Below are 285,728 nucleotides of genomic sequence, written 5' to 3'. Positions count from 1 at the left end.
CCTGGTTGGAGGGGGGGTCTCAAAGAGGTTTGTTTGCAAAGAGTTGAGTGTTTTCGGGAGGGAAGCCCATGGCTAAGGTGGACCAGGTGAAGGGTGGGGGTGTTGATGTTTAGCTAAGGGACACCTGTGACGAGTTGGATGTCAAGAAGGTGGCAGAGGTAATGGTGCCAGGCGACTTGAGGGTCCTTTGAGAGGGTAGATATGGTAGGTGCTCTGGAGGACTCTTCGTGGAGATCGCCGCACACTGGCGCCCGTGGGCCCTATTTCTGCTCCGCAGTAGAGTCCGGAGCCAGAGACTGTGTGCACACCAGTGTGTGCTGGGATCCCAGGTTACTGCACTGGCCCCAGAGGGAGGAGGGCTCAGCATGGTATTTATTACAGGCTGGACAAAGGAAAAGTTCTGAGGGCACCCTGACTCTTATTTTTAATGCTGTAAGGCATAGCACGTTGGTGGGCTGTTGCTGGAGATAAGGTTCTTGGGAGATAGTAGGGATGAAGTAGGAACCCCTCAGGAGGAGGGGCACATTTGAGCTGTGAGAAGACCATGCTGTTAGGCTAGCTGTCCTGGGAAGAAGTCACTGGTGCTGATCTGAGCGAGCCAGCTCAGGGCTTTTGAGCAGAGGGTGGTTCCGATGCCAATATCGGCAGCAAGTGGAGCACCCTAGCTTTTCTTGCTGGGTGGCTTGCTCTTCCTGAGTCCAGGGCCAGATGCCTGCTTACGCTGATCCTAGCTTGGGCTGGCGTTTCGAAACCCTAATTGAAGCGTTAGTCTTGGTGCCAGATTGGGTGGGGTGCTGTAGGGGGAACCGCCCCTCCCCTGTTAAATCTGGCAAAGCTTCTATCATTTTCTTTAGTTTCTTCCCTTTCTTCCCATCATTGTCTGTTTTTCACAGGCACAGACAGCACAGGGACAGCCTGTGCTGCTTAGCACGTCACATCTCGCTGAAGAGCAGAAATGGTTAGCAGAATTCTTACCTTTCCCCTTAGAGCTCAAGGGCAGCCCTTTCACATACGTATCTTATTTTTCTCCTGAGTATCCTCTTTCTGAAACAAAACAAGAAAAACACCCAAAACCCAAAACCCCAAAATAATTGAGTTTTGTTTTGTTTGAGACAGGATCTTGCAATGTAGGTCAGGCAGGGCTTGAACTCTTGATCCTCTTCCGAACTCTGTGATTTGATAAGATTTTTTTTTTTCAAGTAAGCTGAAAGTCACAGAACAAAACCAACAGTTCTAAAGTGAATCACTGTGGCGCTCCGTGGTTGTGCAACCACCACCGCTATCTACTTCCAAAACAGTTGAATCATCCCCAAGAATGGTCCCTATTAACCAGTTACTGCCTGTTTCCACCCCTCCCCGACCCCCAGCCCCGGCCCTTGACACTCACTAGCCTGCATTGTGTCTCTGTGGGTTTACCTGTTCTGCACATCCCTGTGTAATGGAATGCTGTAGTATGTGGGGCGTCTTTCACGTTCCGTCATGTTTTCAAGGTTCACCCACATTGTGACTGAATAATAGTCCCCTTTATGTATATACTACAATGATTTATCAGCTTATCTGTTGGCTGTATCTTTTTTTTTTTTTGTTTTTCAAGTCAGGGTTTCTCTGTATAGCCCTGGCTGACCCGGAATTCACTCTGTAGACCAGGCTGGCCTTGAACTCAGAAATCCGCCTGCCTCTGCCTCCCGAGTGCTGGGATTAAAGGCATGTGCCACCACTGCCCGGCTCAGTTGCTGTATCTTAATGGGGCGGGGGTGGGGGAGGATATGTTATCTGGGAGATAATCTGTGAATGATCGAGTTCATTTTATGATCTTTTCATGTATTCCTCCCCAGGGATGAAGCCCTTCAGTTTTTGACTTTGTTTAGCTTCTTTGTTTTCTTAGTCAAAACCATAAGCTGCCAGGAGAGATACATTTGTCTCCTTGAGAAGTTGCAGCTCTCAGGACTGGGAAAGTTAAGCGGAGGGAGGTATCGGTGGAATAGAATACAGGATAATGAAGTTGCTTTTCTATGTCTGTGGCTGTCTGAGGGCTGTTCCCTGTAGCCCCTGAATCGCCTTGTTAGGGGACTTGATTTAGGAGTGTGGAGCCTTTGGAGGTGGGCTGGTTGTTAGTAGGAACCAGGTCCACTTCTTCAAGGAACAGCATTGGAAAACGGTCCTGCAGTCTGGGGGCAGTGGTGGGGTCTTCAGTGTCAGGCTCTGCTTGCAGCTCACCTGTCTCTGACTTGTTTTCTTATCGCAGTTCTGGCACTCCCAGTGCTTATTTTGGGGACAGGGTAGCTTTTGTACTTTGTTCCGTTTGGTTGGATGCTAGCACTGACCACTGCTGTTGTCTGGTTACATACAGTTCCTGCACAGAGGGAAAGTTTCCGTTACGAGCTGCCTGCCCACTCCTCCCTGGCCTCTCCCGACGTCATCCTTTACACTCTCATGACACCCCTCACCCTCCGAGTCCTCTGGTCCAATCAATCATACCAGATAGCTATGGTGAAATTTGTGTTTTGTTTTTTTAACCTTTGGCATGGAAGTGGCAATATAATTATTAACTTTGAATCTACCACAGCTTGGTCAATTTAGGGTTTTCGTTAGGGTTTTGCAGAGGCAGGGAACATCTGTCAGGGAGCAACCTCAAGTCTTTATTTCTATAGTGACCAGATCACTCGGGTGGCACCTTGATTTCTGGGTAGAGAGTGCTGCGGGTTCCTCATTGTATCTCCCTCCCTGAAATGGACCTGTCAAATACCATCTTTTTTCTGTGTATTTTTTTTTTTTTTTTTGCAGGGTTTAGTGAGGTAAGGCCACAACCACTGGGCCACCTGGTAGGGATCTGTTTTGGAGGAAGGGGGAGTAGGGGGTGCAGTTTAGACAGGGTCTTGTTAGCCATAGTCCTGGTCGGAACTCAATATATTGACCAGGCTGATCTTAAACTCCCTGTGACCCTCCTGCCTCAGTTTGTGAATGCTGGGTCTACAGGTGTATACCACTATGCACATTTGTTGTTCATGCACATTTACTATTATATATATTTAATATATAGTATTCATGGATTGTTTATTTATTTATAGGTGGCTTTTCCTCTAACCAGCACTTCATTGAACAGTTGTCTTTTACCATGTAGACCAGGAAGGTTCTTTTGCCTAGGGACGCCTATAGGTGATAATGTCTATAGATAGGGACGTCTGTGTAACTCTCTCACAGGGCATTGTGACTCAACAGATGGGGTTCCTTGAATCTGAAAAGCATGAAAAAGCTTCAGTTTGCAAACAGGAAGGCCTTGGCATTTGTTTCCTTGGGTTAATTTATGCTTGAGATAACGCAGCTTTGCTTTCTTCCTGGTGCGGACCTAGAGCCAACTAGAGTACCTGACTGCGTTGTTAAGAATAGGCTTTTAATACAAATGTCTGTGTCCAAAAGGTGATCTAGCCAGTGGCCTGGCGCAACCTAAAGATGCCATCCATAGAGTTCTATGCCAGCTTCAGCACTGAGTTTAATTGGGCCCCTGCTTTTTTTGCCACACCCCTCAGTCTCATAGCTTCCCTCCTGTGTTTCAGGTTTTAGTTTAGAACCACTTCTCCATTCCCAGGATGCACACTCCGGATGGACGGATGCTCCATCTCCACCTCTGATTAGTAGGATGCAGGAAGTACCACATGCCAAGGTCCGCCCTCCACACCCTCTCTCCCGTTATTTTGAGGCTGGGTCTCAGGTAGTCCAAGCCCATCTTGAACTTGCTGTAAAACCAAGGATAACTTAGAACTTCTGATCATTCTAAATAGTATTCCAGGGCCGTCACTGTCATAACTTCTTGTAGAACAGTGGGGCTGTGTGGCTTATAGAATCTAGCCCCCGTTTCCTGATTTTCTTAGACTGGTAATTCCTAAGTAAGCATTTTTTGGAAAATTGTTTCCCAAGTTCCTGTAATTCTCCTTCCTGTTGGAATTCAGTTTAACGGACATTTCTGGACCCTAGCAGTTCCTAGGAACTGTCAGAGGTGGAGCAGAATCCCTTACTTCAAGGATCTGAGAATGGGGGCAGGGTAAGACACATATGAATTATAACCCAGAGGGACTGTTCTGAAGTGAAGGTACAAACCTAGGAAGAGGGGGCATTTGACTCTGCTAGGGAGCCAGGGACGTTTCATGGATACATAGGCATTTGGACTGCTGTGAAGTTGGCTGTACAGGAGGGGACTTGGGTCAGAAGTGGACCGGGAGGGAAACTGGAGAGTGACTGTCGGTCATGGAGGGATGGTTTATGAGGAAGCTTTAGTGTAGGTGTGTACAGCGTCAGAATGTACGATCAGCAGGACAGGGAGGCCGCCAGGGTGAAGGGTGAGGATGCTCTTCTGTTGTCTAAGGCTGTGTTGTACAGTAGCACTCCCTGTGCTGTTGACAGTGACTTCTGCCTGGGCTGGGCAGCTCAGTAGCTGCTCACACCTGTGCTGGTCAGCCCTTGGATTTTTGCTAAGATAACGGAGAAACAAAATCTTAATTTTTATTTTTATTTTAATTTTTCTTTTTTTTCAAGATAGGGTTTCTCGGTGTAGCCCTGGCTGTCCTGGAACTCACTCTGTAGACCGGGCTGGCCTCGAACTCAGAAATCTGCCTGCCTCTGCCTCCCAAGTGCTGGGATTAAAGTTGTGTGCCACCACTGCCTGGCTTTAATTTTTTTTTTTTTTTAAATATTTATTTTGTGTATGTGAGTACACTTTTGCTGTCTTCAGACACACCAGGAGAGGACATCAGATCCCATTACAGATGGTTGTGAGCCACCATGTGGTTGCTGGGAATTGAACTCAGGACCTCTGGAAGAGCAGTCAGTGCTCTTAACCTTTGAGCCTTCTTTCTCTCCAGCCCTGAATCTTAATTTTTTTTAAAAAAATATTTATTTATTTATTATATGTAGGTACACTGTAGCTGTCTTCAGACACTCCAGAAGAGGGAGTCAGATCTCGTTACAGATGGTTGTGAGCCACCATGTGGTTGCTGGGATTTGAACTCCGGACCTTCGGAAGAACAGTCGGGTGCTCTTACCCACTGAGCCATCTCACCAGCCCCTTAATTTTTATATATCATTTTTATCATGATATTTTCACACCTTTTAAAACTTCGATAAAGTACAAAGCCAGCCTGGTTTACATCACGTTTCGGGACAGCCAAGGCTGTACAGTGAAGACCCTGTCTCAAAAACAGCAAAAGCCTTCTATAAATTGTCTTATTTTCTCGTGGCCACAGAATCATGTAGCCAAATTACCACTGCTTTCTAACATTTTAGAATATTTCATCGCCCTCAAATGGAAGCCCAAAAGAATTAGTGGTCTCGCCCCATCCCACCTCCCTCCCACCAGCCCTCAGTGACTACCAGTCGTACTGTGTCTCTGGATTTGCCTGCTCTGCACATTTTATAGCAAGTGCAGACTCTGGCTGGCATGTCTTACTGGCATGTCTTTATGGTTGCCCTGTTTTGTAGCACGTATCAGTTCTCTATTTCTTTTTGTGTGGTGTATGTGTGTGGTACATCCCTGTGAGTATATCAGTCTTGTGCCCATGCACACCCGTGTGGGACCCAGAGCCAGGCTGTCACCCCATCTTACTGCCTTGAGACAGTCTACTCCAGCTTGCCTTCCCTGTAGTCACCGGACAACAAGCTCTTGGGACCTGCCTGTCTCCTCCGGCTTGTGCCGGCCTGGTAGGCTCACGCTTTGCCCAGTATTGGTGCTTGGAGTTCTGACTCGGGTTCTCCTGGCTACAGAAAAGTGTTCTTCCTCAGTGAGCCGTCTCCTAGACCCCACGTTGTTTCTCTCTACGGCATGGACAGCCCCATATTTATTCATTTATCAACCATTTATCGTTTGGGCTGTTTCCACTTTGAAGCTATTGGGGGTAATGTCGCTGGGAACAGCGGTAGAGATATGTCTGCGTAAGTGCAGTGTTTCAGTTTTCTCCCACATTTATTCATTTATGGTGCGTGTGCACACACGCATGTGGGGGTGTGCATGGGCAGAGTGGTGTGGAGGTCAGAGGACGGACGACCCGCAGATGTCACCTCATGAGTGACTCCCATTGGCAAAACCCCGATTGCTGGGCTCAGTGGTGCGTGTGTCTTTACCGACTGAGCCTTCTTCATTGACTTTCTTTTTTTTTTCTTTTTTTGGTTTTTCAGAGACAGGGTTTCTCTGTGTAACCCTGGTGATCCTGGAACTAACTCTGTAGACCAGGCTGGCCTCGAACTCAGAAATCCACCTGCCTCTGCCTCTCAAGTGCTGGGATCAAAGGTGTGCGCCACCACGCCCGGCTCTTTTTTTCTTTCTTTTTGATTCAGAGTCTCACTTTGTGGCTAAGATGCTTGCAATTCATGACAGTCCTCCTGCCTCAGTCTTCTCAGTGCTGGGGGTACAAACTGCACTGGCTTATGTTTTCCGTTCTGTGTAGATACCTAACTACTCGGTCAATTGGAAACTCTGGGTTAACTTCTCAAGAAGCGGCAAGACTGCTTTCCAGAGTGGGATGCTGTTTACTTTACCCTGAATGGAACTTTTATTTACATTTACAAAAATGTAAATAAAAAAATCCGTGTAGTTATTGACTACATCATGGGCAGTGAGGGTATGATAGCACCTGCCGTGTGGGTTTGGCACAACCCAAAACTACGGTAAGGTCCTGGGGTCATGGGCTGCGTGGTCAGGCCGTCTGAGTTCCAAATATGACACTATTGGGTGAGTTATTTAATTTCTTGTGTCTCAGTTTATTCCTCTTCAAAATGAGAAGAGCTTTAGCATAAACCTTACAGATGTATGAAGGAAAAAAATACAACATAGAGAAGACTTCCAGAATATGCTTCGTGGTTATTCTTGGCGGTCCTTGGAGAGAGCGTTGTGTTTGCACGTTAGTGGCAAGTGGCTTGAGGGACTGGATGTCAGGAGTGTCACTTGACTTGCTGGAGTCTATTGTGTATGTAGAGCTAGGCTTTCCTCTCAGTTATCTGTGTAGACCGCTGTTCATGGTGAGTCTGAGTTTAAAACGGATTCTCAAGTCAGGGTCGTTCAGCCTCCTCCAGAGGATTTTTGTCTGTGTCTGGAGACGTGTTGAGAGTGTAGCTGCCATGCCACATGTGGAACCCAGGAGTGCCCTGGCTATTCCACACCGCTCAGGGTAGCCTCGAGATCAGGGATTGTCTGGCCTGAGGTAGGGAGCCCTCTGGTTTCCAGCATCTGCTGTTTGCAGAGTTTGAGGTCAGGCCAAGAGGAGCAGTGTGTGGGTTGCATGACTACAGACAGGTCTTACTGACTTACCGAGTTGTTTATTCGTTGTTTTGTGCGTGCTTGCCTGCATGCTCACACAGGTGCGCTTGAGAAGTCAGAAGACAGTGGGACTGGTTCGGGCCTACCAGGTGAGTCGTCCTTCCCAACCTGCCGGAGTTCTACATGGGGCAGCTTAAAGCACTAATGTGCTCCCAGCCGGTGCCCTCAGTGATGACCTTCACCAGCCAGCTTTGTTTTGTCAGCCAGCATCAAACACTCAAAACTGTCTCTGGTTTCTGCTTCAGTGAGCAGGTGATGCCCCCACCCCACCCCCTCACTCACCCAGTCTTGAACTTCTCTTCCCTCTTGCTTTGATCTACCTTTGTGGTTTTGGTTCCAGACCATAATTTGGTTTTACCCCAATGAAAGCCCAGTGGCCCGTTACTTCCTTCTTAGTGTCCTCCAAGGTCCCATAACCAAGGTGACGCTGAGTCGTGTTTTTACAACTTTTTCCTTTCCCCACTCCAAGGCTTGTCTTGTCTTTGGCCATAGGATCGCTGGTTTGTTCTCACGCACATTTCACTTGTGGAAACCTTTGAGTGGTCTTGGCTTCTGCTTCACGGGAGGCCAGATCTCCTGGGTTTAGACTTAAGTCTAATGGCGAGCCTGCGGTCAGGCCTGAGGATGCAGTTGGCCTGTGTTTGGAACCTGCAGGCAAGTGTTTATGGGTGCTCTGGACGCCCTGGATAGCTTTGGGTTCAGAATTCCAACTGCTCTCTGAGTGTCTGGCCACCTGTACCCCTGAGAGGATGTCTCCCTTGCCTGCCTGCGTTCTTAGCAAGAAATTGGAGAGTCGCCTGCAACCTGCCTTTTCCATCTGTACCACTGGGGCCTGATCAGGTTGGCAGGGACTGTGGTAGCTGAGGACCTGCAGCTTGGCTGTACGGGTGCTTTTCAGTTCCACTAGGTGGAGCTGAGTCTGGCCTGAAACTTACATGGGGTGTGGGAACCACAAACAGATAAATCCAGAACACTTCAACTTGGGAGGTCGAGAAAGGGGAAGAGAATCCATCCATGCTGTTGAGCCCTGTGGCTGTTGAGCCACTTTTGGGTATTCCTAATGTGGGGATTAAAGTAGGTCACCTTCTCAGACAGCCAGTCCTTGCAGGGGGTAGGGTTTGGGGACTCTGGTTACTGGGTGACATTCTCTGCTTAGTTTTGTTTACTTTTGGTTTTCTTCTTCTCCATACTACACTTTCTTCTTCTGTGGGAAAATAGACGAGTGAGGTGTGTGTGGGCGTGTGTGTGTGTGTGTGTGTGTGTGTGTGTGTGTGTGTGGTTTTGTTTTGAGACAAGGTCTCACTGTGTATCCCTGCCTGTCCTGGATCTCACTGTGTAACTATGTAGACCAGGTTGGTATCATCAGACTCAAGAGCTCCACCTGCCCCTGTGTCGTGAATGATGGGATTAAAAGCCTGTGCCGCCACCCCAGGCCAGCACGGTGAGCTCCCCGTGGCGGTGCCACAGCTGGTTTGATTCAGAAACGAGGGAATTTTTATAGACTTGAACTTTTCACAAGTTGTTTTGGAGAAGGTGAAAACAGAGCATAAGCCAGCACAAGAATCTTGTGGCCTGGAAGGGCGGGTCCCAGAATACAGTTACAAAAAAACATGTCTATTTTGATTTTCAAATATCCAGCAAGAAGCGTCTTGTGTTGTAACTCTCTTATTCCAAGCTCTTTCAGCTGGAAGCCGGCGGTCCTGGAGACATCACTACACAGCGAAAGTGGTCGCACTGTGTACATCACTACACAGTAGTTTTGGGGCGCCATCCTCCAGATTATCTTGTTCATCTAAAAATTTTTGTTTGTCTTGAGTCAAAGTCTCTCTCTACATAGCTCTGGTTGTCCTGGAACCCATTATGTAGACTAGGCCGGCCTAGAACTTAAAGAGATCCGCCCGCCTCTGCCTCTCAGGCACTGGGATTAAAGCCGTGTGTGTCACACATTGTCTGCCATTGTTATGAGCCTGTGCTGTTTTGTGGAATTAAAACCATCAGTATAAGAAGAAAAGGTCTCAAAGCTCAGAGGGAAGCATTGGGTGCTCCCAGGGAGAGTAAGGAGGATGGCAGCCACAGCCGATTTCCCCCCTGAGTTCCACTGACAGTCTGACTAAACGCTTACAACAGGGGACTCAGTGTGGTTCACATGGGAGCACAGCTACCCTGTGGCTTTCTGCACCAGGACTCAGGGCCACTGTAGTTCTTTGGCACTGGAATACAGAGCTGACTAGGGTGAGTAGGACCCAGCCTGTCTGCTCCTTTCTCATCTGAGTGTACAGATCATCTTGCTGTCCTTACTAGTGGTGGGAACAGAAAACCCGTAGCCGCCCACCTTGGCATAGGCCGGCTGCAGCTGCCCTTCTAACTCTCCCAGCTTTGAGAGACCTTTTTCCTTAGACCGATGATTTTAATTCCACAAAATAGCACACGCTCATAACGATGGCAGATAACACAGGAATCTTATTTAAAGCAAAAAATGGAAGAGTTTGGTTTGGTATCTGTCTGTCTGTCTGGTGCCCTCTCTGCCTCTGCTACATATTGATAGCTTTGCATAGGAAGAAAGGAAGGGCCAGAGACGGCCTTGCTGAGGGAGTGAGGGGAGCCTGAGTGGGTGTTAGCGACTTAGCTGTGGTAGTAGAAGCCAACCTCCATAGCACCCGCCTCACACTTTTTTCACATGTAAAATAATTTTCATAAATAGTGATTTATGTATGTTACGTATCATTTATGTAACCAAGTTAGTGGTGTGGCTGGGGATCCAAACTCGGGTCTTTCTGCTTACAGAGCACACGCTCGACTCACTGAGCCATCTCTCCAGCCTTCTGGTCTCTCAAACTGCCTGTATCCTGTTGCTTCATCTGACCACCCTATAGAGTGACATGTTTCTTTCTATGTTTTTGGATTCCTGGACATAGAATGGAGAACAGTAGGGCTAGCTATATGACACATTTAAAACGTGGGGTCTAGGGCCACATTGCTCTCCAAGTGTCTTGTCTCCCTGTCTATTTATATTGCCACCAGCAGGGAATCCATGGGCACATTACCTCCGTGTGCAGGAGAAAGGCCCACTTCTTCACCTGTTTCTTCCGTGTGCCCCTGTGGACAAGCCTCTGACCCCTAGTGCTGGCAGCTTGGGGCAATTTCAGTCAGCTTCCTCAGAGGCCTGCCCTATCTTGTTTGCGTAGCTTCAGCCTCCTTCCTGTCTGCAGTTCACAGTTCCCATGAACAAGGACCAGGGTTACTCAAGGACAGCAAGCTTGTAGTTGAAGGCTAGGCAAACTGGCCTAGGTGCTAAGGAAGTGGTTTGCGGTCCTTGGATGGTGTGAGACAGGTAGTGGGAAGACAGTGGAGGCTCGACAGTGAAGGCTGACTCTAGTTGCCACAAGTCTGTCATGTGTCCGTGTGCTCCCCTCCCTCCAGTATGCCAGCGAGGCTCTCTCTGACCCCCTCTCTTTTTCCCTCCTTCCCCTTTTTCCTTCAGAGTTTCATTTCACTCTTGGCCCAGGCTGGCCTCAAACTTGAAACGACCCTGTAGCCTCAACCTTCCAAATCTTGGGATTATAGGCATGAGCCACCTTGCCCGGCTCCAGGCATTTGTGTGTGTGTTCTCATCAGAGATGTGAGGGCACTTGTCATTGCTAAGATGGCAAAGCAGCTGTACCTCGCCTTCCGTGGAACTTTGAGCTACTTAGTTAACTTGGTTTCCTCATCTATAAAATGGGATAGTTCACATGTTGCTTCTAGTTATAGCGGGAGCTCTTGCCACACAGTAAATGTGCAGTGTTAGCCTTCCTTTGGGGAAGCCTTGAGACTTCGCTATTGGACCCAGGAGTTGTTGATTTCAGTGGAGTACCTGGGGGGTGGGGTAGGGTAGGGAGGTTGTCTCTGTGAGCATCATGACCAGTAGAGTAACGATCCGAAAGAGGCAGGGAAGTTCAGTGCAGCATGACCCAGTAGCTGGTGTGGATTCAAACCTGGGGAGTCTGACCCACAAGTAGTTTATTTCAGGCATACATAAGCACAGCACGAGGTAGTGGGAACTTTGCTGATGCTAATTAACTCAATCCCACGTGTACAGTAAGGGTTAAGACATGACTATATCGGAACTCTTGGACCTGTGACATCTCCCATAAAGATGGATTCTATATAGATTGACTACATGTGACTGACACCTTCCGTGAGATAGGTTCTATAGATTGACAGGGTCACAGTCAGGGTCAGTTGGGGCCCCACAGATCCTGCAAAGGTCACCAGGCTATTAACCCACTCCCAGCCTCTGGGCTGCTAACAGGTTATATTATATCGAAGGGACAACTGTGTGTTAACGTTCCTGATTCCTTTAATGCTTACCCTTGAACACGGGGACCTCAGTGAGCGCCTTCCGCAGTGGAGGAATTAAGAACGTTTGGTTAACTCCTAGTCCCCAAGGCCGGTGCCTCTGGTTCATATCCCACGAGAAGTGTCTCCCAGCATCTGCCTGCTTGCTTTATTTATATCTTAGAGATAGGGTCTTCCTATATAGCCTAGGCTGTCCTGGAACTTGCTCTGTATCCCAGGTTGGCCTCTGCAGTCCTCCTGCCTTAGCATCCTGTGTTCTGGGGTTATAGGTATGCACCGCCCAGCTGACTCACGGGCAACTGTTTCCTAAGGATAATAGGGATATTTTTTATGTTCTTAGGCCTGACAAGCTCTATCTCAGACCACTGGCGCAGTAGATGCAATCCTTTCTTGTACTTGGTAACCCTTCTTGCGTGGAGAGAAGAATGCCAGGTCACCCCAGTGGGGAACGGGCACCGTGTGACGGGAGGGAGCATGCTCATGTGGTCCAGTTTGGCCGTAGTGCTGAACCGTGTGAACCTGTCAGCTCTCTACTTGTGCTCTGTTACACAGAGGTGAGGTGGGGCTGTCTCTGAAGAACAGCTTTGTTAAGATGTCATTCATAGACTGTGAATCTATCCTTTTCGGGGATGTGATTCTGTGGTTTTCAGTATATTTTAAAAATGACTTAATATTTTTTGTTTTGTGTACAAATAGCTAGCACAGTCTCTTTCATTGAGTGGATGTCTTGACTAATAGCTCAATGATACCTGTGTCCTTTGGGCACTGATAGGAACATTGCCAGTACATATTCAGTTCGTGTTCCTCTCCTCTCCTCTCCTCTCCTCTCCTCTCCTCTCCTCTCCTCTCCTCTCCTCTCCTCTCCTCTCCTCTCCTCTCCTCTCCTCTCCTCTCCTCTCCTCTCCTCTCCTCTCCTCTCCTCTCCTCTCCTCTCCTCTCTCCCTCCCTCCCTCCCTCCCTCCCTCCCTTCCTGTGTGTGTTTCCCTGTTTGTGTGTGTGTGTGTCTGTCTATCTGGGGTCTCACGGTGTAGCCTTGGCTGGTCTAGAGCTCAGTATGTAGACCAGGCTGATCTTGAACTCACAGAGATCCACCTGCTTCTGCCTCAGAAAGAATGCTGGGATCACAGGTTTGCAACTACCACTCCCAGCTATTATTTAATTTAAAATTATATATATTTTTATTCTTTGAGGACTTCATACTCAAGGAAATACAGTATCAGCTCCCATTTTTCCCTCTCAATACCCTGATACCTTGCGATTTATTTTGCATTCACCAGCTGATGGTTTAAAGCTGTTTTTGTTTTGGTTTTTTTGGTTTTTTTTTTTGTTGTTTTTTCGAGACAGGGTTTCTCTGTGTAGCCCTGCCTGTCCTGGAACTCACTTTGTAGACTGGGCTGGCCTCGAACTCAGAAATCCGCCTGCCTCTGCCTCCCGAGTGCTGGGATTAAAGGTGTGCGCCACCACCGCCCAGCTGTTAGAGCTGTTTTGAGCAGCACTGCAATAAACATTGCTATATATGTGTTTATGTAAATTCTCAAAGCTCCTGGCATATAATCTGAGTTGCTGGGTCCTGTGTTGTTGAGGTAACTATGTTTAACTTTTGAGAGCTGGACAGACTGCTTGTGAAACAGCTGCATCTCTTCACACCCCAGCAGCTGTAGAGCAGAGTTCTGAAGTCTCTCATTACTGCCCAGACTTATTAACGTGGGGGTTCTTTTGTTTTGTTTTGCTTTACCATGGCAGAGAGGGTATGACAGTGTCTCGGTGTGGTTTTGATTTACATTTTCCCAGAGACGAGTGGTGTTGACTTTTGCTGTTTGTTTTGGTTGACTGTTTGGGGCACTGGAGCTAGGTCTCTACATTTTTTACTTTCCCAGTGCTGAGAATCACACCTAGGCTCTCACACATGCTGGGCAAGCATTCTGCCACGGCCTTTTTCATGTTCTTAATTTGAGTCTTTTGGAGGAAAACTTCCAGTCTTTTGCCATCTTTAAGGTCCTTTATCTGACAGAAGGACAATGGTTTTGTTGTTGTTGTTGTTGTTGTTTGTTTGTTTGTTTGTTTTTTGATGACAGGGTCTCACTGTATAGCCCTGGCTGTCCTGGAATTCACTCTGTAGACCTGGCCTCCCTGGAACTCACAGAGATCCACTTGCCTCTGCCTCTAGAGTTCTGGAATTAAAGGTGAGTATCACTGCCCGAAAAAACAACTGTTTTTTTTTTTTAGAAAGATAAGAACTTTGTACTCTGTATAGCCGTTGTACCCCTCCCATCCTACAAAAATGGACAGTCATTCCTTTGTGTTGTCAGAGAGGATCTTGGATGTGAGATTTTAAGAGCTAGGAGTAACAATTGTATTACAAAATTGAGCCTGTTGTAAGAATTTTTCAGTTTTCATTCAGTAATGACTTCGAACTTTTGAATCCTATGGGTATCAAAAGTGTTCCTCTAACTTCAGTTTGTCTGTTTGGTTTTTGTTTTGTTTTGAGACAGGGTCTCACTATGTGGACTAGAACTCTAGAGAGCTAAGTGCTTTAGCCCCTCAGGTACTGACTGGGATTAAAGGTGTGTACCTCTCTGCCCGGCAGTGGTTCAGTTTCACCTAAGCAGGTCTAGGAGTATTTTAACCCTAGCGGGCTTTCCCCTTCCCCCAAACACCTTGCTTTGTTATTTCCTTTGCCGCAGACACCTTTGCTCACCCTTTGCTTACCCTGTGGTGTGAACAATTAACTCTGGGCTTCCCCTTCTATTGCTGGTGTAGAAAGGATTTCCTGTAGAACCAGACCCTTATCTGAGATTTCACAACTGTTCAGAGAGATGCGGGAAGCTGAAGAGAACCCTGGCAGCAGCTTTCCCCTCTTTGGGTCATACCTCTTGGCCCCTTGTCTGCCTTACCGTGCCTGCCTTCACGGTACCATGTTGGACATTTCCCAGTATGGGAGCCACATGGGCCATGCTGCTGAGAGACAGATGGGACAGAGAGACAGCAGAGATGATAATTCTGCTGTGAGCACACGTTCAGAAGGGGCTGCCGGGGGGCCCGTTGTCCCCCCTCTTTTTTCTTTAGATTGATTTATTCTTACTTGGTGTGTATGAATATTTGCCTGAATCTACGTTTGTATACCAGGTGTGTGCCTTGTGCCTGCAGAGACCTAAAGAAGGGGTCAGATACCCACACGGTTGTGAGCCACCATGTGTGGTTGCTAGAAATTGGAACCAGGTCCCCTGGAAGGACAGTCAGGGCTCTTAGCCCGTAGGCCATCTCCAGCCACATTGTTGTTGGTGGTGTGTATGTGTGCTGTGTGTGAATGTGCAGGCACACTGGTGCATGTGGAGGCCAGAGGACAGTTTTCAGCAGTCGATTCCTTCCTTCCAGCGTGGATTCCATGGATTCAACTCAGGCTGTCAGGCTGGTGCGATGAGTGCTGTAGCCTGCTGACCTGTCTCATTGGTCCACAATTCTTGATTTTGACTAGACTCAAAAGTAGATGCTCTCAAAGTGAGGCTAGCCTGCACCTCTTAGACTTCAGTTTCTAGTGTCTTTCTTTACCTTGTTCTCTTAGCTGCACACTGAGTGTATCTTGTCTCCTCACCCTTAGTTTTCTTAGTACATTCATTCTCCAGAGAAGCACGCTGGTGTTAGCATCGTAGGACACAGGAGTCACAAGATGCTTGTCTGAGTTAGGGTTTTACTGCTATGAACAGACACCATGACCAAGGCAAGTCTTATAAAAGATAGTTAATCGGGGCTGGCTTACTGTTTCAGAGGTTCAGCCCATTATCATCAAGGCAGGAGCATGGCAGAGCCCAGGCAAGCATGGTGCAGGAGGAGCTGAGAGTTCTACATCTTGAAGGCTGCCAGCGGAATACTGATTTCCAGGCAGCTAGGATGAGGATTTTAAAGCCCACACCCACAGTGCTACGCCAAGGCTAACCAGGCCACATCTACTCCAACTGGGCCACACCTTCCAAGAGTGCCACTCTCTGGGCTGAGCACATACAAACCATCACAACGCTGGATCCTAGACTTTGGTCCTGGGCCTCATACCTTCTTTGCTTAAGGGTTTTCTGACAGTATATTTGGTAGGTATTATCACTTTTAGAAAGATAAAGTTTGCAGATTCTGCTATCTTTCTTGGCCCCAGACAATGATGCATGGCTGTATCTGTCAGTTCAGGAGTGCCCAGTTCCCCCCACCCCCCAATCAAGTTGAGACCACTCAGATCCACTTTGACAATACATCGCCAGATTCCACTTTGTGTCCCCAGTTCCCTGTGTGCTATAACAGGAGTGCTCCTTACTCAGCCCCAAGTGCATTTGGCTGGGTTTGGACCACACCACGCTTCCATACTTCACCCAGAGCATCACTAGCAGCTTGTATGCAGGCACTTCTCATCCCAAGTATGAAGTTCAGGGCTGGGGAGGTGGCTGATGGTTCAGAGCATTTGCTGCTCTTGGAGAGGACCTGGGTTCATTTCTAGCACTCATATGGTTGATCACAACCATCCATAACTTTAGTTCCAGGGGATCTTATGTCCTCCAATCACCTTCCTGCGCCCTAGGCACAAATATTACACACATACATACATACATACATACATATGTGTAGAAATACTCATACACACCAAATAAATAAATTAGTTAATTTTTAGCTATGAAGATGAAGTTCACATTCAGTGTCCACTTAGTTTCTGACAGCCAGCATCTGGGAAGGAATTGCCCAGTGTCGTTCTGATGCAGGCTCACGCAGGCTCTTAACTCATTAATCACAGCAATGCTAGCCTGGAAGCTGATAGACATGAGCAGGCCCAGAGCGGTTAGCCGGTCTAGGCTCACGAGTCTGTGTATTGCAGTGGCTACCATCATGAAGTGCATGTCAGAGCTTGACAGAGTCTAAAAGGCGAGTCTCCTGGACGTCAGCCCTTAGAGTTCTACCAGGAGACCTCCGTCCCTTCTATCGCTATCCTGGACATCTTCACACCTTCGTTGTGCCCTTCTGGCAAGTGGGGAGAGTAATATCCTGAAATAGACATGAAAATGGCTTATAAATTTCGTCTCTTTTGAGTTGATTTTCTACATTTTCTTGGCTTGCTTAAGTTCTTGGTCCCTGGGTGTGTCTCCTGTTTGGGGCACTGTTTGGAGCACAGCGACCTTGGAAGAGTTTTGTTTCTTAAGATTCTGGCACTCACACGGTGGCTCACAACTGTAGCTCCAGTTCCAGGGCATCCGATGCCCTCTTCTGTGCTCAGTGGGCACATACGTACATGTAGACGAAATAGACACATTTAAAAAAAAATACACTTTAAGCTCTGGGGGGAGGCCTGGCCCTGCCTTTCCCCTAACTTGGACCCCGGATGAAGGCGTTTTTGAAGTGTATTGGAAGCATAGGGTTCAGGAGTTGCCGTGACTGGACATGGAGTGAAGTGGGGCTAAGCATCCCTTGCCTGTGGCGCGCTGTCCTCTTGAGTTCCGCTACCCTCTGTTCTCACCCACTTGGCTTCGCGGCTGGCTTGTATACTCTCACAGTCTTACAACCTGCAGGCTGGTTGCCTAAATGCTCTCTCCTGGCGTTTTTTTGACCACGTAACCTTAAATCTAGAATAGGTTTGGTTTCCTCCTAGACAAAGGGCGGAGGGCTGGCGGTAAAGGAAGGATCCCCGAATAGATGATTAGTGTAAGATCCAGGAAGGGAGGGGCACAGTGCCTGTAAGCTGTGCTTCCAGTTTGTTCCTGTTTAATCTCACCATCCTTCATGCTGCCCCCAGGCATTGCTGATGTTACCAACCCGGAGCTATGAGACCGGCTGAGTAGCTGCTCCCTATTTCCCATAATCAAAAAACTGTGTGAAGAGGTTAGCTCGTGTCCAGGTCCTCCCTGGAGAAAGGGAGTTTTGTCCCTGAGATGGTTTAAATACTTGTAATTCCTCAGCTGAGAATTAAAGATGAACAGATTGTGAGTGAGACACAAGGCCGTTTGGTGGACTACAAGTCTGTAGTCCTTGCACTTGGGAGGTGGCCGGAGATAAAGCTCTTTGTCTGTTAAGTTGCAAGTTTGAGGCCAGCCTGGACTACAGGAGACTGACCGTCTCAAATAACAATAACAAAAGGCACACACAGGAGGGTTTCCTAACCCCTTCATGAAGTTTCTCGAACCCGAGGTCAGATTCAGGTATTCTCCCGATCTTGTACTGGTTTGTCGGGTTTTTGTGGCCAGGAAAATGAAATGTTACTAAGCATTCCTGTTTTGCAATTCCTTCCTTCCTCCACTTTTTTCCCTGTGTATGGTGTGTGTGTGTGTGTGTGTGCGTGTGTGTGTGTGTGTGCGTGCGCATGTGCACATGTGTACATGTGCGTGAGACCACAGGTAGAGCATGGATGTCTCTCTCAGTTGCCCTCTACCTTATTTTGTTGAGAAGACTCTCACCAAACCTAGGTCCGTGCATGAGATTTACAGAGCCTAGGTTATCTGAGACTTTTATCAAGCTGCTCAGACCTTAGAAGAGGAGCTAGGCTTGGGGTGGGGGAGGACGGTCGTGAGGAGTCACAGGAGGGGGTGGAGCACCACTAGGAGGCTTTCTGCAGGTGCTGGGACCCATCATCCCGGGCTGCTTCAGGTTGGGATGCTGCGAGCCCTTGCCTTGGGTCAGCCATCACTGCATTTGCTTTCCCACCAAAGAGTGGACCACATTATTTTTATCTTGCCCAAAGTTTACATAAAAGTGAAAGAAGGCAGCTTTGGTGGAGCCCAGGAAGCCCCAGTCATCCTGAGGGAGTTCCATTTCCTGTGGCTTCTGGGTGTGAATCCGACAGGTGATGTGACCTGGTCTCTCTTTTGTTTCCGTTCTGTCACGATCCTCCTATTACAATTTCCTCCAGTGCTACAGTTGGAGCTAGGGTCTCACACCTCTCATGCAGCAGCAGGCAAGCACTCAATCCCGGAGAGACATCCCTGGCCCTTTTATTTCAGTGCAGTTTAGGATACGTGAAAAGTGTCTGCAGACAGCTTGCTAATTCCCATGTAATTCTTGGCTATGCACCTCTTTGGTTAGATGTATTTATAAGGTCAGAAAGACACCCAGATTTTGGCACAAAAGTAGACTCTTCTGTCCCTCTTGAACAAGTCGTGCTCCTGGAAGTGTCTGTTCTTCGTCAGTGATGCCTAGAGTCACCAGGAGCTTCAGTAAGCCCTAGACCCAAGATAGCAGACACCTACCCATCAAGTGAATGTCTGCGGACTGATCGTTCCAGTCCAGAAGCATTCTCTTACTGGGTTCCAGAAGTGGGAACTGTCAGTGAGTTTTAGCTTGTGTAACTCTGACATCCTTCCCTCTTGAAAACATGGAGATTAAAGCAGGATCCGGGGCCCATTCCTGTCCCAGCATGAGGGGAAGGCTGAGACAGTAGGACCACTGAAGGGCATCCTGAGCTACGTATGCCACATGGACCTCAAAGTTGTAGTAATCCTCTTGCCTCTGCCTCCCAAATACTAGGCTTACAGACACGCACTGCCATGCTTTGATTCTTGCCTCCTTTTCTTTCTTCCTCACCTGTTCCGTGTGTGTCCATCATACTGGGCTCCGCACAGTGTGCTTAAACCCCCCCCCCACACACACACACACATAGGAGCTCCTCTTCCATTCTTGCAGCTGCCTCTTGCGCCATTCTCTTCCTCAGGAGCTCTTAGGCTGACGTCTCTACCCAGCCCTTTTATTTATTACGCAGTTCCTGTGTTTGTCTCAGTGTGTGCTTGTCTTTGTCCAAAACCGGGTAAGGAAACTTTCCACTGCTTTGACAGCACATACACTAGAACTGTCCATCAGAGTTCTTCACCACAGTTCCTCCTGGTGGCTGGAGGCAGCTGTTGAGTATGAGATTCCCAAATGAGTCTGGGAGACAATTTTAATTTCTATCAAAATACTCTTTCTGTGTGCCAAAACCATTGCGGAGCCACGCAGGCCTGGGTGAAGTGCTCGCTCCATCTCCTGGGGGTGGGGGGGGGCACCCTAAATGAGTTACCTCATTTCACTCAAACTTAGGTTTTCCCGTCTGGGACATTGGAACTCTCAGTCTCTGCTGAAGCCTCCTTTTCTGGAGATCTGAATGTTACTTGATGTGGTGCGCGAGGTTACCTATTGCAGCTAAGGACTCTCCCTCCTTCCCTGAAAGGCCCGGAAGAGGAGAGGAGTCTTGGGCTTTCAGGATGCTTTGAGGAAGGAGCAAGTTGTGTGACTCACAGTATCCCACGCGCGAGGTGTACGTTTCCTGCCTCAGCACGTATGCTGTGCGTCTGCCCTTGTCCAGCTCCCGACACAGATAAGCCAGGATTCTTGGTTTCTGGCAGCTGAGCAGACTTCTGCGTGGCCGCTCGGCAGCAGTCTGTGAATGTTTGTCTGGGGTGGAATCTGACCCGTGGCATCTCCCACGATAATCACTTCAGGATCATTTTGTTAGCGCATAGCTTTATGCGTATTGAGAAATGCCCCCACCCCCAACTTCCTTGCTACTCTTTTTCTTCGAGTGAATAAATGGGTCTGTGCCCAATGCTAAGAAAAATCAAAAGTTTGGATGTTTTGTGTTGCCCAAGCCTCTGGAAAGGAGGCTGTCTTGGAGGCCTGCGAGAGCACCTACTGCCCTAAGGCCTGGCAGCTGTCCTGTTCTGACAGCACCATTCTCTCTTCACATCCTTGACTGTAAGATAGACCCCCCTAGACCTCTACTCTCCTATCAGAGGGTCCCATGACCGCTGTTCCACAATGTCCCAGAGAACCTAGGCCCAGGAATGTCTCCAGCTTGGTCCTGTATGGGTGCTGTTACATATTGAGAACAAATGAGAACCTTAGACTTTGCCGGTCATTTACCTCATAGAACTCAGTTCACAAAATGTGTGCCAAGGCCGTGACTACCGCACACACTGCTGTCAGCTCCCGTGTGAGTCTTCTAAGGCATTCTACAACCCCACCAGGCTGTCTGTGTGCTCTGTGCCTGACAGTCACCTTATCCTCACAGCTACTTCTTGGATCCATATTTCTCCCTCTTGGTAGCTCTGGTCTTTTGGTATCTTTGACTCTTGTATCATAAAAAAAAAAAAAAAAAACCCTTAAAGCCAGAGCCTTCATTTAAAATCTTACTGTCCCACAACTAGCTGAGTGCTGTATGCTTCAGCTACTGCCACCAAGTAGGGACAGTCACACTATATCCTGGGTTGTGGGGTTGAGGTAGAGTGCCTGAGTCTGACTCAGGTTACGATAGAACAGATAACCAGAAGTGTAAATAGAGATGTACGGATTGTCTGGAAACACGCTGTCAGAAGACTTAGACCACATCAAAGAGTAATGTCTCTGAATATATATGCTGTTGCAATATGTCTCAAAATAGAAAGTTAACCACAACCCAAGGGGTAAGGTTTTTTTGGCAGTGCTATCTTGGAGGGTTCTCTGGGGAGGAGAGGGCTGAGCCAACAGGACACTAACCGCGCTCCGGGGCAGCAAGCGGTGCTAGCTTAGAGCATTGTGACAGCTGATCCTGCTTAGTTCTAGTGTAGTGTGGCTTCCTTTTTAAGTTGGTAAGCTCTGCGTTCAATTTAATTCTGCCTTGACAGGAAGATGACGGAGATTACTTGAGGGAAGACTTTATTTTTGGCTCACTTTCCACTATGAGCCTGGATCACTTGAGAAAAGACTCTCCCAGCCCCACCCCCAGGCCGGCAGCCATGGCCATCTTGCTCCTTAAACCCCAAAGGACTGGGTTGTGGTGATGATATTTGTCACTGGATTGTAATATTTCTAGGGCATGGCAGAAAGTGAGCTCACCTCCCTGAGAGTGCCTGAATTAGCTACCCCCCTTCTTTTCTGTCCTCACCCCCGGATTTCAGTGTTGAGGGAAGGTTAGTCACCAGCGGGCTGAGGCAAGAACTAGGGTAGTGTGAACACTTGTCAGCACTTTTTTCAGAGCATTTGATGCTGTTCTTGGTAAAATGCCGTCTTGTGCTCAGACATGTATAATCTTAGATGTGCCCCGGCAGCCCCTTGACTGGAAGCCCTGTCTGGTGCAGGATCCACAGAAGGTTGATCCGTGAGGGGGAAATCCGTCTGTCACACAGACCCTGACAGTTTTACTCCTTCCCAAGTTGCCATTGAAGTTGCCATTGATGAATATTGTTTAGAAATGCAGGGGTTGGACATGTGGCTCAGTTGATAGAGAGCTTGCCTGGCATGTGTGACATCTTGGGTTCTGTCCTCACCACCACAGGTGTGGCACACACCCTTCTAAGCCTAGAGCTAGGAAGGTGGAGGCAGGAGCGTCAGAGGTCAGGGTTCTTTTTAGCTGTATATAGCTGTATATAATGAGTCTGTGGCCAGCATGGGCTATATGAGACCCTGTCTCAAAGAGGGCTGCGGTGGAGTGCAGGCATGATGATGGCTCGAGCCTGCAATCCCAGCATTTGGGAGGAAGATCTAGGGCATCCTTGGCTAAGTGTTGAGTTCAAAGCCAGTAAGGGTTATTTGATATCTTGCTTCAACCCCCACTCCCATCAAACAAAAAGAAATATGCAATAATTCTGTAACCCATCAAAGCAAGGCGTGGGAGTTATCTAATGGTGGTATCCCTGGCGCTGAGAACACTCACTGCCTGGCACTCCATGGGTGGTCAGTGGGTGTGAGATAGATACCCAGGAGCATTGACATCATAGCACTCCTTCCCGAGAACTGCAGGTGCCTGTCTGTCTTGTGAGGTTGGTACAGACTAGAGCTGTCCAGGAGAGACTGGAGACATATTTCCTAGTTTGCTTGCCAAAGTTAAATTGTGTTTAACATGTTTTCTGGTTCCCAGTGGTTGCCAGGAAACTGAGGAAATGAGGGGAAGGGGTTGAAAGCCAGCTCACTGGTCTTTGATGTCCAGTCTCATCTGTCTGGCAGTTCAGCCCGTTTGTGAGGGCTTACAATGGGCTGAGCATATCTTGAAAATACATTATTTGCCCCAGCGTGGCTCTCTGGGCTCCAGGCACCCACAGAGATAACCACTCAGTATACCAGCCTTTTGTCTTCTCAGCAATAAAGTAGGGGGTCTGTCCTTACAGGAGCCTCATGTAATGGCTCAGCCTGCTTGGTATATTAATTTTCTTGTCAGGAAAGTCGATGTGACCTTGGCCATCAGCTGTGACCTGGAGGGAGCACACTGTGTCTGGTTGGAGTCTGATGGTCAGGCAGCATGTGTGGCGCCCCACTGTGCTGGGTGCTGGGTGCTGTGTCTGATTGGAGTCTAAATGATTAGGTAGCTCTCGAGGCACCTTACTGTGCTCGGCGCTGCAGAAATCCTTTTTGGCTTACATGGGTCATGCCCAGCAGTATCACTGTCATGGAGGCCTTTGGTAAGTCTCACAGAGGGAAAAGAACTGCAGGAAATTAGACAAAGATGAACCATATGGACTCTTGAGTTGAGGGAATTGGAGTGGATTTGCAGTCTAAGTTACCAAAAAGTGACTTTGTTCCCTTTGAAACTGTTGGAGTCAGTGCTGAGCTGGGGGTGTGGTATAGCCCAGTGGGAGAGCCCATGGTGGGGCTGATGAGTTCAATCTCAGATCACACACAAACACCCAGAGAGTTATTTCTGCAAATCCACACCCAAACGTGGAGCTTGTGCTGGGGGATGTGTTTGGTGGAGGATTCAGGTCTGGGGAGTGCTCCCAAGGGTGCTCCTCAGGACACTGATCCCCGATCAGGACACTGACCCCCGATCAGGACATTGACCCCAGGGGGCTTTGCTTCTTTGGCAAAGCTTTCTGGTTGTCTCTGAGACCCAAACTTAGTAAAGAAGCAGGGCAGATCTAAGGGGGCAGAGCTTTTCCGAACTGAGGAGAGTCGGTTTAAATATAGCTGACCTGCACCGCTGGCGGCTTGGGGGTGTGGTGGGACTTGTTGTACCCTTTGTAAGGCAAGTGAGGAAAGATGCTGGCACCTGGGCACACCCAGTTTGTTTATGAAACATAAACTCCTCTGTACAGCAGGCAGCCCAAAGCAGCAGCCAGGGTTTCTACCTAAGCTGGGAGAGATGCCTCTCCGGGCCCCCTCTGCATCTGCCTCTTCCCTGAGAGGTTGGGGGGGGGGCGGCTGACTATGGTTTACTGAGCATTGCCACAGGTTGGGATGGGGTGAGAGAAGTTTCTTTGAAACAGGTAGTCACCAGGTTTGGGTTTCTTTCCTGAGGAGAAGCAATACCTTGGGAACTAGTCCTTATGCAGAGAAGCACGGCTCGCTCTCTTCAGTTTCCCAGACCTGATTTGCAGGCCAGGACCGGGTCAGAGCAGGGGGAGCGAGCAGGCCCCGCTCTAGGCTGGTGCTGGCATCATGGCTTTCCTACACATCCTCGGTGTTCCATTCCTCAGCAGCTGTCTGAAGTTTTTTCTGCTGTGCCTGAACTGATGTCATTTCCCCCTTGGCAGACAGCTTGGGCTGTGCTGCGTCTGAGATATGTCACGAGAAGGTGGGGGTGGGTCGGGGCCAGGCGGGGGCGGGGTGGGGGTGGGGGAGTAGTGAGGAGAGCAGGCGGTCCCGCTGGGTCCCAGGACTCTGTTTACTCTCTGCTCTGCTCTGGAAGACCAGAGAACGGAGAACACACGGAGCTGAGCAGTCACCCACCACGGGCCATGCTCACTCCGAGACCTTAACTTTTGAGAGCCCTTTGTTGCTAACCTTAGTGGACGATGCTCCTCCAGGATGCCTTTCCTCTGGGGGCTTAGACAGGTAATTAAGCATTGATCTTCGGCTCGGGAAGGGAGGAAGGGCGGGACCTGCTGTTTTACCTCTCTTTTGATAGAGGGCATGTTTTAGAAAGTATCTGAGTCTTGGCAGGGTAGCTCCAGACATTTCTAGCCTTCTTTGCTTGCTACTCGCTCCTAGGCTCCAGAGCCTTCATATTCTTAACCCCCCGTGTCCCTGAGGTGACTCTAGGGCTGTCCATTTCTGACTCTGCATTAGCAACGGTAAAGCTGTGTGTGTAGTTAGTTTTATGGAGGAGGCTGTTGAAGAGTGAGGCATAGTAGGGTTCTTGTTGACCCTCCCCAGCCCCCATCCTTCTCCATTTTGATTTAGTGAGGCAAGAGCGATTTCTTCCCAGTCCACTGGCTCTGAAGGGGCTGGGGGAGGGGTGGGCAGTGGCTCTGAGCCTCCCTGCACAGGAAGGCAGTTTTCTTTCTTTTACATTGTGGCCGTGGGGCTGAGGTAGTCTGGACACTTCAGGGGCTGGGGTTGGAACCGCTTGTTTTGGCCCTGCTTGACTGATTTGCACGCCAAACAGACCCCTGTGGCACAGGCTTGATGCTTTGTTGGCCACTGTTGTGGGGGTGGGGTGGGGTTCGATTCCTGCCGGTTACTCAGTGTGGAATGAGAAAACAGTAGCAAGGGACCGGACCGACTGCTGTCCCCAAGCATGGACACTGAGCCAAGTATTTGTTCCAGGGCTTCTGAGAGCCTGACACTCCACCCCCCTCTCCGTCTGAGAGGCATGTCTATATCGGAATGTGTAACTGTACCCAGCAGCAGGGCTTCAGGAGGCACGCATCCTCTGACGCCTGCCTGGGGGGTTGGGGGGAGGAGGCAGAGCCATGGTCAGCTCAGAGACCCCCTAGTCAGAAGGGAGCCCTGAGGGCCAGCTGGTTACTCTCTGAGCAGAGTGCAAGGTGAGCAGATCTCCCAGGGGTGGCCCGAGTTCTTTAGAAGTGGGTTGGGAAAAATGCCTGGAGCAGTCTGTCACTGCCAAGTTTCAGAGTGGTCCTCTGAGGCAGCAGATGGGTGACAGCTCCATGAGAAAACTTAAGAGTGGTCCTCTGAGGCAGCTGATGCGGGACAGCCCCACGTGAGCACTGTGCGCCCTTCCCTAAGAAGAGCTGCCTTTGACCTTGGAGCATGGTAAGGTCTGGAGGGGATGTAGAGCCATGTTAGACAATGAATGGATGAAACATCCCCTTCAGCAGCTGGGGTACAGTGGAAAGAACAGGACTGGGAGGACAGGAGATTTGAGCTCACTCAGACTCCTCCAGGGTCCCCCACTGGCTGCAAACCCCATCCTTGGAATGCAAGTAACAGTATCTTCTCGAAGACGATGTCAGGAAAGAACGCCGTGTAAAACACCAGCACCTTGGCTGGCCCTCAGGAAGCTCAGAATCTTTGTGTGTGTGTGTCTGATGCCAGGGTAGAACCTCGGGCTGGGCTCAGGGCAGGCAGAGGGATCACTCAGCTCCAGCTCTTGAACTATTATTCCTATGTCTAATTTGTGTGCGTGTGTGTCTCTGTGTGGGTGAGTGTGAGTGCTTACACAGGCCACACGCACTGGATCCTGGAGTTACCCACCGTGGTGCTGGGAATTGAATTCAGGTCCCACAAGAACAGTGCATAGTCCTGACTGCTGAGCCCCCCTTCCAGCCCTACTCACACATGACTGCAGTGGCACCGGAGCAAGAGGCTGCAGACCCCTTTGCAGACGTTGAGTTCAGTGTCTATGTACACCCATCATTCGGCGCCCATCGTTGTACACTGACTCGGAGTTGAGAGGCTCTTTCTTACTGTACCAAGACAACTTCATCTCACGTGCTGGAGGGACCAGAAGTTGAAGGCCTCTGTCCCAGAACCCCAACCCAGCTGAGAGAATGAGGTGGTGGGGAGCATTGAATTGCGGCTCTCAGAGCATCCTAAAGGACCAGAACCGGTTTTCTAGGCTGATTCCTGAACAGTTTCCTGGCAAAAGACCAGAGGGCTTCTAGATGACCCCTAACACCCTCAGCTTCTGCAGTTCGACCTCTGCCTGCTGAAGTATTTGTAGCTTACATAGTTTTGTTATTTCAAGCATTTCCGTACATGACAGTCCCATATATGGAGTCACATAAAACCAGTTGTCTAATGATCCTTGGTGATAAACTATGGGCTCCAGGATTGACCTCGGGCTGTCAGGCTTGCACGGCAAGCACTTCCTGTCTGCTGGGCTCTCACTGAGGGCAGCCTGGCGAAAGGATGCGAAGATACAAGGTCCTTTCTTATACTGCATACCAAATAAGGACCTTATGCCTAACTCCATTGTTCTCAAATGTCACGAGAGTAGCCCAAAGAGGGGTTTGTTCAAATGTAGTTTTTGTTGATTCTTCTGGGGCCCAGGAATAGTAGTTCTGTTAAGTTGTCCCAGATGTTCATGGTCTACATAATTTCAGATATATTCTGAGAGATTCTGGCCTCGGGGGTTTAGAGACAAGACAGCGTGTAGGGATATGAAAGGAGAATGCTCAAGGATAAGGTAATAGAGGAGAAAAGCCACTGGATCAGGCCAGTGGAGGGTGGACATGGCAGGCTTTCCTGAGACATTCTCTGACCGAGCCTGACGGATAGTTTACTAGACACCTAAGCTAGGGAAGGAGCAGCCCAGACAGATCAGGTGAGGCGTGTGGATCACCTCAGTGAGAGCCCAGCAGTGTGGCTTCAGCTTGTTCCTGCAGATGAAAAGAGAAACTGCCTTTTCTCTGTGAATCTTGGGGTTGAGTTTGTCTGATACAAAACAAGAACCCCTAGGTGTACCAGGTATCTTTTATCATTATAGAGTAAAAGGGATCCCATAAGGCCCTTCATCATTGGATGGATGGATGGATGGATGGATGTGTTGATGGATGGATGGATGGATGGATGGATGGATGGATGGGTGGATGGGTGGATGGATGGATGGATGTGTTGATGGATGGATGGATGTGTGGATGGATGGATGGATGGATGGATGGATAGATAGATGGATGGATGTGTAGATGTATAGGTAGATGGATGGATGGATGGATGGATGGATGTGTGGATGGGTAGATGGATGTGTTGATGGATGGATGGATGTGTGGATGGATGGATGGATGAGAGCATGACCTGACTTCAGTGTGTGTGAAGAGCAAATGAGCCTCAGAATGTGTGAATTCTTTCATGTAGGACAGTGAGGATGGCTCAGTAGGAAGAAGTTACAATGTTAACCAGAGAGCAGTCCACAATGTGTGTGGAAGAGCCAAGGTGTAGAAATTTTCTGGTTGTGCTGCTGTGTCCCAGGTTTTAGGCAAAGTACACAGTTAGGCACACTGTCCTGTTGTGGTTTTCTGGCCAAGAGAAAGTCAATCTGGGTGCTTTTTTTTTTTTTTTTTTTTTTTCTTTTTGAGAACAACACAGCGGCAGCAGGGGCTCAGCCTGCAGAAAGGAGTGAATTCGAGTTCTGACTGTGTCAGGAGGTGTTGGGTTGGTAATACTTAAGATTCTTAGGATCAGCATTCTGTACCTGAAGAGGATTGTGCAAAAGAGGTTCAAAGCCTGTTCAGTATGCAAAGACGGGTCAATGCTCTCTCTGACCTGGGAGGGCCGCAGTCTCCCCTAGAATCAGTGTGTGGATCATGGAGACTCACTAGGTGCAGATCATCCTCACACGACATTAAAGGGAACAGGTGGCTCAGAAGTTCCAAGGCTGACAAGAGGACTTGTGCAGGTGATGGTCCAATTGTTACACAGTTGTTCCAGCCAGTGGAACACAGGCTAGACCCTTGGAGACAATAACTTACATTAAAATTCTGTCTTCTAGGGGGGAGGCCTACTGTGTCCCAAATTGTCTACATCGCGGCTGCAGGAGTGGGGTGGAGGTGGAGGGTTTCTAACACCAGAAATATGTGTTCTCCAGTGGGACTGAAAATAAGTCTTTGACCTTCTTGGAGTCTTTTGTCCATGTTGAAATTGGTCATGACAAGAGGCATAAGGAGGCCGACTCCTGGTCTCCTTGAGGAGCTATCTGCAACCTTTTTTAAAATTGAGAAGGGGGAAGGGGTCTTGTTGTAGTGGCTTGAACCCTTAATCCTCCGGCCTTAGCCTCTTTGGGGGCAGTGCAACATAGGCCTATTGTTGTCCACAGCTGCCGTTCGCATCCTTGAGTGACTGGTATCCGCATGCCCTTGTTGGTATTGACCAGACAGGCGGAGTGCTGGACCAGTCTCTCCTCGGGTCTGAAAGCAAATGGCCGGGGAAGCGTCCACTGGTTAGAGCTTAAAGCAGCTGCTCCACACACTTGGCTGGGTTTTGTCCCCAGCAACATAAGCATAGAGCAAATGACCTGAGAGCCACATAGCACTGAGACCCCCAGGCCAAGCTACAGCGGGAGAGCTCCGACTGGGGATAAGGAAGAGGTAACTCGTCAGCTTCCGGCTTTGGGTTTGCTCACTATTCGCCAACATTTACTTGGGGGATAGCATTTATTACTTCAGGACCACCACCACACGTGAGGGGTCTTACCTCCGTATTGCCAAAAGGAGAATGGAATTGAAGAGGTCTGTGCTCCAGCGTGCCAGTGAGTGTAATGGCTGTGACTCATTCCCTAGCAATCTGGCTTGGGTCCTGTAGCCTGCTCTGTGACAGAGGACCAGGCTCTGGCTCCTCGTCACCCGGACCCTTTTGAGCTTAGCCTCCACCCCACAGGGATCAGGGCAAACTAAGCAAGATTCAGCTTGGAAGGGAACTAAGCTGTGTATAATGCAGCAGCCACCAAGGTGACACTTGTTTATATTGTTGGAGCCAGAGCCAGAATCCTTATCTGGACTGATTGTAGAAATCTTGCGACAGGCAGGGGAACACCCCTCCCTCCTCTGCCCTGCCTGCAGTGGGAGGTGAGGAAGGTCTTTTTTCCCAAGCCCGCCTATGTTAGGGGTTGAAGCCCTGCAGTCTCTGTAGGAAGATGCTGCATTTTTGGGGGGTGTGACTTGTTCTTTGTGACATCTCTGATGAGAACGGTTGAAGAAAGACCAGGACCTGGTGGCAAAAGGAGCCTATCTGTTGACTGCGACTTTTCTCTAGGACAGAGTCAAAGACAACGGTTGCTTCCTCCAGTGATGGAGAGAGAGCCCTTGATTTTGACCCACCTCTTTTCCTTGAAGAGGTAAATTTTACTCCATGAAAACAATAATTTGATCATTAAAAAAAAAAAAAACCTAATTTGGGGGCTGGAGAGATGGCTTAGTGTGGTTAAGAGCACTGGCTGCTCTTCCAGTAGGTCCTGAGTTCAGTTCCCAACAACCACATGGTGGCTTACAACCATATATAATGAGATCTGATGCCCTCTTCTGGCATATAGGCATACATCCAAATAGAGCACTCATACATAAATAAGTAAATCTTAAAAAAAAAAAAAAAACAAACAACCCTAACTTAGTTATATTAAAAAAGCCATAAAAGTCCTTGTCTTGCGGGAATTTCTTCACATGTCTTAGCAGACTTCACTGTTTTTTTGTTTTGTTTTGTTTTGTTTTGTTTTGTTTTTTTGAGACAGGGTTTCTCTGTGTAGCCCTGGCTGTCCTGGAACTCACTTTGTAGACCAGGCTGGCCTCGAACTCAGAAATCTGCCTGCCTCTGCCTCCCGAGTGCTGGGATTAAAGGCGTGCGCCACCACGCCCGGCCACTGGTTGGTCCTTTAATTCTCCATTACTAGCACATCTTGCTGTTAGCGGCTGATCTGCAGGTTGTGAGTTGAAACAACCCTGAGTGGTCACCTGCCTTAGTTTCTGTGTCATCTATGGCCACTGCTTATTTGGGCAGAGCTCAAACCCTGGACCTCAAGGAAGGCAGAAGGCTAAGGAAAATTGGAAGTTGGAAATTATTAGCCTTGGCTATGTAGTGAGTTAGAGGCCAGCATAGGCTATGTGATAAGACTCTCAAAAAAAAAAAAAAAGGAAAAGAAATAATGCCATATCTTTGTATTTCTTTAATCAATGTTCCCTTCTGTGATATACATTTCTTTGTAGATTAATGTGTCACTATGTCGAAATGTATTGTGTATTCTACTTACAAATACACAAAAGTAAAACCTGTAACCTTTGCCCTTTCTGTGTCCATTGTAGGAAGTTTTGAGCCGTGAAGCCTCAAATAGAAGTAAAGAATAAAAACATATTCAAGAATTAAAAAATAAATCCTGTCCAGTGACTTAGTTCTAGAGTGCAGCCTGGGGCAGCCTCCAGAAAAGGATGTTGGCTCTGCAGATGGCGGGTGTGTGACACTGGCTTCTCTTCCTGGAAGCAGTGTGGGGTTTACTGGTACTGTGTTCTGTCTGCTGTCGTCCCCCCCCCCCCCCCCGGCTTTGTAGTTATTGTTTGGCTCCTTTGCTCAACAGACAGGATTTTCCAGGGGCTTCCACTGAACTGTGTCGCAAGGCCTCAATTTTGGTTTCAGACAGCGCCTAACTGAGTGCGTGGTTTTCAGTCAAGGGTTTGGACATCCTGGTCCCCCGCCAACCACAAACACTCATGACGTCCCACCCGGAGTATGGCTCTGCAGTACAATGCAGGGAAGCCCTGGGATGAGCTGGGGCGGACTCCAGCCATCGCGGAAGTATCTGCAGCCATTCTCCCACCTGAGTGAGGTTCTGAATTTTGGAACCTGGCTCAGTTTGTGCTGGATTAGTGTAAACCTGGGGAGCTGGGGGCTCATTTCTTACCCGTCTGGGAAATGAGAGCTCTAGGCTTTAACCTTGGGAGGTTCTCTGCAGGCTGCTGCATGAGAGACCAAGAGTGACTTATTCCAAGGGCTTCATGGCTCCCTAGTCCTCAGCCTAGGGTTTTCTGAAGGGCTTTTGTTGGGGTAGATGCATGTGTGATTCTGACCTCAGTCTTGTCCTTCGGGAGTTCACAGAGCACAGAATCCATAAGCCAATCAGCGAATGAGACTTCACAGAACACAGTTATGTGATTTTTGTCTAGAACAGTGCATTAAAACTAGGGGCAGTTTGGCGTGTGCAGTGCCCCTCCCCCCCATGTCTAAACACGATTGGCTGACTATGGGCTCATGGCTGACTAAATGCAAAACCCTAGGCTAGAAACTCCTGACACCAGTCTGTTGCTGTTCTGAGAGGGAGTCATGGGCCTTAGAGAGGAGAGCTTGCTATGTAGCTAAGGCTGGCTTTGAACTCATAACTCTCCTGCCTTGGTCTCCCCAGAGCTGGGATGGTAGGTGTGTATCACTATGCATGGAATGGCTGATGTAATAAAGGGAAGGCAGATGCACCTTTTCCTTGTTTGCCTAAGCCTCCTGCATTCGTGACCTTCCCTAAGACTTGGGCCTTTACGGCCAGTTGCCCCCTTAGTCAGCAAGGACTATGTCTAATCAAGGACAGACAAGTTATTTTTTGTGTGTGCAGAGGAAATAATCCCAAGCCCTTGTAGACCTGAAATCTCATCTCTTACCCCGTGTGAGCTAGGTATCTACCCCCCAGCAGGGCCAGATGGAAATCTTACCCAGATAACTCGACACAGCTTACACAATCAGGCAGCAGTTACTTTAATATTAGGCCATATTTCGAGCCCCATCCACTGTAGTCTGATTCTCATAACAGACCAACCCTGTACCCTTTCCTAAACCATCGGGTCTGTTTCAATCTCTAAATGTAGGTGTCGAGTGTTAGAAAGTCCTTGATTCTTTGTAGTTTTTCAGTCCTAGAGGCAGCTCCTTGGCGACCCAGGGTTTCTTTATCTGTTCACAGAGAGAGCAGTTTCAATGTTACTCTCTAGCCAAGGTAGGAGCAAACAGGCGTCTTGAACACTGTGGACTGGAAGGGACAGCCACGTGAGGTGAGCCCTATGGCGTGTGCATTTTGCTGCTAGTGAAACTGGTACTCACCAGTTTTCTCTTAAAGCAGGCCTGTGACACAGCCTTGATAGCTCAGGTCCCTCTGAAAACTATACCTTTTCTTTCTGGTCAAAGAAATGGGTATTTCCTCACATAAACAAACAGACAGGTACTTGACACGGGCGACCTGGTTCTCTTCCCATTTGCTGAGGTGGTGGGGACTTCTGAGTACCAGGAGGACTAGGATTGGCCCTCATGCAGCAGAGGGGCTCTGTCTGACGTGGGACATGTGACCGAGGGGTGTTGCTGATACTCGGGCCTCCCCGGCCTGCCTTACCCCCAGTGACCAAGAAGCAGGAGGAGGTAATCAGCCACAGTCAGGGATCAGCCCAGCCCAGCGTGACTAAGTCAAACAGGAGATGGCTGGACCGTCATTGGCATGAGGGGAGGATGGACGGAGCCAGGCCAGTCTGTGCTCTTGGTTTTTCTAGAGTAACAGGAAATGTGGGGTTTGGAAAATAAATACAGTTTTAAGATTTGCTCTTATTTTTATTATTTATAAGCATAAGTCTGTGCATGTATGTACAGGTACCGGATGCCACATGAAGGCATTGCACTGGTTACTCTCGCGATTATAGACCACTTGATGAAGGGGCTGAGACCTGAACCCTGCTCCTTCTAGAAGAGCAGCAAGCACTCCTACCTGCTGCAACATCTCTCTAACCCTGTATTTATGTTCTTATATGTTGGTGCTTCCCTCCCTCCTCTCCCTCCCTCCCTCCCTTCCCTCCCTCTCCTTTTAATGGACAGTGGCTCAGTCAGTAAAGTCCTCTAACACCTATGTAAAGAGCTGGATCAGAGACTGGAGAGATGGCTTAGCCGTTAAGAACGCTGGTTGCTCTTCCACAGGATCCAGGTTCTGTTCCCAGCACCTACATGGCAGCTTACAACTCTAGTTCCTGGAGATCAGACAACTTCCTCTGACCTCTGTGGGCACCAGGCGCACGGTGCACATACCTACTTGTAGGCAAAACACTCATATTCGTAAAATGTAAGCAACTTAAGAAGAAAAAGATAAAGTGTCTCATACTTTCAGAAGTACACAGTAAGCAGCTGCCCTGCCTGCACCCAGCCTGTGCCCTGCCTGCACCCAGCCTGTGCCCTGCCTGCAGCGTTTCAGCCCTCTGCTCTCTTAAGTCAGTCCTTATTAAAAGGAGTCACACATCATAGAGTCCTGCGGAAGAAGAGGCTAGTGAGATGGGGTCACTGGGGCCGCCTTGTCTTCTAGGGGTGTCCAGGGATGGAAGAATGATCCTATAGTATGGTATCTTATACCCCTTGGCCAGCCAGACCCCACAGGGCTATAGCGCCAGGGCCTTACCAAGTGGGCCTTAGGAAATCCTTGGGGTGTGTTGCAGCTTCGGGTTTTCACTCTGGGATTTTCCTATAGGGTCAGGTGGCTCTTAGTGAGGTTGTTGTCCGCGTTCCTAATAGCAACACAGGAAATGGGTTTTCATCTCTGCTGCTCTGTTTGGGGGCAGTTTAATGAGGTCTCAGTCACGAGGCAGCTTCACAAGCAGCAGGACTGCCAGGTGGGGGCTACCTGGCGAGGTGTCACTTGTTTTTAGAATATATGTTTATGATTTACTGTGTCTTTTTTTTTTTTTTTTTTTTTTTTTTTTGGTTTTTCGAGACAGGGTTTCTCTGTGTAGCCCTGGCTGTCCTGGAACTCACTTTGTAGACCAGGCTGGCCTCGAACTCAGAAATCCGCCTGCCTCTGCCTTCCGAGTGCTGGGATTAAAGGCATGCGCCACCACTGCCCGGCTTTATTACGTCTTTTATGGAATGGGACGTAGGGCAAATAATTTAATACGCCCTGATTCTGAGTCGATGCTTTTGTGACTAACTGTTGGGACATGTTTGGGATTCTAGAAAGAACATTAGCCCTCATCTGTTCTAGAAAGCACAGAATGTTGCTTTTATACATATTGCACATCCAAATCAGGGAGTGCTTTTAGCTTTTATTTACTTTTTTGTTGTTGTTTATTTTTAAATTTTGTGTGTATACGTGCTTTGCCTACATATATGTTTGATCATCACATATGTGCCTAGTTACCCCCTCAGGTCAGAAGAGGGCATCCGATCCCTGGGACTAGACTCAGCAGACAATTGTAAGCTGTTATGTAGGTGCAGGGAATTGAACACAGGTCATCTTCTAGATCAGCCAGTGCTATTAACAGCTGAGCCCATCTTTCTAGCCCCTAGTTTTCATTTTTAAATGTGTGTGTGTGCGTGCGTGTTTGTGTCTGTGTGTGTGTGTGTGTGTGTGTGTGTGTGTGTGTAGACAGTTTCATGTAGCCCAGGCTGGCCTCAAGTTTGCTGTGTCGCTAAGAATGGCCTGGAGCGCCTCATCCCCCTGCCTCTGCCTCCCAAGTCGTAGGATTGCACTCCAGTGCCACCATACCTGCTCAGGGAATGTTTTTGCAAGGAGAATTTTCAGTCAATGACCCCAGAGTTCTGGCTGTCCCTTAATAAATACCTCGGGTAGTTCTGCTCATCAGCACTTAAGGGAAGGCTAGCATGAACCTGTTTCCTCGCTGCTTTCTAGAGCATTGCTGGCTCCAGGCTCTGGACCTTGTATCTAGAGAATGAATGGGAGAGGGGGCAGAGCCCTTAAGGGGTGAACCACACAGCCCAGCCACGAGCTGTGAGGCTGACTCTTTATCAGGCTGGTCTGCTGCTTCTGTCAGCAGAACTTGCAGATTTAGCTCAGACTGTTCTTTTGGGAAACTGCTGAATTCTACCAAACAGCTTAAAAATCCTGCCCAATGCCTCTGTGCACGTGTCTGAATCTTGGTTAACATCTTAGCAGTAGCCTGCTCTTTCAGAAAGGATGCACTGCGCCTTTCGCTAGCAAGGCTTAAAGAGTAATGGCCAGGCACAATATACATTATGGGGGATACAAAATTAGTATATGATAGCCTCACTGTGGGAGAAAGGAAGGTTAGACTAATGTGGGAATCAACAGGCAGGAGCCCTGCTTGGTCCTTCCTCCTACCTTGTTCAGTGTCCCCTGGGCAAATGAATGCACCCTCTCCCTTAGCTTTGCACATAGCTGTAAAAATGATGATGGCGTTGTCTTAACTTTCTGGTTGTTAAAAACACAGGTAGCAGTGGTGGCACACACCTTTAATCCCAGCACCCGGGAGGCGGAGGCAGGAGGATTTCTGAGTTTGAGGCCAGCCTGGTCTACAAAGTGAGTTCCAGGACAGCCAGGGCTACACAGAGAAACCCTGTCTCAAAACAAACAAAACCACAAGAAACACAGGTAGCTGGGCATGGTGGCTCACATCTTTAATCCCAGCAATTGGGAGGGAGGGAGAGTAAGTGGGTTCTGTGAGTTCAAGGCCAGCCTGTTCTACATAGTGAGTCCCGGGACTAGAGAAAGATAGGCTGCTCAATCTCCATCCCACCCTCATCTTCCCCCCAAAACCCACTAAGTAAATCCATATAGCTTTGGAGAATAATTTTATAACCACCCATGGATCTTTTTCTGAGGACTTAAAGAGCTGGCCCTGAAGGTCCTGACCTTTCAGGATTTGGTTTGCTGCCTCTCCTTGACTCTCATCTGTTTTGTGAAAGCTTTGTTCTCTTTTGGCTTCAGTCCCTAAGTCAGGAAAACTCTGTCCCAGTGGATATGCAGTGCAAGAACTTGTCTGTTTTCTGGAGAGCCATTCCCAGGTTCAAGAATGGAAGAAAATTATCTTACTGTTTACCTTGCAGTTGGAAAGTAATTGTGAGAGTTTCAAAATGATCGTTAAATCTATCAAAGTCGCCGTGATCTAAGGAGAGACTCGCAGAGGCCAGGCTTTTTGCTGAGCCCCCGAGATCTGCTGGACCGATCGATACCAGCTTCCCTTGAAAACACCAAGCGCGGGGTCTTCTCTTGCGGTCCCCAGCTTGGAGCAGCGCCCAGCATCTTCCTGTCCTTCAAGCTTAATTCCGATACCACCCTCTCAGGCGTTGCCCGCACCCACCTAAACCTTGGTCCTCTTCTGTTCTGTTCTGGTGTCCTGTAGATACAGATAACTAGTCTTTAAACTCTGATTTTATTTGATAAGGAGGCCATATCTAAAATCTTCTTAGTTCTGTTTCATAAAGTGTACTAGATATATTCATTTCCACCCCAAGATTCCACATTGTAAACGTTCTGGATTCCTTTCTTGAGCTGCCTCTGAGTAGTGCCTTTCTTCCACTCTCCTCTCTCCTTGAGAACTTTCCATTTCCGCGTGTTTTTCTCACCGAGGAAGGCGCATTTGTTAGGTAATTTCCTCAGGCCTGCTCTCAGGGTTATTACTTGTTTTTTACTTTGTCAAATCTCTGTATAACCCGTCTACTGAAGCTTTTACATTTGACCTATTTTATGTGGGTAGGCAGTCTGCATGTAGAGGTCAGAGGTCAGCTTGCAGGTGTTCCGCCCTCTGCGCTGTGGATCCTGGGGATGGAACTGGGATTGCCAGCCTTAGTGACAAGGGTCTTATCTGTTGAACTATTGCCTCTGCTCTGCATTTTTTTTTCCCGAGACAGGGTTTCTCTGTATAGCCCTTGCTGTCCTGGAACTCACTCTGTAGACCAGGCTGGCCTCAAACTCAGAAATCCACCTGCCTCTGCCTCCCGATACTCTGCATTTTTATCATAGATAATTTTTCCAACTTTGCCCGCTCTTGCTCTGACTCCCCACCCCCACCCGCTCCGCCATTCCCGCAGAAGACCTGGGATGCTTTAGGACTCTGCGTGGCACAGTTGCCCGGGGCCACTCTGATCTCTGCAGTTTCTACTTTCTACTGCCCAATCAACCATTGGCCACCATCTTTGTCCTTTGATAATTTCTATTTCTCACGGCCTGCTCTTTCTTTTGGGCTTTAATTATTTGAAACCTCTTCCTTTTGTTCATGTGTGTTTATGTTCAAGAGTATGCCTGTGTGTGTGCATGTGTGCATGCTTGTGTGTGTGTGTGTATGGAGGCCAGAGGACAACCTTGGGTAGTCTTCTTCAGAGTCCATTGTCCCTTCTGTTTGAGATAAAGTCTCTCTAGCCTAGAATCCCCAAGTAGGCTAAGCAGCATGCGCCTGAGGGACTCACTTGTCTCTAGATTTCCATCACTGAGATTTCAAATGCACAGCATGCAGACTTCCCATGTCTTACCCAGGTTCAGACCTGGTGTGCTGTACCCAGGTTCTGGGACTGCACTCGGGCTTCATTCTTGCAAGGTAAGTTCTTTACCAGTGAGCCATCTTCCTTGACTCCTTCCTTCCTTCCTTCCTTCCTTCCTTCTTTCCTTCCTTCCTTCCTTCCTTCCTTCCCCCTTTCCTCTCTTCCTTGTTCCTTCCCGCTACCCTCCTTTCATATTTTCTTTATGTCTTTTTCCTGGATGGGGTACCCTGCACCTCAGACTAAATCCTGTTGGTGCTCCTGCCTGAGCCTGCCGAGTGCTGTAATTTTATATCAGTAGCCACACCTAGCTGAACCCTCTTACATCTCCTCTGGCCACTATCACATAAGTTCATTTTCCTTCTAGCTGGTATTAGCCTATTATTTGTTGAACTTCCCAAGTCTTGTTTATGATAAATCATGTTTTTATATATTTTGTATTTTTTTGTTTGTTTGTTTTTTGTTTTGGTTTTTTGAGACAGGGTTTCTCTGTATAGCCCTGGCTGTCCTGGAACTCATTTTGTAGACCAGGCTGGCCTCGAGCTCAGAAATCCTCCTGCCTCTGCCTCCCGAGTGCTGGGATTAAAGGCGTGTGCCACCACGCCCGGCTTATATTTTGTATTTTACTTGCAAACTCTTCTTCAGTCGAGCCTCATTTGTGGGACTCCTCACTGTGCGTCTTGGCGTTTCTATTGCTGTGATTTAAACACCATCACCAAAAGCAGCCTGGGGAGGAAAGGGTTTATTTCAGTTTACAGTTTCACATCACGGTCCACTGTCAGGGCAGGAATCTGGAGACAGGAGTAGAGGCAGAAGCTGTGGAGGGGTTCCACTTACTGGCTCACACCCACGGGTTGCTCAGCCTGCTTGCTTATAGCACCCAGGACCACCAGCCCAGGGGTTGGGCTCACAGTGAGTTGCACACATCAGGCTCAGTTAAGAAAATGCCATAGTCTTGCCCCAGGCCAATCTGGCAGCAAATTTTTCTGAATTGCCTTGCAGAATGACTCCAGCCTATGTCAAATGGACATAAAACTAGCCAGCACCGTTGATCCCTGTCAGCCCAACACATAAAAACATCACTGTTCAACCAGAACCCGTCATTCTCATTTGTCCCAAGATGGCATGTCAGCATCACATCTTAAAACACGGGGCTCCTGGCTAGATTTCTTTGGTATTTATATTTCTTTTGCAGGATGTCACAAGGCTGTCGCTCCCCTGGGAACTGCCTCCACCCCTCACCCCGCAATTCTTCTAGAAGTCAGTTCTCTCCTCCCACCGTCTAGGTCCTTGGGGGGTCACTCAGGTTGTCAGGCTTAGCCACAAGCACCTTTACCCACTTAGCCATCTCACAGGCCCAAGTCTCAGCCCCCTCCTTCCACATGCTCCTGACTGCTGGGATCAGGCAGGCACCCCATGCTCTGCTCTGGACCTTTTTTTTTATTACACTTTTAGCCTGAAGACTTTCAGGCTGTGTAATGTCTTAGGGTTTCTTTTCTGTGAAGAGACACCATGACCAAGGCAACTCTTTTGTTTGTTTGTTTTGTTTCTCTTTTTCTTTTTTTTCCTTTTCTTTTGTTTTTGTTTTTCTTTTTTCTTTTTTTTTTTTTTCTTTTTCTGTTTGTTTGTTTGTTTGTTTTTCCAAGACAGGGTTTCTCTGTATAGCTCTGGCTCTCCTGGAACTCACTCTGTAGACCAGGCTGGCCTCGAACTCAGAAATCCTCCTGCCTTTGCCTCCCAAGTGCTGGGACTAAAGGTGTGCGCCACCACTGCCCACCAAGGCAACTCTTATAAAGAAAACATTTCACTGGGGCTGGCTTACAAGGTCAAGAGGTTCAGTCTGTTATCATCAAGGTGAGAACATGGCAGTGTCTAAGAAGGCACAGTACAGGAGGAGCTGAGAGTTCTACATCTTGTTCAGAAGGCAGCTAGGAGAAGACTGGCTTCCAGGCAGTTAGGACGAGGGTCTCAAAGCCCACACCCACAGTGACACACTTCCTCCACACCTACTCCAACAAGGCCACACCACCTAGTAGTGCCACTCCTTGGGCTAAGTGTAACCACCACAATGACCAAGGCAACTTTCTTTTTTTTTTTTTTTTTTTTTAAATTTTATATATATGAGAACATTGTCACTGTCTTAGAAGGAACCCATCACAGATGGTTGTGAGCCACCATGTGGTTGCTGGGAATTGAACTCAGGACCTCTGGAAGAGCAGCCAATGCTCTTAACCTCTGAGCTCTCCAGCTTAAAGGCAACTCTTACTTTTAATTAGAGCTGGCTGACAGTTTCAGAAGTTCAGCCGTTATCATCATGGTGGGAAGCACGGCAGCATCCAGGCAAACTAGGTGCTGGAAAGGAGCTGAGAGTCCTACTTGTTGATCTGAAGGCAGCCAGGAGGCCGGTCTCTTCAGCACTGGGTGAAACCTGAGCACTAGGAGACCTCCCTCCCACCCACAAGGCCATGTATCCTACCTAATAGTGCCACTTCCCATGGGCCAAACATCCTCAAACTACCACAGTGGGTATCCAGACAAGTCTCATGTTAGTTTGAGGGAAGGCCCCTCTCCAATCCATTCATATCTTCTTCATTACTACTTTGTACTATGGGCTTTTTTTTTTTTTTTTTTTTTTAAATCGGTATTTTCCCTTTGAGGGTCCCATATTTTTGCATGCTTATTTTGTTTTGTTTTGTTTTGTTTGAAACAGTGTCTTATACTATGTAGCCTTGCCTGTCCTGGAACTTGCTATGTAGCCCAGACTGGCTTTGAATACACAGATTCACCTGCTTGCGCCCCCTGAAGGCAGCACACTCAGAGGGCCCCCCTCTCTGTGTACTGGGTTTTGGCTCCACCCCTCCTGTTTCAGACTGATCCCAGGTCATGTACCTAGCCCACTGTGCAGGGCACCTAGGAAGGTCTGACCTCACTTCTGAGTGTGGTTTCTAGTTCCCATCTACATATTTTGTTTCCCAGGGAAGCTACCTTGCAAGCCCAGCTGTCTAACTAAAACATTGTTGTGTCACTAGTATTTCAGAGTCCAACTGGTGCCTGTCTGTCTGTCCTTCCTGGGAGCAGTGGAAACTTGCCCCCTTTGCCGATTGCCTTTTCATGGCTGTAGCATCCCATATGTTGTCTGGCATATGACTGATGTAAGGGGCATTCAGGGCATAGTTCAGTGCCCGTGGTGAGGGTGGCGGCGAACATTTCCACTAGAAATTTGTCAGCCCGGTACTCCCGGGCCGGAAGTGGGTGCTCCCGGGCCGTTCATACGGAGCAGCTGAGAGCGGGTGTCCTGTATACTTTGAGCATCAGTGATGGATTTCAGTTTTCCTGTTTTTCACGCTTAACCTTTAAAACTTGAGCGCCTGCCTAAGGTAGCGAGGATGACGTTGGCTCCAGCCAGCTGCTCCCAGGGTTTTCCAGCCCCATAAATTGGCAAATTAAAACCATGCCTGGAGAACCGTTGCTGCCCCAGCGTCTCTTTCTATGCTGGCACCGAGAAAGTTCTCGCGTTGATTAAATTGACCTTTACAGTGGTTCTGCTAAGAATAGCAAGTACAAGACATGGAAAGCGTTGAAGAGGGCCTGGTTAGCCCCAGAGCCTTTGCTGCCACCAAAAAAAAGGAGATAATCTTTTGCATCTGTGCAAAAGATGTTCCACTCCTCAGCCGTCATAAGAGCAAGCCCCACAGGTCCCGTGTCAGCCTTGACTGCTTCTTCTCTGTGCCATTGTTTTGTTTGGTGTCTCATGGAGCTTGTCACCGTGTGTGGTACTGGGGGGGTCTATGGTGGCCCTGGCAATAGACCCACTCGCCACCACTGCCGTTCTTAAGGTGAAGGCTTTGGTGCAGCAGCACTTTTAAGAAAATGTGTGGGCATTCTCCTCCATGGCTGCCTGGGTGCCCTATGTCTGCAGTGCGAGGTAAGGCTAGAAGAGGGTGTTGGCTCTCCCTCCTGGCGCTGGAGATACCGATGGTTGTGAGCCACTGTATGGATACTGGGAATGGAACCTCTGTCCTGTGGAAGAGTAGCCAGTGCTCTTAACCACAGAGCCATCTATCTCTTCAGCCCCGAGAGCACTTAGATTTTACAGTTCCTTTTTGAAGTGCGTTCTCTGTCTCTCTCTCTCTCTCTCTCCTTCTTCCCTACATAGACTTTTAGATGCTTTTCCAATAACTACATATTCTTTTCTTTTTTTTTTTTTAAGATTTTATTTTACGTGTATGGGTTTTTATCTCCTAGCCAAGGACGTTGCCTGACATCATTTTTGTACTGAAACATTCTTCCTGTGCCTTCCCTGCAGTTACAGACTCTCTAGCCATCCTCTTCCTCCCAAGTGAACTTCCTCCCTCCCAGAAGCCCCTTTGGCAGTCTTGGTGTGGCCTTCCCTCTGCGAGTGTGTATGGGTTTGTGTATGGGTTCGAGTGCCATTGCTGTTAGCCCTGTGTGGTTAGTCCTCTGCCTTCTCCCAGACTGCACTGCCGTGTGAGGGCAGCGTTCAGTTGCCCATTTTGTTTCCCACCGCAGCTCAAGGCTGTCAGGAAATGTTATAGAAAGGCCCAAAGGCTTTGGGCTCCTTCCATTCCTCACTGGCAGCATCCACACCTCAGCTGTTGGCTTGAGAGAAAGGAGTCATGGGTTCTATGGGCTGTACACTGGCTGGAGGCTGCTGTGTCAGACCTGGGATGGATGAAGCAGTGGGTTTGATGGAAACCGTAGGCAGAGCCTGCACATCAGCATGCGCAAGACCTTGAGCACTGAACCGACCAACCAACCAAACAAGAACCCCTACAGGTTGAAGATGTTACACGTTGTGTTAACTAGCCCTAGGGCCATCCCTGTCCCTTGCCCAGAGTCCTGTTCCTCTTAAGTGTCAGAGATGAGATGGACGCCGAGCCTGCCAGCTCTCTCTCCTATGGCAGGTCTGGCTTGAGGAGCCCACGTCTCATCCCCTGATTCTCCTTCACATTGTTTCTGCTAACACCCTGAGCCCTCTCCCTGGCTCCATCACTGCCTGCCCCCTTTCCTTTCCCATGCTAGAGTGGCAGTTCCCACCACCAAGACCAGAACCGACCGACCGACCGACCGACCGATCCACCGCGGGCATCCTGCACGCGGGGAGGCAGAGCGGGGAAGGGTGGGTAGCTGGACAGTCCGAGTCAAAGTGGGTTTGAGGAACTGGGCTAAGGGCTGCCAGGACAGCTCTGTCTGGAGGCAGATCAGCAAGGCAGAGTGGGGTTCTGTTTATGACAGGCCTCTTGCCAGGAGCAGAGCTGACAGCCGTAGGTCACGAGGATGCCACTTGTTTAGATTTCAAGTGTCTTCATTGCGTGCCTCACGTAGAACCAGTTGGCTGCCTGGGCCACCTCTGCTGGATTCATTTGCTGGGGTGGAGGAAGCGCGGTATGGTTTAAAGCTACGTGAATACTTTGAACTTGCTTTTGCAAACGAGCGCCAAGAGAGACCGGCTCTGGCGGGCGGGGCTCGGTGACCTTGGAGACTCTGGTGTCCTGTGGAAAGGAGTGGTTTGCTCTGAGGCCAGAGCGGCCAGCTAGGTTCTGGAGAGCATAGCAGACGCAGCTCTGCTTTCTCTGCACATACCCTGTGTCTGGAGGGGCCTCCAGCCAGCCAGCCGCCTGCAACGTAGCTTTTTGTTTTCAGTGGGCTGGGGGAAGCAAGAATAAAGAACTCTGCAATGTTGTGAGACGCTCATTGTAAGCTTTGACTGCCCTTTCCTGCGTTCCCCCCCCCCCCCCCCGAACTGGTTTATCCTGGGGTGTAAGAGTTTGTTTCTTTAAATCAATTTTGTGTTTTACTACGGTGCGTGTGCGTGCAGTTATGCTCACACCACACCATACATACAGAAGTCAAGATGTCCTCTGACACCAGGGAGCTGGCGCTGTCCTTCGTCAAGCCTTTGGGGCTCAAACTCAGGTTTTCGGGTTTGTGTGACAAGCATTTTTTTTTCCCACTGAGTCATCCCACTGGACTGAAAATAAGACTTTGAAGGGCCATGAAAGCCCTGAAGGTAGAAACTTGCACTGAGGAGGGATTTGGTGTAAGCTCTGCCCTGTCTCCTGCCTTCTCTCTGTAGCTACAGGTACCTCCTGTAACTAACTGCCTGGCCTCCAGCCGGAGACACTCACCAGAGGGCTTTGTTTATGGCTGTGGCTGGTGTAGTAAAGCTGGAGCCGCCATGTGACTTAACTTTCCCCTGGCAGCCGTCCTCTGGGATGTCACCCATGGGCCGGGGCGGTAGCAAATGCCTTCCTTCGGGTTCCGTTTCTTTGCTTGAGCAGGGTTTTCGTTCACAACTGAGGTTTGTGACACAGGGAACAGGGTTTTCTCTGTCTTTGTGTCCTATTTACCCAAGATGGTGCTCGGCACACACTGGTTGTAGTAAATGAAATGTTGAAAGCCAGATATGGCAGGTGACTTTGTGTGAGCACGCACACTAGTGTGTCCGTGCACATGTGTGCATGTGAAGGCCAGAGGCTATTAAGCGTCTTTCTCAGTTGCACTCCACTTTGTTTTTTGAGATGGCCTCTCTCTGAACCTGGGATTGACTCCATCAGCTAGGCTGGCTAGCCAGCAGGCCCTAGGTATCCTCCTGTCTCAAGTCCTTGTGTTGGGATATGACCCTCCCTCATCCTCTACTCCCTCCTGTGTTGCTGGAATTACAGATGACCCCGACTCTACCCAGCTTCTTATGCGGGTTCTAGGGATCCCACCTTAGGTCCCAATGTTTACACAGCAGGCACACTACCAACTGAGCTGTCTCCAGCCCCTGCCTCCTCTCTAAGACATATCCTCACCCTGTGTCCTAGGATGGCTTGGACTCCATTGTGCAGCCCAGGCTGGTCTCGAGCTCAAAGCAGTCCTCCTGCCTCGTCCTCCTGAGTTTTAGGCTTACATATGCAGCCCCCATGCCTGATTGGTATTCCATGTCCTACGTGTGAAATATATTTTCAAAATGTGCACACACACACACACACACCTCATCCACCAGTGCTATGAATAGAATTTGGCAGAGTGCTCCGTGGTTACTCAGCAGTGCCCTTTACGTCGGTGCCCTGATGAGGGACAATATGAGTCCTGGATCAAGTGAAGACCCTCGAGGGTAATAAGTAAAAGTGATCTAGTAAATTGACGTTGGACCAGGCCAACTGAGTAGGTTCACCATCCGGTTCTAAAGAGGGAGGACTCCGAGGGGAAGGTTTTGTGGTTTGTTTATCTGTTTATTCCGGGTCTTGTTTGTTTGTGACTTCCGATCCTCCTGCCTCCAGCCTCTAAGTGCTGGGATGATAGGTGTGCAGCATTGTGTGCAGCTTCTGCGGCAATGGCGTTGAACACACGGTTTCCCGTGTCCTAGGCAAGCATTCTGCCAGCGGGGCTGCGTCCCCGACCGAAGTTTTGCTTTCAAACCATCTTTTGAATCTTATCATTGACAGTCTGGGAGGGAGTTTGGAAGGGAGACCGGACTGACTGACTGGATGATGATTCTAGAGTCCTGTTTGCATCCAGCTTTCTAGAAAAAACTCACGGGAAAGTGACTTCATCGCTGTTAGCCACGGGAGAGCTATTATCTTCCTAGCAACTGAGTTTAACAGTGCACATGAACTATTTCTCCTAGGACGTACGTAGAGCACGGGGCACCCTTCCCTGTCCTGTCTGAGGGGAGCCTTACTTTTTACCAAGTGGCTTTCTGTGTTAAGACCTTTCCCTAAGGGGGAGGGGGGAACCTTTGTTTTTTTAAATTCTGCTGTGATCAGGTATTTCTCGTTATACTGTTTCCTTAATGGGATAAATGCTGGTGATGTTTGGGGGACAGACAGACAGATGACCAGGTGTGGGTAGACGAGGACGGGCAGTGGGTACAAGCTGTGGTGTAACATGCTCCGTTGCATCTTGATTTTGTAGGATAAGGAAGCCTGTGTGGGTACCAACAATCAAAGCTACATCTGTGACACAGGACACTGCTGTGGACAGTCTCAGTGCTGCAACTACTACTATGAACTCTGGTGTAAGTCCTTGTCCAGGGGGTTCTTGGCATCCCAGGGTCCCGGTTACTGCCTCTGCTCCTTGGGAAACCACAGGCTGGCCAGCCTTTTCTGATTCTCTTGGGGACAGTGTTGGTGAGTAGAACTGGGTTCCGGGTCCCGGAAGTGATTTCCTTTCTAGAGCAGGAGGGCTTAGGCCCCCTCTGGGCACCGTGGGCTGAGGACCAGGGGATGTAGCCCGTGCCACTTTGGAGGCCAGGGTCCTTGGGCAGTGCTTCTGCCTAACACACTTTGTGCCTTTATCTTCTTAGAACTCAGATGAGACGGTGCTGAGTGCCAGACAGAGTAGGAGGACGGCAGTCCCGAGGGCCGGGCAGTCCCGAGGGTCGGGCAGTCCCGAGGGCCGGGCAGTCGCAGGTGACTGACTCTGCAGTTCTTCCCACGGCTGTTTGTCAAAAGCAGCAACTGTGGGCCGTTTCCCCAGATGACTCTGATTCCTAGCTTGCCTGCCTTAACTCGCACAGTCCTCTAGGCTTCCCCTCCCTGTCTCTCTGCACCCCCTCCCCCAATCAGTGATATGGTAGGAAAACAGCTAGGACCAGTATTTAATCTGGCAAGGAAATTGGACTCCTAGCTGGGAAGTCTCTCTCCCTGTGATATGCAGCGAGCCAGCATGGGTGGGTCCTTCAAACAGGACCTCTTCCTCACCCTCAGCCTTCCAGGACTGAGGCCACGGAGCTACAGGAATTCAGTGCAGGGAAGGACAGAGCTCTGAGATCCCCACCAGTCCTCCATGTACAGAAGCAGTGGCAAAAGGAGGGTCCAGAGCTGCTATTTTAGTCAGTGTGGGGCTGAGAAACTGATTAGGGAACACCAAGTGCCAAGCAGGTGGACTGGCTGTGTTTAAATGTTTTAAAATGCAGATAACCACAGGGTTCAAATTCTCCCTCCCACCCCTTGTCAAAACAAAAGGCCAAGTCAGGCTGCCAAAATTAAGCCACAGAGCTCCAGTTTGTTTTCCTGGGGCCGGGCCCAGCCGGCATCACTTATGGAAAAGACCCGGAGTTGCTGAGGTCCCGTCTCAGATTGACAGAGCCTCCTGGGTCGTGGGGGGAGAGCAGACAGACTCAGCCAGTAGCCACCAGAATTGGGTCACCAAAGCCAGGGCCAAGAGGTGGGCCAGTGGGAAGGACTGGGGAAGCATGGCAGGGAGATTGTCTGAGAAGAGGGGCCTTCTGCTTCTTTACCTTCCAGGAACGGTCAACCGGGAAAGGGAGGAGGCCGGACGAGAGCATAAACTCCCATTGTACAAGGATCAGGGCTTCTCGTGTTTGGGGACTGGGGCATGCGCGCGCGCCCAGGGCGGGAGGGGGAGGAGACCACAGACTGAGCCATTAGGAGGCCTATGTCCAGCAGTGGCTTCTTGGGCAGGAGGTGCCCAGTGCATACCTCTCTGTCCCTCTCAGGAACCCCCTCTGTAAGAAGTGTATTGGAGGGGACTTAAGGGCTGGGGCAAGCTGTGACTGTTCTCAGCAAAACTGCACTTGCTGTTTTGTTTTTTCTTTTGGTTTTGGTTTGTTTCTTTAAGACACGTTCTCTGTATACGGTTGGTCTGGAAATTGCAGTATAGCCCAGGCTGGCCTTGAGCTCTAGGTTCTGCTACCTCTACCCCTCAAGAGCTGAAAAATACACTTCTCGTGGTTTTTAAGCCGTGTTCCCTCTAACAGCCTTTCAATTTTGCAAAAGTAATTGGCCTTGAGTGGTCTCCCATCTCCTGCCCCCCCCCCCTTTTTCTATGGGAGAGCACACTGAGCCAGGAATCATTGGCTGGGTCAGACGAGGCGCCTCTTCTTTTCACAAGAAAGGCCCTGGGGGAAATGCCGTTCCCCCAGCCCTTTTACCTGTACTAAACTAAATTGACCTGCGTCCTAAGGACTGAGACCTGCACAGTGTACAGACCCACAGGCACACGCTGACCTTGAGTTCTCTTCAAGTTTTCAGTGTGCTGTAACCTGAACCAGTCCCTGGGCCTGTGTGAAGTGAGAATGCATGCTCGCTCCTGTTCTACCGGTGCAGTGGCTGAGCCGCCGAAACCTGCACCTGTGCCTGGGGTCACTGTTCAGTCAGTCAGTCAGCAAACCCGATTCCTCGGGTCTTCCTCCTCAGCGCCCTCGCAGAGGCTTATTTAAACACAGATTTCCAGGCCCTGCACCCTTCAGATCTGAGCTAGACCGGAGAGTTTGCAGTTCCAGCAAGCTCTTAATCGATGCCACGGCCTCTCGTGTTTTGGAAGCAGCGTGAGGCCTTGATTCGTGCATCGGGCAGTGGTCAAGCAGAGAGGAGATGCAGCGTGAACTATCAGCAGGGAAGCATGGTGGATATGTTCAGGGTAGATAGATAGGAGGTGTCCACTCAGACAGGAGGCTGCTGTTAGCCAACACACCGTAGCCAAGAGCCACTGTCCCGAGACTGCAGGGCACCCTGGGAGAGTTGGGATACAGGATGCTTTTATGGCTGGCTAAGCTGAGAGAAGGAGAGGCACAGATCATAGGGTCTCAAAGGGCTTCTGTGCGTGTCTAATTTCCCTGAAACAGGTGGAACAAGGAGACCCCAGAAACCTAGGAGTACCCTCAAAGGCAAAAAGCCTGAAGCTGGGGTTCCCAGTTCTTGTCTGAGGCTCTTTTCCATTCTCCAGACCACATTTCCCAGGGAGGAGTCAAAGTTGGATTTTCTGTCCCTGAGATAAAAATCTGGAGGAATTTTACTCGTGTCAGAGTTTCCCTGCTTTGAGTTTCAGCTGAGAGGAAAGGCCACCGGTGGGATTTCCTGAGATGACTCGAAAGAGGCACAGCCAGTCCACTGAATGCCAGCCCCCTGATACTTACTCCATGATTTTAATTAATATATGAGAAGCTGCCCAAACTTATGGGATGCTCTGTGACTGTGTGTTTGTTATGTCTGTGACTGATGTCCCAACCCACTTGAGCTGATATTAAGTCGGTTAGCTCTTGAGCACACTGGCTGGCAGGAAGCCTCCTTCAGGCCCTTGTTGAAGCACAGTTCCCTAGTGGTCCAAGTCCCTGGGCGGGGCCAGGATGGTCAGCCGGGCAGCCCATATCAGTGGACACAGCATCTTGTTCATGGCAGGACCTCAATAAATAGGAGCTGCAACTATAACAGTAAGCCAGAGACGGCACAGTACACGGACAGGCACGGTGGGGAGTGTACTGTGTTAACACAAGTTAACATGTGTGTTAACTTGGGTGAGACCATTGTTCTCCCCGTCTTACACACAAGGGGAATGGCAACAGAATCCCAAAGATCACGGGTTATCTGGAGTTTGAACCTGCGTAGCCGTGGTCACCCTTCAGGCAAGTTTGTTGCCTTATAGTTCAGATGACACTAGAAAAATTCATTTTCCAAATTCAAAGATTTTAAACAGCATCAGGGCAGGAGTTCCTGATGGGAACTGTCAGGGCCACGGGAACAAGAGGAGCTAAGTCTGCAGTGTGAGCCTGCTCCCTGGTGGGGAGTTTCCTGCCAGCCGAGGAGTGACATTTTCCCAAGTCTGTCCTGAACTCTAGGGCACGTGACTCAGTTCCTACAAGGGGGACTGTGATTGTTTTTAAAAACATGTTTTTCATTTAGCTTAGCGTGACAAATGCTCCACACCACGAGGTCATAACTTGGGCGGGAAGTGTGATGGGGGTTATCTAGGTTGGTGTGTGTGTGTGTTTGGGGAACATAGAGAATTGCCCCAAGTTTGAGGTCAGCCACAGTTGTATGGCAGCACCTGTCTCAAAGACAAAAGCAATAGAACCTATCTCTGCATTTCTGAAATGTAGCTAAAATATTAAAATTTGGTCCAACCGCACTGGGACTAATCTAATACCCCACCCCTGCTTACAGCCAGTTTATAGCCTTGCCTGGCATAATTCCCGGGACAGTCCAGTTTGTGTAGGCCACATCAGACTGTCATCTGTCTGCCTTCCCACCAGATGGGACCAGCTTGTTGTCCGTTTTCCCATCTCTAGATTGACACCCAGTGTGCTACAAGACCTTGTATTTTTCCTTGTGTAGATCCACACAGATGACTCTCGTGTGGTCTTATGTTTGAGACTGAGAGGTGCTTACCCAGTTAGAGTCACATGTGACATCACACAGCTGGTGCGCAGTAGAGAAGGTTTTCCTTCTCATATCAAGTGGGAGAATGTGGGCCAGGGCATGGGAACGTCTTCCGGGCATGCGCGTGTGTCCCAGCATGCACGAGGCCCTGGATTTTGCGGCCTGCTGCTCTTCCTCATTTGTCCAATTTGTGGTTTTTGAAAAAACAGGAAGCCTTTCCTACGGTACTTGAGCGACGTGGACCTCGGTCTTGTTTTAGATGAAGAATCTCTTTAAGCTTTCTCGCTCCTGAGGTCTAGGAGACGGTTCTGGCGGTAACTTCTGATCCGGACTGTCCTGGTGGCAGGAGAGACTCAACTCCACTAAGTTGTCCTCTGACTTTATACATGTACTGTGTGTGAGCACAGAATAAACAACAGTGAGAACAATTCCTAATAAATCCTTAGACTGCACATGGAAAACCCTGTAGCGCACTGTGGCAGTCAGGATGGGCTAGGTTTTGCTGCAGGAACAAACATGTCCGGAATCCTAGCAGCCGAAACCAACGGGCTTCTTCCTCACTCTTGCTGTGTCCGCTGAAGGTGGAATGGGGGCTTTGTTCCCACCGGGGCATGTCTCATAGCCTAGAGCCAGAAATGACTGCCTGGAATACCAGTGAGGACTGATGGAAGGTTTCACACAGGAAGCATGCTCGTCACTAAACGACACGACACGCTGCTTTTAAGTTCTGTCAATAGGTAGCTCCCCCAAGCTAAGGTTTAGTTAACCTCCCCCAAGCATATAGAGGCCAGGAAATTCGGACCTACCCACGCACCCAAAGCGAGAGAATCAGGAATTTTTGGTGTACATGAAAGCAACACGTGGCGTTTCTCTTGTCTGGCACGACAGGGTTTCCCTATATAGCTCAGGTTGATTCTGAGCTCTGGAGGTCTTGCCTCTGTCCTGCAGGCCTGTGTCACTACAGCTGGCTGAGATTTTCTTTCCTTAACAGTTAAGTTTAAAGCAATAGCTGAGAATAATGCCTTGGATCACATCTATTAGAGCAGAGAAAATACAGAGAACGAGGAAATACTGGGGAAATGATTCAAGAAAAAAAAAATAACACTAATGTTGATTTTCTAGAGAAGGAAGGAATATACTTTTAGTGTTTAGACCTGTAAGGTGGGGGTGAGAACGAGAGCAGAGAGCTTCGCGGTGTCTGCTCACTTAGCAATTATGAAGTACCAAGTTGAATCCCCAGGGGCACAGAGATGGCCTAGAGAGATTGCTCAGCCGCTGAGAACACTGCTCTTGCAGTACTGGGGTTGAGGTCACAGCTGTAACTCCCGCTCCTGGGGACCCAGTGCCCCCTTGTATGTCAGTGAAATCTCAGTAGGTAAAGGTGCAAGGTTCCAGGGCTGGAGGCCTAGAACCTGACGCCCCAAAGCCACACACACTCACCTGCACGCGAGTGTACCCAGACACACACGCAGAAGCTACACCTCTGTCTGCATATCCATAGCTATATAATAATTTAAAAACACAAATGTAATCCCAGTATTTGGGATGTAGAGACGGAAGTATGGCCAACTTGGGCTGTGACCCTGTCTCAAATGCAACAATAAGCAGACAGAGAACAAAAATCTCTCTTCTCAGTCAATAGCAGCTAAGAAGTCCTTTCTACTATAAAGAAGTATGCACACATTTGGGAAAACAAACTCGGATCAGAAAGCTGACTGTTTTTCCGCCAGAGCGGCTTCCAGATGCCCGCCCTCAGGCCTGCACACGCCTTTATTTTTGTTCATAGAGCCTGTATTTTATTACTTCATTTCCTTTCCAGGTTTGTGGTGCTAGGGACCTAGAAGCCACCTCACCCATGCTAAGCAGGCATGAGTTCTACTGCCAAACTTCACCCCAGCTCTAAGTGTGTGTGTGTGTGTGTGCGTGTGTGTGAGAGAGAGATTGTGCGTGGTTGTGTGCACATTGAGTGTGGGTTCTCCGGAAGCTAGAATTACAGGCAGTTGTGGAGTTACGGGCAGTGTGGGTCCTGGGAACCGAACTTGGGTCTTTTAAAAGAGTAGCAAAGCCGGGCGTGGTGGCGCACGCCTTTAATCCCAGCACTTGGGAGGCAGAGGCAGGCGGATTTCTGAGTTCGAGGCCAGCCTGGTCTACAAAGTGAGTGCCAGGACAGCCAGGGCTACACAGAGAAACCCTGTCTCGAAAAATAAAAAAAACAAACAAACAAAAAAAAAGAGTAGCAAGTTCTTTCTCCTGGGTTCTCACTCTAGCATAACCACTGCCGCAGCCGCCACCTCCCTTTTTAAAAAAATAAGCATCTCACAGTGTATCTCAGGCTGGTCTCGCAAATGCTTGAATTATAGGTATGCACCAACACAAACACACACACATACACAGAGAGAGGCTACTATTTTAAATTTATCATTTGGAAAAAAAAAAAAGCCAGCTGGGAGGTGGTGGCGCACGCCTTTAATCCTAGCACTCAGGAGACAAAGGCAGGTGGGTGTCTGAGTTCCAGGCCAGCCTCGTGTACAGAGTGAGTTCTAGGACAGCCAGGGCTACACAGGAGGAACCTAAGAAGAGAAAAAAAGAAGAGGCCAGTAAAAATAAAATTAGTCATGGGTAATTTTTTAAAAGATTTATTTATTTATTTATTTATTTATTTATTTATTTATTTATTTAATGTATATGAGTACACTGTTGCTGCCTTCAGACACACCAGAAGAGGGTGTCAGATCCCATTACAGATGGTTGTAAGCCACCATGTGGTTTGTGGGAATTGAACTCAGGACCTCTAGCAGAGCAGTCAGTGCTCTTAACCAATGAGCCATCTCTCCAGCCCCTAGTCATGGGTACTTTTAAAATTGAATTTTTTTCTAGTTTCATAATTAAAAAGAATAAAACAATTGGGGAAAACAAAACAGAACCTGGGTTCTGTTCCTTTCCTAACCCTACACGGACTCTCACACTCATGCATATGTAACTGCGGTTCCAGGAGAGCCCACACCCTCTGAACGCCGGGGCACCAGCACAGACACGCACGCACATACATTCTTAAAAAGTCATTCCTTTGTGTTTTTCCTTTCGGTGTTTCTCCCATGTATGTCTGAATATATTTAAGCAAAACTGGAGCATTAATATTTTTTTAAAGTGTTTAAAAGCCTTTTCTATCTATATTTCAAAATTGAGAAGGTGTTCTCATGTGGGGGTTCATCAAGAAAGTGGGAAACGAGAGTGCATGCTCTGGGGTGGAGAAAGAAGAGGAGGCTGCCAGGCCCCTCCGCCTCCCAGGCTTAAGCGATACGGGGATGGACTGTCCAGGCAGTGCGAGATGGAATTGTACCGGATTAGAGAGCGCCGGAGGTCATTTACACTCTCCAGGGAAGAGCAGGGGCCTGAGGCAATTAAAACTTTTCCATTTCTCTGTTTAAGGACTGCACTTTGCAGAGGCACATGCATGGGGAAAAGCCTCCCCCCGCTTCCTCATCAGGGGAACCCTAAGAATTCTTATATGGGGGGCCTCTCTGAAGTCCTCTGCAATTGCTGCTCTTCCAGGTTGGGGTAGGAAGGGCAAAGATAGAAATCTGAAGTATTTTGTCCAAGATGCCCTCCACATGTAAATCACAGAGCCAACAGTGTGCTGAAATGACAGCTTGGTCCCCCTCACCTGGCCACTCCCTTCCTTCTGTCCCAAGCATCTTCCCCCATAGTAGAAACGTTTTGAATGTATGGCTTGACCTAAGTGACTGTCTGTGCCGAGGACACTGTCTAGACCTTGTTTGCGAGCCGGCCCCTCTCACTGGTCCTCACTGTGTGTGTGCCTGTCTGTCTTGCCTCCCCATGCCCCAGGGTTCTGGCTGGTGTGGACCGTCGTCATCATTCTGAGCTGCTGCTGTGTCTGCCACCACCGCCGAGCCAAGCACCGCCTTCAGGCTCAGCAGCGGCAACATGAGATCAACCTGATCGCTTACCGGGAAGCCCACAACTACTCAGCGCTGCCCTTTTACTTCAGTGCGTACCCACACTGCCCGACCTGCGTCCCTCAAGTAGGGGATCACATAGTGGGTCAGGCTACAGTTAAGGTCCTCAAGCCCCAAGGGCCGTTTCCATACATACATATACATACATACATACACATACACACACACACACACATATATACATACATACACACACATATACACATACATACATACATATACATATACATACACACATACATACATACATACACATACACATACATACATACACACATACAGCCACATACACACATACATACATATACATACACACATATATACATACATACACATACATACATATACATACATACATACATACACACCCACATACAGACATACACACACATACATACACACATACATACATATACACACATACAGACATACATACACACACGTACATACATACACACACATACACATACGCACATACATACATACATATACATACATACACACACACGTACGTACGTACGTACATATAGGCTCTCATGTAGCTCAGACTTGCCCCACATTCTCTATGGAGCCTGTGGGTGGCCTTGAACTAGATTTTTTTTAATTTAAAGGCACATAGTCAATGGAAGTATAACGTTGGTGGCTTGGGCTCTGGCACTGGCTAGATCTAGCTCTCAACAACCCAAATTCCTTCTGTTTGGCTTGCCGCCATGTTCTGTGTCTTGTAGAGTCGTCACGAAAAGGACAGATAAGAAGGGTAGTGTCAGGACTGTCTGAGAACCAAGAAACTTGATGACTTAATGGAAATCCGTACACTGGAATTCCCTCCCCCATCCTCTCAGGAGATCCAGGGATGCCCAACCAGACATCTCATCTCTTCTTAAGCCATCTATCACATTGTACAGATTGTGATGTGACAAGTTTTTGCCCTTCCCTAGCTGGAAGGCTTTGTGTAGTAAATGCTCAACAGCAGCTGCTGTTCAGCTCTAAGCGAGGTGATCTGCCTCAAGGTGTTGAGCGCATGCAGTCAGGAGGGATCTCACCTGGCATGTTTTCAGTGAGCCTTGATGTCACAGGCTCCTTACTCCTCCTTGACTGGTGATCAAAGCTCACTAAACATGACTCCTGAGCTGAGCCAAAATGAAGCCTGTTTGTACCTCCCTCATCTTCAGCCACACTGCAGTGAAAGAGGCAACAGAATACAGGGTTCTGACCTTCAGGGAAAACCCCAGAAAATGCGCTATGTGTGTGGGTAGGGAGAGAGGGCTGTAGAAGGCTTACGCTAGGGTCCTTGAATGAGGCCTAACGACAGACAGAGGAGGAAAGGTGTGACCAGCGACCAGTGCTGGAGAGAGAGCTCAGTAGGAGAGAGAGTGTGTGGATCTTGCTGTTGGTCCAAGTTTGGTTTTAGACAGATCACAGCCACATTCAGGGTATCAAGCCCCCTTCTGGCTTTCTTAGGTACTGCACTTAAGTATACAAACCCCTTCTTTCCTTTCCCTCCCTCTATACACACCCCTCTACACACACACACACTGGTTTTTTGGTTTTTTGGTTTTTTGTTGTTTTCCTGAGACAGGGTTTCTCTGTGTAGCCCTGGCTGTCCTGGAACTCACTCTGTAGACCAGGCTGGCCTTAAAATCAGAAATTCGCCTGCCTCTGCCTCCCAAGTGCTAGGATTAAAGGCATGTGCCACCACGCCCGGCCACACACACACACACACACACTCACTCACTCACACACTCTTAAAAAATAGAATCTTTGTAAAAGAAAGAAATGTGAGGCTTATGTGTTTTTGGGAACGGGACTGTTCCAGCAAGAACTTGTCTCCCAGCCAGGTCACCACATCTGCTTCCCCCACCTCAGGTAGGGAGGTCCTTGCTCAGGCAGCAGCACCAGGAAGCATCGTCAGGTCACATGCATTCTGTTCTTCCTCCAGGGCAGTGATTTTCAACCCGTGGGTCCCCTAAGAGCATCTACATATCACATATTTACATTTCGATTCATATCACAGTTATAGTTATAAAGTAGCCACAAAAATAATAAAAAAAAATAATGCTCACCACAACATGAGCAACTGTGTTGAGGGCTCACAGTGTAAGGAAGGTTGAGAACTGCTGCTCTAGGCTGTTGCAGTCCCCTTACCTGCCCACAGCTAAGAAGCATAGCCACCATGGCTCTGGGGTGGGAGGGGACAGTGTCGCGTTTCATGAGCTTTGTTAGAGTGCCGGCCTGTGTGGTAATTTCTTCTCCCACCTCCCTGTTTTAGGGTTTTTGCCAAACTCTTTGCTACCTCCTTATGAGGAAGTGGTGAACCGACCTCCAACTCCTCCCCCACCGTACAGTGCCTTCCAGCTCCAACAGCAGCAGCAGCTGTTGCCACCTCCTCCTCAGGGTGGCCCTCCAGGTGGCAGCCCCCCAGGAGCTGACCCGTCACCCCAGGGCTCCCAGGGAGCGCAGAGCAGTCCTTTGTCTGGACCGAGCCGAAGCAGCACAAGACCTCCAAGTGTCGCAGATCCTCAGTCCCCTGAAGTGCCCACTGACCGGGAAGCCACCAAAGCCTCTGGGATGGAGTCTGGTAGCCCTGTGGCCGGCCACGGGGAGCTGGACCCGGGTGCCTTCCTGGACCGGGATTCCGAGTGCAAGGAGGAGCTACTGAAAGAATCACGTTCTGAGCGTGGCGGCGTGCCCCCTGACAGCGAAGACAAGACCCCCGGTAGGCATCGCCGCTTCACAGGTGACTCAGGCATTGAGGTGTGTGTGTGCAACCGGGGCCACCATGACGATGACCTCAAAGAGTTTAACACGCTCATAGATGATGCTCTGGACGGACCCCTGGACTTCTGTGACAGCTGTCATGTGCGGCCCCCTGTTGATGAAGAGGAAGGGCTCTGCCTGTCCTCGGAGGGTCAGGCTCGGGAGCATGGGCACCCCCACCTGCCACGGCCGCCTGCATGTCTGCTGCTAAACACCATCAATGAGCAGGACTCTCCAAATTCCCAGCACAGTGGCTCCCCAAGCTAGGACACGCCCTGCCTGCACCCAGGAGCTCGACAACAACCAGGGTCAGGGACACCCACGAGAAAAGCATTAAGTGACTTGGACATGTGGCCCGGCCACTTTGTCCTCTTTATTTTTTTTCCCCCCTCCTGTCCCACCTTGCCCACATCTCCAGGTACAAATTCAGGATGTGGATGCCTCCTCTCCCCACAAAAGCACAGTGTTCTAGAAGACGGAGAGGCTGCTCCTGTGACTCATCCCGTACCCCCCTTTCAGAGCTGTGTCCCACCTACCTGCCTGGCTGAGAAACACGCGTTTGCAAAGCCCCCCGAGGACTGGGGCTGGACTGTGCCCTAAGGTGGTTCTCAGCGGTGACGGAGTGGATTCTCGAGAGAACCGTGTCTCAGTCTAAGAGACACCGTTTCTCTTGGCCCAGAGTGAAGAAGGAAACCCTCAGGGGCCGGGGGATTGTCACCGTGGCTGCCAGTGGCTGCAGAGCACTGGTCTAACCCTGTGGGAGGGTGACAGCTAGTCAGGGTAGTGAGGGACTCGCTGAGCTGACAAGGCCCAGGCAGAAAGTACATATCTGTGCGTTGTAGAGGGGACCCTTCCCAGCCTGGTTCAGGTGTCCATGATACTACATTCTCTGGGTTTTCCTTTAAAAACAAGTAACAAAGGCTGGCAGGAAACAGCCAGACCAGTGGGCAGGCAGGGACTCTTCGTTACAAGGGAATTCTGCTGCTGCTCCCCAGGCTGAGTCCCCAAGAGTCTGACTACCATTGGGCCAGGAGGAGAGAGCCTGAACAGGCCTGGTGGCGGGAGCCTTGGGCCTTCCTTCGCTTCTGCCCTTTGTCCGTGCCCCTCCTGAACACAGTCTGCGGTCTCTGTCTCCCTGTCCTCTGTAAGCAGATGGACTGAGGAAATTGTGTGTTCAGGGCAAGGTGGCCTCATAGCCTGGTTCTCACACAGTATTTCCTCTTGCGTTTGACTTAAGTCTGTTGTTTGTGTCCTTGTTTTAAACTGACCACTTAGAAGGAGCGCCTTGGTTACCTGTGGTTCTCGTGGCTGCTCTGCCCCCAGCCTCGTGGAGAAACATGACTCACTTTCCTGTACAGCCTGTGTAAAAGAGTCACCTGGGTAGGAGGTGACCGCTGCCTCCAGCAGACCTCGGGGCCTGGTTACTGTCGTCTGGCTCCGGAGACCCAGTCATGCTTTGTCAGGAAAGAGGAGCAGAGACGATGCCGCTGAGAGGAACATTCCCCACCCAGCCCTGCTCGTGCCAAGAGTTTGGTTCCTACCCTGCTCTTGAACGATGATGGAGAGACTTGGCGCCACTATTATGGTGAGAAAGGAATAAAAAGGCAGACAACCCAAGTCCACATGTAAACACACAGACCCGAGGCTGTAAGGTGAACGCGTGTCTGCATTTGGATACCACAAACCAAAATCTTTGTCGAACAAAAGTGAAGTCTACACAGTGATGTTGGATGGCTTGTGTGTGTGTGTGTATGTATGTGTGTGTGTATATGTGTGTGTGTGGTATGTGGCCCCGAGCCCTGTGTTTTCTGTGAAGATACTTTGAATGGCCATTCTGCTCACATATAACCACATGCCTGGAGCACGTATGGCCCTCTCAAGGTAATTTATTTTATACATTTACTGTTTACCGAACAATCGTCTGACCGTACTCGGGTGTATGCAGCAATCTCGTCGACGGCATGGCCTGTGTTTGCCAGCGACACTGCCCTCCAGAAAGGTTTCTTCCTCAGCTCGCCACTGCGATTTGCACACTGCTCCACGGGCACTCAGAGGCCTCCATTCTGTTCCCTGTGCGTGGAAACATCCGGAACCAGCCCCCCCTCACCCACCCCCCCCATTGGCTTCAGACAGGAGCTTGATTGGGTCTTGAGTTACAAGCACGAACTGGTTGTGGCCCAGACATCGGCCTGTCCAGGATCAACGGGAGTCTCTGGCCCCATGCACAGCTCATCCCCCAAGATCCAGAGAGAGGGCTGGTGCGTGGTCAGAGGGGCCCGAGCTGCAGCCCTCCTGCACTTCCCAGCTGATAATCTTGTTAAAATCCCAGACAACTCACTGCAGTGTCTCAGAGGCGAGTTCAGTTTTCCCAAAATGAACCCCTCGTTCATTAACTGTTTGTGAGATGGGACCCTCTCCAGTTTTGTTGCCCTGGCAGAGTGAGGGGGCTGGCCCGAGTGCCGACTAGCTTTACTGAAGCACCCACCATGATGCCCGAGCCACAGTCTGGCCCTGCTGCTGTAGGCCACCCTGATGCTCAGAGAGAGCACCGGAAAAGTGAGTTAGGGGCCAGGGAGACTTGACTGAGTTGGGTTTCTAGGTAGGAAGGGTTAGGCAGAGGGCTTGGTGCTACGGTCAGATTTGCAGCCGCTAACACATTCCTGTGTGAGGCCACCACCGTCTGCCAGTTATTGTGAATATGTGTATTTTAAGCAATAAGATTCAGTTGCTCAGACTGCCCTGAGCGGTCTGGGTGACGATATCCTGTGCTGTGATTGTCCGGAAGACAGAGTGGCTCCAACCACTGTGAGAAACCCCAATAAAATCAGTCTCAAGTGTTCTACACAGTCTTCTGCCGCTCCTTGTTCCCTTTCCTTCCTTCTCAGACTTTCAGGTCACAAACCTCAAGCACCTTTGCCTTCTCCCTCCCAAGACCTAATGGTGTTACACAGCAGTTAAGAACAGGCCAGCAGGAGGCAGGAGGCTGCTGCTGAGTCAGCACTTGGTCCTGAGGCATTTCCCTCAAATTCTGTTTCTATTATCAAGTACTTTGTGATATTCCAGAAATACGTTGGAAAAGAAAAAAAAGGCCCCAGAAAGCAGAGACAAGTTTGTTTGTTTGTTTGTTTTTACCCCTCCCAGTTTCCCCAAATCAGGATTGGTTTTAAATTTTTATTTTTATTTTTTTGATTATTAGTGTGGGTGTTTGCCTGCATGTGACTGTAACATATGCATGCAGTACTCATGAGGGCCAGAAGAGGGCATCATCTGAAACTGGAGTTCCAGAGAGTCAAGTGAGCTACCATGTGGGTGCTGGGGATTGAACCCAGGTCCTCTGCAAAAACAAGTGCTCTAGCCCCGATTTTAGGAACTTTTGAGATAGGGTCTCACTCTAGCCCTGACTTTCTAGGAACTTAACTAGCCCTAGCTCATAGTCATCCTCCTGTCTCAGTTTACTAATGCTGGAATTACAGGAGTGAGCTACCACGCTCTGCCTTAAAATTTGATATTCACAGTATGCGCTGAACTGCCTGCTTTGTGCCCAGCATACGGCGGAAGTTATAAGGAAATGTGACATAAGCAAGAACCAAGTCCCCTGTTCTCTGGGTCTTAAGAGGTAAGATAGCCAAGTGCACCCGTGTAGAGCTGTCAGCACACAAGTAAAATGTGAGTGGCTCAGGCTCAGAGACCTCAGGAGTCACCTAAGGTCTTAAATGCTGAATTGCAGAACCCCGAAGAACGACAACCTTGCTGCCTTTGTTGAGGAAGGATGCCCTTGCCTACCGTGGCTTCTCATTAGGCAATTGCCAGTGTCGGCGAATAGCCACCATAGCTGCCCACAAAAGGTAGTCCTGGTCCCCAGGTGTGCTCACCGTGGGCTGGGCTCCCTGGGTAGTGGCTGTAAGTGTTGTCCTAAGCCTGTAGTCCACTCCCTTATATTGGAAAGTTTAAGTTAGCTAGGCATGGCCTTTGTCCTTGTTGTTGATCTTGGATCAAAGGACCATGTCCAGGCTTCTAGGTCACTCCATTGAGCTAGCTTCTGTCTCCTTACTGCTACAGGCTCTGGGCAGTGCTGATGGATCCATATTAGCATGTAAAGGCAGTTCCAAAACCTTAGAAACAGCACAGGGGTGCACGCCTACAGCCCAACACGCAAGGAAAGGCAAGAGGTTCATGAGTTTTCGAGGCCATCTGGGAATGCATAGTGTGTTCCAGGCCAACATAAACTAGCAAGACTGTTTTAAAACAAAACTACCAAAAACCCACAGGAAAGAACCCGAGGTGTCTCAGAACCCGAGTTCCTGTCTTCCTAAAGATAATGTCTGAGTTGGCCCCATTAGAGAATGTCTCAACTCTCCCGGGCCTGTTGCTGACAGCTGTTCATGTCCACTTACTCAATTGCCAGCCAGGCTCCTGGAACACTGGGCCACGGGAATTTACGTTTCTGAGGTAATCAGATTGTCTCCATTGCCTCAAGTGAGCAAGTTCAGGTGAAGATTATATTTGCCCAGAAGCCTAAGACAACCCCAGTTTCCTGGTTTAGCCTTTTTCTTTCCCAGTTTCCTGGTTTTAGACATTGAGCAGAAACACCCAGGCTTTGACTCTGGCTTGGCTGAGCTCCGGCGGTAGCTGTGGGTTGGAAGGTGTTTGGGTCTCAGGCTCCCCCAGCCTGGGAGCAAGTATCTGAGCCTTGACCAAGTGTTGTGGCCAGATCAGCAAACCCAGCATTTGGGAGGTGAAATCAGACATGCATTTTAAAAAGAAAAAAGAAGCGTGTAGTGGTTCGGAGGAATGCAGGAGGAAAAGCTTTATTGTAGATAAAAGGGTAGGCATAGCCAGACTTGAGAGAGCCAGGAGACCAGTATAGCAAGAGACCAAAAGGGAAAAAGGACTGGGGTAGCCGAAATGGCTGGATTATGTAGGCAAGAGCTAAATAGGGACCTCAGCCACTTGTCCCCCATTAGAGACCTAACAGGGAGGACCAGGAGCCCAAGGTTATCCTTGGCAACACAGGTTTTAAAGCTATCCTGCACTCTAAATGAGGCTGCTTTAGGGTGCGTGCATATATGTGTGTACACACCCATAGAGCTGCTGCAGAGTCTTTAATGAGCACCTGCCATGTGCTAGGTCTTCAGAATGGAGACCCAGAGGGGACGAGGGTCACCAACGGGGACTTCCAGGCAGGCTCCCTGGCAGAAGCAACTCCGTGGCTGCCAGGGGCTGAAAGGTATGAAAGACAACGCTAGGTGCATGTTGGTCCCATGGGTTACCAAGTCCTAAGATGATTGTGGGCCACATGCTGAAAAGGCATAGGAAAAGGCCCAAGAGGCCCGCCTGGGGGCCACGTGGGGTGTGGCGTGGAAATCGGCAAGCCCTTTCAACCTAGGCCTCTGCATCTGGGAAGTAGCAAGAGATGAAGTCGGTAGGTAAGTAAATAATAAAATGTTGGAGTTGACTCTGTGTTCTGTTGTTTGTTGGCTGTTGACATGAGGTGAGTCTTGTTTAAGCATCTTCATAGGTACATTTTTCTTAACCTTAAAATGGCTCCTCGAGGGACAAGTTACAGTCTTCCAGATTGTAACTGTCCCTGCTGTCAGTGGTCAGGAGCAGGAGATGCTCAGGAAGGAACTAACCTGTCCAAGGTCACAGCTGATAAAAAGCAGAGCCAGGAATTGAAAGGCCAGACCCGTTGATCCCAAGGGCTATTTAGTTAACCAGAAGGCCAGGCCCTGAAGAGCTGAAATGTGTCTAGAAGCCACGTGACTTTGACTTCCCAAAGGTGAAAGGAGACTAGAGAAGGATGTGTTGAGCGGAAAACTTGCTGAAACATGAGGCAAATGACATTCTGTCAGTCCCACATCCAGGCCCCTTGCCTTCCAGCCTGTCCCAGGGATGCCTGCTGCAAGTTAGCTCCCACTGTGTCTAAGTGTGGTGGTGCTTACCTCTAGTCCCAGCACTCAGAGGCAAGTGGGTAGCGGTGAGTTCAAGGCCAGTCTAGTCTATCTACATAGTTCTAGGCCACCTGAGACTACACAGTGAGACCCTGTCTCAGAAAACCAAATCAACCAACAATATAAACCCCACGACAGCTGGACAGGGGTGGTGCATACCTTTTATTCCAACCTTCTGTGCAACTCAGTGAGTTCGAGGCCAGCCTGATCTCACAGAGTGATTTCTAGGACAGCCAGGGCTACACAGAGAAAGAAACCCTGTCTCACAAGACAAGACAAAACAAACCCACAACAAACGTTAGCTTCCACAGGGGGATATGACTCTTGGAAATGTTCAGAATCCCAGGCGTTAAAGCTGTGTGTGTTCCTCCTGAGAAGGTGAAAATAGAAATGTCAGTATTCTTGGGGGCACGAACATGTTGTTTGGTTAGAAATATCTCCTCTATAAGCCTGTCACTCCCACTAGAAAATGTTACTAAACATCGGTGCGGGGGTAAGAGGAGTTATCTGTCCTTGTGCTCTCTGCCTACTTTTTGACTATCAGCACTGCCTGGCCCTTACGTGCAGGTGGATTCTGGTAGACTCCCTGACAAACCTCCCAACCTGGCCTACTTGTGAAAATCTCTGTAAAACCCTCAGGGAAGGAATTATTCTCTGGTTTTTGTTTTTGTTTTTGTTTTGAAGTATCGATAATGCAGATGTTTGATGAGAAACCAGACATGTTGTAGAGGTCCACACTTAGTGCAACGTTGAGGAGCCTCAGTCCACACACACCTCGGCCTCCCCAGTCCACCTGCGTATATGACAGACGGGAAGTCTGGGGTCCACGAAAGCCAAGTAAGTTGTCTGTGTCTCTTGGTCTCTAAACAAAAACCAAATTTGTCTCCATGGGCTGGCCTTGTCACATATAAGGGCCTTACCTGCCCTCCCGAGTCTTCCTGTTGTATCCCCACCAAAGCCTCAGAATGGGCAGCATTTGTGGAGTGACCCTTCTTTACATACGAGGACATGCAGTTCAGGAAGTCTGCAGTAGGAATGGGATGCCAGACTTGGGCTGGGAGGCCAGGGGCTATCACGTGAATGTTCCCAGTCTTCCTCACCCAGTGTCCCCGACTCGGCAGTCTCTGACTGGTCCCCTGCCATCCACAGGTGGACACCTATCTGTGTCTGCAGAGAGCAGCCTTTACTTTGGGTTTGATGGCCACCAGGGGCCTTAGGAAACGCACACAATACACATCCCTCTCTGGGAAGACACCTAACCCTACAGAGGGCCCCATGGGAGCTGTTTTTTCTGAAGGATAGGAACCGGGGTAGGGGAGTGAAGTAGTGGAGGTAGTAGCTGTTTTAGCTCACAAGAGTAATTACTATTAAAGGTTCAAGGATTTTATGAGTTGCTTATTTAATGCCAACTTAAAAAAAAAAAACAAAAAACAACCTAAACCACAACTGCCTATATATTGAAAACAGGTAATGAGTATGCAAAGTGGATCATTTCCTGGTATTTCATGTTAATATTATCAATGGCCCTGAACATACACGGGGACATTTACTATTTGCACCCATGCACCCATAATAACGTTTCTGTCAATGACAGACACCATACATAGCAGAGATTACAGTAGAGCTAAAAGCTTCCTGCCTCCTAGTGACACTGTGGCTATCATTTCTCATGTGCTTGTAGTGACGCCTATGGGAACAAACCCATTTGGATAGACAAATGACCACCACATTGCCACTGCCCGTAGTGTTCAGTGAGGCGGCATGTTAAATAGCATGTCTGCCTGCTGTGCCATAGGCTGTACAAATACACTGAAGTTTACACATGAGGAAACCACCCAGTGATGTGTTTCTCAATGATGCCTTCCCCCGTGTAATGATAAGATCTGTAGTGTGACTGAGTTACTTTCGCCTCATAGTTCATAGAGGTCACGTTGGCAAGCGCTAAAAATTGGATGCTGCTCCCGAACTAGCGTTCAACAGTGATTTGCCATCACCCTACTGATTAAGAGCAGACTAAAGAGCAAAGGATAAGTACGGAGGCGCTGAGGTATGTGCAACACCGTGGTAGAACACATACCTAGCATGCCGAAAGGCCTGGGTCTGATACCCAGCCCTGAAGGGAGAAAAGAAAGACAGGCATGGTGGTGCATGCTTGTAATTCCAGCATTTTCAGCTCTAGAGAATTTGAGGCCAGCCTGTGTTACAGGAGACTCTCAAAACAAACAAATGGAAACCTAAAAGTGTGCTTCCTTCCACATACTTCCTGATAGTCAGCACTGGTCCTAATGTGGGTCTAAGACTCCCGGTTTGGCAATTTAAGACATATGATAGAGTCCTCTGGTGCGTGTAACCTCTTTGTTGTATACTAATGTGCAAGAAAATGAAAAGACTCGGTCTTGCACTCTGAGAAGTGAACCATGTCCTTGAGCTATTAGCAGTTAGGACAAAATGCTGGGCCCTGGCAGCCCTAAGAAGCCAGGCTCAGCCACGTGTCTTCAACTGGCAACTTAAATAGACCAGAAATAGTGGTGCAAAGCAGAAAAAAGAGTTTATTCTGCTGTGTGCAACAAAGAGATTCTCTGATGCCTTCCCACCAAGTCCATCTTTGGGGGTCCTAAGGTTTAGATCTTTTATTTATTTAATGTTATGTTATTATCTCCTTATTTTATGTTATTATTTGTTTATTTTATGTATGCAAGTACACTGAATCTATCTTCAGACACACCAAAAGAGAGCATTGGATCCTATGGTTGTGAGCCACCATGTGGTTGCTGGGAATTGAACTCAGGACCTCTGAAAGAGCAGTCAGGGCTCTTAACTGCTGATCCATCTCTCCAACCCACAAGGTTTAGCTTTAAATAGGGAGCAAGAGATCTGTATGACTAAGCCGTCATCAAGTTCTACACTCCTTTCATGGCCTGGGTTTCAGTTCCTCCTGCCAGGTGGTGGACCAGTCAGAAGTGTGTGAAATCTCCTGACAAATTCCTGCTCTGGCTGGCACCAGGCCCTATCCATCTCCTACTTTCTCCTGGCCTGAGAAATTTGAATTTCTTGGGAGCCATTATTTCAATGTCTGGATGCCAAAGGGAAGAATTCCATTATAGTAGTCTGAGATAAGTCTTGGAGAGAGGCGTTTACTTTGAGCCTCAAAGAGGCCTGGAGATTTGGCGATTTAGGCCAGTGGGGAATAGTCTACCATTCCAGGCAGATGCAAGTTTGGCAGCCATCAGAGCTCATGAGATTATTTTCTCAAAGGACCCAGGGTTTCAATATGGATCTCTCACGACCCATCATCCCGAATTGATCAAGCCCCTGCGTGATTTCTGCAGACAAGTGGGAGAGCTAATTCTTTCCTGTCCCTGATTCTCAGGGTCTGGACTCAGCCCTTATGCCGTGTAGCCATGTGCTTTGAGGGATCCTTCCCACCCTGTTCTCACACTGCCCCTTGATGGTTGATGGCCATCCGTTGCCTCTCATTGGGTTAAACTTCCCTTCTACCATTAGAAGTCTTCTCCTGGAGATGTCTTCCTGAAGGAAAGAGGGAGAAGGAGGACATGACCCATCCTTGTGGACTAAGATGGCACCCAGTCTGGGTTATATTATACGTGGTCATAAAGCCAAACCTATGAGGACGTGCAGCCAAAGGCATGGGTTAGCGTCAATGAGACAAGCAGGTCCACTTTCAAACAAAGGCTTGATCCTGCCAGAACTCACCACCTTCCCCTCTGTGCCCAACTTTCCAGACACTCCCCATTCCCTCTCCCAGGCTGGCTCCAAAGCCTTCTTCCTAATTGTTCTCCATGGAGCATCTAGGGGGTTTCCATAACAACTGCTAAGCTGGGGGTGATGACTGTGGATGAGCCTGGAATCTCAGTGTATGTGAACTGAAAGGAGGAGAATCAAGTCCAGACTCAGCTATATGGCAAGTCTGAGGCCAGCCTGAGCTACATGAGACCCTGTCTCGACGCAAACCAGAGTCACATTACTTCACTCGTCCGTTTATAATCTGCTAAAGACTTCCTAGGTATTTAGGATGGAAACCAAACTCCCCGCTTCTTACAAAGACCTCAAGGGACATGGCCTGTCTCCACTCTGACACTGCCCCACCCCCAACAGGTTCCTATCATGGTGACCTTGAGACCTTTCTGTTACTTCTCCTTCAGTTCTTGTCACTTTCCCCCACACCCTCACACTCATCTCCAGGACTCCTTGTTTTAAGTGGCCACTCTCTCCTGTACCATTCTGTTATAACATTTCCAGCATCATTGGCTCCAAAGCATTCACGAGTCTGAAATTCTCACTTATCTGTCAGTCTTCACTAGAATGTTCCCAGGCATGTGGAACTTCTCTGCAATCTGCAGGAGGCAAGAAAGTAATTTGGTTCATCACAACAAAGTAGCTGGTGTTGGGTCAAACTTGGGGAGTCTGACCGCAAGAAGTTTATTTTAGATGTATTTAAGCACAGCACAATTTGGTGAGAACTTTTTATGGTAGTAGTGAACCAATCTTACATATGCAATAAAGCTTTAAGACATGACTACATCACCGGGCAGTGGTGGCTCATGCTTTGAATCCCAACACTTAGAAGGAAGAGAGAGACAGGCAGATCTCTGTGAGTTCAAGGCCAGCCAGGTCTACAGAGTTCCAGGACAGCCAGGGCTACACAGAGAAACTGAAACACTGTCTCAAACAAAACAAAACAAAAACTAGACAGGACCACATGGAAACTCTTTGTGACTCTTCGTGAAGTACAGGTGACATCTCCCATAAAGATGGATCTATAGAGGGAAAGATCAGGTGCACTCTTGGTCACACAGATCTTAGAAAGTTCACCAGACTATTAACTGTCTCTCCCAGCCTTCTGGACAGAAAACAGGTTATATGTATCCCTCCCTTTGAAGGGAGACCCCTCCCTTCCTCTGTGTGTTTAACATCCCTAGTTCCCCTGTGACTCCTATACAGACTGAGTGTCCTGAGCCAGCAAATGGTATACAGTAGGTATTCAACAAAATGGTGTGTTTATTTGTTTGTTTGTTTGTTTTTGAGAGGTGGGAAAGATGGCTCATTGGGTAAAGGTTCTTGCTGCAAAGCCTAATGCCCTCACTTCTGTCTCTAAAATCTACATGGTAAAAGGAGAGGATCAACTCCTGTGAGTTTGTTCTTCACACACACACACACACACACAGATCTTTCTCTACCACACAAAATAAACAGTGCTTTTTTTTCAGTGAACATACTTGTTGACTGAATAAGTAAGCCAATGAATAAATGACGGACGGCTCAGAGATGTTGGAAAACCTTTAATATGTGTCTCACCCTCCATTGCTGCCAAGTAGAAAACAGGATAGGAGTGAAGAGGATTGTTGGAGGCACTGGGACTAGCACCTCCAAGACTGGGCTGTGGGTGTCAAGGCATGGGATCTGGGACGTTAGTTTCGGCCCCTAGGTGCTAACCTCAGCCTGTGCATCCTTCCATGCTTGGCGCACTGTGATTTTCACTTTGAAAGGGTCGATCAGAAAGACCACCTTGGGGTCACCCTCCAGACAGGGCAGCTGTTTGTCATCTGACACATCAAAGTCAAACCTCTGCAGCAGCAAGGCCATGAAGATAAAGAGCTCCTGCCGGGCCAGAACCTCTCCAATGCATGATCGGGGACCAGCTCCGAAGGGCAAATAACTTGGTGTGGGTGTAATGAGATGGCTTCCTGTTGGATCTAAGAAGCGCTCTGAGGACAAATGGGAAGCATCAGCCAGGGGGGGCCAACCTTTGCCCAGGGAATCTCGACTTGCATTTGGGGCATGAGGAAATAAATATTCAGAGAGGATAGTGAGGGAGGAAGCAGTGTCCCCAGGAGAAAATGCCCCATTCAAGAGAAGAGGGACAGGCCTCTTGGGAGACAGATGCCTACAGACTTCCCACAGAAATTATTTGAAGAGGGAGTTGAAACCCCCATCTGTGAAGAGTCTGGGGCAATCTCCAGTAGGATGGGAACAGTAACAGGCTTATGGGGGTGCAGCCAAGAGGTTTCTAGTAACAAGCTTAGTGGGCAGGAAGGAGTGCTGTCCTTGAAGAGCAGAATCCAGGCCGGCTGTGTGGCCCAAGAGCCAGCATAGGATGGACAAGAACTCACCAGGCATGAACCGATCTGGCTGGTCCCATTCATTTTTATCGTGATGCAGTGCCCAGAGATTGATGATCACATGTGTGTCCTTTGGGATGGCAAACTCTCCAATGCTAACCCAGATGAGGAGAAGAGAAAGGGAGATGGTCAGCCCCACAGCTCCACTTGGGAGCGGGGAGAACCCTCCCCCATTCTCAATCATTCCTTTCCCTCATCTTCTGGTTTCTGCCAGGATTGCATCTAGATCCAGCCTTATCCACTACCTATCAACAACGTGGACATGTGTGCTAGTCAGCACACGGGTGTCTGTCTCAGAAGCTTGTGTGTGTGTATGTGCATGTACATGAGAGGGGGGGGGCGGGTATGTACTACCGCCATCTGATGAAATCGAAATATTGATCACCCTGTCCTTTAGCCCAGACCTGTGTCACCAAGGGTGGCAGAAAGTTTGGAGGGAAGCCAGATGCCTGTGCAACTCAGTCAGTGGATATCAGTGGAGGTGGATGGAGTGACTAGGGCAGGGTGATTGGCAGCAGTAGTCTCTGTTTGACAATAGATTGATCAGCAACTAAGGCCAGGTGGAACATGCCTGAGGCACAAAATGGGCTAGCTAGTGGCTGCATCCTAGGGCTGAGTGTCTTTGGGAAGAAAGACATACCTGGAGTTAGTGTTAGCCTTGTGGGGGATGAGTATGGGGGCCACCGGCCTGATACGAAGCACTTCTCGGATAGTGGCCTCCAGCATGAGGAGGTGAGTCCGGTCATTGAAAGATGGTGTCCGACTGAAGCCTACATACTGGTCAATCTCCTTTTGGATCTTCCTCTTCACCTGAGGGCCAGAACAAGGCCATATGACCAGCTTGTTCAAGTCTAAGAGAGACATGGGCATAGCAGAGACCAGTGATCATACCCAGAACAGCCTGGAATGATTCTATCCAGTGATGGCTCTGTAGCCTAGGCCTTGTTTCTAGAAGACAGGAAAACTTAAACCCAGAGCCAGAGTCAGCCTCTGCTTGTGTGAGAGGCAGAGTGGGGCTCTAGTTAGCTGTACAGAAGGCCCCAGGCATTGCCTGCCCCCCATAATGGGGCTATAGGAATATTGATCACCCTGTCCTTTAGCCCAGACCTGTGTCACCAAGGGTGGCAGAAAGTTTGGAGGGAAGCCAGATGCCTGTGCAACTCAGTCAGTGGATATCAGTGGAGGTGGATGGAGTGACTAGGGCAGGGTGATTGGCAGCAGTAGTCTCTGTTTGACAATAGATTGATCAGCAACTAAGGCCAGGTGGAACATGCCTGAGGCACAAAATGGGCTAGCTAGTGGCTGCATCCTAGGGCTGAGTGTCTTTGGGATTCTATAGGAAGACAAGAGTTGGGGAGACACTCACCTCAGGATTGTGCACCAGGAAAGCCAGGATCCAGTTCAGCACAGAGCTAGTTGTCTCTATGCCTGCCCCAAAGATGTCTCCCACCGTGATAAGGATATGCTTATCTGAGAGCACATTTGGGTCCTGGCCTTCCCCAGTGTTATTATTTTCTGCATTCATCTTGGCTTGTATCAGAATGTCTGTCAGGCTGGAGAGAGATTCACTATTGAATTTCTCCTAGGGTGAGAGACAGTGAGAGAAGAGGATGAGGAGGGAGCCTCACTTCCAACATCCCTGCCACACCCCACCCTATACCAGAGACACAGCAAGGTGCGTGAGAGTGGAGAAGGGCTGGGCAGGACCTTTGAGGTGGTAGAGGTAGGGAATAGACCTGTGCCTCCCTCTATGTCCCTCTAAGAATCGTTTCAGTTACTCACTCCCCCCTCCCATTTATTAATAGGTCAGTTTCTAGCAGTTAACCCATTATGTGCCAGCCCCCCTGCTAGGCTCTAGGGATCTCACAGTGTCCAAAATGCATCACAGCCTTGCTCTCGAGGTACCTCCAACCTCACAGTCATCTCTTCTTGATCATTTACCTTGCATTTTTCAAACATTTCAACCAGTGTTTTTTCTCGAATTTTAATGTGTTTCTTCATCATTTCCAAGTTTTTATTGGGAAAAATCTGGAAAGAGAAGGAAATGTCAAATCCATCTATGCAATTAGGAAAATCCTTGGTGAGAGGTGGACTTTAGCTTTCGGTTTAAGAAAGTCTCCACACCAGTCTAGACCTTTATCAAGAAAGGCAAGAAGATAGCGAAATGTGGTTACCAGAGACAGGAAGGACAACTTTAAACAGTGGAGTACAGGGTGGCGTCCTCGTGTCCTCAATTCAATCCATCACCAAGCCCTGACAGTGTTGTGTTCTTCCTTACCATAAGTCAGACTTGAGACTAAGAACTTGGGCATGTTCCTCAAATAGGTTAAGCCTATGTCTGTCTCTCCTCAGCACTGGGGATAACTGGATATACCTCCTGGGGGAAGCCAGTGACTAACACTTATCAGGTGCTCCCTGCTGACAAATGGCAACTAGAGAATAATAGCCCTGAGTAGGAAGATACAGGACATAAAAAGAGAGAGAGAGAGAGAGAGAGAGAGAGAGAGAGAGAGAGAGAGCAAGGCACTATAGTACATGTTTGTAGTCCTAGTACTTGGGACTTGGAGGCAGGAGGATCAAAATTTCAGAGTCATTCTCAGCTACTTAGGCTGTTCGAGGCCAGCGTGAGCTATGTGAGAGTCGGCCTTGAGGATAAAAATGCCGACCAAGTGTCTGGGGTTGTATGAGGCCGAGCAGATGACTGTGGGAAGAGTTGGAAGAGAAAGATGGTCATGGAAACTGAAAGTACTTGGGACACTGTCGCAGTGGGATCTCCTTCTCACCTTCAACCACGGGAGTATGTCCACCAGATCGCTGTGGCCCATGACATGCACAATACCCTCTGTAAAGGTCTGTATGGTGGTCAGTATCGAATCCTCGTTCTCAAAAGAGATGTTGAAGCAGATGGCACAGATGATATTGGTTACTGACTTGAAGATGAGCGTAGACAGATCTTGGGACTCCCCGTCGTATGTAAGTATCAAGTCACACAGTGAGTTGGCTTCCTGACATACTGACAAGAGGTGGGAAAGTGAAGTGGAGGGATCAGTCAACCCTGTCACCTCTGGCCAGGGTCTTATCCAGGGATAGGCATAGAGAGCTGATGGCCACTTGATGGCAGCAGCAGCTAAGAAATGGCTGCACCCAGCCACCCAGCATCCTTCCCCAGCCCCCTAGCCCTAAGGGTTAGCCTTTCACTCACTTATCTTCTCCAGTTTCTGGTCCTCCCTGAACAGGGAAAAGGTGCTGAACACCAGCTTCCGGTGCAGCTGCCAGGAGCTACCACTATCCGCAAAGGCAATGCCTTTTCCTTGGTCCGACAAGAGGTCTAGAGTCACCTTTGGAGAGCAGGCAAGGCTGTAGGCATTATCAGGCAAACTCCCAGAACTCTCAGAGTTCTCCATCTATCTGCAGTCCTGATGAGTGCTGTGAGACCCCCATGCCTCTCTTACTTAGTAGGACGTCCCAAAGTCCTCACTAAAGTTCCATGAAAGGCAGTAGAGCGAGGAGACAGAAAGAACCCTGGATTTGAATGCAAGAGCCCTGGGGTTCAGGTCATTAGTAGGGTGCCTTCTGGGTCTCTCTAGTTCAATTTTTGACCTGGAGAGTCAGCTATGGGTGGGATGAGCTAGATGAGTCTGTCCTAAGGACAAGGAGACTGAGAGACTTTCAAGACAGCTCTATTTTTGTCCCCAACCACCAGGCTGCTAAAGCCACACTGCTGGGCTGTGCACCCAGCCTCAGATCCTCATTTGGAGACAACAGATGTTTTATCCTCCCAGGTTGGACTTCAGCTTGAGCTATCATCTCTAAAAGATGCCATCTCCAAAGCACAAGGGACTAAGTCTTCCTTCTTCATCCCTGACTCCCCCCAAAACCCACCTGGCTAGGCTCTTTTATTCACGGGGTGGTGGTGATGGTTTTGTTCCCTCCCTCCCTCCCTTCCTTCCTTCCTTTCCTTCCTTCTGGTTTTTGTTTGTTTTTGGAGACAGGGTCTCCCTGTATAGCATTGGCAAGACCAGGCTGCCCTCAAACCCAGAGATTTACCTGCCTCTGCCTCTGCTTCCCAAGTGCTGTCCTTAAAGGCGTGCGCTGCCGTCACCTGGCCCAGTTTATTCCTTTGCTTCTGAGAGGAACCCAAACCTGAGAGAGCCTGGCAGTTGGGCAGCCACGCTGGCTAACCAGCCCATGGAAAAGGAATTTGTTTTGGCCTGTTCAAAGCTGAGGCTGGTCGTCCTCTATCGGGGTACCCAGGGGGACACTTGCAACAGGGTCATGGGAGCACTGGTGGTGTTTGTAGGATGGCTACTCAACAGTCAGCACAATGAAAACAGATGCCCCAAGATACTACTGTATGTACTTGTCCCTTGTCCCCTCTCCCCCTGTCATATTCCCCCAGCTATCTGTGAGCCAAAGCCATATAAGAGAAACTGCAGTCCTAGCCCTCCGTGACGCCAGCCACTTCTCCAAGCATCTTCTGGTGGAGGATGCAGTCACTGCCCTATTTCCCAACAATGTCACATTTATGGAGAACTTTAGCTCTGGGTCTGGGCTAAGGGCTTTGCCTGCATATTCTAGAATGATGATCGTATCATAGAGAGGAAGGTGAGTGGCATACAGGCTTCTCAGCTCTGCAGATCCTCCTTCCCAGTTTAGAGGTTCGGTAGGGTCTTGAGGGAGTGGTCCCACAAGTCTGATTTTGAAAGAACTAAGAAATGCACAACCCCAGGGACCGAGGAAGAGGACGGTTGGTACTGCTTACCATCTGGGGCCGACCAGAAAATTCTTTCCCCTTCTTCAAGAGCACTTCTCTGGCCAGCTGATGGTGACCGACAATCACTGTAGTTGTGGTACCCAGGCGAAGAGAATAGATGGGACCATACTTTTCCTGCAGCTTGAAGAAGTTGGCGTGCATATGACCACGTCTGGGGAGAAATGGCAGACTACCCACCAGGGGCAGGAATGGAAGGCTCCTGGGGAACTTGGCATTAGGTGTCTTTGACTTGGGCCAAAAGAAATAGGCCAGGATGAGCAGCAAGAGACCCACAAGCTCCCACATGGCAGCCAGGTGTAGGCAGATGGCTAGCTGTGGAGTGAAGCTACAGCAATTTCAGCAGAGAAGGAGAACTTTTAAAAGGAGTTTCTGGTTGTCACCTTGAAGTTGCGTTATCTCTTGGCCTGCAGAAGTTTATCCTGGAGTGGCTCCAAGCCTGAGTCCTCACCCAGAAAAGGGAGAGGAGAGGGAATTTGGCCTCCACAAGGGCTGGCTCAGATTAAGGACGAACTCCTGGAGGAGGAGCTGGTTAAGGAGCAGAGAGTTGGTCATCTCCCTGGGGCTTCTGCGCTATGGATCCTCCCAGAGGCAAATGCTATCAGATTGAGATCAAGGTTTCAGAGTGCGTGCTGTAATGTCAAAAGTGCTGCACAGTTAATAATTAATGTCATCAGGTTGCAGCTAGCCAAAGCTGTCAAAGAGACTCCAGTCTTATTATCTGATAGTTGAGGGGAGCGAGACGTCTTTTAAGGGTTAGTCTGCATAAGGTCACACACAGCAGTGATGATAAGAATCCAGAAGTCGTAGGCTTTCAGGTACGCAGAACATCAGCTCAAGGGCCATTTCAGATCTCTGTTCAAATCTAGCTTGGTTACTTTCTAGGTACATACTCTTGAGTGGGCTATTTAATATTTTCTGGAAATAAATGATTTTGTTATGTTACTATATATAAAACATAAAATGCATCATTTAAAAGACTTTAACTAAGAGCCGGAGAGATGGCTCAGCAGTCAAGATGGCTCGTCGCTCTTCCAGAAGGCCCAGGTTCGATTCCCAGCACTGACATGGTAGCTCACAACTTTCTGTAACTCTAGGTCCAGGAAAGCACCTCCTGGCCCCTGAAAGCACCCCCAACACGCACGGTATGCATACATACATGCATGCAGGTAAAACACTCATGCATATAAAATAATAAAATACTAGTTAAAAATTATATAAAATACCTAACTAGTATCTTAAACACAAAAATACAGAGTAACATTTTAATTGTCATTTTTAAAAAATTATTACATTTGAGCCATCTCTCTGTCTCTTTAATCATTTTTAAAGGTACATTTTGGGTACGGCAATGCCAATACTCAGCTGTAATCCCAGCAGATACAGGAGGTTGGGCCAGTCTCAGTTTCATAGGAAGTTTGAAGTTACCCTGGGCTATAAAAGACTATGTCCCACTCAAAATCAACAACAAAAGTTTACATTTTAGGAATTAGGATATATATATATATATATATATATATATATATATATATATATTTATATTTATATTTGTGCAGTGAATTTTATTGATGGTATTCAAGAGAGTAGGGAAGGCTCCCTAGGCCCCTCCTGTTATTATGGGGGGTCTGGGATGGACATTGTGAGGGAGATGTTCAGAGTTGGGCTAGGGACTCCTCAGCAACTGAGGGCCTCTCTCTTGCTCTCAGTTTCCCTGCTGGGGTGGGTGGTCCAGGGTTTCTTACTCCTTGGAGGCCATGTAGGCCATGAGGTCCACCACCCTGTTGCTGCAGCTATATTCATTTTCTTACCAGGAAATGAGCCTTACAAAGTTGTCATTGAGAGCAATGCCAGCCCCAGCACCAAAGGTGGAAGAGTGGGAGTTGCTGTTGAAGTCGCAGGAGACAACCTGGTCCTCAGTGTAGCCCAGGATGCCCTTCAGTGGGCCCTCAGATGCCTCCTTCAGCATCTTTTTTTTTTTTTTTTTTTTTTTTTTTGGTTTTTCGAGACAGGGTTTCTCTGTGTAGCTCTTGGCTGTCCTGGAACTCACTTTGTAGACCAGGCTGGCCTCAAACTCAGAAATCCGCCTGCCTCTGCCTTCCGAGTGCTGGGATTAAAGGCATGCGCTACTACGCCCGGCTTCCTTCAGCATGTCATCATACTTGGCAGGTTTCTCCAGGCGGCATGTCAGATCCACAATGGATACATTGGGGGTAGTAGGAACATGGAAAGCCATGCCAGTGAGCTTCCCGTTCAGCTCTGGGATGACTTTGCCCACAGCCTTGGCAGCACCAGTGGATGCAGGGATGATGTTCTGGGCAGCCCCGCGACCATCACGCCACAGCTTTCCAGAGGGGCCATCCACAGTCTTCTGGGTGGCAGTGATGGCATGGACCGTGGTCATGAGCCCTTCTACAATGCCAAAGTTGTCATGGATGACCTTGGCCAGTGGGGCTAAGCAGTTAGTGGTGCAGGATGCATTGCTGACAATCTTGAGTGAGTTGTCATATTTCTCATGGTTCACACCCATCACAAACATGGGGGTATCTGCAGAAGTGGCGGAGATGATGACCCTTTTGGCTCCATCCTTCAAGTGGGCCCCGGCCTTCTCCATGGTGGTGAAGACACCAGTAGACTCCTCGACATACTCAGCACCAGCATCACCCCCATTTGATGTTAGTGGGGTCTCACTTCTGGAACATGGTGATGGGCTTCCCGTTGATGACAAGCTTCCCATTCTCAGCCTTGACTGTGCCGTTGAATTTGCCATGGGTGGAGTCCTTCTGGAATATGTAGACCATGTAGTTGAGGTCAATGAAGGGGTCGTTGATGGCAACAACCTCCACTTTGCAAAGTGGAGAGCAGGTGGCATTCTTGGTAACCAGGTGCCTAATACAGCAAAATCCATTCACACCTACTTTCACTATTTTTGTCTACAAGACGAGACTGGCACTGCACAAGAAGATGCGGCTGTCTCTGGAGCAGGGAGGAGCAGAGCTAGGATACAACGTTACCCAATTATAAGCATGAACCACTCCCAACGCTTTCACCACTCCAGGCAGACACTGGAGCCATTAAGCAATAACTCCCCAGTCTTCCCCTCCAGATCTGGATGCTTCTAAACTACTTTCTGTCTATGATGAACCTGCTTACTCCTCATTTTAGTTCAGTTGCTACTGCTGTCAGAAAGGCCGTGACCAAAAGCAACTTGAAGAGGAACGGAGTTATTTGGTGCACACATCTCAGGTTACGGTCACTGAGAAGCCAAGGCAGGAACCTGGAGGCAGCGACTGAAGCAAAGATCATGGAGCAGGGAGGCTTGCAGGCTTGCTCCTCTTGCCTTCTTACATAACCCATACCACTTATCCATAGGTGGTACACCTGAGTGAGCTGTGCCCTTCCACAAAATGATTAATCAAGAAAATGTTGCTACACACTTGCCTACTGGCCAATCTGATGAGGCAATTTCTTAGCTGGGGTTCCAGATATGTCCATGTTTGTGGCAAGTTGGCAAGAACCAACAACCAATTGATCTATTGACAACTTGACACACAAACACATCACTATGTGACATATTTTTTCCTTTCTTGCTCATCCCCAAGATCTCATCACAATATTACCAAATAATATAAAGCCAATATAACTTTAAAAGTTCCACAGTCTTTAGAAAATTTGACATTAAAATTCCACAGTGTCAGCTCAGGCTTGGTGGCACACATCTTTAATCCCAGCACTCGGGAGGTGGAGACCAGTGGATTGCTATGAGTTTCAAGCCAGCTTGGTTTGCACAGTGAGAGTTCTGGGATAACCAAGGTTACACAGTGAGACTGTCTCAAAGGAGAAAAAAGGAAAAACCCAAACTTTCTTTAAATGTTTCTTTAAAAGACAAATTCTCATAAGTGTGAAATCTGTAAAATCAGGAATAAGTTATATACTTTCTTCTTACTCCAAGAGAGAAGAAACAGGACAGTCATAATCAAATCAAATCAAACTCCAAGTCCAGAAGTGTAAATATGTCTGACACCTGGCACTCACCATATTTTGGGCTCCAGGGAGTTCCATTTCTCCAGCTCTGCCATTTACAGCACACACATCTCCTGTCTTACACTCAGGCCAACTCCATTCAACAGCTGCTGTTGTGCTTGGTGGTCATGCCACAGTACTGGTATCTCCACTATGCTGGGGTCTCCACTGGAGCTGAGGCAGCACCATCACCAGCAGCCTCTTCCAGCCCTTCTTTAGGGCTGCTGCATAGTGCCAAACCTTAGCTGTTCTCCCCAACTCCTCCATGGCTTCAAAACCAGTACCAGCTAGGGATCTTTTGCATATTATCAAGTCTGGCTGTTGGCAACTTTGGCCTCTCTGGATCACAGCTTCTTTGTGCTGAACCTGATGAGATACTCCCAGAAGATTTTACCTCAACAATGCTGATCTCTTTTTAATTACAGCAAAGGTTTCACTTTAGTGAAACTATTCTCTCTCTCTCTCTCTCTCTTTCTCTCTCTCAAAAGTTTTGGGTTTTAAAAAGATGTATTTATTTTTATTTTATTAATATGAGTGTTTTCCAGCATAAGTGTAAGCACAGAAGGTATGTATTGCACTTCTGCCCGCAGAAACCAGGATAGAGTGTCAGACCCCATGGACCTGGACTTACAGATGGCTGTAAATTGCTATGTGGGTTCTGAGAATCGAACCTAGTTCTCTGTTAGAACAGAAAGCATTTTTAACTTTGGAGCCATCTCTCCAACCCCAAGGATCTCCTGTTAATACCAACTGATTCTTCAGCTCCAGTTGACCAGACATCACATATTCTTAATTCAGAATATCACCCAAATGGGTCCCCTCGAGTCTTTACTTCCATCTGAAACTTCACAAGCCAGGCCTTCACCAACTGCATTGCTCTCCTGCTGAACAGAATATTGAATTCTAAGCACTTAATATCTTCTCTAGCCCAATGTTCAACACTGTCACAATCCTCCCAAAAGTACAGGATCAAGACTGTGACATTAATACCCCACTCCTGGTACCAATCTTGTCTTCGTTTGGCTTTTACTGTTGTGATAAAGACCATGACCAAAATAAACTTGTGAAGGAAAGGTTTTATCCAGTGTATATATCCCAGGTCACAGTCCATTGAGGGAAGCCAGGATAAGAACCCGGAGATAGGAAGTGAAGCAGAGGCTTAGAAGAGTGCTGCTTACTGTCTTACTCTTCATGACTTACTCAACTTACTCTTTTGTTCGTTTTGTTTGTTTGTTTGTTTTTCAAAAGAGGATTTCCCTGTGTAGCTTTGGCTGTCCTGACACTCATTTTGTAGACTAGGCTAGCCTCAAACTCAGAGATGCACCTGTCTCTGCCTCTAGAGTGATGGGATTAAAGATGTGTTTACATTTGGCCACAGTATTCTGCATTTCTATAGAAAATGTTCAATAACTTATTTTTCAAAATACATGCTGGTTTTTTTTTTTCCTTTATATACGCCCTTTGAAGCAATTACTCCAATTCTGGGGACTTTTCTTGCAGAAGTCACATACTTACTGCAAGTAAATGCAACATCAGTTATGTAATCTGTGTCTGCCTTTCTGACGAAGAGCAGTGTAGTGGCTGTTCCTGGTTGTCAACTTGACTATATTTGGAATGAACTACAATCCAGAATTGGAAGGCTCACCAGTGACCCTAATCTGGAGGCTGGGAGATAGAAGTTTCTGATCTGGATCTTGGTATGGAGATCTATTTTGAGGCATAGTGGCTACAGATTCCAGAAGATTAAGACAGTGAGATCTCCGAGTTCAAGGTCATCTGGGATTAAAGGTGTGGTGGAACACACCTTTAATCTGGGCTATACCTTCTGCTGGAGACAATATAAGGAAGGACATTGGAAGAAGGGAGTCTTGCTCTTGCTCCTTCGCCTGCTTGCCGTGTGGGACTGAGTAACTGCTAGATCCTTGGACTTCCACTCACAGCTACTACTGAACCATTGTTGGGAATTGGACTGCAGACCATAAGTCATCAATAAATTCCTTTACTATATAGAGACTATCCATAAGTTCTGTGACTGTAGAGAAGAACCCTGATTAATACAATCAGCAATACACTTCCCACTCGAAGAAGCTGGAATCTAGTGCAGTCAGAATCAGTGGAAAGAAATACTGTATATGCTTATCTGAAAATATTTCCAACACACACACACACCCCATAAAAATTGAGCCTTCCACCATCCCTTGAGCCTACCTCTTCCCATCTCTCCCTTTGTCACAATGTCTCCTTTGTCACTTTTCTCCGACAACTCCTACTTACTCTCTCTGCTTTCCTCCCCTCAGCTGGTAGAAATACTCAAAAGCCCCTCCTCCCCATTTGTGTTAAATTGACTTGGACAAATTATAAGTCTAACGATATATTCTAAGGATAACAATTGTGGACTTCAAACACTTAACATTAAGTTAGTTCCTTCAAAGGCATTAGTTGTATTCTGCTTCAGCGGTATGAGAAAAGAATCCATCTAGAAACACGACCAGCTGGAAATTTGAAAATCTGTTAGCCCAGTGTCCTCATTGTGTGAAAAACAAACAAACAAACAAACAAACAAACAAACAAAAGTAGACTCAAAGATTAAGCACTTTGCACAAACTCACTATCAATAAAGCTAGAAATTGAAGGCATATTTTTTTTTCTACTTTACTGGATTCTTTCATCTACCACCCTTCTCTATCCCAATCCCTTCTAAACCACAACAGTAAGTAGGAAAAGAAAGGCTAGAGGGGAAAGGGCATAGACCTCTTTAGACTACTTCCTGCTGATTAGGGGCACCGAGTTCCTTGGGGACAGTCTGATCTTCGATGTCAAGATATCCAGTTTCTTCGTCTGGTCTCCTTGCTCACGATCACTTGACAAGCCATAACAGCGGCTTCGGTCTTTCTTGGGGCTCTGGCATTTATACACCTTCTGAAGCATCCCCAGGGAGCCAAACGTAAACTAACTTCATCTGGCAAAAGTCACACCCCTCCTAGAGCACGAGACAAATCATGATTAGTGGCTCTGGACAGTCTGAAGCAGCCCCATAGACCACACCTGGGATTAAAACAAAAACATATTCAAATAACATTACTAGGTTTTTAAAGAAACCCAAATTCCCACTATGAGAAATCAAAGCATTTTCTCCCTAAAATGAAAGTCTTATCAATGATATTTCCATGGACTTCCTGCTGACAAAATGCCCATGCTCTTCTCTTATGCTCTGTGCTATGGTCACTTGGCAATGGTAAGACACCCCAGCGAGTTGCCACATTGGCTCTGAGGCCACAGAGGGAGGGGCTTAGGTGTTAGTCAGGGCCCTCTGTGGAGATGGGGGTGGGTAGTGATGTCAGGCTAGAGGTTCTCACACAGTGTCTGCTTAACATTCATGATGACAGGATCACTCCAAACCCCACCTCAGGAAGCCACCACGCCTGTCACTGCTTCAGCGCCACAGAAGGCAGCTTATGAGGGCTCCTGGGAACAGGCCTGAGAAAGGGGGGCTTTCTGTCCTCATCTTTAGGGGCTTTGGTCTTTGACGCATCCCTTGACTTCCTCTGTGTGAGTTTTAATTCCAGTCAGCAGATGCAACAGAGCAGATCCCTGAAACTGGCTTAGCACCTCAACGTCTCTGAACACCCCTCTCCTGTTCCCACCCCTCCAGCATCTGGGCTGTGGGCCAGGGGCCTCCTCTCACTGGTAGCTGCCTCTCCTGTCTCCATTAATGATGAAAAGGGGTATGGCGCTTTAGCAATACATGCTGCTGCCCAGAAAGAACAGATACGTAATACACGGTGATGACTGACAGGGTTCATCTCTGTGACTCCCTTCCCCACCTCTTGGGGAACTGTGCTGTGCTTCATAGTGAAGGCACACACTCCCATTCGGAGTCCATGCTTTTCATGTAAGCCTCCTGGACAGCTCCCTGAGAGCCAGGCAGCTCCCAGGAAGTTCTGGGACTTCCAAGGTTATTGATTCAACTTGGACATAACATTCCTTCTGTCCTGTCATTACTGATTCCCCTTTACCATGTCCTATGAGCACTCAGAAATGCTCACCCCTTCCAGACAGCACTAAATATCATCTCTTATTTTAAGTTGGATTTATTTTCTAGTGATTACATCATGCACTTTTTTTTTTAAAGATTTATTTATTTATTATATGTAAGTACACTGTAGCTGTCTTCAGACACACCAGAAGAGGGAGTCAGATCTCCTTACGGATGGTTGTGAGCCACCATGTGGTTGCTGGGATTTGAACTCAGGACCTTCGGAAGAGCAGTCGGGTGCTCTTACCTGCTGAGCCATCTCACCAGCCCCACATCATGCACTTTTAACCAGAAATGAAAAAACAAAAACAAAAATAAAAACAAACCCGTAGTTGGAGGACTAGTTGACCATGAGTGGAAGGGAGGCAGAAGCTTGAAGTGTGAGCTTGCATCCCTGGAGAGAGGTCCTCTCCCCACCGTCTGCAACATACAGATGGAGCGACTCAAAGGCTGTGCCCAGCTCCTAGGTTTTCAGTGGCATGTCAACTACTGTGTCCTGGTGCTAGAATTCCAGGAACTACCATACCTGTAGCTGGGACCTGATGCCCCATCTTGGGCATGTACACTGAAAGATTCCATACTCAGAATCAAGTTGTGGGACAGTCCTGACCTGAACTGATGGGTGGAAACAGCCTCTTCCAAGCCTCTTTAGAGAGAGAGAGAGCGGAGAGAGGCTGAGAGGGTGCCCTGAGGTCAGGCGGACGGTGGGCTTTCTTCCTTGTGGCACAGCTGGTTTTAAGATTTTTTTTTTAAAGATTTATTTATTATTATATGTAAGTACACTGTAGCTGTCTTCACACACTCCACAAGAGGGAGTCAGATCTCGTTACAGATGGTTGTGAGCCACCATGTGGTTGCTGGGATTTGAACTCCGGACCTTTGGAAGAGCAGTCAGGTGCTCTTACCCACTGAGCCATCTCACCAGCCCGCTTTTAAGATCTTTTTAACTCATAGGAAAACAGCTCACAGAGCTGATATTATGAAGAGTGGTGGATGCAAACACTAGAGTGCCAGCTGACGGGTTTTATTTCATTCCTCATTCATTGTGTGCTTTTCTTTTCAGCCTTTCAGCCCACCACACTATTGGATCTACTGTTAATAAGGTCAGCAGTGACCTCCTGGTTGCCAAGTTCTTTGGCTCTCCTTCAGAGCTCCTTTCGTAAAACACTCCACTGAGATCACCCACCGTTTGCTTTGCCCCTGCCCTCTCCTGTGACACGCTGCACCATGTTCTTTGGATTCTTTTTGATCTTCTTCTCTGTCCCACAGCTGTCTAATGTATGTCAAGTTTCCTTAGTTTGGTCTCTGGCCCTTCTCCATCAGCATCCTCTTTGGATGATCTTACCCCATCAAGGTCTTAACCCTCACCAATATTCGACACTTATCAGATAGGAGCTGCTACTGACCTTCACCAGATTGGAGATCCTTAAACTAGAGATGTCAGCTGTTGGCTCTCAACATTCATCTTTGCCAATAGCTTCTGCTCGTGTGCCCTGTTGGCCTGACTGAAGCAGGAGAATTTAGCTTGAGGAGAATCAGTCCTCAGAATAGGGAAGGAGGGGCCGTGAGATACAGCGAAACAGGTAAAGGCGTCTGCTGCAGACCTTGATAGCCTGAGTTCAATCCCAGAACCTTGAAGGGACTGACTCTTGAAAACTGTCCTCTGACAGGTGCCAAGGTACATGTATGTACACACACACACACACACACGCACATTAAATATATAAGTATAGCAAATAGTAAGGCTATTCAAATTTTCTGTTCTAAGAGCCTGACTTTAGACTGTCCTTAGAGATGTAGGCAGTTGCCTCAGATGCTGATAGACACATGAAATAGAGACTTTTTTTCCATTAAAATCAAAAGCGAGCCGGGCGTGATGGCGCATGCCTTTAATCCCAGCACTCAGGAGGCAGAGGCAGGCGGATTTCTGAGTTCGAGGCCAGCCTAGTCTACAGAGTGTGTTCCAGGACAGCCAGGGCTATACAGAGAAACCCTGTCTCGAAAAAACAATAAATAAATAAATAAATAAATAAATAAATAAATAAATAAAATCAAAAGCAGATTTAAAAATTGTTGTTGTTGTTTGTTTGTTTGTGTGTTTTTGCCATAGGGTCTCACAATGTAGGCCGTGCTGGGTCGGAACTCATTATGTTGACCAGGCTGGCCTTGAAGTCACAGAGAAATGCCTGCCTCTGCTTCCTGAATGCTGGGATTAAAGGCGTCCGTACCATTCCATGCAAAAACAGGCTCTTTAGATGACCAGTGCAACTGCTAAATCTGTAACTAGACTAATCTACCTATTTTAACAATGATGACAAGTCACCAAAATCTGAAATAACATGGGGTGAAACACCCCCTGGTGTCTGCTTCCCTAGTTTGCTGAGCTGTGGGCAAGCAGCAGTTCCAGGCTCCCAGGGCCGCTGTGCCTTCAACACCAGGATAAACTGAATCCACTCAAAACACTGGAGAGACCCAGTCAGACACTACCGTGGGCAACGGAGTGAAGCTCATACAAACCCATCATTGTAAAGTAGCATGCAACATGCTTGGTCAGAGAGGCTCTCTCACATGTCATGAGCCTGGCCAATTTCTACGATGTGGGAATGAAACTGTAAATTCTTTTTGAGTGAAAAGTTCTAACACAAGGCTGGGCTTGGAGGCACATGCCTGTAGTCCCGGAAGTAGAGGCAGGAAGATTGGGAGTTCAAGGCCACCTTCTGCCTTGAAAGCCAGCCTGCCTCAAAACACAAACAAAAAAATCTAAAAACACCCTCCCTCAAGATATCATCACCAAGTATCGAACAAAATATGTTCCAATCTTTTCGTATTTGTTATTAAGAAAGAGGTCACCACAGCAAGATGTTAAGAGCAAAAACAAAACAAAACAAAACAAAACAAAACAAAACAAAACAGAAAAGTTAGCATTGATGCTGGGGTTTTGTTCAGTCCTAAATTTTACCCCCAATTCCACTATGAAGTTAGCACTCTTGTTATTAAAAACAAGCTAGTTTCCTCCTCCTCCCCGCTTCCCCTCCTCCCCTCTCGCCCTCCCCCTTTTGGTTTTTCAAGACAGGGTTTCTCTGTGTAGTCCCAGCTGTCCTGAAATGCTGTCTGTAACCAGGCTGTCCTTGAACTCCCAGTGCTTTTGTCTCCCAAGTGCTAGGATTAAAGGCATGTACAGCCCAGCCAGGAATTACTTTCTTAAATAGGTAAAATGACCTTTTAAAATGATAATAAAGGAATCCTATAAATCATTATATGTCTGCATATAATGTTTAAAAACAATATTTACTGAAACTCATATAGAAAGAAAAAAATAGTTTAAACTGATCTTTGTCTAAGATGTCAAATCAATAATTCTCCCAGCAGAAAGCACCAGGAAAATAGAACACTGTTTTCTGATTTTTTTTTAAACATTTATTTTATTTTATTTTGAACTATGAGGCTGTTACGGTGTCTGTGTCTATGTATGTGAGCTCAGGTGCCAGAGGCCCTGGATGCTCCTGCAGCTGGAGTTACAGGTGTTTGGGAGCTGCCTGGTGTGGGAGCCGGGAAGGCCACTCAGGTCCTCTGCAAGCACAGTGTGTGCTTTTAACCACTGAGTCACCTCTCTAACCACCGCCTGGATCCTTTTTCGCCTTATGTGTTGGAGATGTGCTCTTCAGTGATGAAAGGTTCTTAGGCCAGTCAGGGGAGTGTATTTGGAAGGGATTATGGGGCCCTAGTCAACCTCTGGCTTCCTCTTTTGAGAAGTGCCTGAGGATCTGCACCAGAACCTTACAATTCGATTTGAACTTTTGGCCTCCAAAACTGTGAGCTAAAGAGGTAGGTTATCCTACCTCAAATATTTTGTTATAACATTGAAAAATAGAGTAAAGCAGATATAGTGGTACAATCTTGTAATCTCAGCAATTAGGAGGCTGAGGCAGGAGGATCATGAGTTTGAGACCAGGCTAAGCTAAATAGTGATATCCTTTCTCAACAAATGAACAAAAATAACTAAATTAGTCCTCCAAATAAATTCCCAACAACAAAAAGACTAATGCAGATGATGTCACTAATGATTCATACCAAACATTTAAGGGAAATGATGCTGATTGTCCATAATTTTTTGAGAAAATAGACCAGGCAGTGGCTACATGCTTTTAATCTTAGCACCTCGGAGGCAGAAGCAGGAGGATCTCTTTGAGTTTGAAGCCAGCCTGGTTTACAGATTGAATTCCAGGACAGCCAGGGCTACAGAGTAAAACTCTGTCTCAAAAAGCTAAAAGTAGCTGGGCGTGGTGGTGCACGCCTTTAATCCCAGCACTTGGGAGGCAGAGGCAGGCAGATTTCTGAGTTCGAGGCCAGCCTGGTCTACAAAGTGAGTTCCAGGACAGTCAGGGCTATACAGAGAAACCCTGTCTCGAAAAACCAAAAAAAAAAAAAAAAAAAAAAATATAAAAGTAAATAGATAGATAGATAGATAAATAGATAGATAGATAGATAGATAGTAGACACAGAGGAACCTTTCCTGACTAATTCTATAAGGGGAGCCACATCTTAATGCCAAAAGCAAATAAAGATATTCTCTTCTTTAAAAGATGTATTTTTATGTATATGAATATTTTGTCTGAATGTATATCTGCCTGTGGAAGTCAGAACAGGGAGTGAGACCCTTGGGATTGTAGTTAGCTATGGTGTAAGCCACCACGCAAGTCCTTGGAATCCTGTACAAGAACAGGTTGCAGGACCCATGGCGATGGTCTAAGTTAGCTGCTGGGAGAGGCGTACGTCATAGGTTTGTCAGGTTGAAGTCCATGGCTCCTGGGGGCACTGTGTGCCTTCCAGTGCCAGAGAGACTGACACGCTCTCTCAGGAAGTAAAGATTCAGGCCACTCTGTGGGTCTCTGGATGTCCCCTTAGTAGCCAGGGAAGTGTGGAAGCTTGACAGGATCCCAGACATTGCTTTTGTGTGCCCTGTATAGCTTACAAATGTCATTGTGTCCTGACAACTACAACTGTACTCATCCTGACAATTGCCATTATATTCTGTTTCTGGTAAAGGTATAAAGAGTCTGATTGCTCTCAACAGAATTGTCACAGCCTTGTTGCTGTGGTCCCTCCTGGAAGGCAGATCTAGACCCCACACACACACAACAACATCGTATGCTATATAGAATTGTATGTAGTATGTTCGTGTGACTGGTGGTAATATATTAGTTAATATCACCGTTACCATAAACACACTAGTATGGTGACAACATTTTTAGGGATGGTGTGATGGTTTGTATATGAGTGGTACTATTAGAAGGTGTGGCCCTGTTAGAGTAGATATGGCCTTGTTGGAGTAGGTGTGTCACTGTGGGTGTGGGCTTTAAGACTATTATCCTAGCCGCCTGGAAGCCAGTCTTCCACTAGCAGCCTTCAGATGAAGAGGTAGAACTCTCAGCTCCTCCTGTACCATGCCTGCCTGGATGCTGCCATGTTCCCACCTTGATGATAATGGACTGAACCTCAAAGCCTGTAAGCCAGCCCCAATTAAAGGTGTATGCTAGAGCTGAGTCGTACCTCGACTAGAAACAGGGTTTTCCAGTAAACAACACAATCTCAGTGTTCGTAGTGTGGTCAAATACCCTGTAACAAGAATAAATCTTTTAGGGCTCTCGAGAGATAGCTTGGCAGTTAAGTCAGTTCCAAACATCCACATGATGGTTCCAACCATCCATGACTTCATTTCTGGAAATCAAGGCCCTCTTCTGACTCCTTGGCACCAGGTACTCATGTGGCATGCATACATACATGCAGGTAAAACATACATCAAATAAAATTACACCCACCCCCACTTCCACCCCTGCCTGCAATGGGCAAAACCTCGTTGTTAGTGATGTTTTTATTATCAGTTAGGGGCAGAGCAGATGGAAATCCTTTGTTCACCCTAGCTTGATGCCTGGCTTGGTTGCCAAAGCTGTTTTATCCCTAGGACACAAAAATCAAATCAATTCATATTCAATCAGCACAGCATGGGAGGAGGAAGACAGACAGAGACCTACACTCTGCCAATGCCCTGAGTGCAGATGGGCAAAGACACCTACAGACATGCTCTCTGCCATTGCAGACACACAGAGCCCCTCCTACCATCCTGCAGAGCAGCATCAGAGGAAGTAGACAGACAGACAGACATCTGAGGACTGCCATGTCACCCACAGACCTGCCTTCAGGTGCATGTCACAGGCCATAGACAACCTGCTTGCTGCAGGATGTCACCCAAGGGCTCACCAGCTTGCAGTGGGAGCCACCACAATGTGGTTGAGAGATGGGAGAGAAAGAGAAGTGGAGCAGCTTGAGTGTTCTGAAGAGGGATGGAACTGGAGACTGGAGGGTGAAGAGTCATATCCCATTGAGTGGCCAGCTCCACCACCTGGGGCCATGGTGAAGTCCCAGCCTGGGCTGCGGCTGAAGGCTGTGTCTGGGTTGATGGCTAAGCAGCAGCAGGGGTCCGCATTGATGTTCATGGCTCCCATTACCACTAGAGAACATGGAGACATCCCTTTACTGGCTGCAGAGAGCTGGCCTCACCTCTCACTATCATCAGCATTTAGGAGATGTACTGGGCAGTACAGTAGAGTTGGCCCTGATGGATGGAGTATGCCTGACCTGGCCCCAAGGGCAAGAGCTGGCCCCCACTACTTGTCTGCTGTGAGGTGGTGCACATGTGTGCACATGCATACGTGTGTGTGTGTGTGCATTTGCGCTCACGTGTGTGTGTGTGTGTGTGTGTGTGTGTGTGTGAGAGAGAGAGAGAGAGAGAATCAATAAAAACATTAAAAAAGAATTTAACAAGTGAAAAAATAAAAATAAAATAAAATGAATAAAAAATTTTAAAAAGAATAATTTTTATTGTTTTATTTACTTTTTTGTTTTTTTTTTTTTGAAACAGATTTCTTTGTGTAGCCCTGGCTGTCCTGGAACCTGCTCTGTAGACCAGGATGGCCTGGAACTCAGAGATCCACCTGCCTCTACCTCCCGAATGCTGGGATTAAAAGTGCACATCACCACTGCCCAGCTAAGAATACATCTCTTTAAAAGGCAAATAAAAAAATTAAATAAAACTTACTAGAAGATAGGGAGAGAGGATGAGAGGGCATTGTTTAATATATACTACACTGTTTAGAATGATACAAAGGATCTGGAGATAGTGAGTATAGTCATATAATGCACCTAATGCTACTGATTGTACAATAAAAATAATGAAAATGACTATATATATATATATATATATATGAGAAAGTCACACTTTATTGTCTTTATTATGCCATGTATATTTATAATAATTGCATCTATGATCGTCGTAGCCTCTGAAATCTCAAAAGGTCGCTGTCTTAGTCATTGGTCTCACTGCTGTGATGAAATGCCTGACAAGCAAACTAGGGGTTTATTTTAGCTCACAGTTCAAAAGTGTCCATCACAGTGTGGAAGTTAGGATAGCCAGATCTTAAAGCAACCAATCAGCTTATCCAAAATCAAGAAGCCGAGAGCAGTGGAGGCTCACATTCAACTATTCTCTCCTTATACAGTCCTGGCCCTCAGCCCATGGAACGGAGCTACCTACAGGTCAGGTATGTCTTCTCATGTCACTGTGTAGACTAACCTAATATAGATAACCCCTCATAGACATGTCCAGAGGCTAACCTAATCTAGATAATCCCTCATAGACACATCTACAGGCTAACCTAATATAATCCCTCATAGGCTAACCTAATATAGAGAATCCCTCATAGGCATGTCTGGAAGCTAACTGTCTTAGTTAGGGTTTTACTGCTGTGAGCAGACACCATGACCAAGGCAACTCTTATAAGGACATTTAATTGGGGTTAGCTTACAGGTTCAGAGGCTCAGTTCATTATCATCAAGGCAGGAGCATGGCAGCATCCAGGCCAGGCATGGTGCAGGAGGAACTGAGAGTTCTACATCTTCATCTGAAGGCTGCCAGCAGAATACTGGCTTCCAGGTAGCCAGGGTGAGGGTCTTAAACCCACGCCCACAGTGACACATCTAGTCCATCTGGGCCACACCTTCTAATAGTGCCACTTCCTGGGCCGAGCATATACAAACCATTACACTAACCTAATCTAGATAATCCCTCAGAGACACATCAGAGGCTAACCTAATATAATCCTTTATAGGCTAACTTAATCTAGATAATCCTTGGCTAACCCTAGCTACATAATCCCTTAGAGGTGTGTCCAGAAGGTGACCTAATCTAGTTAAACCTTCATATACAAATCAGAGGCTAACCTGACTTAGGTAATCCCTTGCAGCCAAGTTAGGCTTATCTTCTAGGTAATTCTAGGCCCTGTCCAATTGACAATGCTAACCATCACAGTTGCCAAGGAACCTTGCTTTCTTTGTTTCCTTTCTCCCAGTAAATGCGAGCCTTTACCTATGATTACAGTGGCTATCGAAAGACCACGGGACACGACTGTGGTACCTGGAAGTTAAGATGCATTTCATGGTCCTATTTGTTAGAGTCCTAGAAAACTTCAGGATTATAGCTGGGAAAGGAGAAAGTCCACAGCTGTGATAAATTTAGGCTTTGAACATGGCTTATTGGGATTTTAACTTTTTTATCTGAAATAACTCTGTTGTCACGATGCAGGATTTTAAACACACACCACTCAGGAGGAAAGAGCAGGTAGATCTCTATAAGCTGGAGGCTAGCCTGAGCTACATACTTGTCTTAAAAACTAACAAAGAGACATATTATTCAGCGGTACTAACAATAGCCTGGGAGAATTAAAATAAGAAGTTAGTGTTAAACTATGACATTAAAGCCAGCAAGTTAGTAATACTAGATAAAGGACTGTGCATAATGAGGTAAATCATAAGTATCTAACCCTGTGTCAAGTTTTTTAAAAGAATAAACAGTAGCTGGAAAGATGGCTCAATGGTTAAGAGCAAACATTGCTGTTGCAGAAGCCCAGAGTTTTTTATTTAGATTTATTTATTTATTATATGTAAGTACACTGTAGCTGTCTTCAGACACTCCAGAAGAGGGCGTCAGATTTTGTTACAGATGGTTGTGAGCCACGGTGTGGTTGCTGGGATTTGAACTCCAGACCTTCGGAAGAGCAGTCGGGTGCTCTTACCCGCTGAGCCATCTCACCAGCCCCGAAGCCCAGAGTTTGATTCCCACCACCCAACCCTTTATGAATAGCTTGCAACCACCTGAGCTCCAGAGTATCTGATGCTTCCTTCGGGCCTCTGAGGGCACCTGCAGGCATGTGCACAAACCACTCCCCTTCTCCCAACACACACATGAAAATGCACACAAGTAAAAATAAAGTAAATTGCCAGGTGGTGGTGGCAAATGCCTTTAATCCTAACACTTAAGAGGCAGAGGCAAGAGGATCTCTATGAGTTCGAGGCCAGCCTGGTCTAGAGAGTGAGTTCCAGGATAGCCAGGGCTACATAGAGAGACCCTGTTTTGAACGTAAATAAATAAAAGTAAAATAAATTGAAGATGGAGACATGACTCAGTGGTTAAGAGCACTGACAGCTCTTCTATAGGTCCTGGGTTCACTTTCTTGCACCCACACTGGAAAGCTCACATAGGTCTGTAACTCTGATTGCACAGATCAAACACCCTCTTCTGGCCTTCAAAGGCACACGCATCTACATGGCACACAAACAGATAGGCAGGCACACACTTATAAATAAAATAAAAATAAGAAATAAACTATAAATAAACAAATGTACAGAAAGCAGAGCTGACCTACAGTAAAATTTCTTTTGAATGGTTTTAGGCATTTAGGAATTTTCTTTTCTTTTCTTTTTTTTCTCTTTTTTAAAGATTTATTTTATGTAGGCGAGTACATGGTAGCTGTCTTCAGATACACCAGAAGAGGGCATCAGATTCCATTACAGATGGTTGTGAGCCACTATGTGGTTGCTGGGAATTGAACTCAGAACCTCTGGAAGAGCAGTCAGTGAGCCATCCTCCAACCCAAGAATTTTCTTGGATGAACTTCTTTTTTTTTAACCAACCTCTACAGACTCTTAATTTAGGATTTTCAAGTTCTATTGCTAGCCACTTCTTTCAGAGGTCCCAGTGTACATCATTTGGCTCCATTGCTTTGGGATTATGGCACCACAGTGCACCACGTGTTGAGGGTTGTTCACTTCAAGGTCGGGATGGAAAGAGAGACAAAATGGGACCAGGATCACAATATCCCTTCAAAGGTCATACTCCAGTGACCTAACATCATAGTAGGACTTGCTTCCAAAGTAATTATAAGCAGAGTTTTAATTAAAAGGCTATTCATAAATGCAAACTACTAATGATTTAAAAAAAAAAAAAAAAAAAAGGCCAGGTGGTGGTGGCACATATAGGTGGATCTCCGTGAGTTTGAGGCCAGTGTAGTCTACAGTCAGGACTACACAGAGAAACCCTGTCTTGAAAACACACACACACACACACAGAATTTAGTGATGTTGACATTTCTTTACCTTAGTCATTTGAATTTCATTTTTCTTTGGCCTGTGCCCTTTGCTAATTTCAATAAAATATGTTAGAATTGAACAGGGTCTCTGTTTTATTTTATAGATGTGGTCTCATGTATCGCAGGTCGGCCTCCACTTGCTATACAGCCAAGAAAGACCCTGAACTTCTGACAGAGTTGTATTAATGTGCCTAGGTAAGGCAGTGCTGGCCCTAAAACAGATAAGGAACAGAAGACACAGGGGTTGAGTAATTTGTAGCCACATCACTCCTTGGGATGCTATCCAGATCTTCTGACTCTAAACTAGAGATTCACCTAAATTATATTCTATCCCCTCCAGGGTAGCCTGCCTAAACGGTATCCTCCTTCCATGTCCATCAACTGAACATTTTAAATAATTTTAATAAGCAGTTTGAGCTAAGCGCATGCGGGCCTTCCTCTTCGCACGATTGGACGCTTTGCGTCTCTTTTGGCCCCAGGGACTCGCCGTCGTCCGGCTGCGGGTACTCGCTAGTTGAGGTGATGGCGACTGGGACGCCGGATTCGCAAGCCCGATTTGGTCAGTCGGTGAAGGGGCTTCTCACGGAGAAGGTGAACACCTGTGGCACCGACGTAATCGCGCTCACCAAGCAGGTGCTGAAAGGCTCGCGGAGCTCCGAGGTGAGCGGGGCGTGGGCTCCCCGGGCCCAGTCCTCTCCCCAGCGCTCGCTCCAGGATAAGCGGCGCATTGCATCCTGGGGAGTGTAGGCTTTTGGCCCAGGCGCGTGTTGCATTGTGGGTGCGTTTCTTCAGTTTAGGTTGAATGCCTGTAGCTGGAAGAGATGATGGGTGGGAAGGGGAGAAGCACAGGCGGGCAGATGAGCTCCTACACTGTGCCTGTTTGTGTTCATGGGCGTCTGTAGTGAACATCAGTCGCTTTTCGAAACTCGGCTTGGCGATGGCCTCAACTTCCAAGATTTCTTACACCTCTCTTTGTGGGTTTATTCTTTATATTTCTGGCCAAGTTCTTCACTGTTTCCTAGACAAGCTTTTTCTTTTGCCCTACCATCTCCTCCCCCTTTCTCCGTCCTCCATCCGATTCTATGAATGGAATGATTTGATGACACGTACTCGCTGCTTGTTGAAGTCGTTATCTGCCCTAGAGAAACCGTGTGCCCACACAAAGACACGTACATGTTCGTTCATACACTTTTCTTCATGAGACAACAACTCACACGCTCATGGACAGGTAAACGGACATATGAGATGCAATGACCTCGTCTTTGGTATGTATTTACTAATGGAAAATTAAACGTATGGCGGTGCCTAATGGGCACACCTGGGTCTGAGCTCTCAAGAGACCTGGGATACAGAAGGGACTGCTTAGAAAACTTCCAATTTCGCCTTCCATAGTAACCCTTTGTCTCAGCCACACATCTTTGACAAGTGGTTACCGTTTCCAACTTAGTTTTCATAGGAACGGCACCTGCTTTCTTATGTAGTTGCAATAATGGCACACTATGTTTTCAGGCCTTTGGATCTGTGCATGGATGTTCACAACATCTGACATATATTAATTTAAACCTGCTGTGTAGCAAGAGCTAGCTTTCACTGACAGTGGCTGCAAAACAAAATAAAAATCCCACTGCAAGAAGTCCTTGCCCTTGTATAACAGCTGTTGACATTGCTGACATGTTTTGCTGTGATCCCATCTGACACTTTGCTTTTAGGAGTCTGTGTCAGGGGAAAGTTTGAAGAAATTAAAGAATTGTTATATTGCTTTTTTCCAGATATAAATTATGCAAATCATGGTTTCACCATTTGACACTTTATCATGGTCGCACAGAGTTCCTGGGTCGTTTTTTGTTGGCAGTCAAGTTGACCTTCCTTTCTTTTTTTTTTTTTTTTTCCTATTTCTAGATTCTGTTTCTTTTGTAGAAAGTGTATGTGTATGCAAAATGTTGCGTACATCATACAAATGTGCACACACATTCTTCTAGATAAACAAATTGGGGGAAGAAATGCTATAAATATGCTTAAACTTTTCAAAGGTGGGTTTGGGGCCAGCGAAATGGCTCAGCAGGACAAAGTGAGTGCTACCAAGCTGGACCATCCAAGTTTCTGTCCGAAACTGGGACCCATATGGTGGAAAGAAAAAAACCCCAAACTTTGAAAAGTTATCATCAAGCTTCCACAATTGTGGAAGTCATGGTACACACATCCTTTTCTCCCCTCCACAGATTAAGTAAATAAATGCAATTAAACTTTTTTTTTTTTTTAAAGCCAAGTGTAGCAACATGTCTTTAATTCCAGCAATTGGGAGGAAGAAGCAGGCAGAGCTCTGTGAGTTTGGTCTACAGAGTGAGTTCTAGCTTAGCCAGGGCTGAATAGTAAGACCCTGTAGCCTGCCCCCCTCCAAAATTTAAGAGATGTTTTGATTTGTTTTTTTTTTTTTTTTTGTTTTTTCAAGACAGGGTTTCTTTGTATAGCCCTGACTGTCCTGGAACTCACTTTGTAGACCAGGCTGGCCTCAAACTCAGAAATCCGCCTGCCTCTGCCTCCCAAGTGCTGGGATTAAAGGTGTGCGCCACCACGCCTGGTAAGAGATGGTTTTATATTTAACTCTAGTATATATTGAATATCATAATGAATTTACCTTTGCATGGTACTAGTTGGATATGCTACCAAAAAAATCACTGCCACCATTGGTTGCCCCTGAAGTAGCCCATTCCTTCCCGTTCCTCATCGTTATATGTGTCTCTCACACGGGCATCTTCTCCTATAGGAGAGTTTGAGTGTGAGCCCGTTAAACAGCACGGATTAAATCAAACTGAAGTTAACCTGATTTCTGAGCCAGGCTCGACCCACAATTCCACAGCTCTCCAGACTTTGCATACTGGGTTTCTTCCACAGCACCTGAAGCCCATTACCTCAGCCATTTCCTGTCCTAGTTTGTGAGGTGGCTGGGTATCATAGTGACTCTCTGTTTACAGCTTTCATTTAACAAATAATTTCAAATGTCTGCTGTGTTCCAGGAACTGTTCCAGTTTCCAGGGGGCAAATAAATCCAAGTATTGGGGAAGCTTGGTATTTTTGGTGGTCATAGTGTTGGTCTTGATGATTGAACACAGAGCCTACTCGGTGGGAGGCAGACGCTCTATCACTGAGCTACGTAGCCCAGTCGTGAAGCTTACGTAGGAAAGGCAGTGGATATTTGCGGTCTGAAAGGAGCACAGAGCGGGAAGCTTACAGGGAAGGGAGGAGACAGAAAATCAGCCAGCGAACACCACACCTCAGTGCTGACTAAACCCTGTGAGGAGTAGGGATCTCAGAGCAGAGAGTGGGAAGGTTTACTTTAAACAGGGACGGGTCTGAAGGAAAGTGACATTTGCACAGAAAGAGGAGTGAAATGTAGAGCGAGCCCTGCAGGTATCTGGAGCCAGAGCAGAGAGTTGCAGGTAGAGCTGTAGACTGGAAAGACCTTGAGATGAGGGTGTGTACAAGGACTGGGTAGCAGTCGAAAGTGAGGGGAGATGTGCTTGCTTCCACAGCCAGTCACTCACCTTAACACTGCTGCCTGCCTATTCTCTTGCACACCAGCCACTCCATTTGAGTCTTGTGCCTAGTGAGAGTCATTGTGGTTTTGTAATTGTCAGTGTTTTTGCAACACAGGCCTGATCTACAGATTGAGTTCTAGGACAGCCAGGGCTGTTACACAAGAAAACCCTGTCTGAAGAAACAAAGAATGGAGACTAGGTCTCCTGGGCATGGGACTTACTAAGTAAATGAAGGAAGCGAACCATTGAACCCCAGGGATTTGCCTGATTGGCTGGCATGAGCCGCCCACTTGGCTTTCCTCCAGGTAGCAAACTCAGGTCCTTGTCCTTGCAAGCGCTTCACTGAGCTACACCCCTAGCTCCCTCAGCTGTATTATGAAATAATACGGGAACTGATGCAATGGGGGCGGGGGTGAACACCACCTAAATAAGACACTTGGTGAAGTGTGGGTGAGAAAAACTCACTGAGTGAATTATGAGCAAGTCAATGGTAAAAACAGGAGGGAAGTTTGTGGAATCTAGAAAGACGCTGTACTAAGATGGTTTCTATGGCATTCCATGTTAAGAAGGTAAAACTGGAAGTGTTAGTGTACGTGTGGTTGGCTTATCTGAACAACTGCGAGTACATCTGTTACCTGGCATTGTGACACCCATGTGTCCCAGGCAGGCACAAGTCCCATTAAGTCTTTTGTTTCTGTTTCTCAAACGCCCTTTCCAACCCACCACTGCTAACTCTGTTCATCACCTGCCTCCTAACCAGTCTCTGCTCTCCTCCCAGCTCAGCCCATTGTAATTACCACAGCTCTGAAGCAGCAGATCCGCTCAGGCCACTTCATGTGTGAGATGAATTCTAGAGCCCAGCTCCTCAGCAGAATTCCCTTCCCCAGGAAGCCCGCCCCCAGTACTTATCCCTGGCGTGGATTCACCGCTCTCACTCCCTCTACCCCCAGGACCCCACAGTGGGGCTGCTCCATTCAGCCACACTTGCCATAGGGATTTTAGTGCCTATGTCCTGTGTAACCCCTCCAGACTATCAGCCCCATTATTTATCTCTCTATCCCTTCCTCTCTCAAGTTTATTTGTTTGTTTGTTGTTTTGAGACAGGGTCTCTCTGTAGCCCTGGCTGTCCTGGAATCTGCTGTGTAGACCAGGCTGGCCTTGAACCTACAGAGATCCACCTGTCTTCGCTTCCTGAGTGCTGGGGTCAAAGGTGTGTACCACCTCTCCCAGTCCCATTCTTACTTTTATCTACATACACACACACACATACACACTCACACAATATATATGTATATACACACATATATCTATATATGTATATATTATATTGCTAATATTCATTTACTTCAAGGTTATATTATAAAGTAGAAAATTACAAGATGGGAAGCAGTACCTATATATGGTCTAAGTATAAGTTCTTATAAGTTCTTGCGGGCTGTCTTAGGGTTTTATTGCTGTGAAGAGACATCATGACCGTGATAACTCTTATAAAGGGTGACATTTAATTGAGGCTGGCTTGCAGTTTTAGAGGTTTAGTCCGTTAGCATCCTCCTCAGGCAGCAGAAGGAGACTGTGTATCACACTGCACGTAGCTTGAACATATATAATCTCAAAACCCTCCCCCACAGTGACACACTTCCTCCAACAAGGCCACACCTCCTAAGAGCACCACTCCCTGTGACCAAGCATTCAAACCTAGGAGTCTTTGAGGGCTATATCTGTTCCCACCACCACAAGTGGGTATGCAATTGGCTTTGGCTATCCCTGAGCTTCATAGCCACTTATTCAGCCAGTTGCAGACTGAAAATGTAGTGAGTATCTACATCTGTACAGAACATGTATAGTGTTTTTCTGCTCATTTCCCCCTTGGTACTGTATAACAGTTATACAGCACTTATGTTGTATTGTGTAGTACATGTGATCTAGAGGCTGGGCACGGTATCATACACTTCCTACCTGTGATCCCAGCACGTGCAGGATGGAGGCAGGAGACCAGTTCAAGATCACCCTCAGTTGCACAGTGAATCTCAAGCTAGCCTGAGGCATGTAAGACCCTGCTTATTAAACAAGACACAGGACTTGCCTATGGCAGAACCACGAGGCTCTGCCAATCCTCCTGAGTCTGCAGAAGCCGCCAGAAGATCACAAGAAGTTCTTTGGCAAGTTACTCTTTGGCCAACAGTGCTCGTTCTGCAAGTACGAGGACCCAAGTCTTAGTTCCCAGCACCAATATCAAAAGCCTGGCATGGCTGGACATGCTTGTAACCCTGGTCTTAGGAAACGTAGACAGGTAGAGCCTGACCGTGTGCTAGAGCACCAGCCTAGCCAAGCAGGGACCTTCCAGTTCTGTGAAAGACCCTGTCTCAAGGCAGTCAGGCAGAGAGTGAGAGAGGGGAGGGGGCATTTCAAGACCTTCTGTGGTCTTAAATTTTTCAAAACCTACTTTAATAAGGGTTCTTAAATGCTTCAGCCTCCCTTCTAGCCCACCACCCACCAGAGGTGGTGGGAAAGAAAGGTTAATAGGAAATGGGGTTTGTTGACCTGTTTAGAAATAGTTCTTTGGGGTGATTCCAAACACCAACATGAATCAACAGTGGCATTCACCAGACATGAGTCAACAATGGCAGAACCACTAGGCTCTACCAATCCTCCTGGGTCTGTAGAAGCCGCCAGAAGCTGCCAGAATATCATTCTGGTTCTTTGGCAAGTTGCTCTAAGATGAGTAATCCGTGCAAGGTCAACTAACGCCAGAACCATTGCCACTGCCTGTGGGGTCATATTTGTAATCTTTCTAAACATCACATGTCCTCTCACCTGTCTGCCTCAGCAAAACATCCTTCCATCTGTCTGCCACAGCAAATATCACATGACATAACAAGAGTTTCCAAAGAAACCACACATTTCCATGTCAAACTTTCCAGGCTTCCCTAGATATGTACCTGGGTGTGTGAACCTGCACAGTCATGTACATACAACACACACACACACACACACACACACACACACCACAGACACAGCAAAAGCAATAGTGAGGGAGGCTTGGAAGGCAGAGGCAAGCAGGTCTCTTTGAGTTTGAGGCAGTCTGTTCTGCATAGTGAGTTCCAAGATAACCAGGGCTTCATAGAGAGACCCCATATCAAAACGAACAAAAAAGCTACAATAACAAGAGCAAAACAAAAGAAGGCCACACCAGAATTTTCAAGAGTAATCAAGAGATGGTCTAAAACAGGCAAATCCTGCTCCACCGTAAATAATGGGCTTGAGCGCCTACACATTCCACGACTGGAAAGACAACACAAGCTAAGGAACCTGTTCCACGTGGGAGAGAACAGAGCAGGAAGGAGCAGAGGTGCGGGGCTTCTCCCAGTGTTCAGGCTTCAGAAGCACACGAGATTTACAAGTTTGAAATTTTAGAGAGCAAAATGAACTACGCCAATGCTGCCGTCCTGGCTACTTTGGAGTCGTCAGCTGCTAGAGATTTCCTAGCCAAGGTGAACCCGGGAGAGTTTGATGTGTTGGTAGGATGCACAGAACTGCCTCCGCGGGGTTCCCTTGTGAGCCAGGGCCACACAGCTGCAGGAAGCCTGCAGTCTCACTGGGTCTTCACTTGCTCCCTTGCCTTCACACAGCTATAGCTTTGCTTGGAGGTCAGGTCACCATGCTGAATCGGAGCTCCCCATTGCTCTTTTGGTCTCAGGGCCCAGCTGACACCAAATTCAAAAGTTGGTCTTCACATTTCCTCTTTTTTCTCTTTCTCAGCTCCATCTGGCTGCCTCTCATGACATGATTTCCTGCTCTAAGCCTTGAATAGTGGCAACAATGCTGGCCGCTGTTGCCTCCCCTCTTCTCTTCCTCCTCCTCTTCCTCTGCTTCCTTCTCTTCCTCCTCCCTCCCCCTTCTCCTCTTTCTCCTTCTCCTGTTCCTTCTCCTCCTCTTCTTCCTCCTTTCCCTCCCCCTTCTCTTCCTCATCCTCTTCCTTCTCTCTCTTCCTCCTCCTCCTCTTCCTCCTCTTTTCTCCTCTCTCTTTTCTCCTTTCTTTTGTGTTGAGGATAAACTCAGGGCCTTGTCATGTCACATCAGATAGTCACCCACCACTCCAAACAACCCCAGTCCGTGAGCTTCTTCTCATGCCTTTTTCCTCCTTTTTCTCCTTAAACCTTCAGATTCCCTCTCCCTCTCCCTCTCCCCCCCCTCTCCCTCGTCCCCTCTCCCCTTCTCCATAAGGTTTCTCTGTATAGACCTGGCTGTCCTGGAACTCACTCTGTAGACCAGGTTGGCCTCAAACTCAGAGATCCACCTTCCTCTGCCTCCCCAGTGCTGGGATTAAAGTCCTGCACCATGAATAGCTGTGATAACACCTTGTGGGGGCTGGGAACTGAAGCTGTTGTCCTGTGCAGGAGAGGCACATGTTCTTAAGTCCTGAGCCGTTGCTCCAGCTCCCCCAAGCTTGCTTTTAAAGCATTAGAAGTTAGTGGTCCAGCCAAAGCAGTTTTGCCGACTTCTCCTGGTACCTGATGAGCGGGCTGTGTTCATCAGAGCCGCATCCAACCGAGCTCAGTAGCTCTGGGGCCCTAGTTCTTTAGGAGGGTGTGGAGCCCAGCTGTGTCAGAACTGCCACTGTGCCAGTGAGAAGGAGCCCAGCTGTGTCAGAACTGCCACTGTGCCAGTGAGAAGGAGCCCAGCTGTGTCAGAACTGCCACTGTGCCAGTGAGAAGGAGCCCAGCTGTGTCAGAACTGCCCCTGTGCCAGTGAGAAGGATTTTCTCTCTAGGACCTGCCAGGCTAAATCACCATTCCTTTTTGTACTTCCTTGTTTTGAGACAGGGTCTCACTAAGTTAGCCATCTTTACCCTGTCGTCCAGACGGGCCTTGAACTCGTGACCCTCAGCTTTCCTAGCATCTGGTATTACCACCCTGCACGACTGGGCCCCCTCAGAGGTGGGAGCTTTGATCATTACTGTTTTATTTTTGTTTTCTAGCTGCTGGGGCAGGCAGCTCGAAACATGGTACTACAGGAAGATGCCATCTTACACTCGGAAGATGTAAGAAGCATTTGTGTTGTGTGTGTGTGTGCTTTGTGTGACCATAGGAAAGTGGACTATTCTGTTTCTCTCTCTGTGTTGTGCAGAGTTTAAGGAAGATGGCAATAATAACAACACACCTTCAGTACCAGTGAGTATGCCTTACCAGCAGTCACAGTCCTCACCCTTACCCTGGTCATTTCTTTTGTGCTAAAGCGCACCTTCCTATGGAGGTGGGAGGGGAAGGGGAGGGGGAGGGGGATGGGAGTGGGAGGGGGATGGGAGTGGGAGGGGATTGGAGGTGGGAGGGGGATGGAGGTAGGAGGGGGATGGGAGGGGAGGGGGAGGGGGATGGAGGTGGGAGGGGGATGGGAGTGGGAGGGTTGATGAAGGATGCAGTCTCCAGGGAAAGACACCTTCAGGGGAAGTTGGGCTGCAGGAGAGTGGGAGCTGGGGCCACTTTTTTGACCTCCCTGTGTTAACTCAGGGCTCTACAAGGGAAGAAGGCATAGGAGCAGAGCCTGCCAGGACTGTGTTGCCACTGTGTGGCACCTGGGACACACTTGACCCGTGTCTGTCCACTCTGTGCCAGTGTTGCTCCTGCCCTGAAGAACAGAGCGGGGTGGCAGCTGGCATCCTGCATCTAACACAACATCAGCAACACAGGGATCATTCAGATCTTGAAATACACAGTGCCTTCACTGTAGTTTTGAAGAAAACTATAGTTGAATTTGCCTTTGATTGTAATTTTTTCTTGTCCCATATTTTACATAGTTGATAAGATGCTTGCCTGTCTGTTGGGATTGTATGGCTGAGTCCAGGTCCTGATAGCTAATGTTAAGACTGTGTTTTAGGGGTGTGCATATTCACGATGTGGCTCTTTGGCCCCCACGGGATTACACTAAGTGTATGCCTCTTGTATTTGTTCTGCCTGTGTGATCTGTTGATGCTGACTTCTCTCTGTTTCTTTCCTTCTTTCCCTTCCCGATTTAGGCAAGAAGCTATTCAGAAGAAGTAAGTGGACCTCAGAGATGGTGGGTGGGGCCAACTGAAGCATGCTGGGAGCGGGAGCGACTGCTGGGCCCAGGATCGATGAAAAAGTGGTTGCCGTACCTTTAAATGGCATGCGCAGGATGGCCTGTTTAGAGTGTAAAAGAAAACTGTGTATTTTCAGTTCGAGCCAGAGCTGGGGCCACTGCCTTCTCTTTCTAGAAGATACAGGGTACAGAGGCCGCCCTTGCTTATGATAAATAAGTGATATTCATAAATAGAGCAGACAGACTAACGCCACTAAATGGTCTCACTTTCCTAACTGCATGAAGTTTTTCTAAACCTTTTTTCTTTTTAATGTAAGGTCTCTCACTGTGTAGCCGAGTCTAACCTGAAACTCACACTCCTGTCTCCACTTCCTGAGTGGTGGGGTTACAGGTGTGTGCCCCATGCCCATCTGCACACAGGTGTGTGCCCCATACCCATCTATCTGCACAGACCTTCTCCATAGTTTGCTTCCCCCCCCCAACTCTTGAGACGGAATCTTACCATGTTTCTGTGGTGCCCTCCAACACTTGGGTTCAAACGATCCTCCCTCCGCCTCAGCTCCTAGTAACAGATTAACACTCGGGCCCCAGTGCCAGCCTCTGAGTTTAAGCACTTGGGCAGAGGTAAATTCTGACTTAGGCGTAACCAGACTGTTGCATAGAGGATAGATCGCATGGAGAGATGTCTTTTCCTGCTCGTCTCAGACAGTCCTGTTGTGTTTGATTTCTAGTGTTGAGCAGTCGCCTGACCTGCAGGACCAGTTGAGTCACTTACTGAAGTAGCATGTCAGAATGGTAGCTGACTTCTTTGCCTGATGCTAAGGAGGGCCTGTCCTACACAATCATCAGACCGTGGCCTTGGTCTCCATCTTCATCCCCAGAAAATCATCTAGAAAAGACTTGTGAAGCCGGGCGTGGTGGGGCACACCTTTAATCCCAGCACTCGGGAGGCAGAGGCAGGCGAATTTCTGAGTTCGAGGCCAGCCTGGTCTACAAAGTGAGTTCCAGGACAGCCAGAGCTGCACAGTAAAACCCTGTCTCGAAAAAAAAAACACCAAAAAAAACAAAAAACAAAAAAAAAACTCCAAAAAACAACAACAAAAAAGACTCATGAAAAGAAGAAGCCAAGTGACTGAGCATGGAAGTAGTTCTTAAATTGATTAGCTCATCTTCAAGTTGTTTTATATTGAAATAAATAGGTTGAATCATTAGCACTAAAAAAAGAAAGGCACCTCAGCCTGTTAAAAGCTATATTGTCTGTGATTCTATGTCTCTCTCTCTCTCTCTCTCTCTCTCTAGTATGTCCGTCCTGTCCCGTACCCCCCACCCCAGTGTAGCTTGTGTGGCTTTGAACTCATAATCCTCCTGCTGTAGCCTCTCAACTATTGGAATTACAAATCACCACACCTGGTCACTGAATAACACATAGTCTCAGATACTTGGGAGGCTGAGGCAGGAGGATCACTTGTGCCCAGAAAGTTGAGACCATCCAGGGCAACACAGAAAGAACCTATCTCCAAGAAGAAGAGGAAAGGGCTCTTAATGTGATCTTGTGAGAATGATTTCCATTTTAAAAGATGTTTATCATTCATTCAAGAGTCTTCACTTAGTGGACACAGAACAAGGATAATGGCTGTTGTTTCTTTTCTCACTATGAATTCTTATATGAAAATCAGGCCAATGGTGTCCCCTCTGGCCAGCTGCAGCTCTGCCTTGACCTTTGTTTCTGGCTTCTTTCTTTCTTTCTTTCTTTCTTTCTTTCTTTCTTTCTTTCTTTCTTTCTTTCTTTCTTTCTTTCTGTGGCTCTTGATTACGTGACCTTGGTTCATTTTGTAATCATTTACAGCCATCCCATCCCCTTCGAATCTGGCAGTAAAGCACACAAGTGGACCCGCTGATACTTAAATAATGCTGCATAAAAGAACTACACAGACCCAATCTCCAACAAAACAAAAAGGCGAAAAAGATATAAAACCACTAGGGAGTTTTCATATTAGTGTGTTGAAGAGTCACGTCAACCATAAAAGGGCAAATTAAGAAATGCATCACTGACTATGACGTGTATAAAGTGAGCTAGACCTGAAGAGTTCCCCCTCAGCTCGATGCCTAAAGTGTGATCAATGTCTGTCTCCTTATAAAGATATGGCATTACAAAGTTAGCATTTGAAAGAATGTGTCCAGATCAATTGTGAAGAATAATCCACAAAGGGACAAAGAAGCAGTAGTGCAAATGGCATTTGCTTGTGGCCCCATTCCTGTGACTTCCACAGACTGTCAAAGAGCAGACCCTCTTCATGTAATCCCAGCATATAAAATATGACCATTTGAAGCTGGTGCGATGGCTCAGCAGTTAAAAAACACTTGCTGCTTTTGGAGAGGACCCAGGTTCAGTTCCCATCACCTGCTTCAGAAAGCTCACTGGTGTCTATATCTATAGCTCCAAGGGATCTAATGTCCTCTTCTGGGCTCCCTGGACACCTGCATTCTCATAAATATGCCTGAACACAGATAGATATCTATAAAACGAAAACATATTTTTAAAATTATTTAAAATTCATCTGCTAAAGAAAATGTAATTTTCACTTAAAATAAAAAGCACGACGCTATAGCAAAATTTAGACCAATCATTTATGGATATTGATGTTTAAATTTGTTTTTGTTTTGGTGTAAAAGGGGTTTATTGCGGAAGGGGAGAGAAGTGAGGACCTGGGGAGTGGGTAGAGCATGTGAGTTAGCCTTGAGGGCAGAGAGAAAGAGAGAAAGGGGGAGCGAGAATGCCCAGGACAGACAGACAGACAGACAGACAGAACTGGGCTGTGGGGTCATTTTATTCAGCCACACACACCTGGCACACCTGGCCTCTGCAAGTGGTGACATAAGCAGTTGGCTAGGTCCCTGGGGGCAGGCCAGCTGGATAGCCTGTATGCTAACATTCATTATTCCTGAGTGTATGTCTATGTGTGCAGTGCCTTGAGGAAACTAGAAGTGTTAGATCTCTGGGCTATAGACCATTGTGAGCCACGATGTGGTTCTGGGAATTGAACTCGGATCCTCCGGAGGATCAGCAAAGTGCCTTTAACGGCCGAGCCATCTCTGCAGCCCCTGAGGACTCTTAGGGATCCTGACTACTTTTGAACGTTTTACTATTTTTGTTTTTTTGATTGACTACCCCCCACCCCAAATCAAGGTAGCCAGGCCCACGTAGTGAAACATCTCAGTTTTCTCCCCTTCTATTTCTTTGTTGTATGTGTGGTGGTGGGGAGGGGTGGGGTGGCACACGTGTGGAGGTTGGAGCAATAACTTCTGGAAATCAGTTCTCTCCTTCCATCACACAGTCCTAGTGATCCAGCTCCGCTCATCTGCCTCGGTCAGAAGGGCCCTTACCTGCGGAGGTCTCTTAGCAGACAAAAGCTCTCCATCTCCATCACACATTTTGGTGTGCCTAACCAAAATCTGTCTGGCACTTGCTAGCCCAGTGCTTTTCTAGATGAGAGTGTGGCAGTGTTGGAGAAAGGGAAGAAAACAGGAAAGTTTCTGTATATAATTTTACTCTTTAAAAAAAAAAAAAAAAAAAAAAAAACAGTGGCAGTGCGCATGCGTGCCTGAAATCCTAGCCCCTGGGAGGTAAAGGCAGGAAGACCTGTAGTTTAAAGTCAGCCTTGGCTACATCATGAGTTTGAGACCAGCTTAGCATGAAGATCCTTTCTCAACTTTTCCACCTCCTTACAAAATCAACCTTGCACTGGGTGGTAGTGGTGTATGCCTTTAATCCCAGCACTCCAGAGGCAGAGGAAGGCAGATCTCTTGAGTTTGAGGCTAGCCTGGTCTAAAGAGCGAGTTCTAGGACAGCCAGGGCGTCACAAAGAAACCCTGTCTCAAAAACCAAAAACAACGACGAAAAAGCTAATGTTTTAAGATACAGTTTGATAGAAGAGCTTAAATAGAAAGCCTGCCCTTCAGCAGAGATAACACACAGAACACAGGAGCTCTGTGTGCAGCTTAGTGCTGGTTCCCTAGCATAAATGAGACCCAAGGGGCAATTTTTTTTCTTAGTATAGAATAGGATTTATTTAGGGCATGGGGAAGGGAGTTGAGGGTGTAGTAGAGACAGAGAAAGGCAGAGGGGGGAGGGAGGGAGAGAAAGAAGAGGAGGAGGAAAAGGACAGGGAGGAGGAGGAAGAGGAGGAGGAGGAGGGGCTGGCCATGAGTGAGCAGAGAGGTGGGGGAGGGGAATGGGGCGAGAAGGGACAGAGAGGGAAGAGAGGAAGGGAGTAAGAGCAAGAGAGCGAGAGCCCCAAGGATCAATCTTGACCACTAGGAAGCACCCCAAAGCCAAAACCAAAAATCAAAACCCAAACCGTGGCACGGTCAGAATGATTGCTGGGCAGCGTCCAATTCAAAATCAGCTCAGCTCGGTGTGGCCGATGCTGCGAAGGCAGAGTGGCAGTGGCTAGAGGTGATAGCGGGTGGCTCACTGTGGTTCTGTGGATCTGGTTATCAAGTGAGTCTTCTGAGCAAGAGCAGCGCTGGTGAAGTGCATCCTCTGCCTGAGACAACAAGGAGGAAGGAACTGCATGGTTGGAAGGGCTCACTCTACAGGGAAGATGCTTTGAAAAGTGTGCCTCTGGAGAACTGTTCTATGAGTCTAAAACTTGCTGCTGATAAAAATGGTCATTAAAAAAAACAAAAAACAAAACCCCACATCTCCTATTTTAAAAACATCCCTGACTTATTCTTACTTTATCTGCATTGGTGTTTTGCCTGAATGGGTGCCAGATGCCCAGTCCTCTGGAAGAGCAGCCAGTGCTCTTAGCCACTGAGCTATCTGCCATTCAAGCCCCTGGCTCGTTTGTAATGTTACATTTATTTATGCACGTATGTGCTCATGCTGTGGTCTGTGTGTGGAGATCAGAGGACAGTCTGCAGGAGTTGCCTTTCATGTGGATTTCAGAGTTGGAAATCAAGTCCTCAGCCTTGGTGATAATCACCTTTACCCACTGAGCCATCTCTCTGTCACCTGATTGACTTTCAATAACAATTAACAGGAAATTTGGAAACTTTCTTTTTTTTTTTTTTAAGATTTATTTATTATATGTAAGTACACTGTAGCTGTCTTCAGACACTCCAGAAGAGGGAGTCAGATCTCATTACAGATGGTTGTGAGCCACCATGTGGTTGCTGGGATTTGAACTCTGGACCTTCGGAAGAACAGTCGGGTGCTCTTACCCACTGAGCCATCTCACCAGCCCCAAATTTGGAAACTTTCTTGATTTTTTTTTTTTAATTGATCAATGGGATTGGAAACAGGATAATTTCATAGAAGTCCACTTTTTATTTAGACATCCTTTCATGTAGACCAAGATAAGGTAACCTTCCTTATCTTGGCGAATGACAATGTTTGCTTCAACCACAAAGCAAGTAAGACATACAAAGAAGTGCAGGTTGATAGAGACCTTAGCTGTAAAAGCTAAAAGCATCTCTCCACACAAGCCTGATGCTGGATTCTCAGAACCCAGTGTAGAGGACAGAGCTAACTTGTGGGAGCCCCCTGTCTCCACACCTGGGCACCGTGGTTATATGCATATGCACCCACAAAACAATGTAAAAAGACAGACATGTAGGAACAGAGTAGTTTTTTGTTTCTTTGGGAGGTTTTTGGGTTTTGGTGGTGGTGGTGATGGTGGTGGTAGGTTTTGTTTGTTTGTCCTGGCTGACCTTGAACTCTGTAGATCAGGTCAGCCTCGAACTGGATGTTCTGCCAGCTTCGGTCACCTGTCTGTCTTCTGGAGTGCTGGAATTAACACCTGATGGCTTCCATGTGCACGTTTGTCTGAATTCACAGAACTGTGCGCTAAGGAAAGGTGAATATCACTGGCCTAAGTGATATCTCAATGAACAACCTTATGAGACAGATTGAGGGCGGGCCGATGGTTTCATTCCAGAAGGAGAAAAATAGATATGGGTGTTTACCTAAGGCACACACAAGATTTACAAATGAAACTCAGTGAATCAATAAAGGAAGATGTCAACCAATAAAACCATTCTCTTGGACACAAGGACTCAAAGCCACTAAGGTGACAAACTCCAGGGGTGTGTATAGCTAGCAGGCTTCCGGAGGGTCTTGCAGGGCTGTGGGGTTGAAGGTCGGCCAGGGGGCGTGGCCTCGGCGATCTCTTCGGAAGCCGGGCTGAGGGGAATCCTGGACGTGGAGATCTGGAGATCGTGAGTCAGTGAGTGCCTGTGCCTCCTGTCTTCTGGCCAGTCCCCTCTGACCTCTGCCTTCCCACGGGCTCACAGCGCTTCCCACCCTACCCCCAACTCTGGGTAGCCCAGCAGGCTGCGGGTCCCCCCAACCCCACCTCTGCCGTGTCCTACTCGCCCTCCATCTTGGCTTCAGCCCTGTCATTCTCTGTGTGGTGATTGCATTTAACTTCTGTTCTCCCTTTTGTCAGTGGCTGCTTCCCGACACGCTGACGAGATCCACAAGGCCGTTCAGGTGAGGGTCCTAGGGAATGGCTATGTGGGCTCGCTGGTCCTATAGAAGTCCTGCCAATAAGCAGCCTCTGCTGGCGCGGAGCACTCTGGGGGAAGCCAGGCCAAACCACGCCCACAGCAGGCCAAGGAGTGGAGTTAGATTTTTGCCTTGAGCAAAGGCCAGTGGGCTGTAATTACTCTGTAATTAGGAGTGGAGTGGAGCCCTGGAGCTCTGCAAACAGTTAACGTCAATCCTCTCCCTCCTGGTTTCTCTTCCGTGGCTGCTGAGTCAGAACTATTATGGGAATGTACTGAAGACATCTGCAGACCTCCAGACTAATGCTTGTGTCACGCGAGCCAAGCCGGTCCCCAACTACATCCGGGAAAGTCTGCAGAATGTACATGAAGACGTTAGTTCGAGGTAGAGTGTGTGTGCTGTCCCCTGGAAGCCTCCAGACTACCAATTTTCCCATAGTGGTCACTAGGGAATTTAACCATCTCTGCTGGACATCCTGCTTGCCCCAACTACTGTGATACCCACAAGGCTTGGCACCGAACTTCTTGCTCTTCCGCCAAGGACCCCTCATCGATGTCCTGCATCCTTGCCCATTGCAGGAGACATTCAAGTTCCCTGGGCCCTGATAGACATTCAAGTTCGTTAATAGATGGGCCCACACATTCTAATCAGCCGCGGCTCCTTCTGACCTTGCCCTTCTCTGATACAGTATTGCCCACCCAGAGAGCAGTTATCAAAGAGGGTAACTTACCCCTTGCCTCTCCAACACCCCACTGAAGTCCTACTGGGGACATGAAGATTTCTTCTCCTGACTACGACAGCCCTAACTCCTGGTGGCACTCAATGCCAGTCATAGAAAGGGGTTTCTAAACTGTAGTTTTTACCTCCCAAGTTACAGTGTGTGCACGTGAGGGCCAGAATCCTTTTCCTCGGGTCCTGAGTTTGAATTGTTCAGCAGCCAGTGCCTTAGATAAATTTATTCAACCACTAGTTTAGATGGTTTAAGTCTTGCTACCTTGCACGGTGCCTACAATGGTGTTAGGGCAGACGTGGCCCTGTTGAGTGAGAGAGACAGACAGACGTATTGATGGCTGAGGGAGGCATGGAGGGAGGGAAGTGTAGATTTAGCGTCTGAGAACTTTCTAGTCTCTGTTTTAAAAAGACGTCATTTCCATCTCTCAGGTATTATGGCTGTGGTCTGACTGTTCCTGAGCGGCTGGAAAACTGCCGAATTTTGGATCTGGGTAGTGGGAGTGGCAGGGATTGCTATGTGCTTAGCCAGCTGGTTGGTGAGAAGGGACATGTCACCGGCATAGACATGACTGAGGTCCAGGTAAGGCAAAGGTTGGGAGGAATAGGAGAGGTTCCTCTGGGTCGTTCCCTGAGGCCTGAAATTGCTTCCCCCTTTTCTTCATAGTAATTTGAGAAGCTTGGTTTCTGTTGCTTTCATTTCTGCTCCCAGTGACCTAGAAGTTAGGGACATTGACAGAGGTCTAACCTGGTAGATGAGCTTGTGACAACAGAGTGGCACTTTCTCTTCTGCCTCCATCCTCTGTCCAGAAAGATTTGCCATGGGATAAAACTCAAGCGAGATTACGTGGTTGGGAGCTTCTGTCCTCAGGCTGCTGCATATCTTATGCATCTCGAAAATCTTGGATGTCTATCCAGAATAACCCAGGGCTCAAACAGCCTACCGCATTAGCGATGGCACAGTCTTCAGAACTAAAGCGCTGATTACCACACCCACATTATTCTTTCTCTAGGTCGAAGTGGCTAAAACCTATCTTGGACACCACATGGAAAAATTCGGTTTCCAGGCACCCAATGTGACTTTTCTCCACGGCCGCATCGAGAAGTTGGCAGAGGCTGGGATCCAGAGTGAGAGCTATGATATTGTCATGTAGGGCGACAGCCTTTCCGTTATTAGTAAACCCTGTTTCAATTTGAGCACGTATATGTTACTACTTTTTGATGAATTGACTTTGCTTTAGGGAATTAAACTAAACGTAGCTTGACTTCATAAAGGCAGGAACTGTAGTGAGGTAGCTGTAGTCTATTAACAACATTGGCAGGCTTGTGCAGCCTCTGGCAGAACCACTTGGCCAAAGATAGTTAGGGATACACTGCAGCACAAAAGCATAAGCTTAAAATATTGTCAGGTTTTTTTTTTTTTTTTTTGGTCACTCAATTGCGCATTTCTTGGTGTGAGTTTAGTAGAAGAAAATGTCACGTTGCCGTGTCAACATGCCTGCCCGCCAAACTAAAGCCAGTGAGCACCCCAAACCAACCAGGCCCAGCATGTGCTCCCATAACACGCTCATCTCTTGTCGTAACGGTGGGTTTTGAAACTATAGAGATCTGTTGTAAGACATTTGTATTGGAGGATTTCCCACTTGTGTGAACATCAACAGGTACTTATCCAGCCTTTGATGGTAGAGCTTACTGCCCACTGAGTGCTATACACAAAATAGTTAACCTATGGCCGTCAGGCCCGAGGAACAGAACATCAGATTAATTCAGACCCAGGAGGCGATGATATCCAGACTTATGGTAGTCATTCAAGATGTGCAAGTTTGTTGTTGAAAGACCCTAGCAGACTGTTTATTTTATTTTGGATTTCTAGACAGAGTTTCTTTGGGTAGCCTTGGCTGTCCTAGAACTTAGGATGTAGACAAGACTAGACAGGAACTCATAGAGATATGCCTACCTCGGCCTCCCAAATGCTAGCCTTAAAGGTGTGTGCCACCACCTCCGCCACTCAGTTTTACAGTGCTTTTTCTGGTAAGCAGAATGAGTTCCCCATAAAATGAGAGCAAAGGCCAGTGACGCCATTGTTCACTATCTAGACGTATGGTGCGCTGTGCATCATGGCATGCACTGTCTTTTCGCTGTTGTTATGTAGCTGGACTTTGTCTACTTTCTGGGTTTTTCTTTCTTCCACCCTTGTCTACTCCTTCCCACCCTTTCAATCCCCTAACTCTAGATAGGAGAGAAAAAGGGAAAGAGGGGAGAGGGGACGATGCTATCTATCATCGGTAGACTACTTCCTGCTGATTAGGGGTGTTGAGTTCCTTGGGGCCAGTTTGATCTTTGCTGCCAGGAAATCTAATTTCTTGTTGTTTCTTCTTTGTGCATGATCACTTAACTGAGACCAACAACTGAGACCAACAGCAACCAACCAACAACCTACCAACAGCCCCCCCCCCCCCATTGGGGTCCTAGCTTTTATACACCCTCTGAAAAGTCTGCAGAATTTCAAATGTCACACAGTCGCAGAAACTGTCTGAGTTGGTAAAATGACATCCCTGGCTAAAGCAGGAGGCAAATCCTAGCTTTGCCACAGTCTGAGGTAGCGCCATCGCCCACACCTGGGATTAAAATGAAACATATCCTTATAATATCTTTGTGTGTTTAAAAATGATTTATTTATTTGCTTTATGTAGATGGACACACTGTCTTCATGTACACTAAAAAAAGGGCATCGGATGCCATTACAGAGGGTTGTGAGCCACCATGTGGGTGCTGGGACTTGAACTCAGGACCTTTAGGAAGAGCAGCCAGTGCTCTTAACCGCTGAGCCGTCTTTCCAGCCCCGTGCTTTTTGTTTTTGTTTTTAAGAAACCGAAATCCCCAAATTGTCTCCACAGCTCTGTTGTAATTTTTTGAGACAACCATCATATACGTGGTATCCTCTTCATTTTTGTTTCCAGACAGGGTCTCTCTCTCTCTCTCTCTCTCTCTCTCTGTCTCTCTCACTCTCTCTCTATATATAGTTATATATATATCGTTATGGCTGGCCTGGAACTTGCCACATAGACCAGGCTGACCTTGAACACTCAGAGATCTTCTTGCCTTTGCTCTCTGATTAAAGGGATGAATGAGCTTCCACATTTAGCAATGACTTCATTTTCTGTTTTTTTGTTTTGTTTTGTTTTGTTTTGTTTTGTTTTGTTTTGTTTTTTAATGGCAAATTATGGTCTCTTGTGTCTCTCGTCTTCTGAGTCTGTGTTAAGTCATGCCCGGGTAGCAGATTAGGCTGTGTATTTTTCTTCTGATGCTGGGAATTGAACCCCAAAGAAGCATTTCACCCCTGAGCCAGCGGGACACAGAGCTTCAAATGCTAATTCCCGGGAAGCCGCCTTTGGGGATGTTCACCTGGGGCTTGAACTCTTCGCATGGCAGGAATCGGAAGCCAGGTTTTGTTTCGTTGCCTGGTGAACCTCGGGACAAGAAGAATCGTGCATCGTTTCCGTCTGTCACGTTTGTGCTTACCGTTACCGCTGTGTAACAGTTTGCCTGTCTCTCTCCCTTACCTTGGGGGAGAGGAGAGTCAGGGTATATCAGTAGTTCTGATGGCAAAATGGAAGCACCTTTGGCTTTGGAAACTAAAAGGATGTGAATCATTAAACAGCTGCTCTTTTTTCCTTCTTATTTTATTATTATTATTTTTTAATAGATCCAACTGTGTTATCAACCTTGTTCCTGATAAACAACAAGTCCTCCAGGAGGTCTATCGAGTGCTGAAGGTGAGGGAGGGTGGAGACAATGGTCTTTAAGCTCCAGAGACAGACTCCTGTTATTCACTGGAACTAAGGATTCAAACATTGATTAATCTACCAAATGAAGCAGGAGCCAGGTTGGCCACGGTGGAGGATCAGGAGTTCAAGGGCTCTGCCTCGTAGACAGTTCAAAGTCGACCTCAAATGTATGAAATGCAAAAAAAAAAAAAAAAAAAAAAAAGTGCATTAAAAAGCAGACCAGGATGAGGCAACACCCCCAGGATGCAGGTTATTGACTGTTAAAATAGTTTCTTTCTTTCCCTTCCTTCCTTCCTTCCTTCCTTCCTTCCTTCCTTCCTTCCTTCCTTCTCTTTCTTTCTTTCTTTCTTTCTTTCTTTCTTTCTTTCTTTCTTTCTTTCTTTCTTTCTTTCTTTCTTTCTTTCTTCCTTCCTTCCTTCCTTCCTTCCTTCCTTCCTTCCTTCCTTCCTTCCTTCCTTCCTTTCTTTCTTTCTTTCTTTCTTTCTTTCTTTCTTTCTTTCTTTCTTTCTTTCTTTCTTTCTTTCTTTCTTGTTGCTCTCTGTTATTGACTGACTCTCAGATAATGCCTACAAAACCACCAGAGCCTGCTGACTCCCCCTGAAAGATTTCTGTGGACTTACCTCGCCTAGAACAGACCTGCCTGTATCTCACCGATACTGTTTCTGATACCAAGGCCTCTTATCCTGGGAAATCTAAGATGGAATTTTTATATGAACACTTTTTTAAAAGGGGAAATTTCCAGAAACTTCACAGCCTCCTGCAGATAAAAGGATTTGTCTCTTTGTACTAAAAAAGAAAAAAAAAAGTATTCTGGGATTAGTAGGGCTGAAGGTCTAGTTCAGTGGTGGATATGTGATTACCGTACAGAAAGCTCAATCTCTAAAACTGTAAAAGGAAATGTCTGAGATGTTATGAAGCTATTATATAGCTCAGATAGAAGTATCTATAATGGTCGGGATGGAGCTCAGAGGTTAAGCGCACTGGCTGATCTCCCATAGCACCCAGGTTCAAACCCCAGCACTTTCAAGGTAGCTTAGAACCATCTGTAATTCTAGCTATGGGCTCCAATGCCCTCTTCTGGATCCCAAGGGCACCAGGGCATAGACACACATGCAGGCAAACACTTGGGCACGTAAAATAATACAATTAAATGTAAAAGTCTGGGGTCTGGGGAAGAATAACCTCATGTCCTTGTTAGAGACCAGCTTGTGACCTTCACAGAGATCAGCTGACAGATGCTCAACATCACTACAGAACACAGACATCCATGCCTTGGAAATTAGCTAAATAATACCTTAAATTCCTGTTGACTCCGTTGACCTAGATGACAGGACACAGAAAGTTTAATGTGTAATAACATCACTGTACATCACTGTAATTTCCCTTCCTTCCTTCTGTCCATCTTTTCTTTTTTTCTTCCCCCCACCCCCTAAAATAAATTTCTTTGTGTAGCCCTGGCTGTCCTGGAACTCACTTTGTAAACCAGGCTGGCCTCAAACTCACAGAGATCTGTCTGCCTCTGCCTCCTGGGATTAAAGGAGGTGCTACTACGGCATAGCTTTATTCCTGTAATATTCAAGGGATAAGACTGTTAATTCTGTGGGTGTCTGCTCTTAGTTGCCTGGTCTCCTAGGACTGTGCTCCTCTTGGACTAGCTCAAAATGTAGGCAATTTGGGCAGTGTATTTAGGAGAGATACTCACTTTTCCCCCTCCTGTGTTCTTGCTTATTTAAAACCTTTAAAATAAGATTTTCTTATTTTGTTTAATATGAATGTTTTGTATAAACGTTTTGTCTCTATGCACACATGCGTACCACATGGGTGTCTGGTGCCCACAGAGATCAGAACTGGACTCACAGGATGTAGATGTTGGAGACTGAACTTGGTTCCTCTAGGTCAGTGGATCTCAACGTGCGGGTCTCAGCCCCTTTGGAGTCGCACATCAGATATCCTGTTTATATTACAATTCATAACAGTAGCAAAAATCACAGTTATGAAGTAGCAATGAAAGACTTTCGTGGTTGGGAGTCACAGCATGAGGAACTGTTTAAAGGGTTGTAGCATTAGGAAGGGTGGGAACCTTTGCTCTACATTCTTACAACATCTACAAGAACGGCAAATGCTCATAATCTCTGAGCCATCTCTCCAGCCCAGTTTTTGCTTCTGAGTTTCATCGTGGCATGTGTATGGTGGTGGTGTGTGTTTGTGTGTGTGCGCGCACACAGGCAAGCATACATGGAGACCTGTGTAGCCCTCAATTTAATTTTTTTGAGATATGGTCCCTCACTGAACCTAGAACTCACCAAATTGGGTAGGAGTGCTGGCTGATCAGCCCCAGGGACTTACCTGCCAACCCCATCAGAGCGGGGCCTATGAACGTAAACCATGCCTGGCTTTTGTGGATGCTGAAAACTGGAACTCAGCAGGTATTCATGTAGCCAGCACTTGACCCAGCTACCCACCTCCTCCAGCCTCACTGCTGCCTTCCCATCGGCATAGACTGCATTTAGAAGCCATTCACCTCTCTTCTTCCTCTCATGCCTCTCTGCTCTCTTCCCACTCCCTTCCTTCTGTATCTTAGGAAGCCCTTGTATGTTGGACAGGACACTGGAGAAATAAATACCTCTGTCTCTGTGTTTTGTTTCTAATGAAGGAAGCACTGTTATTTGTTCAAAGGTCAGCTTGGCCAGTGTCAGCTCGAACACTGGGATTTTAAAACCCATCTCCTACGCTCATCCACGTTGTTGTTATTGTTGTTATCTAGGACCGATGTAATAATCTTTAACCTTGCTCAGATGTGCACTGCTCTCTTTCAGCACGGCGGGGAGCTCTATTTCAGTGACGTCTATGCTAGCCTTGAAGTGCCAGAAGACATCAAGTCGCACAAAGTTTTATGGGGTATGTGTTCTTGTTTTATTCCTGTCAGTTATTGTTGGCCAGTGTAGAGCTCCATCCTGCAAGTAAGGTGGGATGGAACACTGGACAGGAGAGCAAGTGATGTGAGGCCGGAAGGTTCTGTTCTTTTTCTGCCACTCAAGAGCAGTATGAGGGCTGGTGAGATGGCCCAGTGAGTAAAGGCATTTGTGGTCATTTAGGGCTTTACTGCTGTGAGCAGACACCATACCCAAGGCAAGTCTTATAAAGGACAAAACCTAATTGGGGCTGGCTTACAGGTTCAGAGGTTCAGTCCGTTATCATCGAGGCAGGAGCATGGCAGCATCCAGGCAGGCGTGGCATAGGAGGAGCTGAGAGTTCTACATCTTCATCTGAAGCCTGCAAGTGGAAGACTGGCTTCCAGGCAGCTAGGGTGAGGGTCTTAAAGCCCATGCCCACAGTGACACACCTACTCCAACAAGGCCACACCTCCAAATAGTGCCACTCCCTGGGCCAAGCTTTATACAGACCATCACATGGTCCCAGGCTGGCAACCGAGCTTGATCTCCAGAACTCATGTAAAGGTGGGAGGGGAGGAGAGATCCCATAGACTTGTTCTCTGACATGCACACGTGCACTGTGGCACACGTGTCTACCTGTACACACACACACACACACACTATAAACTTTTTAAACAGTGATATGATCTTAGGCAATTTAATTTATGTTATTGTTTTTTAAGCTGTACAATGAAAATAATAGCACAGACTACCTTTAAAACTATTCTGAAGGATAAATGAGATAGAGTATCCCTTGATTGTCAATTAAGAGATGAATGCATGCTTGTGATTAGTCTGACTGTAAAATAAAACTTGACATCTAAGCTGCGAGTGGTGGTACGTGCCTGTGATCTCAGCTCTCTGGGCATGGAAACAACAGGATCAGTGCTCATTTAAGGCTTGTGTGGGCTACACAATGATACATAGTTTCAATCCCCCCAAATATTATTATTATTATTAATCATTATTATTTTTGGTTTTTTAAACAGGGTTTCTCTGTGTAGTCCTGGCTGTCCTGGAACTCACTCTGTAGACCAGGCTGGCCTCAAACTCAGAAATCTGCCTGCTTCTGCCTCCCAAGTGCTGGAATTAAAGGGGTGCTCCGCCACTGCCTGGCCCAAAGCTTATTTTTAAAATAAGTTTTGTTAACCTTTTTATTATACAATAATAGAAATGGGTAGTGTTAAAAGTAGGAAAATAGGCCAGGCATGGTGACACATGCCTTTATTCCAGCATTTGGGAGGCAGAGGCAGGCGGAACTCTGTGAGTTCAAGGCCAGCTTGGTCTATGAAGCAAGTTGCCAGACTGCCTGGGCTATACAGGGAAACCTTGTCTCAAAACAAAACATCAGGAAAATAGGGCCCACAGGATGGCTCAGCAGGTAATTCATTTGCCTCACATGCCTGATGAGCTGAGTTCAAACCCCCGTACCTGAAACAGTAGCTTTGAGTCACCAAATGTAGTTGCCATGTTGGAGGTTTACTGCAGAACAAGCTCTGATTCTTACTCAACTCCAGCTGATTGGTTCAGCTCAACTGTTCTGGCTCAAAACTCCTCTCCAAGCTGACTGATTCAGTCTGGCTTCTCTTGGCTTCTCACTGAATTGCTGTGCTTGGCCTCAAACGAACTCTGGCAATTTGTTCTAATCTTCTGGCTCCTTCTGGCTCCTTTTTTTTTTTTTTAATGTTCTTTTTTTTCTCCAACTTTAATTTATTTATTTTTATTAGATATTTTCTTTATATACATTTCAAATGCTATCCTGAAAGTTCCCTATACCCTCCCTCTGCCCTGCTCCCCTACCCCCCCACTCCCGATTCTTGGCCTTGGCATTCCCCTGTACTGGGGCATATAAAGTTTGCAATACCAAGGGGCCTCTCTTCCCAGGGATGACCGACTAGGCCATCTTCTCCTATATATGCAGCTAGAGATATGAGCTCTGGGGGGTACTCGTTAGTTCATATTGTTGTTCTACTTATAGGGTTGCAGACCCCTTCAGCTCCTTGTGTGCCTTCTCTAGCTTCTCCATTGGCCCTGTGTTCCATCCTATAGATGACTGTGAGCATCTACTTCTGTATTTGCCAGGCACTATCATAGTCTCATACGAGACAGCTATAACAGGGTCCCTTCAGCAAAATCTTTCTGGCATATGCAATAGTGTCTGGGTTTGGTGGCTGATTATGGGATGGATACCTGGGTGGGGTAGTCTCTGCATAGTCCATCCTTTCGTCTTAGCTCCAAACTTTGTCTCTGTAACTCCTTTCATGGGTGTTTTGTTCCCTATTCTAAGGAGGAATGAAGTACCCACCCATTGGTCTTTCCTTTTCTTGATTTTCTTGTGTTTCGCAAATTGTATCTTGGGTGTTCTATGTTTCTGGGCTAATATCCACTTATCAGTGAGTGCATATCTAATGGCTTCTTTTGTGATTGGGTTACCTCACTAAGGATGATATCCTCCAGATACATCCATTTGTCCAAGAATTTTATAAATCCATTGTTTTTAATAGCTGAGTAGTACTCCATTGTGTAAATGTACCTCATTTTCTGTATCCATTCTTCTGTTGAGGGACATCTGGGTTCTTTCCAGCTTCTGGCTATTATAAATAAGGCTGCTATGAACATAGTGGAACATGTGTCCTTCTTACCTGTTGGAACTTCTTCTGGGTATATGCCCAGGAGAGGTATTGCTGGATCTTCCAGTAGTACTATGTCCAATTTTCTGAGGAACCTCCAGACTGACTTCCAGAGTGGTTGTACAAGCTTGCAATCCCACCAGCAGTGGAGGAGTGTTCCTCTTTCTCCACATTCTCGTTCTGGCTCCTTCTTATTCTCTGGCTTCAACTGCCTCTACTGCATGGACTGAACAGAACTGAACTCAACTCCACTGCTCTGCCTCCTGCACTGTAAAACTGTTCCTGTAAAACCACCTCTTCCCCTCTCTTCTCCCCGCCCTGCAGTCTCCTCTCTGTTCTGGTGAGAGTCGGGCATATCCCATCTCTGACTCATTCTGCCAAATCTCTCTCCGACTCATCACTTTGCCCATCAATTAGATACCACTTTCAGACATGACTGCTTCCTTCCTTCTACAAATTTTACCTTAAAGGTATGTACTAAGGACATGTCTGTATTCCAGCCAGAGAGATTAAAGGTGTGTGGCATGTCTGCATTCCAGCTGGATCACACAGATCTAGCTAGATCTTTGCATGTGATCCCTTGCCAGAGCAGCCATGCTGCTAGATTAAAATTCCTCTATAAGAACCCACATAAAAAGTGAACTGAGTGATGGACTCTACAACACTGACCTCTGATCTCTGTATGTGCATTATGCCATGTGTGCCTCAGCCAAGAATATATATGTGTGTGTGTATATATATCTATATCTATATCTATCTATCTATCTATCCATCTATCTATCTATCTATCTATCTATCTATCTATCTATCTATATATTTATATATTTATATATATATCAGAGAAGGGTAAACGTGCTTGTTGCCAAGTCTGACAACCCGAGTTTGAGTAGAATGGGAAAACCAACTCCTGAAAGTTGTCATTTAGTCTCCACATATACACTGTATCATACACAGTCTCACACACAGAAAACAAACAAGCAAGCAAGCCAGGTATCCTGGCACATACCTTTAATCCTAGCACTTGGGAGTCAGAGTCAGGCAGATCTCTGAGTTCAAGACCTGGTCTCCATATTACTGTGGTTCTCAACCTGAGGGTTGTGACCCCCTTGGGGGTTGAATGACTCTTTCACAGGGGTCACCCAAGGCCGTCGGAAAACACAGAGATTGACATTACAACTCATAACAGTAGCAAAATCACAGTTCTGAAGTAACAACAGAAATAATTGTATGGTTGGGGGTCACCACAAACATGCATGAGGAACTGTATCAAAGGGTCCAAGCATTAGGAACACTGGGAACTGCTGACATAGAAAGTTCCAGGCTAGCGGAGGATACATAGTTGAGAGCTTGTCTCTTAAAAAAATAAAAGGCGAGGTAATGAATAAGTAAAATAATTAAAACAACATTTTAAAAAAATGTATTTCCTAAGTCCAAACAATTTATTTTATTTTATGGATATGAATATTTTGCCTCCATATAGATCTGTGTATGTGTGCATGCCTGGTCCTGTGGAGGCCATGTGAGGGTTTCTAACCACCTAGATCTGGAGTTATAGACAATTGTGAGTTGCTGTGTAGGTGCTCCACCATGGTCAGTTAGGCCCTACATCGTAATACTATGTCCCAGTTACATCTTCAGGCCAGGAGTGTCCTTAATTCTGCCTTGTAATGTGATTGCTCAGTGACGTTTTCTCTTTCAAGGGGAATGCCTGGGAGGCGCTCTGTACTGGAAGGATCTTGCCATCATTGCCCAAAAGATTGGGTTCTGCCCTCCACGTTTGGTCACTGCCGATATCGTTACGGTTGAAAACAAGGAGCTCGAAAGGGTTCTTGGTAAGAAACAATGGCAGAGATGCTGTGACTGCAGTGTGGATGGTTTCAACTGGGTGGCGAGTTTCCTCTCGATTCTCACCGAGGGAAACTGCTCATCTCCAGGTGTCCATCTTGTCTCTTGAATAATTGCAGCCCCTTCCCAGGGTGACATTTAATGAAGTACCTAGAAACCAATCAGGAAATAGGCTGAAGTGCCCAGAAAGGGAATTAAGGGCCCGCAGTGAGGAAAATCACCTTTACAGGGTGCTCTGTGCTCGCTCTGTCTGATGCTGCTGGGTGCTGGGAAGTGAACCCTGTGCGCGTCTGCTTTCAGGTGACTGTCGCTTTGTGTCTGCCACATTTCGTCTCTTCAAACTCCCTAAGACAGAGCCAGCCGAAAGATGCCGAGTTGTTTACAATGGAGGAATCATGGGACACGAAAAGGAACTAATCTTCGATGCAAATTTTACATTCAAGGTAAAAAAAAAAAAAAAAAAAAAAAAGAAGCTGCCCCCCCCCCCCGGGCTGGCAGTATGGCTCAATGGTACCCACCTCTCAGCTCCAGAACCTTCCCTGGATCTTGAATTTGACCTTGACTTGCTTCTCGCTATTCTAATGTTTGGTTTGTGTATTCCTTGTTTCATTTTACTTAGAGTAGAATAGTAAACCTTTTTTATACCTTCTTCTCTTGACCAGTGATTCAAAGGCATAGCAATGAGCACACCCTTTTAATTAGTTTAAAATATTTTAGGTTTAACAAGTGCTTCAAGTTTGGAGTTCCTAGTAAGAGCAAACTGTCTAAATGAACACCACCCAGTGGTGAACCCTGTAAGATGCTTCAGCTGGTCTAGAGGAGCCCCTCAGCAGTGGTGAGAAGGTCAGAGACACAGTGTTCTGTATTCCCAGAGCTTCGGTTAGCTGTCTGGGTTCTCTTTTCTTCCACGAGGGCTTTGTTGAATGTCCGTTACCTACCCTGACCCTGGAAGGCCACCCTTCAAGATTCTGCATGGCTGCCTGACCCCCAGGGTCACTTACAGTCCCGCTGAGTCCAGGCTTCTTGGGTTCTAGTGACTGGACATATAGTCAGTCCTTCAGAAAACTTACTAGGCTCCCAAAAAATCTCCTGGGGAGAGCCTTCCTGCGTCCCAATTGTCTTTGGGCTTTTTTCCCACTTTGGGCTGTCTTTGGCTCTTGTCCAGTCTTCTTGACCCTTCCTCTCCTTTCTTTCAACTCTCCAATGTTCTGAAATGTTTTGGGTCATCAGCTGAATTTCCTTCAGTCTTCATCATAATCCAGTTTACAAACAATGGTAGGATGCAGGCTCTTCTTGCCAGTGGTCTAGGAGTCTGCATGCTTGGGTTTGCAGCAGCCCTAGGGGACATGATTCAGATTCCCTCAAATCACATCACAGTGTGGAGTGGTCACATAACATGTTTTTTTTTTTATTAGTTGCAAAGTGAAGACATTTATAAATCAAAGTATTTGCCAAAAGCATTGTGGGAGCCACAGGTGGGCAAGTTATTGCAAAATGGGGGATTCTCTGCTATAGGTTTCTGAGGCTATCTGACGACGTTCTTGTCTTTTGGATTGGTGAAGCCGATGGTCTGTCTGCCAAGAATACTTTGTTAAAGTTCCATAGTCCCAGGATGTGAGGTTAGACACAGGGTGGGCAGTAGATGTCAATCAAGGGGACTAAAAATAGGCTGAGATGATCTTGCTCTGGTCTGCAGCACGTTAGCTCTCCACAGTCTTGGGGTCCAGTGGTTTGGCCTTGCAGACTCTGAGCACAGGTCCACAGATGCAGCTTTGTCCCATAAACCCCTCCTTCAAACCTTCCTCCTTTCTTCTTGGTTCCTCACAGTCCCCCCTGTTGGCCAAGCATCACATTTCTTGAGACAAGGTCATCACTCTGCAGACCAGGCTGGCGTCAAACTCACAGAGATCCACCTGCCTCTGCCTCCATGATAGAATCAAGGGCATGCACCACAGTGCTCAGCTAATATCGTTAACCTCATGTGGAATGGCTAGCTTTAATATTTAAGGAAATTTTGATCTTCAATATCTAGGTTATTATGACTCTCATGTCTACATGTTGACTTGATTTATTATTTGGGTATTATACCAAATTTTAGTTTGGAGAAGTAAATGAACAATTACGTTATAGAACAAAAAACTGGATAATAATATAGTATTTTAAATTTTTAAAAACTGTCCCTTCTATGTTGCAAATATTAATGACATTAATAGAAACAAGCAGTCAAACTTGTTAGCAATCAGTATTTTTAGGCTCTGAAGGCTAAGCCAGATCTTACTTTGTAAAATGTTAGTTGATAGGGAGAGAAACAGGACCTAACAGGAGTCACAGTGATAATTTCCTTTTGTGTAATAAAATATCAATATTATTTAATTAATATTTTAAAAATCCTGGCTAACTTTTTTTTTAAATTTATTTATTGTGATATGTAAGTAGACTGTAGCTGTCTTCAGACACCCCAGAAGAGGGCGTCAGACCTCATTACAAATGATTGTGAGCCACCATGTGGTTGCTGGGAATTGAAATCAGGACCTTCAGAAGAGCAGTCAGTGCTCTTAACCACCGAGCCATCTCTCCAGCCCCCTGGCTAACTTTACTATAAGTTTACTATAGCGTAAATTAAATATTCATGAAACATTGGCTCTTGGGGCTGGAGAGCTCAGTTGTTAAGATCGTTTTTGCTCTTCCAGAGGACTTACGGGCTCAGGTCTCAGAAGCCATGTGGCAAGTACCAACTCTCTATAAAGCAGTTCCACGGGAGCGCATAATCTGTTCTGGCCTCCGTGTCTCATAAATAAAATAAAAAGACGTAAAGCTTAAAACCAACGCAAAACAAAACAACAACAAATGAAAGATCAGGGCTGAAGCTGATTTATTATCACCATTCCTGCCTAAGCTCTGAGTCTCCTTTACACTGGGCAGCTCTCAGAGACTGTGGGTCTCTCACTGTCCAGGCTTTACCCTAAGACAGGCCAGACCTTTTTTTGATATGTAGTCTTTTGGTCTCTCAGGGGAGGAGTAGGTAAGGCCAGGGGATGCTGGGTAGACATAGAGGATTGAGAATTGATTCCTTAGAATGTATCTAGATGAAGATATTTTATTTTATTATTTTATTTTATGTTTATGAGTATTTTGCCTTCATTCATATGTGTGCCCCAAATATGTTCCTGGTGCCTGCAGAGACCAGAAGACATTTGATCCATGGAACTGGAGTGTTACACAATTCTGAGCCACCTTATGGGGCTGGGAACCAAGCTGGGGTCATTTGGAAGAACAGTGTGTTCTCCTAGCAACTGAGCCATCTCTTCAGCCCCCACCTTTAGTTTTGCTATAACCTCTAAAAAATTTAAATTACTTTACCATTTATTTTCAACGTTTTCTTTTAACTTAGATGTAGTTGTAGAAGTTTTACAAGTTTTTTTTAAAGATTTATTTATTTATTTATTTATTTATTTATTATATAAGTACATTGTAACTGTATTCAGACACACCAGAAGAGGGCACCAGATCTCATTTGGGATGGTTGTGAGCCACCATGTAGTTGCTGGGATTAGAACTCAGGACCTCTGGAAGAGCAGTCAGTGCTCTTAACTGCTGACCCATCTCTCCAGCCCCAAGTTTTTTATTATATTTTAGTAATTATAAGATCTTGTAAGTTTTATAAATTACCAATTTTTTAATTTATTTTTTTAAAGAAAGATGATTTAAAATGCCAGTTTAAGCAGGCTTCTATTTGTGTGGAACATGCTGTAATCCCAGTCTTTGGGAGGCTGGGGCAGGAGGATCTTTATAAGCTGGAGAATATCACAAAAAAGTTCTCAGAAAACAAACAGAAAAAGTTGTATTACCAACTTCACATTAGTGTGAAAAATAAGCCAACTGTGGAGGTTTGTTTAGAGAGTCTGGAGGGATGGCCCAGTGGTTAAAAACATCTGTCTCCGCTGCAGGGGATCTAAGTTTGGGTCCCAGCACCACACAGTGCCTTACAGCTACCCTTAACCCCAGTTCTGCAGGCTTTTGCAATTTAATTAACATACTGGAATTAACTAGCAGGATTACCAAGTAATGTGTACCTCTAAACTGTTCCCTTTAAGAAAAAATGCCCGCCAGGTGTGGTGGCGCACTCCTTTAATCCCAGCACTTGGGAGGCAGAGGCAGGCGGATTTTTGAGTTCGAGGCCAGCCTGGTCTACAGAGTGAGTTCCAGGACAGCCAGGGCTACACAGAGAAACCCTGTGTCTTAAAACCAAAAAAGAAAAAAAGAAAAGAAAAGAAAAAAATAAAAAAGATGTCCAACAAATTATTAGACCAAACCATGGCTAGAAACCAAATGCCTTCAGGGATCTAAAGCAAATAAAACAAACTGAAAGGCCAGGAACCCAAGCACGCACACACACACGATCTTACACACTCGCACCCCTGGGTATCAAATGGGACCCTAAGAATTGGCTCAAAATAAACAGATCGATGACCATGCAACAAGGGAGACGGGGGCCTAGAAGGACTCCTCAGCGTCCTCCAGAGGAGGCAGTACTACCGTGTGTCCTTTTTAGCGCTGGGACTATGGTCGGTAGGCTCCACCACTGCCCAGCTCAGGATATTTTCTCTGTAATAAGACTGAAGACCTGGACTGGCAAAATGGCTCCGCAGGCCAGGGTGCTAGCCTGTGAAAACCTGGCAACCTGAGTTTGAGTCGCAGAACTCATGGAGGAGAGAACTCACACCTCAAGATTATACAAGCCCCCTCCCCTGAAACAGAACAAAAAGGGCCAAGATGGCGCCGTTTGATGCTCATCTTTTGCTGCCCCTTAGGAAGGTGAAGCTGTTGCAGTGGATGAGGAGACGGCAGCTGTCCTGAAGAACTCGCGCTTTGCTCCGGATTTTCTCTTCACACCTGTTGAAGCCTCGCTGCCAGCTCCCCAGGGCCGTTCTGAGTCCCAGACAAAGGTGTGTCTGACTTCCGGTTCCTACTTCAATCAGGTCCCTTGAAACAGACTACAGGCCCCTCCAAGACAACAGCTTTCTTTGCAGTTGGCCACTGCAACCCATTTCTAGACTATTTGTGCGGATAAATGATTTGATTTTGTTTTTGTAAATTCTTTTATTTTAAAGATTTAGTTTTGTTTTATGTGTATGGGCGTTTTGCCCAAATGTGTGTCTGTGTACTGTCTGCAGTGCCCACGGAAGCCAGAATCCCCTGGAACTCAAGTTTTAGATGGTTGGTAGCTGCCGTGAGGGTGCTGGGAATCAAATCCTGGAAGGGCAGCCAGTGCTCTTAACCACTAAGCCACCTCTCAAACTCCTAAATTCTTTTTCCCCCTAATTCCTAACAACATGTCAGTAATGACCTTTGAGGTTTTTGGAATTCTGTGAATTAACTGAAGGGTATCAATAGGCCTTCTACCACTCACTGTGTGTGTGTGTGTATGTATATATATGTGTGTGTGTGTGTGTATATATATATATATGTGTGTGTGTGTATATATGTGTGTGTGTGTATATATATACATATATGTGTGTGTATTAGCTTTATAGTCTCTTCTCGTATGTACTTTTGCCTGAATTATATCCTGCCTCATCATGTGATGATATATATATGATATATATGTGATATGATATATATATATATATATATATATATATATATAAAATCTTTAACTTTCTTGGTTAACTACCTCTCTCTTTGATCAAGTTTTCAAAACGGGGGTTGGGGATTTATCTCAGGGGTAAAGTGTTTGCCTAGCAAGTGCAAGGCCCTGGGTTCCATCCTCAACTCCAGGGGTGGGAGTGGGAGTGGGGGACAAGAAAAGGGGGAGTGTCAAAAGCAAGCTTTTAAAAGGGTCCCCGATACAAAACAAGTTAAGAGTTGCCACAAAAAAAGCCGTACATGTTGGACTCAATACCACACACCCATAATTCTAGTGACTAATCTTGAGGGGAAGCAGTACATGAATCCAAGACCAAGGTGGGCAGTAAAGCAAGGCCTTGTCTCAAAATAAACCCCCAGGTGAGTGTTTGAAAGCACCGGTTTCCTTTTGGTAAGCACCAAAGCTAAGATAAAATTAATATACTTCTTATTAATTTAGCCATTTAAAAATGTAAAAAGGGGGCTGGAGAGATGGCTCAGTGGTTAAGAGCACTGACTGCTCTTCCAGAGGTCCTGAGTTCAAATCCCAGCAACCACATGGTGGTTCACAACCATCTGTAATGAGATCTGACACCCTCTTCTGGAGTGTCTGAAGACAGCTACAGTGTGCTTAAATATAATAAAAAAAATAAATAAATCTTTGGGCTGGAGAGATGGCTCAGAGGTTAAGAGCACTGACTGCTCTTCCAAAGGTCCTGAGTTCAAATCCCAGCAACCACATGGTGGCTCACAACCATCTGTAATGAGATCTGATGCCCTATTCTGGGGTGTCTGAAGACAACTACAGTGTACTTATATATAATAAATAAATCTAAAAAAATGTAAAAAGATTTTTTTAATTACTATTTTCTTTCTATGAGTGTTTGGCCTACCCATATGTCTATACCACATGTGTGCTTGGTCCCTTCAGAGGCTAGGAGAGAGCATCCGATTCCCCTGGGACTGGATGAGTTAAGAGCTGCCATGTGGGGACTTGAACCTGTGTCCTCTGGAAGAACAGCTGTCGCTGAGTCATCATCATTTGTTTTATGTGTTTGTTTATTTAGTGTGTGTGTGTGTTAGTGTGTGTGTGTGTGTGTTAGTGTGTGTGAGTGTGTGTGTGTTAGTGTGTGTGTGTGTTAGTGTGTGTGTGTGTGTTAGTGTGTGTGTGTGTGTGTGTTAGTGTGTGTGTGTGTTAGTGTGTGTGTTAGTGTGTGTGAGTGTGTGTGTGTTAGTGTGTGTGTGTGTTAGTGTGTGTGTGTGTTAGTGTGTGTGTGTGTTAGTGTGTGTGTGTGTGTTAGTGTGTGTGTGTTAGTGTGTGTGTGTGTGTTAGTGTGTGTGTGTGCATGTGTGTGTGTGTTAGTGTGTGTGTGTGTGTTAGTGTGTGTGTGTGTGCGTGTGTGTGTGTTAGTGTGTGTGTGTTAGTGTGTGTGTGTGTGTGTTAGTGTGTGTGTGTGTGTTAGTGTGTGTGTGTGTGTTAGTGTGTGTGTGTGTGTTAGTGTGTGTGTGTGTGTGTGTGTTAGTGTGTGTGTGCGCGTGCGTGCGCGTGCATAGAGGTGAAAGAACAGCTTGTGAAAGTTGGTCCTGTCTTTCCGTCATATGGTGTTCAGGGATTAAACTTGGGTCATCAACTTTGACATCACGCACCTTTGCCTGCTGAGCCATGTGTCAGCTCCGCATTTTAAACATTTAGAAATGTATAACTCAGTGGCATTTGGTTTAATTGATATTTTTAAAGTCCTGGATGAGTTTACTATAAGATAGTTTAAATACTCAAGAAATGTTGGGGCTGGAGAGATGGCTCAGCATTTAAAAGCACTGGCTGCTCTTCCAGAGGTCCTGAGTTCCATTCCCAGCAACCACATAGTGGCTCACAACCATCTGTCATGGGATCCGATGCCCTCTTCTGGTGCATCTGAAGACAGCTACAGTGTACTCATATACATAAAATAAATACATAATTAAAAAAAAAAGAAATGTTGACTCTTGGGATGGAGAGATAGCTCAGGTGTTCAGTTTTGCTCTTCCAGAGGACTTACGGTCTTACGGGCTCAGGTCTCAGACCCACATGGCAAGTACCAAGTCTATTAATCCAGTTCCTGGGGAGCTGATGGTGTATTCTGGCCTCCGTGTCTGAGGCAAAGCACCCAGACACATAAAATAAGAAGAAATGAAGCTTTAAAACAAGCAAAGCAAAGCAACAAAGATCAGGGCTGAAGCTGATTTATCATCACCGTTCCTGCCTAAGCTCCGAGTCGCCTGTACACTGGGCGGCTCTCACAGACTGTGGTCTCTCACTGTCCAGGCTTTACCCTGAGACAGGCCAGACCTTTTTTTGATATGTAGTCTTTTGTTCTCTCAGGGGAGGAGTAGGTAAGGCCAGGGGACAGCGGATGGGAGTAGAGGGATGATAATTGACTCCTCAGGTTGTCCAGCCATGGAGTCTGACCCCTCCTACCCAATAAGCAGCTCTTTGCCCGTTTCTCCTGACTGGCTCTTAGCAGTGTCTGGTGGTTTTGACTGCAGGGTTCCGTCTGTTTTGGACATTTCTCATGAGTGGATCCACGTGTGCTTGACCTTTTGTGTCTGTCCTTTCACCTGTGTTTCCAGCGCTTCTTCACTGAGCATGCTCCACTGTCTCACTCGTCTGGGAGCAGAGATAGAATACCTGGGTTCATCTGTCCTTCACTTGATGACTGCTGTCCTGCAGTAGATTATTAACAGTGCTTTTAGGAACACGGATATGCAAATGCTTGTTTGGCTTTCTGCTTTCAAAGATTTCGCATCTGTACTGAACAATGGATTTTTTTTTTCTTTTTGTATTTCTAACTTTTGGAGGCTTTTGGTGTTATTTGCTTTTGAGACAGGGTCTCACTGCATAGCCCTGGCCAGCCTGGAACTCAGTATATAGACCAGGTTGGCCTTGAACTCACAGAGATCCAAGTGTCCTGTCCTGGGATTAAAAGGCATAGGGCATCATTTTCAGTCATGTCGCTAGCTTGTACTGAACCACCCTGTCATCCACAGTAGGTGCGCTACTTTGTATCCCTAGTAATGTCACCAGAACACAGTAGCCCTGTTGCCAGTCACCACACATACCAAGAGCAGGGACAGAATGGAATCTCTAAGCTGTGCTTACACGGAAGCAGGTGATCCGAGATGGCGGTGGACCAATCCTCTAAAACCCGCCTTCCCTTATCTACAGCCTTCAGGCTTTAGCAGATCGGGGGATGGGGGGCATGGGGGGGGACAAAGGCCATCAGTTCCCAGTGCATTCTTGCCCTCTTGTCAGGTGGCCAGCCTTGTCCCTGGGATCTATGATGTCACTGCTGCTGTCCTTATCTCTTACCCTCTTCCCTTGTTCTCTGAACATCTGGACCAAGTCTAGCCAGCGTCTCCCTTTATCGTCCTGATCTCCTCCAGGGCCATCTGGCCAAGGGAGGTAACTCGAACAAACAAGCCAGTAACTCCATGAAGATGCTAAGCTAGCAAGAACACGTCCGTGCAGGCTCGCTTTCATTACACGAGGTACAAATGACGACAGCGTTGTCATCTGTCAGTCCTGTGAGTGATGTCAGTCTGTCCTAATGAGCAGTAGCTTCCTGCTGCTGTGCAGCCAGCAGTGAGCACGGCTTCTCCTCCATATGGGGGTGTTCCAGAGTAAAGCTGTGCACACCAGTGCACACCCTGTGCACCAGCAGGCAGTGTGCTCAGAAAGATTTCCAATAAAGGAAAACTAGGAGGACTTCTCTGAGGCTAGAAGGTTCAGGAGCCAGGATGCCAGAAAGATAGAAACTGAAGAAACCAGCCTCCACTTCATCACCTCAGAGATGATCGCATGACCTTTAGTTAGGTCTGTTTTATTAGTTTGGTTTTTTATCGTTAGCTTGTTTTTAATTTTATTCTATGCATATGAGTGTTTTGCCTGTATGGATGTATGCATGCCACATATGTGCCTGGTGCCTGCGGAGGTCAGAGGAAGGCATCTGGTCCCCTGGAATAGAGTCATAGATGGCTGTGAGCCACCCACCCTACATGAGCCTCGATGGGGAAGTTGTAGAGTTTTGATCTGCATCTCTTTCCGTCTACCACTGTAGATGTGTGACACACACCCCTGCAGATGTGTGACACACACCCCTGCAGATGTGTGACACACACCCCTGCAGATGTGTGACACACACCCCTGCAGATGTGTGACACACACCCTTTTTTTCTTTTGAGACAGAGTTTACGTTGCCCAGGTTGGAATAAACTCCTGATCATCCATCCTGTCTCTACCTCCCACATTCAGGATTACGGACATAGACCACCACTGCTGACTTCAGATGGTTAGGGGGAGGAGGGAGCCTCCAAGGGCTAACAGAAAAGAAGCCCAGGAAGCAGCCACGTGGTCTGGTCCATGTCCATACATGTACACACATGGTTGTTCAGTAGCTCCTATCCCATGGTGTGCAGACTGACCGCATCTCTCTGGCAGCCTCCTGCTTCCTCCCTTCTCAGTCTAGCCCACTGCCCAGTAATTTAAAGCAGCCAATAAAAAGTGTGTGTAGCCATATATGGGAGACAAGCTAGAACTGTATAAAAGCCCCAGCCGCAAAATGTTTGGGGACTCTCTAGGATTTGGAATATGATTCTGTAGAAGTCCAAGGGCACGAGGAACCATTTTTCTGATAGAAGAAGCTTAGGAGTCCCTGTTTTTATACTACAGAGCCTGCGACATTTCATTCCAAATATCAACTAGTCACAGTTTTTATTTCATTTATTAAATAGTCATCATTTCCCCAGCAGTGTGAAATGCTACTTTGTATCATATTCTAATTTTTTTAGGCAATGGTATTTTATTTCATCTGTATTTATTTTACGTGTACAGGTTGAGGTCAAAGAACAATTTGTAGGCATTAGCTCACTCACCCTTTTCAGGATTTTTCTTTTTGTTTTTTTGTTTTGTTTTTTTTCAGGACAGGGTTTCTATATATAGACCTGGCTGATCTGAAACTTGTTTTATAGACCAGGCTGGCCTCAAATCTGCCTGCCTCTGCCTCCCGAGTGTGGGACTAAAGGCGTGAGCCACTGCCACCCAGCCTTCTTTTCAGGATTTTATAATTGTTCTCCCAGGTGCCCTTTACCCTGGTCTCAGAAACGATCTTTTTCTAAAAGTTTTCACTCTTTTGTTGTTTGTACCTAATTGTAGTTTATACAGTGGGCGTACATGGATATACTGGTAAGCCTTGTAGAATTTCCCCCTCACAGACTTTAAGAGAGTCAAATTTATTAGAGACCTGTTTGAGACCACCCAGTCCTCAGGTGTGAGCACTTCTTTGAGGTGCTGAAGGAGACACAGACAGATCCAGGTCTGTACACAGTACAGACGGACTTACTGACAGATACGTAGTGCTAGGCCGCAGCAGTACTGGTCAGAAAGAGGAGCCAGTTTGTGGAGCAAGCCGTAAGGGACTTTATTCTAGCTGGAGTGTGTCTGTTTATCTCAGGGATTTATCAGGCTGCTGCTGCTGCATTCCTGAGACTGACTCTGCAGTGCTGTGCTCAGTACTGCTCTAAGGGCCCTTACCTGGTATCATTTGTCAGAAAAATAGCAGGAAATGCAGATGCTTAGAGGCACTTTGGGGATGACAACATGGTAGTTACAGCTGAAGATGGCTGCAGCCATAACATGATCATTGTTTTTGAGTCGGGTCTCACTGTAGGCCAGGCTGTCCTAGAATACACTATGTAGACCGAGCTGTTCTTGAACTCACTCTGCCCCCAGCACTGGGATTAGAATGTGCTAACCCAGTTTCTCTGAGACCAATTCTTTTATTTTATTTTATTTTTTTTTTCTTTAGAGAAAGAGAGGGGGCCGGGGAACAAGCCATCGCAACCACGCTGGGAATGAATAGTCTTTTTTCCTAAAACCAGCATTTTTTATGATTCTTCCTCTCTTATGTGCCTGCCTCGGCCACAGCACACCATGATCCTGCAAAGAGTCGTAGCACTGTGCTGGCAGCATGCTAAGAGGCCATTTGCTCAACTTGTAAAGAAAGTCCGCAGCAACAGTAGAAGCGCCGTGTGAGGAGAGGCAGGACAACTGTGCAGACAATAGCAATCAGGCTTTCCCGCCAGAGACCCCAGAACAAGACTGACAAGTCAGCGTATCTCCTACAGAAGGATAAGAAGCCTACTAGCCATTCATGTAGGTTTGCTAAGAGCCCCACTTCCAGGACACGCAAACACACACACAGTCACACACACAGTCACACATCAACTTCACATGTACCCCAAACCAGCCAAAAACCAACTATAACTTTAATTTTTTTTAATTTTACTTTTTGTGATGGTTTTAAACGCTTTAACCTCTCTTTTAGTCCACCACCCATTAGAGGTAGTGGGAAAGCAAGGATATGGGGGAAGTGGCCATGTTTAGAAAGGTTTTTTTGGAGCAATTTTCATCTGTGTTATCTGGAAATCAGCAGTTTAGTTTATAGGTTAGTAGTGGCAGCTAGAACTACTCGTAAATATTTTATGGATATACTAGTAGTCTAGTTTGGTAGCAACCGTGGTGACGTGACCTAGTAGAGAAAGTCAGGCCTCAGCCTCAGCATAAGTCAGCAGGAGAGACGTCTGGAGTTTTTTGTTGTGTCTCTCTTTTGGTTGTGTCTTGAAGATCAGCGAAGATTCAAGACTCACAGGCGTGTCGTAGTTAGCTCTATAAGCAAGCCAGGCTCAGCCTTTGTCACTGTCTGTCGAGTCCTGTTTACCCTGCAAACATCACGTGTCTTCTGTGTGTCTCATCTCAGCACGTGTGTCTGTGTCAGTTGACATCATCTGTCAGTTGGCCCGAGTCCTCCGAGGCAGCAAGAAACTGTAGCGCACCATCGGAAGGTTTTTTGGTGTGTTTTTCTCTAGGGAGCCCCCACAAATGTAGCTCGACGACACAATGCAAGGCGGGCCACTATGCATGTATTGTTAGCAAAGAATCCTTTATCATGTCTTTTTATGCATTTGCTCTAGCCGAACATTTTCTCTCTTGCGTCTGTTTTAGTGGATTTTTTAAAAAAGATTTTTATTTATTTATTATTATAAGTAAGTGCACTGTAGCTGTCTTCAGACACCAGAAGAGGGTGCCAGATTCCATTCTGGGTGGTTGTGAGCCACCATGTGGTTGCTGGGATTTGAACTCAGGACCTTCGGAAGAGCCGTCAGTGCTCTTACCCGCTGAGCCATCTCACCTGCCTCCCTGGAATTTTTTTTTTTTTTTTTAATGAGTTTGCCTTCGTCTTCTGCCTGTTTCTACTTTAGGAAAACCCTTCTTTACATGTTTGCCCCAGCAAAACATCATCTAACTGATTTTCTAAAGAACACTTACGTTTTTATTTTATATCTCCCTTTCTGTTTAAGAATTGTCTTTTTCTCTAAGATTAGCAATCTCTATATAATAGAAATAATTATAAGAACCATCATATTTTTAATAAATGGCTTATGTACAGTATAGTCAAATAGTAGTCTAACAAAATAACTTAAATTTCTGTCAATAAACAACAGTTAAAGAAAAAAGCTGAAATTTTATCAATGTATAATAAAGAAAAGACTTAAATTTTTATTAATATAGAATAATTAAACAAAAATTTAAATCTTTATTAGTTATAGTAATCAAACAAAAACCTTAAATTTTTATTAGTATAGAATAATTAAACAAAAAAACCTTACATTTCTATCAATACAAAATATACTAATTAAACAGCTGACCTCCCTAGATGATGACAGTCATAACACATCAACCAGCAACCAGCTGTGACAGAGGAAGGCACACAGGACAGGAAGTCTCATAAGGAATGCTGGGTAAAGACTGGCTTTAGGAAAAAGACCATTGTGATGAGTGGAAGCCCTAATGGAATTGCCTAATAAATACTGGCTACACTCCATGGTCTCATGGGATTGCTATGGACCAAGTTGGAAGAGCGGGAGACACCTCATACTGTAGGGAGAAGTAGCCAGTTGACCAGGTAGCACAGGCCACTGGAAACTACTTCGTTGTCCCCTATCTCTGCGTTTACTTATTATTTATTTTGAATTATTTTTCATTTTTCTTTTTGAAACAGAGGCTTGCCGTGTAGCCCAGTCTAGTCTTGCCATTCTCTGAGATGACAGGCCTGAGTTCTTGGATTTAGTCCTTACCACGGATGAATAGCAGGGCAGCCGGGCTTTGTATTAACTCTATAGAATCTCGGTGCACAGCCTGGGCATGAATGGCCTCTGGGACAGGACTCTGAGCCCTCTAGGAGTCACAAGGATCAGACATGGCAGCCAGAGATATTCATGTTCTCCAGGGACTTCAGCCTAGCCAGCCGAGGTGAGCCTCATTAGTTAACGAGTCGTTCTTTCTTTCTGCACCAAGCCTGCTGCCTCTGGGTTCCGTGGCAGAGGAGAGTGCCACGAGGTGTCTGGGTGCCACCCCTAACAGCATGACCTGGGGAGCTGAGCTCTGGGTCCTGCCAGTCTGGCACAGTTCTTAAGGCCATGCCGATCTCCCTCAGAGGAAGGAGGACTTGGTGAAGCCAGTAGGTGCTTACCTCGCTTACCACTGTGCCATCCACCATGTATGCTCTCTGTGCCCAGTCATCGGTACGCTTGATGGGCCTCACATGCTAGCAGACATACCACCCGGAATTTTGTCCATCAGCCGCCCTGGTTTCCTCCTGTCTGAGAAGCCACGTGGTGCCTGTGGTAGGTTGGGCTGCAGCGCAGACACTTCAGTTTCACCTAACTGCATGCCCCACATTTTCCAGTGTACATTAAACCTCACCCCACACTATACCCTGTGGAGGGGAGGCAGCTCTGTAAGTAGCTAGGCTCCATCCTTCCCACTGCCTGGAAATAGTGAGGGGGGTCTGCCCTCTGATGGCTTTCTAGTAGGGCACTTTGCAGGGTGCCCAGCGAGGACTCAGTCTACTCTGCACTTATGTGCAGTGACATTATACATGATTTGATACTGATGTCTAAAGAAGTCTATCCAGTTTCAGCTCCCTCCAGAGCTTAGGACAGATACATCTCGTTCTTGCCAGAGAGCTCAGCTCATGCCATCTGTTGTACGGGTAAAGTCTAGTTGCTTTAGCAAACCTGGTAGAGGGGTGTCTCTGCACCTTGACTCTCCCTGCGCATGTCGCTATGTCAGTCACCATGTGGGAGGCTTGCGTCTCATTTCCTACTCTGCCTGGAAACAGATGGGTCCTATCAGATCTGGCCACTCCTAGGAACCTCATGGGTAGCCTGGAGCCTTGGATCTTGCTGGAGTTGATGACCTGTCTCCTCTGTCAGAGGAGACAGCACCTTCGTTGTCCTAGCTTCTGAGGCTACAACATTCCTCTTTTCCAGGGTTATTATTACGAGAATGGGAGCAGATAATATCAGTTTGGAATGGGGCCTGAAGTCACTGCTCTGTGACAGGTAGAGACTGAACAGGTATTCCTGAGAAAGAATTAAGTGGAGGCAAAGTGGACAGTCTCATGAGTCCAGTGTCACAGGATTGCTGAGGACAGAGAGAGCGCAGAGCTAAGGGAGGGTGTGCCTTTTCTCCTGATCCCTGGGTAATGTAGGTACCTCAGCGTAGATACTAGGTCTTACTGCATTTAGCGCCCTATAAGCCACAGTCATTCTCCGGGTTCTGTGTGCCTCGTTGGAGGCAGTGTGGTTCCAGCCTCCTCTGACTCCTTCGTTGACTCTCTGCTCCCAGCATGGCAGCTCTGTCTTCTACTGCTCTCTGTCTAGGGGCAGAAGGGCGAACAGGGTCCCGTTTGCTTCCTCTCATTACCACCTTAGCTACCTGAATCTTGAGACCAAACTCCCCCCAACCCCCAGGAGCCTTTCCTAATAAAATAGCCACCCCTTACTACCCTGCAGGATCGGGGAGCCTCCCAGAAGCGAATACATTTCTGACTTTATTACCCCATAAGCTTCAGAATGTCCCAAACCCTGGAGAACAGTCTGGATTGCCTTAGAGACGTATCTTTGAGAACTAATTAAGCAGTCAGCTCCGTGTGAGGGTCAGTCGCCTTCTACAATCCTTGCTTCGAGGCATCTCCAGCCCCACCCCTAGTCCCAGGGAGTTGGTAGATCCATCTTGCTTTGCCAATACTACTAAATCATTGAACTTCCAGCCTTCCTGGGAAATTCCCTTCCTCTTCTTCGGGCTCAAAGTCCTTCTCAAAGCCTTGCAAGACTCCAGCAGCTTGTGTCCGTCTCTTCCACAGAGCTTTCTTGTTATCTTAACCGGACTTCCATTTCTTATCTCTTGTCACTTTGATTTGCCCCGCTTCCCTATCAGACATGGTGACAAAACTCCCCCTGTCCAAGCTATCTTCAGTCTGTCCCAAGCTGGCAACAATAGCCTGACCCATATCAGAAACATCCTGTCAAAAGAGGAGAAGAACAGGAACCAGACTGTTCTCAAGGGTTGTGGTTTTTGACAGCTTGTTTTCTGTTCTGGTCCCTGAGACACTGAGTGTAGGGTGGTTTGTGACTGTTCAGCTCCTGCAGCATCCTGGGCTTCGTCCCTGCTTTTCTGGATGCTTTTGTCCTAGCAGGCTCCCTCCCCCACCCCCCGCCCCCAAATTCGGAATTCGGCCATGTCTCTCCTGTGCCCACAGTGATCCAGTCTGTAGTACAGCGATTTCTTTGGTTGTGGAGGGCACTATACAGGCGCCAGATGAGTTGGCACAATTCCTCATTTTCTTTTTTTTTAAAATTAGATATTTTCTTCATTTACATTTCAAATGCTATCCCAAAAGTCCCCTATATCCGCCCCCCCCTGCTCCCCTACCCATTCACTCCCACTTCTTGGTCCTGGTGTTCCCCTGTACTAGGGCATATAAAGTTTGCTAGACCAAGGGGCCTCTCTTCCCAATGATGGCCGACTAGGCCATCTTCTGCTACATATGCAGCTAGAGACACGAGCTCTGGGGGTACTGGTTAGTTCATATTGTTGTTCCACCTATAGGGTTGCAGACCCCTTCAGCTCTTGGGTACTTTCTCTAGCTCCTACATTGGGGGCCCTGTGTTCCATCCTATAAATGGCTGTGAGCATCCACTTCTGTATTTGCCAGGCACTGGCAAAGCCTCACAGGAGACAGCTGTATCAGGGTCCCTTCAGCAAAAACTTTCTGACATATGCAACAGTGTCTGGGTTTGGTGGCTGATTATGGGATGGACCCCTGGGTGGGGCAGTCTCTGGATAGTCCATCCTTTCATCTTAGTTCCAAACTTTGTCTCTGCAACTCCTTCCATGGATATTTTACTCCATATTCTAGGGAGGAATGAAGCATCAACGCGTTGGTCTTCCTTCTTGATTTTCTTGTGTTTTGGAAGTTGTATCTTGGGTATTCTAGGTTTCTGGGCTAATATCCACTTATCAGTGAGTGCATATCAAGTGACTTCTTTTATGATTGGGTTACCTCACTGAGGATCATGTATACAACGGATGTTCCATTTGCCCAAGATTCCTCATTTTCTTAGGGTTATTTCCCACCAGAGAAACACCAATCCCTCTGTGTTTCAGGCTCTCAGTTATCAGGTATCGTGGCAGTGTCTGTAGGATCCATGGAATCTACAGCCATAAACAGAATCAAGGGAGCAGACAGCCCTCCTGCACTGGCACACACTGTGCCTCTCCCCTTGGTTGCTTGGCTCCTATAAGGTCATGGGAAAAGCAAGGCTCATAGGCCAAGAGTCCCCAGCCTCCATCAGCAGCCTCTGTACCTCCTTCAAGCCTGTCTTCCCAGTGTTCTAACTTTCTGCATCCCACTCGAACTGTGTGATAACACCTGGGAACCCTTCCTATACTGCTCTTTGCCTCCAACCCACCCCAGCAACAATAAGGTTAGAGGCTGAGAGAGGTAGAGACACACTATCTCATCTCCATCAAGTCATAGTTCTTGGAGTTTTGTTTGCAGCCAGCTAGGCACCAGGAGGAAACAGCTGTGTGACCTAGAAACACAGCCTCGAGTTTTCGAGGTGATGGAAGGTTGGTGATAACCCCTGGCGTGCAGAGAGAACGGGTGATTGTATGCGTTTGTCCTCCGTCAGCTGCCACCGTGGAGGGTGGAAATTGCCAATTTGCTGCAAATTGGTTTATGAATGGCTTGAGACCTTCATCTCCCCCCCTCTTTTTTCCTCTTCCTCTGTTTTTTTCTCCTCCTCCTCTTCCTCCTCCTTCTCCTCTTCCTCCTCCTTCTCCCCTTCCTCCTCCTCCTTTCCCCCCTCATTTCTGGGGACTGAACTCATGATGTTGTGCGTACAAGGTAAGCACACTCCTGTTGAGCTATCCCCTAGCCCTCTTTATCTTTGATTGAATCCGGACAAGCCACGTTTTGCTACAACAGAAGTTACATTATTGCTAGTTATGAGGGCATGCACCTGGAGAGAGAGATGGGGGCAGGAGGATCAGGAGTCCAAGGCCATTCTCAGCTACATGTTCAAGGCCAGCCTGGAGTATAGAAGACTCTGTATCAAATCAAGTCGGTCAACAAGTTACATTGCTAAAACATGGCCTTATCAGAAGTGATGCAAATGGGGCATGCAGGGATGTCTCGCTGCAGCCAGTAGTAATGGTGGCAATGACCTGAGTGAAAGGTGGAATAATTTAGAGGTGTTGAGTTTTATGGGGCAGTCACTTGTTCAAGGTACTGTGTGGTCCTCACAGTGACCTTTGTGATACTCAGACCTATAGGTGAAGAAGCTGAGGTGCAGGGAGATGGATGCCCTCATCCCAAGCCACATGGCTAGACAGTGAATTAGAACTCACACCTCCTTCAGGAGTGGGTGCGTTAAGCAGCACGCTGCACCCCTGCAAAGGATGCTTCTTCCAGCTCCTTCCTCTTCCATCTCATGCTCATCCTTCAGAACTAGAAACACACATTTGGCATGTGTGAGTGTGTATGTGTGCGCATGCGTGTATGTGCACACGCAGGTAGGTGCACACACCTGTGTGTGCACACACAGAGACCACAGGTAAATGTCTGGTGTCTACTTCTATCACTCTCCATCCTATTTCTTTTCAATTTTTATTTTATGTGTGTCGGTGTTTTGCCTGAATGGTCTGCGTGAGGGTGTCAGGTCTTGGAGTTACAGACAGTTGTGAGCTGCCATGTGGGTGCTGGGAATTGAACTCCAGTCCTCTGGAAGAGCAGCCAGTGCTCTTAACCACTGAGCTATCTCTACAGCTTCAACCTTATTTATTTATTTATTTATTTATTTATTTATTCGGGGTCACTGAACTTGCAGCTCACGGTGTCAGCCAGGCTGGATGACCGGTGAGCTCCAGGAATTCTCCTGTCCCTACTGTCCCCAGTGCTGCAGTCACAGGCATGTGCAACCATCTGTCTGGCTTTTGATGTAGATGCTGATAGCTGAACTCAGGCTCTCATGCTTGTGCAGTGAGTACCCTCTGAGCCATCTCCTAGAGCAACAGCGTCGGCATGGAACACAGGCTCTCCTCTGCTTGACCCCGAGTCCAGGTCCAGGGTGACCTTCTGACATCAGGAAGGAGGAAATGGGCTGGACAGATGTCTCAGTAGTTAAGATCACTTGCTCCTCTTCTTTCGCTTAGGACCCAGGTTTGGTTCCCAGCACCTGCATGGCTGCTTACAGCCATCTGTAAGTCCAGTTCTGGGGGTTCAGCCTCTTCTTCTGGCCCCCACAGGCACTGCACACATGCAGCACCCAGGAGCCACAAACAAGAGAAACACCCGTACACGTAAAATAAAAATAAATCTCTAACAAAGAAGAAAGGTAGGAACTGAGGGCCAGTGAGAACATGGCCACCATTAAAACAAGGCTGTCAGTCTCCTGAGTATAGTGGCCTTACCGGCTCCTGTTGGAATGCCCGTCGGTGATAGCAGGATGTAAACTTCGCAGTGCACCTCACCCTTCGGGTGACTTGTTCATGCCCTGGGTTTCCTGTCTTTGGCCCCAGTTGGCTCTTGGTCCGCTGGTGTCACTGTAAGAGGCAGCTCATTTGAGATAAGAGGAGGAAAAGTGAAGACAGCTGTGCCTCCTGAGCGAATGCACTCTGTGTTCCACGGTCAGGGTGACTGGAGATGGCCATCTCTAATCTGGACATCAGCAGACTTAACATTCCTGCCTCGTGCACATAGTTCTGGAGGACAGGGTATAGATAGCTTTTCAGGATTTCCGTTCCAAGGGTAAAAAGCGCTTGCTCATGAGGATCTCACGGAACAGAATCAACTGGGGGAAATCAGCTTCCCTGGCCCAGCAGAGACTACTTTTAAGCAGGCCATGGTAGCTTCAGCACTTAAGAAGCTGAGGCAGGAGGATCACCAAGAGTTCCGGGCCGACCTAGGTTTTAGTGTAAGACAATCTCAGAACAACAATAAAAGTTGCTTTTGGGGTGGAGCTCTAGTTCAGCTGGTAAAGTTCTCGTCTACGTGCACAGAGCCTGGGTTCAGTCCCCAGCACAGCATGAATTGGGGTGGGTGGGTGTGGGATGGGTGGGTGTGTATCCTCAACATTCTCTTAGTATCATTGTGAGTTGGAAGCCAGCCTGGGCTACATGGAACCCTGTCTCAAAAAAACAAAAACAAACAAACAACAACAACAAACCCCCCAAATTAATCCTCCCTTTCTTGAACAAAGTAAAGGTTACCCTGGAAGAGTGACTGATAATCTAATTAGAGCTTCCAAAACATAGAGTCATCTTTTGTTCCTTAACTTGTAGCCCAGGCTGGCCTCCAACTCACTATGCAGACAAAGATGATCTTAAGTCCAGATCTTTCTGCCTCCACTTCTACATTGCTGGGGTAGGGGACAGATTTATGTTTATCTTAAAAGGCTATTTGTATTCTAGAGTGGCAATGCTCCTGCAAGGGTGGCAGTGCTCCCACAAGGGTGGCAGTGCTCCTCCAAGGGTGGCAGTGCTCCTCCAAGGGTGGACAGGGTTAACATTTTCTCCTTCCTTGGTAAATCAGCCCACATCAAACAGAAATATCAATCTTTTTTTTTTTTTAAAGATTTATTGATTATATGTAAGTACACTGTAGCTGTTTTCAGACACTCCAGAAGAGGGAGTCAGATCTCATTACGGATGGTTGTGAGCCACCATGTGGTTGCTGGGATTTGAACTCCAGACCTTCGGAAGAGCAGTCGGGTGCTCTTACCCACTGAGCCATCTCACCAGCCCCAGAAATATCAATGTTGGGGTGCTTCAGTGCCCCTCTGTACGCTAATTCTGCTTTTGTCTTTTGACAGGTTCTAATCAGAGATCCATTCAAGCTTGCAGAGGACTCTGACAAGATGAAGCCCAGACATGCACGTGAAGGTGCGGGAGGCTGCTGTGGCAAGAGGAAAAACTGCTAGATCTACGGCCAACTCGGAGCCCACCAGGCTCGAGAGGGTGGCTAAAGGACAGTCACAGAGGCCTCTTAGCCTGCTCTTCGCCACTGCACAGACTATGTGAAGGTGGCAAAGCCACCACAAGCTAGACCACTGCTAAGAATAAGAGTGACTTTTAGAGGATGTTAATTGAAGGGTCACAGCAAATCGCCTGCTTTTCTATTTTTCTATTTCAGAGTTCTTGTGCCACCTAGTGGTCAGAAGTAGAACAACTTTGTGAGAATTATCTTCCTTCTGGCCTACCACAGGACACCTCTGGGTTCTTCTCTGTGCTTACCAGGAAGCACAGTACTTACTAAATTTATGCTAGCCATGACAAAAGATTGTCAACTCAAATTTGCTAGGAGTGTTCTTTAGGTTGCTGTCTGCAATTTTTCCCCTGTAACTGAATGAAAAAGAAAACAAATAAAAAATAAATTTGACTTCAGTTCACCTTGATATTGATACCACAATGATGTCTGTAGTTTGTCTTTTTAAAAATATTTTATGCCGGGCATGGTGGCACACACCTTTAATCCCAGCACTTGGGAGGCAAAGGCAGGTGGATTTCTGAGTTAGAGGCCAGCCTGGTCTACAAAGTGAGTTCCAGGACAGCCAGGGCTATGCAGAGAAACCCTGTCTCAAAAAACCAATATATATATTCTGTTTTCACACACACCAGAAGAGGGATTCAGATCCCATGGGTCATAACTCATGTGGTTGCTGGGATTTGAACTCAGGACCTCTTGAAGAGCAGTCAGTTCTCTTAACTGCTGAATCATCTCTCCAGCCCCCCCCCCCCCAATCATCTGTCTTAAGTGATGTTTTTGAAAAAAGGAAAGCTAAGAGATCCAAACAGGATTTCTCTCCCCTTGTAAGGTGCTCTCATTAAACCTTTAGGGAAATTCTGGGTTTGCTTCTAGGGCCCATATTAAAGAAGTTATGAAGATTAAAGGAAGAATCAATGAAGGGACACAGGTCCTTATTAGGAGCTGATAAATCAGATGTAAACCCTGGGGCCAGGGCACAGTCCAGATGGTAGAATACTTGCCTGGTATTCTATGCAGGAAGCTCTGTGTTTGCTCTCCAGTACCAGATGAAACCAGGAGAGGCAGCACAACCTAAGGCCCCAGCACTCAGAGCTGTGAGGATCAGAAGCACAGGTCCTCCCTCCCCAGCTACACAGAGAGTGTGAGACCAGCCTGGGGTAGGTGAGACCTTGCCTCAAAAACGAGCAAGGAACAGCCTTCAACGACAGAGGCTTTGATGAGAAAATCTTGATCATCCTGAGATCCCAGCAAAGGAGAATTTGGGCACTAGAGGAGGAGGTGAGGTTAGCATGGCCTCAGAGGTGTTTAATTAGGGAGTTTGAGGATGCTTAGGCCCATAGAACACTGGGGTGAATTCTAAGGGCAGATTCATCTTTTTCAAAAGAGATATGTTCCCAATGGGACATTCCAGAATTCTGAGTGCCCTCATACTGACTTTGACAGACAGTTTTGTCCCGCTCTCTTTGTCTCAGGAACCCTAATTCGACTCAGGCGGCTGGCGCTAGAGTTCCTGATGTGCCCAGTTACAATTGACTGCAGTGTGAGACTGGCGAGGTCCAGCACACTGCAGGCTCCCTGAGCCCAGGATGGCCCTTTCAGAGGGATGTGATAAAGAGGAAAGGTGACCCAGCCATTCTGTTGATTAGACTTGTCTGTCACTTCTTTCTTTATTTTTCAGGTAAATGAACACATATGTTGCAGGCTAGGGATGCCTAAAATGGCAGCTGTTCCTGCGGTTGAGAGCCATCTGATGTGGGTGCCTGGAACCAAATTCAGATCCTTCGCAAGTGCAGCAAGCACTCTCAACTGCTGAGTCATCTCTGCAGCCCATTGTATGTATGTATGTATGTATGTATGTATGTATGTATGTATGTATGTTATGCATGTATGTTCGTATGCATATGCAACACAGGGGTTCTTTTTTGGGTTTTGTTTGTTTGTTTTTGTTTTGTTTTTGGTTTTTTGAGACAGGGTTTCTCTGTGTACCCCTGGCTGTCCTGGAACTCACTTTGTCGACCAGGCTGGCCTTTGGGTTCTTGTAGAAGCCAAGGGAGGAGGAGAATGTCCTTCACTGCTCTCTGCTTTATCCCCTTGTGACAGAGTCTCTTGCTGAGCCTAAAGCTGGCTGTTTTGACTAGGATGGCTGGCCAGCAGCTACAGGTTTCCATCCACCAGTGCTGGGACTGTCGAAACTTGTGAGGCTATGCCCAGCTTATAATGTATTAGAGACTCGAACTCAGAACCTCAGCAAGTGCTTTACACACGGAGCCATCTTCCTCCCCAGCCTCTCTGGTAATTCAGAATGCTTAGTGCTTCGTGGAGAAACCACGATGGAAGTTCACATTCTTTTTCTGTTCATTGGGTTTTGTTTTGCTTGTTTTGTCCTTTTGTTTGTTTTGTTTTCAAGACAGGCTATCTCTGTGTAGCTTTGGCTATCCTGGAACTCACTCTGTAGACCAGGCTGCCCTGCGCCTCAAAGAGATTCCCCTGCCTCTGCCTCCCAAGTACTGGGGTCAATGGTGTGCGCCACCATAACCCAGCCACATTCTTTTTCTGAGAATAGCATATTCAATATATTTTTTTCCAACAAAATACACGTTTTAAGAATTATACTTGGTAAGGAGATAGTTCAGCTGGTCAGTGATGTGTAGGCCATGCACACACAAGGACCTGAGTCTGTGTCCCCAGGACTCACATAAAAGCTGAGCATCGAGAGCTCTGCTACTAACCCCACTGATGGAGATGCAGAGAAAGGCAGCTCCCTGGAGCTCATTGGCCAGCCAGCCCAGCAGGATGGATGGGGTAGAGGAGGCCCCACCCCAGTGCCAAAGCAGCAGCAAAGCTTCCTTCTGCCCATGACTCTTGCTTTGCCTAGGGTGGCCCTGAGAAAGCCACCACAGTTGTCACTAGCGCCACATTCAAATGGGAGTTGTGTTTCATGGCTGTTAAGAGATGTGGCACCATCTACCTGTTCTTTCCTTCTGTCACAGTAATTGAGGATACTATGGGAGCTACAGAGATAGCTACGGTTGCTCTTGCAGAGAATCAGAGATTGGTTTCCTAGCACCCACATCAGGCAGCGGACAATCTCCCATAACTCCAGTTCCAGGGGATCAGACACCCTCTTCTGGTCTCCTTGGGCACAGTATGCATATTGTGTGCAAACACCACACACACATGCCCTTAAATAAAAATAAAACTTGATAAATATCCTGTACTAGGCATTGTCCTATTCACTGGCTACAGAAATGAGATATTATAAACCAGTAGGCCCAGAGGATCAAAACAGCCCAGTGTGGGTCTAAGCACTGTGGGCTAGAGTCTTGACTCCGTGATGAACCCAGTGCGGATCTAAACACTGCAGGCTAGGGTCTTGACTCGCGTGATGAACCCAGTGTGGGTCTAAGCACTGTGGGCTAGGGTCTTGACTCGCGTGATGAACCCAGTGTGGGTCTAAGCACTGTGGGCTAGGGTCTTGACTCCGTGATGAACCCAGTGCGGATCTAAGCACTGTGGGCTAGGGTCCTGACTCTTGTGAGGAATCGATGTCTTCAACTACCTACCCCAATTTAGGTTGTATAGAGGGTTCGCTTTTAGATTCCTGCCCCGGATCCAGTAGAGAGAGCTCTTATGGACTCTGTGTCCGTCTCCTGTGGTCTACTATGACTCTGGTCAGAGGTCTACTTTGGGCGCCATTCCTCAGGCACTGTCTGCCTTCGTTTTTTTTTTTTTTTTTTTTTTTTTTGAAATAGGGTCTCTAATTGGTTTGGAACTTGCTGAGTAAGCTAGGCTGGCTAGTCAGTGAACTCCTGGATCTATCTGCCTTTCTCCACCTCAGTGCTGGGATTGCAAGTCCATACCACCATGCCCAGCTTTATATATATATATATATATATATATATATATATATATATATACACATATATATGTATACACATATATGTATATATACATACACACATATATACATATATGTGTGTATATAATGTATATATGCATGTATGTGTGTGTATATATATGCACATCATAAAATTAATTTACTTTATATGGGGTGCTGGGGATCCTACTCAGGCTTCACGCTTGTGTGGCAAGTGATCTACTCATTGGGATATATCCCCAGCTCCCAGACTGAACTCATTTGCCAGTACAAAGCTGGAAATATTCAATCCTTAGGATAACCTGTGACATATCTTTAATTCATCACAAGCAGCAACCAAGCAGGCTTGTGGAGCTTGGCAGGGAGCCTCGCCGGAGGGGCCCACAGGGCTGGGGCTGCTTATGGTAATTTGACATATAGCTCAGAGCCTAACTGTGTTGGGTGAAGTGGCTTGTACAGCTTAGCCTCTGTTCCTAGAGTTAACCAGCTTCTCCCGTGTAGCTTCCTTTGCGAATATTAAATGAGCTTCCTTAAGAATGCAACACCTCAAATGTCAAATGCTGCGGATGGAAGGTTCGAATGGCAAGTGTGGGGCACCTGGTGTGGCTTGTGGACCTACCCGTTCATCTCATCTTTTATTAACTGTCCTTGCTTTCTTTTTATCAATTAACCTTATTATTCCTTTCAAGCAGTTCTGCCTACGGAAGCACCAGGAAGGAGATGTCTTTATTTTTCCTTTTAAATAATGTAGCAGAGACTCACCAAGTCCGTGCAATCTTTTAAAAATGCCACTTTCCTGTGGTAGCGAGGGAGATTCTGTATTCTGCATGGATCAACCATGCCACATTAGCCAGACTGTGTCTTTACTGAGAACGGCTCCCTTACACCCCTTCTCCGTGCTGACTTTTTCAAGTTTCATGGAGGGAAACGCTGAAGCCGTGCATATGGAAATGATCTGAGTGTTGGGACTGCAGACTAGACTTGGCACCAAGTTGGTACCAAGACCAGAACCAGGTCTCCTGGGGCCTCTCCCGTTGCATCGCATGCTTTGTCTGTCTTCCTCCAGGGCCTTCCTAAGTTAAACAGTGTAGGAACTGGTTAGTTGAGAGGCTGAACAAGAGGGTTGAAAGGCCAAGGATTGCCTGGCCTAAAACATGAGTTCAAAGCCAGCCTGGGCAACTGGAGTGAGACCCTGTCTAAGAAGTAAAAAGAGCTGGGGCTATTGTGTTCCTGTGGCATGAATGGGGCCCTGCTCCTCTGCACTGAGGGGCTTGAGTGGGAGGGATGGGGTAGGAGAGAACAAAGTAAGAGCAGTAATTACAGCTAGAGTGTGTGTGTGTGTGTGTGTGTGTGTGTGTGTGTGTAGGGGGTGATGTAGAAAGTATGTATAGGGTTTTCATTGGCAGGAGCAGCAGGGACATCTGCTAGAAGAGATGGCTATAAGAGACAGGGCTAGGGAGGTGGCCCAGTTGGTACAGTGCTTGCAGACAAGCATGAAGAGCTAAGTTTGCATGTCCAGACCCCATGAAGGTAGGCATGTCAGTATGTCCTGGAACACTTGTGCCCCCCTCCATAAGCAGGCACACACTCCCCCACACTATGGAGATATAGAAGGGTAGGTGGGGCTTGCAGCCAGCCAGCCCAGCCAATCAGTGAGCTCCAGGTTCAGTGAGAGACCTTGTTTCAAAAACTAAGGTGGAGAACTGATTGAGAACCTATGTTTCTCCTAAGCATGCAGATGCATGCATGCATACACACCACACACACACACACACATCCCTGCCTACAGTTATGTTTGCCTTTGTCTGGGGCTGTTCTGCTTTAAGCTTTAAACTGGACTAATGATTAAGAATATCTTTTTTTTTTTTTTAAAAAGTTCTGTTTTGGGAGATTTGTAAGCATTTGTAATTTTTTTGTGTGTGTATGAGTGCTCTTGTCAGCATGTATGTAGGCTCACCATGTGTGCCTGCCTGGTGTCTGTGGAGGCTAGAAGAGGGCATCGGCTCCCCCGGGACTGCAGTTACTGATGGTTGTGAATCACCATGAGAGTGCTAGGAACTGGATCTGCACCCTCTGCAAGAGCCGCAAGCGCTCGAAACCCCTGAGCTCTAAACCCCATCTCTCCAGCCCCCCAGTTTATCTTTCCAGATCGGCTTTTGCTCTATGAGAAGGTCTTCCTGCCTCAGTCTTCCTAGAGTAGGGATTAGGGTATGACCTCTCCGCTTAAACAGTTCTAAAAGCTTAAACAAGATATATCATGAAGTCTGACCTATGATCAGGAGTCTAGGCCAACCCAGGAAACTGCATGCATGGTCGAAAATTTCTAATTTCCACTGAGACCTAGGGATAGTAGTTTGTGATCCTAGAATGGACTTCCTGAATAGAAGATGTGGTGTCCCCTCTACTCTTTTGGGGACTCCTGTAGCATGTGACCTTTGATTCTGCCCTATTTGTGGCTGGAGACGTGGCATATCCTAACTGTGGAGGGACAGTTAGGTAAGAAAGCTTTGTACACTAAAGTGACAGTGTAATCAAGGATGTATTAGACATATGACGGTGCCCCTATGATTGTAATAGAGATGGGCCGGAGAGATGGCTCAGCTCTAAGAGCACGTGCTTCTCCTCCTGAGGACCTGGGTTCCGATCCTAGCACCCACATCAGATGGTTCACAAATGCCTGTAACTCCATCTCCTGAGGATCAAATGCCCTCTAACCTCTGAGGGCACTTGCAAGAATGTGCATGCACACATGCACACTAAAAAAGATTATAATGTGGAGCTGAAAATTCCCATTGCTTGGTGACAGATGATGTCAAATGTCCGTAGGACAACATATCACGTACATCTTTGTGATGCTGCTGGAATAAGCAAACTTACTCCCTGCCACTCGTGTAAAAACAGAAGGCGCACAGTCCCATACAGTACATGATAGGGAGAATAAGAACTATGATCCTGGCTTTGTTGTTTTCATATATGTATACATGTATGTATGTATGTGTGTATATATGTATGTATGTATGTATGTATGTATGTTTGTGTGTATGTACACACATATATATGTATATGTATGTATATATGTATACATGCATAATGCATATATGCATACATGCATACACGTATATACACGTATACATATATGTGTATATATATGTATACGTGTATATATGTATGTGTATATATGTCTATCTATCTCTCTATATATAAATTATACCTATATATGTATATATTTGAAAAAGACTCTTGTTTTGTTACCTAGGCTGGCCTACCACTTACCATCCTCCTGCCTCAGCTTCTTGAGTGTTACCATGTCTAGCTTTTTACTATACTTTTTGTTGTTATTATAATGTCTACTCCTTTTACTCATTAAAAAGACATCTACTGGAAGACAGTATGCTGTGTGAGTCTGGCAGACCATCACATCTTAAGTAGTCCACAAAAGGCCACGTGGAGTCACCAAAGTGCACCATCTGGGTCCCTGTGAGTGCACTTGAAATTTGCAAAGTGACAAAATCACTTGTGCCTCATTCTCGGGATGTGTTCTCCTTGTTGAGTAATGTGGGGTGGTATACGAGAAAGTGCTTTGTAAGCCACGAAGGTGCTGTCTGCTTAGTGGCCAGGGTTCCTCATATTTGGACCAGGCAGAGACATATGGTCAGTCAGTGAAGCGCTCACTCACAGGCATGAGGACCTGAGTTCACATCCCCGGAACTATGTAAGGGCCACTCGTGGGGCTCATCTGTAATCCTAGTGCCACGACAGGTGGATTGCTGGAGTTTACTCGTCAGCCAGCCTTGCTGTATTAGTGAGCCTTAGGTTCAGTGGAGTGTGATCGAGGAAGACACCCAATGCTGACCTCTGGCCTCTAAGTGCAGACATAATCTCTATACATTTGTGCATACTCCTGTACAGCATGTACATCAGATGCGAGTGTATGCATGCGCGCGCACGCATGCACGCGCGCGTGCACACACACACACACATACACACACACACAGAGGAAACAAACAAAATGGAGTTCCCTAAATAAATCAATGGGACCTTAACGCCATTGTCTTGCTAACAGCCAGGCCAATCTTCCTATAAAACAATTCTTTGACTTAGGATTCCTCCAACTCCTTTACAGTAAAACCCTAGCTCTGAAACTTAGTATTCAACCCATTATAGACCAGCCCCAACAATTTCAAAGATTCCTGCTGGTCCTCTTCATGGACTATGGCACCGGCTTTCTGACCACACACTCTCCTAAAGTTAGTGTTGCCTTCCCGGCCTTAACCCTGCGTTCTCACTTGGGTGTTATGAATTTCATCTTTGTCTCTGTCTTTTCATTAGGTATTGATATTCATGCTACTCCCCTCTGGTCATACGCTGAAGCATAATTTTTAGTCTGGCTATATTTTAAAATGGACACTAACCAGATGTGGTGGAACATGCCTGTAATCCCAGCACTTGGGTGGCTGAGGCAGGAGGATTGAGACTTTGAAGCTAACTTGGTTAAACAATATGACTCTGTCTCAAAACAAAACAAAAGAAAGCAAAACCCACCAAAAAACAAAAAGAAGAGGGAGAGGCATGGAAAAGGAGGACAAAAGAGAGGAGGAGGAGGAGGAAGAGGAAGAGCAGGAGAGAGAGAAAAGAAAGGAATTTTAAAAAAGGATTTATTTATTTTATGTATATGAGTACACTGTAGCTGTCTTCAGGCACATCAGAAGAGGGCATCAGATCCCATTACAGATGGTTGTGAGCCTCCATGTGGTTGCTGGGAATTAAACTCAGGACCTCTGGAAGAGCAGTCAGTGCTCTTTACCGCTGGGCCATCTCTCCAGCCCTGGGAGGGAGGAATTTTTAGCAAAGTAAATTAAGGTAAAAGAATTTATAAGGAAGGGTTGGCTCCTGGTTCAGTGGACTTGTGTCCTTGTAAGAGAGGGTACCAGAGAGCTGGCTTTCTCCACAGTCTCAGAGGACGGGTGTGTGAGGACTGTCTGTTTGCAAGCCAAGAAGTCAGCCTCATCAGAAACCAGCCCTGCTAGACTTCACTCTAGGGTTTCAAATCTCCAGGACAGTGTGAAGGTAAGTCTTTGTTGGTGAAGCTAGTCAGTCCACCATATTGAAGGCAGCACAAGCAAGGGCACTTTTCTTGGACTAACTCTTAGTTACATATCTAAAACCTCTTTGTATGTGTGAATGTGCGTGTGTGAATGTGTGTCTGTCTATTTGTGAGAGAGTACTGTATGCTTATTTGAGAGTACTATATGTATATGTGTGTGAGAGTACTGTATGTGTGTCAGAGTCCTGTATGTATGTGTATGTGAGAGTACTGTATGTGTGTGTGAAAGAGTACTCAATGTGTGTGAGAGAGTACTATATGTGTGTGTGTGAGTACTGTATGTGTATGTGACAGCACTATATGTGTGTGATAGAACTGTGTGTGGGAGAGAACACGTATGTGTATGTTAGAGAGCACTCTGTGTGTATGGGAGCACTGTAAGAGAGAAACTTCAAGTGTTGCTCCTCAGAGGCTGTCCACCTGATCTGTTGTTCCCGTTGTTTATTTATTTGTTTGTTTGTCCTTGAGGCATGGCCTATCCTTGGCCTGGAACTCACCAAGCAGGCTAGGCTGGCTGGCCAATCATGTTCCATACGCCTGCCTGTTTCTATCTCTCCAGAGATGGGAAGGGAAGCACACAACACAATACTTGGTTCTGAAGGTGTGGGTTGTGGGAATTTAACATGTGTCCTGCTGCTTGCAGGCCACGAATTTTACTGAGTAAACTATCTCCTCCAACTACTTAGCTCCCTTCCTGCTCCCTCCCTCCCTTCCTCCCTTCCTCCCTTCCTCCCTTCCTCCCTTCCTCCCTTCCTCCCTTCCTCCCTTCCTCCCTTCCTCCCTTCCTCCCTTCCTCCCTTCCTCCCTTCCTCCCTTCCTCCCTTCCTCCCTTCCTCCCTTCCTCCCTTCCTCCCTTCCTCCCTTCCTCCCTTTCTCCCTTTCTCCCTTCCTTTCTTCCTTTCTTCCTTCCTTTCTTTCTCTTTTTTCTCCTCCTTTTTCTTTCTTCCTTCCTTTCTTCCTTCCTTCCTTTCTCTCTCTCTCCTTCCTTCCTTCTTCCCTCCCTCTCTTTCTTTTCTTTTCTTTTCTTTCCTTTTCTTTTCTCTCTCTTTCTTTCTTTCTTTCTCTCTCTTTCTTTCTTTTTTTCTTTCTTTCCTTTCTTCCTTCCTTTTCTTTTTCTTCCCTCCCTCCCTCCTTTTCTTTCTTTCTCTCTCTTTCTTTCTTTCTTTCTTTCTTTCTTTCTTTCTTTCTTTCTTTCTTTCTTTCTTTCTTCCTTTCTTCCTTCCTTCCTTCCTTCCTTCCTTCCTTCCTTCCTTTCTTTCTTTCTTTCTTTCTTTTTTCTTTCTTTCAAGATAGAGTCTCCTTATGTAACTCCGAATGATCTTAATTTGCAAACCTTCTGTCTCTGCTCCCAAGTGCTGAGATGGATAGAGAACTCTACTACACCCAACCTAAAGCAACCTGAAGACCAGAATGCTCTCCTCAGTTTTTAAAACAGTTAAAATTTGTATTTACGTCTACATGTCTGTGTGAATGTGTGTGTGCCTATGGAAGTCAGAAAAAGGTGTAGGAGCTGGAGTTCTAGGTAGGCGTGAGCCCCCTGTGTGGGCTCTGGGGACTGGATTTGGGATGATTTGAAAGAGCAGCCAGAGCTCTTAACCACTGAGCTGCCTCTCCAGCTTGCCTCTGTTTATCCGCACCTTCTTTGTTTTTTTGAGACAAGGTCTTCCTATGTTGTCTAAACTGGCAATGAACTCTGGATTCTCCAGCCTCAGTCTCCTTTGTAGCTGGGTATCCTTTACTGTGTAGCTGGGTATTCTGTCCTTTACTGTGTAGCTGGGTATTCTATCCTTTACTGTGTAGCTGGGTATTCTGTCCTTTACTGTGTAACTGGGTATTCTGTCCTTTACTGTATATCTGGGTATTCTGTCCTTTACTGTGTAGCTGGGTATTCTGTCCTTTACTGTGTAGCTGGATATTCTGTCCTTTACTGTGTAGCTGGGTATTCTGTCCTTTACTGTGTAACTGGGTATTCTGTCCTTTACTGTGTAGCTGGGTATTCTGTCCTTTGCTGTGTAGCTGAGTATTCTATACTTTACTGTGTAGCTGGGTATTCTATCCTTTACTGTGTAGCTGTGTATTCTGTCCTTTACTGTGTAACTGGGTATTCTATCCTTTACTGTGTAACTGGGTATTCTGTCCTTTACTGTGTAGCTGGGTATTCTGTCCTTTGCTGTGTAGCTGAGTATTCTATCCTTTACTGTGTAGCTGGGTATTCTATCCTTTACTGTGTAGCTGTGTATTCTGTCCTTTACTGTGTAACTGGGTATTCTGTCCTTTACTGTGTAGCTGGGTATTCTGTCCTTTGCTGTGTAGCTGGGTATTCTATCCTTTACTGTGTAGCTGGGTATTCTATCCTTTACTGTGTAGCTGGGTATTCTATCCTTTACTGTGTAGCTGGGTATTCTATCCTTTACTGTGTAGCTGAGTATTCTATCCTTTACTGTGTAGCTGGGTATTCTATCCTTTACTGTGTAGCTGTGTATTCTGTCCTTTACTGTGTAACTGGGTATTCTATCCTTTACTGTGTAGCTGGGTATTCTGTCCTTTACTGTGTAGCTGGGTATTCTGTCCTTTACTGTGTAGCTGGGTATTCTGTCCTTTACTGTGTAGCTGGATATTCTGTCCTTTACTGTATAGCTGGGTATTCTGTCCTTTACTGTATAGCTGGGTATTCTATCCTTTACTGTGTAGCTGGGTATTCTATCCCTTGCTGTGTAGCTGGGTATTCTGTCCTTTGCTGTGTAGCTGGGTATTCTATCCTTTACTGTGTAGCTGGGTATTCTGTCCTTTACTGTGTAGTGTTTGTTGCTAGCTCCCTTACTAGCAAGGTCCTCCCACCCCCGTCCCAGGGAAGATGTTGGGTGGGATTTGGTTGAGTTTTACTGTATAGCCCAGGATGGCTCCAAACTTTTAAACTTGGGATCTTTCTGCCTCGTTCTCCTGAGTGCTAGGATTACAAATGTGTATCTTGGGGCAACTGATGATTCCATATTGTAGCTTCCCAGTGCCCAGAGCTGTGCTTAGAACTCATTAGAGAAACAATATACACAGACTGATAGGTCAATAAATAAAGGAAGCAAAAGTAATGGGGTAAGAAATAGAACACTTTTTATTTAAAATGTAGAGTAGCCGGGGCTGGGGAATGTCGCTCAGCAGGTAGAATGCTTGCTTAGGACACAGGAAGCCCTGGGTTTGCTCTCTGTCAGCACATTCACGGCTGTGCATGTCTGGAATCACAGCATTCAGAAGGCAGGGTTGGAAAGATCAGCAGGCCAAGGTCATCCTCAGCTACATAGCAGGTTCAAAGGCAGCCTGAGATATTGGAGATGCTGGGGCCCAGGTCTCAGATAAATAAATACATAAGTTAGAAAATAAAGTGTAAGGCTAGGGAGAGGCTTAATGGGTAAAATGTTTGCCAGGCAAGTGTGACACAGTAACACACATGTCTGCAATCCCAGTGTATCTATGATGAGAGGGAAGGAGAAGCCAGAAGGATCCCCAGAAACTCACACTAGCCCGATGTCTACAGTGGAAACAAAACTGAACCCAAGAGATGCTCAAAGAAAGGTGAGAACTGACACCAGAGGCTGCCATCTGACCTCCAAACTCCTCAGAATGTGCAAGCCAATGCTCGCACACAGATACACACAGAGAGAAAGTATAGTAAAAGAAATGTAAGGAAGCAATTAATGAGAGAGAGAGACAGAGAGAGAGAGAGAGAGAGAGAGAGAGAGAGAGAGAGAGAGAGGAAGGAGGAGGAGGAGGAGAAGGAGGAGGAGAGGGAGGAGAAGGAAGAGGAGGAAGAACAGGAAGAGGAGGAAGAGGAGGAGGGGATGAGAAGAAGAGGAGGAAGAGGAAGAAGGAGGAGGAGGAGAGGGAGGAGGAGGAGAAGGAGGAGGAGGAAGAACAGGAAGAGGAGGAAGAGGAGGAGGGGAGGAGGAGAAGAAGAAGAGGAAGAGGAGGAGGAGGAGGAGGAGGAGGAAGAAGAAGAAGAAGAAGGAGGAGGAGGAGGAGGAGGAGGAGGAGGAGGAGGAGGAATAACCCTTCAGCTTAGTAATAATTAAAATCAACAGTACCTTAGAGGAACTGGAAAGTGCAGAAGTCTGAGCTTGCATTTTGTGAGTGTTTTGTCTGTGCCTGGGGAGTGGGGTGGGCTGACAGGTATATTTTACCTTCATCCTCAGAAGAGATGAATCAAAGGCCATGGGAGTGAGCTAAGCTAGAGTGAGAGAAACCTAGGTCCCAGCTCAGGTGTCTGAGGCATGCAGGTGTGACTCTCACAGGAGGCTTCAGATTCATACATTTAGGCTGTGGTGTTTTTTCTTCTGTCCATCCCAATCTTACCTGCTCATCCTCACCCCACCAAATGGAGGTTGGGGAACAAACTCTTGATGTAGTCCAGGTTGGCCTTGAACCTGCTATATAACCAAAGATGACTGTGTACTGGTGGTTTTTCTGTGTCTCTCACAAGTGTTAGGGTTAGGGGTGTATATGGCCAAGCCTGGATTTATGGGGGTCTGAGAACCAAACCTAGAGATTCACAGATACCAGGAAAACACTGCCAATCAAGCTACATCCCCACCCTCCAGGAACAGTATTAAAAGGTGTGGGACACTGATCATCTGCCTGGTCCTTACTCTAGGGCTCAGACCAGAGTGAGTAGTGGATAGGAGAAAGCAGGCAGAGCAAGAAGAGGCAGTGGGGGGGGGCATTTTTAGGTGTCGTTAGGGTGGTTTCTCATATACTCATTTCCTTTTGGGTAGCTGAAGACTAGATTTCAGCAAAGGCTAGCTGTGAAGAATTCAGACTCTTTTCCAAGAGAAACTGTAAATGGTATTTTAAATATTAAAATATTATTTAGTGGTCACCTTCTCATCACTCGGGGGTGTCTCGAAGTAAGTACAACTGACTTATCAGTCAGTGTCTTACATTTGGAATCTTCGTCCAGGATTGGAGGAGACCCCCCTTCCCCTGACCACCAACTGGACTGATAGGAGGGGAGAGAAATGTCAGCAACAGGCACCTACTTGGATGCTAGAGGCCCCTCACCGCTTCCAGACTGGTAACTGGGTCTACGTAAGGGCACATCGGGCACAGTCACTGGAACCCCAGTGGAAGGGACCCTTCCTGTTGCTGCTAGCCACTCCCATAGCCCTCAAGGTGGACAGTATTGTGGCCTGGGTGCACGCTTCCCAGGAGAAACCTGCAGGTGTCCTGCTCTCTGGGGACCCCTGCTGGACAGTACAGAAGATGGGCAATCGGCTCAAGATCAAGATCACTCAACCTTGATCATGACCGCCTGGTGGTACCTTTGGATTCTGGTTTCTTCCCCCATCCTATGTGCATGTCCGCCAAACCTGTTACAACACTCACTGTCTCCCTTCTGTTGGGGTTGGGGGTGGCTGGGGCAGCCGCCGGGACCTCCACTTACAAGGTCTTACAAAGGAAAAATTGTGACAGTCTGAGGGCAGCCATTGCTTTAGATATAGAGAGAATAGAAACTTCCATCAGTCACCTCCAAGAATCACTGACTTCATTATCAGAAGTAGTACTGTAGAGTCGGAGGGAATTAGATTTAACTTTCCCTCCAGCAAGGAGAGCTAGGTACTGCCTTAGCTGAGGAGTGCTGCTTTTATATAGACCACTCTGGGGTTGTTAAAGATGCAATGGTCAAGGTGAGAGAAGGGCTAGCCAAGTGGAAGAGAGAATGAGAACAGAGTCAGGGCTGGTTCGAGTCTTGGTTTAACGCCTCCCCTTGGTTAACTACCATCTACCTTGTTAGGACCCCTAATTGTTCGCCTGCAATGGTTGACTTTTGGACCCTGCATATTGAGCAAGCTTATAGCCTTCATAAAAGAGGATAGGAGCAGTGCAGCTGATGGTCCTGTGCCAACAATATGAGACCCTGAGGACAGGACCTGAAGAATAGGAGATAGTTACCCAAGACCCCTGAGCGTAGCTCCAAGATTGGAGCTTGTACAAGAGAAAGGGGGGGGGATGAAGGACCCTAGGGACTTTCTCCAGCCTTAAACCCACCCGCCTCAGGTCAGGGCTAGTCCAGGTTCCATTCTCCACCCACAGGAACATTCTTGAGTAAAAAATTCTCAGAATGTGCTGACTGATGGCCACCCGACCTTTTGGAAAGTCCCAGATAGACTTCAGATGCGCGTCATGCTCAATAGATTTAGAGGTTAATATGCTTAGCCAATAAGCTTGAACTGTAACCTTGCTGATGTAACCTGTGCCCCTAAAAAGTATCAAAACTGCTTGTGGGGGGCTGGTGAGATGGCTCAGTGGGTAAGAGCATCCGACTGCTCTTCCGAAGGTCCAGAGTTCAAGTCCCAGCAACCACATGGTGGCTCACAACCATCCGTAACGAGATCTGGCGCCCTCTTCTGGAGTGTCTGAAGACAGCTACAGTGTACTTACATATAATAAATAAATAAATCTTTAAAAAAAAAAAAAACTGCTTGTGACCGGGCAGTGGTGGCGCATGACTTTAATCCCAGCACTTGGGAGGCAGTGGCAGGTGGATCTCTAAGTTCGAGGTCAGCCTGGTCTACAGAGTGAGTTCCAGGACAGCCAGGGCTACACAGAGAAACCCTGTCTCGAAAAACCAAAAAAAAAAAAAAAAAAAAAACCTGCTTGTAATAGCCGTTTGGGGTCATTGTCTCATCACTTGTTTCGAGGGACTGAGTGAGGGTTGACCCCGACACGCTGGAAAATAAACCTCTTGCTTCTTCATCTAAAAAAAAAAATGTTACTTAGTAACCTTATTAAGTAAGGACACTTATCAATATGACCTGGACAGCCCCCCAATAATCAAGGCAGAGTCCTATGGCCTTTTGCAATCATCTCTAGCACTGTTACTGGGGATTACCCCTAATCTATTTTTCTATACCCGAGACTGTTAATTCCCCAGCTGTGCTTCCTGAGTATTCGCTGTTAGAGTCTCCCCTGGGTTATTTCTGCTCCATCAGCCTGCCCTCAGGGGGATATTTCACCCTGCCTCATGCTGCTGGCTCGTAACATCTAATGGAGACCTCCTCTTCTCTCTGCCTTTTTCCCTTCTTCTTTCTCCGTCTCCTGTCTCCTTCTTTCTCCTCATTCTCCTCGTGGTTCCTACCTGTGACCCCCAGCCCGGTAACTGAAACCCAGCCCACCTCTATTCTCCGCAGTCATTGGCTATGGCTCTTTTTATTTAACCAATAGCTTTAAACTGTGGGGTAAGGTTTACATAGCATCCTTGGCATATGTGAGCATCTGCTCATTGGGAGTCATCAGGCCTTGGGGGTCAGGATTTAGCACTGAATACACAGCAGCGCCAGACCAACCTCCAACACGAAACCTTTTCTCCCAGCTGTGAAAAAGCCACATTTCCCCGTTCCTTCTCAGTAACCACGTCCAGAGAATATCTAGAAAAAGGAGGGGAATGGGGAAAGACCCAACAAGAGCTCACAACGCCTCCTGAGAAAACAAGCAAGCCTCAGGCTTTCCTCTAACTGAGTATTTTTATGAACTGCGGTGAAAATTTCTCATTTTGCCTAAAAGGGTTCCAGTACTTAACCACGTGCTTCTGAGAATTCCCTCCGGGCCATCAGAGTGGATTCAAGGGCAAGTCTGAGTAATTCCAGTGTGTCCCTAGTTTCTGGTTTTCCTCAGAAGACTGTGTGCTCTAGTGGCATTCAGATGTCACTCTTGGCAGGAGTGGACCCCAGCAGCAGAGCATATGTCCAAGGCCTTGGGGTTCCATCCCCTAACCCCAAATCCCACTTAGAGCATTAACTTCGAATGCTTTTCTACAACCCAGCAAATTTCAGAACAAAAACCTTCTCTATTAATCAGACCTTAGGATAACAAAATGTATAGGGAAACACTTGTAATTTTTTGCAATCTTTTAGAAAATCCAGTGCATGCCCCTTGGAGAGACATTTGGGTCTGGCTGCAGAGCTCATTCCTGAACCCGCAGACTGGGAGGTTTTCCTTCTGGTCCGAAGAGAATTGAGCTGTCATTCTTCTCCCTTGTTTTCTAGTGAGGGGCTCTGGGAGGGGAAGTTTAGTTAAGAAGGATATTTGCAGGAGGTTTAGCTTAGCTTGAGTGACTCATTCAAGGTCAGGCAAGGAGAAAACGAAGCGAGGGTGAGACACCGCTGGCTACCCCTTAAGAATCTCAGACCCTCTGTGGCCTTTCATGCATTAAAATATGGTCAGAAGTTGAGGTTTTGTGGTGTTACCCCCTCCCCTCCCCAGCATTTCAGAAGAGGCCTCTTATAAGCCCCATAGCCTTCTATCCCGGGAAGGATAGGTTTCGGAGCCCCAGAAGCCACTCACTGCAAACCGCACCAGCAGCTTCTCTCTAACCCCAGAGAGCCTCTGAGACTGAAGGGATAACTCTAATGGGAGGAAAAATGGATTGGCTCAGGTGTCTAGACAGCTTTGTGTGTGTTGAGTATTCAGGCAGAGTAGCAGCTCATATCCACCACTGAGGAGAAAGATCGCTCAGCAATCCCCTGTGTGAATCTAAGCCCGGCTCAGTTTGTGGTGTCGGCTGGGAGGTGATCTTCTGTTTTGCTTAAGTCTTGAACCTCTAGCCTGCTTCAGCATTGCTCAGACCGCACTTTCCTGACTGCTGCTTTCTCTGCACAGGAAATGTCTGTAGGGCTGGCAAGTACTTCTTCCTGTCTCTGCACTCCCACTCCAAATGGTGCATTCAATATTCGAGAACCACTAACTGTCTTCCCTCTTAGCCTGGAATACACTTTGTCCTCACATTTTCAGTTAGCTGGCTTAGAAGCCCTGTGTCTGTCCTGTACCTTTGTCAGACATCTAAAGACCTCAACTTATAAACTGTAAATACTACTCTTGTAAGCTCATACGAGACCTAAGAATCCCATTTTCTTCATCTAAAGAAAAATTTCCAATATAGCAGTATGAGTATCAGGAAGTAGGGGAAAAATCCCCCAGACACCAGAGAGCTAGGACTAGAGTTGACCATTTACTTAAAATAATCAAAGTAAAGGCTTCTTTATTTCTTTAACACTTTCCATATCATGTTTTGAATATCTATAGGTGTTCTAGGGTGAGGCGATATAGCAGTGTACAAAAATTCTAGAGAGGACAGATTATCAACCAAATGAGTAATTTACACATGGTATTAGTAAATGATCTTTGCTTTGAAGAAAAATAAGGGAGAGATGGAGTCTGGCGGCTTTGAGCAAAGCCTTTAAACAGGGCTATGTTGGCATCTGAACAAAGTTGAGTCCCATCCACAGGACATGGCACATGCAAAGACCCTAGGAAGACCCCCTGGCAGTGACTGAGAAAATGACAGAGCCTGGTTGGGGCAGAGCTTGCAGAACCTTATAGGCGATGTGAGCGCTCTGGCTTTTGTCAAGAGATGAGGAGTCAGGGGAGGGCTCAAATATGGGAGCAACAGGCCCTGAGTTGGCAAGTCTTTAGCTGGAAGGTCAGGGGAATGGATGAGGACAAGCATAAAAGAAGAGAGAATTTCGAGGATACCGCTGAAATGAGCCCAGAAATCACTCGTCCTGGAAATTATAAAAAACACTGTGGGTGTTCACAAAAAAGGAGGGGTATTGTGTTTATGGAATACAAAGTAAGATCAGGAAAAACATTTTAAAAACGCGCTTCAGTTAGGAGGCAGAGAGTTCAGTTTGGGAGCTACTGTGCTACCTCGTCTACTCTGATGCAATGGACTTGAGAGTCCTGGTGAGCTGTGCTCCACAATGTATCTTCTCCGGAGCTAACAGCGTTTGACCAGTGCATTTCGTAATAAGCTTTCTTGGGCCTTCTCAGGTTGCTCTCCCCTTCCTATTTCCCCAAATTGCCTGGGTGCACGTTAAAATACAAAACAAAACAAAACCAAAAATAGGGTCCATCTCATTCTGTGATTATAGCAGGACTACAGGAGAATCCCTGTGATGACAGTTTGGGAAGCTGACCACACTTTGAGAGGTTTGTTGAGAGCTAGAAAACAGCAAAGGTCGTCCGTGAGGGCCGGCAGGTGGCGCCACATGATCGTGAGCAGCTGAGGGCGCGCAGAGGCACCGAGACCGCAGGTCCTCGGCGTTGCTAGGGCCACCCTGTCACTGCGAATCTCCAGAGGAGCCGCATGCAGGAGTAGTGGGCTGGGGGCCTTGACTAGTATCCCGATTTGGTTTTAGGCTATGTGCATCGTAAGCGGTCTCCAGTTCGACTCTGGTGCTCCCAGGGAAGGAGGGCTCAGTCCATTCTGCGGCGACACGGAGCCCCGTGGAGCCCGCAAGTCCCTGCAGCAAGGACCCGAGGCCTCGCGCCTCAGGGCAGTATTGCAGGGCTGCCAAGCCGCGCGCGAGGATCTACTACAGAGACCCCACAGGGAGCGCCGCACCCGCGGACCGCTCCCTTTCATTGGTCGCCTGGAGGAAGACCACGCCCCCATCCCTACAGCGCTCATCTTTGACTGGCTCTTGCGTCCGGGATGGCCACGCCTCCTCCCCGCGCATACACAAGAGTCACGCGCCTTTCAGTTGGAAACTTGGCATGCAGAGGAGGACAGTGGCCCTCATCTCCCCGCCCACCTCCCGTGCCATTGGTGCGGCACGCCGACTGCGACCACGCCCCCATTCCAGCCCCCTGGCTGGGAAGGCGGGCACCCGCTCTTGATTGGCTGGCAGACCTGCCTCTCGCGGGAGAGGCTAGCACGCCCCTCCCTCCGCTCCCTCCTCCCTCGAGCCCGGGGGTTCCTCAGCTGGCTCAGTCCGAATCAGTGTCATTCAGAGAGAAGGACAGCTAAGGGCTGGGCGCGAACGCGCGGTTGCAGTCCTGCTCGGGCGCCGGTGCCTGCGCTCGCGCCGCCGGGTGGGAAAGGATGAAGCCTCAGCTGGAGCAGCCACCCTATGATTGGCTGTGGCGCTTGTGAACCCGAAGTAAAGATGGCGGGCGGGCAGGCAGCCGCCGCACTGCCCACTTGGAAGATGGCGGCGCGCCGCAGCCTCAGTGCCCGCGGCCGGGGGGTCCTGCAGGCAGCTGCGGGCCGGCTGCTGCCGCTGCTACTGCTGAGCTGCTGCTGGGGAGCGGGCGGCTGCACAGCGGCGGGCGAGAACGAGGAGACCGTGATCATCGGGCTGCGGCTGGAGGATACGAACGACGTGTCGTTCATGGAAGGGGGTGCTCTGCGGGTGAGCGAGCGGACCCGGGTCAAGCTGCGGGTGTACGGGCAGAACATCAACAACGAGACGTGGTCCCGCATCGCCTTCACTGAGCACGAGCGGCGCCGGCACACACCCGGCGAGCGTGGGCTGGGGGGCCCCGCGCCTCCGGAGCCGGACAGCGGCCCCCAGCGCTGCGGCATCCGCACCTCAGACATCATCATCTTGCCCCACATCATTCTCAATCGCCGCACATCGGGCATCATCGAGATCGAGATCAAACCGCTGCGCAAGATGGAGAAGAGCAAGTCTTATTACCTGTGCACGTCTCTCTCCACGCCCGCACTGGGCGCCGGCGGCTCCGGGTCTGCAAGTGGCGCCGTCGGGGGCAAGGGTGGCGCGGGGGTGGCCGGACTCCCGCCTCCTCCGTGGGCCGAGACCACCTGGATTTACCACGACGGTGAGGACACCAAGATGATAGTGGGCGAGGAGAAGAAGTTCTTGCTGCCCTTCTGGCTGCAAGTGATCTTCATCTCGCTGCTGCTCTGCCTGTCGGGCATGTTCAGCGGCCTCAACCTGGGGCTCATGGCTCTGGACCCGATGGAGCTGCGCATCGTGCAAAATTGCGGCACGGAGAAAGAGAAGAATTATGCCAAGCGCATCGAGCCGGTGCGCAGGCAGGGCAACTACCTGCTGTGCTCGCTGCTGCTGGGCAACGTACTGGTCAACACCACGCTCACCATCCTGCTGGACGACATTGCCGGCTCAGGCCTTGTGGCGGTGGTGGTCTCCACCATTGGCATCGTCATCTTCGGAGAAATCGTGCCCCAAGCCATCTGCTCCCGACATGGCCTGGCGGTAGGGGCCAACACCATCTTCCTCACCAAGTTTTTCATGATGATGACCTTCCCCGCTTCTTATCCGGTTAGCAAACTGCTGGACTGCGTCCTGGGCCAGGAGATAGGCACGGTCTATAACCGGGAAAAACTGCTGGAGATGCTCCGGGTTACTGACCCCTATAACGACCTCGTTAAGGAAGAGCTGAACATCATCCAAGGGGCGCTGGAGCTCCGCACCAAGACGGTGGAGGACGTGATGACTCCCCTCAGGGACTGCTTCATGATCACCGGCGAGGCTATCCTGGACTTCAACACCATGTCGGAGATCATGGAGAGTGGCTACACTCGAATCCCAGTGTTCGAGGGAGAACGTTCCAACATCGTGGACCTGCTCTTCGTCAAAGACTTGGCCTTCGTGGATCCGGATGACTGTACTCCCTTGAAAACCATCACCAAGTTTTACAATCACCCTTTGCACTTCGTTTTCAACGACACCAAATTGGACGCTATGCTGGAAGAATTTAAGAAAGGTGGGCAATTTTGCTAATTTTTTTTTTTTAATTGGCTTTGCTCTGTCTCCGTCCTCCTCCCTCCTTGAGCCCTCTACCCCCCAGACCAACCCCCCAAGGAGAGTTGACCGGAATTTCTCCCTTTCTTAATTGCAAATTTGAAAGGATGGCATGGACTTGGGGACGGATTGAACTAGTGAGCACTTCTAGGTTTAAAAGCCCAAGACTGCCATTACTTTTTCACACCATCAAAAAAAAAAAAAAAACAAAAAAAAACAGGCTTTGTAATTCCAGTGTTTGAAACTTGACCCTCTAGGGGCCATCTACTTCATTCATTGTAGGTGAAAGAAAGTACAGACCGGCTGGCTTGCTTACATCTGATCACAGACATTTGGAAAATATTTAAGTAGCCTTAAAAAAAAAACCTCAGTACAGTCCTCCTCTTTTGTTTGTTTGTTTGTTTTCTTCTTTTTCCTTAAACATCCATGCTGACATCTCAAAGACTGGAAGTCCATTTTTGACAGTTTTGATAGATTTTGTTCTTGGCTATTGGGGCATCCCGCAGGGTAGATTAAGGTCTTTGAGGGTGTTACATCCACATTATTTGGATGTAACTTCTCAGGCTGGAAAAGAGGGGGTTTGTTTTGTTTAAAGCAAACTTAGTTATTAATATATAACTTGGAAAGATTAGCGGTAAGTTAACTTTTTATGAGGCTCTAACCGTCTTTCTTCACTGTTTCTGTTTATCTGACAGCAAGTACAATTCCCTAAAGCCAAGTGTGGTTGTGGCAGAAAGCTTGAACCTGTGACAGTGGGATGAATACCATTCTTAATTATGATTTATTTCTTTATATTTTTTTCCAGTTTAAAAGTGTTCTTCTTTTAACCTTGTTTGGTCTCTTGATACATTAACACGAAGTATGTCTCCAGCGCTCCAGCCTCTAGGGCATTAGTCGGGAAGAGGCAAAGGCCGGGTGTCCGCCATGTGGGCACTCACAGCACATCAGAGTTTTGCACTGTGGTGTTGTCTGTCATATTTTGTCATAAATAGGTGAATAGCAACTTGTACTATTCTAGTGAGACTTAGAAAGTTTCCAGTCAATAGTTAGTGTTGTTTGAAAAGCAAGGAGTTGCTGAGTCTTCTCGCCGGTGCTTGGCCTGCACCACCAGCATTGCAATGTGTGTGTAACCTCGCATGACCTGAAAACCAAATTCTCATTCTTCACATGGGATTTCGATCACTAATGGGGTCGCTAGCCCAACAGAGGCCGTGTGTACCTGGCGACAGCTCACTGGATGGGGTGCCTGCTTGTCCTCACTCCCTTTTCTTGGATGAATGGCATCCTCTCTGGAACAGGACCACAATGCAGTAATTTTCATATAAAAAAAATAGAGCAGAATGTGCTTCGGGGCTTAGTGATTTGCATTTAAAAGCAGGAGAGAAAAAGAAACCGTCCAGTATCTCTAGCTCCAGAGCGTTTCGGGATGAGTTGAGTGCCAAGCTGCTTGTTAAGAGTGTTGAGCTAGTGTTCCCTCATCTGCGACACGGGGAGATGGCTTGAGGATGCCTCTGAGTTCCCAGTGCTGGTACAGTTGATTGTGCGCTTTGCTCTTGATGTTCTTCAGAGTTTTGCATATCGCCTTATAGATTGCTAATACCAGGCTAAGTCAGGCATCATGAGGCGCACCTGCAGCTCCAGCTACTCGGGGAGGTCAGTGCTAGAGAAAGCACACCTCACACTTTAGTTCTTATCCAGGGAGACGTGTGGCATTTGGTTAAGAAGGAGAGCAAAGGGACCGCTAGCTACATCAGTCTGCTAACACATTCTGAGAAGCAAAGACAAATTAATTGGTGGCAAACTGGAGATTTAAGCCATGTCTTAAAAAAAAAAAAAAAACAGAATGGCCATTTGCTAAAGAATAGGAATAATTGTTCTTTTTAATATTCGCTTTGATTTTTTTTTTTTTGAGAAATGAATTTGGTCAATTTAACTTTATAGTTAGTTACATTCATTCTGTGTTCTTTTTAATTAAAAATTATTTATTTAATTGTATGTGATTTTGTGTGCGCCTGAGCATATGCGCGCGCACCTAGTACTTGCAGGAGCCCTCAGGGGTCAGGAGAGCTGTCTGATCCCCAGGAATTGGAGTTGCCAGGCCGTTGGGAGCCAACAGCCATGTGGGTGCTGGGAGTCAAACTCAGGTCCTCTGCATGAACGGAGAGTGCTTCACTACTGAGCCATCTCTGTAGCCACCTGGTCTTTCCTTTTAGTAAAATGTTTATGAAACCACATTCAACACTCAGAGAGAGAGAGAGAGACAGAGAGAGAGAGAGAGAGAGAGAGAGAGAGAGAGAGAGAGAGAAAGAGAGAGAAATTGAATCAATGACATTTGTATTTTGATAGCAATATATTTTGACAAAAAAAAAGAAAACTATATTTTGTATTCATTATACCAATGATCTTCACAATATTCTTCACATTCTGGAGTAATATATATATATCATTTACATACTGTAAGTGATGCTATATTTGGTACGCTAAATTTACAGGTACTTTTTAAAGCAGGTATTAATATTGCCCAGGTATTAGTCTTTTTTAATGTGTGAGTTAAAATTGTTCACCTGATTTCTTTTTCCTCTCATGATTTTCTAATTTAGATATAACTTTTTCTAATGTATTAGGGATTAAACTCATGGCCTCCATGGTAGGCAAGCCCTTTACCAGTGGGTTATACCCTCAGCTCCCTGAAATAACTGAAAGATTTTTAAAGTTTATTTATTCATGTGTGTGTGTGTGTGCACTTGTGCACTCGTGTGCACGCATGCTCGTGCAGGTGTGCATGTGCCCCCCCCCGTGTGTGTGGGGGGAGGAGAGAGAGAGAGAAAGAGAGAGAGAGAGAGGGAGAGAGAGAGAGATCAGAGGACAACTTGTGGGCATTGGTTCTCTCCTTTCATCCTGCAGGTTGAACTTGGGGCTCAGGCTTGGCAGCGAGTACCCCTGTGGGTTGAGCCACCTCATCAGCTCCTGCCACCATCTGTTTTGTGTGTTTGTGATAAATAACGCATGGTGTGTGGGTGCTCTGGAAACTGTCTTCTTCCGTCCCCCCTCTTATCTCCATTTCTAAAAAGCAGAAAGAGAACAAAACCAAGGCTCCCCAAATCCCACTGTAACTCCAAACTAGTTAGATCATTAACCCAGATCTCGTCGGGTATTCCCTGCAGAATTAAGCTGGTCTCTGTTGAAGCTTTTCTTGTTGCTGTTGATAATCAGTCTGATTAGTTTTCTCTGAGGTGGTGGAGGTTGGAGGTTGGGGAGTTGGAAAGAGAACCCTCGTCTACAGCTCCTGGGTAGCCTTGCTGGGGGCGGGGGGGGGGAAGGTAGTAATGCCTGTTATGTAGTTCGATCGTCGTGGTGATGATAAAGATGGGTCTGTGCCTCTACTTACTGTCTGCCGGGCACAGTGCTGAAGGGCCTTCTGAGAAGAACCTTGTTAAACTCTCATGAGGTCTGAATGGAGTGTTATCCCTATTTTGCCAATGACGACAATTGAGGCTTAGATTGAATAACTTCTTCAAGGTTACATAGTAATTCACCGATTTGGAGTTTTAACTGATGTCTGTGTGGCATCAGAATTAGCTGGGTTTTTGTTTGTTTGTTTGTTTGTTTGTTTGTTATTTGTTTATTCCATGTACTAAGCTATACCTCTAGCCCCAAAACTCACTCTTTTAATCAGTCTCTTATACTAGCTTGCAATGCTGCTATTGGCATTACTTTAAATTTATTTATTTTATTTTATGTGTGAGTATGTGTGGGCACTATGCTCACTCTTGGTACTTGTGGAAGTCAGAAACTCCGCTGGACCTGGAGTGATGGGTGGCCGTGAACCACCATGCAGGTGCTGGGAACTGGGCCTGGGTTCTCTACAAGAGCAGCAAGGGCCCTTACCCACTGAGCCATCTCTTCACCCCCAGTGTTTGTGTCTTAGTGAGCGTGATTTGGGCTCTTGTTAAAATGTTGCCTTAGAGCCTACTGGGGAAGAGGCCTCCATATGTGCTTATAAGCAATGCTACTTGTTTTTTTAGAACCAATGCTTTGGTGATGGTGCCCTCTTTTTAAATATTGTAATATAGTGATACTTTTGCTTGTGTGACCATAATACCAAGAAAACCTTTTTGCAAGAGTTACACACACATCCAGCACCGAGATCCCTTTTGCAGATTTAACGGTAGCATTATGTTGCCTTAGCATGCTGCTTTCACGGCTGCTTTACAGCTGCTTTATTGTTATTATTATTATTATTAATTATTGTTATATGAATATGTATATGTTTGTCTGCATGTACATCTGTGCACCACACAAATACCTTGTGCCTGAGGAGGTGGGAAGCCTCCTTGTGGGTGCTGGGAATCTGACCCTGGTTCTGTGAAACGACAAATGCCCTTAACCGCTGAGCCACCTCTCCACCCTCATTTATCAGACTGTTTTCTGTTTCAGCCTTGATTTTATTGTTTTTATTGTAGCTGCCATATTAACATTTGGTTGCAAATGGGCATCTTTTTCAAGTCTGCTCCTCATGGCTCCACTAGTCATTAGTTTTATAGTTGCTTATAAATCAAATAAGAAAATTAGCTCAGAAATTCCTATTAGTAGATGATGAGAACTCTAGGAAACTGTCTAGAGCAACCCAGTGCAACACAAAGCTACTTGTTCTGTGTGCAGAAAGTCTGTCAGGCTCCTCTTTTACCTGTCATTACCTTCTTATCAACAGACTGTGGACTCCAGCCACCCAGCTATCTACACCACGGTGACTTTGAAGAAGTAGTAGCCAGTTATTGTCTCTTTCTTTCCTTCTATTCTCTGTAACAATTGCATTCCAGTATTGCAGGACTCATGGTTTACAGCTGCTTAGGACTTGGTGGGATTCTTTTCTGCTTATTTCTTTAACGTTGCACATGTAAAGGTGTGCGTATAATTTTCATTGAAAACTCAGTTGGTAAGGTGTTTATCTAGAGTGTACCAAACCCAGGGCTCAATCACCAGTGCCATATAAGTTGGACAGGGTGGCACACATTTGTAATCTTAGAGCTTGGGAGGTGGAGGCAGAAAGGTCAAGAGTTCAAGGTCATCCTTGGCTACATAGTGAGCCCAGCCTGGGCTATGAACACTCTATCTCAAAAAATAAATCCATTAAGTACATAATTCTATTTCTGTAATAGTCCAGTAAGTCTTTGCCTATTATATGTTAAGAGCTTAATACGGAAATATTTTTTCCCTTCCCAAATTTAATGTTTTACTTGTCTAGAATATGGAAGGATGCTTTAAAATTGATGTTTAAAGAATGACAGGTGTCAAAAGGAGTGGCTCTGTGACCTTATTTTTTGTGTGTGTAGTGCCATGCATTAACTTTGTCACAGGTTAACTAAGGTGCACAGTTCTAGTCCAGTGTCTGCTGACGTTTTTACTAGGTGACAAAATTGATCTGGATCACTTATTAAGGGAAGACTCTAGGCCTCACTCAGAGTCTTTGTGACCTGTAGGCTCTAGGAAAGGGGCTGTGGGATCTATCACTATTAAGCCACCCCAAGGACCTTCATAGGGAAAGCCTGAGAGCCAAACGTGGTTCCTCAGCCCTTGGAATAAGGAAAGTAAGTCTGGGAAAGGAGGGCCACGCCTTACTACCTAGGCACATCCCCCACACCAGAACTCACATCCCCAGCTTCTGGGCTGGGGTTCTTTCCACACTAGTGGACCAGCCCTCCCTCTCTCCCCTTATTCAGAGTTAAAAGTTAGCCGTATCACTGAGAAATCAGGCTCTCAGACTTGCCACTGGCTTTTATCTTGCGACTTTGATGTCAATTTTTCAGATATCTTGCACTCAAACAATCGTCAGCTGGCATTTTGTTACATAGATAATAGGTCTGATTGTGTCATCGGATTTTATGTTGTGTTTTACTTTAGCTTAGCTGATAATTGAGGTTTTACTTTATTATGGTCACAGTGGGAGATTATTTGGGGACATGGGTATCAGTCTATAGGTTGCACAAAGCCGCCGATTGTTAAATATAAGTACTCCTTTTGGTTTAGTGACGTACTTTCTCATTAGCTGGTTTTTCTTTTAGAGCAGTGTAGGTTGGATTTAGGTCTGCAGGGTAGAGGCTTCTTGGCTCTTTTCATTTCTGCTCACGGAACATTATGTTGAGGTATTCATCAGGGCTGGGGGTTGCACAGTGGTGGAACTGGCTTTGGAATGGGAGATAGGGAAGCGATAGCAAGCGATCTTCGTGGAACATGTATTGTTAAGCCAGATTAGGTGGTGGTGGACACGGCGGGGCCAAGCATGTCCCTGGTTTTATTTTCCTCCTTTACATAGCTATTTATTTGCAGACTCGATGTGAGATTTATTAGTAAGCATGACTGGTAGGGAGGGGGACTCAGCACAGTGCAAGCCTTCAGGGGTATAGGGTCTGCCCCTCGTCCATGGGCCACAACTCGAGATATATTTGGTCGCCAGCGATAAGCTGCTTCTCAGCTACTGTGTCTTCAAATTCATTAAACAGGAAAGCGCTGCCTCTCCGAGTTGTAGATCATCTGGTGACAAGGGAACTTGAACCTGGCGCTACATGGGGCGTCAATCACATGTTCCTTATTCTGCAGCTTGGTGCGATGGACCTGATGACCTGGTCAAATCGCATGCCCTGGGGATTTCCAGTGGTACCCACATACCTGCCTCGAGGCGAGCATTGAGATCAGATATGCGCACACACAGCAGAAAACTCTTCCGAGTTGCTTAGGGGAACCCATACAAGCAGCCAGCTATGTGTTACCAGGAGGCTGCCCGCTTCAGCCATTGATTGCATACTAGACCCTGGTGAGGAAAGAAGCCCTATCGGCTTGACTGCTCGTCGTAGCCTTCCCATTTTGTTTCAGTGCTGCCACGATCATAAATATTGTACTGACTGGGCTCTCTGTCTTCACACTGATGTCCTGTCAGACCTGGACCAGTGTGTTTTGTCTTCACTTTGCATACTTTGGAAAGAATGCCATGTGTTAATGAAGAAGAGTGCGCTTCTCTTGATGTGCTTTGGATAGTTACTTAGCTCTTTAATCCTAGTAGAAAATGGAGCTGTTCTCCAACTCAAGATACACAGTGAACTAAAGTGAGCGGGGCCGGGTGGTGCACACCGGTGATCCCAGTGCTTGAGATGCTCAAGGGGAGGATGGTGAATTCAAGGCTAGCCTAGGATATATAGCAAGACTTGTCTCAGAAGAAAAAAAAAGTGAAAATAAATATAAAATGGTTTCTAACAGGTCCTGGGAGGTCATGCCCAGTTAGTTATTAGAACCGTACTCTATCAGTGATTGTGTGCAGTGGCAGGGACAGAGTAAGTGCATGCTGCTGTAACAACATCTCAGAAACTGGAGAGTTTGAAATAATCTTTCCAGTTCTCTAGGCTGAGAAGGCTAAGAGCAGACAGGTCATTTGGTGTCTAGTAAAGGCTCTTGTACGTTGTCCTGACATGAGAGAAAAGTGACAGGGCAAAACGGAGCCTTAGGTTAGTTCCCTCCAGCCTGGCGATAAGGGCCTGAGTTATTCTTGAGGCCACCCTCATGGCCCGGCGGGCTCTGAGGGCCCCAGCTCTCAGTACCCCCATGGTGGGGATTAAGTTTCAACATGAATTTTGCATGGGCAAGTTCACGGTAGCAGTTCTTAGTCTAGACTGGAGATCTGACCGTCAGGGAGACCATAGCATGGGGTTATAGCAGTTTTAAATGTTTGAATCTTAAACGAGACTAATTAGTGAAGGTCCCCCCACCTTTCTCTTTTATAAAAAAAGTTGTTTTAAAAAAAAAGCATTATCATTATTTGAGTGTGTCTGTGTGCTCTGGTGTAATGTGGAGGTCTCAGGGAAGCTGGTCCTCTCCTTCTACCATGTGGGCCCTGGGGTTCAACTCAGCTCTCTGGGTAGCAAGCCCTTCTACTCACTGGCCATCTTACCAGCCCTCTTTTGAATCCTATGCTCCCCCTGTTTAGGATGTTTGTTAACTTGACAAGCTGGCTACAATTTATTACATGCTCTAAGTTCCCTAAAGTACAAATACCCACATTACAATCATTACTTTTTAACTAGAGGTGACAGGAAGGAATAATAAAGATGAAAATGTCTAAAGCAAGCTCTCAAGGACTCTGAGAGCCCCTGAATGTCCCAGGCTTTAATACAAAAGGAAATTCTCAGATTACTCTGATAAAACGGTTTCTGCATTGATTCCATGACATGTATAAAACAGCGATGTTAATATAGTGAGCTTGTGTCACTTAGAGAAGTGTAACTGGGACACTTGGGGGAGGCTTTCAGGATTCTAAAAACCGGCCTTTGGGTTAGCAGTTTCTTTTCTGAAATCTTTATTCAGTGATTCTAGAAGAGAAAAGAGTCATGTTGGCCTTGATATTCACGGATGTTGTAACATTCCCTATGAATGGTGAAATGACACCTGAAGGCCTGGCAAAGAGGGGAACATTAAGGAAATGAGAGATGTCGGCTAATTACAATCATTTAATGATAATTTTGAAGGCTGTGTGGGAAATGTAGGGTGATTACTCGTAAGGATTATAGACTTGTAAAACTCCGCACATGCCTCGACTGGAAGGCAATGTGAAACAGGAAAGGTAGTTGATGGGTAGGAGTGAGGGGATCACAGCTGACCTTTGCAGGAGTCTGCTTGTTAACTTTGTACAATGATACACTTGGAAAAACTTCAGATCTGCTAAGAACATCATGTGTCCTGGTCTTGGAAAAGCTCACCTTTGCTCAAGCTAAGAACTCAATATTACTTCATTTCCCCCGGAGCATTTTATTGCTGAAACAAATAGTTCTTTTACAAATTTTAAAAAATTGGAATGTAGTTTACCCCCTTTAAAGCATATGAGTGGTGAATTTTAGTGTATTTGTTGTAAATTTTAGTGTATTTTCAAGGTTGTACAAACATTACTGTCGTTCTTTCAAAACATTTTATAACCCCCCCCACCCCAGAATTCCCACACCCGGAAGCAGTCACTCCCCACTTCCTGCTCCCACAGTCCCCGCTAGAGCTATCTGTTTGCTGTCTCTGGGTGAGCCTATTCTGGACATGACATCAGATGAAGGGCAGCCTCAGGGCTGGTCTCTTTGTCTCAGCCATGATTATTCGTGGTTCATTCCTGCTGCAGTGTGGGTAAGTGCCTCACTTCCAGGGTCAAGTGTCTCATCTCAAGGATTTGACACGCCTTGTTTTTGCACTTTTCTGTGGATAGGCATTTGTGGGGTTTGCCCTTTTTGCCTTATGGATAATGCTGCTGTGAACATTGGCGCACAGGTTTTTGTATGGCCATGAATTTCAGTTCTTTTGAGTAACAGTGTGGGAGTCAAGTGGTTACTCAGTTAACTTGTGTTGTTAACAACTGTTAGCTTAGTTGTTAATTAAGCTCTTTTCCAAAGTGACTGTTCCATTTTTATATGGATAAGGGTTCCAGTCTCTACAGATCTTCATATTATCCCCCCTCCGTCCTTATTGACATCCTAGACAATGTGAAGTGATATTTCCTATGGCTTTGATTTGCATCTTTGTAATTGTAAAGATGTTGAACATCTCTTCTTGTGTTTAAAGTCATCACCATATAGGAATGTCTGTATAGTTCCTTTGCCCATTTAGTTAGTTATAGTTTTAAATTGTATGATAGTGTGTGTGTGTGTGTGTGTGTGTATGTGTGTGTGCATATGAATTCAGGCATCAGGGTCAGCATCAGATCCCCTGGGGCTGGAGTTAACTGGTATTGTGAGCTGCCTGACATGGGTGCCAGGATCCGAACCCCAGCCACCCTCTGCAAGGGCAGTGTGTGCTTTTAACTGTGGAGCTGTCTCCTTTTGACTTTTAAGAGCTCTTTTTATATGGGGAATCTAGTCAGTTATCAGATATATGGTGTGCAAATATAATCCCATTCTGTGAGTTACCTGTTTACTTTGAAACAGGAAAGTCTGTAATGCAAGTGAAGCCAATTTGTCATTTTCCTTTGGCCATACTTTGTGTCATGTGTAAACCACAATGGCCACATCCACAGGCATGAAGATTTATGCTTATGCTTTCTTTGAGTTTTACGGTTTTAGTTCTTATACTCAGGTCTTTAATCCATTCTCAGTTAATGTAGACAGTGCTAGGTAGGGTCCATTTTCATTCTCTTTGAGTGTGGGTATCCATTCGTCACAGTACATTTGTTGAAAAAGACTGTTCTTTCTCCATTGAGTTGTTTTGATATCCTGTCAAAAAAATCAGTGGGCCATAAAACTGAAGGCTAATTTCTGAGCCTTGAATTCCTTCGCTGATATTCTGTCGCTGACACCGTACTTTCTTTGTTCATGTAGCTTTGTGATGAGGTTTTAAATGGGAAAGTATACACCTTTCAATTGTTGGGTCAACTTGTCCATTTCTAATTTTAAAAAGTAAGATTTTCGGTAGGGGCTGCGCTGCATCACTGCATCGATAGGTCGGTTTGGAGAATATCATAATATTGATAATGGTGAGTCTTCATCCAGTGCTCGGGAACCCTCTTCCTCCTGTAGGTCTTTCTTCTCCTCCCGTGCACTGTTGGTAGTTTCCTTCTATTACATTTATTCCCAAGGATTTGAATTTTTTATACCACAACAAATGGACTTCCTTATTAAATTTATTTTCCATTTGTTACATCATAGATACCGTATAGAAATGCAAGCATTTTTTTGTAGATTGATTATGTACTCTGCAACCTGTGGAACTTATTAGATAACAAATGTTTTCTTATTAAAAATTATAATTGATAATATTTAATTTTATTTTTCCAATATTGATGTAAGTACTGTTTCTGATTTCCTCTTACTTTTTTGTAAAAATAATGTGACCAGGGACTAATTTTCTTCTCATTAGCAAGTCGTTCTTAAAATAGAAAAACATTTTTAAAAAATGCATGAATTTCTTGACCTGGAGAGATGGCTCAGTGATAAGAGTACCTGCTGCTCTTGCAGAGGGCCTGGGTTCTGTTCCCAGCTCCCATTTGGAGTTCACTAAGTGATTTGATGTTGTCTTCTGGCCTGCTAATAAAGGCAAACACTCACACACATAAAAATGAATCATTTATAATATTTTTTAGCAGCATTTGTATTCCTTGGGGCTATCGTAACATTTGATTTCAGTGAGTTTTATGTTTCTTTAACATTTTTGGCACGTGGGGGTGGCTGTTGCACAGTTGGTAGTGTTTGCTTAACACACATACAACCTTGGGCTTGGTCTCCAGCGCCACGGAAAGCAGTCGTGGCGGCAGTTCCCGCAGTTCTTGTACTCAGAGGCAGAGGCAGCGGGATGAGAAGTCCAGCATCATCCTGAGCTGCTGAGCAAGTCTGAGGCCAGCCCTGGCTGTGTGACCGGCTGGCTGGAGCAAATAGTCATGGTGGTTTGCAGCAGTCCAGAGATTTGCGACAAGTTCAGAAAGCAATCCAGCTCATGTCTAAGTTGTTTGACAGTGCCTTCAGATGACCAAGGGTTTTAAAATTTTCTCTCTCTCTCTCTCTTTTTATTATGTTTTTCAGATGTTAGAGGAAGCCCTGGCTTTTAGTTAGTTCCTTTTATGCTGCCACCAGCAGTGTGACTGGAGCACTTGGCTTTCTGGATCACTATAATAAAAAATGAATCTCTTCAGTACTGAAGTGAACTCCAGGGCTTCATGCACACCAAGCAAGCGCTCACAGCGCTATATGCCAGCCTTCTTTTCCCTCCCTCCCTTGCTCCCTCCCTTCGTTCCTCCCTCCCTTCCTTTTCTTCCTTCCTTCCTTCCTTCCTTCCTTCCTTCCTTCCTTCCTTCCTTCCTTCCTCCCTCCCCCCTCCCTCCCTCCCTCCCTCCCTCCCTTCGTTCTTTCTTTCATGCCTGTGTTCGGCGAGTGGTAGTCTGAGAGAGTCTGTTTTCTTATGGAGTAAAGACAGACGAAGGGCATCTTCCGATCTTTACTTGAGAGTGGGTAGCTTCAGTTTTCTGTTTGCCAGCCTGCGATCATAGAAGCAATGTGCTGACGGGATTCAGAGACTCTGTAGAGTGGCGTTTGGGGTTTAGATGGTCCTGAGACTCAGGCAAGACTAGGAACTGTTTTAGCAGATTTTATGGCAGGAAATTAAGAAGAAAAACAGCTAGAACACTACAAACACTCTCTCCTCAGGCGACAATTGTCACTTGATTTAAAGCCGGGCAGGAATAATCTCTGTCCAGAGGGGATTACTGAGCAGAGGCCAGAGCTTTGGATCACCCTCTGCATTGGAGGCTGTCACCATCAGGATGTCCTTGAAGACCTGAGGTTTCAGGAAACCAGGGAGACACAGTGAAGCCCTCTGCTCTTTGTGTGTGTGTGAAATAAAGAATTAGGGTCTAGGGTTGCAATTTATTTTAAAACATGTTATCAGATGAGCAAAATGGAGTTTAGCTGCCTGGACTACATCTCTCTGATCCGATAGCTCCGATGAAATGAAAGATTGGTGACAGAGTTCAGAGCTGACTGGATGTGCACCTGGAGCACTGCTACCCTGAAGGGAGCCGTGGAGATTCTGGGAACCAGTGCATCTGCTTGTCTGTAGATATTGCCACTGAAAAACTGATCAAGAAGAGGAAAGAAGAGTAAAAGCTGTGGACTAGAACCCCGTGCCTGAAGTGTGCTTAGAAGGTTCTAGACTATCTTATACTGGTTACTAAAATATAAAGACGTTTTAACTTTGGTCAGGACCAGGTATTAGTTGAGTTTTATAAGATCTTGTATGGTCTTGGATAAAAAGATTACCGGATGGTGAAGCCCACCAGTTGGCCCATATCTCCAAGGAAGCATCTTTGTGCCTCCCTCTGGAGCAGGAGCTGACTGTGATGTGGAGGATGGACCAACACATCCACAATGGGTTAAGGGACGACAGAGGCTGAAGCAAACGTGTTGGCAAAAGAGCCTTAATTGGTTTAAGCTGGCTTAGCTCCCATTAGCTAAATATCCAACAAGTCAGTGGTTCGTGCTTTCTCTGTGACCTCTGCCCGCAGGCCACTCTCCAAGCCAGCTATTAGAGAAGCTGTGAGGTTTGCTGCCTTTTCCCCAAATGCTGGTGATGTCCCTTTCCGGCATTCATCCACCCAGCCTGGCAGCGTGAGGCCCCAGCCATCTGCTGAATGTTATAAACATGTCCATAAGGCTTACTTGATCCCACCACCCATTCAAAGGGAAGTGGAGGTGTTTCTGGCAGAGTTCTGGGCTGTAGGCATTCATTACCTTTTCTTTCTTCCTTCCTTCCTTTCTTCCTTTCTTTCTTTCTTCCTTCCTTTCTTTCTTTCTTTCTTTCTTTCTTTCTTTCTTTCTTTCTTTCTTTCTTTCTTTCTTACTGCAAGACTTCTGAAGGAAACTAGCTACTGACTTCCTTTCCTTGCATGCGGCTTCAGCTTGCATTCTCAACAATCTGGCCTCAGACAGTCCTAGCCAGTGATGTCACTGGCGTCTTGGTTGTCATCCTTCCTAGCTGCTTTGGCGCCTTCCCTGAGGTTGGCAGTAGCTGTGGACCACTCTCCTCTCCAGCTTGGCTCCCTCTGTGCCTCTGGTCTTCTCTTGCCTCTGTCTGGCATGGTGAAGTCCCCTTTCATTCCTAAGGCGGCCTTTCCTGACATTGTTGTCCTCCAGGCTCCCTTTCAGGACTTTCTCCATCTTTAGAAGGCTTTCTTTGACTTTTTTTTAAATCTGTAAGCTTTATTGAGTATTCTAGGTGGTAGATTTAAGTTAGACCTGTCTTCTGTTGTGTAATGTGTTATACATATGAATTTATACTGTCTTCCCCTTGAATCTTGTTAGTGATTTGCTTCTAAAATGCTTGTAAAAAGGGCTTTTGTTTTTGTTTTTTATATTCTCACTGCTATTATCTAGGCCTTGGAATTCTTTTAATTGTGCCTGTTATGATTTTTATGCTCCATAAATGCATGTTGTCTTCAAATTAAATTAATGTGTTTTTCCTTCTTCTGTATTTTGCCACAAAGGCTTGTAATGTAACTCAAGCTGACCTTGAATTAGTGATGTTCCTGCCTCTACCTCCTAAAGGCTGGGATTCCAGGTGCGTATGTATTGCTCAGCTCATTAGTCTGTTAAGATGAATTAGTGAGGGGCTCTCTCTTTCTTGATTATTACACACTTTCTAAGTTGGTCTCCTTCATTTTGTTTCATGAGGACTGCCTCAGGCAGGATGTCCTCCTTGAATATAGCGTTGTTGAAGATGATGGAGAGCCTCCTGTCTTTACAGTAATGTGGCAGTACCCTTGTTAAGTGTCAGAATAACCAAGATAGAGAACTGTAATGTAGAGTTGTTGAGGCCATGAGGTTCGGATCCCTCTGGCGCTGTCCTTATTTCTTTGCACCTGCATGCTTGCCTTTCTGCGGTTCCCACAGCAGTGCAGACACCCCAGCACGCTCCTTTGGCCTTTCCCTGTGATGTCCTCGCCTGAGAGAGCATTGTGGCCTCTCCCTTTCCTAGGTCAGGTTTTCCCTCAAAGGCCAGTCCCTCCCCAACACTGTGTGTCACTCACTGTCTTTTTTGTTCTGCCTCTTCCCCCGTGAGGACCTGGCACGCAGGGAGGGAGTTGTTGAGGGAATGTTACTGACATGTGGTGTGGCTTGAGAGCTCTTTAACACAAAGGTTAGTGGTGTAAGTGTCCCAGAAGGTAACGACCGTGTGTTTAGGAATCAGACACTTTCTTCTGGATCCTTCCCCTGCTAGCTCCACTCCAGACATCTGTGACCTCAGAAACCAGTTAGCAACTGGTTTCTGATGAAAATGTTCATCTAAACATTTTAAATATTTTAAAAAAAATGTGATGAAATATCTGTAGCGTGAAGTTTTCCATTTAATGGGAGCGTGTCAGGAATGTTAAAGGCTTTTACAAGGTTATGCAACCTTTGTAAAACTTCTTGAATCTTGCAAAATTCGAACTGCGTGTCCATTGAATGATTAAATGTCTCCTTGCTGGTCCACATGATAGCCTGTGACAGCCCCCACAGCCCCCGAATCCCACTATTGTGCTTTCCATGACTTTGATTTTGGAATTTTTCTTTTTCTTTTTTTTTAGATTTGGCTGGCCTGGAACTTGCTATATAGCTGTGTAGCCCAGGTTAGCCTAGACCTGTTTCTTCCTCCTTTGTGCTGGGATTAAAGGCATGTGCCAGACTATTGGTCTTACTTACTGCCTCTGACAGAAACCATTCTAGGGATATTTTTTATTAATTAATTTAAAAATTTTAATTATTATTATTTTTTACTTATTCACTTTACATCCTGCTCACTGCCCCCTCCCAGTCATCCTCTCCCACATTCCTTCCCCCTCCCTTCTCTTCTTCTCTGAGTGGGTGCCCCCCCCTTTTCCCCTGTCCCCCACATGGCACTTCACATATTTCCAAGGCTAGGCACTTCCTCTCCTATTGAGGCCAGACAAGGTAGCCCAGCTAGAACCTATCCCAGGTATGGGCAACAGCTTTTGGGATAGCTCCACTCCAATTGTTCAGGACCCACATGAAGACCAAGCTGCATATCTGTTACATATGTGGCAGAGGCCTAGGTCCAGCCCAAGTATGTTTTTTGGTTAGTGGTTCAGACTCTGAGAGCCCCAAGGGTCCAGGTTAGTTGACCCTGTTGTTCTTCCTGTGGAGTTCCTTCAGGGTTGGCAATCCCTCCTCCCATCCCTTCATAAGAGACCCCAAAGCTCCATCCACTGTTTGCATGTGGGTCTGTATCTGTCTGCGTCAGCTGCTGGGTGGGGCCACTCACAGGATAACATGCTCCTGTCTGCAAGTGTACTGGCTGGTTGTGTGTCAACTTGACACAGCTGGAGTTATCACAGAGAAAGGAGCTTCAGTTGAGGAAATGCCTCCATGAGATCCAACTGTAAGGCATTTTCTCAATTAGTGATCAAGTGGGAAAGGCCACTCTTGTGGGTGGAACCATCTCTGGGCTGGTAGTCTTGGGTTCTATAAGAGAGCAGGCTGAGCAAGCCAGGGGAAGCAAGCCAGTAAGGAACATCGCTCCATGGCCTCTGCATCAGTTCCTGCTTCCTGCCCTGCTTGAGTTCCGGTCCTGACTTCCTTGGTGATGAACAGCAGTGTGGAAGTGTAAGCCGAATAAACTTGCTTCTTGGTCATGATGTTTGTGCAGGAATAGAAACCCTGACTAAGACAGCAAGCATAACAAAGTATCATTAATAGTGTTAGAGTTGGTGCTTGCCCATGGGATGGGTCTCAAGCTGGCTGGTTATTGGTTGAGCAATTCCCTGAGTCTCTGTTCCTTCCCCCGTGCCTGCATTACCTGTAGACAGGATAAAATTTGGGTTGAAAGTTTTGTGAGTGGGTTGGTATCTCTCTCTCTCTCTCTCTGCTGGAGTTCCTTTCTGGATACAGGAGGTGGCCTCTTCAAGTTCCATATCACAACATTCTTGGGCACTTCCCTTATCCCAGGTCTCTGTCTCATCCTGGAGATGCTCCCCACTTCCTGCCCTTCCCCACACCTGATCCTGAATCGCCCCACCCCTCCCGCCCTCGCTCCCAGTTCCCTCCCCATTCTAGGGATCTTATAAATGGTACTAAGTAGTATTTGCCCTTTGTGTGTGACTTATCCTACTTTCCATCATATTCTTTGTTTTGTTTTGTTTTGTTTTGTTTTGAGACAGGGTTTCTCTGTGTAGCCCTGGCTGTCCTGGAACTCACTCTGTAGACCAGGCTGGCCTCGAACTCAGAAATCCACCTGCCTCTGCCTCCCAAGTGCTGGGATTAAAGGCGTGCGCCACCACTTCCATCATATTCTTGAAGTTCATCCATGTTATGGCATATGCAAAATTAACGGAATAATATTTTGTTGAATGTTTGTAACACCTTTGGTGTATCTGTCTTCTGGTGGACACTGTATTACCTCTTCAAATATTTGAGTCTCTGCTTTCAATTTTTTGTGATACACCAGGATATGAAATTGTTGGATCATATGATAATATCTATTCTATATATAATTGTTATACACACACACACACACACACACACACACGCATGCATGTGCATACATACACAGTCTCACCATTTAACTCTGGCTGTCCTGGAACTAGCTATATAGACCAGGCTGGCTTCAAACTCACAGAGATCCTTCTACCTCTGCCTCCTGAGTGGTGAGATGAAAGTCCTGTGCTACCTCATCCAGACTAAATATATATTTAAAATTCATATTTTTAGTGTGCATGAGGCACATGTGGAGGTCAGTAGACAACTGAGTGAGTCTGTTATCTCCTCCTATCATGAAGGTCTCAGGGGTCAAATGCAGAATGGCCAGGTGTCTTAGGGTTTTACTGCTGTGAACAGACACCATGACCAAGGCAACTCTTATAAAGACAACAATTAATTGGGGCTGGCTTACAGGTTCAGAGGTTCAGTCCATTATCATCAAGGCAGGAACATGGTAGCGTCCAGGCAGGCATGGTACAGGAGGAGCTGAGAGTTCTACATCTTCATCTGAAGGCTGCTAGCAGAATACTGGCTTCCAGGCAGCTAGGATAAGTTGTCTTAAAGCCCACACCCACTGTGACACACCTACTCCAACAAGGCCACACCTCCAAATAGTGCCACTGCCTGGGCCAAGCAAATACAAGCCATCACACCAGGTTTGACAGCAAGCACTTTCACCCGGTGAGCCATCTTATTGGCCCGATTTTTTTAAAAAAAGATTAATTTTGTGTTTGCCTGTGTGAGTTTCTGTGTTCCATGTGTGTGCCCTCAGGGTAGAAGCGGGATGAGGTAGGTGCTTACTGTCAGGAACTGGACATGGATGGTTCTGGACTGCCATGTGGCTTCTGCGAGCCACACTTCGGTCTTCTGCAAAGCCTGAGTTCCATCCCAGGACTCACATGGTGGGAGCAGAGAGCTGATTCCTGAAACTTGTTTCACACATTCTCCACACATGTGGACTCCTACAGTAAATATATGTAAAAAATTCTAAAAATGAAAAAAAAAATAGCCGAAAAACTTGTTGGGAATCTTCTGAAATGTTAAAAACGAGCTGATTGTTGTCCTGGTTAGTTTTATGTGACTGGGACACAAACTAGAGTCATCTGAGAGGACTGAACCTCAATTGAGAAGATGCCTCCATAAGATCAAGCTGTAGGGCATTTCTTAGTGATTGATGAGGGAGGAGCAGGTCATTGTGTATGGCGCCACCCCTGGGCTGCTGGTCCTGGGTTCTATAAGAAGCTGAGCAGGCTGGGAAGCCACACGCTCCATCAGTCTGCTTCAGTCCCTGCCTCCTGCCTTGAGTTCATGCCCTTATTTCCTTCTGTGATGGACGACAGACTGTAAAATGAAATAATCCCTTTTCTTCCCAAGTTGCTCTTGGTCAAGGTGTTTCATTACAGCAGTATAAACCTTTAACTAAGATATCATTAAATTCATTATATGTTCGTCTTAATCAGAGAAACCAGGCCTTTCTCTGATTATTTGGAAGAAAATTGGTAAATGTTTTCCAGCATCCCTGGCATCTTCTGCATAGAATCTAGACACTGCCGAGACCTTGAAGACCTCCCCATTCTCTGGCTGTAGCCCCTGCCTCTGCCTATGCATTCAGCTAGTACCTGTCTACATTCTGTCCATCTGAAACTCTGCTAAGTATTTAATTCCTAGTTAAAATGTCATTTCCCTCTGAAATGACCCCAAATCTTACATCCCTTCCCTATGTCCTAAAAATGTAAATTCCATATTTCTTAATTCTCTTCTGTCTTTAATGTCTTCCCATTTCCATAACTATTTACCTGAAAAGATTTGCATTTTCTACATTGTTCTTATTCTTCTCTGCAACCAAGGTTTAATAATGCAGTGAATTCCTATAAACCGTGTGCCTGGGCTCACTACTTGCTCTGACTTTGTCACACGTCTCTTCATATAAATGTGTTTGTGCACATACTTGTATCTTCCTTACTGAACCATGGTCATTTCAAAGTAGATTGTAGGCATTATGATACGCCTAAATAGTTCAGCCTGTGGTTTTTTAGTAAGTAGAAATAGGGCTGGAGAGATGGCTCAGCTCATAAGAGCATTTGCTGTCAACACGGTGGAAGGAGAGAACTGAGTCTTGCAAATTGCGCACACACATGCACACACACACACACACACTCACACTCACATGATGAATAAATAAATGTAAAATAAAACATTATATCTCAGAGGTTCTCCAAAACGAGCCCTATATTGTAATACAATCAACAAATTTAAATCAGTACAGACGTCTTCTCTATATCCAGCCCATATTTCTTTGTTGTGGCTCTTTATCTAGAAATTTCTTGCTTTTGTCTTTCACCACACCCCCCACTTTACCACCTCCCTCCTCTCTCCCGTTCTCATTTGTTTATTTGTTTGTTTATTTCTTTTTGATGGTAGGGATTCACTGATACGTTGGTCTGTAGAATCTAGCCTAGTTATTTTGTATAAGGTTCTGCACTCTGGAGTTGTGACTGTTTTCTTACAATTAGAATTAAGTTATAGTTTTGTTTTTGTTTGTCTGCTCAGGAATACCACATTATAAAGTGTCTTCTCTCTTTAAAACATTACGTTTAGAGTGTGTGGGTGTAGGCATGTGTGCATGCCCGCACATTTGGAGGTCAGGTTCTCTCCCAGGCTCTGGGATTGAACTCAGGTCACCAGGTTTGGCGACAAGTACCTTTACCTGCTGATCCATCTCACTGGCCCCCTGTTAACGAGTCAGTAATTTGGAGGATGATAGCTTGAGATTGAAGACATGGTCTGTATACCTCACAAACTTTTATCCAGTGGCTTGGGCATCTTTTACTCTGGAGAAAGGGTCACTCTGTGAAGTTTCCCTTTTCTGCCCACGTCTAAACTAGCGTGAGGTTTCTCCATGCTAGTGTGAAAGGGAAAGCAATGCATGCACGGTTTCCCAGGCGGGCGTTTGTGCCAGGAGGAATCATGCGTTAGTGACAGGGGTTTCTTCCTGACCTTTGGGGGGTGGGGCAGCTGACCTTTGGGGGGTGGGGCAGCGTTGAGGATGAGCCTCGGGCCTTATATATGACAAGCAAGTGCTAGACAACTGAGCACGGTCACCACTCCAGCTGCCTCTTGTTGACCAAGAATGTAAACCAAGTGTTTATGACCTCAACTAGAGGGTGACTTTTCTTCTATTCAAGAGAGCCAAGGTGGCCCCTCCCTTGCCTCTCATCTGTCCTTCATACTCTGGTGGCAGTGGGTGGGGCTCCGGGCTCTCCTCTCTCTTGTCTTCTGCGCTGTCTTACCTGCTCACACTCTTGCTTCTTTTGCTTTTCTCCTCTTCCTGAATATTAACACGATGCGGAAATTTGCAGAGAGAGGCCTTTCCCACCAGCCTTACGGCTGAGTGGTCCCTTTAGTGCGGCAGCAGGGCCCTGCTCATGCCTTAGATGTCCTGGTGCAGACTGCCGGTTTTTTTCCTCTGGGTAACCATTGGTTTCAGTGGCATCTTCTTCTGCTGGATTGTGAACTCAAGGACAGGGAGCTTGCTTAGTTCACCTTTGGGTTTGCCACTTGGTGGTTCTTGATAAACGCTTGCTGTAATCAGCTGAACCTGGCCAGTTCTGTGGTCATTGATCGCTTTACCAGACTGACAGGGCTGAGTCGCAGGCCTTTGAATCTTCCCAGGTCTGACAGCTTCCATAAATATCTGGCACAAAGTACATCCAGCAGTGTAGAAAACGGAAACCTCCTCTGCCTGTTGCGCAAGACCTCAAGGAACAGAGGGAAAAGTCCTATAGTGGTTATGAGAAGCAGGATGACCTCATCGGTGCTAGAGGGAATTTGTGTAGGCCTTGAGCAATGGAGAAAGGAGGTGTTCTCAGGACAGTCCTGAAGGAGGGCAAAGGCTGTGGTGAGGGTCGGGGCATCTCAGCGGGAGGGAGGAGCAATACTGAGAAGGCAGTGTCAGGAACGTTTTGTTAGGGAGCACTGTGAGCTCCTAGAATCCTTGTTCTCTATGTAATGGGCATGTGGGCCAGTCTGTATATATAGTGATTGTTGGTCAGAGCCTTTTTGGTTTTCTGGATACCTAAGAGCATGTAGTGATATAGTCACTACTGTCATCTGCATTGACAGAGAACTCTCTTGTAGGGGCAGGCTACTCCCTACAGAGGACTTTTAAAAGCTCTGCATTCATTGTTGCCCTATTTTTTTTTTTTTTTAATGCCTGTTCTTCCCAGCTTGTGCAGCTCCACTGAGCCCAAATTCTTGCCAGGTGCACTAGATGGGTTAAGCCTTAGGGGAAGCACATTAATAATTGAACACCCATGAGGCATTACGGCTTCAATTCTGAACGGTAGTGTTTTCTGTAGCCTGCAGGAATTACTTACCTACTTTGATTTATAACTGGGCGAGGACTTTAAGCACCACTGGGAAAGGGCTGGGGACTTTGACACGGTTCTTATTTTCATCTGTGTACTTTTCACACAAGGAGAAAAACCCTTCAACATGTTAACACAGGCATCAACCTGAAGAAAACAGTATTGTCGTCTGAGAAAGAACTGGACATGTGCCACATATAATATGTAAAATCTCCTTTTCTTTAAAATATTAGTGAATATATATTTATTAATATATATATATACATACACACACACACACACATGTAGTAATTACTGTAAGTCACTAAATGCCAGAACTTCTTGCTCACGGTATTGGTAGGATGAGAAGTGTCTCCAAGCCACTAAGGAACTGATTTTCCGAGATTACTGGCTTGCTCTACTCCAGCTACTAACTTGCCTGCCCTGCCACAGATTCTTCAGTCATATGTTGTGTAATCCCTTCGCTGGCATACATCTTAATCTTTCTCTTACTGCTTCCTAGGTGCTATAATCCTTTTATAGTTCCCTGGCTTTTAAAATAACTCTAAAAAGGGCTCAGTTCTCTGTGTAAGAGCCATGGTCCACATACCCTAAGGCTGTGAATTGGTTCAGGCAAAGCTGTTGATTTATAAATGCCTTTGTTTCTATGCTTTAGGAAAATGTATTGGTCTTCTGGTGTTCTTTTACCATGATGCTTTTACGTTTCGAGCAGGATTTTAAAAATTGAATGTAAAAAACTTAAAAAGTAATGAAACATACATACATGTATATATTCACTCAGGTAAAACCATTGGTCTTTCATAATTTTTGATTACTAAGCTTTAAAATAATCTCCTTTAAAAACAGGTGTTTGTTTCTTTTTTAAAAAATATTTATTTATTTATTATATGTAAGTACACTGTAGCTATCTTCATACACTCCAGAAGAGGACATCAGATTTTTGAACGGATGGTTGTGAGCCACCATGTGGTTGCTGGGATTTGAACTGGGGACCTTTGGAAGAGCAGTCGGCACTCTTAACCACTGAGCCATCTCACTAGCCCCCCAGGTGTTTCTTTTTGTTGAGCACAGTTGTTCTCAGGCACAGATGGTTTTGGGTGGGAAGGGATGTCAAGACGGATGCTAAGCAAAACCACACAGGTAACCAGTACCTCATGGGGTGTGCCTTGCAAGCCTTGCTAGGTGAGATGGGGGCGCCGGGGGAGGAAGGAAGGAAGGAAGGAAGGAAGAGAGGGGAGGGAGGGAGGGGTATTTGGGTGAGTTAGGACTTGACAAGAAGGGGAATTCAGGTGTGGGCACCAATTACAGGAAGACATGATAAAGTGAGAAGTGTGATTGTCTGTGCAAGGAACAGGAGTGTAATGGTTGGAACTCACAGAATTAGGGAGTTTGTGTGTGTGTGTGTGTGTGTGTGTGTGTGTGTAGTATTGGGAGTTCAGGTATGGATGCGGCAGAGTGTGTCTGGAGAAGTGAGCTGGGTTGGAGTAGATGGCCCTCCTGAGGCAGTGCTGAGGGTCCTAGCATTTCTCCTAAAAGCAATGAAGGGGAAGTTTTTGAAGTTTTGGGGGTATGTGAAGGTGGCATGACTAAATTGCCTGTTGGAAGTGTTTATTTTCCTCTGTATGGAAAAATCTGCTGGCAAGGAGAAGGGATGAAAGAGACAAGGCTTTGCCAGAGTCAGTTGAGAGCTGTTCTGGATCGATGGAGAGGGGTGGGTGATCCGAAGATTCTGACAAAGACCCCTCTGCGCTGACACTGAAAGGGAAAGCACTGGCAGTTCCCTTCAAACTCTACTGGGAGGGCCAGTGCTCAGGGCACCAGTGTGCTCACATGGCTCCAGTGTGCTCACATGGCACCAGTGTGCTCACATGGCTCCAGTGTGCTCACATGGCTCCAGTGTGCTCACATGGCTCCAGTGTGCAGACAGATGGCAGTACTATGCAGATGTATGCCACAAGTGTGCAGAAGTATGGCACTAGTGTACACATGTATGGCGCACCATCTTTCTAGGAGCCAGGGCATCAGACTGGAGAACTCAGTGAGCTTTGACTGCTTGCTACCCAGCAGCTCCAATGCCCAGCTCTTTTGCATTCAAGCTGAATGCAGCCCTGTCGGACCTGACAACTAACACCGTCTCGTCAGGCTCTCTAGATGTCATGTTAGTCAGCGATGTCTCCACCCCATTGGCTTGAGGATAGGATGAGTAAAGTCATATGGTCACCAGTCTGCTCGTGATGGTGATGGTGATATACTGTCCAGTTAGTGTCTTAGCTGTAACCATTTCAGTGCCTGAAATGTGACCATGTAGATGGGACTCCCTGTCTCCTAGATCATACAGTCTTAAGATACTTATGGCGGTGACTTTGGTGGGGAGGTACCTGCAAGATCCTGTGAGGACGAGCTTTAGGCTGTTAATTCTAAGTAGACAGTGGCCATTTCAGCCATAATTGGTGATATTTGATAAAGAAAGGGACCAGAGATGTTGCTAGGCAAAGGAGTCTGAGATGCACTTGTTAATTTGATAGAAGGAAAATACTAAGGTCAAGATTCCTAAGCATCTGTGCTTCCAGTGGATAAAGTCATTAGCTAGGTTTCCTCATGTGCTACCCACTGGAAAGCAAGGGAACCGGACTCAGGATTCTCAGCAGCCAGTGCTCTTAGCCACGGAGCCATCTCTCCAGGTCTTATCCAAACATCTTATAAATAAATTTTAATATTTTTAAATGTTTAATGGATATCCTTTTCAAAAAGCCTGCTGGAATTCACTTGTATATCCAAGTGGGGACCATGAGTTCTGGTTGCCCAAGGAACTCATGTCTAGGATGACATAGGATGCATGCAGAAGCTCTGGGGATGTGTTGTCTAGGTCTCTAATCAGTACAACTGTGACGAAAATATCATTCTGAGTTTAAACAAGAGCTCTGCTGGAAGTCTATACGGTGGCCAGTAGGGACTGGTGATATGCTGCTGACGCCACGGCCTAGTTGGTGGCTGCATTACATGGAAACAACTGGAAATGACAGCTGGAGGCATTGCCTCCTGGTGCCACGCAGAGAAAACACAACACTAGAGTGCGTTGAGTTCCCAGCTATCTTGAGGAAATTTGCTGAACTTTAAAACGTCACTATTCTACCTGCCTGTTATGGGCTGAGGCATGAGATTTCTCAGTGAAGAATTATAGGAAATAAAATTCTAAAGACAATTTTGGTTTGAGGGACTACTTAGACTACCACTCACAACTTTTAGCCTAGTGAAAGGGGAGAGTTTTTAGGTAGCAAGAGCCCCCTTTATTGAGCTGTTAGTGCATGCTGGGGTCTGCTTTCCTTTATTTGACAGAAGAGCTATGAAGTAGTTACTGCTAGTTCTGGTTTACAGTCTGGACACAAGTTTATAAAGACCAAGTTACCTACTCAGGTGGCAGTCACTCAGTGAGTAGCGGAGTTACAGGTGATCATTAAAGTGCTCAAAGACACTTAGCCCTTCTGCAGTTCTGTAGATAAAATTGTATTGTGGCTTGTTTGTTGATGGTGAGAGAGGTCTTATTATGTAGCCCTGGCAGGCCCAGCACTTGCTATGTAGCCCTGGCTGGCCTTGAACTCACAGATCTGCTTGCCTCTGCGTTCTGAGTACTGGGATCCCAGGCATGCAGCACAGCATCCCAGTTTAGAACTGTTTCGGGTCATCTTTAATGCACATGTTTTTGTAAGTTTATGAACCATTAACAAATATCTGTAAGACAGCAATGGACTTGACGTGGCTTCATCTAAAGTTCATGCTGCCCCACAGTTCTGAGGCACCCACTCAGCTGCTGTGTTCAGTGTTTTGATCTGTGAGGCGTATGCAGATGATGCAGGATGGACAAAGCCTCTGTGGGAGATAAAAGAGTAGGAAAGGCCATGTCTTCTGAAATGAGGGAGCAAAGCGAAAATGGAGAGAGAATTTGGAAACCAGAAAGCCAGAGAGATCTTTAAAGCAAAGGTTCCTGAGTGCTAGGGCCTGGAGTTTGAACTCTGACCTTTATGCACCAGGTAATATTTTCCATTAACACTTGCCAAGCATGCGTTATGTTCAGTCCCATTTTTATAGCTCGTCAGCAAACTGCTGTTTTGAGAGTTGTATGGCTTGTCTTCTTACCAGGATCAGCTCTTGATAACCTTCCTTTGCTTCTTACATAGACTTCTTACATAGCTAAGAAATTAAGCACTAACCAAAGAAAACCATCTTTTTAAGACATTATTTTCTGAGTTGAATCTTGGTACAGTTTAAGGTGCTACGTGGAGACCATCTGTCAGTGTGAGCTATTTAAGACTGAAAGACTGTTAACTTTAGCACTAGAGGGTGAGTATCCCTTATCCAAAATGCTCGGGACCAGAATAGGTTTGGGTTTCGGAGTTTCTCCGATTTTGAAATATTTGCATAGACTTTACTGGTTGAGCACTACTAAAATCCAAAAATCCAAACACTGAAACTTCAAATATTTTTATTACTTTATTTACTTGTTTGTTTATTACTTTACATATTTAGTGTATGCAAAGCGTAGGCACCGCAGTGCATGTGGAGGTCAGAGGACAACTTAGAGAAGTCAGCTCTCTCCTCCCATCATAGGGTACACAGGGATCACCTTAGATCTTTGAGCTTGGCTGGAAGCACTTCTTCCTGTGGAATCTAACTGGCTTCCAAGTCCGAACTGTCCAACACCATATTGGCTCTGGATTCGGTCTGGAATCAGAAGCTAGGATTTCTTTCTTTTTTCTTTTTTAATTTTTTATTAGATATTTTCTTCATTTACATTTCTAATGCTATCCCGAAAGTCCCCTATACCCTCCCCCAATCCTGCTCTCCAACCCACCCACTCCTGCTTCCTGGCCCTGCCATTCCCCTGTATTGGGGCATATGATCTTCGCAAGACCAAGGGCCTTTCCTCCTAATGATGGCCAACTAAGCCATCTTCTGCTACATATGCAGCTAGAGACAAGAGCGGAGGGGGTATTGGTTAGTTTATATTGCTGTTACTCCTATAGGGTTACAGACCCCTTCAGCTCTTGGGTACTTTCTTCAGCTCCTCCATTGGGAGCCCTGTGTTTCATCCAATAGATGACTGTGAGCATCCACCTCAGTGTTTGCCCCGCACTGGCCTAGCCTCACACAAGACAGCTATTCTGAGTTGTGTGATGTCTCAGGAAGTTTGCTTTTTGTCTCTCCGTGTTGAATAACTTGGGCTTCTCTGTATATTTAGTTTCAAAAAGTAATGCTGTATGGAAAGCGAAGAACGAGAGTAAATATAATTTGAAGCTGGATGGGTTAGCCTGCCTTCCTGGGCAAGCCTGGCTGTGGCAAGAGTTGAGTCTGAGCTTAAGCAACTTGTGGTCGTTCCAGTCAGCTGGGCCTTTGCTATGGTTGCTAGTGTCTTAGATTAGTGTCTTAAATCTACCCCCACTCCCCTTTCAACAAGGGATGGTGTGTGGTGCCTGTTTTTAATCCCAAGCACTGGGGAGGCAAAGGCAGGTAGACCTCTGTGAGTTATATGCCAGTGAGTTTCATGCTAGCCAGTGTTACATGGTGAGACCCCATGAATAACAACAAAATAACTCCTTAGATAATATACAGAATTTAATGTGTGCCTTCAGATTTTGAGGCAGAGAGGATTATCCTGGCTTTTAACAGTGTTGAATGGGGTTATCTTACCATCCTATGATCCATTTAACCATAGACCACCAGGGCCGTGTGAACCAGCATGCTAAGTCTGCTCAAGACAGATTCACAAACCTGTGGCAGGAATGTGAATGGTGTGTTTGTAGTTCAGGAAGCTGCAGTCTGTGGGATCTGGCTACTAATAAAGAGTCATAAAGGAAACTGTCTCGTGCTCAGGAAAGTGTGGCCTTGGCCACAGGCCACAGACCTCAGGCTCTAAGTCTCGGCCCTTCTGCTTCATGGCTGCCTGGCAGCAGACAGTTCCTCTGGTTTATTTGTAAGCCTCAGCTTCTCCATCTCTAAATGAGATGGTAGTAATATGTTCTAGAATTGGGAGTGGGTAAACTGAGTATTCCATGTGAAGAGCCCAGCGTAGCTGAGTGATAAAGTGCTTACTGAAAGGCTTTGAAAAAACACTGAGGCCTTCTATTTGTAATTCATTTGAAACTTTTATGCACACTCGTGTGTGTGTGTGTGTGTGCACATGCGTGCATGCGTGTGCGTGTGCATGAGCATTTAACAAAGGATCTTATTCTATGTAGCCCAGGCTAACCTGGAACTCACTCTGTAGTCCATGCTAGCCTCAGACTGATAGGTCATGTGCCTCCATTTCCCAAGTGCTTGAATCTCAGGCTTATGCCACCCTTCCCTGTTTAACTTGGCAGACACTTTAAAAGTTGACTTTCATGGCCACTTTCTACTTTACTGTGCCCGTCACTGGTACATACTTAGCAGATTATGACTGAAAGGTTAGTGGAGGGCTACTAACTAAAGCGTTGTGAAATCTTTTGTGGTTACATGAATGCAGTTCTGTAAAGCAACCGATATTTAACTACTGAAGCAATGCCATGCTCTTCAGCCGGGTCTTAATCATAGAGGAAAACTGTGAACCTTGACACATCTGTTTTCCTCCCGCTTACTTGTTAATTACGTATCCTGCTGAGGATCAGATCCATGGCTCTGCACACACCAGGCAAATGCTCTACTACTGAGCCTCACCCCTCCCTCGACCTCTATTTTGACTATAACCAAGACTACAGTGTTGCTCTGTTTCCCATGTGCTATTATGTCTGAACGGCAACACTATTTCCGAGTAGTTCACAGAAACATCCTATCAGAGGTATCAGCCCCTTCTTACACCCTTAATGCCTTTTCTCCAGCAAATAATGGGAGCAAATGCAGACACCACCACGCTGGAGGTGTACCACTGAGTAATCTCAGTCCTGTAACTGACACTTAGGCCTTCACAATGACGCAATCCGACTTATAAGAAACAGCTGGGAATAGGAAGAGAGAAAGACTTCCTTGTGGTCAATGACTTACTGTAGTTTTTGGCAGAGGTGAGGCAGTTTCTCCCTTCAGGCGTGTCTTATGAAAAATATTTACCTTTTTTACAAAGGGAAAAATTACTGGAAGCTGTAGTCTGTACCTGGAATCTGCATGTGAAACAGTGGATTGGTTTACAGGCTCAGCTTAGTCATTAATGCAAGACTCATAGGGAATTTATATGACTTTGTGTACTGAATTTAATACAGCACGGCTAGCCTACCATTCAGCCTGTAAAAAGTGGGTTAAATCAGATGGACTCTTGTTTATTTATTTTAGATTCATTCATGTGTAGGATGGTTTTGCCTGCACATATGTGTGTCTGGTACCCATGGAGGGCAGGTAAGAAGAGTGTTGGATCCCTAGAACTAGAATTATTGATGGTTGTGAGCCACTGTGTGAATGCTAGGAACTGAAAATGGGACTGATTATATAGCTATTAGAGTGAGAGGGATTTTTTTAGCTTCTTGAGACAGGGTTTTTCTGTGTAGCCCTGGCTGTCCTGGAACTATGTAGACCAGGCTGGCCTCAAATTCACAGAGTCCCATCTGCCTCTGCCTTCTCCAACTGCTGAGCCAGCTCTTCAGCTCTTAGAGTGAGACTTTGAAAACATTGCCAATAATGGGAATTTCTTATAAGATGCACATTGTATGTGTATATGTATGCTAATTTTGCAATAATAATTTTAATATTTATTTTTGTAATTTAATCTATATTTAAATGTTAAATTAATTAAAAAATAATTTTTAACAAGTAGAGAAACAAAATGTGTTTTCAATTATTCTGTAATGAAATACTCAGAGGTGACCAAACCTACGTGCAACCAGTCCTCTGGCATCCCTGAGCTGGCCAGTGTGCTGTACAAGACACTCACTGTACTTGACAGAGAAGTGGCCTGGTAGCATTTCAGAATGCTTACCTCCATTCAGTAGCTGTTCACGGCTAGAAAGATTTCATATAGGTAAAGTACCACATTTAGATGAGCAAAATAACGCCCTGAGAGCTTGCACCTAAAGCTGAATGAGCTTGGGGAACGCTAACACCTTTGGCACAGTCTCACCGATTCTGTGAAAATATTTTTATATGGTGGGAAAATGGCAAGGGTAACTAAAACAGAAGGAAGACGAAGCAGCTCCAAGACAGGACGCCTTGATAAATGGCTCACTGAAGAACACTGGCTGGCTTGCAGAGGACCTGAGTTCAATTCTTACCACTCACAGACAGCTCACACCTGTCTGTAACCCCAGCTCCAGGGAATGCAACCATCTCTTGTGGCCTCTGTTGGCACCAGGCATGCATGTGGTGCACATACACAAGTGCAGCCAAAACACTCAGACACGTAAAATAAGAAAATATTTTTTAAAGGGGGGAGGGAAGAGCACACTCCTCCCCGAGCCTGACACCCCACCCCCACCCCAGCCTGGCTGGAATGTCAGCAACATTGTGATCCCTTCCCCTTCAACCAGCTATCAGTCCAGGTCCAGATAGCCATCTACTGGAAAGTAGACTCTTTAAGAACGGCTTTCCTCTAGACATCCAATATCGTGTTTGTTCAGTTGGCTTGTCCAAACAATTTTTCTGTGTTTCCACCGGAGCAGTATCAACTTAGCGTGAGGATTAAAGCGGTCCATCTGCTTTATCTGCCGGTCTTAATTAGAACCTGATGACAGAAATCAACTTTGATTCAAGGCTGATTGTTGCCGGAGAATCTTATTCTTATTGCAGACGTTTGTGTTTATTTCTTTTACTTTTGAATTAGCCAAATTGAGTTTGAGCAAATGTATGGCAGAAACAGGGGCAAAAGAGGCCATCTTATCAATTAAATGTTCTGTGCAGTCTATACTGTATGCTAAGAAGCATGTTAAAGTTCCTTCGTGTCAGGGAAAGGAGATAGAGCACACATGAAATGGTTTCAATACAAACCTAAGGTGACAGATGCCCAAAGAGACAGGCGCAACCGTGGGAACTCAGAGGACCTGCTATTTCTGGCATTGGAGTTGTTTCTTAAAAATTAGACAAATAGACCCTTGCTTTGCTTTCAATGACAGAAAAAGGCAAATATTTATTAATCATTCCTGTAAGTAGTGAGTGTCAAAGTCCCCTGGGCTTTTAAACAATATTCTGCAAGTGTTCATTGGGTTTGCCCTCAAGGGCTTTACAGTTTGCTAACTTTAATGAAGGATAATTTTGTAAACAACATAATGTAACATTAAAATTACTTGACATACTCAGTTAATTGGGGCTAATTAGATATTAATTGAGAAATGACTGTAGTCTTTTGCCAGGTGTCCTGTAATTGGCCAACTGCTGGGGCTAGTTCATTCAACAAACCCATCCAGGGATGGGAAATGGTAGAGGAAACCGAGTTCGTAACTTAGTAGTTTTGATCCAAGTTAAACATCTTTTCTTTCCCTTAGTCTCACCTTTTAGACGCCTAGAGGGAATCTCATTAGAATTAAATGAGCTGTGTGTTGCTGAGGTTTAAATATGCCATCTCCAAATTCAGATATGAAACGTAAAGATTGGTCTGAGAATATTAAGAGATGGCTCCTTTAAGGGGTCATTGGTTCACAAGGTTTGCTTGTGAGTGAGATTCAGGTGCTTATATAAGGGGGTCTTCACCAGCTGTGGCCTGTCTTCCTTTCCACCGTCCAGCCGCCCTCTAGGATGCATTGACAAGGTGCTACTTTGAATTGGAGACTGTGGCCTTCGCTGGGTCCAGAATTTGCTGCTGTCTAAGGCTTGGATTCCATCCATGTCTTCTAGAACCAGGGGAGTAAGTTTTTAGTCTTACCAAATTGCTAACTGTTGTGTTACAGTAGCACAGGACAGGACACGTGCAGACCACGTGATGATAGTTCTCAGGATGGGCTGTCCTGCTGTCCTCCAGCCTCCTCCTCCTGCCCACCCCAGAGCAGCCATTAAAAATGAAAGGTGTGCTCTCAGCCCCACAGCCAGCACAGCGCCTTTCCTCCTGACTCCACTGTCAAGTCGGATGGTTCCTATTTAGCAAAATTACAGACATTTCATACTATCTAATTTTTGGAAAGTCTGAATCAGAAGAATGCCCCTGCTGTAGTTGTCTGCCTCCTGCATTGTTCTGTTAATACCTGCTGAGTGTATTAATCTCAGTGACTGCCTCCTTAGAGGTGGCTCTAGGTGGCATCGGCTTCCCTGTAGCCTGGTCCTGCTGTCCTGAGCTTGTTCTTCTAAGGTGACAGGTTGGCGGTTTTATGGTGAGCAATGCATGGCCTCGATGCATTCTGTCTCTGCGAGGCATTTGGGTTGAAGATAAATTGCACTCTTCTTTGAAAATAAGAGCAGTAACCTCCACATGTTATTTAAGAAGTAGAAAACTAATGTACACACTTTGAGGTTGCTAAAGTTTCTTGAGGACTTTTGAAGCCATGTAGGCTGCCTGCCGTCTCTGTTCCGGAAGATCAGCAGGTGGTGACGATGTTAGAAACAGGTACCACGGTCACAGCAGAATCTTCCATTCTAGGCTGAGTCCTCCAGCAGGCCTGTTTGATATATTTCTAGTTGGGGCTTTTGTGTTGATTAAAATTAGGACTTGGTTACGGTATATGGAGCCATATAGTCTTGTGTCTCATTAAGTTCCAGGCAGCTGGTAGAGTTCTTGCTCACCTGTCAAATATTTGTGTTTTAAAATATTAAATATGGCATGGAACATCTATATGTGTCTGCTTAAATTGGGGGGAGGGAATCCCTGGATTAATAAACTAAAATGTTTCCTGAAAAACTGTAAGTGAATTAGATAATTATTTGGATGAGAGGATGGTGGGACTTTTTTTATTTTTAAATAAAAAATATGTAATTTTAAAAATTAGATTTTATCTTGTGTATGCATGCATGTGGGTGTGGGGGTGTCAAGGAGCAATTTGTGGGAGTAAGTCCTTTCCTGTGGGACCTGGGGATTGAACTCAGGTCTTCAAGTTGTACCTTGCCATCCTGTTGGCCCTAGGAAATTTAAAAGTATAGCATTTTGCCATTGTTCTTGATAACATGTAATTGTGTCTTGTTTAAATTATGTCTTATTTCAGTATAGTTCTGTAACTCAGTATTTGTGTTGGCTTGTTTTATGTCAGCTTGACACAAGCCATAGTCATCTGAGAGAGGGAATCTTGACTGAGAAAATGCCTCCATAAGATTGGGCTGGAGGCAAGTCTGAAGAACAATTTCTTAATTAGTGATTGCTGCGGGAGGACCCAGCCCATTGTGTGGTTATAGCTCTGGGTTCTATAAGCCAGCTGGACAAACCATGAGGAGCAAGCCAGTAAGCAGCACCCCTCCATGACCTCTGCATCAGCTCCTGCCTCCAGGTTCCTGACCTGTTTGAGTTTCTGTCCTGACCTCCTTCAGTGATGAACAGTGATGTGGAGGGTAAGCCAAACAAATCCTTTCCTTCCCAAGTTGTTTTTGGTCATGGTGTTCTATCACAGCATCAGACACCCTAAGTAGGACAGCAGTACAAAGATTTTGCATGTGGGATGTCGTAAAAGGCGAGACTAGCAATATCCTAATTCTTCCTCCCTCCAAGGAATTCATCAGGAGATTAATCAGGTTAGGAGTGGAGGAGATCAAAGATCTACATGCACATAGCCTCAGGAGTTTCAAAGGTAGGCACAGTTACCTGGAGAAGATGGGAAGTAGCGCCAGCTGTGCCTGGAGAAGTTCAACAAGGTGATTGGCCAAGAAGGCTGTCTTCTCAGAGTGATGGACAAGGTCCTAGAATTAAGGAAGTTCCTGCAGAGTCCAGGGAACTGTGAACACCAGGCCAGTGGGTCCGCCCGGCTCTCAGAGTCCCCTCCTCTGTTCAAATTGAAGTGATATTTACATACCATAAATTTACCCTTTTTTACTATACAATTTACAGTAAATGATAGAATTATGAAACCATCCCACCATCCCTGCTTGGGAGCATTTGCTGTATTCCTGGAAGTCCCCTCCTGGTTTACAGCCAATCTGCTTGCATTGCCAGGCTCCCGCAATCGCTGGTCAGCCCTCTCTATAGATCTGCTTTATCTAGAAGCTTCCTGTAGATGCAGTCGTTCCTGTATGGCTCTTTGCACCCGGTGCCTCAGGCTCAGGTGTGTTTAGGATGTGTCAGTAACTCCCTTTCCTGAGTATTTCAGGCACTTCCCATCTCTCCGTTTCCTAGTTGATGGGGTTTGAATTGTTTCCAGGTTGGGAGCTGTCTTGAAGAATGCTTCTGTGGACATTTGTGTAAACACGGGGGTAGGTACATTTTCATTTTTCCTGGGAAGATGTCTAGGAGTAAAATTGTAGGTCTTATAGCATGTATGTGTGTATTTAACGTTTTAGGAAATGAGCCGTTCTCCAGTGTGGATGTGCCATTTTACAAGCCGGCAGTGTTGGGGGGCTCTGGACTACAGAGCAAGTTCCAGGGCCGCCAGGACTACACAGAGAAACCCTGTCTCAAACAAAACAAATAAGTTATTCGGAATAAAGTACTCCCATAAAAATGGGAACAGACATTCCAGTACAGTTGAGTCTGTCTATAGACTCTGGCTGTGGTTGTCACTGTATGGGATTTAGTCTGATTTTAGGCCTTTTTCTGTGCAAGTACACACTTACCTAGATTCAATGTGTGCTTGGTGTTTGAGAAGCAGAAGTGTGTGTGTTGTAAATTTAAAGCTTGCCTCTGTCTATGGTGTATGTGCACATACACAGATTCCCCTCCTTCGCAGCTGTGGATGGTGTCTTACTAGACTCTAAGTGATGCCCTTGTGCTTCACCGTTCTTCATCTTTACCGTTTCTGCCCATTGGATGAAGGAAGGAAAAGCATTCACTGTCATAACTGGTGCTTCTTCGGTGAGAGTGAGCTCATATTGGCCCTTGTCCTGGGAGGCTCTTGGTGTGGTTGCTTAACCTCCTGAAATGTCACTGTCTTCCGTCTGACGCATGTACGCCTGCACATTTGTGCCTCGTGTGCACATGGCTTCTCACTGTTTACAGTATCTCTCCTTACAGATGGTTTGACACTACATTTGCTATCAAACCTAACATTTCTAGCTCTTGCCCTTGGAACTGCGTAGAAAGGGTCTCCATGCTTTGATCGCACGTGTCTCCTAATTCAGTGACCCTTATCAAGGGACTACCAGGACAACTCAGTGTTATGCTTTTGTTTCAACACCATATGTAGTCCAGGCTAGCCTCAAGCTTACCACACTCTGGCCCAGCGCCCTCAGTCCTGGGATTTCATTCTCTCATTTAAGAACTGCTTTCAGTTCAGATGTTAGTCTCCAAGCCAGGCATGTACTCTCTTGGTGGATCCGTTTTGTTTTGAAGGGAGAACTAGCGACTTCCTATTGATTCTGATTCAAACTCTGGCTAAGCCCCAGCACTCTGGAGGCAGAGGCAGGCAGGCATCTGTGAGTTCTTACATAGTGAGACCCCGTCTCAAACCAAACAAAGCCCAAACCTCTGGCTCAAAGGTGATGACACACAAATAAAGCAAAGCAGCCCCACTGTTGCTTTCCAGTTGGAGCCATGACTGTTTTTCTTTGAGACCATGAAGGGCGTGGTACCAGGTCACCTGTGTCCCTTATGTGCCTATGCAGGTGTGGAGAGCTGGAGAGATGTGGTATAGCTGTTCAGGAAACTCCTATGTCTGGTGCCCTGAAAACGACCAAGTGTCTGGTTTGGAGTTGTGTTAAACTTGAGCTTGTTGACTGTCAGATTCCTGCTCCTCATGTCTGCGGAACTGAGCCGCTAGCGTGCCCTGGTTTATTGAGCAGCATTCTAAGTGCCTGAGTTGTAATGGCTCATCTTCTCAACGTGGGGTCAGAAGACGGTGGGCAGTTAGCTCCTCACCGTTGTCCCTGGAGGACCCCAGCACAGAGGGGCAGGGGAAGGGCCTTGACAGCCCTGGCTGCACTTCTGTTTTATGTGGTCCTGAGTATGCTTGGGGTTTATCTCTTCTCTTTCTATGACAATGCAAGATTAATCTTCCAAATGGTGTTTTCCATTAAGTCACAGTGAGATAACTTTTTTTTTTTTTTTTTGGTTTTTCGAGATAGGGTTTCTCTGTGTAGCCCTGGCTGTCCTGGAACTCACTCTATAGATCAGGCTGGCCTCGAACTCAGAAATCCACCTGCCTCTGCCTCCCGAGTGCTGGGATTAAAGGCGTGTGCCACCATACTCAGCTGAGATAACTTTTAAAAATAATTTGAAAAGTTTTTTTTTTTTTTTGTGTGTGTGTGTGTGTGTGTGTCTATGAGTATTTTGTCTGCATGTATGTTTGTGAGCAAGTGCATACTTGCAGCCATGGAGGTCAGGAGGGGGCATCAGGTCTCCTGGGGCTGGGGTGGTCAGGGGTTCTGAGGCACCCACTAGTGTTGCTTTGGAGAAGAACTGAATTCCAGGAATGTGTGTTAGATGGTCTTCTATGACGTGGACGGAGGACTTGGAATGTGTGGTAGTGTTTGGCCCTACAAGATAACCTGACCAGGCTTTTACCCTGGATCCAGTGAAGGAAATGAATCTGAGACCTAGAGGGCAGCTCCTGTCCAAACTGGAACTCAGTTATATTTTGGTCAAACCAAAATTATGGACTAGTTATGATAAAGTGAGTTTGAATGGTACAAATATAAGTTCTGTTTTGGTCATAGAGCCTATTACATAAGTCAGCACTGACGCCATGGCTTAGAGGTGGCACTTGCGGGTTTTGGTCCCCATCCAAATGTGAGTCAGTAGTGATGTGTCAACAAAAAAATGTTACATTTTGCTGCATCTAGAACTGTAGGGGCCAGTAGTTCTGCACTATTCTACACTGGGGTGGAAACAGCTTGAAAACTGAGGCCAGTTCTAGGACAGGGATTTTGACCTGTGTTTAGAGGTAGTGATAGGACAGAAGGCCTCTTAGAGAAAAGCAACGGAAGGCATATTTACTGTGGAGATCCCAGGGCTTGGGTGAATATATAATCAAGTCATCAAAGAGTTGTAAAGAAAGATTTGTACCCTGTGGATGGAAGCCACTGTGTGTGTGTGTGTGTGTGTGTGTGTTGGGGAGTGGGAGTGACCATGGAGGTCTTATGACAGCATGGAAGATGCTAAATTTCCTGTCACTGGAGGTGTGTAGGCCCGAGTTGAGCACACAGTTGGTGGTCATGGGTAGGGGACTAATAACTGCCTATTTTCCTCAAAAAGAAAAGCAAGAAACTTGCTAGGTGGTGGTAGTGGTGGTGGTGGCGGCGGTGGCGGCCCACATCTTTATTCCCAGCACTCAGGAGAGAGATAGGCAGATCTCTGAGTTCAAGGCCAGCCTGGTCTCCAGAGTGAGTTGCAGGACAGCCAGGGCTACACAGAGAAACCCTGTCATTGTGCAGCTGAGTGTAATCCTATTTGAGCATGAGCGGGTAGATGTGCTTCAGCTGAACTTGGCAATGAACTTGGCAGAGTAGTGGCTATGAACTTGCAGTACCTACTAGAGCAGGATTGTCCCAATGGCCTCTCTGGGCTGGAGTTACAAAGACAAAAGCTCTTCACAGAGTGATAGCAGCACAGTGAATTAGACATGCAAGTACACAAGAACCAAGGAGGTGGGAGGAGGCCCTGCTAAAAGTCTCCATGAAATAAATTCTTTAGCACACAGTGTCTGAATGTCTTGTGTTGGCGCTTTTCTGGATCATGGTCTGCAAACCACGGCACCAAATGACATAATCTGCAATGACTCTTTCCAATGTCATCTTGTAAAAACTGGCAGGCAGTAGTTTAGGGTTATGGAGTAAGAGAAGCGAAGTGTGGCCAGTTAAAAGGATGAGAACATCTAGGTGGATTGTAATTGGTCCCTCTGGAATTTAGCCACTGCTCTGAGGATCATAATTAGGATCACGTTTGCAATATGTTTTCACTGTGGAAGACAGACTCTCCTGGCACCTCTGCAGTGGCGCAGTAGGCCATTTTCAGCCTTAAATTCCACTTGTTTTGAAAGGGTCACTCTAAATTATTGACACTCTTGAGAGGAGGGAAGTCAGAAGAGAGAGATGAATGAGAGCAGCAGCAGTGTACGTGAAGTCACCAGGACTGAGAAGGATGGTGAAGCAGCCTGATCCCCAACCCGACTAATGCATGCTGCTGTGGAATCCTCCAGGCAAATCATCAGAAGCGCAGTGGGTTAAAGGGGGAGGAGCGAAGTCAAAAGAAGGTCAGATCAGTGAACTCCGTGGATTCACGCAGACCTGAAGACAGGCAGATCCCAGACTCCCAAGTGTGTAGCAGGTTCCCACCTTGGTACCCGCTGCACTGTGTTTCAGAGCTTAGCTGTGGTGGTTCTCAAGAACTCTAAGCTCCAAGGAGGCAGGGAACAGGTTTGCCTCTTTGACTCCCAGTGTTGGACATATACTAAGGGTTTGTTAAAAGAAAGACATTAAACAGGAGCCCCTAGCCTTCTCTTTAATTGTGCTACTTCTGTGTTTTGACATTTTGAGATGTTGGTGACCTCATCATTCATTTTTTCTTTTTAAAGGCAACCTCATATATACTTGTGTGTTCCAGGTTGGTTTTGAACTTACTATGTAGCTGAGGGTGATTGTGAGCTTCTGCTTCTCCTACCTCCAGCTCAAGTGCTGGAATTATAAGCACACAGCATCACGCCAGGTTCAAGCCATGCTGGGCATCTTATCCAGGGCTTCATGAGGGCTAGCAAGCCCTTGACTGACTGAGCCACAGTCTCAGCCCTGCGTGCTTGCAGTCGACTGTCTTTGGATTTGGACTAGGAGGAGTCTCTTGTACTATCTCTCCATACAAAGAAGATTAAAGGATCAGGGCTATGAACTCCACTGCAGCTCCCCGGGGAGCTGTTCCCGCTTGACTAGAGCATAGAGCATCAATGGCTGACGTATGCCCAGCTCTCCTTAGTTACTCGCTTGTGGCTATTAATATTTCACTGGAGCTTAGTTCGTCCTCACACTGTAGCTCTGCTGTGGTTTGGCGACTTAGTCTAAGGATCTTTGAGTTTCCTTGTGAAGAAAAATTAAATTGTGTTCATCTCAATAATCTTAGCATTAATACAGCTGTAGTGTACATTGTTGCTTGTCACAGAGTGACAGGCGCTTACCCTCCAGAGTCCTCTTGCTGACCCTAGAGTTCATGTCTTCTCCCCACCATTGCATTTGCTCCCCACACTTTGCCAGAATCCCATGATCAACATCATCGGGTTGTGTGTGTTCTCCCGGCTGTTGGAGAGGCATGGCTTCTAGAACTGTACCCTACTCTGGCCTCTGCACTGCTCTTTTGGGGATCTTACCTCCAGAAGTTGGCTAAAGAATTCTTGTGGTATTGTTTTCTGTGGAATCCTTCTGTCTGGACCCCTGTGTCATTTGTCAGTTCTCCATTGTTCTTGGAGGATGTGGCCTCCTGTACTTCCAGAGAAATGGAGCAGAAGTTGTAATTCTTGAAGCACTTGTGTGCTGGTCGGTCAACCTGCCGAATGCTGCCCTTAGGCACTGGAAAAGCCTTGGCTGTGAATCACATGTATGTCTTGGTTACACGTCGGGGACATTGCTTTGCTGATCCTGGCTGGAGGGTGGCTGCCTGTTGATTGATCTAGGAGGGGATGACTGAGGTGACCCCGCTTTGCTTTGTGTCAGGGGCAGCCTCGTTGTGAGGGTAGAGGGCAAATGGAAATGTGTATGCTTTTCTTATATTTTTAACATGGCAGCCACGTACTAAGAAATATCCCATTTCGTAGCTACTATCAACCTACTTGATCAAAAAATAAATAATTTGTGCAAATGCACAGGAAAAAGAAAAAAACCTTGGGAGTTGCATGTCCCAAGATTTCCTTTAGATCGAGCCTTTGCTGTGATTGGCTCTTCCCAAGGCTCATCTGTTACCCACCTGTCCTAACACACTGATCGCTGTTGTTTGTTACTCGTTCATCGCACTAGACTGTGAGTTCCACAGAAGACAAGGACTGTGTCTGTCCTACAGGTTAGCCTGAAGCCTGCTGTAGTCATGACACAAAAAATGCTTGGCACAGGATGACTGTAATGTGTCTGTCTCAGGAAGATGAAGGATTTTCAGGGTTCCTTCTTATTGGGTTTTGAATGGCCAGCAAATTCCCATAGAGACATCGTGGAGGGAGGAGAGTTTCAGATCATTGCCAGTCTTCAGGATGGGGAAGCAGCTGCCCTGGAGCTTGGGGGTGGGGGTGGGGTGGCTAGCTGCGTCTTGCTACATGTGTCTCTAAAGCTTTGGTTAGGAGCTAGCTGCCTGGCTTTAGAGCTTTCTAGCCAGCTGTTTTCATCAGTGTATGGATTTGACTCTAAGATGTCTGAGCAGCCGGAAACAAGTAATCCTTGGGCCTGTGAGCATTTGTGTTGGGAACTAGATGGCAGTACTTTCATGCTTAGAGAAATGTTTAGGGGATACAGTTTAAGCTCACTCCTGCATTGTAGTATAACTTCATGACTTGAATTATACTCAGTAAGTTTATATTACAGAGTAAACCTTGGAATGTATGTACAAATTAACGTTAATAAAAATCTAAGCAAGGTGTGGTGGCATATGCCTTTAATCCCAGCACTCAGGAGGCAGAGGCAGGTGAGTTGGAGGCCAGTCTGGTCTACAAAGGGAGTTCCTAGACAGCTAAAACTACATAGTGAGACCTGGTCTCAAAAACAAAAAACAAAACAACAGCAACAAAATAAGAGTTAACCTAAAATGCAAGTGATGGGAAGAGCTGTTAAAAATTCCTCAATTATGAAGTCACCTGAACTCCCCACTCCCATTTTGAAGATTGAATTCTGGAGCCTCAGTTACCCTAGGCCAAGGCTCTATACCCTCAGCTCTAGTTAAGTTTGTTTGTTTATTTAGTTTTTGAGATCAGATCCCACTTTGTAGTTCTGGCTGGCCTTGAATTCACTCTGTAGAGCAGACTGGCTTTGAACTCACAGAGATAATCCTGCTTCTCCCTCTGAGTGCTGGGTTTAAAAGTATGCACCACAATACCCAATTACTGCTTAGCTTTGTTTTATTTTTACATTTATTTTTGTCTGGGTATGCATGTGGAGGTCCAAGGACACATGGCGGGAGCTGGTCTCTCCTCCTGCCATATGGGTTCCAGGGAGCAGACTCAGGTCATCAGGCTTGGCAGCAAGCACCTCTCTCTACCCACCAAGCTGTCTCACACCTACTCAGGCTTAAGTGACTTCACACAGTCTGTGGTGGTTAGTCCTATTTAATCGCTCCAACTCAAGATTTAAGAAGGCGAATTGAAGAGATGACTCAGAGGTTAAGAGCACCAGCGGATATGGTGGCTCACAGCCATATGTATGTGACTCAGTTCAGGGGCTCTGATGCCACCTTCTGGCACCAGGCATCTGGCACACAAGTGGTGCACAGACATACATGCATGCAAAACACTCGTACATATAAAATAAAATCAAAAAATATAAAATAGCTGAAAGTGATCCATATTTTGTGGCCCATATGCTCAGTTCAGGCATGGATTTAATTATTAAGAACTTGTTATAGAGAGCTGGAGACATGAAGAGGACCTGGGTTTGATTCTGAATACCATGTCAGGCAGCTCATAGCTCTCCTGTTGGGGACTCCTAAGAGGTGACTATCAAATGTGAAAGTCATGTTTAAAAGATGGAAGCAGGCAGTAGAAAAGTGCTGGAGATTCTGAGGAGAAAACCAAAGGAGTTTAGAGAACTAGAGGCCAGGAAGGGAGCATGGAGAATGAATGGCCAGTGGTCTCCAAGGGTAGCCTCCCCCAGCCCTGAGTGCGCAGGCATCAAGAGTGGATCTGTGGGAGATGGGCTTTCCCTCTATATAAGCACAGATTTTTAGTAAACTTTGGGCTGTGATCAGAATTTTGTCTGGCCTCGTCCTTTTCTCGCCATTTATTCTCTTTTAGCCCCAGCCTGCCTTTCAGGAGGACCTGGTTCATGTGGCCGCGGGCAGTCACATCCAAGGAAGTTACACATGTAGCTTATCACTGAGAGGCAGCAGGGCTCACAAATAACTGCATAGATATACGGTACAAAAATCGGGTTTTGTGTCTATTTCACTATGATACCTGTGTCCAGTATCTGTATGTACTTCATGCAGAGGTTAGTATGTGTTCAGTACTTTCACTGTGTACATAGACAAAAATGGCTTGAAAAAGCCGGGCGTGGTGGCGCACGCCTTTAATCCCAGCACTCGGGAGGCAGAGGCAGGCGGATTTCTGAGTTCGAGGCCAGCCTGGTCTACAAAATGAGCTCCAGGACAGCCAGGGCTATACAGAGAAACCCTGTCTCGTAAAACCAAAAAAAAAAAAAAAAAAGATTAAAAAAATGGCTTGAAAGACTGCGCTTCTGTACTTAGATATTTCAAATCTACTTTTAGAGATAGTCAGGTTGATTAGTTGATAGTCAAGTTACTTTTGCCTAACAATAATGGATTAATGAAAGATGTCTTTAAAGTATAGATGATAGGGTCTCTGGCTCAGGGTAAGAGGAGACTCTGATTATCCCTGCCTAATGACTTCGCAGGTGCAGTTTAGCGGAGCAGCTGTCTCACTGTCCTGATCTGATAGTTCAGGGCATTATCAAAGATGACCTGCTTGTCCCTGATCCTGGTGGTGTGTGCTGTGTGACTTCCTGACATGGTTCACTTCCACATGGTTGTCCCTTGCCGTGCGGGCTGGCTCCTCCATATGTTCTCCTCTCTAACAGGAAAGGCGTCCTTACGCAGGATCTGCTTTTCAGAGCGTGGAATCTCTGAGGTGTTGGAATGGCTAGCCTGCAGTTGGCACAGCAGTCACTTTTGCTGATTCTTTTTTTCCCCTTGAGATAGAATCTTACTGTTAGCCTTGGCTGGTCTGAAACTCCCTATGTAAACCAGGTCTTGAACTCAGAGATCTGCCTGCCTTTGCCTCCTGATTACTGGGATGAAAGGCATGTGCCACCATGCCCAGACTTGCTGATCCTGGAAATAAAAGCAAGCTGCCGGGTCAGCTCAGGGTGGAGGGAGAACAAATAAACGGTTTTTCCATGAGCCATTGAGTGCCCTCAGGGTGTGGGGGGAGGAATTGTTGGTGGCTATCTTCTCAGATGATCTGTTGCAGGTGTCCAGACAGTCATTTGAATCAATATAGAACAAAAACAAGAGTCAGTATAGATTCAGAGTGAAGACTGAACTGAATATGAGTGGCCCACCTATTAGTATATAAGCCCTTTGAGGGCAGGGATTTTAACCTCTATAGCCATTGCTGTATCTCCAGAGTCTAGAGCAGGGCCTTGCTTGTGACAGGGACTCAGGTATGAGTAGAAGGAAGATGGAGATGCCATAGTAGCAGCTGAGGGATTGGTACAGCCAAGGATAGGCAGAGAAGGTTTAGAAATAACCAGAAAAAAGAGTGGTGCCTTTACCTCACTGTCTCAGAGGGGAGTGGACTGCATAGACAGCGTCTGTTCACTGACAGACCTTGAGTGCCAGCCTTGCACCAGAAAGACCTTTGCTTCAAAAAGGAGATCCCTCAGGAAGTACAAGTGCTGGAAGATAGAAAAGGAGAGAGGCCTCAACACTCACATCTACAGAGTGAGGGGCCTGTGAGCAAGGACAGGTCTGCCCTCAGAGACAACTAGGCAAAGAGGAATGCGGGTGTGTCCCATAAGGTTGGTGAGTCTTGAAAATAGCAAGCCTGTGTGCTTAGTCCTGGCTCCAACATGTGACAAAAACTGCATGCTTGATGCAAACTAATTCTACATAATAATGATGTAGACCCTCATAATACAAAATAATGAGGGTCTCAGTGGAAGGTTGGAAATTCAGTGTCAGAGTTCCGGAGTTAAGTTTTTAAAATGCAATGCCTCATGTGAGGTGATCTGTTTAAAAGACCAGTGCTGTATACAGAAAAACAATACAGAATCTCAGTGTATAATGATAACTCTATTCCCTCTTTAACACAGAGAATTGGTACCTGCCCTAGTTTGTGTTAAATGAGCCTGAGGACAAGGGTGGGTGAAATAGCTGAGCATACTAGAGAAGACTTAGAGAAGGGAGAGAGATGAGGCAAATTACCCGGGGCCCGACTGCAGGAAGAAAGCAAGGTGCTATCACTGAGAATGTAGGTTTCCTGGGGTGCTAATGTACAAGGATTTCAAAGTACTTGTGCCCTGTGCTGTGTGTGTGTTGTGTGTATCCTGTGACTTCCATAAGACTCCTCCTGTGTGGGGGGGTGACTTTGTTTTATTTGTTTTTTGTTTTTCTGAAACAGGGTCTCTCTACATAGCTCTGACTGTCCTAGAACTCACTATGTAGACCAGGTTGACCTTGAAATCACAGAGATCCTGGGATTAAAGACCCGGCTTTGTTCTTATTCTATCTTTGTCTCTTTGTTTCTCTTTCTCTCCCCGTGTGTGTACAAGGATAAGTGGAGGGCAGAGGGTGACACTGGGTGTCCTGCTCTGTCACTCTCTGCCTTACACAGTTGAGATAAGGTGGTGGCCAGAAAGCTACAGCTGTCTTTCTGTTTCTGCCCCCATTATGCTGGAGGTACTGTGTGAGGCCATGCCGCCCCCTTTTGCATAGCGCTGGAATCGGAAGTCAGGTCCTTGTACATGGGTAGTGAGTGCCTCTGCCCACTGAGCCTTCTCCCCAGCCCTGGGCGTGTCTGGTTGGTTGGTTGGTTGGTTGATTTTAGGGGTGGGCATTGAGGCTGTTTTTCACTGTGCCTAGAATGGGACTAAGATGATCTAGTATCTTGCACACATTAGCTTCTTTGGTTTAACATGGTCACTGCTGATACTTGCATGAGATGTGAGATAAATACTGTTCTCAAACACTGAGGAAATGGAAAGTCTAAAGAGCAAAACATGAGTCACACCAATCGTCATTGTCATCTTTGAGGCCTTGGGATGTAGGCCAGGAACACGGCCGTGGCAGTTCTAGAAGCTACTGCATGTATTACCTTATTTCATGTGGAAATGACTGTCATCAGTCATTGATACATTTGGACATTATGCTTTAGTGAAAATTAACAAATATGTTGCCAAAGTGGCTTCATTTGGCCATAAGGAAATCCTCTATCAACCTATAGACATTAAGACATGTACTTTCCCTCGGTGGGGGAACAGTCTTGTGTAGATACTGACACCTTGGGTACAATTTTAGGATGCGTCCAGGTTCTGTAGCACAGACAGAGCATCTAGTGGACTTGAGGCATGATTTGCTAATTTTACAAAACTCAAGTGCATTTTAACCAAATGTTTTTCTTCATAAGATGCATTTTCTCTTTGTAGTTAACTATACTTTCTTTCAACTAACATTAAACTATTCTATCCATAATCAAGGGTAAGAATGTTAAATCCAGTTTGGAAGCCATTATGGTGTGTTGGTCAGCTTGTTTTCTAGGAAGCAAGACTTAATAACATCCCCTCAACTTCTCCAGAAGTCACCTGTGCATGGGTACTTTTAAAAGGGAAGGTTTTGAGCTCTAAGATAAATTAAGTAGACCAAGAGCGTAAGGCATAAAATGCAGAGTTAGCCCTCCATGGCAACTCGGAATGCCAGATGACATTGGCGTTTGTAGGAAGACACGGTTGGGTGTTTTCTTATTTTCTTGGCTTCCTGAGTGTAGAAGGCAGGTCCAGTTTAGACTCTGAATACCATAGTCCACTCTGTTAAGGATAGGAGCAAGTCTGCCTTCACAAGCAGCTTCTGTCCATGGAGTGAGCAGGCTTCTGCTCCATGCCTGGCAAGTAGGGTCAGGAGGACCACAGGAACCTTCACTACTTTCTAGGCCATCCTGGTAGTTTTAAATAGTTCAGAGAACACTGTCTTTTAGCCCTAACCCAGTAAAGGCCAAATTTCTCTTTGGTGAGTAACTGTGGTCTTTTCTAAACACTTAGACGTGAGTGTCTTTTTTTTTCCTTTTGGGGGGGCTTGGTGGGGTGGAAGGTGAAGATTGCTCCATCAAATAAAAATTTATTTGGCTTTTTTATGTTAGAGAAGATACTTGATTTATATGGGTCCTTGGAGTGAATGTGACTGATTGTATATAAAAGAATAGTTCACGGAAGTATCGGGACTTAAAAATTATGGCTATGTGTGTGCCTGAGTATAATGGCACATGTATGTGTACCGTGTGCATGCAGAAGCTTGCATGGACTAAAGAAGGGCATCAGCTAGCTCCCTTGGAGCTGGGAGTTACAAGCCACTGTGAGCTGCCATGTGGTTGATGGCAGGGTCCTCTGCAACCATGGTAAATGCTTATAATCTCTAGGCCATCTCCCTAGAACACATTGGCTTTTATTTAATGTCCTATTCATCCGTTTCACTCTAAAGTTTCTGGTGCTTTATGGTGACGAGTGACCATTAGACCAGTGTCATTTTTCACTGACAACTCTGACAATACCTTGTATTTCCACTAAACTTTCAAGTAGACAGGACACTTGTTCAGTGTAAAGGATGGGAGAGAATAGTATACTTCCCTGTTTTGATCTGTAGATTAATGTTTTCAAGTACTCAGGGCTACTTAGAGAAGCTCTTAACTGTTTAACTGGTGATATGCCCCCCACCCTTTCTAAAGAGGATGTCTCTGTGTCAGCTGCCTCAAACCGGACCCTCGGCTGCAATGGTGAGATGTAAGCATCCGCCACCACATATGGCATCTGTAACTTTTAATTCTAATGTGCTGGTTGAACTCTGTTATTAGCAAGCCATTTTCTCCATAGATTAAAGGTAAATTTAACTTAGCTTTCCCCTCTTCCCATGTGTACATAGATACCACTGTTTGATCTGCAATACACACATATTTGTATGTGCATCTATAGTATAATTTCTGAGCAGATGAGTGTGGGCGATTTGACCAAATAATCCTTGTGTCTAAAGTAGACAAAGCTTTTAGAGGGCAGAAGTTTCCTTCTTGGGTATTCTTGCCTTGCTCCCAAAGGAAATGCATTTGCTAAAGATTGCTCAGGTGCCCTCCTTGGCGGTGGTGGGGTATCACCCTTTTCCTGGGAGCTGGTTCCTATTCTGCTGGGAGGTTGAGCTGTGTGTGCCTGCCTACCCGTGAGTGGGAATGTGATTCTCTGCATCAGCACTTCTTCAGCATGCTGGGTGTGTCCCTGAGCCCATAAAAGCCTTGGAAATTGAACCTTGGTTTTGTCATTCTGCAGCTCTGAGTACACTGAGTTAATCTCTCTCGGCTTTACGTTCTTCTAGAAAATGGGAGCCAAAATTACAGCCTCCCCAGGGTGAGCGGGTGCCAGGAGGTAAATGGGTTCTTGCCTTACAGTGTGGGTTTGCTTTCCTCTCATAGGTATTTCTAAGCAGAGCCCTTTGACCAAGAGAATGTCCTACACAGCTGTATCCTCTCTCTGTCCCTGTCCCCTGTCCCTGTTGTATTTATTTTAATTGGCTGAGTAATAAATAAGTTTCCCTCCTTAGTAGCCCTAAGGAGCATGCGTCTTTCTCTTCAGTTTTCAGTGTGACTTGGAATAGTTATACCATGGAGTCCTCAGAAGCTGGATGGATCATGGTAGACCATCTGGATACTCAGTTCACCTAAGTAAGAGAAGGTAATAATAACTAAGACAGCAAAGCAGAAGAGGTATTAAAAGATTTAATTAATAGCTTCAGTGTTGAAAGTAAGAACTAATAGGTTAGTTCTTCACCACCAGTGAAGTGAGCCAGTTTAAGCCAGATTAGATATTAAAGGCAGGTTTATTAGACAGTTGTTTTATGGTGAGCAAGTTCACTGGCTCCAAGGATCAAGACCAGGGAAGTCACCCATGGGAAAAGGGGTTAGGTAGGAAAGGGAGAGAAAAAAAGAGAGAAAGGGATGCAGAGAGGAGAGGAGAGGAGAGGAGAGGAGAGGAGAGGAGAGGAGAGGAGAGGAGAGGAGAGGAGAGGAGAGGAGAGGAGAGGAGAGGAGAGGAGAGGGACACACAAAAATGTCCGGACTATACGGACTATATAAGGCCCAGATCTTGATACTCAGGGAACATTCACTGAACGAGCAGCTGGTGCATCTCTTCTGTGAGATGGTGCCTCATCTTCTTCTTTAGGTTTTCTCAGAGTCTGGTGTCTGGTACATCTCCTGTGCTGCCAGGGGATTATTGATCTAGTTTGGCTGGTGAGTGTTTCCAGACTTCCTTCAGGTGGCTATCTGATTTTCTGAATGTGACTTTTTCTGGGAAAAAGCGTGAGACCTTTGTTTTTAGTTATTCATTAGCTGGGCTAGTTGCGTCCATTTCAGCCTTCAGTTGTTCAAATGGCTTTGGGCTGCTGTAGCTTTTCTTCAACTTCCTTCCAAAAGAACCCTGCTATCTGATGACTTTGGAGTTTGGTTTCTTTCTGATTTGTCTATTGCATTTACTTATAGTGACTTCTCCCTCCTCCTGCTTGTGATCTGGGTTCCCAAGTGGCTTCGTCCTCAGACACTCTGTCCCTAGAAGAGCCTCATCTCTGGAATCTATATGCTGTTCCCGACACTCGGCTTCAGAACCATGCCCATTTGTTTTGACCCAGGCTGAGGTCACGCTCCACATACCTTGATGTGGAGTGGGTTCCTAGATACTGAACAGGGCACCCTCTGCTGGGGAGGCACAGATGTCCAAGGAGAAGCTAGCCTTTCATTTCCTTCATACCACACAAGTACACAGGCTTACTGAACCTAACCATACCAAGACCTTTAGCTCTTAGCTGTAGTAGTGTTTGGGAAACGGAGCTTTTGTGTAGGTGTGTGGGTGTGAATGTGTGTGTACAAGTGCACACGCCCATGTGGAGGGCAGAGGACAATCCTGGATGTTGTTCTGTAGGCACCATCTACCTTTTTTTTTTTTGTCTTTTATGAAATTTTGAGACAGTATCTTTCACTGGCCTAGAATTCACCATGAAGGCTATGCTGGCTGAACAGTAGGCTCCAGGGATATGACGGTCTCTGCCTCTGTAGTGCTAAGGATACAAATGTGCCATCATATCCATGTGACCTTCCCATGACCGCATGGGTCCTGGGGCTTGACTTCATGTGTTTAAGGCAAGCACTGTATAGACTAAGTTATCTCTTCAGCCCAAAATACAGCTTTAGGCTTCCCAGCCTCTGAAGAATGATAGAACAGATGCTACAGGAGCAAGCACAGTGGATGATACTTGCTCTTCCATACCTAACCTTCTTCTCCATTCTTTGTCATTAACTCCCTGTGATGGGCAAGGGTCTCTCTCCAGCTCTGGAAGGCTGCAATAGACCTGCATCTGCTCTTCTCTCTGCTTCTCGGGCACCTGAGGTTTTCTCCTTTCGCTGATATGATTTAGCCACTGGAATAACATTGAAACTATTTTAATTTACTTGTACTTGAATTTTTTTTTTTTTTGACACAAGATCTCTTGTAGTCCATCCTGGTCATCACTGATGTGCATAGCTAAGAATGGGGTTCAATGTCTGAACCTCCTGTCTCTCCTTCCCACGAGCTGGGATTATAGGAATGCACTGTCACTTCTGGCTGGCTTTCATACGGAGTTTACATTTTCAGGTTTAGATGTTGCTAGTTTGCAGCTTCCTAACTAACTGTAGCGTTTTCATTAGCTTGTTAGAAATGTGTTACCTGGTAGGGGTAGGGATTGTGGAAGGATGACAGCCATCACATTGACTTCAGGTTTTTGGAGTGTAGTTCTTTGTACTGACCTCTTTTGAACAACATGCTTGAATAATGGAATATTTAAGGAATGTAATTTATTTAACATGCAGTAAAACTGACTTTATTTGCTACACTATGAATTTCTGTTTTATGGGTTGTTTTTTTGTTGTTGTTGTTGTTTAGAGGTTTCACTATGTAGGTCTGGCTGTCCTGGAACTTACTATGTAGAGCAGGCTGGCCTCAAATTCACAGATCCATCTGCCTCTGCCTCCCGAGTGCTGGGATCAAAGGTGTGAGCCACTAGCCTGGCTTTTTTTTTTTTTTTTTACAAATTTATTTATTTATTTTTTAATTTTTAATATTTTTTATTACATATTTTCCTCAATTACATTTCCAATGCTATCCCAAAAGTCCCCCATAGTGCCCCCCACTTCCCTACCCACCCATTCCCATTCTTTTGGCCCTGGCATTCCCCTATATTGGGGCATATAAAGTTTGCAAGTCCAATGGGCCTCTCTTTCCAGTGATGGCCGACTAGGCCATCTTTCGATACATATGCAGCTAGAGACAAGAGCTCCGGGGTACTGGTTAGTTCATCATGTTGTTCCAACTATAGGGTTGCAGATCCCTTTAGCTCCTTGGGTACTTTCTCTAGCTTCTCCATTGGGAGCCCTGTGATACATCCAATAGCTGACTGTGAGCACCCACTCCTGTGTTTGCTAGGCCCCGGCATCGTCTCACAAGAGACAGCTATATTTGGGTCCTTTCAGCAAAATCTTGCTAGTGTATGCAATGGTGTCAGCGTTTAGAAGCTGATTATGGGATGGATCCCTGGATACGGCAGTCTCTAGATGGTCCATCCTTTCATCACAGCTCCAAACTTTGTCTCTGTAACTCCTTCCATGGGTGTTTTGTTCCTAATTCTAAGAAGGGGCACAGTGTCCACACTTTGGTCTTCATTCTTCTTGAGTTTCATGCGTTTAGCAAATTGTATATCTTGGGTATCCTAAGTTTTGGGCTAATATCCACTTATCAGTGAATACATATTGTGTGAGTTCCTTTGTGATTGTGTTACCTCACTCAAGATGATGCCCTCCAGGTCCATCCATTTGGCTAGGAATTTCATAAATTCATTCTTTTTAATAGCTGAGTAGTACTCCATTGTGTAAATGTACCATAATTTCTGTATCCATTCCTCTGTTGAGGGACATCTGGGTTCTTTCCAGCTTCTGGCTATTATAAATAAGGCTGCTATGAACATAGTGGAGCATGTGTCCTTCTTACCGGTTGGGACATCTTCTGGATATATGCCCAGGAGAGGTATTGCTGGATCCTCCAGTAGTACTATGTCCAATTTTCTGAGGAACCGCCAGACTGATTTCCAGAGTGGTTGTACAAGCTTGCAATCCCACCAACAATGGAGGAATGTTCCTCTTTTTCCACATCCTCGCCAGCATCTGCTGTCACCTGAATTTTTGATCTTAGCCATTCTGACTGGTGTGAGGTGGAATCTCAGGGTTGTTTTGATTTGCATTTCCCTGATGATTAAGGATGTTGAACATTTTTTCAGGTGCTTCTCTGCCATTCGGTATTCCTCAGGTGAGAATTCTTTGTTCAGTTCTGAGCCCCATTTTTTAATGGGTTTATTTGACTTTCTGGAGTCCACCTTCTTGAGTTCTTTATATATATTGGATATTAGTCCCTTATCTGATTTAGGATAGGTAAAGATCCTTTCCCAATCTGTTGGTGGTTTTTTTGTCTTATTGATGGTGTCTTTTGCCTTGCAGAAGCTTTGCAGTTTCATGAGGTCCCACTTGTCAATTCTCGATCTTACAGCACAAGCCATTGCTGTTCTATTCAAGAATTTTTCCCCTGTGCCCATATCTTCAAGGCTTTTCCCCACTTTCTCCTCTATAAGTTTCAGTGTCTCTGGTTTTATTTTATTTTTTTTTAAGATTTATTTATTATTATATCTAAGTACACTGTAGTTGTTAGCCTGGCTTTTGTGTTGTTTGCTTTGAGACAGTGTTTTACTAAGTAGCCCTGGACAGCCCAGACTATTGTGTTGGGGCCCCATGTTATGAGTTTTAACAGAGGGAGAGATGTGACTCATGGCTCCCAGAGCGGGGTGCAGAAGATGTTCAGCATGGCCTCTGGTAGCCATTCTCCCCACTGTAGCAGTTCTGCTTGTTTTAATAGACTCTCTGTGACAGTGGTGCTCTTGTGCAGAGGGACAATTTGTCTTGTCCTCATCTGCAGGCTGTTTTCTTTTTCTTGCTGAATTGAGACCACCAAGTCTTCCAAGTCGTGAGGGGATGCAGTCACATGAAGTAGGCGATGCTCGCCACTCGCTGGTGAGTAAGAGTAAGTTCTTTTCAGTTTGCTCACAGCTTTCTAAAAATATGTCAACTCTTCCTATATCTACTGATACAATGTTGTGGACTTTCTTTAGATTGTTGACATCGTGGAAATCTTGAACAGGCCCTGTGCTCTTCAGGTCAGTCCCACTGGGCTGTGGTTTGTTGCCTTCACGTGTTGCTGGGTTAATTCGCTAATACCTATGTTGAGATGTTTTGCACACACGCCTCTAGGCAAGGCTAGACTGTGGTTTTCTGTTTTCTCATTTGTTCTGTGTTTTTCTCATTTGCTTGTGTTTTGTCTGGGTAGGTATCAGTTTAATGCTGACCCCACAAGTTGGGAAGCATAACTTCTATTCTCTATAGAGATTATTTAATTGATGTTAGTTCTTTAAAAACATTCGGTAAGTGGGTGTGTTGATTCATGCCTTGAATCCCAGCATTCAGGAAGGGGAAGCAAGTGGATCTTTGAGTTTCAGGACAACCTGGGTTATGTAGAGAAACTCTGTCTCATTGTTAAAAAAATTTTTAAAAAACAAAACAATTGATAAAATTTACTAGTGTAACCATCTGGAATTTCTTCCTCCCCTGAAATGACTTTTAACTACAGTTAAATTATTATTAATGATGTTCATATTTCACCAGTGTCTTAGGTAGGGTTTTACTGCTGTGAACAGACTCCATGACCAAGGCAACTCTTATAAGAACAACATTTAATTGAGGCTAGCTTACAGGTTCAGAGGTTCAGTCCATTATCATCAAGGAAGGAACATGGCAGCCTCTAGGCAGGCACAGTGCATGAGGAGCTGAGAGTTCTACATCTTCATCTGAAGGCTGCCAGTGGAAGACTGGCTTCCAGGCAGCTAGAATGAGGGTCTTATATGGCCCACACCCATAGTGACACACCTATTCCAACAGGGGCACACCTGCTAATAGTGTCACTCCTTGGGCCAAGCATATATAAACCATCACAACCAGGCAGTGATATGCATGCCTTCAATCCCAGCCCTTGAGAAGCAGAGGCAGGCAAATCTCTGAGTTCAAGGCCAGCCTGGTCTGCAAATCAAATTCCAGGACAGCCAGGGTTACATGAGAAACATTGCCTCAAAAAACCCAATGTATTTTCATGTTATAAATTTCATCCATCTCAGCTGTATTCTGATATGCTACTTCTTTAAAACTAAAACACCAACCAGCAGGACATGGTGGTTCATCCTGTAATCCCAGTACAGATGGAGAAGGCTGAGAATCACTGCAGGTTTGAGGTCAGCCTGGGCTACAGGCCAAGACCCTGTCTCAACAAACCCACCTAAATTAAAAAGGCAAAAGACCTCCCAACAACTGACTTGAATTTGTGTGTATAGAACTGTTCTGGAACTCACAATTGGCTATTGGAATTCTGTCATAGTTATTGATTCCAGTTTAATAGTCTACCTCCAATTAGTGATTTATAAGCATCTTTTTTTGCTGAGAGGTTCTGTATACTTGAAACAGGACGCTCCATAGATTGTTCTGTACTCTGGAGGCTGAAAACCTTGAAGGGCTGTGAGACCCAAGCAACTAGGATGGAGCTATCCTGGAGCCATCTTGTTCCATGTGACTAGGCTAGGGGTCTTGAAGGCTGGACTCAACCAGTGACTCAGCAGAGGACCTCCATTCAGGTCCCAAAGATGGATCTGGAACCTACAGCCAGTAGTTTGGTTACTGACCAGTACAGACCAGTTTGGCTGGTTTCAGAGGGCAGATGCTATACAAAACCTTTGGAGCACACAGAGGTCAGTGAACTCAGAGCCATGGCTTCAAGAACTCACATAGTCTCTGCCATTGTGTTGGCTATTCACAAAGCTATCAGGGTGAACTCAGGCCACAGGGAAAGGAATGACACTCTTCTCCATGGTGGGGAAGAAAGCACAGCACTGGTTTGGACCCCTCATGGTGACACGTTTGTCTGAGGCAGCTAGTGCACACTTGTGACCTCAGTCCATGAAAGATGAGAGATGGAAGATCAAGCGTCTGAGCTCAGCCTCTGCTGCATGGAGTTTGAGCTTGCCTTAGCTATATGAGGGCCTATCTCAAATACCTCTTCCCGCCCCCCCCAAAAAAAAAAACCCTCACTTGTTTCCCTCAGCATTGGAATACTGAGATTTCGTGAAATCACGAAGTAAGACCTAGTTCCTGAGCAGGGTTTCTTATACTGGGGCCACTCATGATAGAAGGGGAAAGGGCGTAAATGCAGTATAGTCAGATGGACCACTTAGAAATGTGATTTTTGTTTTATGCACATGAGGGTTTGCATGTCTGTACACCATATACTTACTGTGTAAGCCAGAAGAGGGGATTGGATGCACTGGGACTGGAATGTTATGGATGGTTGTGAGCTGCCCTGGGGGTGCTAGGAACTGAACCTGGGTTCTCAACAAGAACAGCCGGTGCTCTGAACCACTGAAGCATCTTTATAGCCATTCTTGACAAGCTGTGAGTAGATTTGAGGGCAGAGTGTGACAACCCCAAGGATGAGCTTTTCGTGAAAAGGGCTGTAGGGAAATGACCAGGGTAATGGCAGTAGCAGGTCACAGCTGTTCAGGGCCTCAGGTGAGAGGGAGGAAGGATGTGTTGACAGGCCACCTGCTTGGTTAGGGAATGTACCGCCATCCCATAAGTCCTCAGTAGCCTGTCGATAGTCAGTAGCCTATCAGCAACATGAATCCCAGTTGCTTGATGGCAGAGGCGAGGAAAATAGTGGGTGGCTGAATTCTGGATTATGTTAAGATGCACATTTACCTTTCTAATAAGCCTGCTGTTCTTGCTTTTGTTTCAGATTTCACACACACACACACACACACACACACACACACACACACACACACACACGCACGCACACAGAGGTCTGGGGATACCTTGTGGGGTCAGCTCTTCCTTTACACCAAGTGTTTGTTATTAAAATCTGATCGCCTGCCCTGCAAGGAGAGCTCTTTACCTGCTGAGCCATCTTGCCAGCACAAGAGCCTAATGTGAGTGAAACATTTTACTTAGGCAGCTATCACTAGGCATTTGAGAATGTAGGCTATTAGGTAAATGACAGACATCCTTTCCAACTAGGGAGTGCGTATGTCCTCAGAGTACAGCATGCTGTTTATGATGGTACCATGTGTTAGGGCTGGATACTTTCTGTCTTAGTTAGGGTTTTACTGCTGTGAACAGACACCATGACCAAGGCAAGTCTTCTAAAAAACAACATTTAATTGGGGCTGGCTTACAGGTTCAGAGGTTCAGTCCATTATCATCAAAGTGGGAGCATGGCAGTATCCAGGCAGGCATGGTGCAGCAGGAGCTGAGAGTTCTATGTCTTCATCCAAAGGCTGCTAGTGGAAGACTGACTTCCAGGCAACTAGGGTGAGGATCTTATACCCACACCCACAGTGACACACCCATTCCAACCAGGTCACACCTATTCCAACAAGGCCACACCTTCAGATGGTGCCACTCCCTGGTCCAAGGATATACAAACCATCACATTCCACTCCCTGGTCCCCATAGACTTGTTCAAAAACATGAGTCTATGGGGGCCATACTTAAACATAGCATAATGCAAAATGCATTTAGTCCAACTTTCAAAGTCCTCATAGTCTATAGCAGTTGCAACAATGTTAAAAGTCCAAAGTTCAAGGTCTCTTCTGAGATTCATTCAACTTAATTAACTGTATTCCCCAAAGCAAGGCAGGAAACCAGCTGGGCAAACTCCAAACTCTGCATCTCCATGGCTGATGTCAAAGTGGTCTTCAGATCTCCACTCCTTTTTCATCTTTTTTGACTACAACAAACTGCTTCCTCCTGGGCTGGTTCCACTCCCTGTTAGCAGCTTTCCTCAGCATGTATCCCATGGCTCTGGCATCTTTAACATCTCTGAGTCTCCAAGGCAATTTCAATGTTACAGCTTCTTCTTTCAGTGTCTGGGATTCCACTTGATCTTTTGGACTCCTCCTAAGGACTGGCATCACTTCTCCATCTCTGTCCTCTGTAGCACTCTATGCTCAGGTTGATCCACTCCATCACGGCTGCTGTTCTTGGTGATCATCCCATGGTACTGACATCTCCAATACACTGGGGTGTTCCACTCCAACTAGGCTTCACCAATAGCCTCTCATAGGCTCTCTTCAGGGTGCCAAGCCTCAAATCCTTTGCATGACCCCTTCAATCCTGGGCCATCAACTACAGCTGAGGCTTCACCTTAGCCTCAGGCAAACTTTTCAGACAAGTGCAAAAAGTAGCCACATTCTTCACCAAAATACCACAAAAACAGTCTTTATGCCACATTCTGAAATTCTTCTCCTTTGAAATCTCTTGGGCCAGGTCAACACAGTTCAAATTACTCCCAGCAACAAAGTCTTCCATATTCCTACTAGGATGACCCATTAAACCCCATTTAAAGCATTCCACTGCTTTCCAAATCCAAAGTCCCAAAATCCACATTCTTTCAAATAAAAGCATGGTCAGGCTTATTACAGCAATACCCCACTCCCAGTACCAACTTCTGTCTTAGTTAGGGTTTTACTGCTGTGAACAGACACCATGACCAAGGCAACTCTTATAAGAACAACAATTAATTGGGGCTGGCTTACAGGTTCAGAGGTTCAGTCCATTATCATCAAAGTGGGAGCATGGCAGTATCCAGGCAGGCATGGTGCAGCAGGAGCTGAGAGTTCTATGTATTCATCCAAAGGCTGCTAGTGGAAGACTGACTTCCAGGCAACTAGGGTGAGGATCTTATACCCACACCCACAGTGACACACCCATTCCAACCAGGTCACACCTATTCCAACAAGGCCACACCTTCAGGTGGTGCCACTCCCTGGTCCAAGGATATACAAACCATCACACTTTCCTAAGTAGAAGGTAAGTATTCTTTTAGATTTGAATATAAAACATACAACATGGGAACTCTGAAAACTATCATGCATTTGAGTTGCTAGTGTCTAGCATGGGTTCCCATTTGCCGTAATGGGTTCACTTAGTGTTCTTTAGTTTTGTTAAATTTGTGTTGCACAGTCATAATCCCAACAAATGGGCCAGAGAAGAAAAGTTGTATTGTGAAAGTGCCCATTTTTTACTCTATTCTCTTGTTAAAATATTAAAAAATGGCTCCTCTTCTCCCTCTGTGTATGCATGCATGCCCTTTCTCCCCCCACCCCCACTTCTACCACCCACCCTCATGCCCGCCATGGCAATTCCCCTGACCTCCATCCTTGGGGCCAGTGAACTCACCTGAGAGCAGCTTCCCAATAAACCTGACTTTGTATTCGTGTGTGTGTGTGTGTGTGTGTGTGTGTGTGTGTAAGTGAGTGATGTTTAGGGCTGGAGAGAAGGTTCAGGCATTAGTAGTGTTTCCTGCTCTCCCAGAAGTCCCACCCACAAGGGGCAGCTCACTGGAGAGCAACACTGGGCCTGGCTTGGGTTTTTGAAACCTCAAAGCCCATTCATTCCCAGTGACAAACTTCCTCCAAGGAGGTCATACCTCCTAATCCTCTGAATCCTAAGGATTCAAATATATGAACCTATGGGAACCACCAGTCATTCTTATTCAGCCAACCACAATAAGCAAAAGATCTGTAAAGTTAAAAAAAAGTCCAGACAAAGTCTTGTGAGGCAGAAGAATAGCACTGTGTTCTGAGTACATGGTCATGTGTTGGCCATCAACTGCCCGGGGGGTACCTTTAAGCATGGTGTGTATACCCAGTGAGACTCGTTAGAGAGAATGGAGTTTCCCTGTGAGAGTGATTATCAGTTGGATAGAGCTTCTGGGTTAGGGATGGGGGTTATATCCACTTCCCCTCTCAGCACTGGGACCCCCACTGGCTTAGACCTGTGTAGGCCTGTGCTTGCTGCCTCAGTCTCTGTGAGTTCTTGTGTGTATCAGTCCTGTTGTGTAAATATGCTGCCTGCCTCCTTAGTTTTAATATTTAGAGCATTTGTCTAAATGTAGAGGTCACATGCCGTAAACTATAAACTATTTAAATCTGAAGTGTTTATATATATATTTTTTTATGGAAAGGAGGTTTGGGACTAGTGAGCGGCTTAGGTTAAAGGTGTCTGCTGCCAAGCCTGAAACCCACATTGGGTCCTTGGAGCCGTCATGGCAGAAGGAGAGACCAACTCTCACAGCAGAAATGACCATCTGTGACATATGTAACATGGCTTTCATTGACCTGGACTTAGACCACAGGCACGCCTTATGTCCACAGTTTCTAAGTCAGACTGTAAACTACCCTGATGTCATATCTCCTTTCCCCCACCTAGACAGGCAGCTCTTAGAAAGTGCTCACCAGCACCGGGGCTCTGTGGTGATAGAGGATCAGGCCTGCAGTTCCCCACAAGCCTTGCTGATGTTTATTCCCATGAACTAGGACTGGAAGCAGCCTGGCGGTGCTCAGGGGGTGCTCACTCCGTACACTCGCCCGCCAGGCTCCTGCACCGAGGGCCGGGAAGCCCCTCCGATCTCTGTTGGATAGATGGCCAAGGAAATTAGAATAGCCTGGCTAACTGCATCAATATGTATAATTGACAGGCTACTCAATACTTGAAAGATAAGTACTTTCCACTCTCTCAGCTGTCACACACATGTGACGCCATGTGAGGTTGTACTTAAATGCAAAGAATTATTTTTGGCCTCTGTTTTGTTACAGATCCTTCATGTTTGTATACTGTCAAATGAAACAAACCTAAGAAACTTGAGCCACATTGGCTTGCCTCTGAGCAGGGTGGGTTTTTGAAGTTGTCTGTAACTATAGTAGCATGAATAATGCATAGCTCTTAAGGGAGAAGGCACCTGTCCTGGAAAGGGAGCCGTAAAAACTATCCCTACTTAGAGATAACACAGCCTCATATATGGAAACTGCTAATGACCAGAGTACAGAGTGATTAAAAGGAACAAAGGGTCATCCGGGACCGGCTCCATGAGGGCTATGCAGAGGTCATCTGAATCTCTACGTGTTTGCAGTGAACCATCTGACCCTGGAATCAAGATCTCTTTTCAGAGTATTTATTTATTCTTTGACAGTTTCCTACATGCATACTGTGCATCTTTATTGTCCTTGAATCTCCTGTTCTTGCTCCCCCTGACTCCCACACCAAGTCCCTCTCACACCTTGAAACCTTTTTCTTTTTTCTTTTTCTTTTTTTTTTTAGTTAGTGCTGCCAGCATACACATGGGGGTGGGACCATCCACCACAACACAGGCAGCCTGCCGCCAGCCACTAAAGAACAACCACACACATGCAACAACTAAGTAAGAAAATACTGTTTTATTTTCATTAGGTTTTATTTTAGTTGACCGATGAGCATATATTGTTTGTGATGAGAGAAGGCAGCCATGTACTGCATTGTGTTGTGGTTAAGAAGAGACAGCATGCACAGCAGTAGCCTCATAGATTATAGTGCAGATGAACAATTCCTGCTGTCCAGCAACACTGCGCCCGCCTGTCATTTATAGTGCGGTAGGCTGGCATGAGCAAACTTCACTGCACCCATTTAAAATACAGCTCATGCAGCTGATTACATCATCTGATAACCAGGGGCTGAAATGGTTTGAGTGACAGCTGCCCCCATAGACTCCAGTGTTGAAGGCTTGGCTGGTAGTGGGTGTGGCTTTGTTGGAGCACAGTGGCTTTGTTGGAGGACCCGAGTCACTAGTGGGTGGGCTTTGAGGTTTCAGAGGCTCAAGTTCTCTTCCTGCTGCCTGTGGATCAAGCTGTAGAACTCTCAGCTTCTTCCCCAGCACTGTGTCTGCCTGGACACTGCCATGCTTCCTGCCACGATGATAATGGACCAAGCCTCTGAACTGTAAGCTGGCCCCAATGAAATGTTTCTTTTATACCAGCTGCCTTGGTCCTGGTGTCTCTTCACAGCAATAGAAACCCCAACGAAGACAGGACTTACTGGTTCATGCATTACTTTTTATCATTACAGCTGATTCCTACTTGCAGGAATGTGAACGGAATGCCGTGTTGTCCCAGCTGCAGCTTCGTAAGGCTTGAGCTGACCATTTGTCTTGATAGTAGTGAGGCTGTGTAGAAATTAGTCAGAAAAATCAGAAACAACAGGTAAATACTTTAAAAATGTTTTTCTTTTGCATATGCAGTATTTTCACAGTGTGAGAGAGAGGGCTATTTCTCTCTTTGAGACTATGTAACTTGGGCTGCCTATGTTGACCAGACTAGTCTTGAACTTGACATCTTCCTACCTTGGCTTCTCCAGTGCTGGGATGATACTTACATACCACTACACCTGACTTTACACGATGATTTTTTTGAAAGTGCAGAATAATTTATAGTGAAGATTCCCTCTCTCTCTCTCCCTGATATTACTAAACCTTAAACATCCTTGGGCAAGCAGTAAAACATTATATATGTAACTACTATTTACTTCCTTTTATTATATATGCCATTTTAAAATTCCTTATTTGCAATGTGAGTGTATGGCATGCATGTGAAAATGAGTGTGCATGTGTTGGCTGCCCATGTGGAAGTCATCGGACAATTTTCTAGCGTCGGTCTCGCCTGCCATCTTGATTCTGCTGCTTTGAGTGTTCTAGGCTAGCTATCCTGTGAGCATCCCAGAAGCTCTCCTGCTCTACCACATGCCCTAAGTGCTAGGCTTACAAATGTGCACCTTTGCATCTGGTGTTTTTGTGACTCTGGGGGTGAAATCCAGGTCACAGGACTCATACAGCGTGAACTTTCGCTGGCCAGGCCATTTCACTGGCCTCATGGTTTTTTAGATGAAGTCATTACACATTGTTCTCATATGTGTACCTCTCTACTGTTCTCCATACATGTGCGTGTATATATACATGTACATATACATAAACACACATACTATACATACACCTCAGCATATTACCACCTATACACAATATGTGTTAGAGATAGCTTCCTTTTTATGATTTTATTTATTTATTTATTTTTATGTGCATTGTTTTGCCTGCATGTGTGTCTGTGTAAGGGTGTTGGATCCCCTAGAACTGGAGTTACAGTCAGTTGTGAGCTGCCATGTGGCTGCTGGGAATTGAACCCGGGTCCTCTGGGAGAGCAGCCAGTGCTCTTAACCACTGAGCCATAGAGATAATTCCTTATTGGGATATAAAAGACCAACTTCATTCCCTTCTTTATTATGGCTGCATAGTGTTTCTAGTATGGATGTATCAACATCAACTTAACTAGGCTTGGAATATTTACAGTTTTTAAACTACTTATACTAATATATAATCATGTTAACAATGTAGCAAATAATTTCCTTGTTCAAAATTCTTCTTATACTTGTGTAATCAGTCCTAGAATAGAAGAGAGCTTTTCAGTCAAGGCATACTTGTGTTTGCCGTTTTGTTAGCTTTGTGCAACTGTAGAGAAATCCCTGAGTTGGCCCTGTAGCTTTGGGCCTCTGGGGAGCAGAAACATGGTAGGAACATGCACACTCACCTGGGAAAGTTACCTCAGGGCTGCAAAGTGTGAGAAAGCCTGAGGTTCCAGCGTCCCTTCAAGGGCATGCCCTCAGCTTCTCTAAAACCTCCCAGTGGGGACTGGGAGATGGCTTAGTGGATCAAGTACTGGCTGACAATAGGTTAGGACTTGAGTTTGGGTCCCAAGAACCCCAGAGGCTAGATGCAGAGTTGCTCACCTGTCAGCCCAGGACATGTGTGAAAGTGCAAGTGGTGATGGGCTTACCTGGAAGCTCGTGGGTGTACAGAGTGGTGAACAACCAAGGGCCTGCCTCAAACAAGGCAGAAGGCAAAACTGACAGCCGAGATTGTCTTCTGACCTCTGCATGGATGTCATGGCATGTATGTGCCCACACTAACAAGGAACAGTCACAAAACCTGTCTGACTTTTAAAAAAATGTGGTGCTGGAGGTTGAAGCCAGGGCTCTGTGCATGCACAACAAGCACTCTGCCATTGAGCGACATTCCCTGGCCTCACTTAACGTTCTACCACATCCTGATAATGCCAAGCTCAGGACAACCCTCTAACACTATGGGCTTTTGTGGAACCTTCCAGATCTAAACTTGTATCAGCAATTTGGTAAATTGGATCAGGTTGGTCTTCAATAATGATATGGTAATTAGCATTCTTACCAGCAATATATAGAAGTTATAATTTCAGAGATATGATTGGTAATCATCTAACCACGGTGTCTACATAACCAAAGGGCACCACTGTGGAGAAGGATAAAGAATATACTTGTGTCAAAAGAAAAGAGCAAAGGTTTATTTCAGTTTGGTGACTGAAGTCCTGGGGGTTGTGAGGAGGGAGGGTGAATCCTGACAATGTCTTTTAGCATCTTCACATTATTGTAGTGGTTGGAATAAGAATGGCCCTCGTAGGGTCATGTGTTTGAATCCTTAGGAGTGGCTATTTGAAAGGATTAGGAGGAGTGGCCTTGTTGGAGTAGGTGGTATGTCACTGTGATGGGCTTTGTGGTTTCAAAAGCCCATGCCCGGACTAGTGTCTCTGTCTTCTGTTGCCTGTGGATCTGAATGTAGAACTCAGCTACCATGTCTGCCTGTGTGCCACCATGAGGATAGTAGACTAAACCGTTAATTAACTAATGCTTTCTTTCATAAGAGTTACCTTGGTCGTGGCGTCTTTTCACAGTGATAGTACTCTGACCAAGACAGTTGTTATATCTGAAAAACTGGTACTTGCCATGCGTATGTGATATTGAAAAAAATGATTAAATTAGAAAAGGATCATTTTAAAAGTTTAAAAGATGACTTGGACTAAAGCTAGGTTTCTTTTTGGAAAGACAACTGAAAACTTATGAGAGTGAAACAGTTAAGTTTATAAAATCATGAGTGCCACATGCACACTCCTGACGAACAGCTCATCTTAAGGGTTTTACAACATAGGGCTACATCGTGGGACACTAAAAGAACAGGTGGCTGCTCACACTGGAGTGAAACCCAGATGGACCATTTTGTAGGAGGAGATATTACTGTAATTTCAATCGAGAAGAATACAAAAATCCATAATTCATGGAAGGAAAGAGTGACAGGGTTGGCTATATCCCAAAAGCTATGTTAAATGACAACCACAGATCAGGATAAATATTTGCAAAATAAATGATAGCACAGAGTCTTTGATTTACAAAGAGCTTGTAAATTAAATATCTTTAAGAGCACATCAGTAGAGATACAAGATATAAACAAAAGAGGAAACACCAGTAGCCAGTTAAGGTGAGACAGTTAAATCTCCCTAATAACCGAAGGCAGGCATACCGTATTTTATGCACCCTCTTAAATGTGAGGATGGACAGAATCATATCGGATGTTGAAGTCACAGGAAAGTAGACCGGGTTTGTGCTCAATCACTCTGCAAAGCAGGCAAAGGCATGCTCAACTACAGGGCGGCGAGTGTTTTCAGCGTTCTTCAACAGCTGTGTGCTAGGTTCATTTTTTGCAATTCTCAAGACATGCTTTACTTGGTAAACTAAATTCTCAGTGATTTCCTGAATCAGTGAGTACAAGGTTCTCCTGTTAGGGCATAAGTGGGGCTTCATTTCATACTATTTTAAAGCTGTGAATTAGTTGGTTATGTATTCCTTAATTTAAGATTAAAATGTATTATTCCAGTTATAAGAATATTTAAAACAATTTTTAGTTGATATGCTTTAGTAAGCTTGAGATTTTGACTTCTGAATATATGGATGTTCCTTGAAGTATGTATTAAGTCAAGGCTTTTTTAGAAATTAAGAGGCAGATAGAGATGCATCACTAAGACTTAATGTGAGGGATAGGGAGACAGCCCAGCAGTTAGAGCACTGGCTGTCCTTCCAGAGGACCTGGGTTTGACTCAAAACACTCACGTGGTGGCTGGCTTGAGTCTCTTGGTTTTAATCCCAGGTGATTGACAGCCTCTTTGGCCTCCAAGGGCACTGCACACATACAGTGCACAGACATACATGCAGGTAAATGCTCACACACAGAAAATAAAAGTAAGGGAAAATGAAAATGATCTGGTATAGGTGAATCCTCTTAAAGAGGGTGAAACTCAGCATTGGGCACTAGGTTTGAATTTGGAAATAATTCTTTCCAGTGAGAGTTTACAGAATGAACATCTGTGAAGGTGAGTGAAATTCTGTTGACTGAAGCTAAGTCGAGTGAAGCATGCCACAGCCTCAGCAACAGACTTTACCTCAAAAAACGCAGTCTGAGGGGGCCAGAGCCTGGTGTGGTACACGTAGCAGAGTAACCTGTGAGAACCGGCTCTGAGAAAAGTGACATGACACGTGTGCTTTAAAAATAACCTTGAACTGGAAAAGAAAAAAGGCTGGAATTACTGGCAAGCTCACTAAACTTTCAAAGCTCTGAAAACACTGGCGAATCTTGCAGAGAAGACCCAGTACTTACCTATATTTCACTGTGACTCCGTCCAGTTGGGTACAGTCTGTGGAGATGAGAGATGAAAGGCCTTCTGGAGAGACTGTTTGCCGAGGCTTTTCTGTTGTTGTCAATTACTTTCCCTCCATGATCTTCAAACATAAACCCAGAAGTACAATATGGAGCAGAGCCTCTCAAGCAGATTTCTCTTTAGCTGAGGGGGAAGGGCGAGTTAGGTGAAAAGCCTCATTAACTGTGTAACCAGAATAGTCAAGCAATGGTATAGATCAGACATCAGGCCGAATTCTAATTCTGTATGTTTCTTAGCTATATACTCCTTGAATGTGTGTGTGTGTGTGAGAGAGAGAGAGAGAGAGAGAGAGAGAGACAGAGACAGAGACAGAGACAGAGAGTGACAGAGAGAAACAGAGACACATGACAGAGAAAAGCACACAGAGAGAGACAGGGGGTGGACATGGATGCTGAAGATAGACTTAAGCCATAAAGCAGGATGGGCTTAGCTATCCCCTTTTCCTCTGCTTTTATGAAATAAAGATGGTAGCTACAGCACTTTACTTTATATGAAGAAACTATTTTGACTAATTTGTTAGAGTTCTTGGAAGGAAGAGAAGAGAAACCTAGGAATGTTAGTTACTTTTTAAAAATCTCAGTATTGTGACTCATAAAATAGGATTAATGATGGTCTTTTCACCATGAGGGTCTAGGAATAATTCTGTGAGTACAGGACATCCCCAATAACTGTGCATTTTATTATTGCTACTAAAGTCATTGGAAGTCTGAAGGAAGTGGAGCCCGCAGGGACGTCATTGAGACTCAGAGGGAAGGCAAATGCGCTGAGCTGGTTGGTGGGCTGCAGAGAGCACTTTGCTTTGAAAGGTCATGTACTCTGTGCACTCGGTGAGGTGTGCCGATGGGGTGCCAAAAAAATGGGGTTTGAAGTAACAGCCCCTTTATCCAACCAGAAGGCAGAGCCTGACGCAAGCAGGGCTTTCTAAATGGCCGCGAATGGAACAACCTACCAGGGAAAGTTTCCATCCGGAGGAGTAATTGCCTCAGATGGGACACACTGCTGGGAAATTGCAGAAGCAATGGAAAATAGAGAAGGCGCCTGCAGTGAACGAGTTAAGACGGTCTCACACTTGGTTTAGTGGTTGGAAAAGTTAAGCTAATTAATTCTGGTGTAAATGGCTGGATGAAATTTATTGGGGGAACATCTCAAATTTCATATTAAATCCGTGTAATTCTAGATCAAGGCTCGAGATTAGGTCCACTGTTAGCACAGAAAGCCAACAAATTCCCCTAATGCAACTTGTACTGAGAGCCTCCTTATAAAGCCATTCCAAGGAGCAGATCCTTGAGGCCATAGAATCCTGAGGTCTCTTTGCTTCTCTTTTTTCTTTTTCTTCTCTTTTATCTCATTGGCTCCTTTCGCTCTCCCTCTGCTGAGTATCTTGTTCATCCCTTTCTGTATTGTGACTTGAAGCCTGTTGAAGTTGAGAGTTGGCTGTTAAATTCAGGCAATACCTTCTGGATACCAGGCACTCTCCTAAACATTGGGAATACAGAGAGGACACTCTATTTGTCTTCACAGTGTTTGATGGTGTTGATCAAGAATGGGGCTAACGATAATCATGAGTACCATTCATCAAGCGTTTATACTGTGCTCTGTAACTGTCTTGGTGATTTCTGTATGCCAGCTGAATGCTTGCCAGGACTTGGGGGTGCAGATACTATTGTATCAGGTGATAGGTGGGATTGTGCTATATACTGTCCTCCAAAATTCTTGGTCCCTCACTAGTGGGGCACTTTCCCTGGCCCCTTCTGTCTATCTGTTTTCTAGCCACTAGGAAGTGAGCAGCTGTGCTCATTCCACCGCTTCCACGTGATGCTCTGCCTCAGCACATACACGTCGGCAGGGGCAAGCAGCCATAGCGAGAAACTTCCACAACCATGAGCCAAAATAAAAGTTGTAAAGGTGTGTGTGTGTGTGTGTGTGTGTGTGTGTGTGTGTGTGCGCGCGCGCACGCGCATGTGCGCGCATGTGCGCACACACACATGCATTCATAAGGCTGAAGCAAGCTCCTACTATGTTCTAGTCAGTGATCAGTGAGTAAGGTCATGTCCCTGTGAACATGTATCTAAGCACAGAACAGACTAAGCAATTGTAAGATACAATGTCACACTGGGTGTGGTAGTATATATCTTTATTCTCAGCTTTCAGGAGGCAGAGAGGCAGAGAGGTAGAGACAAGATCTCTGAATTCAAATCCAGCCTACTATGTAGTCATAGTAAGTTTTAGGTCAGTCATAGTTACATACACAGTGAGACCTTGTCTTTAAAAAAAAAAAAGTCAGGTACTCTCATGCAGTGTGCAGTGTATGAGGCCCAACAAAAAGGCACAAGTGACTGGGGGTCAGAGGAGTGAAGTGTGGGAATAGGGATGAGCAGTGCACAGAAGCGAAGGGGTAGGGGGAGGCAGGAAGAGCAGGTATCTGCTTGGCATATTGAATCAGGAAGTGCTTGTAGCTGAGCCCGTGAGGCCCAGAGCTGTGGGAGATGGGGTGAGTGTGAGCAGGTGCCTATGAACCCGTCTGGGTCGTGGGGTTGGGGTGTTGATATGCGCACACCTTGTTCTGGTTTTGCAGTACTTGGGATCGGTCCAGTGACCTCCAGTGTGCTAGACAGACAATCCATGACCCCACACCATTTCCAGCTCATCCCAGGGTGTTGCTTAGAGTCAGGGATTTGGAGGAGATCCTTGTAACCACTGTGGGGTCTCAAGAAACAAAGTGGCAAAGCCAGTGAGCTTTAGAAAGCGTTAGAAAGTGTCCTCTAGAGATGTTATTGTGGAGAGCAAACGTAAGGGAGGGGTCAGTTTGTAAGCTCACCTATTGTGACCCAGGGGAAAGGGTGTTGGCCTGGATCAGGAAACCCATGCTGCAGTGGGGAGAAAAGAATTTTTTTGAATTGAAAAAGAGAAAAGTTTGAGATGTAGGTGTGTGAATGTGGGTGCATCTGCCCCCATCTCCAGTAGGAGAGGCAGATTTCACCAAAAAAAAAAAAAAAAAGGTAAGGTTTTCTATGCATAGTAAGAAGCCTGATACAGATGTTAGGTGGGCAGATGGTTATTTAGAAATGAACTTGGGAGAATTTTCTGGGTGGAAACATAGCAGAGATAGGACCTGAGCAGACAGAGAACACCACGGAGAGAGGAATGTAGCAGAGGGGAGTCAGGGGAGAAGGGATGAAGAGGACTCTTGACTGGAGCACAAGAAGACCCAGCAAAGGGAGACCAAGGTAGAGTGGCCAGCAAGGAGAGAGAAAGAGAGAGAAACAGAGAAACAGAGAGACAGAGAGTCAGAAAACGTCTGATGGAATCAGTTGTTAGCAAAACATAGTCAAGGTGAGGGCAGGAGTGGAGCCGTAGTTGTGGCACAGTGAGAGGCTGCAGGAGGTCTTCACGATCCCTTCGCTGGGCAGGTTATGGAGAAAGGGAGTGTTAGAGGAGAGCTCTTTGGAGCTTTGGGATGCAAAGAGTAGTGAATGCTAGCAGTACTAGAGCGGGCTCTGGGGACGCTTCCTGTTTGCAAAGATGCCAGTAGCTCAGCCTTAGTGTAAGCCTGGAATCTCTTACAAGTCAGAGAAACAGCCCAGAGCTGGTGGGGCAGCTGCCCTGTTGCCCTCTGGGATGGTCTTAGATGTGGGGGCAGGTGCCCTGTTGGTGGTGGAGGCGGCTGCCCTTTTGCCCTCTGGGATGCTCTTAGAGGTGGGGGCAAGTACCCTGTTGGTGGTGAGGACAGCTGCCCTGTTGCCCTCTGGGATGCTCTTTTGGACTGCTGTGCAACTACTAAAAATCATTACAGGGAGCAGGAATGGCCTTGTGCCCAGTCTCAGCACTAGGAAGGTGAAGCAGGCAGATCTCTTTGGAGCCAGGAAGTTGAAACCAGTCTGGACAACATGATGAGACCCCCATCTCAAAACAAAACAAATCCATATAAGATTCCATGTTGGCTATATGGAGAGATTTTCAAGACTTATGTGAAAAAGCACTTTTGTAAGCCAGGCGTCAGTGGTGCAAGCCTGTCATCCCAGCACCTGAGGGATAGGGCCTCGAGGATCAGGAGTTCATCTTTGTTCATGTAGCAAGTTCTGGGCTAGCCTGGGCTGCATGAGGCTCAGTCTTAATAAGAAAGTAAGTAAATAGGTAGCTAAATAAAGACAAAGAGTGCATTTTCTCTCTTAAAGCAGTCTCTTCTGCAGGAGAGAGATCAATTTTGGACACACTCATCCCTTTCCATGTGAATATTTTCACTTGAATTCTTTCTTTGAGCAATAGGGTTTATGAACCCATGCTACACAGACCTAACGCGTGTCTTCTATGTGTTGGGAACTGTTGTCGATAGAGAGAAGTAGAGCCAGCACGGCTGATGCGAACCCGTTCCCAGGAGCGTTCACTCTAGAGAGACATGAGACAGTGAGGGAAAAATAGAAAACATGTACTCTTCCTTAGGTAGGGTTGTGGTTCATGGCCCAGATTTTCTCTTTCCTAAAATGACCAGGAAACTACAAAATATTAAAGCCAGGATTACAGACAGGAGACAGCAGGCAGTGTGGGAGAGAGGGACATCTTGGGATGTGTTCCCTGTGTGCTGCTAGCTCACAGCTCAGGTTCTGCGCATGGAGGGGCAGCTGAGACGTCGTGAAGGGGCAGAGTTGAGGATTCAGGGAGGCCAGCACTGCTGGCATTCATAGAACGTGGCAGAGAGTGAGCTCCAGAGGCCCTCAGTCTTCTATTTTCATCAGACATGTGTATGTAGAAGCCATAGGCTGGTGCGAGAGCCAGGAGCTCACAGTGCTGACTTCTTCATGGTGAAGAAATGGGCTTAGTGCTGGTTCCAAGGCAGACAGTGGCAGAGACTGTGAATGTGAAACGGGAAGGACGGGAGTGGTCCTGCCAAGTCTGGCTCCACTGGACGTGGCTGATGGATGAGACCTGCAGGGGAGAGTCTCCTCTACCCAGCATCCTTGACATCTGCTGCTTCACTGGGCCCCCACTGCTGGGACAGTGTCCTGCAGGGAGTTGACTCATTGTTGCTAATTGTCTAAGCAGTGCTGCTGGGGCTATCCTCTCCTAATGCCATCCTCTTATCTCAGAAGGATGCTGCTCTGATTCATGGGCTCAAAATGGGATCCACTCAACAAAATATTCTCCAGCAAATGTGTGAGAAAATACAGTTTCCTTTGAGAAACTGTTTTATGCACATGTACGTTTATGAGGGATTTCAACCTGAAATTTGTTGCCACTGTTAAGTGAAGACTTGGCAGAGGCCAGATTGGAAGTCCTAAAGGCCATCTTCCTGTGCCACTGGAAGTGACCCTCTCTCAGTTCATGAACTGGCTCCTGCTGGCCCCGTCCTTCCTGACTTCTAGGTGACATCATTGCTAGAACTTAGCCATGGTAGGAACATTTACACCATGGCAGTTGTCACGTGTTACAAACCAGGGCTTTTTCTCTGAGAACCTGGGGGTTAAGCACTGCCCAGCATACCACTGTGAAGGCTTCTCCCTTGGACTCTTAGTAATCAGCCATGTTCGCCAAAGTATGGAAACAAGAAACAATATACATGTGTAAGTCAAATAGTACAGTGAAATAAAGTAGATTTCCACTTATTTAACAAACTTAAAAGCCTTTGATTATGTAAATATTAAAAATACAATATTAGAAAAGCAAACTCTTAGCTGTTTCCTAAAGTTGATCACATTTATCATGAAGTCTTTTTTTAATTTTTAAAAAACTTACCTACTTATTTTATGTATATGGGTATGTTGCTTACATACCAGAAAATGGCATTGGATCCCATGGGCCTGCAGTTATGGATGGTTAGCCTCACGTAAGTGCTGGGAACTGAACCCAAGACCTGCAGAAGAACAGTGTGCTCTTAATCTCCAAGCCATCTCTCCTCAGCCCTGGTTTTGGGGGTCTGTTGGGAGACAAGGTTTCATATATCCTAGGATGGCTTTGAACTGAAACTCCTGCCTCCATCTCCCATGTGCTAGGATTACAGGTGTGCACCACCTGAGGGTTTTGTTTTTGTTTTTTAATTTCTTTTTAAATGGTATAAGTAATACAACCTATTTCCGTTTCATAGTTCTTTTCTTCCTCATTCAGTATGTTTCATATTTGTGTTTGTTAGCAGCTCTTACCAAATCCTTGTAGAGGATGCGCCTCTAAACAGAAACAACTTTTTACTTTTAACTTTACATGGGAGCATTATATGGGCGAAGCATCTGGCACAGATGACATAAGGAGGGAGGAATAACAAGAATCGCCATTTCTGCAGCAGCATTCAGCTTCCTCTAGAGGAGTGCTATCAGCGGAACAGCTAGGTGCTCTGTGGGTGCACTGGGGTCCCCAGCTGGGCTGTTGTTAGGGAGGGTGGAGTGTGTCGTTAATCAGCTTTTTGTTACACAGAAGCCGTTTAGGAGTCTATGTGACCCAGTTATTCTTCCTGTCTGTCTCTCCACTAGACTTTTGCAGTTCCTTAGCCGTGGGAATAAGTCTTATGTCTGTGTCTTACTCCTTAGTGCTTAGCATGGTGCTTGGGCGACACTGAGTGCTCCGCAGAGATAGCTGTAGAGGGATTCTGTGGCAGGTGCCTGAGACTGAGCATCCTCAAGGGACCATCGTCATGTATGTGTCACTGACCTTGGCATAGATTTTCCTTCTTCACGTTACTTGGTCTTTTGAGTTTTTCCTCCACTCTGTCCTGAATTCCCTGACTGTCCTGTGTATTTCAAGTCAACTGTGCAACCATCACCCAATTTTGCGACAGACACAAAAGCAAACGTGCTGCAGGTTTGTTGGCACGGTGCACTGCACACACACAGCTCAGAGTCCTGGGGGATGCAAAGAGCTTAGTCAATGAGAACTGAAGGCTTCTGTTTCTTCAGAGGAAACATGAGGACGGCAGTGGCCATACATGCTTTCTTCATGGCCACCCTCCCTGCAGCCTCATCTAAGCAGGAACAACTACTTCTAGAGGGGACAGGGAAGGAGGACACCCTCTGTTACCCATGGGGTCCACCTAGCTGCAGCGCTGTGGTTCTGAGATACAGTGAACCATTTATGCAGTTGCTAGTTGAGACGGCCTCAAGAACACTTTTCCCAGCCTGAGCGAATGCTCAGGTGCTCTAATGTGGCCCTGGATCAAAGCGTGTCGTTTACACTTCTAAAGAAGCTGACTGTGACCGAGTAACCCAACCCGATGTCTTGTTCTGTAGGTACTGGGAACGTATCGTTTCCATTTGATGTGACTTTTAGCTTTCAAACCCTGCAAAAGGCTCATCAGGAATGTAGTCATTATCATTTGTGAAGTTCTTCCTGTGTGCCAGGCTCCATGTCAAACCCTCTCTGTTAACAGAGTCAACGTGGAATTTGTCTCCGTTCTGCCGGGGACTGAAGTGAGAGGCGTGGGAGGGAGGGGAATGACTTGAACTCAGTTGCTCAGCTTGGATCCACACCCAGCCCTGTCTAATTTTAGAGTCTCAGCTTGTCATCATGGATGGTGTTCTCTGGGGGCCTGTCACACATATTTGAACTTTAAAAAATGTGACTTTTTGGTGTGGGATCATTGACCAAGGACATGCTCTCTTCTGGATGGCAGGCCACGATCCAGGGTGATGTCCTGCTGCCTGCTCCTCTAAGGCTTGTGACAGGTGGTGGTTTTGAGGGAGGCGGATCTTTTCGCAAGGATCTTTATAAAAGCGAATGAATGCCGAGTTCTTCTGACCATTCGCATGCTCATTTGTTTGGTAAAGTAAATACACATCTTTTTCTGCTTGACAGCCTGTCCTGTTTCAATAGTAGAGTCTTGAAGTCCAGGCCAAAGTCATGTTGTGTATTTAAGAAGACAATGAAAATTCTTTGAAGATATTCTCAACCTCAACAGGAAGGAGCCTAGGGTTTGATTTTCTACTTGTTTCCAAACTGCCTCCATCTGGGGACAAATGCTATTGTAACTTGTATAAAATTTGGTGCCAATCAGAGTTAAAATGATAAAACCTGTACAATTAAATTAGGAAATGAATGTCTGTTTATGTACAAGACCTTAGGTTAAGCAACAGTTGGTCAGCCTTCTGGGAAACAATTGCTAAATTTACTGTCAGTGGACAGTCGTTCACTGGCCTTATTTATAGCATTGTGTTCCAGGAAGAGCAAGTCTCTTTTTGAGACAAGGTCTCACAAAGTGACCACCACCTTTCCATTTCTTGATTTGAGCTAGTTATTCACCACGTGCTGAGAACAGTATACCAGGCACCGTGCTAGTCTCCAGCGCTGGAGCCATCAAAGTGAGCCCTGCCTGTAAGAATCTCAGAGGCTTGAAAGAGAGTTCCCTAGAGGAGAGTGGTGGCTCTAGGAAATGCAGCTGTGCAAGGCTACTGCACCCACCTGGTGGTAAGGGTTAGATTAGGGAGCCACCAGGGAGACAAACTGTATGAACAGTGTCTTTGAAGAAGACTAGCTATAAAGGGTAGCCCGTATTTGTCACAAAGAGAATAGTGTACCTAGGTTCAGGAGTTACAAGGAGTGTGCCTGGGGTGGAACGAGAAGATTTTAAGACAGAGGCTGAAGAAGCCTCTCATTGTGCCAAGTGTTGTGGCTCATGGACTGCATTGGAATCCAAAGTAGAATGGGAAACCATGGTAGAACAGCAGAAAAGTGACATTCATTCTCGCTTTCAGAGAGACTACCATGGCAGCAGAGAGATGCTTTGATGGGATGGCCTGAAGTTTGAAAGTTTATTCAAAAGGGCTATGGCAGCTTGGGAGAAGAAGGCGTGGAGGCTTAGAGCCAGAGCAGACCAGCTCTCACCAAGGGGATTACGAAGTCAGGTGTACTTAGGAGGTGGTTACCTTCAGAGCATGGTGTAGGGGGCAGCAGGTCACAGCAGGATAAAACCAGAAGGACACAGAAGGAGTGCGGAATTCAATTGAGTATGCCAACTCCCACGTGGTTGAGAGGTTTATGGATCATAAATGGAGGAGCGGATTGGTAAAGAAGATGATAGGTTTAGCTTTGAACATGTTGGATTTGGGATCCTCGTGGGACAATTAGAGATGACTGAATGTTTCTTAATGTGTTTATTCCCTTGGTAGGTTTTACTAGGTAGCCCGCCCCAAGTGCTGGGATTATATTATTATGCCACCATGCCTGGCTAGATGGATTGGGAGTGGGGTTCATGTATTCAAGGCTGGCCTTGAGCTTAATATATAGCTGAGTATGACCTTGAGCTCCTGACTCTCCTGCCCTCATCTCCTGAGTGCTGGGTATCAGCATGTGTCCTACCCCAGGTTGGTAGATGGAACACTTTTATGTCTAAAGTTTGTAAGGTTGGACAGCCTGTGCTCTGCCTACCTTTATTGCAACTATTTTAGTACAAAATCAGAAGCGTGTTTACTAGGAAATAGAAGGAGCTCACATGACACACAGTGGCTTGAGCCACTCGAGGACCTGGGGAAGCACTCTGGAAGATATATTCATGTATTGTATGTCTTTACAAATCCTGAAAGCCTAATATTTAACAGTTAGCCATGGTTATTTGTCCCACCTCAAGTTTTCTCCTTTTCTGTGCGGTGCTGATGCAGGGATCCTAGGCATTCTGGGGATCCAGCTATAAGGAAAATTAAGATAGGAAGCACTTGGCATAGGCAGAGAGTGGGGTCTGTCCATCAGGTGTCTGCTGCCACTCTGCAGTTTAGGTATTGCTAGTCTAGTCATGCCAGAGTAGGAATGACATCCAGAGTTGCCTGCCACTGAGCCACCCTATGTGGCATATGACAAAGAAGCAGGACCCATCTTTAACTGGGATGTGTGTTGTGTCCAAGGCCTCTGGTGCTGAAGTCATTCAAGCAGAAGAGTGTGTCATGTGCCAAGCCAAAACCTGAACGATAGAAAAACTTCAATTCAGCTTGAGGCCAGCTAGAACATCAGCCTGACAGAAGAGCATGTGCAGAACTCTTCTGTGACACTCAATCCTAGAGAGTTGGGAAGTGAAGTAACAGGCAGAAGCAGGATCCGAAGACACCAGCACCTCGGCTGCAGGCAACAGGTGTGCAGCCTGTCGGGAGGCTGGTGAGATGCTCTCAGAACCTACTGCTTGGGTGTGAATCGGGAAGTGTTCCTCCTACAGACATTCCTTCTGCCCTATTTCTGGGCTCAGATGCATAACTGCAGAGTTTCAAGAGACATTCCAAGGCAGGAAGTGGGAGGCACATTGAGCTGTCTGTCACAACTGAGTTGATGTCTACTTGTGGGGTTTGAGTGCAGAACAAGTCCACACTGGAGTGCAGTGTGCAGCTGGACACCTTGGCCAAGGAGAGAGGCCGGGGCTGAGAATTCTGAAAAGGAATCTTAGGGGGCTTTATGTGACTAGCAGGGCACGGTGGCACATGTTTGTAATCCCAGAACAATTGGGAAATGGGGGCATGTGGATCAGGGTTCAAGGCTCCACAGCAAACCAGAGGCAAGTCTTTACATGACTGTTGGGGTTCAGTGCACATTGATTCCGAATCAAAACAAGCACGTTACCTTCTATGATTGCACACAATAGTGTGTAGGAGCGCAAGTCTCCATGTTGTTCTTGTGGAGCTTACTCTGAAGGACACAACTTGTCCATTTAAACCACAATACCAATGGCTTTTTCCTATAGTTTTTTTTTTAATTGGTTATTTTATTTATTTACATTTCAAGTGTCATCCTTCCCAGTTTCCCCTCTGCAAACCCCCTACCATACTCCCCTACCCCTGCCTCAATGAAGGTGTTCCCCCACCCACCTGCCCACTCCTGCCTCACTGCCCTAGCATCCCCCTACACTTGGAGCATTGAACCTCCTCAGGACCAAGAGCTTCCCCTCCCATTGATACCAGATAAGGCAATCCTCTACTACATATGCAGTTGAATATGAGCCCCAAAACACGGGATACCCATGATATAACTCACAGACCATATGAAGCTCAAGAAAAGGGAAGACCAAAGTGTAGATGCTTCAGTCCTTAGAAGGGAAAACAAAATATTTACGGAATGTAGAGGTAGGGAGGGAGGGAGAGATCTGAGAGGGAGAGAGGAAGCGGGGAGGGGGGAGAGAAAGGGGGCAGGATCACGTATGGGAGACTGAGGGAGATGTACAGAGGGTCACGAAATTGAATGGAAGTGTGTAGCAGTGGGGGTGGGGAACTGGGAGTAGCCACTAGAAAGTCCCAGATACCAGGGATGCAAGAGGTTCCTAGGACCCAATGGGGATGACATTAGCTGAAATACCCAATAAGGGGGAGACAGAGATAGAACCTGTAGAGACCATAGCCAGTGGTTAGGCAGGGCCCCCAGTTGAGGGATGGGGCCACCCACTCATCTCAAAACTATTAACCAAGAATTGCTCCTGTTTCAAGGAAATGCTGGGACAAAGAGTGGAGCAGAGACTGAAGGAAAGGCCATCCAGAGACTACCCCACCTAGTTTTTCTAAGAATGTACCAATAACACAGATGGGAACATTCTCTGAATAATATAGATTTTTCTTACTACAAGTAGGGTAGTTTCCATAACCACTTATTACTCACTGTTTTGTTTCTTAAGAGTTAAAGTTCTTCCATAACATAGATGTACTAGTACTTTTTAGACCAGGTTTCTATTGGTGCACACGGGGATATGTATGTGTGTGCATGTTATATGTATACACACTCACATGCATGTGTGCATATATGTGTATTAAATATAACCCATTCAGTCTGTATAGAATTGTTTGCATCTATGTTTTCAGGGCTGGCCGTTTGGTATTGGCTAACCAATGGTAAGCTCTTCCCTGGGAAGGCTGTTTCTTCCACTCTCGGTATTTTTTAGTTGTCTGTAGTTCTTTGTCTAGGTTTGAGGCCTTGTGCCCTTGACCCCTTCCACATTAGCATGTCTGTTGGAGTCATTCAAGTTCAGATCATGTTTAGCCAACCATGTGGGTGAGACATCCTAGGTGTAGCTTCTCTGACATTTCTAGGAGATACAGTCTCACAGCAAGCCTCCTCTTGTTTAACCCTGACCGTCTTTTCATGCCCTCTTCCACAGTGACCCCTGAGCCTTCCGTGCAGGGGCTGTGCTGGGGTCCACAGCTCTGTGTTTGGTCAGTTATGATTTCTGTAGCGGTCTCTGTCTGCTGCAGAGGGAAGCTTCCTGGATGAGGGTGAGGACCACGCTCTAGGCTGTCTTCTGACCCACACACATGTGCTACAGCATGTGCTTTCATGCTTGTGAACATGCACCACATACTATAATAGGCAAATAAAAAAAGTTTAAAAATTGAGTGGCAGGAGATGGCTCAGCTGTAAAAGCATTTACGTTCAACTCTGCCAGCCTGAGTCTGATGCCCAGGACAGATAGAGCTGACTCCTGCTGTGGCAGAACTGGCAAAATCATTTGGAGGAGGAAAGACTTGCTATGGCTCAAGGTTTGGGGAGGGGGGTCTCAGCCAGGGGATACTTGGTCCCATTTCCCCTGGGCTTCTGGTGACAGAACATAGCTGGGGCTTCCTCATTGTCATCAGGAAGCACAGAGAGAGCAGGAGGAAGGGACCAAGGACAAGATGTTGCTTTAGAGTACATACTGTTGGCGCTGGGGGCTGCCAGTGGTTAAGAATGCTTTCTGTTTATCCAGAGAACCTGAATTTGGTTTCCAACATTCACATTGGGTGGGTCGAGACCACCTGTAACTCCAGCTCCAAGGGACCTGACCCTCTCTTCTGACGTGGAGGGCACTTGAATACATGTGCATACATGTGAGATATACATACATGCACAGAGGATTAAATACAAAATTTAAAGCCTGATATGCGGATTTTTTTTAGTCTCAACACTTGTTATCTGGAGGGCAGGAAAATCTGTAAGTTCGGAACCAGCTAGGGCTATATTTGAGAGCCCATCTTTTAAGTGTGTGTCCGGGGCGCTTGTGCACTCTTTAAGAAAGATCCCTGTCTTGTTTCCACCAACTCCCAATAACCCATCTTCAAATTATGATGTCACCTAGTGAGTTGGTTCATCAGTGAGGTCAGCATACTCGGGATCCAGTCACTTCCCCAAAGCCCGTCTCTGCACACTGCTGCATCAGGGACCACGCCTTCAACATGGGGTATTAAATATCCCAAGCATGATTTTGGGAGAATTTTTAGATACACTGAAGGAAAAGCAGGCAGTAGAAGGGTGGGAGGACTGGTAAAGAGGTTTAAAGAAGAAAATGTTGGATTTTAAAACTCGCTGAATTACAGTTTTGGGATTTTTTTTTCCTTCTTCTGTAACAATGAAGTGTTTGAGGTTTCTGGGGACAGGAAGCCAAAGAGCAACATGCCAGGTTTTATTTTAATCATGACAATGAGGAAAACCTTGAAGTGTTTCGCCCACCCTGGTTTTCAAGTTTATCATGTGTGCAAGATTTGCAGAAGTGATGACCGAGTTAGATAAGATTTTGAATATGAAGGGTTTTTCTTTCCAAATGCAGTATTCAGTGACATTTTAAAAGAAGGTTGGTGGCTCCTTTCCTTTGTATTACGGAGTTGTAAACCACAGCAGATTGACTCCGTAGTGACACAGTAGCTCCTTCCACCTTGTTGCAAATCCCATTCACCTGGAAGGACTTCTTCAAAAGGGAAGACCCCAGTAAGGAAAACCCTGGGGTTCCAGGTAGACACAACCAATCCTGGCTTTTTTTGTAGGTGGTAGGGATAAAAAAAAAATCAGGTCATCGTGCTTGGGGGACGAGCGCTCTTCTCCACTGAGCCATTTCCCCAGTCCTGATAAAATTTTTCTTATAATAAAGTTCCTACCTGGTTTCTCTCAGGAAGATTTTTATTTTCTGTGCCAGGCATCAAACCCAGAACCTTGCATGTGCGGGCAAGTGCCCTCCCACTAAGCCAGTTTCAAAAGAATGACTTCCTTTCCTAGAATTTCCACTGCTAGGCACATGTATGGTATGGTTTGGTGTTCAGTATTCTTTTGGGTTTTATTTATGGTCTTGGGGATTGGACCTAGGACCTCATGTATACTAGGCAAGCATACTACCACTGAGCCACAAACCCAGCCCTGGGGTACAATATAGGTGAGCATAGTGCCTGTGCCTAGAGCATTTTGATCTACCATGAACTATCACAGCAGAACTCATTTTTTATGCATGAAGCTGTAATTGCATGCCTTACTTTGACTGTAGAAGGTGAGGTTAGCTGATGTAAAAGATGTGCTGCTCATAAGGTCCTGAATGATTATCAGCCAAGAAGGAAAGCTTACGAATCAGGTCATGAGGCTGAAGTCAGCGGAAGACATTGTAATACTCGGTCATCAGCTGTGGTGGCTGTCACTAGTCTGTTAGACACTTACCTACTCAGTATACCTGGCCCTCATCCATCATCTTGACCAGAGATTTGAATCTGAAGGAAAGACAAAAATAGAATCCTTGGCTTTAAAATGAGCCCCCCAGTTCTACAGAAGGACCACCTGTCTCTTGGGAAAGATGAGAAGGTTCCCATCATCCCAGCTCAAGAGCCATCTTTTGTCTTAGCCATATTTTCCATTGCTGATCATTTGCTAGGAAAACATTCCAGTGCGTGCTACAGACCACCAAAAAAGATGAAGTGAGATGCTCGACATGCCTCACTATTTATAAGAACATTTCCCCAAAAGATGGGAAAGTCCAAGTCTTTAAATACTCAGAGAAAGAGGGAAATAATGGAAAAACTATCCAGTCTCTGTCCTAGTGCTTCCTGGGACTTATCACAAATCACTTGGATGGGATCTTAAGCCAGTCTCATAACGACTGGAATTTTCTATTAATTACCTCACTTTGGGTTCCCTGGCCACAAGACAGAAGAACAAGCAAGACGGAGATGGAGCTGCTGGTGGTGTGGGAATGTGAGCCTCTCTGTGCCTAATAGCTGGAGCTCTACTCTGAGGGCAGCCTCAAGGTTGAAAATACTGGGATGGCAGTGAGTGACTTGGCTTCTAGTAGTCCAGGCTAGCCTTATGTTTGGAGAGGGTCGTTTACTGGCTCCGTCAACCCTTTCCACTTTGAGGCTCACTGAACACATCTGATCATGTGGCTTCACACGATCACTGTCTGTACAGGTGATCTGTTGCCCACCCTTGGCATTGGGGAATGAGTGCTTAGGTTAGGTTGAGCTTGACTTTTGGCAACTGCTTGATAAATCTCTCCGTGGTACAACCCTTAAATCTGTCTGTCAGTCATGGGTCAACCAGAGAAACAGACCCAGCAAGAGATACACGTGCACATGGCCTTCGGCGTTGGGCTATGTTTCATGGCTGTCCTAAAGCCCAAAATGAACAGGGGAAGAGAAGGTCATCTTGCAGGCTGGAACCAACAGACATCATTGGAAGCTGTCTCCGACAGGTAGAATGTCTTCTCCCTTCAGAAGGCCTCCTTCTGGCTTTTAAGGGCTTCTAACCATTTCAGCCAGACTCACACAAAATAAGCTCTTAAAATCAGTACAGTGGGTCTTTTCCTTTACAGCCGTAAAATCTCTTCACCGAGGGCTGAGGCTTAGTCAGTAAAGTACTTGCAAAGCAAACATAAGAGCTTGCGTACAAATCCCTCTGCCAACTCACATCACTGGGGGATTCCGGGCAGGTGCTCTACCCATGAGCCACAACCCCCAGCTCCTACGTTGGTGTTTGATTTGCTGGGGGCTCTTCAATTTGGCACCCTGAGAGAAGCCATGGAAAAGCTGTCAGGAAAATTAATACTGCCCCAGGGATAGCACTGTCTGTGAGGGGGTGGGGGTAAGGGTGGGACCAGGCTCAGGACTTGGCTGCTCTCTAAAAGCATTTCTTTGGTTTTATAACACTCCTGTGTGCTTCAGCTAGGGAAACAGGATTGGCTAATTTTGTCAGGATTCGATTCTGATCTTGGGTGTTCACAGGTTGCATGTAGCCAGGCACATCTGTGATTCTAGCTGCTCAGAGGGGACCAGCTTAGGCAACATAATGAGACCCTAGCTCAAATTTAAGGTTTCTATGACACAAATTCTTTGATTGGAAGATAAACTTTTTCAATTTATTTATTTATTTATTTATTTATTTATTTATTTATTTATTTTTGAGACAGGGTCTCACTGTGTAGCTCTGGCTGTCCTGGAACTCATTATAAAGACCAGACTGGCCTCAAACTCACAGAGATCCACCTGCCTCTGCTACCTGAGTGCTGGTAACTTCTTTTTTTTCTTTTGTAAGGCTTAAAAGCTAAAGGTTAAAAGCCACAGTCAGTGGAAGGCAAGTGTTTATTTCATCAAAGAAAACAGTGTAGTTCTCTCAGAGCAGTCATGGTGGTACACACCGTGGTTACGGCACTGCGGAGGCAAAGGAGGATTGCCATGAGTCCGGAGGCCAGCCTGGAGATAATGTGAGAGTGTTTCAAAGCAGAAAAAACAAAAGCAAAAGTGCACTGGGAAGATTCCCTGTGGTGTGTTCTGCAGGGGATGCTAACATCCGCTTATGTCCATCCAGTGTCGCAAGATGTTACAGTTGAGAAAGGGGTAAAGCACATGGGACCATGAATGAAAATATGTGGGAGTTTATTTCTTGTAACTGTTTATGATATGTAGTTATGTCAAAATTAAAAATGTAATTAAGTGATGCAGACTCTGGAGATACAATACTGTTGTATTAGTTGGTAGAATGCTGGCCTAGCATACGTGAAGCTCTGGGTTTGATTGCCAGTATGAGTAAAACCAGGTTGGCACGTGCCTGCAGTCCCTGGGCCTGAGGTGGGAACCAGGAGTTCAGGGCCATCCTTAGCTGCATGGAGAAGTCAAGGCCAGCCTGGGGCAAGTGAGACTTTACATAAAGAAGCAACAGAACAAAGAACTTTTATAATATGAACATTCATTTTCTAGTATGTCTTTTAAAAACATTCATGCTTCTTTGCTGGGTATGATAGCAAGATATCCTAGCATTGAAGAGAGATTGAGGCAGGAAGATCAAGAGTTTAAGGTCTGGGCTGGTGAGATGGCTCAGCAGTTAAGAGCATTGACTAGTCTTCCTGAGGTCCTGAGTTCAATTCCCAGCAACTACATGATGGTTCACAATTATGTGTAATGGGGTCTGATGTCTTATTCTGATGTGTCTGAAGACAGCTACAGTGTACTCATATACATAAAATAAATAAATAAATCTTTAAAAAGTTTAAGATCATCCTTGTTTATATAGTATATTCAGGACTAGCCTAGACAATGAGACCTTGTCTCAAAACAAAACAAAACAACAAACCACCTTTGTTCTCTTAAGATAGCTGCCTACCTGTAATCCAACTGGAAAAAATATAAGTCAAAATGGAAGGAACACAGGGAATATATACTTTATATGTAATTTATAGTACATTATAATTATAAAATGAAGCTCCAAACAATAATCTGAGCCTTTGAGTACCTGCAGTCACGGGGCCTACAGTCTTGACAGCATACTTCTTTCTGAATTATACTGTCACTTCAATTTTGAATAAGGCTTCTTTGCAGCTTTGCACATCTCCATGTGGCTTGTTTCAACTCTTTGACTAGGACACATGAGCCTAGAAACACCTTTTCCAGATCCACACCAGTAATCCAAGGGCTGCTAAGTACAGGCAGAATCGGGAGTTCAAGGCACCCTTGGCAACATAGTAAGCTGGAGGGTAGGTCGGGCTATGAGTCTGACTCAGAATGCCCCCAGCATTCAAGAGATTTAAGTAAATGTATAATTTATAGAGTCACTAACATGCTAAGCATTTGCATGTATGTATGAGTGCCAGGCAGTATGTGAAATGAAATTTTGGTGTGTTTCAGGAACTGCCCTAGGAAAAGTCTGACATCCTCGCAGGAGCAACACTTCCCCCACATCTATGCTGATAGAATCAGAACCTTTGGTGACTATATGGTTAATTTTTCTCAATATACAGAGCTTCTGATCTTACTAGATAGAACTTTTCATGGAGAAGTAAAATTGAGCCACTCATTTTAAAAACAGTTTTTAAAAATCCACAAACAGTTCTTTTAAACATTGTTTTTAAAGGTCTCTTCAGGCCTGGGGGTGAAGTTTCACGCAAAGTGCTTGCTTGGCACGTGAGGCCCAGATCAGTATCCAGCACCACACATTCACAAAAAGGTGCTTCAACTTGAATGTCATTTTCCATTTCTCCAGTAATTTTCAGGCCATAAGATTCTGAGCTGAAGACCAGGGAGGAGGGGTCCACGTGCTGCTCCAGGGTTAGGAAGCAGGGATTCATGAGATGTGGTGGAACTTTTGAGACCATCTGAGAGGCTGCTGGGGTCGTAGTGTGGTGGGGTTGGGCCCTGGCAAGAGGTTAAGAAGTTTCAACTTGAAGTTGTCCATGGTGTGCCGGGCCTAAGACTACCCAGTGGTGGATAGGACTTCTCTTCTGTTTCTCATCTCTACTACATTTCTTTTTCTTTTTCTTTTTCTTTTTTTTTTTTTTTTTTTTTTGGTCTGTTTTGAGGGGGCTTTTCTCCGGGGTGCTAGGGATCCAACTTGGAGCATGATTGCCGTTGAGGCCCCAGCCCTTCTTCTCCTAAACGTGATGACCCAGTCAGTAGTAGCCAGGGCCCTGACCTCAAGAGTGGCTCCCACAGTTAAAGGACAGGAGCAAGCCCAGCCTCTGTAAATGGTACCACTTACCCCTGAACCAGCAGCTAACTCAGATTTCTGACAACTGCAGTCTTATCGGGAGGGAACATCTGTGTCACATAAACCTGTGTCCTCGCTGAAGCTGCCCTGGCAGCCCAGGCTTCACTGGGAATATGTCACTGACTATGTGTGTGTGTGTGGAGGCGTTGCCCTGCAAGGAGGTTTGGACAGCCACTTACTCATCAGCCTTTGGGACTTTTGGAAATAGTAATGCTTTTGGTAAAGGGCGGGGGGCGGGGGGGGGCTTTTGTGTCCCAGAATAGCAGCAGCTATCATCATTTAGACCCAGTGATTTCTATATACAGCAAGAGCTGCTATATATACACGCACGCATTGTTTATGGAACACTATTTTAAGATCTGTGTCACAGTTTTCTGGTTACTTTATGGTGGGAAAATTCAATTGGAAAAAATGTACTTAGCTCTAGAGGGGACGGCAAGGTAAAATAAGCACTAACTAACCCTTGAAGTTCGCTGTGTTATTTTTACCTTAGTCTTCAGGAGTACAGAAATAGTTAGCTCCATAAATGATATTTATCCTCATGACTTCTCTTTTGGCAAGTTAAGCCACTGTAGCTCCTCTTGTAGTATCAGATCAATTACCATAGCAGACAGTGGCTCTGCAGGCACATGCAAGCATGCCTCTGTGTGTTTGGTAGAAAACTCTCTGAGAAAGTTGCTCGTGGTGGGAGTTGTACATCTTGCAGTCGAGGGTTTTTCTCTGAGTTTCTGCATCTGTTGAGTGGAGGGGAAGTGGGTAGGGAAAGGCCCGTTTCTATACTATCCACAGTGGTACCACTGGAGAGCCAGCTGTGGCTGTGGTCTGTGCAGTATGGCAGCGAGTGAGGAGTTGGGGTCCTGTGAGTGCCGGCCGCTTTGCCTTCTTTGCTGTTCTGTGCAGACTGAGCAGTGGGCCTGGTGCTGTGGGAGAGGGGTGGCAAGTGAGGTCCTCCCAGGCGAGAGGCGAACCTCAGTGGAAGGCTGATGGAGACAGGTATTCTGGGAGAATTTAGTCAATGTGCTCAGAGTTCAGAATTGCAAGAGTGTTTTCTGTGTGAGGGAAATAGAATAGCTCCCTAATATACTTAGGTAGAGTTATAAATTAAGGGTACTGTTAAAGGGTCAAAAGTCTGCCCACCTAAGCTGACCTGGGTGATGGAAGACTAGCCCCTACCCACATTTGTAGAAAGGCCTCTGTCTGTATGCAAACCTCTGTGCCCTCTTTACCACCCAGGTGGGCCTCCTCTAAGACACCCAGTCACCCACCAGGGCTGGATGGAGCCTGCGGTTGTCCCGGCTGCATGTTCTCTCTCTGGTCCTATGTGGACACTGGGAAGGCTTTCTTTCCACCACCCTCAGTCAGTGCCACATCCATCCCCATCTGTCCCTCTTATGTTTGGAATTCAGGGTCATGAGCTGTGGCTGGTGTGTGACTTCTTGTCCACACTCTGGAGACCTTATGACCTCATATCTTGCTCTCTTTGACTATTTGTGGGATCACCTTCCCCTTTATCAATGATTCTGAGCAAGGAGCCTATGGTGTTGTCTTTTGTGGGGCTGTCTACCTGTCCCCAGTATTTCCCTCAGTTCCCTGGAGCTGGAAACGTACCAGGTTGTCTGGCTTTGAGGTCAAGTTTGTATGACTGGTACAGGGTTGCTCCCTTCCTAAGTGGCCTGCCCCTGTGTTTTGGGCATCATAGTTTGTGTCAGTAACATGATCACCACGGCGAAATCCTGTGCTCTTTGCACTTTGTGAGAGTCTCCATTTCCTCATAGTCTTCCCAGGATCTGCTCTCTAGATGTCCCCTACCTCCTGTCATGGGAGAACAGCAGAGCTTCCATGACAACCCCTCTGGTCCCCCCTCTTTTCTGGTGTTGGTTTTTCTGGGCCTGACACAAGCCCGTGGTATCTTGCAAAAGCCTTGGGTGGGTCTCCACCCAGATCCACCCAGCCATTCTAGTTAGGCTCTGTCATTGTGAAGCTGCCAGCCCTTTCATTTGAATTCTCTGACTCAAATGAAATTCTCCACCTGACCTGACCTCGGGTGTGACCTGGACAGGACTGTCTCCTCTTGTCTCCTCCGCCTTACGTTCCTGAAGCTTGTGAGTTTCTGTGAAGACACAGTTACAAGTTGGCTTGAGCTGACCCTGAAGTAGTGGCTCAGAGGTGTGGGGGACACTGGGGCACTGAGAGTGAAATGGTTTCTTTTTAACGTTTCTTATTGTTATATCAGGAATACGTACAGTAGAAACCAAGCAGACAAATGTACAATACAGTTAAGATTTACATGTGTGTGTATATGTGTGTATGTGTATGTGTATGTATATGTACATGTATGTATTTATACACATATGGGCATGCAAGTGCCATAGCACACATGTGGAGGTCAGAGGACAGCTTATGGGTATTGGTCCTTTGCTGCCACCATGTGGGTCTCAGAGATCAAACCCAGGTCCTTGGGCCTGGCCATGAGAGCTGTTACCCCCTGAGCCATCTTGCCAGCCCATCAATACCTGACTAAGTGATGAAGGCTGAGGATGGTGAAGAGAGCAGGCATCGGGAGGAGGTACTAATGTGACAGGCGAGTCTCTGGCTGCACTGTGCACGGTGAGAAGAGTGTCCATCCAAACCTTCATCCACTGTCACCACCATCCTGTCCTGTCCCTGCCACCGCCCTCGCTCACTCGGAATAGGAAGTAGCTTCCTGTCTGGCCTCACTGCCTCCACCCTGCCCTGTGCTCTTTTCTACCGTCTGCTCAGGATTGTCACCACAGCAGCCATGATGACTGATATACCATGGAGATTGCACCTGTTCTGCTCAGGGCCTCTAGGGCCTCACCATCCCAGAGTAAAGCCTGAAAAGTCTGAACCATGGTGTTAGCTTTCCTTTCTGCTATGATGGGACAAGGACACTACTGAAAGGGAGAGGGCTTTTTTGGGTTCATGGGTTTGAGGGAACTTCCTGCTGGGAAGGCATGGCAGTGGATGGTGAGGTGACTGTCACGGTGTGCTTCAAGAAGCACAGACTGATGAGTGCTGGTGCTCAGTGTGTGCAAGGCGTGAAACACACACACACACACACACTCACACACACTTGAACACACATATACACATTCTCACACATGTACACACACACTCGAACACACACATGTACACACTCACACACACTTTATACAGTAGGAAACCCTAGCTTGTGGAATGGTCTTCTCTCCCTCCGTAAAACCTCCCTAGCAACTGCCATAGACAAACCCAGAGGTGTATCTCCTAGGTGCCTGACTATACATCAGTCATCAGTCAAGTTGACAGCGAAGGTAGCCATCTGGCTTTTTTCCACTGTGATGCCCCGCTCTGCCTCTTTACTCCTTCCCTCTGCTGGTTCTGTTCCAACCACACTGGCCTTGTCCTCTTCCTTCAGCCCATGAAGCATCCCCCGTCAGGGCACCTCCAGTCCTTTACCCGCAGACTACCTGACTCCGTTATATGCTCAGTTTCCTTGTGTCCCTTCGTCTTTGCCTGGCAGGAAGACCTTCCTCCATTCAAGCTGTGTGAAATGTGACTCACCACCTTTTCTCTCCTCACCACACACCCAGCACAATCCCTTGCGCCTTGTCTATTTCTCTTAGTGTCTGCCTTCCTACTAGAATGTTCCTTGGGAGCCAAAGCTCTGTTCTGTGTCCTGTGGAGTGGCCTAGACGTTTAGTACAGTCTGTTGAGTGACTGAGTGAACTCATGTGACTGTTGAGTTCCCGGTTCTTACAGAGTATTTTATGACCTATATGGCGCTCTAGGCAGATCTCTCCTGACCGGTCTGCTCACTTGTAGATCAGATTAAACCCAAATCTCATGATATTTAAAGTGTGTTGACTTCCTTGATAACACCATCTAGTTTCCTTGGGAGAATTTTTTTTTTAAGATTTGTTTATTGTTAAGTATGTTGGTGTTTTGCCTGATGTGTTTAAGGGTACCAAATCCATTGGGACTGGAGTTACAGACAGTTGTGAGCTGCCATGTGGGTGCTGGGAATTGAACTCAGGTCCTCTGGAAGAGCAGCCATCTTAACCACTGAGCCCTTCCTTGAGGGATCTCAACTACAGCCATTAAATTCTATTTCCCATCTCGGGTTGTTTATTAGGACTAAGGGACCAAGCTCAGGCTCTAGAGAACACTCATTTATTTTATCATTAGTCCCATAGAGCTGACGCTTGGGAACTTTATTGATTTCTGTTTATTGAGTTCCTACTGTAGCTTTGTTAGGAGGCCTGCCAAGCATTTCACTTGCTCTGTCCTTGGTGGCAAGGGAGTAGTGACATCCCATGCTGACGGTGCCCCCTGGAGCCGAGCAGCGCAGCAGTAATGGCAAATCTGAAATGCCAGCTTGTTTCTCTTTACAGGATTGCCTATTTATTTACCTCTTGCCCTGAGTCCTGTCTGAAGGCTCCACAGGCTCCCCTTGCCTTGTGCTCAGATCATTAGGTCTTTCTGACTACTGGATGTCATCTTTTTTATTAGTACAGCTGTGTGTGCTTGTTCCCAGTTTGGTTCTACTTCAGCCACCCCCTTGTCTCTCCTCCCCAGCTGTTTCAGTTTGTCTACCGCTGAATTTCACGTCACTGCCAGCAATGAAGGAGAGCAAAGGCGGCTGTCTGTTCATCAGGCAGCGGGTGACACATACACTTGTCAGCCTGATCCTGTTGAGTGTTGACATCAGTGAATGATCAAAATACAGATGGTATCTGATGCTGAATGTTTGGGCTTAGCAGCACAAAGATGTGGTAACCCCTTATCAGTTTGGGCTGGCTTACCAGGCCACAGAGAAGACACAAATAGGAAACTTTGATACACAGGGCAATGGAGCAGAAATTTGGCTCTCATTCCACATTCTTGACATTACCGGGTCTAGCTCACAGTGAAGACTAGCTTCTTGAGTCCCACCTGTATAGGGCTCTGCCTTGGGTCCATACAGCTGGGAGCCATACAGCTGGTGACTTGATGGTCATGTCTTATTCTGAGTGGAGCAGTGGGCTGTAAAGCCCTGTGCTCATTAGGTTTTCACTTTCACCTTGCTTTCTTGTCCTGTTTAAGGACCCAGCCAGAAACCCAGAGGTTAGGGGTTTATAAACAGAACAGTTAGCTGAAATACTGTAATACCTTATAGCTGGGCCTAAGAAGGCCCTCTCCCAACCCTCATGCCAGCAATTTATGCTTTTTTTTTTTTTTTTTTTGAGGCAGGGTTTCATATAGCCCAGGCTAGCCAGAAGCTCTCTATGTAGCAGAGGATGGTATTGAACTTGTAATCCTCCTGCCTTCCCTTGGCCAAGAACTTGATATATAGCTAAGGATGACCTTGCTTCCCGATCCTCCTGCCCCTCTCCCAGTGCTGGGACTGTGGGTTCACATTGAGTACCCAGCTTACCCACCCTTTCTGTATATCATGGCTGCCTTTCTGCTTCTCATCCTACCTTGATTTCTTCCAGCACTACAGCTGAGAAAGGTCCTGATGTGGCTGAGGCAGGAGGATTGCTGTGAGTTTGAAGCCAGTCTGAACTACCTGAGACCCTCTCTCAAATTTGAAAGAAAGAAAGAAAGAAAGAACGAACAGCCGGGCGTCGTGGCGCACGCCTTTAGTCCCAGCACTCGGGAGGCAGAGGCAGGCAGATTTCTGAGTTCGAGGCCAGCCTGGTCTACAAAGTGAGTTCCAGGACAGAAAGGGCTATGCAGAGAAACCCTGTTTCAAAAAAAAAAAAAAAAAGAAAAAGAAAAAGAAAGAAAGAAAAGGAAAGTTCATTTTTGCAATTTTATTTCTTAGAAAGTTGTTTGTAGGGCTGGAGAGATGGCTCAGTGGTTAAGATCACTGACTGCTCTTCTAGAGGGCCTGAGTTCAATTCCCAGCAACCACATGGTGGCTCACAACCATCTGTAATGAGATCTGATGCCCTCTTCTGGTGTGCCTGAAGACAGCAACAGTATACTCATATAAATAAAATAAATATTTTTTTTAAAGTTGTTTGCAGTTGTCTTTTATCTTTAGGTGAGGCCTAAAGACTCAGGTTCCTGCAGTGACTGGTTCGTGGGACAGGTGCCTGAAATGATGGTCTCCAAAGGCACCCCCTCTCACTCTGAGCTGCACACCAGGAAGTGGGTTCAGGAAGCAGGACTTCTCACCAGGAATTCCAGAGCTGAGAGAATGAGGCCCTGGGTCAGTGCAGAGCTGCAGGGTGAGGCTGGGGGCGGCTGCAGGGGGCTTGGAGAGAGACTGCATTTTCAGTCCAAGGAGCTAATTCACAAAAATGGCCTCTCCCTGTGAAGGGAGTAAGGCCCTTCCCAGCTCTGTGGTGCTTTGGCGCTGGCATTTGAAGTATGTCCATATGCATGTTAACGAACCGCTCCGAGACAATCTGATTATGCAGTAGTTACTTCGGTGAGAGTAGCGCCTCAGTGGAATGGAAACTTCATTTTGAGTCTAATATTAGACCTTGCTTTGGAAAATTCCTTTTAAATGATCACAAGCTGGGAATAGCAAAAGAATTTAACTTTCGACAGACAGCATTCACCAAGAATTTTTAACTGCTTATGTTGGGTCCCTGGGAAGGCAGATGTGAGAAACCTACTGGCCGATTGACTAGACCAGAGCTGCCTGGCTTACGGCAGGCTTCCTATCTGTGGCACATAAGTGTACCCCAGTCTCTTTTACTGAAAATGTTTTCATTCTTTGAATGTGAGCTTGGGGGAGAGGGAGGCACTGTTAGAAAGCCTAATCATTGAGCAATCCAAATGTCTAGACTTGCAAACTGTTACTTCTGTGGCAACAAGCAGGTTAGCAGCATAGATTTGTGGGTGCAGTGGGGCCAGCTGTCCTGCAGAGCCAGAGCCCGAGCCAGCTGGTTTCCAGAAAGTACGTGTAGTGTGGCTGGCTGGTTGAGTTTAGGTGAACTTACCCAGTTCAGACGGTTACCTAGCCTTATATTTAAACCACTCCCACTCATATGGCCTGCCATTTTTTGAAGTTATATAAATATTAACTAATTTTGAAGTTTGTGTTCACTTCCTTTAAAGTTATATTTTAGATGCTTTTAGAAACCAATATTGTTTGAGAGATGTCTTTTTTTGTTTTTAAAAGACTATTCTGAAATTGAAGCACATCTCTTAATCAGTGCGTGTGTTTAACGTAGATTCCCTTTTCCTTCGTTATAACTTGATGGTGCCTTAGACTTGGGCAAACGTGTTACCATTACAATGAGTTACTGGTTACTAATCACCCAGTGCATGGTGGGCACCGCCTCTGTTGGGTGTCAGCCTCCCTGCCAACCCTGTGAAGGAGCAGTTACCATAGCCTGGTTTTTGAGATAAGGAGTCTGGAGCTCGGAAACGTGGCTTTGTCTCCTTGGTTATCAGCTCCTGGTGCTGGGGGAGTGGGGGTGGTCAGTCACTGGAATTCACATCTAAGACGGTTGAACTTGGGAGTCCAAGTTCTTTCTTAGCCCTCACCCAGCCCCTAAAGCAACAACACAAAGCACTGTCACGTGGTCCTTTTAATTTGTTAAATTTACCAGATCCTTTAGACTCATATAAATTATTGACGGGGCCAGAGATGACTCAGCAGATAAAGGCACTTGCCGGAAAGCCCGCTGACCTGCGGTCAGTTCCCGGAACCCACCTAAGGCAGGAGAGCCCGACTCCAGATTCCACAAAGGTCGTCTTTTCACTCACACAGCGCACACCCCACAGGACCAATGTTAAAAGAGCCTTAAGCTTCTGCTCATATGCTTAGACATTTGATATTTACCGTATGTGAATTAAAGCCACGAAATTCAAAACATTTACCCATCAAGCAATTTAAAGGCCAATCATGAATCCATTGTGTGTTAACATAAATAACATTTTTATTATATATAGCTGTTTCTAAAACAGAAAACTAGGAGTAACGTCAGTGTTTATGTGTGTCAGGTTTGTGTCATAAGTGGAGTTGAGGGGTGGGGGAGCCGGACCCTCCCTCCCCTGCTCTATTCTGCTGCTGTTTCTTCTGGAGCAAACGGAGAAAGGCTGGCCTCATAGATAGGGAATTGGGAGAGGGGGCTATATGTTGTCATGACATTGGATATTACGCCAAAACTTCCTTTTGTTGTGTGTGGGGTAAGTGTATATACATTTGTTTGTGTGAAGGTCAGACGTAGGCTTTGGGTCCCTTTCTTCAATCTGTTTACATTTTTTTTTTTTTGGGATAGAGTCTCACTTAGTAGAGCCAGACAGGCTGGTTAAGGAAGTTCAGGGCTCTGCCTGGCTCTGCCGTTGCATTCATGCGCCACTGTGCTTGGCTTCTAACATGGGTCCTGGAGAGCCACACTGTGACCCTCATGCTTGTGTGGCAGGCATTTCACTGACCGAGCCACTTCCCCAGCCCACTAGGGGTTCTGTGTCTTGTCTTTTAAGCAGAATCTCTCGATATTGCCTCAGCTGTTCTAGAACTCGCTCTGAAGACCAGGTTAGCTTCAAATTCAGAGATCTGTCTGCCTCAGCCTCCCTAGTGCTGGGGTTAAAGGTGCGCAGCACCACACCTTACCCAGTAGAGGTTTCTTACAGGTTGTCTACACTGTGGAACCTGAGATCCTGCCGGTGGGCTTTGGGTACTCTGAACCACTGGCACTCTTATGCCTGAAATCTTTGCAAAAGAATTTTGAGGACTATAACCTATGAGGAATATCCTCTCTGCAAGCAATCCATGCAGAGCCGACTTGTGGCTCTCCTTCCTTGGGTGGTGTTTGTGTGCACGCACGCATGTGAGCGCAAGGAGAAGGTACAGCTGTGTATATGCAAAGGTACATGTGCGGAAGCCATAGAACAACTTTTTGGAGTCAGTAGCCTCTACCATGGCATCTGTAGATCAAACTTAGGTTGTCTGGTTTGTACTGCAAACATTTGTAGCTGCTGAGCTGTCTCTGTAGCTCAGTCTGGCCTGGAATTCATGGCGTTCTTTCTACCTGTCTCCGCCCTTACCCATCTGCTAATGTCTCTTTGGAAAAGCCTGTCGCGGGCGGGGCTGAAACGAAGATGGTTCCATAGGTAAGTGCTCAGAGTGCTCTTCAGGGAACTCTAGTTCAGTTGCCAGGCCCCTTGTTGGGCTGCACAAACAGACTATGACTCTAGCTCTAGCAGTTCTGGCATGCTCTTTTGGCTTCTGCAGGCACCTGTACTCTCATGCACAGATGCACATACAAACACACTCACATACATACATACACATCATTTAAAATAAAAAATATTTTTTAAAAGGTCCCTTGTTCCATCTAGTACTTGGAACTATTTATTCATGTGTTCATCTCAAGTTATTGTCACTAGTCACTTGAAATATTAGCAGGACTAAAGAAATGGTTTAGCAGTTGAGGACCCTGGCTGCTCTTCCATGGGACCAGCTTGGGTTCAGGTCCCATCACCCACACTGGTGACCTACAGCTCCAGTCCCAGGGGATCCAGCATCCTCTTCTGATCTTCATGGGCACACCAGGCATACACATGGTACAGACATAAATGCAGGCAAGGCATCCGCCGCATAAAAACAAATCTTAAAGGAATTGGCTCACCCAATTTTGTAGATCTTTTCAAAGTTGCTACACCAGATTATTCAGTATTTTAAAGGTTACATTTCTTACTGTCACTACCCAGCTCATAAAAGAAGTGTTTCCTGAGGGGCTGAGGATATGGCTTGGTTGCTGTGAAATTCTACAGCCTTGAGTTTGGCTCTCCAGCAGCCATGTAAACAGCCGAGCATGGCAGTACCTGCCTGCAGTGCCAGCCCTGAGAGGCAGAGCCAGGAGCCTCTAATAGCTGACAGACCGTCACCTAGCCAGTTGGTTTCAGGTTCAGTGAGACACCTTACAGTAAGGTGGAGACCATCAGGGAAGAAGATACACTTGGTCTTCATAGGTATACTCATGGGCATGTGCACACATGCATACATATGTGCATGCACACAAAGTCCTTTATTAAGAAGGTATCAAAGTCACAATAATGGATGTGAGTTTCTTAGAATTATAGTTTTCTACTGAAATCACAGTTTATAAATCATTAACATCAAATTCTACCCATGGTTTTTCTTGACCTAATAAGTCCACTTAGTTCATTTCCTTGAACATGTCTACCAGATATCTCTGTCTAAACTACAGTTTGTCGTGTAGCCAATCTATCAACTGAAAGTGAGGTTTAATGAAATCAGCGTGGCCTGAGACGATGTGTGCTTGGTTGAAATGCCTTTGTCTGGCGTGTTTGAGGTCCTGGGTTCCTTCTGCAGTACCACAAAGTAAAGTATGTTGATGACAACTCACAACCAAGTCAAGTTCTCTCAAGGCAACTGTTGTTACTTTAGATTGTGTTATGGTGCGTCTCGGGTTGTCACGTAGGACGTCCAGTGATGTCCACACAGAGTAAGGGTCTAACTTTTACTGTTCTAATGAGGACACCCTTAGAGACACGGGCTTTCCCCTCCCACGGTGGCTGTGTGGTAATGACTACTGCTGGTCTCCATTGTGACATTCTGGGACAAGCGAAGGATCTTTGCACTGTGGTCCAGACTCAGCATGGTGGAGAAGGCCGGAACCATTTTAATACTTAGAGGGAAATGGTGTTGCTGACCTTCTAAGGGTCTTGGACCTCCCTGGAGATCCATGGAGTTCTCTGTCTACTAGGGAACTGGTGGTGTGTCAAAGAGGAAGAGCTGGTGGTGGTCAATGTCACGACCGCTAGGAAGGAGAGCTAGGTACAGGGCGGCCTATGGACTGTGACAGTCCTCGGCATCCCCGCTTTAGTGACTTAGAAGGCCTTGTCCATTTGGTTGTGGAGTTGGCAGTGCCATTAAACATGCTGGAGCATCTACTTTAATAACTGGCCAGCAAATGTGTTGCAAAAACAAAAACAAAAACAAAAAAACAATTGTTCCCAGCGAGCTGTAGAAGCAGCTCTATCTACACAGACATTAGGAACGGAGTTTGAATCCCCAGCATCCGTGTGAAAAATGAAGACACAAGGACTAGGGAGATGTCTCAGTAGATAAAGTACTTGCCTCCACTCTTCAAGACTGGCATTCAGATTCTCAAAGTCTGTATAAAAGTTGGGCAGGCACTGTAGCCACCGGAGGCAGAGGCTGGAACTCCGGGATAAGCTGGCAGTCTAGACCAGCGAGATTCTGTGAGCAGGTTCAGTGGAAGACCTTGCCTCAGTAAAGGGAAGACTGGCTTCGAGGCTACCTTATGTCAACTTCAAGTCTCCACACACGTGCATGCACACATATGCAAATGGATATGTATAACATATGTATGTTCACATGCAAATGACAGAATGCCAGGTACAGCAGTGTGCACTTGGGAAGGTGGGGACAAGAGAGAGGGTTCCAGGGCCCTCACTGGCCACATGACCTGGTGAACCACTGGGCTCTAGTTTCAGCCAGAGATCCCATCTCAAAAATAATGTGGAGACTGACTAAGGAAGACAACCAGTGTTTGACCTGGGCCCCCACACACATGCACACACGTGCACATGCCTTGATGCAGGGCTGGTGATGTATCCCAGTGAAAGAGCAAACAGGCCCATGTTTGCTCCCCACATAGAGAGAAGAGAAGCATGCAGCTGTGTCCATAAGGCAGCTAAGGAGCCGGCTAAGGAATCCAGAAAATGACCTTTTCAACTTTGTCTTCTGTCTCTAAAGGGAAATCCCACCTGGCCATTGTGCAGCGAGTGAACAATGAGGGTGAAGGGGACCCATTTTATGAAGTTCTGGGAATTGTCACCTTGGAAGATGTGATTGAAGAAATCATCAAATCTGAAATCTTGGATGAGACAGACCTGTACAGTGAGTACCAGTGTCTCTGTACCCTTGCTGCCGCTGTCCTGCCACATTGACACTTCTCCCCAGGGTTGGGCCTCTCAAGTGTAATTGCAGTGTTGCCTAGTGCCTTTACCAAGCTAGAAGAAAGGGCAGACTTAGTGACACTGAGTGGCAGCTTCTCTTCCAAGGCAGATTCTCCTGGCCATCAATGCAAGCACATTCAAATGTTGACCTCTGAACTCCACAAGTGCATGCATAGGCGCATGAATCCTCCCCTCATACACACCGAGAATATTGTTTTCTTGTCTGCTTAACTGCCTGCTCTTGAAGGGCAGATGGGGGATGGTGAGTATCTAGATCAGGAGGGGGAGGGCCCCAGGGTGAACCCATCCCCTTAGTGTTGGCCCTGCATAGGGTCTCATCTCACTGAGTGCACAGCTGGCTCACTGTACCGGGGAACTGCAGCCTTCACCCTCAGCATGCTTGTATCATATGCAGCTCTTTCTTTTCTTCTTTGTTTATTTTGGATATGAGTGTTTTGCCTGCATGTGTGCCTGTGCACCACATACATTCGGTATCCAAGAAGGCCACAGCCACAAGAGAGCAGTAGATCGTCTGGGACTGGAATTAAGGTGGCTGTGAGCTGCCATGTAGGAGCTAGGAATTAAACCTGGGTCCTCTGGAAGAGCAGCTAGTGCTCTTAACCCCTGAGGCATCTCTCCAGCCCCACCCATATGAGGCTCTTTGAAAAGTTGATCCTGCCAAGGAGTGCCCAAAGCTCCTGGGGCAGGGAAAGATCACCTGGACTCTGTTTATCCTCTCAGCTTTGAAACAGAGCTTATAGGACTTGAGCTATTGGAGGGGCCCGTTACATTCCAGGAATACGTGCTCAAAGAGAGTGATTTTATCTAGTCTTTTTACAAAGGAACATGACACATTTTAACATCTCCAAGGTTTTGTAGCATCTGAGGAAGAAAGCGTTTTAAATTGTTAAGAATTACCTTTGAACAATGTGCCCTGTACATCTATCTGTATACGTTCTTGTCTGTTTCGGGCTTTTGACCTTTCCGCTGTCAGAGATGTCCTAGTAGAGAATGCTGTTGTTCATTTTTGTTCTTTCATCCTTTTATGATCCTGTATGATGCATGTGCAGTCGTTATGTGGGTTCTAAGGATCCACCTCAGGTTGCTAACCTTTGGGGGCAGTGCTTCACTCCCTGGGCCGTGTCACCGGCCCCTTTCGTTCAGATTGAGCGTCTGTCTGTATGTCTGTTTTCCCTAAGGTAGTTCTTGCCTTTGGGGAGACAATATAAATGCTTATGACATCTTAGATACTTGTTAATGGAAATGTTATAAATGTTTACTAAGCTCTCAGTGAAGGAACTCATTTCATGGAGAAGTGTTAGGTGACATGTGACCTCTTGGCTGAACTTGTGGCTTCAGGGTTATTATCAATCTAGGTGAAAGGTCAGCCATGAGAGCAGCCAGTTTCCATTAAAGAACCATTTCCAAGTGTAGTAGTGTAGTATTGACTAAAACTTTCTGATTTTCACAATTATTTGAGATAGAAGTGTAGAAGTACCTAGTCACTGATGTTTCACCCTGGACAAGGGCTGTGGTACACAGCAGAGTGAGCACCGGGGTCATGTCCTTTGCTTGTTTAATTTTTCTCTTTTCTTTTCTTTTCTTTTCTTTTCTTTTCTTTTCTTTTCTTTTCTTTTCTTTTCTTTTCTTTTCTTTTCTTTTCTTTTCTTTTCTTTTCTTTTCTTTTCTTTTCCTTCCTTCCTTCCTTCCTTCCTTCCTTCCTTCTCTCTCTCTCTTTCTTTCTTCTTCCCTTCCTTTTTTCTTTTTCTTTTTGTGTGTGTGTGTGGGGAGTGGGCAGGGTGTGGAGGCAGTTTGACACCGCAGCCTAGGCTGTGTTTGACTGTATAGTTCTCTTTCCTTCTAAGTGCTGGCACTCCATGTGCCTGCCATTACACAACTGGGATCCCGCCATGTTGGATTTTTCTTTCTCAGCACTTTACCCTGAAAAGTGGCTGTGTAGGGAATCCTTGTAGACCAGGGGCTAGCAAACCATAACCCGTGAGTGTCTGCTACCTGATTTTATCTGCCTACAAGGCAAGAGTGGCTTCTCGTGAATTTTAGTGTCTGGGAAAAAAAATCAACAGAACACCATTTATTTGTGAGATATAGAAATTAAACAAAAGGTAACATTTGTGTCAAGTGTTGTTGTGCTCATTCATTTACACACAGCTGCTTTGCAGAGAAGCAGCTTGGAATCGGCAACAAAAGCCAGAATCTGAGTGCTTCCTCTCGGGCCTTTTCCAGAGGAGGCTGGCTCGTTCCTCCAGGATCACCCCCACATTCACCTGACCTTGAACAGTGCATGGTCTGGGGCAGGAGTGTAGCCGGGGTGATGAGCAGAGAGTGACCTTCTTCTTGGGGAATCTTGCTTGTGTGTTTATTTTCTTTCACCTGAGGTGGAGAGGCCCTCTAGCTGGTAGAGACAACTTCCCTCCCTGTGGCCTGTCTTCCTCGGAGTGCTTTTGGTAGCACTTGGGTCCCAGTCTGCTGCTCTGTGATTCTGTATGCTCCTTGTGGGGTTTCTCCTGTCTGCCCAGTCATATCTCAGAGGGACTCTGTAAGGCAGCTGCAAACCCAGGAGAGGCCGTGTTCTCTGCCCATTCTGTGAGACCCCCATGAGGTCACCGGTTCTGGAGGGATTCTAACACCTTTTGAAACAGTGCGTTTGTGTCTTCATCGATAAAGAGCCCTGATTTTGTTTTCTCTTTCCCCATTCCCACCTCAGCCGATAACAGAACAAAAAAGAAAGTGGCCCACCGTGAAAGAAAGCAAGATTTCTCTGCCTTTAAGCAGACGGACAGCGAGATGAAGGTTAAAATATCACCGCAGCTTCTCCTGGCCATGCACCGTTTCCTAGCAACAGGCAAGTGCGCTTATCACAGTATGAGATCTGCAGGCCCTGGAGCCTTCCTCACCACACCAACTGGGGGGCTGGGGGTGGGGGCTGGGAAATGGGGTGACAAGTAATGCCACTTTGTGTTTTGTTTCTTTTTTTTGTTTTGTTTTGTTTTTGTTCTGTTTTGTTTTGTTCTCTTTAAATTCTCTCCTCTCCTGTGTTCAGTGTCGGCATGAACCCTCTGAGACATTTGCCAGGGGTGGACCAGTAACTTAAAATTGGTCTGAAAGGTAAGGACGAATGTTAGTGCCACACTGCATGTGTATGGTAGGCCAGGTCATCTCCTCCAGCTAAGCCCCACGGCGAGCCGGCTGGTGGAGTAGGCTGACAGTGCAAGCCAGGCATCACCTCGTTTGATTGGACAGTTGAGTAATTCTCTCTTCAGCTTGCCTTGGAAGAACAGTTGGACAGCAGTGGTAATGCAGGCGCTAAGACTCACAACGAAGAAAAACAGGCGCACAGAATCAAACCCTTATCTTTTATGGTTTTGATGAAACTGAAAGATTACCGAGTTGGGCCTGGATTTCTGTGTGGCTTCTTCAAGTCAGATTGTTAACTTGGGCCCCATCAAGAGGCAAGAGTTCACATGGTTAAAGCTACCAGCCCAGCCAGTACTGACTGCTTCCAAGTGGTCAAGGCTGAAAGACCTAAGAGACTGACTGGTTAACCTTCTCACATCCCCAGGCAGCCCAGTAAGGTGCTCTGTTTGCCAGGGAAAGCATGGGTAAAGCCTGGAGACTCCCAGAGGCTTATAGAAGACATCTGTTTCCAGGACCAGTCAGTAAGCTTTCCCTAAGAGCAGTGTGTGTATACATGTGCCCTGAAGGTCATCAGTAACGTGTGCCAGGATGCCACCTACCGTCAGACACATGGGCATGCACACTGTTCTCACTTAGGACACTGGAATGTGCCCATGACCACCCCCCCAGGCCCCTGATATCAGAGTGTGTGTGTGTGTGCGCCAAGACCACACTTGTGGTTCTGTGTGTACACACACACACAGGGTTCACAGGCACACAAGCCTAGGCAAAGCGCTGGAAAGAAATACTCACCAAATTGCTCTGAATGGGTAGCCAAGAAGTCAGCTTACAGACGATTTTTATTTTCTTTATTTTTCTGTAGTTTCCAAATTCCCTGCAATGTACTGTCTTACTATGAAAAAGTCAGATATGTGAATCCAGAATTTGTAGCTTTTGTATATAGCATCTAACTTAAAAATACGTTTCAAATATCTTGCTGTTATTATCTTCCTATTCTGGTACCATTGTTGCTCTTTGTGGAAGAACCACACTTAAGTCAGTGTTACCATGGAGTTCACATCCACGGCAGCACCCTGAAGTCAGCAGCTTTGAGTTTTCTGTTGTTTTAGATGAAGAAACTGTCTTTGTCAGTGCCAACCACCATTTCCTCTTTCATTGGCAAGTCAGAGTGCATGCTGATGTGTGCACGGCCTTGCTTTTCTTCTGAGTCTCTCCCTCCATGGTCCCTGGAATTCCTCAGGAGAGTGGTGCGGGAGAGCAAGGTTGTTGGAGCCCGGGTCTATGCACCTATCCTAGCCACGTGCTTCTTGACCGTGTCCTTCTCCCATGGCTGGTGGTGGCAGTCAGACCGTTGTGGCTTGAGTTAAGGGTACCCTGGCCCTCAAGGAGGGGGTCTGCTGATCATCACCTCCATCAATCAGAAATATAGGGCATTCATATGGGGCAGAAACCAAGGGCAGGCTGAAAGGAAAGATTGAGAAGGGCCAGACATGACTATTCCGCTATTGTAATTTCTCCCAGGTAATCTGACCCCAGTGGCTCACCAAACGGAAGGCTGGTTCACCTGTGTTAAATCTTTCTGTCGCCAAGCATCCTTCTGACCTGAGCACCTCGATTGCTAGCACGGCCTTTGCCCTTCCTTGAAGTGTAATGTCAAGTTGTGTTTGTGTCTATAGAAGTAGAAGCGTTTAGCCCATCCCAGATGTCAGAGAAGATCCTCCTAAGGCTGCTAAAGCATCCCAATGTCATCCAGGAGCTGAAGTACGACGAGAAGAACAAGAAAGCCCCTGAGTGCTACCTCTACCAGCGGAACAAGCCCGTAGACTACTTCGTCCTCATTCTGCAGGTCAGGACTCGCTCCGTGCTGCTCGCCCGTGTTGGGCATCTATCTCTGCTCTGAGGAGGCCTGGCATAGGCGAGCAGCTTGCCTTCTTAACTTTGTGTGTGTGTGTGTGTGTGTGTGTGTATAAGGGGGCGGTGCTGGAACCCCACTTGCATAGCTGGGTGAGGGTTCTCATAGGAGCTGGTGCACTCATTTCATGTCTAATACCAAAAGGCATCACACTTTGCTGCTGTGCCAAGCCAAGTGACCAATGTCATTATTGGCTTTTGAGCATTTGGTAATGTGCCTGTTCCTGTCCAGATCTTGGTGGGCATTTGAAATCTTTATTCCGGGTTCCTTGGGTTCTCTTGATATCATCTTTTCTTTTGTCCATTCCTCATTAGGACTTGGTCTTTTACGGTGACCGAGACATATCTTGGGCCCTCTTCTGGTATCTTAGTGTCTATCCTAGTACCACTGTGAACAGAATCCATTTAGTGCCAATGTTTCCGCTCACTGACCAGACTGTTTGGCTAGAAACTGCCTTAATAATTACAGTCCCCTGAAGTATTGGTAACTAATAGTGACACAACCACAAATGTGCTAGGAAGGCCATTGTTCCCAGCCATCTTGGAGCACTTGTGATGCCACAGTTACATATAGCAGGCACTGCACTTGGCCACCTGGAGTTTGGGGGACTTTTGTACCACTTCTGTAGCAAGTCACGTTCTCAGGAAGTCTAGGCTCCTTTTAGTACAAGGATACTGACTGTGTGAGCCTCCTCCTGTTTCATGGTTGCTTCCTGGATATAGGCTGGGGGCACCACAAGAGCATCATCAGGACTCAGCAGACCCTACCTTTGTCTGAATACCTCCGCATGTTAGATACTGTGGCCTGTCTGCTGAGCTGAAGCCATGATTTTACAAGTATTAAGTGTGGCCGATGAACAGGCCCATGGGAGTATTTAAGTTGCAGACTTTGGCAAAACCCACATTCTTGCAAACTAGCCAATTATCCAAGGTACCAGAGAATAGCAGGACAAAATGCCATGCCACCCTCCATCAATCTGGTACAGCTGTCATCGTTTGCCAAGTACATTCCACCCCAAAATCCTGCCACCCAGGCACAGTCCATGCCAGGGTCTAGAGCATGCTCTCTGCATTTCAGGAACATGGGGGAAGCAGCAATGCCTACCTTCCCTGCTTTCCTGCATTCTGCAACTCCAAAAAACCCCCTTAAGTCACTGATTGGAAATCAGGATTACATGCAGAAGCACATCATTTTAATATTAGTATTTGCCACAGGCTCTTGTGTAGCCTAGGCTGGCCTCAAGCTTTTTTCTTTTCCACCTGTGTACGGTATGCACACTTTTGGCATGTATGTGGTTTACGTACACATACGTGTTTGTGTGCTCATGGAGGCCCAAGGTTCATTTGGGAACCATTTCCCATGGCTCTTCATCTCATTCATGGAAGCAGGGTCTCTCAGTCAAACCCAGGACTCACTGGTATGGCTAGTCTTGTTGGCCAGCTGGCTCTGTCCCTCCCCTCTGAGGCTAGAGTTAACAGGTGGTCCACCGCACCCAGCTGGCATTGTTGTGGGCATCTGGGTATCCAAAGTCTGTCTTCATGGTTGAGCATGTGTATGCAGCACACAAGCAGGTTACACGGTGCTGGTGTCAGACCCCGGGTTCTGGGCACACTTGGCAAGCACTCTGCCACTCAAGCTGCCTCCCTGTCCCTCATTAGAAGGTTTCAGTTTAAGTCCCTATCAAATAAAGCTCAGCTTATTCAAAGTAATGATCTAAGTGAGCCTGATTAAAAGACTATTTCATCATTTATATAACAAAATATAAACTAAAATATGAATAAAAATAAATCTTCAGGAGCTGGAGAGATGGCTCAGCAGTTAGGAGCACTGGCTGCTTTGTCAGAGGTCCTGAGTTCAATTCCCAGCAACCACATGGTGGCTCACAACTATCTGTAATGGGGTCCAATGCACTCTTCTAAGAGTGTGTCTGAAGACAGCTGTAGTGTACTCATATAAATAAAAAATAAATTAATTAAAAAAATAAATCTTCAAGTTTTTTAAGTAGACTTTTAGATAGAATATGCTAATGTATATTAATAAATGAGATAATAAAATCCTGATAAATCACAATGAAATCTGTATTGGCTCTATGTGTTTTTGAGAAACCTGTATCTACTCGTAGAGCTACAGCAGGGGAATAGCTGAGTGGTAACGTGCCTGCCTCACCTGTGTTCCTGCCAGAAACCAGGGGACAAGCTGAGCACATGGCAGCCATGTGTAATCCCAGCACTGGGGTGGGCACACAGGTAGGGTCCTGGGCTCCTTGGCCAAAGAACTAAGGCTAATCTGTGAGCCCCAGGCCAGTGAGAGACCTCACCTAAAAATAAGGAGGGACGTAGCTTAGAGAACGCCACCACCTAAGGTTGTCCTCCAGCAAGCACACAGCTGCATGCACAACTGCACATCCATCTTCGTGTGCCATGGTGAGCATGGAGAGGTCAGAGGTCAGCCTTGGGGGTCTGTTCTCTTCTAGTACGTTGGTTCCAGGACCCAACCATAGTCCTCGGGTGTTGTGGCAGGTGCTTCACCTGCTGTGCCCCCAAGGCACACAGTGTGATGGGAGTGTTTTTCCACCAGCATACCAGGAACAATTAGATGATAATTTTAAATTACATAACCAGTACGATAAAATGAAGAGTTAGAGATAGTCAAACACAGAATGCTCTTTGGGGAGGGGTCAGTTTTGCTTTTCTGAGGCAGGCAGCATATCTTGTATTGTCAGGCTGACCTCATACTTGGCTATGCAAGTAAAGACGACCTTGTTGAACTCCTGATCCTCCTCCTGCCTTTGGAATATAGACGTGAACTACCACAGCTTGTGCGTGATTCATAAAAAATGGGTGACTTAACTGTGTCCCAGTGTACCGCCTGTGAGAGCCTGCCTGTTTTTGTTTTTGTTTTTTAATTTGTATTCATTATCCCCCTCCTGGTCTGCCTTCTGACAGTTTCTCATCCCATTCCTTCTCTCCCCCTCTGCACCCCCCATCTCCAAGAGGATGTCCACCTCCAACCCCCTACTCCACCAGGTCTCCCCACTCCCTGGGGCTTCCAAGTCTCTCATGGGTTAGGTGTGTCTTCTCTCACTTATATGCACCGTAACTGTAACTGCTAGACACAGTTTTTCTTACCAAAAGGCAAGCTGGACCAGATCGCTGTCATTTCTATAGTGGATGTGTGTATGTGTGTGTGGGTCTTATCCGTCCTCCGGAAAGTAACATATCTAAATAGCCAAATAAGCCACTGCTCTCCCCAGCGCAGACTGTGAGCAGTCTCAAGCACAGTAAACAGAAAGCCTGGGCCCCACCTCTGCCAGGCGTTTAGTGGACAGGAACTTCCCCTGGCATTACTCTTGCTCATGTCACATACAGATTAAGTGCATGAGAATTGCCCAGGATCTTGTCGAATGCTCCCAGTTGGTGCAGAATTGAGCTTAGCCACTGGGATTTGAGTCTTGCCTCTTGGTACACCAGTATGGTTGTAGGCAACCAGATGGATATGTATAAATTAATATTTTTGCCCACCATTTTTTAAAATATCCATTTCTGAGGTGAGCTGGCAAAATCCTAGGCTCCCATGTGCAGCCACCAGATACAAAGCCATGACTATCTAGTCATGCCTTTGTAAGTGCCGCAGCCACACGGGGAGCAGACGGGCAGCTCTGAGTGGCCTGGGCAGGAGACACCCCACGTTGTGCTCTTGGCACCCACTTCCCTGGCTTCTTTCCCATTTTCCCTTTCCTTTCCCTCTTTTCATCTGTCACGAGATCGCAGACAGTCCAGGCTGGCCTCGAGCATTGCCTCCTACACGTTGGCTTTACAGGCATACGCCTGGCTTTATTCAGACCAGGCTTTGTATATGCCAGGCAAACACCCGACCAATGGAGCCACATCTGCAGCCGGCTCTCTCCTCTCTGAGAGCGAGCCCCAGTGGTGGTTTTGTGACTACAACGAGCACAGGAAGCACCCAGCCCAGGAGTGGACCGGCCACAGTAACCACAAGGTTATCTGCTGCACGGGTTATTGGGCCATACTGACTCAGATAATGTCATATCTGACTAGGATCCGAGGAAGCGGAGATTCTGTCACTGACTTCTTATGTAGGAAGCCATCCTTGTTCCAGAATTACATCTCCTTCCAGAGCCTCTTTAAGACTGTTATTAAGAATTATTTTTAGACAGGGCCTTGCTATATAGCCTGGCTTTGAACTTGTGATTTTCATATCTCTGCCTCCTGAGTTGGGATAATAGTGACATGCCAGCATATCCAGATAGGCCTCCTTCTCACCCTACCCATTTACAAACCACCCTAGCTCCTCTGAGAAAGGCTGAAGCCCCTCATGTCCTGTTCTGGTTTTTTAAAAAAAATTTATAGAGTAAGCTTTTATGAATATTTCGAATGTGATATCAGTAATGTAGAGCCTTTCCTATAAGGAAACGCTGTGTGGGGGCAGCCACTTGATTCTAAACCATTTCCCTGTAGGGTTGGCCCTAAGCTCAGCCCGGTGAGGTTATTTGAAACTACTGACACTTAAATAAACAGATGTTCCTGTTGTCCCCAGAACCTGCCTGTCAGAAAAGCTTCCCTCTGTGGAGGGGCGGGGGGGGGGAGGGGGGCGGCGCAGCAGCTTTAAACTCGAGCAAATGGAGAACTAGCCAGTGCTGGGACTGGGGGCGGCGGGGAGGGGTCTTTTTTCATTTTTAAATTTATTTTATTTTTCATTAGATATTTTCTTTATTTACATTTCAAATGTTACCCCCTTTCCTAGTTTCCCCTCCGAAAATCCCCTCTCCTCTCTCCCCGGGGAGGATCCTTTAATCTGAGGTTTTAGTGCTTTTTTTAGATTTTGTGTATGAGTGTTTTGCCTGCGTGTATTTTTGTGCACTGTGTGTGTGCCTGGTGCCCTTGAAGGCCAGAAGAGGGACTCAGATACCCTGGGACTGGAGTTATGGATGGTTGTAAGCTGCCTTGTAGGTGCTGGGAACTGAACCTGGGTCCTCTGCAAGATAAACAAGTGCTCCAAACTAGTGAACTGACTGGACTGCTCAGATCCATGCTGGGATTTTATTTCTCATGTGTTAGCTCATGTGTGTGTGTGTGCGCGCGCTTGTCTGTGGAGGATTTCACTGTGTGTGTGTTGTTTTTTTTTTTTAAAGATTTTATTTATTTATTTATTATATGTAAGTACACTGTCGCTGTCTTCAGACACTCCAGAAGAGGGAGTCAGATCTCATTACAGATGGTTGTGAGCCACCATGTGGTTGCTGGGATTTGAACTCCAGACCTTCGGAAGAGCAGTCGGGTGCTCTTACCCACTGAGCCATCTCTCCAGCCCGTGTGTGCTGTTTTAATCATGTTCACTCCCCCTCAGCCTCCTTCAGAGTCCTGCCTCCCTCCTGCTTCCTGCCTTACGTTTGAATCTGCTCTAACTTTGAAAGTGGCCACCGAGCCTGAGTGCTGCTGTTTCAACTCTGTCAGTGGTGGGAGGGAAGGGAGAGAGGGTGGAGCTTTCCATGGTCAGTTGCAGGGCATGTTTTGAGACTATATTTTCTACATCGGAGGGCCCGTTAAAAATATGTGGTCTTCTCTGCAGTGATGGCCACAGCAGATAATGAAATGAAAACCTGGTGGCTCTTATCTACTGCCAGTTCAGGGAACCCACCATGGCAGCCGCAGCCCAGCATCCGCAGGGCACTGATGGTTGAGACTCCTTGGCCTCCGAGAGGGGAGTGGGTAGCTGTCCCTACCCTGCCTGGTGTCTGCCCTGAAGGACTTAAGGGATGGCTGTCGTCTCGGGGTGGGTATGGAATCTATCTTTCCTTAGTCAGCAGACCAGGCCCCTGTGCCTTTGTGGGAGTCTTTGAGACCAAAAATCAGTTTCCAGATCTGCAGCCCTTGTTCACAAACAGCCAGAAAATGAGACTCCAAACCTCACATCCTCCTGAAATTACCTAAAGAGCTTCTTGCCCTCCTACCTCATAGGGATAAACCCAGAGTGCCTGGGCATGGTTGGTGGGAGCAGTCTTTAGGAGTCTGTGTTTCTGTGGTTACTGGGTGAGGCTCCCAGCACAGTACAGAGTCCTGTCAGGTTATCGGCCTGCCTCCTTCCTGAGAGGCCAGCCCCAGGCTTCTTTCCACAGTCTGGCTCTGAGTGCTGGGAATGGTTGATCACAAAGTAGGAGCTCACACCCACTTGCAGAGACCTGGAACACACAGGCTGTGTGGTCTGCGAAAGCAGTAGGACGCACTGGACACAGACGTCACCATGATGCTCTGGCTCTGCATAGTTCAGTAGAGAAGCGGGCAGCAGCCATCTCTAGAAGTGGTGTGCGTCGGTGCTGTGCACGCCAAGGCTCTTCAGGACGAGAATATCATGACACCTATACTACTGAGCACTTCCACCCTTTCCTTCTGTAAATGCTATCTTTGTGCCTGCTGCCACTTGCCTCTCTTTCCCTTCTTAAGGGCCCACCCCTCAAAGAGCCCTCCCTCCCATGTGCCAGGCACACTATTCTCTAGACTGTTTCTGTGCCAACTTTAAAGAGCGCCTCAGGTCCTGGGAGGCCTTCTCCTGGCTGCTCCTCCTGATGCCAGTCTTCCTCCTGTTTCACTTCTGTGTAGAGGTGCTCCTGCTGGCCCAGCAGCTCCCTGTCAGAGTCCTTGTGCTCCTGTCACATCCATGTGGTGGCTGTCATTGCCAACTGTGCCTGTGCCAGGGCACCCTCCCTCACCTGGTTTCTTTGGTGAGACTTTTCTGTCAGCCCCTTTCTGGTTCCTGGCTTTCTTCATCCTTTCAGTCACAGACGTCAGGCTGGTCTTTGTCTCTCATTTCTTTCTGTGACCCTTCCCGTCACCTCCGCATCTCCAGCCCCAGCTCAGGTTGGTGTGAACCTTCCTCCTTCTCCTCCGCCACTGGACCCTTTGTGGAAAACCTGGTCCTGGCTGGAAGTTGTCCTCATTTCTCAGCCTTCTGGTGTCCCCCAAGATGCCCATCGCTTAGTCATTCAAGCATACGCTCCTGTGGACTGGCTTCCTCCATCTCCCTCCCTTGCCCTCCCTGACAGCTTCCCTAATTGTGTCCCTTCCTCCCCAGGGCCTTCTCTCAGTACAGCCATGCTAGCCTGGTCTGTGCTCTCTTCCTGAACCCATGTCCTCTGCAAAAGCTGCCCTTGTCCCAGGAGCCCTGTGCCCTCTGTCCCCTGTCTGTGCAGACCTGGAAGCCTTTCTGCTGTCAACCTGGGTTAGACCTTCCTTCATACCAGTGGGTCAGCCAGATCCTGCCTATCCATAAACTTCTCCAGAAAGAGTGTCCTCGTGCCAGAACAGGAAGTAAATGGGTCTCTCGGAAACTCTTACAATCTTTGTTTCCTTGAGCGTGTCTGTGTGTGCACATGTAGGCACATGCCTGTGTCACATACCTGTGACAGCCAGTGGTATTTTCTATTATTGTCTGCCGCCATATCTTTTGAGTCATCAGTTGGCCAGTGAGGTCTGAAGAGCCACCTGTATCCATCCCTGCCAAGCACAAGGGTTTCAGATGTGGTGGGCACATGTCTCTCACATGGTGATGGAGACCCAAACTTGGGTCCTTGTGCTTGGTTGGCAGGCATTTATCAACTAAGCCTTCGTCTCGGCCTCCAGCTTTGAGAACAGTTTTTAGCTTGGATGTCACTCTGCAGCCCAGGTTGGCCTGGAACTTTGTTATGTTATGTTATGTCACCTCCCTAGGGTACACTCAAGTCTGGATTAGTGAAGACCCTTCTTTTGCACACCCGCTCTGCCTCTCTTTAGGCACGGGAAACAAGACCAGACTGGCCTTGGGCTGGTAGCAATCTTCCTACCTCTGCTTTGTGAGCGCTAGGCCTGCAGGCATGTGCTTCCATGCCTGGCCATACTGTCTGTTCTTCATGGCATGTTCGTGTGGTTGCCTCCCACACATTGGAATACAGCTCCTCTCGGCTTGCGGCTCCTCTGGGTAGGGTATGGCTGCATGGCTGCAATGCTCTAACTCTTGCTCCTTTGCAGGTTGCTTTAAGATTCTGGGTTTAGGTGCTGGGGTGCAGCTGAGTGGCAGAGCGCTTGCCTGGAGGACATGAGGGGCAGGGTTAGAGCTGCAGCACCACACAGTCGAAGATGGTTCATAGGGTCTGGCTAGGATCTCCTGTGCCTAAAGAGAGGCGGAGGGGGTGTGCAAAAGAAGGGTCTTCACTAATCCAGCACCCTAGGGAGGTGATGGGATAGTTCATGTTCATGGGGTGGCAGGTGCTGAGGGCTCCTCTTTCTAGACTTGGAAGGGGGATCACCTGTGTCTGCCTCCTAACCCGGGCATTAGTGAGTTTAAAGTGTGGTGTGGTGTTAGTCTGCAGGCCTGCCTTCTCTTCCCCACTTCCTCCTCTCTCTCCCGTCCTCCCTCCTGCCTCCACTTCCCTGAGAGCATCCTCAGCATTTGGCTTACCGCTGCTTTTCATTACCGAGGGCCCTTGAAGAGCTGGGGCTGTGGGGGAAAGATTAAGTGGGCCCACAGATACTGATCCTTTCATCGTTATTTCCAGAGGTCCAGCCTAAGGCAGTTTTCTAGTTTAGATGAATATGCCCGCCCCTTTATTTTCCAGAGCTTGTCTTTCTTGGGATCATTGGAGAGGAGTGTGGCCAAGCCCAGGAAGGACTAGCTTTCTGTGCCATTGAAGCTGAAGTCACTCCTTTTCTTCCCACAGGGGAAGGTGGAGGTGGAAGCTGGGAAAGAAGGCATGAAGTTTGAAGCCAGTGCTTTCTCCTACTATGGTGTGATGGCCCTCACAGCCTCTCCAGGTGAGTGGCCCCGGCATCTGAGCGCAGGGCTCTGTTTCAGGAAGATGCAGCCCTTCTCCCTCAGTCTCCCCTGAGCCCAGCATGAATCGGTTCTCATTGACACGCATCGTAGAGACGGAAGCTGTACCCATCCCGGGTATACGCCTTCATAGGTCTCCACACCCAGCGAACACAGCTGTGCACACTAGGAGAGGCAGACTATTAAGGTCTTAGTGATAGAGAGAGGAGAGAGTAAGCGTCCTCCTCTGAATCGCTGTCCCCCAGAGGTCCCCCCTCTCTTCTTGAACGTTGTATGGACACAGGATGTAGTGGTCTGACTCTGTCTTCCTCTGCCCGGGGTTGTGCTGCCATGGTCATCTGGGCTCTGCGTGGGTGTGCTTCCTTCCCATCCCTACTATGTGCTTGCAGTTCCCCCATCTGATCATTGAGCAATGCACTAAGGCCACCTGAGGCTATGGAAGAAGGGAGGACTGCTGCTGCTCAGCGCCCGCCCTCATTTTAAATCAGTCCAGAGCCCCGGCCTGTGGACTGTGTCCCCACACTCTCAGGAGTGTGTCTTTCCCATTCACCTCCCTGGGAGTACTCTCTCTCAAGAGACATACCAGAGGTGTGTTGCCATGGCGACTGTAAACCCAAGGGACGCTGACCCTTAGATTAACCATCCCCAGGCTGTTTCCTGTTAGAGGCACCTGCGGAAGCTGCGCATCTTCTGTGGGTGTGTGCGCTGGGGTCTCCTGAGTTGCCAGTTAGCTTCCAGAAGCCTTGTGTCTGGTACACCCCCGCCTGTCTTGGGAAGTGTCGCCTGGTCTCCATTCCAAGTCATTCTAAGTCTATCACACAGAGTAGCTCTTCTGGGGATTTTCCGTTACATCTTCCAGAGGCTGAGGAAGTTTGCTGCTACTGTTTGTCTAGAGAGCTGGCTGCTTGTGGTGCGCGGTTATGCCACCACGGGGGTTGAGCAAGTTCTCTGAGAGTCTGAGGGGCCTGCAGGGGTGTCAGCACCCAACTTTGCTATTGCTTGCCTGCCCTGGCCAGGAGCAGGTTAGGCAGGTAAACGGAGGTGCTGTGGTGCCACCTGGTGGTCAGAATACAAAAGGCCAGTCTGTCCAAGGAAACCTTTACAAAGGCCAAAGCTAACCACAGTCCATCTTAAAGGAAGGTTGTCAAACTGAAAAAAACGTAACAGCGATGGCAACCCTTCAGGCAAGTTTGTCTTTGTGGCATCTGTCTTCCCCTGCTGTGCCACGCAGCAGTGTGACGGGCATAAGGATGTAAACGTTAGAAAGCCAGTAAGCTGTCAAGATTCCTTGCTCTCTCATGCAGGCTTCGCTGTCCTAAGGGACATTGTCTCTGAGTGTGCACATGGGCCTGCGTGGTCCCTCCTAGAAGGTCTTTGTTGTGAACTTGAAAGTGATCTTCCTTCCCACTGCGTGGTGACACTGGAAGGGACTTGGTGACTGGGCATGGAAAAAGGCCTGAGTCACAGCCCAGGATGCAGGGTGTGTAACACTGAGGAAAAGCCCTTGGTGTCCCATAATATCCAGGAGGATACAATGAGGTGCTGTGTAGACAGTGTGCTGTGACTTTAAAATACAGGGGAAAGGCGGGTGAATGGCTACAAGTTCAGAGTCAGCGTAGTCTATACAAGCCCTTGTCTCAAAAGTGTGAAAACAGAACAACAGGAAGAGACATTATGTCACAGGAAGGTATTATCATTGTGACTGTTCTGGGACTGTGTGCCTCGAGTTAGCCCAGGTTAACAGACCCCTATTTTTAAGGCATCTCTGTAAACAGATGAGAGCAGCACTCTTTTGCTGATGACTGGTTATTTAGACCTGAACACTAGCCTAGCTCACAGTGAACAGTAGTGTAGGGAAAATCCACACAGAACAGGACAGCAAAAGGCTGGGAATGGTGGCCACACTAGTTCCAACCCTTGTGAAGGAGGTGGGAGGACCATGAGGCTAGCCTGAGCTAAGTAGTAAGTTTGAGGTTAACACTAGACCATAAGAGACCTTTCAAACCAACTGAAAAATAACAACAAAAGGCAGCAAAGAGCTGACTATTCACCAGGAGGCCCCCATCATTCACTTCAAAGGCTGACCTGGGTCTGGGGGTCTGTGTGTTCACTGAGATGTCCTATCAGTACAGGACATTAAGGCCTGCCTGTGTCTGCTCAAGAGAAAATTGCAGGTAAAGGTGCTTGCCACCAAGCCTGGTGACTTGAGAACGACTCCCACGTGTTGCCCTCTGTTCCCCACGTATGTGCTATGGCCGGTGCACATGTCCACATGTGAATGGAAAGTCAGCTGTCTACTGGGGAAACAGAGATGGAGGACTGCAGTGAGACTGAAGCCAGAGTGGCCTACAGAGCAAGTTCCAGGTCAGCCAGGGCTCTAGGTTGAGACCTTGTCCTGACATAAAGCAGTAAAATAAAGCCCACAGTCCTTGGGACATGTGGGAAGGCATGCCCTGTCCCTCCTGGCCTGCCCTTCGGGTCTTCCCTGTGGTGGGGCTAGTCTCCCATCAGAGTGAGCAGTGCTGAGCCTAACCTTTGTCTGCCATTCTCAGGCAGTCTGCACATGGCATTCTACACATTTGCCTCTGTTCTGAAATCTGCAATCATCTCAAGCAATTCAAAGTATCAAGCCAAAATTATGAAACCAATAATACCAGTGAGTTGGGTAATCAGGGGCTTGTGAGGCTGCATGGTGAGTGCCGCAGTGCAGTGTGGGCCTATTCTTAGAGCCCCTACCAGCTGAGGCTTGGCTAATTGTGACTCAGACATTGAGAACAGCCTGTTTTGGAGCTGTAGACCTCAATTGGGTGTTGGAGGTTTAAGAACTTTCCAGAAAAGAGCACAAGGACAAGATTCTTCCCAGTGGCATACTGTTCTGGGGAAGTCATTTGTGTCCCTTCCTTTTATATAACAGCACGTGGGCTTTGCTACTTGCGGGGTGGGATGCTCACGTTAGTGAGACAGCGTCCACTGTGGTCCCCTGGATGGGAAGATCTGTTTCTGCCTTTCGATGCGGTCTCACCCTGTTTTTCTCCATTTTCCAGTTCCTTTGTCCCTGTCTCGCACCTTTGTTGTCAGCAGGACAGAGGTGTTAGCTGCGGGCTCTCCAGGTAACTCTGCATGCTTCCTTTCTCCTAACCCAATCATTGATCCATTGCCTGCCTAGACCCTGGGGAAGCCTGGCCACCGGGCTGCACACTCTGTTTCCACAGCGCTGTTCCCAGCTTCCTGCCAGCCTAAAAACACCAAGGCTGCTGCCTAAGATGGAGCTGTCCAGAAAACATAAGCGACAGAGGGCTAGAAAGGAACTCTGGGCCAGGATCCATGGTGACCGGGCATAGGGAAAGTCTGTATGGTGGCTGCCTGTCCCACTTCTCATCCCACCTCACAGGTCTGGGCCTTGCAGCTCTGCCCCAGGTTTGCCCAGAGTCTTACCCGTCTTCAGCATGTTATAAGATGTGGAGTTTGCACCCGAGTCTAGACTGCTTTCCTTTCCCAAAATTTGGACAGAATCTTGGGAGCGCATGAACTTGTCCTGGCAAATGAGAAAAGCCCACACTTACCCTGGTTTGGGAGTACTTCTCCTTCCCACCCACAAGCCCCCAACACACACGCACGTGCACACACACACACACACACACACCACACACACACACACACACACACACACACCACACACACCACACACACACACACACACACACACACACACACACACACACACTGTGACTCTCTGCTCTCCTTAGGCAGATGACCCTGCTGCTCTGGGCTCTTACCTTTGTTTGGGCTCAGTGCTGTGCACATTCCTAACCAGCAGCTGATTACCCCCCAGCAGGAGAGCATGGCCAGGCCTAATAAGCCCACTACAAAGAAAAGTTTTAATCTTTCTTTAATTAAAATTGCTCAGCCTTAATTGAGCTTGTTGTGGTACACACCTGTATCCCAGCACGCAGGAGCGGAGGCAGGAGAGTTCACATAATAACATAGGAAGATCCTGTCTTGAAGAAGGGTAGCTTGTCAGACATCTGTGTGGGGTGATGCAGCTCTCCTGCATTGCCCTTTTCCCATACAGCTCGTAGGTTTTAATCTGACCGATGCAATTTACAGTCCAACTCTATCATGCTCTAGAGCACTGGTACTTGGAGGAGCCCATGCTTACGTTGGAAGAAAATTAATTAATGTTTCTATGAGTCTGCTGTCAGCCAGGTGTGGTGGCCACACCTCTAATCTCTGTGTTTAGGCTTAAATACGCAGATTGCCACATGTTCAAGACCAGCTTGGGCTACATAGAGTGAGTTTGCAGCCAGAATAGCTAGAGTAAAACCCTGCCTTCAGAACCCTACCATAGGGCTTCAGAGATGGTGCAGTTGCTGAATGCTAGCTGCAGGAGGATGACAACCCTGGGGCACCAGCTCCCAGAAGCCAACCTAGTAGCCTGGTTTTATCCCCCATACTAGGGAGGTGGAGACAGCAGGAACCCTGGGCTCACTGCCAGCCAGATGGGCTAAATCAGGGGGCCCCAGGTCCCAGGGGATGACATTGTCTAAACAAAGTGAGGAAAATCCAAGGTTGACCTCTGGCCTACACACACACACTTCAAGTTTGGCATGTCTAAGCATAAGATATTCATTCACAGAGCTATTTAACTCAAACCAATGAGCAGAACACACACATGCATTCACGTACACCCATGCATTTATATTTGCCTTCCATTCTTCACTCATGTTTGCTGATTGTTTACAAAGTTGCAGGGATATTGAAGTGGATTCGTCAAAGCCCAGTACGTCATCTGCATGCTACGTCTCCTTAGAATTGCAGCTCTCTTCACGATGCCTGCTCCATCTGGGCAGGAGTAGATAGGCCGGCCTGCCTTGAAGGTCCTGGCCCACGGGCCTGCGGCCATTGCAGTAACAATGATATCCTGCCCCTTCCAGAAGGTGCCTATGGTGCAAACGAGGCACCGTTCATTATTCTGCCTACCAGTTTGTAGTCAAAAGAAAGGATTCCTAGGTAGGATAGAAAAAATAAACTGAAGCAAAAAGCCAGAAAAGCAAAGTAAGCCAATACTGAGAGGGGTTGTTTGTCTGCTTGGTTGGTTTTGAGGTAAGGTCTTGGCCCTGGCTGTCCTGTGTAGACCAGCAGACCGTACCTCACAGGGATCCGCCTGCCTCTGCCTCCTGAGTGCTGGGACTAAAGGGGTGCACCCCCATGTCCAGCTCAAAAGGTTTTGATTTTGATTTTGTTTTTGTTTTGTCTGGTTTTTGAGTTGAGGTCTCTTGTAGCCCAGGCTGGCCTAACTTGAACTGACTGTATATCTGAAGATGACCTTGAACTCAGCATCTTCTGGTCTCTGCCTCCCAAGTGCCTGGATTCTGGTTGGGTGCCACCAAGCCCAGCAAAAATTGGCGTCTCATCTTTCTTACTGTCATAAAACCTTGACATACAAATTTGATAGCAAAGCATGAACCCAGCCGGGGGCGGAGCTTGCTCCGGCTTCTGCTCTGTGGGTCTGGGCTCTCTGGGCTCCCTGCAGGTGAGTCTTCAGGGCTGCTGAACAGTTTGTGGTTTGTGGTGCATTTGGACCAATTTGCAGCTAGAAATTTAGTCCTTTATCTCACGGATTTTGGATAAAGGATGGAAACTGATTGCCCCACTCGCTGAGACATCCAAAGTACACAAGTAGTAACTATCAGAACTCAGACGGCCGAGCTGCTGTTTTGTAAGTTGCATTAGGAATGGATAACGCGGTAGAGAAGGCTTCGTGAAATCCTTAGAATGAAAGCAACTGCGAGTTAAGTCAGACCCAGGGCTGTCCCTGTCAGGCCACAGCAGGGTCCAGTGTTTTCAGCAGGAGGCTGGGACCAAGAGGAAGTCCACCCTGGAGGCAAGCATGCCCTTTCTGAGCAGGGACGCTCCTGCCTGCTGCTTTTGGTCACACCTGGGATGGAACACTGTGTGTCCTTCACCATTCTGCTCAGGTCTTAAGACTAGTGAGAAGAGGCCAGATCCCTCTTTACATCAGAGTACTGTCTGGAGAGAAACTTTTAGCAGTTTCTTGAGAAAACACACAGCTCTCATTGAAGAGTAGCAAACAACCACAGAAAACTGGTGAAGTCTCTCTGGCCCGTGGCAGATTGTCCTGCACTGTCACAAAGGTCCTAGTCTCCCATCTTTCTACAATTATTTTACATTAAGTAGTTAAACTTTTATGACTACTTTTTTGTGAGTGAAAATTGAGTGTGAGTCTGTAGGGAACAGGTGTACAATGGTTTCCCAAGGTTTGCTGTTTCCTGTCGAGAAGGCTTAGCGAGTGTCGCTGGCCACGTGCCGTAAGCCCGCTCTTTCTTTACTTGGTGTTAAGATTTTAATCTTGTCCTTGAGATGCTGAGCAGTATTAACGCCGGGAGGTGTGCTCCCAGGCAGGCATGTCAGGCCCATGGCTCTGTAGAAGGAGTGTGGGCAATGGGTGGCTGTGACAACAGGCACAATAAGAGGTTCATCACATGCATGTGCACATGTGTGTGCATGCGTGCGCGCGTACGCAGCCCCAACAAACCAATCAGAAAGCAGTGTTCACTAACTGGGAGTCTAGAAGAATCCAGGCTCTGACCCCCGCCTGCCAAGGAGCAGTGACCCTGCCACCCAGGTGCCTTGCCTTTAATACCTTGAAACCACAGAAGTAAACACTGTTTTAAACACCTATGTGGACATCATTCAAGAGAGAGAAATAGATGGGTGGATCTCTGTGAGTTCCAGGTCAGCCTGGTCTACATAGTGAGGTCCAGGCCAGTCAGGGCTACACAGTGAGACCTTATTTCAACAACAACAAAAAGCATACATACATATTTCATAGAAAAGAGAGCTTTATATTGTCTACTCTTTCTACTAGCTTTTTCAAAATATCTTCATACAACTAAACACACCCCTCAATTTTTAATTTTACTTTCATAATATATGTTTAAAATAATGATCTGTTGGTTTGACTTTTATACTATATTTTAGTAAGGATCTCTTGTTCTTTACGTTGGAAGTTTTGATTGTAGACCTACAAAAAGCATAAAATCCTATCAGAAAAACATTAAATATATTAAACAAAATGACATGCAGAAACATATGACTTAGAGATAAAGGCCTGATCCAGGAGCGTGGTCTGGGAGAGGCTAACAGGAGAGAGCGGGGCATGTCAACATCCATCCAGCACTCACTGGGTGTGGTGCTGTGCCCAGCGCTGTATCTCCCGGGAGCTGGGTACCACTGTGCAGTTTACAGAAAGGACTCTGGAGCTGGGCAGAGTGGGGTCCCTGTTCAAAGTTCTGCTCTAAGAGTGCTGTTCTCTCAGGAGGTGGCTGGGACAGTAGGGGGCACTGTTGAGTCGGACGCTGACTTGTGGGAAGCCAGCATGTGAGCTGTGTGGCAGAACTGGTGGAAGAGGGGGATGTGGCCTGGGAGTCCTGAGAGGAGTTCCCCAGTGGACACGGCGGTGAGGGTGGGCTGAGGACTTTAGTACCACTATGAAGAGTGGAAAGCTTCAGGGGACCGCAGTACTTCAGGTTCTTCGGCTGGTTTCAAGTTGCTCAGTGGCACTGTGTAAACCAGTCACTTGAAGTAGGAGGTAGGCTGTGGCCACAGTGACAGACTTTGATAGTTGGAGGGCAGGACCTGCCACAGGCTGACTCTTTTCTGGGCATCTTTTAAGGGCTTCGGAAGATGGGAACATGGGTCCCCTCTACTCTTGTGGCATTCTGCAATTCAGAGCCCATCTACTGTGTGCAGATGGCTGAAACAGCAGGATGAAAAGGCCTCCTCAGGGAGGACATGGGATCTATTTATTACTTGGTTGGCTGGTTAGTTTAGTTTTTTGAGACAGGGTTTCTCTGTGTGGCCCTGGGTGTCCTGGAACTCCCTCTATAGACCAGGCTAACCTCGAACTCAGAAATCCACACACCTCTGCCCCTTCAGTGCTGGGATCACAGGGGTGTGCCACCACACCCAGTGGTATTTTACCTTTAACATAATTCATTGTTAAAGCTGCAAGGAACGGGAGCTGGAGAGATGGTTTGGTGGTACGGAGAAAGCACTGCGTTGCTTTTCCAGAGGGATCCAGGTTCAGAATGCTTGCTCCAAGGAGATCACTGCAGAAACCCGTATCACCAAGACACCGAGCAGGCCTCTCAAGGGTTTCCTGTCACCTAGCGTGATGGAATACCTGAGCTGGCTGATGGCTAAGAGGCAAAGGAGACAGAGGGTCTTTGATAATTTTGTTTGGCTCCTGGACAGATAATGGAGAGCCTTTTATGGTCCTTGTTAGTATCGGGTAGCGTCCGTGACCCAGGCCTTATCCTCAGCCCTATCTGTGTACCTCGTGATGCTCCCCTGAAAGGCGGGTTCCCAGCTACTGAGCTTTGGCCTTTATACCCTGCTCTGTCGCAGCTGAGCTGTGTGTATCTGTGGGAGAGATGTGTGGGCGCTTGTGGGATTGCTTTTCATTTGAAGCGAGCGTTCTCCAGCGGCTCTACCTACAGTGCTTTAAAGGCTGTTTTCTCTCCCTTTTTCTAGGTGAAAATAAGTCACCTCCTCGCCCCTGTGGCCTGAATCACTCAGATTCTCTCAGTCGGAGTGACCGGATTGACGCCATGACGCCAACCTTGGGGAGCAGCAACAACCAGCTCAGTTCTTCTTTCCTTCAAGTCTACATCCCTGACTACTCAGTACGAGCCCTCTCTGACCTACAGTTCGTCAAGGTGAGTGGGGAGGGCTACACGGCTAGATCTGGCAGGTACAGCCACTTCCCTGACAGCTTCCCCTTGGCTGTCAAAACGTCCCACCTCCCTCTCTGGGCTCAGCACAGGTTGAGAAACACATGGACCTCCGTTCCATCCCATGAGCAGCCAAAGCAAACGTGGCCATGGCAGGGAACCGGAACAGGATGAGGGAAAGCCATTCTCAGTTCTCTGGAGCCTGTGGCTGGTGACTCTCTGCTTGGCCTGAAAAGCCCTGGGATTGCCTCTGCCCTGGACACAGGGCCTTTCCTTAGCCTGAATTAGCCATCTTTCGGAGACCCAAGCAGCTTTCAATGAAGCTGATAACCATTTTTCTTGTCTCTGAATGTAAGAGGCCAGATGTAGAAATGGTTCTAGTGGTGAGAGCTGGCTGGATCTTGGCAGTCAGTATGAACCTTTCAGAGTGGCTGTTTCTACTCAAGGATGATTCCTCCTAGAGCAAAAGAGCTGGGCCTCCTGGGGTATTCAGGGTGTGATACGGTGTTAGGAGACAAGAGAACGTAAAAATAAGTTCTCTTGGTTTGTTTTCTGTGTCCTCTTCTGGCCCCAGATCTCCAGACAGCAATACCAAAATGCCTTGATGGCGTCTCGGATGGACAAAACGCCTCAGTCTTCAGACAGTGAAAATACTAAAATTGAATTGACTCTTACGGAGCTGCATGACGGCTTGCCAGACGAGACGGCCAACTTGCTCAATGAACAGAACTGTGTGTCACACAACAAGGCCAACCACAGCCTGCACAGTGAAGGCGCCATCTAGGGCCCCTCGGGCCCCCTTGTCCGGCCCTCCTGGACTTGGTCTGACCATGACTTCCGCTAGTTGAGCTTGTCTGCCATGCTGCGTCCTACAGCCTTGAGACCAAAGACTTTGCCCCTTTCCCTGGAAGCCGCGGAGGACGGCTGGGGGAGGGATGGAAACTGGACACGTGACATCCACAGCTGGGGCATGGCTTTCAAGAATTCGGAGACAAACTTCTTCCGCCCAAATAGAATCATGTTTATTTTTTCAGAACCTTTTATCGTTTCTTTCATCCCTCAATTTGCATGAAATTTAAAAATTGTTGCATTATTTTTTTTCCCAAGAGATCATGTTTTTGTTTCTAAGTGTCTTTTGCAGAGTTTGAAGTTGGTCTTTCCAAGCTAACTCTGCTGTAGCCCCACCGTGTGACCCCGACAGGATGGACTTGCCCCTTTAGCGGCCTTCCCTGGCCGTCCCCAGGAGGGATACCTTTCCTCTGTGCCCGGTGGGTGTCGCTGTCGAACTTGATGGATGAATGAAGAAAAATCATGTCACTGCAGAACGTGCCAAGTCTGTCGTCACTGTGGGTGTCGGCGGAAGCTGCAGGTGCCCTCTCTGCACGTAGTGTCCTTTTGAAAATATGATGTCTAACCCCATCCCTTTCCCTCAGGAAGGGTTAATTTAACATTTGCTTGGGGATGTGATCTTGCTCCCACCCTAAGGAATTTTTATCACCAAAATGAATGTTAATGAATTTTAAACCCATGGTTTATCATTGGCAGGAGGCAATGACTTCATCCCCCATTCCTGTAACCTCTGGTGGTCTGGGACATCAGCTAGCCCCCACCCCAACCCCTCCCACCCCTCACTCTTGCTAACCCAAGCTGCTGCTACAGGTGCCAAGTGGAAACCTTCCATGGGGCTTCTGAATGAACATGTGGTGGTGGCGGCTACAGGATGCCTCTTTCCTGCTGGGATTTGTGTATTATCTGAGTGGGGCGGGCAGGGTGGGAGGTGGACAGTGTACTTAGGCATTTCTAGACCCTGTTTCTAATGAAATGCCCTTCCTTCCATAGAGCCAAGTGCCCCCCCCCATGTTGTCCCTGGGCTGTGGAGTTCAGCAGTGGCCCTGTTCAAAGGTGGCCCTGCTTCGGATGTGGCCATTGCCAGAGAGCCACCCATACAGCCAGAGTCACTTTGACCCCAAATCGATTCAGAAACCAAATGTGTGTTGTGGCCATTTCATGTGTGTCTCTGTCTTACTTCAATACCAAATTTACCATGGATTATGAAATTCACGTCGGCAGGTACTGCTTGCGTGGCTTCCTTTAAAAGGTTCCTTCCTTGCATTTGCTGGCAGTGCTCATACACTCAAATGAACTCCTGGCCAGCGTTCAGTGGGCTTCTCATTACCCAGGTCACTGCTGGAGAAGAGAGCCTTCGTGGGCCTGGGCTTCCTGCACAGGGAACCCTCAGGCTCAGCGCCAGCCCCCTCCTTCAGGTAGGAGGTCTGCTAACTCCAGGATGGACTCTGGGAGGGTGACATGTTGGGTTGATCCTTTGTTGAATAGCTGATGACTCTGAAAACTCTGTGTGTGTGTGTGTGTGTGTGTGTGTGTGTGTGCGTGCGCGCGCGCGCGCGCGCGCGTGTGTGTGCACGCGAGCACGGGAGTGCTAGGACTGGAACCCATGGCCATGTGCATCCTTGGCAGGTGCTCTATCACTGCCACACCCGCAGACCTTGGCTCGGGCGTCTGGTGCCATGCCCACTGACAGTGGGCAGTGGTCCTGAGTGGCCCTTAGTGGAGGGTTGTTGAGAGTAGCCTTTAAAGGAGCTGAGTGACCTGCTACTGGTGCCTAGCCTGCCACTTTGGGATGAAGTTCCCATCATGGGGAACCCCACACAGTGAGTACCCCCTCAAACACATCCAGGTGAAAATATCATTTTAATAAGGAGCATATTATGTTCAGATGTAAGCTCTCTGAGTGTGGCCAGGGCCAGAGTCCCTCCAACAAGCTTCTAGCTGGCCCCTTCCCTGAGGCCTGGGGAGCCAGGAGCCCAGCCAAGGCTCTCTAGTGCTAAGTGTTCCACTCCGCTGCCTCTCAGGCATGGTACACCTCTGCCTGAGACAACCTTGCTCCAGGAAGGAGCCTCTGGAAGAGAAGCACCTTGGGCCTCTCTCAGAGTTTTACTGTTCCTGGATCTTAGAGATGAAGGACTTGAGGGAGCTAGCTGGGAGAGCATCAGTCACCACCCGCTGTGGCAGCTAACTGTAGAGTTCTCTTACAAAGAAGCTGAGAAGTGGGGTTCTCAGAGATCGAGACTGTGGCCTGCCAGCTTCGTGTTCATTTTCCATTAATGAACTAATTACCTTTGACTAGTTACTTCTATAGTAACCAGGAATTCCGAATAGTTCCTCCATCGGCCGTAGTTTGAGCTGCTCTGGGGAGAAGTTTCAATCTTCAAACAGGGCTTGCGTCCTGAACAGTGTCCAAGTCTCCCACTCCCAAGCCGACTCCTGAGACAACTGGCTCTTTGCCCCTCTGAGTGGATCTTGGCTAGGAATGGCACATACCATCTCTGGCCTCACCCCATGGGTTTCCCAGCCAAGAGAGCCTGGCAAGTAGTAGAGTGGCCATGGTCAGGCTCCTTCCGTATAGCTCTGGCCTGGAAGCCCTCCTGTAATGCTGCATGTGCAAACGTGGAGGGGAGGGGTCAGGCCAGACAGACTCAGGCCTCGGAAGTTCTGGGTGCTATGGGCCTGCCCCTATGCCTCTGCTGCCAGCCAGAGGACAGGACAGCATCTAGAACTGGATGCCTGTGTGCAGACACTGTCACTGTTGGGGCACTGTCACTGTTACTGGGGGTCCTTCATTTACTGCCCTTTGTCTATAAGGCAAGTCCAAACTCTAGTAAAGTCTTAGGAGAAGAGAATCCTGATATTTCCACTTGAGTATTGGGGTGCTAGTCAGCTAGCTTAAATTTTGGTTCCCAATTTGAAGGTGCCTCCTGTTTCATACTCTCTGTGGGCATAGTTGACCTCACGTGAAGGGAGCTGAGCCACAAACCACTTTCTCGTGTTATTCCAAGAAACGCGTGCAGGTGTTCAGTGCAGAACTTCACACTGATACGGAACACTAACTGTGAAAAGTCACCTCGCCATCCCCAGCTCTGTACAGCTAAAGGACCAGCTTTTCCAAATCTAGGAAAACATGGCAGGTCCAAACGCATTAGAAAATGGGAGCGACAGGATTTTGAGTTACACAGGGACCATGATCTTCAGCCCGCAAGTTATTTGGGTTAAGGAGCAAAACCAAGTAGGTGCTCGGTGACTCAGCCTGTGTCCTGGCTAGTGAAAACATACACAAGCACCTCTGGCCTTCTCTGAAGGCTGCCAGGGATCTGCCACAGTTACTGTGCCTCAGCCCAGGGGATGCAGTCTCCCAGGACAAACCCAAGCAGGCTAACCCTCTGGACTGGTGCAATGTACACACCTTGTCCCCTGGAGCAAGCTGAGAGGGTTGGCTGCTTCAGCCACACCACGTAGTCTAACCCGCTGTGGCTTGGCATGACTCCTCCCTCTGCTTTTCTTGTGCAGGGCTGACGGTTGTTTAGCTACTTAGCTACCAGTGTGCCCTTTATTGAGGGACCAGGCTCTTTCTTGGGCTATGTTTGCTTCCATTCTGGGCCATAGGCTTGTGGTGCTTCTGTCCAACAAGGACAACTGGGTAAGTTGTAGGCTAGCCCAGAATTAGGAATTTTGAGCTGAATATGGAAGTGATTGTGGGGGTATTTGGAAGTTTTTCCCATACAAATTTATCGATGAGGCACCTACTCAGTGGACTTGGATACTCAGGGCCATTTACTTGTGTTTTAGGAGCTGATGGAACGGTGAGCTTGTTGAGGTTCATTTGCTTCTAGTTGAAGGATGAGCAGTGCTCCGAGGCTGAGCTGCTGTTACGAGTCCTGGGCCTGGAATGGGCGAGCCTTCCTCTGGCACCTCTGCACCCTCCTCCTGGAATCAATGCTCATTTCCTGGTTTTCCTTCTGGAGAGTCCCCAGTGGTCCGGCACCCCCATGGCCACCTCAGTCAGGCAGAGGGAGCAATCCAGACATAGCAGCTAAAGCGAGCATCTGGGGACCTTGGCTTCTTAGTTCCCTGTGGCTGACATAGCTCATGTAACCTTTTTATACCAGAGCCATGGGAGACATCTCAAGTGCAGTTGCTTTAAATGCTTTTTGATGGAGAATGTCAGGCAGTACTTGAAGCAATTATCAAAATAGCAAGAGTCAGGTTCTAGGTGTTTGTAGGTCCACAGCTGGAAGGAAGGAGAGGTGTGGGCCAACATTTCAGATGCTGATGTATCGGGGTACTGCCTAGCTTCACTTAGAAGGGTTCGTTCCGATGCTGCTCACATTTGATCCACACGGATTTACTTCTGGGGCTGGATTCTTCCAGAGTCACCCTAAAGAGAATTATCAAAAGGGCCTGACGGACCTGAGTGCCTGCTCTTCTTGGAGACTCGGGTTTCTTACATACAAACAGCTAGGGTCCCAGACCTCTAGAACCAAGGGAAGTATGGACTCATTCCCTAGAGAGCCCCGCCTGGCTTCTGATTCACTACTACCCATGTCAGGTCTACTGTGAAGAGTCTCACCAACTGACTGACTTTTCTTGTTTTTGCAGTCCTTTAAATCCACAAATGTATATGCTTTATTTTATATTATTTATTATGTACATATGTCTCTACTGTTAGTATATCATGTGACTAAGACACTGTTTGGAAGCCCCTCATCCACTGAGCCTAGGGTTCTGTTGTCCCTTATTGGGTGAGAGGGTGGTGGCATTTTTTGTTTAAAAGGAAAAAAAAAAACCATATTGCTGCTCCTACACCAGCTTCTTTCATTGCCTTACCCCAACCCATTCCTGATGGCCAGTATCTGGGAGGTAGATGGGGCAGAGCTTCTCATGTCTCCATGAGTTACTGCAGAAGAGGTGTTTTGGTGACTGGGTCTCTTCGCTCTGTAGTGGTAGCAGATGGCTGAGACCAGAGCCTCCTTCCTCATCCACACCCAAGCTAGATCAATGGCTTCTACCGCTCATTTGCATTGCAGAATCTATCTGTAGTGGAAGCTGCCCATCTAGGCTCTGACCATGCCTCTTCCTGGTATTAAGGCCCAGTTACCAGCATTGCCTTGGGCCAAAAGTAAGCCCTGCTTTGTCTGATTTCCACCCTCCTCAGCCATACCCACGGTATCATGGCGTACATTTCATGCATTTGAGCAGTGGCATCAAGAGAAAGCTAAACACAGGTCATGTGCACAAGCTTCACAAGCTGTCATAACAGACGCGTTTATAATTCAAATGTTGTAGATTTACAATACCTATTTATTTGTACCAATTTATTTGTAAATCTTGTGATTGTTTTTAAAAGGTTTTGTTTATTTCTATTCTTCTATTTAGATAAATGATTTTCTGTTCACCCTTTTAGCAGCTGTGTGTTCCCTCTTTCCTCTGTGTGACACCAACCATTTTGTTTTCTTCAGCCGTGGTCCCCTGCCCGGTTTACATGGCTTTCCTTGTGGGAAAGCTTGGACCGGTTCACATCAGGGCGTCTCCTCTGGACAGACACTGCAGGTTGAGTACCT

The 285,728-nt window shown here is 46.7% G+C and overlaps 5 protein-coding genes across 12 annotated transcripts in view; 4 read left to right on the top strand and 1 right to left on the bottom strand.

Moving 5' to 3' along the window:
- Wbp1l (WW domain binding protein 1 like) overlaps positions 1–59,154 on the top strand; it is a 59,378-nt gene extending 224 nt beyond the window's left edge. The window contains exons 2-5 of one of the 5 annotated variants that reach the window (XM_021151209.3): positions 7,345–7,392; positions 45,374–45,476; positions 53,425–53,586; positions 55,825–59,154. In XM_021151209.3, coding sequence (XP_021006868.1) covers positions 7,345–7,392; positions 45,374–45,476; positions 53,425–53,586; positions 55,825–56,579 — 1,068 coding nt within the window. In that variant the 3' untranslated portion in view covers positions 56,580–59,154. Of the gene's footprint in view, positions 1–7,344; positions 7,393–24,222; positions 24,380–45,373; positions 45,589–53,424; positions 53,587–55,824 lie in introns of those variants that run through there. The other 4 variants (XM_085834076.1, XM_029472336.2, XM_021151210.3 and 1 more) reach the window with 4 other exon arrangements.
- An 8,389-nt stretch (positions 59,155–67,543) lies between these two features.
- Positions 67,544–73,781, bottom strand: Cyp17a1 (cytochrome P450 family 17 subfamily A member 1). Its single transcript, XM_085833827.1, has 8 exons — positions 73,166–73,781; positions 71,606–71,741; positions 71,187–71,416; positions 70,345–70,431; positions 69,770–69,985; positions 69,044–69,213; positions 68,395–68,498; positions 67,544–67,989 (listed from the first exon to the last, which is right to left on the bottom strand). The coding sequence occupies exons 1-8, from the start codon at positions 73,460–73,462 to the stop codon at positions 67,706–67,708; spliced, it is 1,524 nt and encodes a 507-aa protein (XP_085689953.1). The 5' UTR covers positions 73,463–73,781; the 3' UTR covers positions 67,544–67,705.
- An 18,412-nt stretch (positions 73,782–92,193) lies between these two features.
- Borcs7 (BLOC-1 related complex subunit 7) lies at positions 92,194–103,918 on the top strand. 3 transcript variants are annotated; one of them, XR_015046137.1, is made up of 6 exons: positions 92,194–92,371; positions 100,226–100,288; positions 100,375–100,418; positions 101,261–101,281; positions 101,622–101,695; positions 102,036–103,918. XR_015046137.1 is itself a non-coding variant. In XM_021152129.3 (5 exons), exons 1-5 carry the CDS (start codon positions 92,234–92,236, stop codon positions 102,085–102,087), a joined length of 318 nt encoding a protein of 105 aa, XP_021007788.1. In that variant the 5' UTR covers positions 92,194–92,233; the 3' UTR covers positions 102,088–103,918. The 3 variants fall into 3 exon arrangements, 1 of the variants encoding a protein (XP_021007788.1); XR_015046136.1 differs by having other exon boundaries at positions 101,622–101,724; XM_021152129.3 differs by lacking the exon at positions 101,622–101,695.
- Positions 103,919–107,384: 3,466 nt separating this feature from the next.
- On the top strand, positions 107,385–141,216 carry As3mt (arsenite methyltransferase). Its single transcript, XM_021151362.2, has 11 exons — positions 107,385–107,534; positions 107,757–107,800; positions 108,072–108,199; positions 108,977–109,127; positions 109,558–109,694; positions 112,251–112,320; positions 115,149–115,230; positions 119,596–119,727; positions 120,041–120,183; positions 124,552–124,686; positions 140,621–141,216. Coding segments are annotated over exons 1-11 (1,131 nt in total). The 5' UTR covers positions 107,385–107,533; the 3' UTR covers positions 140,729–141,216.
- Positions 141,217–160,501: 19,285 nt separating this feature from the next.
- On the top strand, positions 160,502–281,321 carry Cnnm2 (cyclin and CBS domain divalent metal cation transport mediator 2). 2 transcript variants are annotated; one of them, XM_021151392.2, is made up of 8 exons: positions 160,502–162,293; positions 256,466–256,609; positions 259,394–259,531; positions 261,501–261,670; positions 270,447–270,540; positions 273,604–273,669; positions 279,116–279,300; positions 279,890–281,321. In XM_021151392.2, exons 1-8 carry the CDS (start codon positions 160,673–160,675, stop codon positions 280,097–280,099), a joined length of 2,628 nt encoding a protein of 875 aa, XP_021007051.1. In that variant the 5' UTR covers positions 160,502–160,672; the 3' UTR covers positions 280,100–281,321. The 2 variants fall into 2 exon arrangements, with proteins under 2 accessions (XP_021007051.1, XP_021007052.1); XM_021151393.2 differs by lacking the exon at positions 273,604–273,669.
- Positions 281,322–285,728: the final 4,407 nt, after the last annotated feature.

Source organism: Mus caroli, unplaced genomic scaffold, assembly GCF_978045245.1.
Source record: "Mus caroli unplaced genomic scaffold, Mus_caroli_1 scaffold_20, whole genome shotgun sequence".
Lineage (NCBI taxonomy): Eukaryota > Metazoa > Chordata > Mammalia > Rodentia > Muridae > Mus > Mus caroli.
Note: the sequence above shows the minus strand (reverse complement) of the source record. Positions and strands in the feature narration are given on the sequence as shown.

Coding starts and splice junctions, on each gene's coding strand:
- Cnnm2 (XM_021151392.2), top strand. CDS start 160,673: ATGATTGGCTGTGGCGCTTGTGAACCCGAAGTAAAGATGGCGGGCGGG. Junction 162,294..256,465: donor GCTGGAAGAATTTAAGAAAG/GTGGGCAATTTT, acceptor CTGTCTCTAAAG/GGAAATCCCACCTGGCCATT. Junction 273,670..279,115: donor GTTAGCTGCGGGCTCTCCAG/GTAACTCTGCAT, acceptor CCCTTTTTCTAG/GTGAAAATAAGTCACCTCCT.
- As3mt (XM_021151362.2), top strand. Junction 115,231..119,595: donor GTCGCACAAAGTTTTATGGG/GTATGTGTTCTT, acceptor TTCTCTTTCAAG/GGGAATGCCTGGGAGGCGCT. Junction 120,184..124,551: donor ATGCAAATTTTACATTCAAG/GTAAAAAAAAAA, acceptor GCTGCCCCTTAG/GAAGGTGAAGCTGTTGCAGT.
- Borcs7 (XM_021152129.3), top strand. CDS start 92,234: ATGGCGACTGGGACGCCGGATTCGCAAGCCCGATTTGGTCAGTCGGTG. Junction 92,372..100,225: donor AAGGCTCGCGGAGCTCCGAG/GTGAGCGGGGCG, acceptor TTTGTTTTCTAG/CTGCTGGGGCAGGCAGCTCG. Junction 100,419..101,260: donor ACAACACACCTTCAGTACCA/GTGAGTATGCCT, acceptor TTCCCGATTTAG/GCAAGAAGCTATTCAGAAGA.
- Cyp17a1 (XM_085833827.1), bottom strand. CDS start 73,462: ATGTGGGAGCTTGTGGGTCTCTTGCTGCTCATCCTGGCCTATTTCTTT. Junction 70,432..71,186: donor ACATACTCCCGTGGTTGAAG/GTGAGAAGGAGA, acceptor TTCTCTTTCCAG/ATTTTTCCCAATAAAAACTT. Junction 67,990..68,394: donor GCCAGATCGGTTCATGCCTG/GTGAGTTCTTGT, acceptor ATTTGTCCTCAG/AGCGCTTCTTAGATCCAACA.